Genomic DNA, 287,422 nt, shown 5'->3' with positions numbered 1-287,422 from the left:
GCTATTGTAAATTGTGCTGCTATGAACATAGGGGTGGCTATATCCTTTCTGATTGGTGTTTCTAGTTTCTTGGGATATATTCCTAGATGTGGGATCACTGTGTCAAATGGGAGTTCCATTTTTAGTTTTTTTGAGGAAACTCCATACTGTTCTCCACAGTGGCTGCACCAGTCTGCATTCCCACCAGCAGTGCACGAGGGTTCCTTTTTCTCCACATCACATGATCTCATTTGTGGAGTATAATTAACAACATGAACTGATGAACAAACACAGATCCAAAGGCAGAGAAGCATCGATCAGACCATCAAACCTCCGAGGGAAGGTAGGGGAGGGTGGGGTTAAGGGTGAAAAAATCAACCAAAGGACTTGTATGCATGCATATAAGCCTAACCAATGGACACAGACAACAGGGGGTGAGGGCATGAGCAGGGGTGGAGGTGGGGGGGGGTAAAGGGAAATAAGGACACATATGTAATATCTTAATCAATAAAGAAAATAAAATATAAAATTTAATTTTTCATATTTTCCAAGTCATTAAAATATTGCTCTATTATAAAAAAATGCGTATGTGTGCATATTTATAAAAAACACAAGAAAGATGATTAGATTTCCATATTATCTTTTTTCAAGCATGCAATCTAATTTTACAAAATGGTATAAGAAATTCTTCAGGATTATGAAGCCATGAGTATCTCACATACATACTCTATTTTATCATCTTGAAAGTGAATAATTTATTATCTATATTGATGCATTTTTAAGGACTGACAACTCATCACAAGAAATAATTGTTTTTCTTTATTGTGTTTAGTACTACAGGATATTTTACTCTATATCACAAATTGAGGATGGATGCTTGGTATAGATATTATTCCATCATGAATTCTTACTTCATGGTTAAGGGATAGTAATAAGAATTGTTAGGAAAAAGATACATGTAAAAAATTAAAGAGTAACAAACATTGTGTACATACATGTATAATAAATAGTACTAATGATTATTAGACTTAATACAATAGGTGAAAGCTTAGAAAATAAAGAAGTTCTAAGTTGAAAGCTTAGAAAATAAAGAAGAAAGCAAAATGATCATGAGGTTTTAATGCAGGTATGGTTCCCTATGCAGTTAGGAAAGGCATTTCTCACTGTGTTTGAATTTAGAAGACCAAAAAAGTGATGTCAGTTTATTTAGTTTAACCCTAAACCATGTTTGGGCCTCTGAATTTCCAATCATCTGCTCCACCTTGCTACCTAAACATTTCTTTTATAAAGTTTAGACAAAAATAATACTAATAAAAGTATAAAAAGGCTTTCTTTAAGAGCTTGGTCTTATGTATTTTATTCAGATTCCCCATAGAATATGATTTGTAGAAGAAGAATACAAAGGATTGTTTCTAGTATGAATCTAAGGGCATGGTAATACAGAGGCCATCTAAGGGAGTGGGGTACCCCTTGGGAGCCAAGATCAATTACCCCAGCTAGCACAGTAGCTCTCTTCTTTCCTGTTGATTGAGAGGCCTATGGAGTACAAAATGGCTAGATGGCAGTCTTAATTCCAATTTCATAAATTCATTGTTGTATTTCCTAATAGAACAGTTCCTCACTTTATACAATGACTTCCAGGCCAGAACATAAGGTCAAGGAAGAGGAAATAGAAATTTTGCTGCTGGGTTACTAGGGGCAATAGTAGGTGGTGACCCTCGCATTCCCATCCCTTCATTCCTGCACTTGTGAATCCTGGTTCCTGGAGAGACAGCACCATTTATTGCATGCTGATTCCAAGCATATGTCACCTGGAGAGCCTTGCTCCAGCTCTGCAAGATATTGCCACTTAATTGGTACAATTACTGAGTCTTCAAAAAGCCATATACCATTCTGTTAAGATAGCTGCTTCAGGATGGTGGGGAACCTGTTTAAGATGAGTAATTTCATGAGCGTGGCCCCTTTGCCACATCTTTCCTGCTGTGAAGTTGGGTCCTTGATCAGAAGCAGTGTTGTATACAGCACCTTGATGGTGGATAAGGCTTTGGGTAAATGCAAGCATGGTAGTTTTGGCAGAAGCATTGCATTCAGGGAAAGCAAATCCATATCCAGAGCAGGCATCTTTTCCAGTAAGAACCATACATCTCCTCCATTGTGAAAGTAGTCCACCTGGTAACTGGGTGATCACCCTGAGAATGGTGCCATATTTGAGACTCAGTGTTGGTGTCCGCTATTGGTACATTGGGCATTCAGCAGTGACCACTTTGTTCCTACTGCTGTGGTTATGTTGTACATGAGTCCATTGGGCTATACCAGGGGTGGCTGAGAAAAGACTGTTATCCTCAGACCACGTTATCTTACCTCCTCTGTTTATTAAAATTTGTGTTGACGCCATCCTTTGGGAACATTCATATCAAATACCTTCACAATTTTTGCCCATTCAGAGAAGTCTGTCCACGTACCTCTGTCTCAAATTGTCTTATCACTAATTTCCCAATCATGTTCCTTCCAAGCTGCTGAACATCTTGCCAAACCATTGGCCACAGTCTGTGTGTCAGTATGTAATCACAGCTCTACCCGTTTCTCCTCCAAAGCAAAGTGAACACCCAGGTACAATGGTCAGAATTCTGTCACTAGGAGCATTTCCCTTCACCACTGTCATTTTGAAGATGTCCCAGAAAGGGACTGCAGTGCTGCAGCTGTCCACGTAGGGATGGCACCTGCATGTTGTACAGAATCATCTGTAAACCAGGCCCAACACTCTTCTTCCTGTGTCAACTGATTGTAGGAACTCTCCATGAGGCCATCGGTGCAGGCTGGAAAAGAAAGGGCAGTGTAGCAGGAGAGGGGACCATGGGCATTTGGGCCACTTCTTCATGTAACTTACTGGTGCCATCAGGGCCTGCTTGGGCATGATCTTTTATATTCCACTTCCATTCGCTGATGTGAATGTGCAACTTCATGACTCCATTGGTGAGAGAACACTCAAAGCTTAAAGGGCAGGGCAGGTCACAGGGTAACTTGGTGGCCGATGGCCATGTGTTTTATCTCTATGAAGGTCCAGTAGCAGGCTCAGAGCTGTCTCTAGCTCCAGAGGATGGCAAGACTGCTCCAATGTCCCAAGTACCTGCACTGTGATTCATAGAGGCCTGTCAAAGGCTGAAAACAGCACCCCTATCTGTCACCGACACTTCACATAAGAGAGTATAGAATCTATTTTATTAATATATTCCAGAGGTAGGCAAGATTTAATACACAAAAGTAGGTGAAGGATTTTGTTATGGAATATAGACACACGGAGAGCTGGCTGCTTTGATTGTATCACTTCAGTTTCAGCACAGAATAAATACAGATAGCAAAAATTCACTAGTGCAGATCTGGAAGCACCACAATCCTTTCCAGAAGAAGCATATTCTTACACAGACAAATCAACAAACTTATGACTAGCAAACCAAATTCTGGGGAATTTCTCACTGGATAGAGAAGAGATTTTTTTCTACCAAATAGAGCAAAATCAAATTCTCTATTATTGCCACTGTATTCATTTGCTATTGCTCTGTAACAGATTACCACAAACGTAGTGGCTAAACCCCATAAACACACGTATATTATTTCTGTGGGGGTTTTTGGGGGGTTAGGAATCTGGGCAAGACTTAGCTGTGTTCTCTGCTTCAGGATCTTACAAAGCTGCAGAGGTTTCAATTATACTGAATTCTTACCTGCACGCTTGACTACAGAATAGTCTACTTCCAAGCTCACGCAAATTGTTGGCAGAGTTCATTTTCTTGCAGTGCTCTGCATAGGTACTTTGTAACGTGACTGTTTACTTTTTCAAGGCTAGTAAGAATCTCTCTCTCAGGGGAGGCCCAGCATTCTCAAAAGCTTTATCCGATTGCATCAGGCACATGCAGGATAATCTCTCTTTTGATGAACTCAAAACCAGTTGATTTGGGATCTTAATTACATGTACAATTCCTTTATGCTTGCCATATTCTGAAGGCTAGCAACAAATTATAGGTCTAGCTCACACTGAAATTATATGTGGTATGAACATATGGGAACAGTAATCATGGAGGCCCCTGTAGGATCTGTACACCACAGCAAGCACAAATGAGGAATAATATATTGGCAGTGCACAAAATGAAATAAGAACCAACTTGGTCATGTACATGTTCATGAAAAGACTCCTCTGTAAGAGAAACAGTGCTATTGGCGGGTCTCACCAGTGGTTTTATTTTTTATTTTTATTTTTTTAAAATATATTTTTATTGACAGAGAGGAAGGAAGAGGGATAGATAGCTAGAAACATTGACGAGAGAGAAACATTGATCAGCTGCCTCCTGCACACCCCCCGCTGGGGACGTGCCCACAACCAAGGCACATGCCCTTGACCGGAATCGAACCCGGGACCCTTCAGCCCACAGGCCGACGCTCTATCCACTGAGCCAAACCGGTTTCGGCTCACCAGTGGTTTTATATCTCCAGAGCATTGAGGGCTGGGCTGACTTTTGGGAGTGTTGAAATTGTGTTATGTAACCCAAAATTTATATATATATATATATATATATATATATATATATATATATATATATATCCCCCATTCCAAGGCAAAGGTTTTAATATTCTTGATGGTGTTATTTCTTAGGAAATCTAATTCATTACTTTTGTTGTTGTTTAGTGTGTGCGTTTGTTGTGTCCTAGGTATGAATCTTTGTCTATCCCCAGGTTACAAAAATATTACATATATATATATATATATATATATATATATATATATATATTCCAGAAGCTTCATTATATTATCTACATATATAAAAGCCTAAACTACTGTCTGACTGTTCGACCATCCAACTGGTAGCTATGATGTGCAATGACCACCAAGAGGCAGACGCTCCTACCGATAGTTATGATGTGCACTGACCACCAGGGAGCAGGCGCTCAACACAAGAGCTGTTGAGCTTTGGTGACTTGGTACTTTTCTGTTGTGGTTCTTGGGTGACACGCCTGGAACCAGAGAGAAGGGAGCCCGATTTCGGGGTGTGTCACCCAGGAACCACCCTCTCTCAATCCAGGAACCTTCAGGGGATATCATAGAGCCATTTTCGGCCTTGCAGCCCAGGGCAAGGGACCCCACCAGGGCATGAATCCATGCACCAGGCCTCTAGTCGATATATATAAAGAGCCAGGGGCCATCACAACCGAAACAACTGAATGGATGACTGAATCGGCTAAGTGGGGCGACCAGTCCGGCAGGGGGTTTAGTGAGGAATGACCAAATGACTGAGCAGCAGGCTGCGTGGGGTGACCAGGCCTCCGGGGGGGGGGGGGGCAATGAGGGGGCGACTAGGCCAGCAGGGGTATAGTGAGGGATGACCAGGATGGTAGGGGGGAATTTATGGGCAACCAGGCCATCAGAGGGGGGCTGTAAGGGGAAACTAGGCTGGCGGGGGGGGTGGGGGGAGTTAGGAATGACCAGGCCAGCAGAGTGGGGTAGTTGTGTGTGACCAGGCTGGCAGGGGCGGGGGCCATAAGGGGCAACCAGGTTGGCGGGGAGCAGTTACAAGCAACCCGATCAGCGGAGGGGGGCAGTTGGGGGCAACCAGGCCGGCAAAAAGGGGCAGTTGGGCGCAACCAGGCTGGTGGGGGGTCAGTTAGGGGCAATCAGGGCAATAGGCAGAGGTAGTTAGGGGTGATCAAGCTAGCAGGGGGGCCAGTTAGGGGCAATCAGTCAGGCAGGCAGGTGAGCAATTAGGAGTCAGTGGTCCCAGATTGTGTGAGGGATGTCTGACTGCCGGTTTAGGGGGATCCTGGGGATTGGGCTTAAACCGGCAGTTGGACATCCCCCGAGGGGTCCCAGATTGGAGAGGGTGCCAGCTGGGCTGAGGGCATACTCCCCCATGCATGAATTTCATGCACCAGGCCTCTAGTCTATATATATAAAAGGCTAATATGCTAAACACTCGACCAGTTGCTATGACATGCACTGACCACCAGGGGACAGATGCTCCAACCCATAGGTTAGCTTGCTGCTGTGGTCTGGCAGATCCGGACTGGGAAAGACAGGGCCAGACATTCCCTGGAGTCCTCCCTTGGTCCCTCCCCGGTCGGCCAGGTGGAGGGACCCACCCATGCACAAATTCGTGCACTGGGCCCCAGTCTTTTATATTTAGGTCTATGATCTTCTCAAATTAATTTTATTGTATAGTGTAAAATAAGAATTGAAGTTTATTTTTCCATGCTGTTACTCACTTTCCCAGCAACATTCATTGAAGAATTTTATTATTTCCTATTGAATTGTTTTAGTTCCTTTGTTAAAATATAAACTAGAGGCCCAGTGCAAAAAATTTGTGCACGGGGGGTGTGTCCCTCAGCCCAGCCTGCACCCTCCAATCTGGGACCCCTTGAGGGATGTCCTACTGCCCGTTTAGGCCCAATCCCAGTAGGATCGGGCCTAAATGGGCAGTTGGACATCCCTCTCACAATCCAGTTCTGCTGGCTCCCAACTGCTCACCTGCCTGCCTTCCTGATTGTCCCTAACTGCTTCTGCCTGCCAGCCTGATCACCCCCTAACCACTCTCCTGCCAGCCTGATTGATGCCTAACTGCTCCCCTGCCAGCCTGTTTGCCCCTAACTAACCTCCCCTGCAGGCCTGGTCGTCCCCAACTTCCCTCCTCTGCCAGCCTGGTCACCCCTAACTGCCCTCCCCTGCAGGCTTGATTGGCCCCAACTACCCTCCCTTGCAGGCCTGGTCCCTCCCAACTGCCTTCCCCTGCTGGTCATCTTGTGGCAGCCATCTTGTGTCCACATGGGGGCAGTCATCTTTGACCACATGGGGTCAGCCATCTTGTGTTGGAGTGATGGTCAATTTGCATATTATTCTTTTATTAGATAGGATTCTGAAACAATAATATCCAAGGTAAGAAGCTGATTTTAGCATTAATTATTCACAAAATAAAGACTAAGCAGTCATAAAAGAATTAAATAGAGAAAGTCAAACTGAATTTCATACATAGAGAAGTCTAGACTCTCCAATGGAAACCACATGTTATTTTGAGTTTCCAAGGAATATTTATAACATTTGTGAGCATTTATATTAAATATTTAATGTGTAAATTTTACATAGACTCAAATGAGAAATTTTATCAAAGCCATAACATGAGAGATGTTTCACATCTTTTGGTAATGGCCTAAAAAGCTTGAATGAAATAAAAGATGGATTTAAACCTAGATGACCTCACTGAGACACATTTTTTCATTTTGAAAACTGTGGGACAATAATTTCTTTCTTCCATGAGCTGTGTGTGTGCGTGTGTGTGTGTGTGTGTGTGTGTGTGTGTGTGTGTGTGTGTACGTGTGCTTGTATGCTTATGAGTTTATAAACAATAAGAGTATACTTAAATGTTAGTTATCAGCAGTCAGCCCTTAGTGAGTCTTGATCTTCCTGAGGTACCAAGAAAGCTTGATGCTTTAGTAGGAAAAACTTGAATTCTTTCTACATTTATCTGACATTAAAAACAAAAGGGGTATAAATGGTGATGGAATGAGCCTTGACTAGGAGTGGTGAACACACATTATCAAGCACACAATATCATATACAGATGGTATATTATAGAATTGTACACTTGAAACCTATATAATTGTATTAACCAATGTCATCTCAATAAATTCAATAAAAATTATTTAAAAAATCCGTGGTGATAATAATCCTATCTATGGCCAAGCTTCGTTGAACAGTTGAGCATTCGCCATGTATTCAATGTATTGGGTTTTTAAATTTTTCCAATGACAAAGTTGCTGAACATGAATTATAGAAAGACAATTGCAAAGCAATGAAAGAGAATATGTCTATATTTGCATGCTAGCAAATGAGAATTCAGCTTTCACAACATCAGTTATGAGATATTCCAGTCTACAACAAGGACATAAAGTATTTGAATAGGAGTTCATATAAGCTGTTTGGAACATAACAACGTTTTTCATAAAGAAAGCATTGAGCTCTTCCATTAGCATACCCTGGTGCTTTCTTGCTTGGCACTGGTCATAGAATTGAAAAGAAACAAGTATTTTATGCAGATTTAAGATTAGCTACAAATAGAACTGAAGGTCAAAATATTAAATGAATCACAACCCGTGATATTTGACTTGGCCTTTACCCCCTCCTCGACACGATGAGTTTATTACCGAGCATTCTTTCCATACTAGTTATAGCAGAATTTGTTCTAGGAAATGTTGCCAATGGCTTCATAGCGCTGGTGAACTGCATTGACTGGGTCAAGAAACACAAGCTCTCCTGCGCTGATGGAATTCTCACTGCTTTGGCGGTCTCCAGAATTGGTTTGCTCTGGGTAATAATATTCCATTGGTATGCAACTCTGTTTAATCCAGCTTTGTATAGTTTAAGAGTAAGAACTATTGTTTCTATTGCCTGGGTAGTAAGCAACCATTTTAGCCTCTGGCTTGCCACCAGCCTCAGCATATTTTATTTGCTCAAGATAGCCAATTTCCCCAGCCTATTTTTTCTTCACCTAAAATGGAGAGCTAAAAGAGTGGTTCTCGTGATACTGTGGGGGACTTTGGTCTTCCTGGTTTTTCGTCTTGCGGTGTTAAGCACAGATGAAGAAATGCAGGTGCATGAATATAAAGGAAACATCACTTGGAAGACCAACTTGAGGGGTATTGTATACCTTTCAAATTTGACTGTATTTACGCTCGTAAACTTCATACCCTTTTCTATGTCCCTGACAGCTTTTCTGCTGTTAATCTTTTCCCTGTGGAAACATCTCAAGAGGATGCAGCTCAGTGGTAAAGAAACTCAAGATCTCAGCACCAAGGTCCATATAAGGGCCATGCAAACTGTCATCTCCTTTCTCTTGCTATTTGCCATTTACTTTGTGACTCTAATCATCTCGGTGTGGAGTTTCTATAATCCTCGGGATATACCAGTTTTCCTGTGTTTCCAGGTTTGGGCACTTGCCTATGTTTCAGGCCACTCACTAATTCTGATTTGGGGAAACAAGAAGCTAAGTCAGGACTTTGTCTCAGCTTTATGGCAGGTGAGGTGCTGGCTGGAAGAATGGAAGCTTTCAACACTAAGAGGGAAATCATTTGTATTCTAGCAAAAATAAAGTGATGGAGCCTGTAACATATTATATTTCCTCCTGGTTTTACCATAGTGTATATAATGAAACAATTTTCAAAGATTTGCCTGTTTATCAGATAAAAAAATATATATGTGGATGTATGAAAACTATGAGAAAAAAATGGAAAGAACGTACCTTGAATCAATTTTTTTTCGGAAAAGCAATGTAGTTATACACAATACTGTGATAAATTCCTTAGAATTATAAGGTCATGTGTATTTCACATACATAATCCATGTTATCATGTTGCAATTGAAAAATTTATGATCTATATTTTTGGATTTTTAAGAGCTGCCAACTTAACTCTGAAAATCATTGTGATTTTTAATTGTAATTTGCACCCCACTGTGTTTAGATTTCAGTGTTAGAACTTCTAATCTTTTTCATGGTAAGGATATTCAATTCTAAATCATACAGTGATTATGCTTATTTGGGACAGACTTTATTCCACCATAAATATTTCATTTCTGGTTAACAGACAGCAACCAGAACTTTTGCTAAGAATTTAAGAGTGACAAACATATTTAGAGTAAATTATAAATTTACTTATAATTCAAGAGTGACATATTGTATATGTATACAATAAAGGGTACTAAAGAATATTTTATTTGATACAAATAGGTGAAAAGTTTAGAAAAATCAAATGCTGCATTAAAGTTGAAAGAAACTTGATTGATACATTATTGAAAAGTTGTCAAATTTTATGTTGTTAGGAAATTCATCCTTTTATAGTTTTTGAACGGAAACTATTGTTGAAGTTGAGGTGTGATGTCAAATATTTCATTTTTTTCTATACCATTTCTGGGCTTTATATTTATAAATATTTCTTACATCTTCATTCTTAAATTTATTTTTAAACTTCAGATTTGAAGACTTAAATCTTCCCCATTAAACAAAAAGCTCATTGTATTAATAGTAAAGAAATTGTAATATGTAATTCAATGATTCTTTCTGCATACAGTAAAATGGAATTTATTAAGTCTATATAATAATTATAGGGGCTATCTTAAAGAACTATTTTATCATAATTGAAAAATGATGAAATCAAAGGAAATATGTTTGAAAATTCCTTGATAGAAAGCTCTATAGTAAGAAAGTAAGGTACAATCTTGTTCAGCACCTTGAATTCTACATGACTGCATTAAATCTTGGGTTATGAAATATTAACATATTTTAAAAGTTTAAAACAAATCATGTCCCCATTTGATTTTTTGTGCACATAATTTATCTTCCCCAGTACAATATAAGCCTCAGAAAAGTGATGATCATGTCTATGTTGTTTACTAGTCACTCCCAGGGCCTACCAGGCAATTGATACAATAGTTGGTCAAAAATGGATGAATGAAATAACTATATTAAGGCTGAGAAACAATTAAAATGAAACTTCACAAAACCTATAGATTGCATGAATTTCTTGATTCATGTAACAGGTACATCTGAGAAGCATTTCTCAGAGCAAAATTTTGACTATTGCATCATGGTATAGGGGAAATATCACTAGCATATAGCCTTGACTCAGCCATATCATATGAGTGGATAGAGACAAGGTGGAACATCAAAATTAGATAGCATCTATCACAATAGTTTGAAAAAGGCATATAAAGGATTTTTCTAAATTTGTATATATATATTTCTGATATTTTTCAAGCTGAGTATTGCACATATAAAAATGGTATCTGACTTATTAAAATTGAGTTAGTAATTGCTTTACTACCTCAGCTGTCCTACTAAAATGTGCATATTGAAAGGAAATTAATTAGAAGAAATATTTTAATGTCACTATTTACCCTTTCTCTGTAGTAGAAGTGTCAACCAAATTCTCAGTCGATAATGACAGATGGAAACACATGTGGGTGATTGGCGCCAGCAAGAGCTTTATATGTATCGCTCATATGCGAGTCAACTTAGTCTTTTATAAATATAAAACAAACTTGCTTAATTAGACCTGCTTTCTGATTTAGTTAAACTTTTTCCAGCTCAGTGAAGCATCCCAACTTCTCTTTCAGGTAATTGTTAGCAACACAGCAGTAAATATCAACACGAAGCAGATTATTATTGTAGAGCACACAGGGAGAACAAAGGGTAAAATATTCAATTGCAACAATGTTTGATTATATTCTGCACAGTGAGAAAACCTGAAGTCATTTTCAAGGTCCACCACTTCTTACTTCTTTTTAGTTGGGTCAAGTTTCTAAACTTTCTAAATCTCCATTTTCTGGCTAATGAAAAGAAAATAGGATTCCACCAAGTCTTCTATCTACCTAATGCAGAACTTTCGTGAGGATCAAATGAGATGAGGCACACAAAAAATGCTTCACAGACATTTGGTTACAGTGTAAAATGTTTCCACCTGGCTATAAAGCAAGTTGTGTTCTTGAGCTGAAGATACTCAAGGAGGCTAGTTGCTAGGGAGAGGAAGCTGGGTGTTGCTATATGACATCATTACCAGGATGGATACTTAGGATATTAGCTATATATATATATATATGTATATATATATATATATATATATATATATATATATATATATATGTATATATATATTATAAAGTCACTTAAAGTGAGCTAATAACAGTTGTATAATTCAATGAACACCTTAGCCTGGGGCCTCTAAAGCCAGAATCAAAGTTGGGGATTAAAGTGATAACATTTATTTGAGAAGGTGTCTGAAGCATCAGTAGGAAGCACATGTAAAAATGAAGCAAGAGAAGATATAGACTGATGTGCTGTGATACATTACTCAAATGGCTGCCACTTTACATATGTTGAAAGACAAAATGATGGTCAGTGATTGGCACACAAGACTTTTTTGGGAAGGTTACAAGGCGGAACCATATGCAGCATTAGTCCATGGAGGAGAAAGAGAAGAGAGGATGCACACCTTTGGCTCTCATGTCTCCTATTTCCCATTGGCCAGGTTTTATCCAAAGCAGAACTAACATCTCTGTTCATCTAGCCCCTTGGTGGCCATTTAGAAAGTCAGATCTCATGCTCCACAATGTGGTGTTGTATTCAAGTCCAAAATGGACAGATGATCTGGCTCAGGCAGGGTATTGACCAAATGATTAGGAGATGGTCTAGGGCAGTGGTCGTCAAACTCATTAGTCAACAGAGCCAAATATCAATAGTACAAGGATTGAAATTTCTTTTGAGAGCCAAATTTTTTAAACTTAAACTATATACGTAGGTACATTGTCATTAACTTAATTAGAGTACTCCTAAGCTGCCCTTTGCTAAAAACTCAAGGGGCCAAAGAGCTGCACGTGGCTCGCGAGCCGCAGTTTGCCGACCACTGGTAGGGCAGCGGTCGGCAAACCGCGGCTCCTCTCGCCTGACCAACTGACACCCCCACTTCTTCTAATGCCACTTCTTCAAAATAGACTCGCCCAGGTCGAAAACCGACTTCTGCGCACGGACCACGAAGTTTCAATGGCACTGTACGTGCGCGCTTGCATGTGGTATTTTATTGAAGAGCCACACTCAAGGGGCCAAAGAGCAGCATGTGGCTCATGAGCTGTGGTTTGCCGACCACTGGTCTAGGGAAGCCGAGAAAGCACACACATTTGTGTCTAAACAGCTCACTCTTGTGCCACTCAGATGTACGCATGCCCTCCAGTCATCCAGAATGTTCACTGGTTTCCTCAATGCACTACTTGTGCAGTTGTGGGCCTTGGGTATAGAGGAGCTCCACGCTTGGTTTAATGCTGTGCTCTTCCCGTTTTGTTTTTCAAACAGAAGGTAGTCCTCAGCCTATGAGGAGATGGCTTTGCACTGATTCACCAGGGGTTTACTCTCCCAGTCTCCCTTGGGACTTGTAAGCAACATGCAGAGTGTCTGTACCCCTACAATTGTGTCAATTTTAACCTTTTCAGATTTTAAAATAAGAAATCTGTAAAATATCAGATATATGTGTAGGTATGTAACACAAAGTTACTAAAAATAGAACTTTATAATTTTATACACAAAATATTCCTAATTTAGAGTATATGTCTAAGATTTCAGATTGAAAATGAAGAATAAATTATGGACTATTGAAAATTGTATACACTAAATTTATTACCTCAAAAATAGGACCCAATATACAAATGACTTTGTAGAGATTCCTTCAAATCATGAAGCTGCTTTCTTTCCATTAAGCTTTTTAAATCATTAGTTTCACATTCAAGAATTTATTAATTATATTTATTAGTAGGAATATCTAATTTTCATTTAGAAATTAATTGTATTTGCAGTACTTTTCAAACATGTGCTTCAATTTATTTTCATTTTAATGCTTAAGACTACCAAATCTTGAGTAATGATTGTCTTTTAATTGCAAAAAGCTCTTTGGGAGATTTGTGTTTTGGTATATTTTATGTTATCACATATCCCTGTTTTACTGGTGAGTAGCTAAAACATTTACAGTAAATTGAGTTCAAGAGGTGGAGTAAAGGAGAGAAAATTATGGCCACATGTCCTGTGTTCAATACTGCTAAACCTTTAATATAACAGAATCTATGTTTAGAAATGAAGAAGTCTTTACTCATGGCTAACATTCACAAATATCTTCAATGTGTGGGCTTTGTGTTTGAAATTGATTTTCTTGTTTTCCTAATGTAGCTCATTAATTTATTCATTGAATAAATATATGTTTAACATCTCTTCTATGTGACTTTTGGAGAAATTTTAATAAAGAATATAAGCTATGAAATAAAATTAAAAGTGGACATATGTAATAGGTAGCCACTAAAAAGAGGAAATTATACTTTTATGTGCCATGTAAGCTGTGTACTTCATAACTTACTGATTCTCACATGTGCATGATACTATTTCTCATGTGAAGAATTGAAGTTCTAAGATGCTAAGTGACTTATTGTGTAGTGCAAGCACAGAGCAGAGTAAAAGTCCCCAGAGCATGGGGCTCTCCCAAGACTCAGGAAATATCACCAGGAAGAGGCTTCTCATGGCAACAAGAACTAAAAGGTGTGTGGAGATAAACCTCAGAAACATTACATCATATTTTACTGAAACATTTATTAAGTTGTACTTAAGAACATAAAGGAGGGTCTGAACAAATGTGGGTATATACCATGTTCTTGAGTAGATAGAATCAATTTCATAAGGTAGCCATTGTGTCCAAGCCCTTGTGCCCAATGCATTTACAATCAAAATCACAATGACGTTTCAGGAATATTTATAAAATTGCCAAATATTTTAACAAAATATTTAATGTGTTAATATTAAATAGACTAAATAGAGTTGCCTTTATAAAAAAACTAAGTATGAGATATATGCTTGACAAATATTAATAATGGTCTAAAAAAAAGCCTGATGAAAGAGAAGCAGATTTAAATCTAAAAGACCTCATAATATATATGTTTCATTTTGAAAATTACAGGACAATGGTTTGTATCTTACTGTTCATCAGACTTTTTCAGGAGAACAAGTGAAATGTATAGGTGGTGTGTATATATTTATAAGCTTGTAAACATTGAAGCTATTTATGAATATTAGTTATCTGCATCCAATTTTAGTATTAGCCTTCTTAATGGTCCTAGGGAAACTGGAATGTTTTTGAAAGGAAACACTTAGTAAACCAATAGATATGTTCCTTTAAGTCTTCCTGTGTGGATCCAATGTTTTTGTTAAAATAAATTGTCAGCAATAATGAGCCATTATGGTCATCACTAGATGATGAAGATCCAATGATCAATTTAGACATTGACTGAATATCCTAGGTATTTGATTTTAAAATTTTACTAGTTTACATCTTAACTTGATTAATTCAAATGATGTAAAGGCGAGAAAGGCAAAACATTGCCAAATGGTGAAAGGGAATTTGTCTCTATTTGCGTGTTAACAAATGAGAATTCAGCTCTCGTTTCAACATCAGCTATGAAATCTTCCAGCCTATAGCAAGTTCCTCACTGTGGGAACAAGAATTCATTTAAATCATTGGAACAATGTCTTTAGTGAAGCAAGCTTTAAACCCAGACCTTAGCATACCTTGTTGTTTTTCTGCTTGACATTGATCTCAGAGTTCAAAAGAAAATTAGAACTTCACTGCACATTTAGCAACCAGGTGCAGGTGGAACTTTGGGGTTATAAAGGAATCATGAGTAGTAATATTACATTTGGCACTATCTTTTCCAGGCTTGACTTTCCCCCCCAAGACATGATAAGTTTACTACAAAAATTATTTTCCATGCTAATGATGACAGAATTTGTTCTAGGAAATTTTGCCAATGGCTTCATAGCGCTGGTGAACTGCATTGACTGGGTCAAGAAACACAAGGTCTCCTGCACCGATCGAATTCTCACTGCTCTGGCGGTCTCCAGAATTGGTTTGCTCTGGACAATAGTATTCAATTGGTATGGAACTGTGTTTAATCTACCTTTCTATAGTTCAGATGTAAGACTTATGGTTTATATTGCATGGATAGTAAACCATCATTTTTGTCTCTGGCTTGCTGCTAGCCTCAGCATACTTTATTTGCTCAAGATAGCTAAATTCTCCTGTCTTTTATTTCTTCACCTAAAATGGAGAGCTGAAAGAGTGGTTATCATGATACTGTGGGGGGATTTGTTCATCTTGGTTTGTCATCTTACAGTGCTAAGCATAGATGCAAAAATGCAGATGAATGATTATGGAAGAAACATCACTTGGAAGACCAACTTGATGAAGATTATTCACCTTTCAAATATGACTGTATTCACGCTTACAAACATCATACCCTTTACTATGTCCCTGACAGCTTTTCTGCTGTTAATCTTTTCCCTGTGGAAACATCTGAAGAAAATGCAGCTCAGTGGCAAAGGAAATCAAGATCCCAGCACCAAGGTCCACATAAGAGCCATGCAAACTGTGATCTCCTTTCTCTTGCTGTTTGTCATTGATTTCCTCGCTCAAATCATCTCAATTTGGAGGTCTATAATTCAGCAGAATAATTTAGTTCTCATGCTTTGTGAGGTTCTTAGAATCCTGCATCCTTTAGCCCACTCATTGATCCTGATTTGGGGGAACAAAAAGTTAAGACAGGCCTTTCTGTCATTTCTGTGGCAGCTGAGGTGCTGGCTGAAGGAAAAGAAATAAGAGGGACATCTTGTTTCTTCTGGCAGAAAACAAAGCGATAGAGTCTATAATGTTTTGTACTTCCTACTACATTTCTTAATGTGTATAGATTTGGGTAAGGTATACCTGAAGCATCGTAACCTCCATCTTGTATAAAACTGCTGTTTGAATTCTTTGCCTATTGTTAGATAGTCTCTAGTCCTGTAAACTCTGTCATTATAAACTGTCACTTTAAGACAGTCTGTTATTCTGTAAAATGACTTTGTTTTTAGTTCAAATAATAGAAAAAGGTAAACTTAACTGTCTGACCTTACAAGCTAGCCATCCAATGTAATAGATAATTCCCATATTCTTATGCCAAGTACAAACTCATTATGTACTCAAGTTTACAACTCTCTGTAACAATAACTCACACTGAGCTCTTTGTAATATCTGCAAACAAAGAGGCTTGAAAAGTATAAATATGAGACACTTCCTCTATTTCGGGGCTCAGAGATTTGGAAAAAGACACCTTCCTCTGGGCTGCATGCAATAAATGACTCCTAATTAATTGGCTCATTAAGGCGTCTTGTATCTCATTCGATGATTGACAATACAACATACCTAGAAAAACTTTTACCTAAGCTTATCACAAAAATGCATATGTGGGCATATTTATAAAAAATACCAGAAAGATTGCCATATTATCTTTTTTCAAGCATGCAATCTAGTTTTACAAAATGGTGTAAGAAATTCCTTAGGATTATGAAGCCATGAGTATCTCACATATTCTATTTTATCATCTTGCAAGTGAATAATTTATTATGTATATTGATGTATTTTTAAGGACTGACAACTCATCTCAGGAAATCATTGTTTTTCTTCATTGTATTTAGTACCACACATATGTACCACAGTGAGTATAGATTTTTTTGTTTGAACCTACAATCTTTTAGATGCCAAGGATATTCAATTCTACTTCGCACATTGAGGATGGATGCTTAGTATAGATATTATTCCATCATGAATTCTTACTTCATGGTTAAGGGATAGTAATAAGAATTGTTAGGAAAAAGATGCATGTAATGAAATTAAAGAGTAACAAACATTGTGTACATACATGCATAATAAACAGTACTAATGATTATTAGATTTAATAGAATAGGTAAAAGCTTAGAAAATAAACAAGTTCTACAATAGGGATAAAGAAGAAAGCAAAATGATCATGAAGTTTTAATGCAGCTATGGTTCTCTATGCAGTTAGGAAAGTCATTTCTCACTGTGTTTGAATTTAGAAGACCTTTTTTAAAGTAAAAACCTGATGTCAGTTTATTTAGTATAACCCTAAACCATGTTTGGGCCTCTGAATTTCCAATCATCTGCTCCACCTTGCTACCTAAACATTTCTTTTATAAAGTTTAGACAAAAATAACACTAATAAAAGTAAAAAAGGCTTTCTTTAAGAGCTTGGTCTTATGTATTTTATTCAGATTCCCCGTAGAAGATGATTTGTAGAAGAAGAATACAAAGGATTATTTCTAGTATGAATCTAAGGGTGTGGTAATACAGAGACTGCCTAAGGGAGTGGGGTACCCCTTGGGAGCCAAGATCAATTACCCCAGCCAGCACAGTAGCTTTTCTTCTTTCCTGTTGATTGAGAGGCCCATGGAGTACAAAATGGCTAGATGGCAGTCTTATTTCCAGTTTGATAAAATCATTGTTGTATCTCCTGGAAGAACAGTTCCTCACTTTATACAATGACTTCCAGGCCAGAACATAAGGTCAAGGAAGAGGAAACAGAAATTTTGCTGCTGTGTTACTAGGGGCAATAGTGAGTGGTGACCCTCGCATTCCCATCTCTTGATTCCTGCACTTGTGAATCCTGGTTCCTGGAGAGACAGCACCATTTATTGCATGCTGATTCCAAGCATATGTAACCTGGAGAACCTTGCACCAACTCCGCAAGATATTGCCACTTAATTGGTACTATTACTGAGTCTTCAAAAAGCCATTATACCATTCTGTTAAGATAGCTGCTTCAGGATGGTGGGGAACCTGTTTAAGATGAGTAATTTCATGAGCGTGGCCCCTTTGCCACATCTTTCCTGCTGTGAAGTTGGGTCTTTGATCAGAAGCAGTGTTGTATACAGCACCTTGATGGTGGATAAGGCTTTGGGTAAACGCAAGCATGGTAGTTTTGGCAGAAGTATTGCATTCAGGGAAAGCAAATCCATATCCAGAGCAGGCATCTCTTCCAGTAAGAACCATACATCTCTTCCATTGTGAAAGTAGTCCACCTGGTAACTGGGTGATCACCCTGAGAATGGAGCCATATTTGAGACTCAGTGTTGGTGTCTGCTATTGGCACATTGGGCATTCAGCAGTGACCACTTTGTTCCTACTGCTGTGGTTATGTTGTACATGAGCCCATTGGGTGATACCAGGGGTGGCTGAGAAAAGACTGTTATCCTCAGACCACGTTATCTTACCTCCTCTGTTTATTAAAATTTGAGATATTTTCAGCATGTCTGAAGCCTGAGTCAGAACAGGCCATTCATATAGAAAAGCTGCTGCAAACAGCTTGGATGGGGCTGCAAATTGGGTGGGATGAGTTCTCAGGGAATCACCAGGGTGGAGCAAACAGTATGATCCAGGCTGATTAAAACACAGATATAGCTGCCAGTCAGCTCTGTGACTGGGGAGGTCTCTGCATGGGAACAGTGACCCATATAAGCACCACTGTTTGGGAGAAAGCTGCCCCCGAGTTCTTGCTTTGATGCAAGCCAATCCAGTTCCTCCTAGTATGTCTCTGGACCCCCCTCACCCTCCAAGCCATTGCCCGAGCACTGGAGTCTGAGTAAGTACATGCATGACCCCTTTAAGAGCAATTGCTTGGGTCTCCAGCAGCCTCTGTGTCATTTAGCCACAATCTCTGCTGATTTTTACAGCCCAAAGTTATAGAGACTACTCTTCCCAGCTCTGGAACCCTGGGTTGGGTGTCTGGTGTGGGGCTTGGACCCCTTGCTTCACACGAGAGGCCTCTGCAGTGGAGATACCCTCCAGATTCAAAGCACGCCACACATTGGTGTCAGACCAGCTGCGTTCTCACCTCCGCTCCTCCTACCAGTCTCAATGTACTTTCCTCTTTACTTCTTTAGTTGTAGGACTTCTATTCAGTCAGATTTCAGGAAGTTCTGAATGATGTTTTTTTCTGTATTTTTGTTATAATTTTGATGTGGTTATGAGAGGCGGTATCGGCATTGACCTATGCCACCATTTTGGTTCTCTAAAACCTATAAAATTTTATTAACCAATGTCATCCCAATACATTCAATAAAAAATTTAACATATCAGTAATAATGATGACTGAAAGTGTTAAAGAGAATAAAATGGGGCAGAGAAAAACTTATTGTTCTTAGCAGATATCTTGCAGAAAGCTTGCAGCCTTGAACACTGCATTGCTCAGATAACCAGAAGACACCTGGTGGTGGGAGGAATGAAGGACCGGACCCTTACATCAGCTGAACTGCTTGCAGCCAGCAATCTATACTAATAAAAGGGTAATATGCTAATTAGACCAGGACACCTTCCGGGAGACCTTACGGACATCCTTCCAGACAAAGCCATCCTTCCAGGTGGTTAGGGGAAATCAGACCAGGAGGGGAGGGCAGTTGCGGGTGAGCAGGCCAGCAGTGGGGGCAGTTGGGGGCAGTCAGACATTCCCTGAGTGGTCCCAGATTGAAGATGGTGCAGGCCAGGCTGAGGGACACCCCTGTGCATGAATTTTGTGCACTGGGCCACTAGTCTATCTATCTATCTATCTATCTATCTATCTATCTATCTATCTATCTATCTATATATATATATAAAGCCAGTGGCCATAATGCCGGAATGCCAGAATGACCTAATGACCGGTTGCTATGATGCCCACTGCGGCCAGCAAACCTAGCCTGATTGGGGTTGGGGTTGGCTGGCCAACACCCCCTGTGGCCCCTCGCCCAGACCACCCCGCCCCCAGCAGGGACCCCCCACCCTGATTGGGGGTGTGGCCAGCTTGCAAAGCACTGGCAGCCACAAGCCCAGGTGGGCCCCACCCCCAGTGGGGTCCTCCACCCTGATTGGGGCCTCCATCAGGGTAGGACCCCACCTGTGCACTGGGCCTCTATTCTATCTAATAAAAGAGTAATATGCAAATTGACCATCACTCCAACACACAAGATGGCCGCCCCCATGTGGTCAAAGATGGCTGCCCCCATTTGGACATAGGATGGCCGCCACAAGATGGCCAGCAGGGGAGGGCAGTTGTGGGTGATCAGGCTAGCAGAGGCGAGCAGTTGGGAGGGACCAGGCCTGCAGGGGAGGGCAGTTAGGGGTGACTGGGCCGGCAGAGGAGGGCAGTTGGGGCAAACCCAGGCCTGCAGGGTAGAGCAGTTGGGAGGCACCAGGCCTGCAGGGTAGGGCAGTTGGGGGGAACCAGGCCTACAGGGAAGGGCCATTGGGGGGGACCAGGCCTGCAAGGGAGGGCAATTGGGGGGGGGGCCAGGCCTGTAGTGGAGGGCAGTTAAGGGTAATCAGACCAACAAGGGAGCAGTTAGGCGTCGATCAGGCTGGCAGGGGAGTGGTTAGGGGGTGATTAGGCTGGCAGGCAGAAGTGGTTAGGGGCAATCAGACAAGCAGGCAGGTGAGTGGTTGGGAGCCAGCAGTCCTGGAATGTGCGAGGGATGTCTGACTGCCCGTTTAGGCCCGATCTCACCAGGAATGGGCCCTAACAGGCAGTCGAACATCCCTCAAGGGGTCCCAGATTGGAGAGGGTGCAGGCTGGGCTGAGGGACATACTCTCCAGGTGTGAATTTCATGCACCGGGGCTGCTACCACTCCAACTCAACCTGCCAAAAGTTCCTGAAACCACAGAATCAGATTACTGATTCAGGCTAGCAGTTTAAAGTGTAAAGCCTCAATTCATAATGAGGAATTCACACCTTTCTCCTTCCCCTTGGACTCCGTGTCTCAGAGGAGGCAATCACGGTATGGACACGCAACGAAAGCTCAGAAAAGTCACTCTTTTGAGGTCCTGTGGCATATACAAGCAGAGACAAACTGATCACCAAAAGCCAAGCGCCAGACTCTGTCCCTTCCTCATCCTACGGCCTCAGCTCCAGACAGGCATCCCCCATGGTAGGATACAAGGAGAGCCCCGACTCAAATCTTTGCAGAAACAGGAATGCTCAGGAGGCCAAGATAATAGAAACCTAAGGACCCAAATACTGGGGCCCATGCCACCATGGCCCGCTCAGCACAAGGCCAAGGGGAGCTCAGACCAAGTTCTGGTCCAATTCCTAACCCAGTTGTGATCTGCCATCCTGGGGCCACAGCGCGTGTGCTGGAGTATGTAATTGCAGGAGGTTGGGGGGCTCTGGAGGTGGAGGGCTCACCCCAACTCCTGGGTCCCAGGGGCTCTTTGCCTGCATGCCCTTCCCCCAGGCGCTCAGCCCCAGCTGTGCCAGCAAAGCCCCTTTGCTGGGGCAGGATCACAGGGGGAAGGCTGGGGGAGGGGTGGCCAGCCCGTGGTCTCCACTGAGGCTGTTTGGACACATGTAATTAGCTCTAATTATCTAGGGCTTTCAGTTCACCGACTCCCCAGTCCTGGGAGCTGCACCCCGGGTGAACATGCCCACAGAGCTGCTGCTCCACCAAATGAGCCCTTTGAGCCCTCTCACCGGGCCGGGAAGCTCTATACCAATCCACAGCACCCTGCGTCATGTGTCTGTCTTGCCCTGTGCATCTCTCTCCCTGTTCCTTGCTCTCTGATCCTGTTTACTCATTCCCCATGTCTCGCTGGGCCTTTTGTCTCTGTCTCTCATTGGATCACTGCCTGTGGTGAACACCGCTGCCATCCCTGTAAAGGAACACACACCTGCAGAATCCACCTTTTCAATAAAAAGTGACAAGTGGGAAACAGAGTGAATTAAAAAGCATTAACTTAAAAACAATCCATGTGTCTGCAAATGCATTCCAAATAGCAGCACTTTGGCTGGGGTGGCAGGGGTGGAGTGTGTTGGCCCTATGTTCTGGAGTCTCAGACACAAAGTGTAGGGGGCTCAGCACCTCACTATGGATCCCTCCCACTAGCCACCTGGGATGGCAGGGTCTGGGGAATGACTTAGTCTATACTCACCCTCCCAAACTCCCACCTGATTCTGTAGACCCTTTCCCCTGTTCTGGCATCTGCTGATCCCTCTTACTCTTCCAGTACCTCCAAACCTTCCTATGCTGACCCCAACTCTCCTTCTGCACCAGCACTCCCCCACAGATTTTACCCCCTACCCCCCAGTCTTCTACCCCATACTTCTTCCTGCCCTGCTCTGCCCTACCTCCATTCTGCCCTCCTGCCCAGACCACCCAGAAGCCCTGGCTCTGGGAGAAATGGTTAGAACAAAGCTTTCCTTGCCTGGAAGAGACTCTCCAGGGAGCTGCATGCAGAAAGGCACTCCCAGTCCTGTACCTGCAACTACTCTGTCCTGCCAGATGCCAATCAGAAATTGTGTCTCTGGAGACAGAGGATAGCAGAAGTAGGCTGCTGTCCTTTGAAGCCCCTCATCAGGAGGAAACTCTCCCCTCCCTACCTGAAAAAAAGTTCACCCTGCTGCCTCCCTTGTCACTTTCATCAACCCTCCTTTGCCTCTTTCCTTGGAAGTGGAAGGATTGGAGCACATCCAATATAATAAAGAGGTAATATGCAAATTGACCCTCACACCCTCACATCACTAGATGGTTGCCCCCACATCGTCACAAGATGGCCACCAAAAGATGGCTGCTCCCATGTCATCACAAGATGGCCACCCCCCATTGTCACAAGATGGCCACCCCCACATCATCACAAGATGGCCACCCAAACAATCATCACAAGATGGCCGCCCCCATATTGTCAGAAGATGGCCAGCAGGGGAGGGCAGTTGTGGGGACCAGGCCTGCAGAGGGCAGTTGGGGGGGGCATGTCTGCAGGGGAGGCCAGTTGGGGGCGATTGGACCGGCAGGGGAGCAGTGAGGGGTCAATCAGGCCAGCAGGGGAGCAGTTAGGGGACGATCAGGCTGGCAGGCAGAAGCAGTTAGGGGCAATCAGGCAGGCAGGCAGGCAAATTGTTAGGATCCAGCAGTCCTGGATTGTGAGAGGGATGTCTGACTGCTGGTTTATGCCTGATCCCTTCAAAATCATGCCTACACCAGCAGTTGGATATCCTCCAAGGGGTCCCAGATTGGAGAGGGTGCAGGCTGAGCTGAGGGACAACCCCCTCCCCCGCCACTGCACAAATTTCGTGCACTGGGCCCCTAGTCTATATATATATATATATATATATATATATATATATATATATATATATATGTATATGTATATATATGAGTAATATGCAAATCAATGGAATGGCAGAACAACAAGAAAGGCTGCTCGACAAGTCGCTATGAGGTGCACTGACCACCTATCGGTCCCTCCCCCTGATGGCGAACGGGGAACCCCAGTTGGGTGGTGGTGGCTGCCAGCAGCTGGAGAAGATGGCCCTGATCACAGGCCAGGCCTAGGGACCGTACCCTCTCACGAATTTTGTGCGCCTGGCCTCTAGAAGCTAATAAAAGTCTTCCACCTCCCTGCACTCTCTACTGACTCCTTTTTGTTGGACTCAGCCTGTCTGCACCCAGGCTCCTGAAATAAAAGCTTTTTGATATATTACAGCCTCATGTCATAGGTGTGTGATCCTGGCACACTCTGAACCTTTCAATGATCAAATCTATGACCAAGCTTTATTGAACAATATAGCTTTCATTGTATATTCAATGTACTGGGCTTTTATGTTTTCCTAATGACAAAGTTGATGAATACAAATTATGGAGAGGTTAAACAAAGAAAATTGCAAATCAATGAAAGAGAACATGTCTATATTTGCATGCTAGCAAATGAGAATTCAGCTTTTACAACAACATCAGTTATGATATATTCCAGCCTACAGCAAGGACATTATTTGAATAGGAGTTAATTTGAGCTGTTTGGGTAATAACAATGTTTTCATAAAGAAAACATTGAACTCTTGCATTAGCATTCCTTGGTGCTTTCTGCTTGACATTGGTCATAGAATTTAAAAGAAAGAAGAATTTTATACACATTCAAGATCAGCTGCAAATAGAACTTAAGGTCAGAATAGTAAAGGATTCACGACCAATAATATTTGACTTGGCTTTTTTTTTTTTAGACATGATAAATTTATTACTGAGCATTCTTTCCATCCTCTTAATAGTGCAATGTGTTCTAGGAAGTTCTGCCAATGGCTTTATAGCACTGGTGAACTGCATTGACTGGGTCAAGAAACACAAGATCTCCTGCGCTGATGGAATTCTCACTGCTCTGGCGGTCTCCAGAATTAGTTTGCTCTGGATAATAGTATTCCATTGGTATGGAACTGTGTTGCATCCATCCATCTATAGTTCAGAAGTAAAAACTATTGTTCATATTACCTGGGTAGTAAGCAACCATTTTAGTCTGTGGCTTACAACCAGTCTCAGCGTACTTTATTTGCTCAAGATAGCCAATTTCTCCAGCCTTTTATTTCTTCACCTAAAATGGAGAGCTAAAAGAGTGGTTCTCATGATACTCTGGGGGTCTTTGGTCTTCTTGGTTTTTCATCTTGCAGTGGTAAGCACAGATGAAATAATGAAGATGAATGTATATAAGGGAAACATCACTTGGGAGAGCAAATTGAGGGACATAGCACACCTTTCAAATGTGATCATATTCACGCTTGCAAACTTCATACCCTTTACTATGTCTCTGACAGCTGTTCTGCTCTTAATCTTTTCCATGTGGAAACATCTGAAGAAGATGCATCTCAGTGGCAAAGGATCCCAAGATCCCAGCACCGAGGTCCACCTAAGAGCCATGCAAACTGTGATCTCCTTTCTCTTGCTGTTTGTCATTTACTTCTTCGCTCAAATCATCTCAATTTGGAATTTTAATATTATGCAGAACAATTCAGTTCTCTGGATTTGCCAAGTTCTTGGAATCCTGTATCCGTCAAGCCACTCATTTATCCTGATTTGGGGGAATAAGAAGCTGAGACAGGCCTTTCTGTCATTTCTGAGGCAGGTGAGGTGCTGGCTGAAGGAAAGGAAATAAATGGGGCACCTTGTGTGTTCTGTAAGAAGATTGCAATGTTTTGTGCTTCCTACTACATTTCTTAATGTGTATGGAATTAGGTAAGGTATACCTAGAAAAACTTGTACTGAAGTTTTTCACAAAAATAAATATGTGTGCATGTTTATAACAAATACAAGAAAGATTATATGATTGCCATGTTATATTTCTCAGTAAGCAATCTAATTTTATAAAATATTGTAAGAAATTGCTCCAAATGATAAATTTATGAACACTTCACATACAAATTCTATGTTATCATCTTGCAAGCAAAGAATTTATGGTCTATATTTATGCATTTTTAAGGACTGATAACTCATCTCAGGGAATTATTGACATTTTCCACTGTAATTAGTACCACATATATGTACCACAGTGAGTTTAAATTTTTTTTTTGTTTGAACCTCCAATCTTTGGGATGGTAAGGGTATTCAATTCTAAATCACACACTGAGGATAGATGCTTGAAATAGATATTATTCCATCATGAATTCTTACTTCCTGGCTAATAGAAAATAATCAGAACTCTTGGAAAAGATGCACATAATAAAATTAAAGAGTGACAAACATATTTGGAATGTACAATAAATAGTACTAAAGATTATTAGATTTAATACAATAGGTGAAAGCTTAGAAAATAAACAAGTTCTGCAATAGTAATAAAGAAGAAAGCAAAATAATCATGATGTTTTTACTGATGCTATTGTTTTTGAGTTGAGAAGACATTTTCTAATTCAAAAACTTATATCAATTTATTTAGTTTACATATTCACCATGTTTGGGCCTCTGAATTTGGAATCATCTGCTCCATCTTTCTGTTTAAGAATTTCTTTTAAACTTCAGAGAAAATATTTAAATTTTACCTGTCTTAAACATGTGCTCAAAATAAGTATAGTATATAATTATGGTACATAAGTCAATGATCTTTCTGGACACATGAAAATTGATATCTATGACGTCTATGTAATAATTATAAAAAAGTCTTCAGATCTGTTTGTATTATAATCTTATGGAAAATGGTGAAATAGACAGTGTGTTGAAATATATTTGGTTTCGAGTTCTATAATAAGAAAGAAATGTATAACCTTGTTAAACAACTGGTGTGTGGGGGGCTTGTCCTGGGAGGTGGGAGTGACTGGGGGGCGGTCAATCAGAGAAAAAGGAGACATATGTAATACTTTAAACAATAAGAAAGAAAGAAAAAGAAAAATTTTTTTAAAATAAAGAAAAGTATAACCTGTTTAACAAGTAAAATGGTAGTATTGATATTTTAACAATAATATCTATACCTTAATGTATATATTTCATACATCTGATTTATTCATTTGTTTCTTTATCACCTGTCTGCTCAGTAGAATATCCTATCTAATAAAAGAGTAATATGCAAATTGACCATCACTCCAACACACAAGATGGCTGCCCCCATGTGGTCAAAGATGGTTGCCCCCATGTGGACACAAGATGGTTGCCACAAGATGACCAGCAGGGGTGGGCAGTTGGGAGGGACCAGGCCTGCAAGGGAGGGCAGTTGTGGGTGATCAGGCCAGCAGGGGAGGGCAGTTGGGAGGGACCAGGCCTGCAAGGGAGGGCAGTTGGGGGCGATCAAGCCTGCAGGGAAGGGAAGTTAGGGGTGACCAGGCCAGCAGAGGAGGGAAATTGGAGGCGACTGGGCCTGCAGGGAAGGACAGTTGGGGGGTGACCAGGCCTGCAGGGGAGGGCAGTTAGGGGCAAACAGGCTGGCAGGGGAGTAGTTAGGCATCAATCAGGCTGGTAGGGGAGTGGTTAGGGGGTGATCAGGCTGGCAGTCAGAAGCGGTTAGGGGCAATCAGGAAGGCAGGCAGGCCAGCGGTTGGGATCCAGCAGTCCTGGATTGTGAGAGAGATGTCCAACTGCCCTCGGGGGGTCCCAGATTGGAGAGGGTGCAGGCTGGCCTGAGGGACACCCCCACCTTGCACGAATTTCGTGCACTGGGCCTCTAGTAAGAACTATAATTTGGGATGATGTCTTTCCTGTGTCCTGCTAAGTCATCAGGACATAAAACACAGCCCATGGGATAATTGGAGAAAATGATATTCTAAATATTACATAATAACATGAATAAGCCACATTAGATCTGGAAAACCAATGAAATCAAAACCCATCACAAAATCAGTAGATGGCATAGAAACTAGTTCTGTTTTTTCACCATTCCAGTGCCTCTTAACAAATCTGTATGTGCTTAGTTCCAATTACTGCCTTAGACTGGGTGAATGAAGCGAGGTCACCAATAGGCTCCAAAACATAAAATGACTCATACGTAATCTAAATTCCCTATTGCTTTTTAAACAGTCCTGATGTGTTCAAGGAGTCTCCCCTATGCAGTTATCCAGGGAAGAAGGCTGATCACAACTCTGCCATCACAGACATGTGGCTTCCATGATTGCCTTCAATCATGGCCATTGCAGACAGCAGGGCGAAAAAAGATGTATGGGGAGCATGTGTGGAAGATACTTTGGGTGTGGGGCTATAAATGGTACACTTAATTTTCATTCACAAAACATTGATTCACATCATTCACATTGCCATACCATCTGTAAGGGAGTCTGAAAAACATCATCACTCTATTGCCTAGAAAGGAGATTAAGAGATTTTGTTTAGGACATAGATATTGGAGGGCACTTAGAAACCTTAGAAGCTTTTCAGTTGAAAAGCCCATTCGATATTGTAAAATAAAAAAAGTTCCTCTGCTTAGAAGGGTGTCGTATTTGTTCATGTTACTGATAACTTGACATGACCTTACACCAGACTTGAATTTATTTCTGTATTTCTTCATAAATTCTAAATAATTCAAGTTCCCACTAAATATTCCTGACTTCACCAAACTATAATTGATTTTGCATTGTAGCATTTGTAGCTGCCTTGTGTATATTCCTGGTATACTTTGCTTATAACTTCTGATTTAGCTTCTATACTATTTCCCCATGATTATTTTTAGTTATTTGTTCTAGGACTTGGGTGTGGTCTTTGAACTAAAATAATTGCAATGTTATTTATGTAAATTAAATTACATCAACAAAAATACTAGATATGTATAAGTATCTTATTGATAAGTAGCAAATAATAACTGAATTATATAAAAGCTTTTCCTCTAGCAACTACTATTCAAAATTTAAAATATTTGCATTTAGATGTATGTTCCAAGGAGATAGAAATACAAATTGGTGGAAAATAATCTCTCTCAGATTTGCATGTTTACATATTTTACTTTCTCCATTTAGTCAGTGGCACAAAGGAAAATTTGCAGCTGGTGTTGAGATAAGTGGACAACATTTATGTTTATACTAGAGGCCCAGTGCATAAAAATTCATGCACTGGAGTGGGGTCTCTCAGCCTGGCCTGCCCGCTCTCATAGTCTGGGAGCCCTCAGGGGCTGTAGGAGACCTGGCAATCAAGGGAAGGCGATGCCCCATCACACCTCTTCTCCTGCCACTGCCAGCAGCACAAGCCTAGGCCAGCCCTGGTTACCTGAATCTCGGGCGGCCCTGGGCAGCTGGGCAGCTGCCATCTTAGGCTTGCCTATGCCTCGGGCTGGCCCTGGGCAGCTGGGGGGCTGAGAGGACTTGGGGACTCTGGAGGCAGATGCGTGGCAAGTCTTAAGGGTCTGGGTGCTGCCATCTTGTGGCTGTGGTTGCCGCTATCTTTGAGGGTGGGGCAGTCAATTAGCATTGTCCCTCCTTATTGGCTGTGGGCACCACCATATTTTCAATGGAGTGAGGGTCAATTAGCATATTCCTCTTTATTAGATAGGATAGTAGCTAACTGTAAGGAATATCACAGGTATTCCTGAAATGTGTGTGTCTTCACAGAACTGTTCAGTTTAGCACTGGAATTACAATACAAATAGAATGTACTATTCTTTTGTGAAGGTCTCTGGAACTATATCTCAAGGAAGAATTTTGGTTGTACTTTCTGGAATTATGATGAAAATATTTATGGAAAGCATCATAAATGGATGTCCATCTGCAACTGTTTCACTATAAAGCTTTCATTGAGGCACAACATTAGAAACATTCTTATACCAATGTCATTTGAAATGAAGGCCACCTTTCTGGTTGTGTCAACAGGAATGATCATCTTAGGAGTGCTAGGAAATGGGTTCATCGGACTGGTGAACTGCATCGAATGGTTCAGGACTGGGAAAGTTTCCTCAGCTGATTTCATCCTCACCAGCTTGGCTCTGGCCAGAATCATTCAACTGTTGGTAATACTCTTGGATTCATTTATAATGGGGCTAGCTCCACATGTGTACGCTATTGGTAAACTAACAAAGGTGGTTACTATTCTTTGGGCATTAAATAACCACCTAAGTATCTGGTTTGCCACCTGCCTCAGCGTTTTCTACTTCCTTAAGATCGCCAATTTCTCCCACTCCTTTTTCATGTGGCTGAAGTGGAGAGTCAACAGGGTGCTTCTTCTGCTTTTCCTGGGGTCTTTCTTCCTACTGTCTCTTAACCTCTTAATGCAGGATTCTATTAGTGAATTGTGGTTGAATTCCTACAGGGTACATGAAATAAATATGACTTTGCAGTTTGAAGAAAATGAAATGTCCTATCTCAAAAGTTTTCTTCTTCTTCTTACTTTGACCTATATTATCCCCTTTCTCCTGACCCTGATCTCTTTGCTCCTTTTATTTCTGTCCTTGTTGAGACACTCCAAGAATTTTCAGCTCAACCTGACGGGCTCAGGGGACTCAAGCACAGAGGCCCATAGAAGGGCCATGAAAATGGTGACAATGTTCCTCCTCCTCTTCATCATTTACATTATTTCTCTTCTAACAGCAAGTTGGATCTTCACTAATTTACAGACATATCAAGTCATGATGCTTGTCATAGTGATTTCAACTGCCTTTCCCTCAGGCCACTCTTTTATTATAATTTTGGGAAACAGCAAGCTAAGACAGATTGCCTTGAGGTCACTGTGGCACTTACATTCTCTGAGAAAAGCAAAACCTTTGCCTTTATAGACAGAATTTGAAATAACCTTGTGCATTCTATGCGAAAATATCTTAATAGAAAACCTTCAGCTTTTCTTTATTTCAGGGTTTGTTAAACAGCACTAAAATTTCCCTATAACATCCTTTAAGTAATTATATTTTCTTAAAGTGATATGATATAATATTTGACTAAAGGACATGTCTTCAGTTTTTGGTAACAGTGGAGTACTTGAGACCAGAAAAAGTATGGTTATAAAATCTATAATGAAATATTGATAAATGTATAAACAATATACAATGCAATATGAGTAAATGTATATAGGATTACAGTCACCGAAAGGGAAAAAGTAACACAAATTTTTCAAACTGAAGATAAGTTTGAAATTAGAATTGAAAAAGAATTGTAAAGGTTAAGTGTAATAATAAGTTATATAAACATAAAAGTGTTAATATTAGTGTGATGCTTCTACTGTTGGAAAGGATCTGAAATAATAGGAATTTTCATACCATATTTATTGGATTATGCATTGATAAAACAACTTTGTTCAAGAGTATGGCATTATGCATTTAAGGTGAAGATGCATATCCTAAGACCCATTAATTGTACTCCTCCTTGTTATACATGAGAATTTTTCATACATGTGTGATAGAATATACATGCAAAAATGTGCACGTTACTGCTGTTATTAATAGCTGAAATTGAGTAGTCATGTAATTGCTCAAATTGAGAAATCATATAAATGCCCATTGGTTATAAAATGGACAAATAAATCATGGCATACGGACACAATAGAAAACAACACAAAAATGAAAATGAACAAATTAGAACTATAAATTTCTTAGTTCCTTGATGCAGAAAAAAGACAGAGACACAGAAAGGCAAATTTGTAAAAGCAAAATACATATTTAGTGTATTATTTGGGTATGTTTGTACATATGTAGTGCAACTTCTGTAATAAAATGATTCAGATTAATGACAATAGCTGGGCATGTAATAAGCACAGAAGTTTGCTTGCTAATGATGCTATTAAATATGAAATAAAGTTTATATACTGTACTCTTATATAGAGGTTATATGCATTCCATATGACAATTCTATACCAGCAAAGTTCTTTTTGTTTGATTCACAGTGCCTTAATTTTATAATGCGGTAAAAAATAGCAAATATATTATCAGAAATATGTTGTTTGTAACTTACTCTTGATAAAGTTTTAGGTGATATTGTTCCTTCAAATTAGACCTGATGTTGAGAATTATGTATCATAAGCCATGGAATAGATCTGTAATGTTCTTTCATTACAATGAATTCTTTCTCTTAGAAAAGTGGATAAAGTCACAACTTTCAGAGATCTCCCATTTAACTGCCTTCATCGTCATCATCATCATCACCATCATCATCCTGTTACCTTATTTAATATTTTATATTTCAAATGTTTACACACATAATTTGGGCAATGTGTAAATTATTTCTTAATGCTCATTGTATCTAAATTATGTTAGTTATTAGCAGAGTTAACATCAAGTGAAAAGCTTTATAAATGGAATGTTCTTTCATTTTATTTTTTTATTTTTTATTTTTTTATTTTTTAAATTTCTTTATTGATTAAGGTATCACATATTTGTCCTCATCCCCCCATTCACAGCCCACACTCCTCCCCTCACATGCCCCCACCCCCCTGTTGTCCTTAACCGCTGGTTAGGCTCATATGCTTGCACACAAGTCCTTTGGTTGATCTCTCTCCTTTACCCCCACTCTCCCCTACCCTCCCTCTGAGGCCCAACAGTCTGATCCATGCCTCCTTGTTTCTGGGTCTGTTTTGTTTATCAGTCTATGTTGTTCATTATTTCCCCTAGATGAGCGAGATCATGTGCTATTAGAAATACACTTATAAGTACCGAAAATGAGATAAGCAATAATGGTTATGGTGACAGGCAAATGAATCAGTCTGTAGTGAGTTTCTTTCTGGGCCAACAGTTCTTTTGAGACCCAATTACAATGTCACACAGTTCCTTATGTGTACATGTCAGCCAAGACATTTCAGTTCTGGATGGTGGACAAATGGTGGTAATGCTGGTCTGACTCTCTCTGGTTTGGTTCTGGGCAACCTGTAGTGAAGCACAGCTGTTAACTGCTAGTATGGCAAGGCGACGTCAGCGTCTTCCATCTCTGGACTGCTTCTCTTCTGTCTTGATGGCTGGAGTAGTCCTGTCGATTCCTCTCTGTTGCTGGAATCCACATGGTCTTGGAGTTGTTTTCTGAAAATATACAAACATATTCTCGACCAAAAGTTAATAAAGGAATATTTTCTATAAATTTGACTTGGGATCCTATTTCATTTTTTGCCCAAATGATTTTCCTCTGGCTTGTTTTGACACCTTGTGTGTTTTTCATGGGGAATGTTCTTTCATTTTAAATGTATTGCTTGAGCAAATTATTCATGGATGATCTTAAAATCATGGAATTAAGCTACTGAGACCTATTTCTAACATTAGAAATAAAGTAAATGCAAAATGACTCCTAAAAATAATTCAAGGAATAGGATTATGTCTTTTTGATTGATGTATTTATATTTTGGTTATTTGAATATACATATACATATATATATATATATATATATATATATATATATATATATATATATATATATATATATATATATATTATGTCGATGAAGTCTTTATTCTACTGAAGACTCATGTTACCAACCATAAACCACATAGGAGACAGTCTCTTCACACAGAATAATGATAATTTATCTCTTTTAGAAGTAAACAACAAAAAGAAAAAAAAACGATGCAAGTTTACAATCTGATGGCAACACACAAAAGTGGCTGATAGTTTTGGTCTTTGTTGGAGGTATACAATCTGTATAGTTTAACAAAGTCTGGCTTTGGATCTTCATTTCAAAAGCGTACTTCTTTCCTGCCATACTGATGCCATCCCAGAGAGTAGAATCCACACCACCGACTTAAAAAGGATATGGCTCAATGAAGAAAGTAGTTACTGATTCACATAAAAAATTAGGGAACAAAATAATTATCAAAGTATTTGAAATCACAAGAACTTTAAAAATTCAGGACTTTGAAATTTCCCTCCTGAGATATTGATGCTTTTAGTACATAGTTGCTAGTAATACAGATGCATTCTATCATTCCAAGCTGTACTTACAAATATGTTGCTTGGTATTGAAAAATAGATATTATGTCTTAGCACAAAATGGCAGCAATTACTTCTAGTAAATATTTTTGGTGAGATGCACTCTTTGGTGAGATGCAAAATAGCATTGAGAAGCCACCTTATTTTGTTTCTTTCCTACCTCCTGATATTCTCAGAATATTCAAGCAATTTTCAGAGGAGAAACCACAAGACCAGAAAGAATGAATGAAGACCATCTATGTTTAGCCCATGGACCATCAGATCTTCTCTAGGCCAATCAGCTTGCATTTCTGTATCACCTGTTGCACGTGGAATTTCCCTTAGAGTTTCTATCGCTCTAACAAGTGATGGCCAGAAATGATTTCTCTCTCACAAGCTAGGTCAAGATCCATTTTTCTTCTCAGAAAGTTTTCTACTAGCCCAATAGTTGCTTTTTGTGGCTTGGCATTGGACAGGTGTTACTGAAGGTGCCTGCCCCTGCCTTGACTTTTCCAAACAAGTCTGAGCCTCTGGGTGTTTCCATAGACTCCTCCTTGCTTAAAAGACACTACAGATGCATGTGTTTTCTCAAGGATGCTTACCCTGATGATTGTATCTAGAGTTTAATTGTAGTTCACGCTGTCGTTATAATAAAAGCCTAAGGAGGCAGGCAATTGAGGATGCTTAGTTCCTAAAGCCAAATAGCCCCTTAGCCTTCTCTTTCACAGAAACGTGTGACAGAGTAATCTATTCATCCATCAATCAGGGTCTGCTGGTCAGTCCCGGCAGCTTTTCCTGAAACTTGGAAAAACATGTTTTTCAATAGCTTAAAGTATCTTGTGCCTTCATTAACACCAATAAATTCTAATAATAAAGACATATGAAGTTCAGGTGAAATCTGAAATACTGATTCTAAGGCTTTCTTACATCTTCTTTTGCTTCAAGAGACTGGTTGTAGAAAAGTAGGTTAAGGTACTTCTATACCTCTTTCTTTATAAACTCATGCATTTGCTTTTTCCCTCTTTCTCTAGATTGATAACTAATTTGTACACTATATCTTGTACCTATCAGCCCAACCTTATGTTATAAAGAGGTTGTGTCTGATGAACTACTGTGTTGCATTTTGGACATCTGTTGCTATAATAAAAATGTCCTACAATGCAGCTTTTACAACATGTATGAAGATATTCTATAATTTTAGTTGCATGTGTTTGTAGTTGAATGGGGTCAGCTCAGAGGGATTATTCTGCTTTTAAGTGTCTCTCAGCCCAGCCTTCACTGTCTCCAATCTGGGACCCCTTGATGAATGCCTGACTGCCCGTTTAGGCCTGATCCCACTAAACGGGCAGTCGGACATCCTTCTGACAATCCAGGACTGCTGGCTCCCAACCACTCGCCTGCCTGCCTGCCTGATTGCCCCTAACTGCTTCTGCCTGTCAGCCTGATCACCTCTTCACCTGTCCTCTGCCAGCCTGATTGATGCCTATATGCTGCCCTGCTGGATCCATTGCTCCTAATTGCCCTCTCTTGCCAGCCTGGTCCCCCCTAACTCTCCTCCTCTGAAGGCCTGGTCCCCCAACTGCCCTCCCCTGCTGGCATGGTTTCCCCCAACTGCCCTCCCCTGGAGGCCTGGTTCCCCCTAACTGCCTTCCTCTGCAGGCCTTGTCCCTTCCAACTTCCCTCCTTGCAGGCCTGGTGCCCCCCCAACTGCTCTCCCCTACAGGCCTGGTTCCCCCCAACTGCCTGCTTCTGCAGGCCTGGTCACCCCCAACTGCCCTTCCCTGCAGGCCTGGTCCCCTCTCCCCCCTAGACTGCCTTACCCTGCAGGCCTTGTACCTTCCAACTGCCCTCCCCTGCAGGCCTGGTCTCCTCCAACTGTCCTCCCTTGCTGGCCTGGTTGCCCCAACTGCCTTCCCCTGCAGGCCTGTTTCACCCCAACTGCCCTCCTATGCAGGCCTGGTTTCCCCCTTTCAAGTGCCCTCCCTGCTGGCCTGATCGCCCACAACTGCCCTCCCCTGCTGGCCAAATTGTGGTGGCCATCTTGTGTCCACATGGGGATGGCCATATTTGACCACATAGGGGAGGCCATCCTGCGTGTTGGAGTGACTATTTGCACATTACCTCTTTATTATATAGGACTAGTGGCCCGGTGCATGAAATTCGTGCACAGGGGTGTGTGTCCCTCAGCCCAGCCTGCACCCTCTTCAATCTGGGACCCCTCGAAGGATGTCCGACTGCCCGTTTAGGCCCAGGCCTAAACGGGCAGTCGGACATCCCTTTCACAATCCAGGACTGCTGGCTCCCAACTGCTCGCCTGCCTGCCTTCCTGATTGCTCCTAACCGCTTCTGCCTGCCTGTCTGATCACCCCCTAACCACTCCCCTGCCAGCTTGATTGATGCCTAACTGCTCCCCTGCCAGCCTGAATGCCCCTAACTGCCCTCCCTTGACAACCTGGTCCCCCCTAACTGCCCTCCCCTGCTGACCCATTCAACCCTAACTGCCCTCCCCTGCCAACCTCATTGCCCCTAACTGCTCTCCCCTGCTGGTCTGGTCCCCCCCCCCAACTTCCCTCCCCTTCAGGCCTGGGTCCCCCCAAACTGCCCTCCCCTGCAGGCCTGGTCACCCCCAACTGCCCTGTCCTGCAGGCCTGGTCACCCCCAACTGCCCTTCCCTGCAGGCCTGGTCCCCCCAACTGCTCTCCCCTGAAGGCCTGGGTCCCTCCCAGCTGCCCTTTCCTGCAGGCTTGATCGCCCCCAGCTGCCCTTTCCTGCAGGCTTGATCGCCCCCAACTGCCCTCCCTTGCAGGCTTGGTCGTCCCCTGACAACTGCTCTCCCCTGCAGGCCTGGGACCCCCCAATTGCCCTTCCCTGCAGGCTTGATCGCCCCCAACTGCCATCCCTTGCAGGTCTGGTTCTTCCTAACTGTCCTCCCCTGCAGGCCTGATCTCCCACAACTTCCTTCCCTTGCAGGCCTGGTCCCTCCCAACTGCCCTCCCCTGCAGGCCATCTTGTGGTGGCCATCTTTGACCACATGGGGGCAGCCATCTTGTGTGTTGGAGTGATGGTCAATTTCCATATAACCCTTTTATTAGATAGGATACCTTTCACTGTATATTCAATGTACTGGGCTTTTATGTTTTCCTAATGACAAAGTTGATGAATACAAATTATGGAGAGTTTAAACAAAGGAAATTGCAAATCAATGAAAGAGAATATGTCTATATTTGCATGCTAGCAAATGAGAATTCAGCTTTTACAACAACATCAGTTATGATATATTCCAGCCTACAGCAAGGACATTATTTGAATAGGAGTTAATTTGAGCTGTTAGGGTAATAACAATGTTTTCATAAAGAAAACATTGCACTCTTGCATTAGCATTCCCTGATGCTTTCCTGCTTGGCATTGGTCATAGAATTTAAAAGAAAGAAGAATTTTATACACATTCAAGATCAGCTGCAAATAGAACTTAAGGTCAGAATAGTAAAGGATTCACGACCAATAGTATTAGACTTGGCTTTTTTTTTTTAGACATGATAAATTTATTACCGAGCATTCTTTCCATCCTCATAATAGTGCAATGTGTTCTAGGAAGTTCTGCCAATGGCTTTATAGGACTGGTGAACTGCATTGACTGGGTCAAGAAACACAAGATTTCCTGTGCTGATGGAATTCTCACTGCTCTGGCTGTCTCCAGAATTAGTTTGCTCTGGACAATAGTATTCCATTGGTATGGAACTGTGTTGCATCCATCCATCCATCCATCTATATAGTTCAGAAGTAAAAACTATTGTTCATATTACCTGGGTAGTAAGCAACCATTTTAGTCTGTGGCTTGCTACTAGCCTTAGCATACTTTATTTGCTCAAGATAGCCAATTCCTCCTGACTTTCATTTCTTCACCTAAAATGGAGAGCTGAAAGAGTGGTTCTCATGATACTCAGGGGGACTTTGCTCTTCTTCATTGTTCATCTTGCAGTGGTAAGCACAGATGCAAAAATGCGGATGAATGAATATAAAGGAAACATCACTTGGGAGAGCAAATTGAGGGACATCACACAACTTTCAAATGTGATCATATTTACGCTTGCAAACTTCATACTCTTTACTATATCTCTGACAGCTGTTCTGCTGTTAATCTTTTCCATGTGGAAACATCTGAAGAAGATGCAGCTCAGTGGCAAAGGATCCCAAGATCCCAGCACCGAGGTCCACATAAGAGCCATGCAAAGTGTCATCTCCTTTCTCTTGCTGTTTGTCATTTTCTTCGTGGCACAAATCATCTCAGTTTGGAATTTGAGTACTCAGCAGAACAATTTACTTCAGATGCTTTGCAAGGTTCTTGGAACCCTTTCTCCGTCAAGCCACTCATTTATCCTGATTTGGGGGAGTAAGAAGCTGAGACAGGCCTTTCTGTCATTTCTGAGGCAGGTGAGGTGCTGGCTGAAGGAAAGGAAATAAATGGGGCACCTTGTGTCTTCTGAAAGAAAATAAACTGGTGAAGTTTGCAATATTTTGTACTTCCTACTACATTTCTTAATGTGTATGGAATTAGGTAAGGTATACCTAGAAAAGTTTATCACAAAAACATATATGTGTGCATGTTTATAAAAATACAAGAAAGATTATAAGATTGCCATATTATATTTTTCAGGTAAGCAATCTAATTTTATAAAATATTGTAAGAAAATGCTCAGAATTATAAATTTATGAACACTTCACATACATATTCTATGTTATCATCTTGCAAGCAAAGAACTTATGGTCTATATATATGCGTTTTTAAGGACTGACAAGTCATCTCAGGGGATTATTGACATTTTTCATTGTAATTAGTACCACGCATATGTACCACAGTGAGTTTAATTTTTTTGTTTGAACCTCCAATCTTTGGGATGGCAAGGGTATTCAATTGTAAATCACACTCTGAGGATACATGCTTGAAATAGATATTATTCCATCATGAATTCTTACTTCCTGGCTAATAGAAAACAATCTGAACTCTTGGGAAAAGATGCACGTAATGAAATTAAAGAGTGACAAACATATTTGGAATGTATTTCATATTCATGTACAATAAATAGTATGAAAGATTATTAGATTTAATACAATAGGTGAAAGCTTAGAAAATAAACAAGTTCTGCAATAGTAATAAAGAAGAAAGCAAAATAATCATGATGTTTTTACTGATGCTATTGTTTTTGAGTTGAGAAGACATTTTCTAATTCAAAAACTTGTATCAATTTAGTTAGTTTAAATATTCACCATGTTTGGGCCTCTGAATTTGGAATCATCTGCTCCATCTTTCTGTTTAAGAATTCCTTTTAAACTTCAGAGAAAATATTTAAATTTTACCTATCTTAAATATATGCTCAAAATAAGTGTAGTATATAATTATGGTACATAAGTCAATGATCTTTCTGCACACATGAAAATTGATATCTATGATGTCTATGTAATAATTATAAAGAAGTCTTCAGATCTGTTTGTATATAATCTTATGGAAAATGGTGAAATAGACAGTGTGTTGAAATATATTTGGTTTCGAGTTCTATCATAAGAAAGAAATGTAGAACCTTGTTAAACAACTGGGGTGGGGGGGCTTGTCCTGGGAGGTGGGAGTGACTGGGGGGGTAGTCATTTGGGGAAAAAGGAGACATATGTAATACTTTAAACAATAAAAATAGAAAGAAAAAGAAAAATTTTTTTTAAAAGAAAGAAAACCATAATCTTGTTCAACAACTAAAATGATGGTATTGTGATATTTTAACAATAATATGTATACCTTAGTGTATATATTTCACTCATCTGACTTATTCATTTGTTTCTTTATCACCTGTCTGCTCAGTAGAATATAAGAACTATAATTTGGAATGATGTCTTTCCTGTTTCCTGCTAAGTCTCCAGGACATAAAACCCAGCCCATGGGATAATTGGTAAAAATGATATTGGAAATATTAAATAATAACATGAATAAGCCACATTAGATCTGGAAAACCAATGAAATCAAAACCCATCACAAAATCCGTAGGTGGCATAGATTTCCTGGTTCTGTTTCTTCACCATTCCAGTGCCTCTTAACAAATCTGTATGTGCTTGCTTCCAATTACTGCCTTAGACTGGGTGAATGAAGCGAGGTCACCAATAGGCTCCAAAACATAAAGCGACTCATACATAATCTAAATTCCTTATTGCTTTTTAAACAGTCCTGATGTGTTCAAGGAGTCTCCCCTATGCAGTTATCCAGGGAAGGAGGCTGATCACAACTCTGCCATCACAGACATGTGGCTTCCATGATTGCCTTCAATCATGGCCATTGCAGACAGCAGGGCGAAGAAAGATGTCTGGGGAGCATGTGTGGGAGATAATTTGGGTGTGGGCCTATAAATGGTTCACTTAATTTTCACTCACAAAACATTGATCCACATCATTCACATTGCCATACCATCTGTAAGGGAGTCTGAAAAACATAGTCACTCTATTGCCCAGAAAGGAGACATTCTGTTTAGGACATGGATATTGGAGGGCACTTAGAAACCTTAGAAGCTTTTCAGTTGAAAAGCCAATTAGATATTGTAAAACAAAAAAAGTTTGTCTGCTTAGAAGGGTGTTATATTTGTTCATGTCACTGATAATTTGACATGCCTTTACATCAGTCTTGAATTTATTTCTGTATTTCTTCATAAATTCTAAATAATTCAAGTTCCCACTAAAAATTCCTGACTTCAGAAACCTAGAATTGATTTTGCATTGTAGCATTTGTAGCTGCCTTATGTATATTCCTGGTATACATTGCTTATAACTTCTGATTTAGCTTCTATACTATTTATCCATGATTATTTTTAGTTATTTGTTCTAGGACTTGAGTGTGGTCTTTCAACTAGAAATAATTGCAATAAGTTATTTATGTAAATTAAATTACACAAACAAAAATAGTACATATGTACAAGGATCTTATTGATAAGTAGCAAATCTTAACTGACTTACATAAAAGCTTTCCCCCAACAATTACTCTTCAAAATTTAAAATATTTGCATTTAGTTGTATGTTCAAAGGAGATAGAAATACAAATTGGTGGAAAATCATCTCTCTCAGATTTGCATGTTTACATATTTTACTTTCTCCATTTAGTCAGTGGCACAAATGAAAATTTGCAGCTGGTGTTGAGATAAGTGGACAACATTTATGTTTATACTAGAGGCCCAGTGCATGAAAATTCCTGCACTGGAGGGGGGGGTCCCTCAGCCCCACCTCCTCTCTCACAGCACTGGAATTACAATACAAATGAAATGAACTATTCTTTTGTGAAGGTCTCTGTGAGAGGCGACCTGGTGATCAAGGGGAAGGCGACGTCCCATCACACCACTGCTGATGCCACTTCCAGCAGCACAAGCCTCAGCCGGCCCTGATAACCTGAACCTTGGGCGTCCCTGGGCAGCTGGACAGCCGCCATCTGAGGCTTGCCTGTACCTCGGGCCGGCCTGGGTGGCAGGGTGCTGAGGGTACTGGGGGACTCTGGAGACAAATGCACGTCATGGTTTAGGGGTCTGGGCGCTGCCAACTTGTGGCTGTGGATGCTGCTATCTTTGAGGGCAGGACAGTCAATTAGCATATTCCCTCCTTATTGGCTGTGGATGCCACCATCTTTGTGATGGTGTGAGGGTCAATTAGCATATTCCTCTTTATTAGATAGGATAGTAGCTGACTGTAAGGAATACCACAGGTATTACTGAAATGTGTGTGTCTTCACAGAACTGTTCAGTTTAGCACTGGAATTACAATACAAGTAAAATGAACTATTCTTTTGTGAAGGTCTCTGGAACTATATCTCAAGGAAGAATTTTGGTTATTCTTTCTGGAAATATGATGAAAATGTTTATGGAAAGCATCATAAATGGATGTCCATCTGCAACTGTTTCACTATAAAGCTTTCATTGAGGCACAACATTAGAAACATTCTTATACCGATGTCATTTGAAATGAAGGCCACCTTTCTGGTTGTGTCAACAGGAATGATCATCTTAGGAGTGCTAGGAAATGGGTTCATCGGACTGGTGAACTGCATCGAATGGTCCAGGACTGGGAAAGTTTCCTCAGCTGATTTCATCCTCACCAGCTTGGCTCTGGCCAGAATCATTCAACTGTTGGTAATACTCTTGGATTCATTTATAATGGGGCTAGCTTCACATCTGTACGCTACTGGTAAGCTAGCAAAGGTGGTTACTATTCTTTGGGCACTAACTAACCACCTAACTATCTGGTTAGCCACCTGCCTCAGCGTTTTCTACTTCCTTAAGATCGCCAATTTCTCCCACTCCTTTTTCATGTGGCTGAAGTGGAGAGTCAACAGGGTGCTTCTTCTGCTTTTCCTGTGGTCTTTCTTCCTACTGTCTCTTAACCTCTTAATGCACGATGCTACTAGTGAATTTTGGTTGAATACCTACAGGGTACATGAAATAAATATGACTTTGCAGTTTGAAGCAAATGAAATGCTCTATCTTAAAAGTCTTCTTCTTCTTAGTTTTACCTATATTATCCCCTTTTTCCTATCCCTGATCTCTTTGCTTCTTTTATTTCTCTCCTTGGTGAGACATATCAAGAATTTTCAGCTCAACCTGACGGGCTCAGGGGACTCAAGCACAGAGGCCCATAGAAGGGCCATGAAAATGGTGACCATGTTCCTCCTCCTCTTCATCATTTACATTATTTCTATTGTAACAGCATGTTGGATCTTCACTAATTTACAGACATATGAATTCGTGATGCTTGTCATAATGATTTCAACTGCCTTTCCCTCAGGCCACTCTTTTCTTATAATTTTGGGAAACAGCAAGCTAAGACAGATTGCCTTGAGATCACTGTGGCACTTACATTCTCTGAGAAAAGCAAAACCTTTGCCTTTATAGACAGAATTTGAAATAACCTTGTGCATTCTATGGGAAAATATCTTAATAGAAAACCTTCAGCTTTTCTTTATATCAGGGTTTGTTAAACAGCAGTAAAATTTCCCTACAACATGGCTTTAAGTAATTATATTTTCTTAAAGTGATATGATATAATATTTGACTAAAAGACATGTCTTCAGTTTTTGGTAACAGTGGAGTACTTGAGACCAGAAAAAGTATGGTTATAAAAGTCTATAATGAAATATTGATAAATGTATAAACAATATACAATGCAATATGAGTAAATGTATATAGAATTACAGTCACCAAAAGGGAAAATGTAACACAAATTTTTCTAACTAAAGATAAGTTTGAAAGTAGAATAAAAAAAGAATTGTAAAGGTTAAGTATAATAATGTTATATAAATATAAAAGTGTTAATGTTAGTGTGATGCTTCTGATGTTGGATAGGATATGAAATAATAGGAATTTTCATACTATATTTCTTGGATTATGCATTGATAAAACAACTTTGTTCAACAGTATGGCATTACGCATTCAATGTGAAGATGCATATCCTAAGCCCCTTAATTGTACTTCTCCTTTTTATACTAGAGAATTTTTCATTCATGTGTAACAGGATAAATATGCAAAAATATGCATGTTACTACTGTTCTTAATAGCTGAAATTGAGGAGTCACGTAAATGCTCAAATTGAGGAATCATATAAATGCCCATTAGTTATAAAATGGACAAATAAATCATGGCAATAAAATACAACACTAATAGGATACAGCACAAAAATGAAAATGAACAAATTCGACCTATAAATATCTTATTTCCTTGATGGAGTAAAAAAGACAGAGACATAGAAAGGTAAATTTGTAAAAGCAAAATACTTATTTAGTGTAGTGTTTGGGTATGTTTGCACATATATTATGCTACTTTGATTGCTATAATAAAATAAATCACATTAATGACAGCAGCTCGGCATGGAATAAGCAGACAAGAGAATTTTGCTAGCTAATGATGCTATTAAAATACGAAAGAAAGTTTATATACTGTATTTTTATATAGAGGGTATATGCATTTCCTATGAGAATTCTATACGAGCAAAGTTCTTTTTGATTGATTCACAGTGCCTTAATTTTATAATGCAGTAAAAAATAGCAAATGTATTAACAGAAATATAGTGTGTTTTTTAAACTCACTCTTGATGAAGTTTTAAGTGAAGTTGTTCTTTCAAGTTAGCCCTGATGCTGAGAATTATGTATCATAAGGCCATGGAATATATCGGTAATGTTCTTTCATTACAGTAAATTCTCTTTCTTAGAAAACTAGATGAAGTCACAACTATTGGTTAGAAAGCTCCTATTTAGCTGCCTTCATCATCATATCATCATATCATCATCATCATCATCATCATCATCATCATCATCATCACCATCATCATCCTGTTATCTTATTCAATGATTGATATTTCAAATGTTTATGCCCATAATTTGGGCAATGGGTAAATTATTTCTTAATGATCATTGTATCTAAATTATGTTAGTAATTAGCAAAGTTAAAATCAAGTGACTACCTTTAGAAATGGAACATTCTTTCATTTTAAATGTATTACTTGAGCAAATTATTTATGGATGATCTTAAAATCATGGAATTAAGCTACAGAGACCCATTTCTAACATTACAAGTAGAGTAAATGTAAAATGACTACTAAAAAAATAGCTAATGAAATAGGATTGCGTCCCTTTAATAAATGCATTATATTTTGGTTATTTGAAAAATATATATATATATACTTTTTATGTTAAACAAGTCTTTATTAGACTGAAGGCTTATGGTATGGAACATATACCATATAAGTCACAGTCTCTTCACACAGAATAATGATAATTTATCCCTTTTAGAAGTGAATAACATTTTTTTAGTAGTGTTGCTGGTAAAAATATAAAATGATCTAAGTTCAAAATATGATGGCAACTCACAAAAGAAGTCTTTCTCAGAGGGTTACAGTCTGTATAGTTTAACAAAGACTGGCTTTGGCTCTTCATTTCAAAAGCATACCTCTTTCCTGCCATATTGATACCATCCCAGAGAGTAGAATCCATATCACCAACTTAAAAAGGATATTGCTCAGTTAAGAAAGTAGTAACAGATTTACATCAAAGATAAAGAAGGGAAATCATCATCAAAGTATTTGAAATCACAAGAACTTTAAAAATTCAGGACTTTGAAATTTCCCTCCTGAGATATTGATGCTTTTAGTACATAGTCGCTAGTAAGACAGATGCATTCTATCATTCCAAGCTGTACTTATAAATATGTTGCTTGGTATTGAAAAATAGATATTATGTCTTAGCACAAAATGGCAGCAGTTACTTCTGGTAAATATTTTTGGTGAGTTGCACTCTTTGGTGAGAAGCAAAATATCATTGAGAAGCCACCTTATTTTGTTTCTTTCCTACCTCCTGATACTCTCAGAATCTTTAAGTAATTTTCAGAGGAGAAACCACAAGACCACAAAGAATGAATGAAGACCATCTATGTTTAGCCCATGGACCATCAGATCTGCTCTAGGCCAATCAGCTTGCATTGCTGTATCACCTGTTGCACGTGGAATTTCCCTTAGAGTTTCTATCGCTCTAACAAGTGATGGCCAGAAATGATTTCTCTCTCACAAGCTAGGTCAAGATCCATTTTTCTCCTCGGAAAGTTTTCTACATGCCCACTAGTTGCTTTTTGTGGCTTGGCATTGGACAGGAGTTGCTGAAGGTGCCTACCCCTGCCTTGACTTTTCCAAACAAGTCTGAGGCCCTGGTTGTTTACTTAGACACGTCCTTGCTTAAAGGACACTACAGAGGCATGTCTTTCCTCAAGGATGCTTACCCTGCTGGTTGTTTCTAATAGTTAATTGTAGTTCAAGCAGTTTTTACAATAAAAGCCTAAGGAGGCAGGCAATCGAGGCTGCATGGTCCCTAAAGCCAAATAGCTCCTTAGCCTTCTCTTTCACAAAAACGTGTGTCAGAGGAATCTATTCATCCATCACTCAGGGTCTGTTAGTCAGACCTGGCAAGTGGTTCCCAGTGTGAGGAACCATGAAGGCAACAAAACGCCATGGAACCCACGAAAACTAAGAGTAAGAAAATGGAAGTGTGCAGTGAGTCATTGGAGCCCACTTGGGATTTCCAAGTTGGAGGGAATTGTTTGTCAGCTAAGGAACTAACTATCTCTGTTATGTTTCTTAAGAATGTGAGTATGCTTTTCACTGAAAAAATAAGCCAACTTCTGAAGGTAAGGGGAAAAAAAGGTTTTTCCTGTATTTGTATAAAAACAAGGGTTTGATATATATTATTAAAACAGTTATGTTAATCAGGAACTTGATTATTTTAAATGGATAAATTATTTAATACTGTTTAATAATAATACTATATAATAATATAAAGTGTTTGACTACCTCCCCAGGGTTTAAAATTTGAGATTTGCTTTCCCTCCTTATAATGGAAATTTTGTACTTAAGGTATATGGGAAGCTCTGTCAAATAAGGAAATGATAATTATATTCTATTTATATATGCATATTAAATAGTTTCTAATATGATTTCATTTATAACTAATTGTTATAAGTTATAATATTGTGAAATATTATGTTTTGCAGAAAGGACAGGATTCCATGCTATTTACATTATAATCAAATCAATAACCATATTATTTTAAATTTCTTCTCATTTGGAGACAGTCACTGTTTGTTATAATACATTTTTAAAAAGTTTCATCTTTTGAGAGATCCATAGAAAGGACTCTGATTTATTTTAAGCTACATATTTATAAGAATAAACTTTCAGATCATCCCCTCAAATTGGGTAAAAATTATTAGAACTCTATAGAGTATCAATTTATAGAAATACTGGCTGAAAAATCAGGAGAAGTAGAAGTCGATTATAGGACTAGATGAACTAAAAATATTTATAGTTTTGGTAATTATTGTTCTCATACTAATATGTTTGTTTGCATGAATCAAATAAAAATCTAATTCCTTCATTAGAGGACATAAGTCACTTTCCAATTATAGTTTTATTAACCAAAACTTTGCTGAAATATCATGAGTGAAAGAGAGACATGCCAGGCCTCTGGGTGTCACCAGAAAACTCTAAGGAATAAAGATTGTCTTTGAAGCTGATAAGCCCCTTAGATAAATAGCCTGGTACCTTGCTTGGTCATGTGGCTCCTGGCAGTCTTTCCAGGTAAGGAACGAAGGTTGCTTTCCTGAGAGATGGCATGAAAGAAATCCCAAGACACCTGTAGGGACCTCGACTTGAGGAATGTACCCCAGTTCTATAGTTTTTGCAGGCAAAGCCTGATGGCAACTGTGTGGTTTGGATTCTTTGCCCTAGGAGTAAACTTTCTCATGAGATTCCAGCAAATCATATTTTAAAAAATAAAAATAGCCTATGTAATCCACTGTTATTCTTGATGTGTTTATGCAAACAATCAGGCCAAATTATGACTAGAATTACTACAGTAAGTGAATTAGTCTTTAATAAAAATATGGGTGATTTCAGAGAGAAAAATTGTTTCAACAGGAAGTTATTAGAAACTGTTCTAACTTTTGCCCAATAATACTGAATTTTATAACACAGTTTGTCTCCATGAGATTACAAGCCCTACATACACTTAGGGAATACTACTTCTAGGCACCATTGCCACCCCTTTCTGTGGCCAGGTCTCAACGTCCCTCTGACAGAGAGCAAGGATCTCTTGGCTCTGAGAGAAACCTTCGACCTGCCTCAGCATGAAGCAGTTACGGAAGAAATCCAGCATCCCCTTTTCCTGAAAGAATTCAGAGCCAAGGTCCTTGAGGGGATATAGTAGGCAGTTAGACAGACATGAGTAGAGCAAGGATGATAGGCGAACATACTTTTCACCACTTCAACAACTCTGAAGCTGGGAATAGAGGAGCCTGTGTAGAACTAAGCTTTAATCTTAACTAATTAGAAGGAATTTATAGTTTCATGTAATAGAAGGTATAGAGATGAAGGGAAAAGGAAGTGAAGTAGACAAACTGAAAGGAGATGGGTAAGTTACAGAAGGTATGTATAAGTTGCAGAGGATTTGTACAAGTAAAGAAGAACTAGAGTTGAGGAAGTAAAAATTGTAAGGAAGGATATAAAGAAATGGATATAACAGGAAGAAAGGAAAATAGAGTAGGTATATTTAAGAATAACTGTAAAAGTTATAAAAATGTTTACAAAAGTCATAAAGATTATAAAGAAAAATCTTAAAAGGAATTATAAGTATATTGAATAATAAACCTAATAGATAGAGCACCTGAATTTATCTGAAAAGTAATATATTATTTTAAATCTTAGAACATAGATTTATGTGAATAGGTGGTTAAGTTTTTCTTAAAGTTTTCTTTTCAAGGCCTGTATGAAATAGTGAGGTAACTCAGCTGTGAATCCAGCAAGCAGAACCAATAAGCATGGTCATACTGACCCACCAGGAGTCAAAGCATCATCTCATCAACATCATCTCATCGCCTGACAATAGTTGATGTCTACAGACCCCAGGCTTGCACATAGCTCCATTCCTCACCCTAGACCCTTCTACTTTATAATCCTGTCCCCTACATCTTGCTAGAAGGCAAGATTTAAGACTTGTAAGTACCCTATCTTCTTAATTAGAATAACCATTGCTGTCATTATAATTCTCTTTTTTTTTGTTATAGTCTACAAAATCTGAAATTGAACAGTAAACTCGATTTGCAGACCCTACCATTCCAAAGCAGAAAGTTCACCACCTTCTTCTGTCTTTTGCAGCTAGGAAAACAAAAAGGGGAAGGATGTGGGGAGGCACGGGATGGGAGTTGGCTGAAGGTGCCTGCCCCTGCCTTGACTTTCTAAAAAAGTCTGAGCCCCCAAGTGTTTACTTAGACACGCCCTTGCATAAAGGATACTACAGATGCATGAGTTTTCTCAAGAATGCTTACCCTGCTGATTGTATTTAGAGGCTAATTTTAGTTCAATGTTTTGTTACAATGAATGTCTAAGGAGGCAGGCAATCTAAGATGCTTAGTTCCTAAAGCCAAATAGCCCCTTAGCCTTTTCTTTTACAAAAATGTGTGTCAGAGTAATCTATTCATCCATTAATCAGGGTCTGCTGGTCAGTCCCGGCAGCTTTTCCTGAAACCTGGAGAATCCTTTTTTCCAATCGCTAAATGTATCCTGTGCCTTCATTAGCACCAATGAATTCTAACAATAAAGACATGAAGTTCAGGTGGAATCTGAAACACTGATTCTAAGGCTTTCTTAGATCTTCTTTTGCTTCAAGGGACTGATTGTAGAAAAGCAGGTTGAGGTACTTCTATACCTCTTTCTTTATAAACTCATGCATTTGCTTTTTTCCTCTTTCTTCTAGATTGATTACTAATTTGTCCACTATGTCTTGTAACTGTCAGCCCAACCTTAGGTTATAAAGAGGTTGTGTCTCATGAACTACTGTTTTGCATTTTGGACATCTGTTGCTATAGTCAAAATGTCTTACAATGCAGCTTTTACAACATGTATGAAGATATTCTGTAATTGTATTTGCATCCGTTAAGTAGTAACCTTTGCAAATGGAACACAAGATGAATGGGATCAGCTCAGAGGGATTAATCTGCTCTTAAGTGCTCGTTCTTATCCTTTGATTCTGGCCCATATCCCTCCCGCATCAGCGAGAAGTGGCTCATCTCTCCCTCCTTCTCTTTTTTCTCCAGCTCCTCATCCTCTTCCAAGGCCTCCTCCTCCTCCTGGAAGGGGACCCTCAAGTGGCCCAAGTTGTGCTTGACTCCACCTCAGGGGGCCAAGAGCATGAGTAGCCAGGAGCTCCTGCCTCTGGCAAAGGTGGTGGGCCCTCCTCATCCCCTGTGGGTACCAGGGTGAGGGCAGAAGAGAAAATGAGTTGTGTGTGTGTGTGTGTGTGTGTGTTATGTGGGGCAGGCGGGGAGGGGGGCGCGGAGGTGGGCAGGGAGAAGCATGGCTGTGGCTCCCGCCTCCTTGGCAGCGGTTGTGTTCTTGAATATATTTTGAGATAAAATTCTGCTCCTTAACTTTCCCTATAATGAAAGCCTGTGATAATGGCACAGCAATAGACAGGCTGCAATCAAGGAAAATCTCACCATGAGACATCCATGACCAGTTTCTTACAAATTACTGGAGGGTGACTAGTTCATAAATATATCTATTTTGTGACCACAGTTTGGGAAGATACGAGTGTGGATACATTTCCTTATTATCAATAATAAAAATGAAAATGCTTTCTTGAAGTGTTTGTTGTTATGTGTTTTTTTTAGTTTCCCCATAGAAGCTGATTTATAGAAGACAAACCAAAGATTGTTTCCAGTATGAATCTTAGGACACCTAAGGGCATGGTGTTCAATTTCCCCTTTGGAGCCAAGATCAATTACCCCAGCCAGTACAGTATCTCCCTTCTTTCCTGTTGATTCAGAGGCCTAAGGAGTACAAAAAGGCTAGATGGCAGTCTTATTTCCAGTTTGATAAAATCATTGTTGTATCTCCTGGTAGAACAGTTCTTCACTTTATACAATGACTTCCAGGCCAGCAGAACATAGGTCATAGGAAGAGGAAACACATTTTGCTACTGTGTTACTAGGGGCAATAGTGAGTGGTGACACATTTTTACCCCTTCATTCCTGCACTTGTGAATCCTGGTTCCTGGAGAGACAGCACCATTTATTGCATGCAGATTCCAAGGGCACATACCAAGGTTTCAGGCTGGTACCTCGGTTGCAGGCTCATTCCCTGGCCTTGCTTGTGAAGCATCCATCTTGTATGAAAACTGCTGTTTGAAATTTTAACCCTGCTAATTGGCTTCTGTAAATTCTTGCTTGCTAAAACTACTCCCACTTCAGAGAGGTCATAAAACCTTCCCCAGACAAGGTTATCAGTGTTGGCACCAGGCTAGGCCTCTGGTTGAGGTCTCAAGGCCCAGCACATACGGGCTCTTTAAGAACTTGCAAAACGGGCCGGAAACACTCCATATGTGGGAGGCAAATAAGGTAAAAACATATAAATAGGGAAAATTCCTACATGTTGGGGCCTAGAATTTGAGAGACATTTTCCTCTGGACCTGCGCGTAATAAATGTAACTCCATCTCTCTAAGTATTGCTTTGTTCTTCTTTGGTTTTCTGTAACACTTGGGTCCGGGAGCATGCAGGAGGCAACCAATTGATGTGTCCCTATGAAATCGATGATTCTCGCTCTCTGTCTCCTTTCCATCCTTCCACACATTCTAAAAATCAATGAAAGATATCTTCAGAAAAGATTAACATCAACAACAACAATGACAAAAACAAGAAAATAAAAAACTAATGTTAATTTATTTAGATTATCCTAAACCATGTTGGCATCTCTGAACTGCTAATCATCTTCTCTACCTTGCTACCTAAACATTCCCTTTAAATTTCAGAGAAAAGGAGTCAAAATTTTCGTATCTTAAATATATGCTCACAATAAGTGTAGTATATAATTGTTGTACATAAGTCAATGACCTTTATGCACACATGAAAATTGATATCTATTAGAGCATCGGCCTGCAGACTCAAGGGTCCCAGGTTCCATTCCAGTCAAGGGCATGTACCTTGGTTGTGGGCAAATACCCAGTAGGGAGTGTGTAGGAGGCAGCTGATCAATGTTTCTCTCTCATCAATGTTTCTAACTATCCCTTTCCCTTCCTCTCTGTTAAAAAAATCAATAAAATATATTTAAAAATTGATATCTATGATGTCTACGTAATAATTATTAACAATGTCTTCAAGATCTGTTTTTATTATAATCTTGTGCAAAATGATGAAACCTAAAGTGAGCTGACATAACTTTGGTAGCAAGTCCTATTATAATAATGAAATATATAACCTTATTTAACAACTAAAAGTTTAGTATTATGAAATCTTCACAATATTATGTACACCTTAATGTATAACTTTCATAGATCTGATTTATTCATTTGTTTTGTATTGCCTGTCTGCCCCAGTAGAATATAAAAATTATAATGTGGGATGTCTTTCCTGTTTCTTGCTAAGTCCCCAGGACATAAAACCCAGCCCATGGGATAGTTGGAGAAAATTATATTTTAAATATTAAATAAATACATGAATAAACCACATTAGATCTGAAAAACCAATGAAATCAAAACCCATCACAAAATCCGTAGGTGGCATAGATTTCCTGGTTCTGTTTCTTCACCATTCCAGTGCCTCTTAACAAATCTGCATGTTTTTGGTTCCAATTACTGCCTTACTGGGTGAATGAATAGCGGTCACCAATAGGCTCCAAAACGTAAAGCGACTCATATGTGATCTAAATTTCCTATTACTTTTTAAAGAGTCCTGATATGTCTGAGGAGCCTCCTCTATGCTGTTATCCAGTGAAGAAGGCTGATTACAAGTATGCCACCTTAAACATGTGGCTTCCAAGATTGCCTTGGAATTATGGCCATTCCAGACAGCAGGGAGAAGGTAGATATATGGGGGAGCATGTGTGTGGGATATTTTGTGTGGGGGGGGGGGGGGTCCTGTAAATGGTGCTCTGGTGACTTAATTTTCACTCACAAAACATTGATCAACATTATTCACTTTGCCACACCATCTGTAAGGGAGTCTGAAAAACATAGTCACTCTATTGCTCAGAAAGATGAAGACATTTCATTTAAGACACAGATATTAGAGGGCACTTAGAAACCTTTCAATTGGAAAGCCAATAAGATATTGTAAGACAAAAAAGTTCCTCTGTTTAGAAGGGAGTCATGTTTGTTCATGTCACTGATAATTTCACATGCCTTTACAGCAGTCTTATATTTGTTTCTGTATTTCTTCATAAATTCTAAATGATTCAAATTCCCACTAAATATTCTTGTCTTCACAAAACTATAATTGATTTTGCATTGTAGTGTTGTAGCTGCCTTGTGTATATTCCTGGTATACTTTACTGATAAGTTCTGATTTAGCTTCTATAATATTTTTCCATGATTATTTTTAGTTATTTGTTCTAGGACTTGGGTGTGGTCCTTGAATTAGAAATAAGTGTAATAAATTATTTTTATAAATTAAATTGCATCAACAAAAATACTTGATATGTACAAGAATTTTATTGATAACTAACAAATAATAACAGAATTATATAAAGATTTCCTCATTAGCAATTACTATTCAAAATTTAAAATATTTGCATTTACATGTATGTTCCTAAGGAGATAAAAATACACATTGGTGTAAAATAATCTCTCTCAGATTTGCATGTTTACTTTACATCACCATTTAATCAGAGGCGCAAATGAAAATTTGCAGCTGGTGTCAAGATCAGTGGACATCATTTGCGTTTATATAGTAGCTGACTGTAAGGAATACTACAGGTATTCATAAAATGTGTGTGTCTTAACAGAACTGTTCAGTTTAGCACTGGAATTACAATACAAATAGAATGTACTATTCTTTTGTGAAGGTCTCTGGAACTATATCTCAAGGCAGAATTTTGGATGTACTTTCTGGAATTATGATGAAAATATTTATGGAAAGCATCATAAATGGATGTCCATCTGCAACTGTTTCACTATAAAGCTTTCATTGAGGCACAACATTAGAAACATTCTTATACCAATGTCATTTGAAATGAAGGCCACCTTTCTGGTTGTGTCAACAGGAATGATCATCTTAGGAGTGCTAGGAAATGGGTTCATCGGACTGGTGAACTGCATCGAATGGTCCAGGACTGGGAAAGTTTCCTCAGCTGATTTCATCCTCACCAGCTTGGCTCTGGCCAGAATCAGTCAACTGTTGGTAATACTATTGGATTCATTTACAATGGGGCTAGCTCCACATCTGTACGCTACTGGTAAACTAGCAAAGGTCGTTACTATTCTTTGGGCACTAACTAATCACTTAAGTACCTGGTTTGCCACCTGCCTCAGCGTTTTCTACTTCCTTAAGATCGCCAATTTCTCCCATTCCCTTTTCACGTGGCTGAAGTGGAGAGTCAACAGGGTGCTTCTTCTGCTTTTCCTGGGGTCTTTCTTCCTACTGTCTCTTAACCTCTTAATGCACGATGCTATTAGTGAATTGTGGTTGAATTCCTACAGGGTACATGAAATAAATATGACTTTGCAGTTTGAAGAAAATGAAATGCTCTATCTTAAAAGTCTTCTTCTTCTTACTTTGACCTATATTATCCCCTTTTTCCTGTCCCGGATCTCTTTGCTTCTTTTATTTCTCTCCTTGGTGAGACACACCAAGAATTTTCAGCTCAACCTGACGGGCTCAGGGGACTCAAGCACAGAGGCCCATAGAAGGGCCATGAAAATGGTGACCATGTTCCTCCTCTTCTTCATCGTTTACATTACTTCTCTTCTAACAGCAAGTTGGATCTTCACTAAAGTACAGACATATCAAGTCATGATGGTTGTCATAGTGATTTCAACTGCCTTTCCCTCAGGCCACTCTTTTATTATAATTTTGGGAAACAGCAAGCTAAGACAGATTGCCTTGAGGTCACTGTGGCACTTAAATTCTCTGAGAAAAAGCAAAACCTTTGCCTTTATAGACAGAATTTGAAATAACCTTGTGCATCCTATTGGAAAATACCTTAATAGAAAACTTTCAGCATTTCTTTATATCAGGGTTTGTTAAAGAGCACTAAAATTTCCCTACAACATGCCTTTAGTAATTATATTTTCTTAAAGTGATGAGACATAATATTTGACTAAAGGGCATATCTCCACTGTATTAACAGTTTCTGGTAACAGTAGAGTATTTGAGACCTGAAGAAGTATGGTTATAAAAGTCTATAATGAAATATTGATAAATGTATAAGCAATATACAATGTAATATGAATAACTGTATATAGAATTACAGTCACTAAAAGGAAAAAAGTAACACAAATTTTTCTAACTAAAGATAAGTTTGAAAGTAGAATCCAAAAAGAATTGTAAATGTTATTTATAATAATATGTTATATAAACATAAAAGTGTTAATATTAGTGTGATGCTTCTAATGTTGGAAAGGATATGAAATAATAGGAATTTTCATACCATATTTATTTGATTATGCATTGATAAAACAACTTTGTTCAAGAGTATGGCATTATGCATTCAATGTGAACATGCGTATCCTAGGACCCATTAATTGTACTCCTCCTTGTTATACTAGAGAATTTTTCATACATGTGTGACAGAATATACATGCAAAAATGTGCACGTTACTACTGTTCTTAATAGCTGAAATTGAGGAGTCATGTAATTGCTCAAATTGAGAAATCATATAAATGCCCATCCTCTCTAATAAAATGGTAATATGCAAATTAACCATCACTCCGCTACACAAGCCACGCCCACCAGCCAAGCCACGCCCACCAGCCAATCAGGGCGAGTATGCAAATTGACCCCAATCCAAGATGGCTACAGCCACAGAGAGCAAGGTTTCCCAGGTAACAGAGGAAGCTAAGCTTTCCATAGCGGTTGCAGGCTTAAGCCTCCACTCAAGCTACAAAGTTTCAATTATAGAAGGTAAACAAATTCAAACAAATGGCGGCAGAATGGAGCTTGAGAGAGCAGGCCAGGGTTGCCGGCAGCAACAGGGGAAGCAAAGCTTTCCGCACACCCTGGCCGGGCTCACCCGCTTAAGGCTACAAAGTTTCAATTGTAGGTGAATTAACTGCCACAGAAATGGCTGCCGCCCCGGAGAAAGCAGCAGGCTTGGCTCCGCTCCAGGCTACAAAGTTTCAATTGTAGAAGGAAAATAAATTCCAGATACCAGGGCCTCCTCTTGGGTTGCCAGGGGGTGTGGCTGGCCTGCAAACCACCACAGGCCCCTCGCTCAGGCCGCCCCACGCCCCAAGGGAACCCCACCCTGATCCGGGACACCCTTCAGGGCAAACCAGCTGGCCCCCACCCGTGCACCAGGCCTCTATTCTATCTAATAAAAGAGTAATATACAGATTGATCATCACTGCAACACACAATATAGCTGCCCCCATGTGGTCAAAGATCCTGCCCCCATGTGGACACAAGATGGCCACCACTAGATGGCCAGCAGGAGAGGGCAGTTGGGAGGCACCCGGCCTGCAAGGGAGGGCAGTTGGGAGGGACCAGGCCTGCAAGGGAGGGCAGTTGAGAGGGACCAAGCTTGCAAGGGAGGGCAGTTGGAGGTGATCAACCCTGCAGGAGAGGGCAGTTAGGGGTGACCAGGATGGCAGAGGAGGGAAGTTGGGGGCAAACAGGCTGGCAGGGGAGCAGTTAAGCATCAATCAGGCTGGCAGCGGAGTGGTTAGGGGGTGATCAGGCTGGAAGGCAGAAGTGGTTAGGGGCAATCAGGAAGGCAGGCAGGCAAGCAGTTGGGAGCCAGCAGTCCTGGATTGTGAGAGGGATGTCCGAATGCCCGTTTAGGCCCGATCCCACCAGGATCGGGCCTAAACGGGCATTCGGACATCCCTCCAGGAGTCCCAGATTGGAGAGGGTACAGGCTGGGCTGAGGGACAACCCCCCGCCGTGCACGAATTTCGTGCACCGGGCTTCTAGTTAGTTATAAAATAGACAAATAAATCATGGCATACGGACACAATAGAAAATGAAGAAATTAGACCTATAAATTTCTTAGTTCCTTGATGGAGAAAAAAGACAGAGACATAGAAAGGTAAATTTGTAAAAGCAAAATACATATTTAGTGTAGTGCAACTTCTGTAATAAAATGATTCAGATTAATGATAATAGCTGGGCAAGTAATAAGCAGAGAAGAGAAGTTTGCTTGCTAATGATGCTATTAAAATATAAAATAAAGTTTATATACTGTATTTTTATATAGAGGTTATATGTATTCCATATGACAATTCTATACCAGCAAAGTTCTTTTTGTTTGATTTACAGTGCCTTAATTTTATAATGCAGTAAAAAATAGCAAATATATTATCAGAAATATTTTGTTTGTAACTTACTCTTGATAAAGTTTTAGTTGATATTGTTCTTTCAAATTAGACCTGATGTTGAGAATTATGTATCATAAGCCATGGAATAGATCTGTAATGTTCTTTCATTACACTGAATTCTGTCTCTTAGAAAACTGGATAAAGTCACAATGTTCAGAGATCTCCCATTTAACTGCCTTCTTCATCATCATCATCACCATCATCATCCTGTTACCTCATTTAATGATTTATATTTCAAATGTTTACACACATAATTTGGGCAATGTGTGAATTATTTCTTAATGATCATTGTATCTAAATTATATGAGTAATTAGCAAAGTTAACATCAAGTGAAAAGCTTTATAAATGGAATGTTCTTTTATTTTCAATGTATTGCTTGAGCAAATTATTCATGGATGACCTTAAAATCATGGAATTAAGCTACTGAGACCCATTTGTAACATTCGAAATAAAGTAAATGCAAAATGACTCCTAAAAAACAACTCATGGAATAGGATTGTGTCTCTTTGACTGATGTATTTATATTTTGGTTATTTGAATATACATATATATATTTTTATATCGATGAAGTCTTTATTGTACTGAAGGCTTATGTTACCGAACATAAACCACATAGGAGACAGTCTCTTCACACAGAATAATGGTAATTTATCTCTTTTAGAAGTAAACAACAAAAAAACAAAAATAATAAAAAAAATGATGCAAGTTTAAAAAATGTTGGCAACACACAAACGTGGCTGATAGTTTTGGTCTTTCTCAGAGGGATACAATTTGTATAGTTTAACAAAGTCTGGCTTTGAATCTTCATTTCAAAAGCGTACTTCTTTCCTGCCTTACTGATGCCATCCATAAAGTAGAACCAACACAACCAACTTAAAAAGGATATGGCTCAATGAAGAAAGTAGTTACTGATTTACATCAAAAATTAGGAAACAAAATCTTTATCAAAGTATTTGAAATCACAAGAACTTTAAAAATTCAGGACTTCGAAATTTCCCTCCTGAGATATTGATGCTTTTAGTACATAGTCGCTAGTAAGACAGATGCATTCTATCATTCCAAGCTGTACTTATAAATATGTTGCTTGGTATTGAAAAATAGACATTATGTCTTAGCACAAAATGGCAGCAGTTACTTCTGGTAAATATTTTTGGTGAGATGCACTCTTTGGTGAGAAGCAAAATAGCATTGAGAAGCCACCTTATTTTGTTTCTTTCCTACCTCCTGATACTCTCAGAATCTTTAAGTAATTTTCAGAGGAGAAACCACAAGACCAGAATGAATGAGTGAAGACCATCTATTTTTAACCCATGGACCATCAGATCTGCTCTAGGCCAATCAGCTTGCATTGCTGTATCACCTGTTGCACGTGGAATTTCCCTTAGAGTTTCTATCGCTCTAACAAGTGATGGCCAGAAATGATTTCTCTCTCACAAGCTAGGTCAAGATCCATTTTTCTTCTCAGAAAGTTTTCTACTAGCCCAAATAGTTGATTTCTGTGGCTTGGCATTGGACAGGAGTTGCTGAAGGTGCCTACCCCTGCCTTGACTTTTTCAAACAAGTCTGAGACGCCAGGTTTTTACTTAGACACGTCCTGGCTTAAAGGACACTACAGATGCATGTGTTTTCTCAAGGACGCTTACCCTGCTGATTGTATCTAGAGTTTAATTGTATTACACGCTGTCGTTATAATAAAAGCCTAAGGAGGCAGGCAATCGAAGATGCTTAGTTCCTAAAGCCAAATAGCCCCTTAGCCTTCTCTTTCACAAAAAATGTGTGTTAGAGTAATCTATTCATCCATCAACCAGGGTCTGCTGGTCAGTCCCGGCAGCTTTTCCTGGAACTTGGAGAAACATTTTTTTCATTAGCTTAAAATATCCTGTGCCTTCATTAGCACCAATGAATTCTAGTAATAAAGACATATGAAGTTCAGGTGGAATCTGAAACACTGATTCTAAGGCTTTCTTAGACCTTCTTTTGCTTCAAGGGACTGGTTGTAGAAAAGTAGGTTGAGGTACTTCTATACCTCTTTCATTATAAATTCATGCATTTGCTTTTTTCCTCTTTCTTCTAGATTGATTACTAATTTGTCCACTATGTCTTGTAACTGTCAGCCCAACCTTATGTTATAAAGAGGTTGTGTCTCATGAACTACTGTGTTGCATTTTGGACATCTGTTGCTATAATAAAAATGTCTTACAATGCAGCTTTTACAACATGAATGAAGATATTCTGTAATTGTAGTTGCATGAGTTTCTGTTAAATAATCTCTAGAAATGGAACACAAGATGAATGGGGTCAGCTCAGAGGGATTATTCTGCTTTTAAGTGTCCCTCAGCCCCGCCTGCACTGTCTCCAATCTGGGACCCCTTGGTGGATGCCCGACTGCCCATTTAGGCCCGATCCCACTAAATGAGCAGTCGGACATCTCTCTCACAATCCAGGACTGCTGGCTCCCCACCTCTCGCCTGCCTGCCTGCCTGATTGCCCCTAACTGCTTCTGCCTGTCAGCCTGATCACCCCCTAACCACTCCCTTGACAGCTTGATCAATACCTAACTGCTGCCCTGATTGCCCCTAACTGCCCTCCCCTACAGGCCTGGTCCCCCCCCAAGTGCCCTCCCCTACAGGCCTGGTCCCCCCCAAGTGCCCTCTCGTGCAGGCCTGGTCCCCCCCAACTACCCTCCCCTGCAGGCCTTGTCCCTCCCAAGTGTTCTCCACTGCAGGCCTGGTCTCCCCCAACTGCCCTCCCCTGCCAGCCTGGTTGCCCCTAAATCTCCTCCCTTGCAGGCCTGGTCCTCCCCAACTGCCCTCCCTGGTCACTTAAACTGCTCTCCTCTGCAGGCCCGTTCACCCATAACTGCCCTCCCCTGCTGGCTGGGTCACTCCTAACTGTGCTCCCCTGAAGGCCTGGTCACCCCCAACTGCCCTCCTCTGTAGGCCTGGTTCCTTCCAACTGCCCTCCCTTGTTGGCCTGGTCACCCCAACTGCTCTCCCCTACAGCCCTGGTCGCCCGCAACTGTCCTCCTTTGTTGGCCTGGTTGCCCCAAATGCTCTCCCCTGCAGGCCTGTTCCACCCCAACTGCCCTCCCTTGCAGGCCTGGTTCCCCCCTTCCAAATGCCCTCCCCTGCTGGCCTGATCACCCACAACTGCCCTCCCCTGCTGGCCACCTTGTGACGGCCATCTTGTGTCCACATGGGGTGGCCATCTTTGACCACATGAGGGCAGCCATCTTATGTGTTGGAGTGACGGTCAATTTGCATATCACATCTTTATTATATAAAACTAGAGGCCCGGTGCATGAAATTCGTGCACGGTTATGGGGGTGTCCATCAGCCCAGCCTGCACCCTCTCCAATCTGGGACATCCCTCTCACAATCCAGGACTGCTGGCTCCCAACTGCTCTCCTGCCTGCCTTCCTGATTGCCCCTAACCGCTTCTGCCTGCCAGCCTGATTACCCCCTAACCACTCCCCTGTCAGCCTGATTCATTCCTAACTGCTACCCTGCCAGCCTGTTTGCCCCTAACTGCCCTCCCCTGCAGGCCGGGTCACCCCTATCTGCCCTCCCCTGCAGGCCTGGTCCCCCCCGCAACTGCTTTCCCCTGCAGGCCCGGTCACCCCCAACTTCCTTCCTCTGCCGGCCTGGTCACCCCTAACTGCCCTCCCCTGCAGGCTTGATCACCCCCAACTGCCCTCCCTTGCAGGCTTCGTCCCTCCCAACTGCCCTCCCCTGCTGGCCTGATCACCCACAACTGCCCTCCCTTGAAGGCCTAGACCCTCCCAACTGCCCTCCCCTGCTGGCCGTCTTGTTGTGGCCATCTTGTGTCCACATGGGGGCAATCATCTTTGACAACATGGGGGCAACCATCTTGTGTGTTGGAGTGAGGGTCAATTTGCATATTATTCTTTTATTAGATAGGATAGAGGCCTGGTGCATGGGTGTGGGCCAGATGGTTTGCCCTGAAGGGTGTCCCGGATCAGGGTGGCGGTTCCCTTGGGGTGTTGGGTGGTCTGGGCGAGGAGCCTGTGGTGGTTTGCAGGATGGCCATGCCCCCCCGGAGACCCAAGCGGAGGCCCTGGTATCTGGGATTTATTTATCTTCGATAATTGAAACTTTGTAGCCTGGAGTGGAGCCAAGCCTCCTGCTTGCTCTGTGGCTGCAGCCATTTTTGTTGGGATTTATTTATCTTCTATAATTGAAACTTCATATCCTGGAGTGGAGGCCTGGTCCAGCCAGGGCAGGCGGAAAGTTTGGCTTCCTCCATCTCTGGGGGCAACTCAAGCCTCCTGCTCTCTCCAGCTCTGTGGCTGCCCCCATTTTTGTTGGGATTTATTTACCTTCTATCATTGAAACTTTGTAGCCTGGAGTGGAGGCCTGGACCAGCAAGGCAGGCAGAAAGCTTGACTTCCTCCATTGCTGGGAAAACCCAAGCCTCCCTCCTGCTCTCTGTGGCCACAGCCATCTTGGTTGGGTTTATTTTCATATTTGCTCCAATTGGCTGGTGGGCGTGGCTTGTGGGCATGGCTTGTGGGTAAATTTGCATATTACTCTTTTATTAGATAGGATAATTTTCACTGTATATTCAATGTACTGGGCTTTTATGTTTTCCTAATGACAAAGTTGATGAATACAAATTATGAGGAGGTTAAACAAAAAAAATTACAAATCAATGAAAGAGAATATGTCTATATTTGCATGCTAGCAAATGAGAATTCAGCTTTTACAACAACATCAGTTATGATATATTCCAGCTTACAGCAAGGACATTATTTGAATAGGAGTTAATTTGAGCTGTTAGGGTAATAACAATGTTTTCATAAAGAAAGCATTGAACTCTTGCATTAGCATTCCCTGGTGTTTTCCTGCTTGGCATTGGTCATAGAATTTAAAAGAAAGAAGAATTTTATACACATTCAAAATCAGCTGCAAATGGAACTTAAGGTCAGAATAGTAAAGGATTCACGACCAATAATATTTGACTTGACTTTTTTTTTTTCTTTTTAGACATGATAAATTTATTACCGAGCATTTTTTCCATCCTCATAATAGTACAATGTGTTCTAGGAAGTTCAGCCAATGGCTTCATAGCGCTGGTGAACTGCATTGACTGGGTCAAGAAACACAAGGTCTCCTGCACCGATCGAATTCTCACTGCTCTGGCGGTCTCCAGAATTGGTTTGCTCTGGACAATAGTATTCAATTGGTATGGAACTGTCTTGCATCCAGCGATCTATAGTTCAGAAGTAAAACCTATTGTTCATATTATCTGGGTGGTAAGCAACCAATTTAGTCTCTGGCTTGCTGCTAGCCTCAGCATACTTTATTTGCTCAAGATAGCCAATTTCTCCAGCCTTTTATTTCTTCACCTAAAATGGAGAGCTAAAAGAGTGGTTCTCATGATACTCTGGGGGTCTTTGGTCTTCTTGGTTTTTCATCTTGCAGTGATAAGCACAGATGCAAAAATGCAGATGAATGAATATAAAGGAAACATCACTTCGGAGAGCAAATTGAGGAACATCGCACACCTTTCAAAAGTGATCTTATTCATACTTGCAAACCTCATACCCTTTACTATGTCCCTGACAGCTGTTCTGCTGTTAATCTTTTCCCTGTGGAAACATCTGAAGACGATGCAGCTCAGTAGCAAAGGATCCCAAGATCCCAGCACCGAGGTCCACCTAAGAGCCATGCAAACTGTCATCTCCTTTCTCTTGCTGTTTGTCATTTTCTTCGTGGCACAAATCATCGCAGTTTGGAATTCAACTACTCAGCAGAACAATTCACTTCGGATGCTTTGCAAGGTTCTTGGAAGCCTGTATCCGTCAAGCCACTCATTTATCCTGATTTGGGGGAATAAGAAGCTGAGACAGGCCTTTCTGTCATTTCTGAGGCAGGTGAGGTGCTGGCTGAAGGAAAGGAAATAAATGGGGCACCTTGTGTCTTCTGTAAGAAAATAAACTGTTGAAGTTTGCAATGTTTTGTACTTCCTACTACATTTCTTAATGTGTATGGAATTAGGTAAGGTATACCTAGAAAAACTTGTACTGAAGTTTATCACAAAAATATATATGTGTGCAAGTTTATAAAAATACAAGAAAGATTATAAGATTGGCATATTATATTTTTAGGTAAGCAAACTATTTTTATAAAATATTGTAAGAAATTGCTCAGAATTATTACTTTATGAACACTTCACATACATATTCTATGTTTTCATCTTGCAAGCAAAGAATTTATGGTCTATATGTATGCATTTTTAAGGACTGTCAAGTCATCTCAGGGGATTATTGACATTTTCCATTGTAATTAGTACCACACGTATGTACCACAGTGAGTTAAAATTTTTTTATTTGAACCTCCAATCTTTGGGATGGTAAGGGTATTCAATTCCAAATCACACACTGAGGATAGATGCTTGAAATAGATATTATTCCATCATGAATTCTTACTTCCTGGCTAATAGAAAATAATCAGAACTCTTGGGAAAAGATGCATGTAATGGAATTAAAGAGTGACAAAAATATTTAGAATGTATTTCATATTCATGTACAATAAATAGTACGAAAGATTATTAGATTTAATACAATAGGTGAAAGCTTAGAAAATAAACAAGTTCTGCAATAGTAATAAAGAAGAAAGCAAAATAATCATGATGTTTTCACTGATGCTATTGTTTTTGAATTGAGAAGACATTTTCTAATTCAAAAACTTATATCAATTTTTAAGTTTACATATTCACCATGTTTGGGCCTCTGAATTTGGAATCATCTGCTCCATATTTCTATTTAAGAATTCCTTTTAAACTTCAGAGAAAATATTTAAATTTTACCTATCTTAAATATATGCTCAAAATAAGTGTAGTATATAATTATAGTACATAAGTCATTGATCTTTCTGCACACATGAAAATTGATATCTATGATGTCTATGTAATAAGTATAAAAAAGTCTTCAGATCTGTTTGTATTATAATCTTATGGAAAATGGTGAAATAGACATTGTGTTGAAATATATTTGGTTTCGAGTTCTATCATAAGGAAGAAATGTAGAACCTTGTTAAACAACTGGGGTGGGGGGGGGCTTTTCCTGGGAGGTGGGAGTGACTGGGGGGTGGTCAATCGAGGAAAAAGGAGACATATGTAATACTTTAAACAATAAAACAAGAAAGAAAAAGAAAAAAATTTTAAAAGAAAGAAAAGTATAACCTTGTTCAACAACTAAAATGGTAGTATTATGATATTTTAACAATAATATCTATACCTTAATATATATATTTCATTCATCTGATTTATTCATTTGTTTCTTTATCACCTGTCTGCTCAGTAGAATATAAGAACTATAATTTGGGATGATGTCTTTCCTGTTTCCTGCTAAGTCTCCAGGACATAAAACCCAGCCTATGGGATAATTATATTCTAAATATTAAATAATTACATGAATAAACCACATTAGATCTGGAAAACCAAGGAAATCAAAACCTATCACAAAATCAGTCGGTGGCATAGCTTTCCTGGTTCTGTTTCTTCACCATTCCAGTGCCTCTTAACAAATCTGTATGTGCTTGCTTCCAATTACTGCCTTAGACTGGGTGAATGAAGCGAGGTCACCAATAGGCTCCAAAACATAAAGCGACTCATACATAATCTAAATTCCCTATTGCTTTTAAACAGTCCTGATGTGTTCAAGGAGTCTCCTCTATGCAGTTATCCAGGGAAGAAGGCTGATCACAACTCTGCCATCACAGACATGTGAATTGCCTTCAATCATGGCCATTGCAGACAGGAGGGCGAAGAAAGATGTATGGGGAGCTTGTGTGGGAGATAATTTGGGTGTGGGCCTATAAATGGTGCACTTAATTTTCATTCACAAAACATTGATCCACATCATTCACATTGCCATACCATCTGTAAGGGAGTCTGAAAAACATAGTCACTCTATTGACCAGAAAGGAGACATACTGTTTAGGACATGGATATTGGAGGGCACTTAGAAATCTTAGAAGCTTTTCAGTTGAAAAGCCAATTAGATATTGTAAAACAAAAAAAGTTCCTCTGCTTAGAAGGGTGTCATATTTGTTCATGTCACTGATAATTTGACATGCCCTTACATCAGTCTTGAATTTATTTCTGTATTTCTTCATAAATTCTAAATAATTCAAGTTCCCACTAAAAATTCCTGACTTCAGAAACCTAGAATTGATTTTGCATTGTAGCATTTGTAGCTGCCTTGTATATATTCCTGGTATACATTGCTTATAACTTCTGATTTAGCTTCTATACTATTTCTCCATGATTATTTTCAGTTATTTGTTCTAGGACTTGGGTGTGGTCTTTGAACTAGAAATAATTGAAATAAGTTATTTATGTAAATTAAATTACATCAACAAAAATACTACAGATGTACAAGGATCTTATTGATAAGTAGCAAATCATAACTGAATTACATAAATGTTTTTCCCCCAACAATTACTATTCAAAATTTAAAATATTTGCATTTAGATGTATGTTCCAAGGTGATAGAAATACAAATTGGTGGAAAATCATCTCTCTCAGATTTGCATGTTTACATATTTTACTTTCTCCATTTAGTCAGTGGCACAAAGGAAAATTTGCAGCTGGTGTTGAGATAAGTGGACAACATTTATGTTTATACTAGAGGCCCAGTGCATGAAAATTCATGCACTGGAGGGGGGGGTCCCTCAGCCCTGCCTCCTCTCTCACAGTCCGGGAGCCCTTAGGGGCTGTAGGTGACCTGGTGATCAGGGGAAGGTGACACCCCATCACACCTGTACTGCTACTACTGGTAGCACAAGCCTCGGCTGACCCTAGTTACCTGAACCTCGGCGGGCTCTGGGTGGCTGGGCAGCTGCCATCTGAGGCTTGCCTGCACCTCGGGCCGACCCTGGGTGGCTGGGAGGCTCAGTGTAACTGTAGGACTCTGGAGGCAGATGCACGGCAAGGCGCTGCCATCTTGTGGCTGTGGGCACCACTATCTTTAAGGGTGAGGCAGCCAATTAGCATATTCCCTCCTTATTGGCTGTGGGCACCACCATCTTTGTGATGGTGTGAGGGTCAATTAGCATATTCCTCTTTATTAGATAGGATAGTAGCTAACTGTAAGGAATACTACAGGTATTCCTGAAATGTGTGTGTCTTCACAGAACTGTTCAGTTTAGCACTGGAATTACAATACAAATAAAATGAACTATTCTTTTGTGAAGGTCTCTGGAACTATATCTCAAGGCAGAATTTTGGTTGTTCTTTCTGAAATTATGATGAACATGTTTATGGAAAGCATCATAAATGGATGTCCATCTGCAACTGTTTCACTAAAAAGCTTTCATTGAGGCACAAGATTAGAAACATTCTTATACCAATGTCCATTTGAAATGAAGGCCACCTTTCTGGTTGTGCCAACAGGAATGCTCATCTTAGGAGTGCTAGGAAATGGGTTCATCGGACTTTGGATATTTATTTCAAAAGCATACTTCTTTCCTGCCATACTGATACCATCCCAGAGAGTAGAATCCACACTACCAACTTAACAAGGATAGTGCACAATGAAGAAAGTAGTAACAGATTTACATCAAAGATTAGGAAGCAAAATCATTATCAAAGAATTTGAAATCATAAGAACTTTAAAAATTCAGGACTTTGAAATTTCCCTCCTGAGGTATCTATGCTTTTTGTACATAGTCACTAGTAAAACAGATGCATTCTATTATTCCAAGTTGTACTTATAAATGATGCTTGGTGCTGAAAATACATATTATGTCTTAGAACAAAATGGCAGCAATTACGTTTGCTAAATATTTTTGGTGAGATGCACTGTTTGGTGAGATGCAAAATAACGTTGAGAAGCCACCTTATTTTGTTTCTCTCCCCCCTCCTGATACTCAGAATCTTCAAGTAATTTTCAGAGGAGAAACCACAGACCAGAATGAATGAATAAAGACCATCTATGTTTGGTCCATGGACCATCCGATCTGCTCTAGTCCAATTAGCCTGCATTGCTGCATCAGCTGTTACACATGGAACTTCCCTTAGAGTTTGTTCCAGTAAGTGATCACCACAAATGATTTCTACCTGACAAGCTAGGTTAAGATCCATTTTTCTTCTCAGAAATTTTTCTATATGTTTTTCCTGAAACTTGGACAAACTTTTTTTCCAATTGTTTAAAATATCCGGTGCCATCATTAGCACCAATAAATTCTAGCATTAAAGACATATCACGTTCAGGTGGAATATGAAACACTGATTCTAAGGCTTTCTTAAATCTTCTTTTGCTTGAAGGGACTGGTTGTAGAAAAGCAGGTTGAAGTACTTCTATACCTCTTTCTTTATAAACTCATGCATTTGCTTTTCCCCTCTTTCTTCTAGATGGATTATTAATTGGTCCACTATGTCTTATAAATGTCAGCCCAACCTTATGTTATAAAGAGGTTGTGTCTCATGAACTACTATGTTCCATTTTGGACATCTGTTGCTATAGTAAAAATGTCTTACAATGCAGCTTTTACAACATGTACTAAGACATTCTGTAATTGTAGTTGCATCTGTTAAGTAACCTTTGCAAATGGAACACAAGATGTGTGGGGTCAGCTCAGAGAGATTAATCAAGTGCTCTTGCTCATCCTTTGATTCTGCCCCACACCCCTCCAACCTCAGCAAGAAGTGGCTCATCTCTTCCTCTTCCTCCTCCTCGTTTTCTCCAGCTCCTCATCCTCTTCCAACTGATCCTGGAAGGGAACCCTCAAGAGGCCCAGGTTGTGCTCTGACTCCACCTCAGGGGGGCGAGGAGCATGAGCAACCAGGAGCTCCTGCCTCTGGCAAAGGTGGTGGACCCTCCTCATCCCCTGTGGGTACCAGGGTGAGGGCAAAAGAGAAGATGAGCTGTGTGTGTGTGTGTGTGTGTGTGTGTGTGTGTGTGTGTGTGGAGGGGGGGGGGTTGGAAGGGAGAGGGGAGAGGGGAACATGGCTGTGGCTCCTTCCTCCTTGGCAGCGGTTGTGTTCTTGAATATATTTTGAGATCAAATTCTGCTCCTTAAATTTTCCTATAATGAAAGCCTGTGGTAATGGCACAGCAATAGACAGGCTGCCATCAAAGAAAATCTCACCCTGAGACATTCATGATGAGTTTCTTTCTAATTACTGGAAGGTGACTAGTCCATCAATATATCTATTTTTGTGACCAAATTTTGGGAAAAGAAGGGTGTAGATACATTTCCTTAACAATAATAAAAAATGAAAATGCTTTCTTGAAGTGTTTGTTGTTATGTGTTTATTTAGTTTCCCCATAGAAACTGATTCATAGGAGAGGAACCAAAGATTGTTTCCAATATGAATCCTAGGACACCTAGGGCATGGTGTTCAATTTCCCCTTGGGAGCCAAGATCAAGTACCCCAGCCAGCACAGTCTCTCCCTTCTTTCCTGTTGATTCGGAGGCCTAAGGAGTACAAAATGGCTAAGTGGCAGTCTTCAATTCCCATCTGATAAAATCATCCCTATTTCTGCTGGTGGAAGTGTTCCTTCCTTTCTACAATGACTTCAGGCCCTCAGAACATACGGTCGTAGGAAGAGGAATCGCATTTTACTATTGGGTTACTAGGGGCAATAGTGAGTGGTGACTGGTTTTCACCCCTTGATTCCTGCACTTGTGAATCCTGGTTCCTGGAGAGACAGCACTCTTTATTGCATGCAGATTCCAAGGGCACGAACCAAGGTTTCAGGCTGGTACCTCGGTTGCAGGCTCATTCCCTGGCCTTGCTTAGGTCTGGGTGAATGCAGGAGGCAACCAATTGATGTGTCCCTCTCAAATCGATGTTTCTCGCTCTCTATCTCCTTTCTATCTTTCCACACTTTCTAAAAATCAATGAAAAAATATCCTCAGCAAAGTTTAACAATAACAACGACAAAAACAAGAAAATAAAAAACTAATGTCCATTTATTTAGTTTACCCTAAACCATGTCTGGGTCTCTGAACTGTGAATCATCTTCTCCATCTTGCTACCTAAATATTCCCTTTAAATTTCAGAGAAAAGGAATCAAAATTTTCTCATTTTAAATATATGCTCACAATAAGTGTAGTATATAATTGTTGTACATAAGTCAATTAACTTTATGCACACATGATAATTGATATCTATGATGTCTATGTAATAAATATTAAAAATGTCTTCAAGATCTGTTTTTATTATAATTTTGTGCAAAATGATGAAACCGAAAGTGTGTGGACATAACTTTGGTAGCAAGTTCTATAATAATAATGAAATGTATAACCTTAACAACTAAAAGTTTAGTATTATTAAATCTTCACACTATTATCTTTACCTTAATGTATACCTTTCATAGATCTGATTTATTCATTTGCTTTGTATTGCCTGACTGCCCCAGTAGAACATAAAAATTATTATGTGGGATGATGTCTTTCCTGTTTCCTACTAAGTCCAGAGGACATAAAAGCCAGCCCATGGGATAGTTGGAGAAAATGATATTCTAAATATGAAATAAATACATGAATAAACCACATTAGATCTGAAAAACCAATGAAATCAAAACCCATCACAAAATCCGTAGGTGGCATAGATTTCCTGGTTCTGTTTCTTCACCATTCCAGTGCCTCTTAACAAATCTGCATGTGCTTGGTTCCAATTACTGCCTTAGACTGGGTGAATGAACAGCGGTCACCAATAAGCTCCAAAACATAAAGCGACTCATACATAATCTAAATTCCCTATTGCTTTTTAAACAGTCCTGATGTGTTCAAGGAGTCTCCTCTATGCTGTTATCCAGTGAAGAAGGGTGATTGCAAGTATGCCACCTTAAACATGTGGCCTCCAAGATTGCCTTGGAATCATGGCCATTCCAGACAGCAGGGAGAATGTAGATATATGGGGGAGCACGTGTGGGGGATATTTTGGGGGTGGGCTTGTAAATGGTGCTCTGGTGACTTAATTTTCACTCACAAAACATTGATCAACATTATTCACTTCGCCACACCATCTGTAAGGGAGTCTGAAAAACATAGTCACTCTATTGCCCAGAAAGATGAAGACATTTCATTTAGGACATGGATGTTGGAGGGCACTTAGAAACCTTTCAATTGGAAAGCCAATAAGATATTGTAAGACAAAAAAAGTTTCTCTGTTTAGAAGGGAGTCATGCTTGTTCATGTCACTGATAATTTGACATGCCTTTACATCAGTCTTGAATTTGTTTCTGTATTTCTTCATAAATTCTAAATGATTCAAGTTCCCACTGAATATTCCTGTCTTCACAAAACTTTAATTGATTTTGCATTGTAGGTTTGTAGCTGCCTTGTGTATATTCCTGGTATACTTTGCTGATAAGTTCTGATTTAGCTTCTATAATATTTCTCCATGATTATTTTTAGTTGTTTGTTCTAGGACTTGGGTGTGGTCTTTGAACTAGAAATAATTGTAATAAATTATTTCTATAAATTAAATTGCATCAACAAAAATAGTTGATATGTACAAGAATCTTATTGATAACTAACAAATAATAACAGAATTATATAAAGGTTTCCCTCCTAGTAATTACTATTCAAAATTTAAAATATTTACATTTAGATGTATGTTCCAAGGAGATAAAAATACACATTGGTGTAAAATAATCTCTCTCAGATTTGCATGTTTACATATTTTACTTTCTCCATTTAGTCAGTGGCACAAAGGAAAATTTGCAGCTGGTGTCAAGACAAGTGGACAACATTTGTGTTTATATGGTAGCTGACTGTAAGGAATACTACAGGTATTCCTGAAATGTGTGTGTCTTCACCGAACTGTTCAGTTTAGCACTGGAATTGCAATACAAATAGAATGTACTATTCTTTCGTGAAGGTCTCTGGAACTATATCTCAAGGCAGAATTTTGGATGTACTTTCTGGAATTATGATGAAAATATTTATGGAAAGCATCATAAATGGATGTCCATCTGCAACTGTTTCACTATAAAGCTTTCATTACAAACATTCTTATACAGATGTCGTTTGGAATAAAGGTCTCCATTCTAGTTGTGTCAACAGGAATACTCATCTTAGGAGTGCTAGGAAATGGGTTCATCGGACTGGTGAACTGCATCGAATGGTTCAGGACTGGGAAAGTTTCCTCAGCTGATTTCATCCTCACCAGCTTGGCTCTGGCCAGAATCAGTCAACTGTTGGTAATACTCTTGGATTCATTTATAATGGGGCTAGCTCCACATCTGTATGCTACTGGTAAACTAGCAAAGGTGATTACTATTCTTTGGGCACTAACTAATCAGCTAACTATCTGGTTTGCCACCTGCCTCAGCGTTTTCTACTTCCTTAAGATCGCCAATTTCTCCCACTCCTTTTTCATGTGGCTGAAGTGGAGAGTCAACAGGGTGCTTCTTCTGCTTTTCCTGTGGTCTTTCTTCCTACTGTCTCTTAACCTCTTAATGCACGATGCTATTAGTGAATTGTGGTTGAATTCCTACAGGGTACATGAAATAAATATGACTTTGCAGTTTGAAGAAAATGAAATGTCCTATCTCAAAAGTTTTCTTCTTCTTCTTACTTTGACCTATATTATCCCCTTTTTCCTGTCCCTGATCTCTTTGCTCCTTTTATTTCTGTCCTTGGTGAGACACACCAAGAATTTTCAGCTCAACCTGACAGGCTCAGGGGACTCAAGCACAGTGGCCCACAGAAGGGCCATGAAAATGGTGACAGCCTTCCTTCTCCTCTTCATCATTTACATTATTTCTATTCTCACAGAATGTTGGATCTTCACTAATTTCCAGACATATCAGGTCAAGATGTTTGTCATGATGATTTTTACTACCTTTCCCTCAGGCCACTCTTTCATTATAATTTTTGGAAACAGCAAACTAAGACAGATCGCCTTGAGACTACTCTGGCCCTTAAATTATTTGAGAAAAGCACAACTTAATCTTTATAAACAGAATTTGAAATAACCTTGTACATTCTATGGGAAAGTACCTTAATAGAAAACCTTCAGCATTTCTTTATATCAGGGTTTGTTAAAAAGCACTAAAATTTCCCTACAACATTCCTTTAACTAATCATATTTTCTTTAATGATATGACATAATATTTGACTATAAACTGTTAATGTCTCCAGTGTATTAACAGTTTCTGGTAACAGTAGAGTATTTGAGACCTGAAGAAGTATGGTTATAAAAGTCTATAATGAAATATTGATAAGTGTATAAACAATATACAAAGCAATATGAATTAGTGTATATAGAATTACAGTTACCTAAAGGGAAAAAGAAACACAAAATTTTCAAACTAAAGATAAGTTTGAAATTAGGATATAAAAAGAATTGTAAATGTTAAGTATAATAATAATTTATATAAATACTAATGTAAATATAAATATTAGTGTGATGCTTCTAATGTTGGAAAGGATCTGAAACAATGGGAATTTTCATGCTGTAGTTCTTGGATTATGATTGGTAAAACAACTTTGTATAAGAGTATGGCATTATGAATTTAAGGTGAAAATGCATATCCTAAGACCCGTTTATTGTATTGGTTTTTATACTAGAGAATTTTTTCATACAAGTGTAACAGAATGTATATGCAAAAATGTGCATGTTACTACTGTTCTTAATAGCTGAAATTGGGGAGTCATATAAATGCCCATTAGTTATAGAATGTACAAATAAATCATGGCATAGAGACACAATAGAATACTTTGGGAAGATGTAAGAACAAGCTGAATAAAACCTAAAAGCCCTTGCTGACTATAGTGTAATGTGTATTACTGAATGGGGGTGAGGCATAAATGAGGAGAATTCATGCTCTGCAGATGAGCCTCTCAATATTGCCAATATCTGGCTTTAACTCAGAGACTGTTTTGTTGGATAAAGATAGAGTTCTATCATTTCTCACAAGTCCTGTCTGTAGTTTCCAAAGTTGGCCAAATGTTTAAAGGTCAGTGTAAAATATCAAGAGTAATCATATTTTTAAAATATCTTGATGTATAGTATGATTTTTAACACCAAGATAAGCTCAATAAATACGAATGAAGGAATGAAAGTCTGAATTATTAGAGAGAAAAACAAGAGGTTTTGAATCCATATGATTTTGGGTTCTCTGAGCCTCATTTTCTTATTGACAAAAAGAAGACAGTCATTCCTGGACAACAACCCCATGAGGTATTCTGCAAGCAATGTGTGTTTGGGAACGTGCAAATGATGAATTTATAAATAAATATAAATTATCAGCATCTAGCACTCAGCAGTTGTGATTTTGCTGGGTTCACTCAGGGAACTTAAATGCTTTGGATAGCAAAAGCCTTACATAAACTATGGAAATGTCCCATCAGTCTTCCTTCATCACACCTCAGTAGTGACGATCTTAGTGCTCCCCAAATTCCACCTACTAATGCGAGTGTTTGCTGTATGTTAGAGTTCCAGGCATTGAATTTTTTAATGGTAATGATAACAACTGAAATTGGTTAACAAATTGGGTAGAGGTTAAATAAGGCAAGCTTTGAAAAATAATGAAAGAGAATATGTCTTTATTTGCATGTTAGCAAATAAGAGCTCAGGTGTTGTTTTTTTCCTACCATCAAGTATGAAAAATTTCATTTTATGTTGAGAACATAGAGTACCTGGATTAGAGTGCAGCTAACTCTCTGGGAGAAACATTTTTATAAGGGGAGTTATGTGCCCACCCATTAGCCTACCTGAGTGCTTTCTGACTTAATAGTGAGCCTGCCATTTTTAAAAAGAAATGAATTGCACATCCAAAAAACAAGTACACATACTATTTCAATGTGGTAAATCAAGAAATTATCCATGTTCCAATTAGACATCAAAGCTTTCTCTTTGAAGACATGGTGAGTGCCTTGCATTTGCTTCTTCACCATTTTAGTAAACACGGAATTTGTCATTGGTATTTTCGGGAATAGATTCACAATACTGGTGCACTGCATTGACTGGTTCAAGAAACAGAAGATCTTCTCAGTTGATGGAATCCTCACTGCTTTGGCGCTCTCCAGAATTTGTCTGATGTGGGCAATAATGATGAGTTGGTTTGCAAAGGATATTTATCCATCTTCACACATGAATATAATGGAAGTTGTACTTATTATTCTCAGGGTTGTGGCCATTCATTTTAGTAACTGGTTTGCTACCGGCCTCAGTCTCTTTTGTTTTCTCAAGATAGCCAATTTCTTAAATCCTGTCTTTCTTTGCCTGAAGCGTAGGTTGAAATGGTCGTTCCGGTAATGTTGCTGGGAGCATTAGTGTTCTTATCTTTAAATCTTACTATAATAAGTATGTATATTAATATCCAGATACATCCATGTGAAAGAAGTAGGACTTTTGAGTTCTAAAAGGAGCAACACTAAAAACATTTCAAAACTGATTGTACTCACTCTTGGAGCTCTCATACTTGTTTCCATATCTCTGAATTTTTTTTAATCCTGTTCATCTTCTCCCTATGGAAACATCTCAAGAATATGAAGCACAGTGCAATGGGATTCAGAGATCCTCACCTCAAGGCCCATATAAGAGCCATGAAAAGTGTGATGTCTTTCCTGTTACTATTTGTTGTTTATTTCCTGTCTCTTTTTATAACAATTTTCCATTCTGAGGTGATGCAGAACAAACTGGTCCTTTTGCTTGGCCAGGCTATTATAAATCTTTATCCTTCTGGCCCCTCATTTATCCTGATTCTGGGAAATGGTAAGCTCAGAAAGGCTTCCCTTTCGATGCTGGGGCAGCTGACGTGTTGTTGAAAGTTGGGAAACCCTGAGATTCATCAACCACTCTGGAGAGCAGAACATATAATCTAGAAGGAAAGAAGTTAATAAGTTTTTGTGTGGTATTTCACCCTTCTTTGGGGTTCTTCTGTAATATGTAATATCAAATATTTTTAAATGTTTATTTGAAACTAGTGGCCCGGTGCATGAAATTCATGCACAGGTGGGGGGAGGTGTTCCTCAGCCCGGTCTGCAACCTCTCCAATCTGGGACTCCTCGAAGGATGTCCTACTGCTGGTTTACAGGGATCGGGCCTAAACCAGCAGTCGGACATCCCTCTCGCAATCTGGGACTACTGGCTCCTAACTGCCCACCTGCCTGCCTGCCTGCCTGATTGCCCCTAACCCCGCCTGCTGGCCTGCTTGCCCCCAACTGCCCCCCTCCACTGGCCTGCTTGCCCCCAAATACCCCCCCCCACAAGCCTGATCACCCCCAACTGCCCCCCGTGCCACTGTGCTCACCCCCAACTGCTCCCCCTGCTGGCCTGCTCGCCCCTACCTTCCCTCCCCACTGGCCTGCTTGCCGCCAACTGCCTCCCTGCTGGCCTGCTCACTACAAACTCCCCTTCTCCCCCCGCTATCCTGATAACCTCCAACTGACCCCCACTGACAGCCTGCTTGTCGCCAACTGGCCCCCCTGCTGGTCTGCTTACCCCCAACGGCCCTGCCCTGCACCAGCCTGATCACCCACAACTGCGGTCCCATCCTGGCCTGATCACCCACAAATGCCCTCCCCTCTTGGCCTCTAACCATCTCTACCTCAGCCCCCACCACCATGGCTTTGTCCAGAAGAACATCTGGAAGGTCTCCTGAAAGGTCTCCCAGTCTAATTAGCATATTACCATTTTATTAGTATAAATAGAGGCCTGGTGCACAGGTGGGGGCCAGCTGGTTTGCCCTGAAGGGTGTCCCAGATTAAGGTGGGGTTCCCTTGGGGCATGGGGCAGCCTGGGTGAGGGGCCTGTGGTGGTTTGCAGGCTGGCCACGCCCCCATGGGGTGAGGGTCCCCGCTGGGGGGCATGGCCAGCCTGGGTGAGGGGCTGAGGGCCGTTTTCAAGCTGGCCACAGCCCCTTCAGAGTGGGGGGTCCTGCTAGGGTGCCTGGCCAGCCTGGGTGAGGGGCTGAGGGCTGTTTTCAGGATGGCCAAGCCCCCAAGTGGGGATCCTCACCCCATGGGGGTGTGGTCAGCCTGGATGAGGGTATGAGGGTTGTTTTTAGGATGGCCACACCCCATTCAGGGTTGGGGTCTCCGCTGGGGTGCCTGGCCAGCCTGGGTGAGGGGCTGATGGTTATTTGCAGGCTGGCCATGCCCCCCGGCAACCCAAGTTCCCAGCCACTCCTTTTTTTCTTTTCTTTTTTTTCAGCGCCTCCTTGAGCGGAGGCCAGGACCAGCTGGAAGCAGGTATCTGGGATTTATGTATCTTCTATAATTGAAACTTTGTAGCCTTGAGTGGAGGCCAGGGCTGGCCAGGGCAGGCGAGAAGCTTGACTTCCTCCATTGCTGGGGGCAACCCAAGCCTCCTGCTCACTCCAGCTCCGTGGCTGCCACCATCTTTGTTGGGTTAATTTGCATACTTGCTCTGATTGGCTGGTGGGCGTAGTGGAGGTATGGTAAATTTGCATGTTTCTCTTTTATTAAATAGGACTAGAGGCCCGGTGCACAAAATTTGTTTATGGGGGGCAGGGTTTCCCTCAGCCCAGCCTGCCTGCACCCTCTCCAATCTGGGACCCCTCAAGGGATGTTTGACTGCCCTTTTAGACCTACTGGAATCGGGCCTAAATGGGCAGTCAGACATCCCTCTCACAATCCAGGACTGCTGGCTCCCAACCGCTCACCTGCCTGCCTGGCTGATTGCCCTACTGTTTCTGCCTGGCAGCCTGCTCACTCCCTAACCTCTCCCCTGCCATCCTGATCGATGCCTAACTGCTCCCCTGCCAGCCTGATTGCCCCTAACTGCTCTCCCCTGCTGGCCTGATCTCCCCAAACGATCCTCCCCTGTAGGCCTGGTAACCACCAACTGCCCTCACCTGCTGGCTGGGCATGTCTAACTGCCCTCCCTTGCCAGCCTGGTCACCCCTAACTGCCGTCCCCTGAAGACATGGTTCCCCCCAACTGCCCTCCCCTGTAGGCCTGGTCACCCCCAACTGCCCTCCCCTGCAGGTCTGGTCCCCCCAAACTGTCCTCCCCTACAGGCATGGTTCCCCCCAACTGCCTTCCCCTGTAGGCTTGGTCACCCCCAACTGCCCTCCCCTGCAGGCCTGGTCCCCCCCATCTTCCCTCCCCTGTAGGCCTGGTCCCCTCCAACTGCCTTCCCCTGCTAGCCTGGTCCCCCCAACTGCCCTCCCCTGCTGGCCTGGTCTCCCACAATTGTCCTCCCCTGCTGGCCTTATCTCTCCCAAGTGCCCTCCCGTGCTGGCCTGATTGCCCACAACTGCCCTCCTCTGCTGGCCATCTTGTGGTGGCCATCTTGAGTCGAAGTGGGGGCAGCCATCTTGTGTGTTGGAGTGATGGTCAATTTGCATATTAGGCTTTTATTAGATAGGATATGCTCTTTTCTATGCTTATTTAATGTTAGTTACATGTATATAGATATGTGTATATTTAGCATATTTATAAAAATAAAAAATAATGCAGTCAAAGCCTACTTGGGGGTGGGGGTGGAGGGAGGCAAAGGGGGAGAAAATGGGAGACATTTGTAATAGAGTAAACAATAAAAAATTAAGTGGATTATCTAGTTATAAGAACTTTTGCCAGCAACAAATTATATAAATAGTATTTCAGTTCTCACTTCTTTGGAAAATTTTAATAAAAATGTAATAAAGTATACTTGACAGACATATATTGACTAAAATGTGATTATGCATATCAGTTTTCCAATTGTAAGAATAAATTTATAAATATTTGTTAGTAGTTTCTCAGAATCAAGAAACAACCTGTATATCCTTCACTTATTCCACTTTATTACCTTTACATTTAATGATTCATGATATATAGATATATACATTATTAGGAAACTGCAAATTTCTATTCTATTCAACATTTTGTATAAATTGTCATATTAAAGGACTATTATTTGAACAAGTCTTTAATGAAACCAGTTATATCCAGCAACTTTTGGGAAAAATCAATGCTCTGTTAAATTACGATATTTTTTACTTAGATTTTAAGTACTTTGACATATATTTAATATATTTTAATGTAATTTTGTACATCATAAGTCATTTTGTATTTTATATCTGCATAAACTGATTTCAATTTTTTGAGTGTAAAAAAAAGTCTTCTCTTTTTAAATACTTTTCTTGTTTTCTTTTGTAATTTAAAAATTTTAAAAGACTTTGGTCAATTTTATTGTATTGTTAAGAAGTTATTGTTAGTCCTGAATTTATGAGTACTTTCTTTTCTTCCATTTAATATTACTTTTATTTTTAAATTAATTCTTATTTCTTTTCTCAGGGTTATTTTATTTCTCCTTTTTCTAATTGAGTTTATTTCTTAACTTATTTTCAATACTCATTCGTGTATATATCTAAAATATCTCCTAATTATTATGCCAACCAAAGCACATTAGTTTTTACATGTCTATTCAGACTATTTTATTTTCAGAATCATGGGTAAATTTAAGTTTTCTGTTTGACCTAAATATAATGTACATTTCAAGAATAGAAGTGGTTTGGTTTGTATTTTATTTCCATTTTTAAATTATTTTTTAAGGTTATAAAAGTAGATTCTATAATTTTATTTTATTTACTTTGTTTTCTTTAAATTTGTTTAGAAAATAATACATTTTTTGCTTTACAACATTTTTTATTTATTAACTAGAGGCCTGATGCACAAAATTTGTGCAAGGGGCTTGGCCCTCACAGCCCTGGCTGCCTTGGCTAGCCCTCAGAGCCCTGGCTTCATCTGGAAGGTCGTCCGGAAGGACATCCAGAAAGTCTTTCAGCTGTTTGCGCTAATTAGCATATTAGCTCTTTATTATTAAGACTAGAGACCCGATGCATAAAATTCGTGCAAGAGTAGGCCTTCCTTCACCCAGCTGCTGGCACCAGCTTCCCTCTGACACCTGGATCCCGGGGTTCCCTCTGGCCTTACTTCGTTGAGAAGGACGTCTGGAATGACATCCAGAATGACGTCCGGTCTAATTAGCATACTACCCTTTTATTATTATAGATAATGCTAAGAAAATAAAGAGTGGCATCTACACAGAAATATGCTACAAGGTTATAGATATATACACTCTGTAAACCAATTCCTCATTTTCCCCACAAGGAGAAAATCAGCCTTGAATATGCAAAACTGTAGGAATTTGAATTTCTTATAAAATGCAACTGACACATGGTGAGGCTTATCTTAATACTGATCTTATAAGCAAATACTGCCATAAGACTCTAATGTCCTCCTTTGCTTATTTAGTAATATTTTTACTAAATGAAGGTCAAATAAAATGAAGGTCAGGAACTTTGAATAGAAAACAATTATAGGAAAATGGAATCATCACAAGTTAGATGCTATAAGCATGTAAAACTCAATGTATGATCAGTATTGTATTCACCATTCATATAGCTATACTGTGTAGAGCTCAATTTTGTATAAACCATTTAACTACAGTTGATTAGCAATAGGTATAGTAGTAGTTATATAATAAAAAATGTTTCATTAAAAGGGGAAAAGGGGGACATCTGCTATAATGCCAACATTAAAACTTTTTAATAAAAAAGTTAAGTTTTCATTTCAATATTTTACTATTGATGCATAGTAAATTGATAGGCCCATCAAGGGAATGGATTAAGAATTCAATATGAATTTATTTTTGAACAAAGGAAAAATAACATTGATGAAAATTATGCATAAAATCAGAAGATCAAGTTGATAAGTAGAATCCAACATTGTATATATATTTTTCATCTATTCAGTTCAAAATGATTTAGTTTCAGAAAAACATGATTTATTAAATAAAAATCATTAAAGTTTTATTGGTTTTGAAATTGTGTGCATTTTTAACTTGTATTTTCTTTCTATTTTATAAAAGAGTACTAAGCATGTAGCATTTAAATGCCATTTTATGTTTCTACTAGAGGCCCAGTGCATGAATTCGTGCCCGGGTGGGGTCTGGCCGACCTGGCCCCAGTTGGGGTGGATCGGGGCCAGGCCTATCAGGAGGAGGAGACTGCGGAAGTTTGGCCAGCCAGCCCGCCCTGATGGGGACCCAATGAGGGCTGGGCCAGTAGGGAGGAGGAGCTGGGGGCTGATTGGGGTGGGGTGGGCCCCATTGGGTGTGGGGCCAGCCAGGAGGAAGGGCCACAGGGGGGGTTGGCTGGCCGCCCTGCTCTCCATCGGGGTGGGAGAGTCCCACCAGGGGTGGGGCCAGTTGGGGGGAGGGGCTGTGGGAGGTTGGCTGGCCAGCCCCACTCCCTGATTGGGCAGGTTCGCTGGCAGCAGTGGGCATCATAGTGACTGGTTGTTCTGGCGTTCTGGTCACTGGCTTTTTACATATATAGAGTAGAGGCCCAGTGCACGACATTCGTGCACTGGGGGGGAGGGTGTCCCTCAGCCTGGCCTGTGCCCTCTCGCAGTCCGGGGAACCCTCGGGGGATGTCTGCCTGCTGGCTTAGGCTGCTCCCCGTGGACATTCCCCGAGGGTTCCTTAGCATTTCTGTGGAGGCGGGCACCCGCTACCACTGCTGTGCTTGCCAGCCATAAGCACAACTTCTGGCATCTGGCTGAGTGGCACTCCCCCTGTGGGAGTGCACCGACCACCAGGGGGCAGCTCCTGCATTGAGCGTCTGCCCCCTGGTGGTCAGTGCATGTCATAGCGACTGGTTGTTCTGCCATTTGGTTGATTTGCATATTAGCCTTTTATTATATAGGATTTTTTTGAGAGAGAGAAACATCAATTTGTTTTTCCACTTATTTATTCATCCATTGGTTGCTTCTTATAAGTGCCCTGACTGAGGATCAAACCCTCAACCTTCGTGAATTAGAACAATGTTCTAAACAACTGAGCCATCTGGCCAGGGCTAAAAATTGGAGATATATTATATTTTGCTTGTTTTGTGTTTTTTTAAGAAAAAGTTTGTATTTTAACAAGTTTAAATAACTTGAAAAGATAGGAAAGAAAGGTATAATTCTGGAAATTATAGATGGTATAGTGCCGTGGTTGGCAAACTGCGGCTCGCGAGCCACATGTGGCTCTTTGGCCCCTTGAGTGTGGCTCTTCCACAAAAATACCACGGCCTAGGCAAGTCTATTTTGAAGAAGTGGTGTTAGAAGAAGTTTAAGTTTAAAAAATTTGGCTCTCAAAAGAAATTTCAATTGTACTTTGGATATGTGGCTCTGTTGACTAATGAGTTTGCCGACCACTGGTCTAGGGGATTAAAAATGGCCACAATTTCTTTGGTACTTCTCCCATTGACAGGGGGCCTACTTCCTCTCTCTGGATCTGAGCAGGTGCTTAAATGCTTAGATCAGTACAGTATGGCATAAGCAGTACAGTATGGCATAAACAACTAGTGGCCTGGTACACAAAATTCATGCACTGGGGCGTGGGGGTCCCTCAGTCCGGCCTGCACCCTCTTTCAGTCTAGGAGCCCTCAGGGAATGGGCCTAAGCTGGCAGTCGGACATTCCTCTCACAGTCTGGGACCCCTCACTCTTTACCGCCTACTGGCTTGCTGCTCCTTACCACTCGGCTCGCTGCTCCTTAGCACTGCCGCAGAGGCCAGCTTCTGGCTGAGTGGCACTCCCCCTGTGCGAGCACACTAACCACAAGGGAAAAGCTCCTGTGTTGAGTATCTACCCCTGGTGGTCAGTGCTCATCATAGTGACTGGTCATTTTGCCATTAGGTCAATTTGCCTATTAGGCTTTTATTGTATAGGATACTATTCACTTCCTGTCTTTTGAAACATTCACTTTTAGAACCCCAGCCATAGTATTGTGAGAAGCCAAGCCATGTGAAGAGGCCATTGCAGGTAGCTCAATGGACAGCCACCCCAAACTCCTCCCTGACAACCTGCACCAACTGCCAGCCATTAGATTGAACTATCTAAGATGGCTCAGATGAGTCTTCAAATGACTCTGCTCCCAGCCCTCATCTGATGACAACTAAATGAAAGACCACATTAAGAGTTGCCTGGCCAAGCCCAGGTGATCTGCAGAACTATAAGAAAATGTAAGCTCCTGTTTTAATCCACTAATTTTGAGGGTGGATTGTGAGGTACAAATAGACAGAGTAGAAATGGGAAAAGGACAGTCTCTTCAATAAATGGTGTTGAGAAAACGGAACAGCCACATGCAGAAAACGGAAACTGGACAACTATCTTATACCATAACCAAAAATCAACTCAAATAATTAAAGAAAATACCATTCTGCTTCTAATTTCATAAGAATTTATATTAGGCTTATTCATAATATATAAATGTTGAGTTTGATCAAGGCTATCATTGGTGAGAAAAAGCAAAAGATTCCTAAAGCCTTTATCCATAATTAAAGCAAAAAAAAAATCAATTTTTATTTAAAAACCTACAAATGAGATTTTATCTGTCATTGTATCTACATCTTGGTTATTGAGCATGTTTGTTTGTTTATTTATTTAAAATATATTTTTATTGATTTCAGAGAGGAAAGGAGAGGAAGAGAGAGATAAAAATCAACGAGAGAGAATCATTGATTGGCTGCCTCCTGCACCTCACCCCCCCCCCCCCCCCGCCACACACACACACACACACACACACACACACACACACACACACACACTGGGGATCAAACCCACAACCTGGGCATATGTCCTGACTGGGAATTGAACCATGACCTCCTGGTTCTTGGTTGACGTTCAACCACTGAGCCACACTGGCCAGGCTGAGCATGTTTATTTTATATCTTTTTTCATATTATGCAGCTTCAGACATGACTCTGTATAGCTTTAAATAATAAGTCTATCTCATAGGGAAATTTACTATCTGGAAAAAATTTCCAAAGTATTATACAATTCACTCTTTAGAAAACAGTTTTGACAATCCCATGTAACTTTCTCTACAGAACTTCTCTAGCCTACTATACATGTCCATTCCCTGAGGTCTTCTATTTATCTATCATCACATTTTGAGTTCCCCTCTTTAGTGTTTAAGTCCACAAATGTCGACACTGACAGAAGCATTACAGGTAGAGAAGGCAAGTCCATACCACAACACATGTCTATCTCAGGGAGGACAAAATGTCTTCTCCTTCCAGGATGCAATTATTCTGGAATTTTATTGGCTCTTAGGAATATTTTCACATTCATTTTGTATAAAAACATTTTCCCTTTCTTTGTTAGATTTTTTTTTTCATTTTTAAAATTAGATCTTACTGGAAGGAAAGTAGTGTAAATAGTAACACAAATAATTGGCATTTTAATTTTACCTACTGTCATATACTTCTAAAACTTTCTATGGCAATCATGTTTTTTTCAAACCCAGCAAGGATTTATTATGTTTACTGTTTTTCAGGTTTTGCATTTAGTGAGATGATTTTGACAGTGAAATGTTAGAATTTTCTTCCCTTCCAAAAAATTACAGCCCAGAAACAGTCACAATAAAGCACAAAAATGCCATAATTGGAGAGATACAAGGTAAGTAAGGGAAAGGACACCAAGTCCAAGTTCAGCTAATGAGGGTCATTTTCCCCAAATGAATTGTATCTAAAACAGTATCTATAAGAGTCAGAGAAGGAATGAGTGCCAGAAATAAAACATGAAAATATTGATGTATAAATATTTCTCTCTTCTCCGCGTCCAGCGCATCTAGAGAGTGGTCCAGTTCCTGAGTAGGGTCCATGGAGGATTGAGAAAATGAGAGAGACAGACACAAATACAGTAGGGAGAGCTGGGACTGGGTGGGACCACTGTCCTCTGATGGAGAGACAGGGACCCAGAGCCAATACAGCACGTTTATTTTATACAGCAAAAAACAGGACGTTTTACTAAAGGTCAAGACAAAGGAGATTATGTACATTCTTGGTTGGGCCCGAGTCATATTCATTCCGGGTGCTTGGCTAGAGTTAGATAACAAAACCTACCTCTTGGCGTCTGGACTGAAGGTCAGGCTGACAACACTCCTGCCTCTGGCAAGGTGTGTTTCCAGGACATGGCTCTGCCGACGCCACTGGATTCAGCTGACAATAATTAAAGAAATGCTCATGTACCTTCCCAGGCACTCTCTACATTGATGCATTTGAAATTTATCCTGAAAACAATAATCAGGTTATTATCGGGGAAAACCCTCTACAAAAGGTCAAGATTATAAATAGAGGAAACAATGAGGAGACGAATCTTACCATCACTGGCAAAAACGATGAGGGTCTGAACTAAGATGGTTGCCACAGGCTTGGAAAACAGGGGGTAGATTTGAGAGATATTAAAATCATAAAATCAACTGGATGTAGTAACCAAATACATGTGAAAGGTGAACAAAGGTGAAATCAGGTTGACACAGGTTTCTGGCTTCTGTGAATAGATGACCTACAAAGGACTAGCTCTGTCATTGCAGAATTGATACTGGATTCGTTTGAGAAATTAAGGACCAGATTTTGTAAATTCTTTATTCTATGGAGTGAATCATTCAATACCAGACAGGTTAAAAAAAAAGAAAGCTCTAGCTGTTTGGCTTAGTGGATAGAGCATTGGCTGGAGGATTAAGGGGTCCTGGGTTCAATTCAATTTAAGAGCACATATCTCGGTTACAGGTTAGATTGGTGTGTGTGGGAGGCAACCAATTGATGTGTCTCTCTCACATCGATGTTTCTGTCTCTGTCTTTCCCATTCCCTTCAACTCTCTCTAAAACATCAACGGGAAAACATCCTTGGGTGAGGATTAACAAAAAGGAGAGAGAGAGAGAGAGAGAGACAGAGAGACAGAGAGAGAGACAGAGAGAAAGAGAGAGAGAGAGAGAGAGAGAGAGAGAGAGAGAGAGAGAGTTAAAAAAAAAGTGTCATCAATCTTATCAATCTTCTATCTCTCTTATTTTATCTCTGGTCCTGAGGGCATGAAACGGTGAAGGTGCATTCTTCCTCTGAATGTAATTTGTTGGCAACAAAAATGATGATTAAAAAAAAAACAACCCTCTTCTTTTATTGTGTCTGGGTTGTGGTGGACCCCCATTTGTTTGTTCTGAGAGGTTGACGTGTAAAGTTCAATTAGTCTGAAAGCATCATCTAACCAGCAGAAGTGTCTATGTGGTCCTGCCTTTACACATCCAGGAACAGTGGCTCACACCATCTCCTCCCTCAGGTTAGCTGGGTCATAATTTGAACTTTTATGTTTACTATTAGTTTATTTGCTCTAAAGACCCCATCAGAAAAGTGGGGCTGGGGATGACATCTAATTACTCTTGGTTCCACTGCATTGAAGCTATTAGTAAATCAAAATGTTCTTGTTAATTTCAGATGATCAGAACAGATACCTCTAAGGTATTTTGTATTTAAAACAAAATTATATGCAACAGAATAGTCCTAAATATAGTTACAAATTTTAAAGCACTTTTCCATAAAATAATCTGAACAATATTCTGGGGCGGGGGGAATTCCTATGCTTTAGCTAATGCTTTTCTTTCTTCCTACTCTCCCTACTTTCTCAAGAATTTTTAAAAAAGTAATTTTATACTTTTTATACTTCAAAAAAAGTTTTTGAGGAAACAAGATAAATTCAGTTTTTGTGACTTATAGTTTGGGGTGCCTATGTTTCATAAGAGATTTAGCATTAAAAATAATGTTTAAAATGCTAATGACAGATGAACTGAAAGGCCCACATCTTTAAAGCAAAAAAAAAAAAAAGTTTCCATGGGAATTATGGTACTGAATTTAGATGCATATATTGCACACCAAGTTTCTGAAAATTTCCAATTCTATACCTTACTCTCAATGTAGTGACGTACACTACAAAAGCTTCATAATTAATCAGCAGTACAGGGATTGCTTGTTTCACTTACAACTTGAAGTATTTTAATGTGGAGAAAACAGGTGTTTGAGGTTCCTATTTCACAATTCAGATTTGTAAATCAAATGAAGCAGTTCCTTGGGAGAGGAGAAAGAATTTTCATTCAAAAGAGTGAAAATTAATCCATGCCTTTATTTACATGTTAGCAAATGAGAATTAGATCTTTCAGTCATCTCTCCCCATATAGAATAGTACAGTTTGTAGCTGACAATCTGGACCAAGACTGGAAATTCTTAGCAGACCAGGTTGAAACGTCCAGTGAGTGTTACAGAAAGTGATTCCACAGTCTAACTGCAGATTTCTGGGTTTCACAGCTGTAAAGAAAAGCCACAGTAAAACACAAGGAGAAGAATACTACTGCGTAATTAACTATATTATCTATGTCCTTATCTAGCAAATCATCTAGAAATTGGTCAGTCAACAAACTATAGATCAGAATTTCCTCCTTGAAGCCATGTTGACTATGCTGGAGAAAGTTTTCGTGACTGTAACAAGTGGGGAATTTTAGGAAATGGATTCATTGGACTCACAAATTGCATTGCCTGGGCTAGAAATCAGAAGTTATGCTTGGTTGACTTCATTCTTACCAGTTTGGCCTTCATCAGAATCAGTCTTTTGTGTCTAACAATTGCCAATTTGTTTTCAGTGCTGTCCTATCAGGAAATCCCTGATACTATGGAAGGAAACCTTATTTATCCTAGTTTCTGGATACTGGCCTCTCACCTGAGTACTTGGTTAGCTACTTGTCTCACTGTCTTTTATTTCCTGAAGATCGCCAATTTCTCCTCTCCTTTTTTTGTTTGGCTAAAATGGAGAATTAACAAGGTAGTTTTCACGCTTCTGCTGGTATCTTTGCCCTTCCTGCTCCTGAGCCTTCCTTTGCCATATAATTTTGGTATCTGCTGGTATCATTTCCCCCCAAAACATGAGGGAAATATGACTGGGTTATTCAATGTGAGTAGAAGTAAAAATCTAGATCAGATTGTTATGTTCATGATTGGGTCCCTCCCTCCTTTCTCTGTTTCCTTGATTTCCTTTTTCCTGTTGCTGCTTTCTTTGTGGAGACACACAAAACAGGTTGAGCTCAACATTAGGAAGTCCAGAGATGCCAGTACGGAGGCCCACTCCAGAGCGATGAAAACTGTGTTTTTCTTTCTTGTGCTCTTTGCACTGCAGCACTTCGCCTATTTCATGACATTTGGAGGGTATTTTTTGCCACAGAACCAGCTCATTGTGATGCTTAGTTATATGATAGGAATTTTATATCCTTCAGGGCATTCATATGTTGTGATTTTTGGAAACAGCCAAATGAGGAAAGCCTTCTTGCGAATTCCTTGGCACCTGAAGCGAGGCCTGAGAAGAAAGGTACTCTCGGTTACATAGGTAGGCCTGCGAGAGAAGTCAGCAAGATGTCTTCGTGGAATCGGCTTTGCTTCATTGGAGTCTTCCATTTGTGTGTGTAATGTATCACTGAGCATCAGTCTTCTAAACCTGGATAGAACTCTAATCTAGTAACTAGGAAAAAAAATATGAAGAGGAAGTATTACCTTTCTGAGCTGTTAGAACTTTTATGTATATATATAAATGTATATATGTGTGAATATAAATATATACATCTACAGAAGTGAGATGTCAAAAGTAAACAAAAGTCAACAAAATTGAATGGGTGGGTGTAGTAAGATCTAACAGAGAAAAAAAGTTAAATAGAAAAAAATATTCAAAAACCACCTGTAAATCACTATTATTAACATTGAGCCATTCACAAAAGTCAGTAGTTCAATATGGATGGACATGTAAACTATCACTCAGGATTCCCAGTTCATATTAATGTGTTAGTACCTAAAACCATTTAGTTCCTCTAGGTAACCACCTTGTCTCTGTCATAATATAAATTTAGCCATTAAATTCATGTTTTGGTCATCTTTTACACTAAATTGTATTTTTTGAATATTTTTGTTACTGGTATAACTGCAGAAATGAGAGTCTACAATTCATTGAAGCTGTTAAAATCCTTTTGTAATGACCAGTTACTATAGCTGGAAATTTGATTGTAGTAATATGCTATATAATAAAATCCTAATATGCAAATTGTTCGACCAGGAGTTTGATTGGGACTTTGACTTCTTGCTGACCACCAGGGGGCAGCATGGAACATGGCAGGCATCACCTATTAATTTATAACAGTATGGACTTACAGATTCATATTTTATTCAATGGGTTATTATCTACTACTATCATTATTTATTTTAATGCCTACATTGTCCTAGGAAGGAAGAATGAAAGAAAGAAAGAAAGAGAGAGAGAGAGAGAGAGAGAGAGAGAGAGAGAGAGAGAGAGAGAGAAAGAAAGAAAGAAAGAAAGAAAGAAAGAAAGAAAGAAAGAAAAAAAGAAAGAAAGAAAGAGAAAGACACTCCACCCCCCAAACAAGACACTCCACAAACTATGGTTCAATAGGTTTTTTGTTTTCTTTTTTTAAAATATGTCTTTTTCTTTTTTAAATTTATTTCAGAGAGAGGGAGAGGGAGAGATGTTTCAGCTTCAGATTACCTTCCTGTGTGTCTTATAAGGATACTAGAGGCCTGATGCACAAAATCTGTGCAAGATTAGGCCCTCACACCTCAGCTGCCTGGGCCCTCGCACCCCGCCCTCTGCCCAGAAAGTCATTCTGCCGTCCAGTATAATAGCATTTTAGCTCTTTGTTATATAGGATAGTCGTTAGCTATGGGGCCCACTTCAATCCAGAAAGATCACATCAGAAAACACCCCTTTTCCACATAAGGATATATTCACCGATTCTAAAGATTAGTGCTTGCACTTATCTCCTATGTCATCCTAGTAAGGACTAGAGTTTTACAAGGGAAGAGCATATAGGGCCAATGCTGTCCTCCTTGAGGTTTAGTCCCTTGTTTCAATCATTCTGATCTACTCAGGTGAGGCCTGAGGAAGTCCTCAGTTTGGAATGTCAGCAAAACCAAAACAGGACATAGGGGAAAGAAATAGGACTTGAAGAGACCAACACCATTTTCTTATTTTCCTACTCCTTTGTTTTAGACATAAGATCTTAATTGAATGGGAATATTGTAGCTTAAGGGTGAGGAGGTTTGTAGTTTAGGCCAGGTGTGGCCTTTCGCTGGAGAGGAAAGCCTAGAGGGCCTTGAGCTACTCATGAAACACTTGTCAATGCTGAGCATGGTGTTTATATTCCTAAAAGACCCTGAAGTTAAAACTATAACCAATTAGGAATTTAGGATCCTGGCAGTATTTAATCTCAGGAAGCAGAATTTACAAGGAAACACCACATTTTTTTATTGTAATTTGTTAATTTGAATTTCTACATGAATCCACCTGAAATTCCCTGCTTGAAGAGGAAGAAAGCATAAAGCAATATCACAGAACCATCTCCTTTCTTGCCTGTTAACAATATAAGCTCAGCTTTCAGTCACAAACCTGCTTCATGAGACGCTGACAAAGCTTATATTTCTCAGTAATTAGTAGAGAAAAAGTTTATTAAGTTGAGACAGTTACATGTTTTATATTTAACTAGAGGCCCAGTGCATGAATTCGTGCATGGGTGGGATCCGGCCAGCCCGGCCCTGATCAGGGCCAATCAGAGCCGGGCCAGCTGGGGGGAGGGACCACAGGCAATTGGCCGGCGGACCCCACCCCCGATCAGGGGTCAGCTTCCATGGGAGGGGTCATGGGAGGTTGGCTGGCCAACCCCACCCCCAATGGTATGTGTGGGGGCAATTGGGGGCAGAGCTGGCCAGGGGGAGGGGCTGCAGGTGGTTGGCCAGCTGGCCCTGCCCTGATTGGAGTGGGGGGCCAATCTGGGTGGGGCAGGTGGGGGGAGGGGCTACAGGAGGTTGGCTGACTGCCTTCACCCCCTATTGTGGTAGGAGGGGTAATCAGGGGCATGACCAGCCAGGGGGAGGGGCTTCGGGCCAATCAGGGGCAGGGCAGGGCAGGGCAGGCTGGGGGAGGAGCCACAGGCAGTTGGTTGGCTGGCCGCACTCCCAGATCGGGCCGGTTTGCTGGCCACATAGGGCTTCATGGAGAATGGTTGTTCTGGTCATTACAGTGTTCCAGTCGCTGGCTTTTTATATATATATAGATGACATTTATCTTCTCACTATGATCCTAACTATAGTGTGGTTTTTATACCAGGGCTTTAAAAAAAAAAAAAAAAGTCAGCTCTCAAGTATCTTACTAAAGGTTACACTGCATGTATTTGGAGAGACCGGACTCAATGTTATTTATGATATACTCTCCTTCACTCCTTAATGACTAAGGAGCATCATGGGTAAACGGACACACCCCTAAGGATGCATTCTGTAGTGAATGACTCCTATACAAAGTCTTGAATAATCTATACAGTTGTGTATAAGCTTTCCTTATTCTTTTCAGTGGCAGAGGAAATGAAATTGTAACATTTTGTCAGAGATATCACCTCCATACTGGTTTTTCTTTTTCTTTTTTTTATGAAGCATTAGTGATTTTGTTTCTGATCATAGAAATTGGTGAATACAAATTCTCTACTAATACAAACAAGATATTGGGGAAAATATAGCACAAGGCAACTTGGGCAACTTGTACACCCTATTGTTAAATGAAGGTTTTAAAGAGGGGTGGGGGGCGCTGGAGAAGGCAGCTAAGCTCAGTGCATGTGTACCCAAGGCCAGAGGCACTACAAAAAAGTGGGTGAAGGTGTAAGAGATTTAAGAGCTTAGAGAACATAGTCTCATGGGGCCAGTACATTTCATAAGATTGAAATATGGAACAATTTCCAGAAAAAAACAAAAGCATGGATAGAATTTATATATGAGAAACCCATGGTTTGTAACATTAAAAAATGAGACAGTGCAAGCACTGTAGTCTAGGAACCCCAACACAATGGGGAGGAACAGTCCGAAGAAAGAAAGGAGGAGATTAAGGTCCAGGGATTGGCAAAACCCACAAAATCCTTATATTCAAACTGATTCTATAATCCTATAACCCAGTAGCCAAATTTAGGTTAATATCTAGCATAATCTTGTTAAAAACTATTAATGTTACGTTTTGCACAATATACTCCCAAGATCCAGGGACATTTCTCTGACACACTTACCTCCCAGTAATGCTTCCCTGATGTAATAAACGGTGAGCCCAGGACATTACAGTCCTTACCATCGTCTTTCCAAGAAGTTAATGGCTCCTATACATCGGTCTTCCAACCTAACACTCTTGCTTGTCTCCGATTCGCAGAAATCAACATCTGGATTATTCTTGGGAAGGTTCACGGTAATACAACTCTCATGTCAGGAAATCTGGAGAGAGTGTCTGGCTTCCTCAGAGTGAAGTTCTTAATCTTTCTTATGATGCCATTCACATTCTGCAGCATCGCTACTGTTGAGCCCTGCAACGGATGCTCCAGGTCTGAGATGAGATCTCACAGCGATTGCCTGTGATGGAACAGCATGCTCTCAGTCTGAGCAGCTCATGCAGATGATCTCCCTCCGCTTTCTCCAGCTTTTGCAGCTCCGTCTGTTCCTCACTATCGTGGATTTCTCTCAGTTGTTTACGACAATCCTGGACATACGTTTTCTTCCAGGAAGTTGTGTCTTCTTCGAAGTCCGCTATCAGTTTCTCAGTTTCCTTCTGCTCTGCCCTCAACGTATCCAGAGCTTCCTGGAGCTCATGCTCGCCCAGCTGGACAATCTCCTCCATTAGAAACATGTGGTGACCACGATGCTCTTGAGACGGCTCACAAAGCCAGCACATGACCTTCCCATGCTCCTTGCAGAAGAGCTGGAGTTTCTCTCCGTGATGCTCACAGAGATAACTCTTCTGCGCCTCCTGTGGGCTCAACTGGACTTCCCTAAGTGCCTCTACTATGTTGGCCACAGGTCGACTGAGACGCAGGTTCTCAGGCTTGGTAACTGATCCAGCACACAGGGCAGCTACTTCTTCTGGGCTGACCATGGACTCTCTGTTGTTTGCAGTGATGCAGGCTTGGCAGAAGCTGTGCCCACATTCCAGGATCCTGGTGTTGTTGTTTTTTAGGAGATTCAAGCAGCTGGGGCAGGTCACCTCCTTCTTTATGTTCACCAGGATTCCCGAAGCCATCGCGCTGCTCCCCTGCTCCTTCCTACCTGTTCTGATATGAGGCTCCTCTTGCTCACTGATCTCTGCTTATTCTGAAATGTTAGTGCGAGGAGCAGACGTGGTGAATCCTTGCCTGATGTCCTCAAAGAGAATCTTCTATAATTATACTTTTATTTCTATAAGTTTTGTTCCCAAATTTCCCATTTCTTTCTAACAGTCACTTATTGCTATTCTCTGAAATTACATCATTTATTTTTTTTTTAAAGTAGTTCATGCACAGCTGTTATATCTACAGATAGTCTTATCTGTTAGTTTTAATATTTGCAGCCCATGTGAAGTCCATGTTTGCTGCTTGTTTATGTTTGTTTTGCCTTGCTAACTATCATTCATAGTTTATTTCTATGTTTGATGATATTTCATTCTGAGGTCATTAATTCATGGGAGTCATGCCAATATAAATTGGAAAAGTTCTTTTTCTAAAACTCAGTTTATTCATTTTAAAAATGAAGTTAATAATAGTACCTATTTTAAAGGTTTGTTGTGATGTTGAAATGAGATAATAACCATAAAGTGCTTAGCATAGTAGTGGGAACATAATAAAGGCTCAATAAATGTTAGATTTATTTGTTAAATTTTAAATTTTGGACAATATTTGATTTAAATGATTGTTTCTGCTTCCCCCATTAGAATGTAAATTACATGAATCACACAAGCTTTGAATTTCTGTCTACCATTATATTACCTCAGTGTCTAAAAGAGAGCTTGGTATATTGAGACACTCAGTGAAATACTTGTTGAATGAATGAATGAATGGATGCCATCAACGTGAAATATAGTAAATGAAGGGATTATTTCTAAGAGTCTTTCATGTCAACATAACCTACATTCATGAATGGAATAACTAATAAAAATACAGCAACAATTTTGTGAGATAAATTTTGTGAAATTTTCTATACCCGGTTGAGCTTGAATTTTAATTACAAATTAAAAGATAAAATATATTGCCCTAGCCAGTGTGGCTTAGTGGATAGTCGGCCTGGGGACCAAATGGTCCTGGGTTTGATTCCGGTCAAGGGCATGTACCTCAGTTGCAGGCTCTGGTCAGGGACCAGGTCAGGGCGCTTGCAGGAGGCAACCGATCGATGTGTTTATCTCACATCAATATTTCTCTCTGGCTCTCCCTCACTCTTCCACTTTCTCTAAAAATCAATGGAAAAATATCTTTGGGTGGGGATTTAAAAAAAAAAAAAGATAAAATATCTATATATATAAAAAGCCATCGACCAGAACGCCGTAACAACCAGAATGACCGGTCGCTATGACACCCACTTCAGCCAGCCAACTGGCATGATTGGGGAGTGGGGCCAGCCAGCCCCACCCCTGACCCCCTCCCCCCATTTCAATAGGGGGCGTGGCCAGCTGGCCAACCTCCTGCAGCCCCTCCCTCCCACCTGGCCCCACCCCAGATTGGCACCCCTACTCCAATCAGGGGCAGGGTGGGCTGGCCAACCCCCGGCCAACCCCACCTGCTATGTGCCCCCACCACCTCAATCAGCCCGTGTCTCTTCCCCCAAGCCAGCTCCACCCCTGATTAGCCCCCAACTCTGATCAGGGGCAGAGCTGGCCGGCCAACCACCCATGGCCCCTCCCCCAGGCTGCTGGCCTCTGATTCACCCCCCCACCCCATTCAGGGGCAGGGCCGGCCGGCTCACCACCGAAAGCCCCTCTCCACAGCTGGCTCCACCCCTGATCAGCCTCTACCACCCCAATCAGGGGTGGGGCTGGCCAGCCAACTTCCTATGGTCCCACCCCCAGCTGCTGACCCCAGATCAGTCTCCCCTACCCCATTCCGGGGGGGCCCACCAGCCAATCACCCTCGGCCCCTCCCCTCAGACAGCCTGGCTCTGATCAGGCCCTGATGGGGCGGGCTGGCCAGCCAACCTCCCACCATCTCCTCCTCCTGACAAGCCCACCCTGATTCGCACTGATGGGAGCCAAGCCAGCCAGACCCCACCATGAATGAATTCGTGCACTGGGCCTCTAGTATTGAATAATATGGCAAAATGGTTTCTTGTACCTTACTTAACACAAAGTGTCAATAGTTCAGTATCTAGCTCTAGCCAGTTTTGCTCAGTGGATAGAGTGTCGGCCTGCAGACTGAAAAGTCCCAGGTTCAATTCCAGTCAAGGGCACATGCCCGAGTTTCGGGCTCAATCCTCAGTAGGGGGTGTGCAGATGATCAATGATTCTCTCTCATCATTAATGTTTCTATCTCTCTCTCCCTCTCCCTTCCTCTCTGAAATCAATAAAAATATATTTAAAAACATAGTTCAGTGCCTAAGTAAATATTTTTTATTTTAAATTCTTTATTGTTGAAAGTATTACATATGTCTCCTCTTTCCCCCTTGACCTCGCTCCGCCCGCTCCCACCCCTCAACACTGGCCAGTGTCTAGGTAATTGAGTCACAATCTATTGTCCTCTTTATATTATAACTTGACGTGTTCCCTGCCTGAATTAACACAAGATAAATAATGATGTTAATGGTGATATTAGAAAAATATGAAGAAACCCAATTTTTGTTTCTGTTGTGTTTTGTTTCTTAGAGATATGTGTTTGGTACTCCTGTGCCACAATTCAGGTTAACAAATGCAAAATAGTCTCAGACAAGTAAAATCCATTAAACAAACTTCCATTTGCATGTTAACAAATTGTAGGTGCGCATTCAGGCAAGGACACATTCTCTAGACGAGCTGAGTTTTACACATAAAAGTGGAAGAGTCTTTATGAAGATACTTCAGATTCCATCAAAAGCATTAACTGGGACACTTTTAAATATTTATGTAATGGAAGAAAAGAAAATTATTCTTCCAACAACCAGCCAATATATACCTCATCCTGCATCAGGTAATCTAAAATATATGTAACAGAAACAATATTAGGACTTGACAGCTATGCTTAATATAGCAGAAGGTCTCCTTATTTCTGTAGTAGTTGGTGAATCAATACTGGGGGTTTTAGGAAATGGATTTATTGGACTTGTAAACTGCATTGACTGTGTCAAGAACAAGAACTTTTCTGTAATTGGCTTGATTCTCATTGGCTTAGCTACTTCGAGAATTTTTCTGATATGGATAATAATTATAGATGGATTTATAAAGATATTCTCTCCACATATGTACTCCTCTGGAAGCCTAATTGAATATATTACTTATGCATGGATAATTATAAATCACTTAAGTATCTGGTTTGTCTCCAGTCTCAGCATCTTCTATTTCCTGAAGATAGCTAATTTTTCCCACCACATTTTTCTCTGGTTGAAGCATAGAATCAATAGAGTACTTCCTCTTCTGATGGGATTGATGTTTATTTCATGGTTATTTACTTTCCCACAAATTGTTAAGATTATTAATGATTATAAAAGAGGTAATAGAAACACAACCTGGCCTCTCACCGTAAGTAAAAATAAATACGCTGCTTACCAAATTTTGCTCAATCTGGGAGTCATTTTCCTCTTTACACTGTGCCTGATTTCATGCCTCTTGTTAATCATTTCTCTTTGGAGACACAACAGGCAAATGCAATCGAGTGCCCTAGGTGTCAGAGACCCCAGCACAGAAGCACATGTGAAAGCAATGAAAGTGTTGATATCTTTTCTCATCCTCTTGATCTTGCATTTTATAGGCATTACCATAGAGATATCATGCTTTTCTGTGTCAGAAAGCAAACTGCTGTTTATTTTTGGTATGGCCACCACAATGACCTATCCCTGCGGTCACTCATTTCTCCTAATTCTAGGAAACAGCAAGCTAAAGCAGGCTTTTCTGAAGGTACTATGGCCTTTAAATAGCTAAACTAATATTTCAGCTGGGGAAAGGAGAAACCTCTCAGAACTCCATAGTCAGGCCTGGGGAGAAATGGATGCTCAATGAGAATAATCCAGTGAAGAAACGCCTGAAGATATTTCACTTGCATCACATTCTTGCCCTGGCTTTAATTGTGTTACAAAACATCACTAAAATCTGCCATAATGATTTCGATGACATCTCAGGAAATTTCATTCTTCAAGGAGATTGTAACCTCACATGCAAATTCCATGGTTCAGTCTGCTTCCTCACCCTGCAACTTCTTCCCACACATCTCCCAGAGAAAAAAAAAACAGCATGCAGACTATTCACTGCAAAGTTGATGGTGGTGGAATAAGCATCTGAAACCAGACTCTTCACTGTGCTTTACCTGACTTCCCTGAAGCACCGGCACCCTGTCACCAAGAGACCCAAGCAAAATGGAATAACAATAAAGAAAGTGATGATCAACCTTGACATTGAAAACATGGACGTGAGAGACAGAGACATGGGTGTTTCTTTGAGTTTGCAACTTTAATTCTTTGAAAGGTTAATTTTATTTTGACTGTTTAAATCTTAATCCTAATGTGTTTTTGTTTGTTTGTTTTTTACTGGTGTGTGTTTGATGTAGTAGCAGTAGTCATATCATCAGGTGTGATTCTGTTAAAAATAGGTCAGGAAGCTGAGTAGAGATGATGTCATTGAGGTTGAGATAGTTTAGTTTAAGATCTGACCATTGCATAAGAATATGGTGGGCAGAGCAGGAGAGATTTGGGGCAGGGAAGCAGCATTTGTGTAGGTCTTGAGGCTAGAAGGAGTATATAGCATTCCAGGAATGGAGAAGTCCGGTGTGACTACCATAGAGAGGGTGAAGTATTTTAAATTATTTTAAGGGAAATTCCAAATTTCATAAATTCCTCCCAGATTGATAAAGTGCTCTGCAGAAATAGTTAAACTAATAATTTAGTAGTGAAAAAATATCCATCCTCTTCCAATCTCAAAATCATTCAAGGTTATTATATTTAACTAGAGGCCCTGATGGGGGGTGTGGCCTGCAAGGATCAGCCTGCTGTGGGAGCACTGCTCATCCCCGTCAGCCGAGCGGCTCAGGGTCCACCCTCTGAGTGGCTGCTCAGCTAAGGGGCGCTCCCACTGTGGGAGCACACTGACCACAGTGGGGCAGCTCCTGCATTGAGCATCTGCCCCCTGGTGGTCAGTGCGCATCATAGCGACTGATCAACCAGTTGTTCTGGTCATTCTGCCATTCAGTTGCTGGGTTTTTATTATATAGGATGTCATACTTTGATCACAAAAAATATTTTTAATTTTCATATTTGATTACTAGTGAGATCAAGCATTTTACAGAATTATTAGCAAATGGCATAAATTTTTAGAAATTATTTGTTTTACTTTTATTTTTTCATGTCTATCATTCTCATCAATTATGTGACACTTTACATATTAACATCATGCTACATATGTGTTCTGATCTTTAGCTTTATTTACTGTTTTGTAAATAAGTTCATGGTGTTTGGGAAAATAAAGTGATAATTTATATGTACTCAAACCTATATGTTTCCCTTTATGGTTTCTTATACTGCTATTTTTGCAAATTTTGGCTTAGTACATGTTCCTTTTATCAATAAAACTCATTTTTTTCCTGATAAAATATGTTTTATTGCACCTAAAGTTTAAAAAAAACACACACATAAAGGCCTTAAGGAAAAGTTATGTATATTTGTAACACTCAACGAATTGTTAACATGTTTCTACATTGATACTATTGTGTTAGTTTGTTTAATAAGTAATATTTAACATCAGGTTTTTTTTTAATTCTAGAAGCTGAATGTTGGTATGTGTGTTTGTTTAGGTGCATATGTGTATGTCCTGTTATTTCAAATTATATAGCGAAGAAAATTCAAAGCATGTATTGTCGTTACTCACTACAGATGTCATGGTCTCACTTGTCAATCAGAATTTGTAGCTTTCTAGATCTTTCCTTTTCCTCCCAAGCTCAGACTGGTTTCTTCTTCCTGTCTCTGTAACAAAAAGAGACAGGCATTTTCACTGACTTTTCTACATACTGAGACTATCCTCAGGGACAAAGCAAAACCCCTCCAAAGAACTCTAACATCTTAACCAGAATTCTCTGGGTCTCATTTACTGACATTATTACAATTTAGTGTCTATTTTTCTTTACTTCCTTGTAAAGTTACCTCCTTTTTTTTCTTTTGGCATCTATTAATGAAGATTTCTCATTGCTGTCTATATATAAAATAAAACTGCAGTTACTTGTGCTTTCTATCTTAAATCTCTCTTTTCTGATACCAGAATACCACATAGATTGCACATGTACTTTGATTTCTCAGGCAAAATAAGCAGATTTACAATTTATATTAGTAGCATAAATCAGTATTTTCCTTCTGTGCTAGAAACCAGCAAAAACCAAAGAGAAAAAAAATATTGGTGAAATCAGGAAACCTGTAGTATATGTAGATTTCAAAATACCCGTAAAACTGCCAAAAGCAGTTCCATTTGGACAAAAGTTGTGTAGGAAGAAGTGCAAGAAAGAAGCAGAAGAGGGGAAGGACAAGGAGGAGGAGGGGGAGGAGGAGGGAGGAAGATAGAGGAGAAGGTTACAAATCTCAGAAATCAATTTTCAAAATATACTTCCTGAGTCTGAGGGATGCATGCTGAAATGGAAAAACTAAATGCCTTATTTACAACACTGGCTGCAGGAACTGGTAGAAGTAAAACAACTGATAAAAACTCTCCTAACCTGGTTTGGTTAAGAGTAATAGAGAAGGTGAAATATACAAAACATCATTTAAATCAACTCTAATGGTAGGAGCCAGTCTGTCTCTGAGGAAACAGAAAAAAAAGTCAGCTTTTGGATCATGAAAAAAAATGATAGGAAAACATGCAAATAGCTACTCCAAGAAAATGCAACTCATTCAATTATTAGTAACATTGTCACACCATCTAAATCAAGATAAATATGGAAAATGGAAGGGAAAACTTGGTATAAAGCTATAACATTAACAAGTGTCAAATACAAGAGAAATAATGACATGGAGCAGATGGAAATTGTGACCAAAATTCACTATAAAGTTTTTTAAATTAGTGAAGCAATAATTTCTATGAAGAAATAATACAGCCATAATTTAAGAACTTAGCCTAAATTGATAAAACTCTGGAAAGAGTAAAAAAAAAAATCTAGATAACATGAGTGAAAATATTTTTTAAGACCAAATAATACATAGTTAGTGTTAACATTTTAAATTCCCTGTAAATATATAGCCCTCCATGTTCAACCAAACTTTGGATTTTCAGCAGTAATTAATATTATCATTCAACAAAATGAAGATTCCTCTACAAATTTCTATTTTTTGACCATTTTCTAATGGACAGAAATGTTTGAGGTTTAGGTTTGCCAGATGAAATACAAGACACTCAATTAATTTGAATTTCAGTACCTTCTGTAAGTAGTTATCTCATGCATTTGAGACATACACTAAAAAAAAAAAATTTATTTGACATTCAAATTTAGTTGGGTGTTCTGCATTTTTATTTGCTAAATCTGGCATGCCTGTTGAGCTTACTAGCATGCATCACAGAATAATAAATCCAAAATTTGCAAAATGTAATATGAGAAAGACAGTGTGGGGCCATGAACAGGAATCAGCTGAATTTGCATCTTGGCAAACTGTAGCTCAGTCTACATTAACTATATGTGAAAAAGTAAAACTTGCTGGGAAGGTAAATGGACATACAGCGACCAGGCTAGGAATCGCCAACCACATTGTTTGTCAAGACTAATTAGGATTTAGTGACGATAGCTACGGTCTTCATTTGCCATTCCAGTCTCCACCATAAGACAGACTACAATAAAAGAGGTAAAGAAAATAACAGCAAAATCTAAGAAGTAGGTGTAGATATCATACTACATCAGTTCAAATAGAAACAAATTGGATATTTCTCTGTTTTAACATGTCAGACGAAGTAATCAGCACCTTAATGATCATAACAGTTGGGGAGTTTTCAGTGGGGATCTTAGGAAATGCATTTATTGTATTGATAAACTTTGTGGACTGGATGAAGAGTAAGAAGATTGCTTCCATTGACTTAATCCTCACAAGTCTGGCCATATCCAGAATTTGTCTAATGTGTATAATAATGTTAGATTGCTTTATGTTGGTGTTGGATCCAGACGTCTATGCCACTGGTAAACAAATGAGAATCATTGACTTCTTCTGGACACTGACCAACCATTTAAGTATCTGGTTTGCCACCTGCCTCAGCATTTTCTATTTCCTCAAGATAGCTAATTTCTTCCATCCTCTTTTCCTCTGGATGAAATGGAGAATTGAAAGGGCGATTCCTGGGATCCTGCTGGTGTGCTTGGCCTTCTCTGTGTTCATTAGCCTTCCTGCCGCTGAGAACTTGAATGATGACTTCAGGCTTTGTGTCAAGGCGAAGTGGAAAACAAACTTAACTTTGAGATGCAGGGTAAATAAAGCTCAATATGCTTCCAGCAAGGTATATCTCAACCTGTTCACGCTGTTCCCCTTTTCTGTGTCCCTTATCTCTTTCCTCCTCTTGATCCTCTCCCTATGGAGACACAACAGGCGGATGCAGCTCAATGCCACAGGGTGCAGAGACCCCAGCACAGATGCCCACATGGGAGCCATGAAAGCTCTCATCTCCTTCCTCCTACTTTTCATTGCCTACTATTTGTCCTTTCTCATAGCCACCTCCAGTTACTTCATGCCAGAGACTGAATTAGCTGTGCTGATTGGTGAACTGATAGCTCTAATCTATCCTTCAAGCCATTCATTTATATTAATTCTGGGGAACAAGAAATTAAGACAAGCATCTCTAAGGGGGCTATGTAAAGTAGCACATACACTAAAGAGAAGAAATTTCTAATAACATAAACAGATCTGAAGACACACTATCATTTTCTAGGACAAAGGAAGACAAAACGTTTATTAATTATCTTCAGTTCTTACATTAATGTTGATTTCATATGGTTGATTACCTTAAAATGAATGTAGTATATTTATAACTTAGAAAATCTATGTATAGCTTATTTTGCCTCTTTACCTCTGCCTCTATGCCTCATTGTCTCTTTTCTCTCTCTCCTTCCCAGCAGTTTTTTGAAACATGTTTTAAAACAAACTGTGAGAGGAGAGAGTATTTTCATTGTTCATCATTTATCCAGATGCAAATTGTATGGCTAATTCAGAACAGCTGTAGCATCTTGCTCTTTTGCACCCTCTGAAAAGCAGCTGGCTCATCCTCCTGGTCCTGACTAGATTCTTCTTCTCAGGTCATCCAAATAAGCTCTACCTTTGCAAAAGACTCAATAAGGTTACAGTTCTTAATAAAATGCTATGCAATTCTATGAATGTAGCAGAAATTAATCCTTATTATAATCACAAATAAAACATAAATTATGATTAAAATAAATATTGTCACAGTGAGTACAAAAATTATTTTAGGATCATAGATCAATGAAAAAAGAAAGATGCTAAGTGTGAGAGAAGGACAGTTTATATAAAAAGTTTTTATAAAACAAAAATGGCTAAACAAGAAGCCTAAGTAGAACTATTTATTGCTTATTAAAGGATATTTCTTACACAAAAGACATGTGTAAGTTTGCTTTTAGCAAACTAGGACTGCATCACGCACTGATTGTTAAGATACCCTGATAAGATGAGATCTTCAATCAAAAACTTATGTTTTTAGATGTTAAAATGTTAATACTATCAAAGAAGATGTTGATTCAATACAGATCATCTCTATAAACTAGGAGGATAATATTCAGATTATACATAAGTCATCTATAAGATATCTATTTGGGAAATTCCATCAAAAGCACATCATTTATGTTGTGGCAAAAATATCTTGAAGTGATTGACCAGCCTAGAGTAGTCATGGGCTTTGTGTGCAGAAGATAAAATGTTTATAAATATTCTGATCAATAAATTTGATAAAAATAATTTTTATCTTTCATATGTTGTTTCATGTGTTAATTTTTTCTTCTCTGAATCTGACAGTGCAAAAGGTAACACATTGATTAAGCTGATAATTTTTTTAAATGCCTTATAAGTTAAAAGAAACAATAGAAAATTAGGTGATAGGTTGAAACTTAAATTGTAGTTTAAAAATAAACTTAAGCCCTAGCCAGTTTGGCTCAGTGGATAGATAGCGCGTCGGCCTGCTGACTAAGGGGTCCCTGGTTTGATTCTGGTCAAGGGCACATGCCTAGGTTGTGCGCTTAATCCCCAGTAAGGAGAGTGCAGAAGGCAGCCGATTAATGATTCTCTCTTATCATTGATGTTTCTATCTCTCTCTCCCTCTCTGAAATCAATACAAATATATTTTTTAAAAAATAAATAAATTAAAAATTAAAAAACTGGGGGTGGGGTGGGGTGAGGGCATATGCTGGGGGGTAGGGGAGGCTGGGGGAAGGTCAATGGGAAAAAAAAGGAGACATATGTAGTACTATTTGTAATACTTTAAACAATAAAATAAAATAAATACTATACAAGAAATATGAATTTAGAAGACATTGAGGTTCCAGGGGAGCCTCTTTCTTGAAGAGACACTCTGACCTCTGGCCTGGTCCACCTTTTTTTTTTTTTTTTTTTTTTTCATTGCTCACTTTGTTTTTTTTTGTTTTGTTTTTTTTTTATTTTTAAATTTCTTTATTGATTAAGGTGTCACATATTTGTCCTCATCCCCCCATTCCCATCCCACACCCCTCCCCTTGGATGCCCCAACCCTCTGTTGAACTTAAGCATTGGTTAGGCTCATATGCATGCACACAAGACCTTTGGTTGATCTCTCCCCCCTCCCCCCACCCTCCCCTATCCTCCCTCTGAGGCCCGATAGTCCGATCGATGCCTCCTTGTTTCTGGTTCTGTTCTTGTTCATCAGTCTATGTTGTTCATCATTTCCCCTAGATGAGCGAAATCATGTGTCACTATAGATATACTTATAAGAATTGAATGTGCGACGAGCAATAATAGTTATGCTGACAGGCAAATGAATCAGTCTGTAGTGAGTTTCTTTCTGGACCAACAGTTCTTTTGAGACCCAATATCAATGTCCACCGGTTCCCTATGAGTACATGTCGGCACTGACCCCTCAGCTCTGGATGGTGGACAAATGGTGGTAATGCAGGTCCGAGTCCCTCTGGTTTGGTCTCGGCTGGACCCAGGGGCACTGCTTCACCCGGATCCAGGGGCCCACGGCCTCACCTGGACCCGGGGCCAGGCTCACCCGGATCCAGGGGCCCGCGGCCTCGCCCGGACCCGGGGCTCAGGCTCACCCGGCTCCAGGGGCCCGCGGCCTCGCCCGGACCCGGGGCCCAGGGCTCACCCGGCTCCAGGGGCCCGCGGCCTCGCCCGGACCCGGGGCCCAGGGCTCACCCGGCTCCAGGGGCCCGCGGCCTCGCCCGGACCCGGGGCCCAGGGCTCACCCGGCTCCAGGGGCCCGCGGCCTCGCCCGGACCCGGGGCCCAGGGCTCACCCGGCTCCAGGGGCCCGCGGCCTCGCCCGGACCCGGGGCCCAGGGCTCACCCGGCTCCAGGGGCCCGCGGCCTCGCCCGGACCCGGGGCCCAGGGCTCACCCGGCTCCAGGGGCCCGCGGCCTCGCCCGGACCCGGGGCCCAGGGCTCACCCGGCTCCAGGGGCCCGCGGCCTCGCCCGGACCCGGGGCCCAGGGCTCACCCGGATCCAGGGGCGCACGGCCTCGCCCAGACCCAGGATTCAGCCTCACCCGGACCCAGGGGCGCACGGCCTCGCCCAGACCCAGGATTCAGCCTCACCCAGACCCAGGGGCGCATGGCCTCGCCCGGACCCAGGGGCACGTGGCCTCACCCGGACCCGGGGCCCAGCCTCACCCTGACCCAGTTCCCAGCCTCACCCAGACCCAGGGGCACGCGGCTTCACCCGGATCCAGGACCCAGCGGGGTTTCGTCTTCTTGATCCCATTTCCTGTTGGTCAATTCCATCTCAGTAATTCCTTCGGCCATTTTCTCAGAGCTCCAGGGCAGCCGCCGCAGAACTCGTTGGGCGGCGGGCTCGGCGAAGCTCCGGTGTGCCCGGTGCGCGGCAGCGGGCTGGTCCGGGGTGGCTGCGTCGGCCCTTGGGTCTGCAGCGGTGGCCAGTCACCGAGCGTGCGCACCTGGCCGCTTCCGGGGCGTTGAGATTCTTGAAGGACTCGGAGGTCAGCAAGCGCGGAGTCTCCCACCCCATGACTCCTAGGGGCTCGTCTGTCCGTGCTCGGCAGCGAGTGGGGCCTTCCCCTCAGCCGGAGATCGCTGGGGGAACTGCGCCGAGCACGTTCCAGGCCGCCACTGTGTCGTCTGAGCCGTAGTTCTTAAAGTGTGATCTTTGGGTCGCCGGCATCAGCATCATCCCGAGTACCCCTCTCTTTTATTCTAGTTGTAGAGCGTCTGCTCAGTCAGCCCTCCGGTGGTTCTGGATGGTGTCTGCTCCGCTCTCCTGTCGTAGACTCAAAATTGTTGTGGTGGGCAGCAATCAGGCTTCCGCCCTATGCCTCCGTCTTGGTCTTCCTTTGTATAGTTAAGTCTTGATTGTTGTTGGTGTCGCTGGGAGGAATTGTCCTCCAGGCCAATTGGCCGTGCAGATCCTCTGTGTCTATAAAGGAAGAGTTGCTGTGTAGGAGACAGATTTATGGGCCGGGTCTTGGTGCAGCAAGGCTTTGGCGCTCATTGATTCTGCCTCTGGAATGTGTCCTTTATGCGAGTGGTTGAAATCTGGTGTCATCTCACACCGACCACTAGATGCCCTCGTTTCTGGGTCTCCAATGGTGTGTAGGTCAGCTACTACCTGAGACCACTCAGCAGGACTTACGGCAGAAACTGCAGTTTCCTCCTCCTGTCTGAGCGTCCCTAGAGCAGTCCGACTAGAACCGCAGTTTATCTGGTCAAGCTGCCATAGGGCAGGCCACCCACATGCAAAAGCCGTTGCTTGGAGCCCAGGTGTGCCTGCAAGACGTGCGGGGCGGGTCTCAGGGCGGGGCGGGGCCTCAGGGCGCCACCAGGCCATGGCGAGGCGAACCGCTCTGGCTGTAAGTCTGCTTTTTCTGTTTTCCACGTTTCCAAGCCCCCTCATTCCGCACTCCAGCGCAGCAAACACTGATTGCTGGGCGCACCTCCACAAGGAAGTCACTCCCACTCTCCGACAGGAAGGCCGAGAGTCCAGCCTCTTCCCGCAGGCGTCTGGGGAGCTAATCTCCCCTAGGGTTGGAACAAAAGCCACAAGTCCCTTCCCCCGACCCACGCGCCTCCGCACCTCAGCTTCTCCAGAGTTCGCTCTTTCCTCTACTCTCTTAGCTGTAAATCCACCATTCAGCCAGCTCTCCTGTGGTTCTGGGTGGCAGACGCTCTGTGCGCGGCGAAGTTCCTTTGTTTAACTTTGAAATTGCTGTGTGCGAAGTTCCTTTGTTTGATTCTGCTGCCTTCTTGGTCCTCCTCTCTCAAAATGGCTAGAGGACTTGAGTGTAAGACAGGAAGTCTTAAGAATCCTCTAAGTCGGTGTTGGCGGTCTCCGGGGCCCCGAGGATCTCAGTGGGGAGCTGGGCCAGGTCGGTGACGCGGGTGAGCCCGTCTCGCAGAAAGATGGTCTCTTCCTTCACCGAGAGCCGCTGCGCCGAGTCCGCGGTCGCCGCCACAGCAGCTGCCGCGGCGCCCACGAGCTCATGGCCCCGGCTGCGGTGCTGGCTGAGAGGAGCCGCCGCCCGGTCTGGGGAGACGCGAGCAGGAGTCGCCGCGCTCACCAGTCCATCTTTTAGTTGTTTTTCCATAACTGCCATGCGAGGCAGCAGATCAGCCGTTCACCTCCGCCGCCATCTTGGCTCTCTCCCCTGGTCCACCTTTTATTTATTTGAATACACATTTTCCCTTTAGCAATGCATACAGGCATATCAAAGGTAAAGTTTGATAAAGAGTAAAAGGATTATCAGGTTAGGGAACTGCCTTGAGCCACCACTATCTCAACAATTGGGTGCTTAGTGTCAACCCTGCAAACACCCAAGGTCCATCGGCCTTCTGTGTTCCTTGGTGCACTCTCATGATAGTATTGGCAGTGGGTGGCTGACCACATCTCCCCCTTTTTGTTTTCTTAATAAATCTTGAAAAGTGTATGCCATCTGTAGGGCTTGAGTCCTTTTTAAGACTCTTCATTCTGTACCTGCAGACTAGAAATAAACATAAAAACAAGAATGAGACAGACAATAGTGCCTATGCTAAGAGGCAAATGTAGGGAGATCCAATGAAAAGGATTGAGTTCTTTCATGGCCCTTTTAAATTGCTGCCAGGCAGCTAAGGAACTAGTTTGTAGTAGGCTACTTTCTGGGCTATCAGTTCTTTATGGGTCCCCTTCTCAATCACTGTCCCCTGTGACATGACAGAAATGATATTCGAGTTCTGGATGGTGGACAAATTGTGGGCAATGACAAAAAATAAAAAATAAATAAATTAATTAAAAATTAAAAATCTGGTAAGTAAATTTTCTCACTGTATTAATTTGCAAGGGTTGCTCCAACAATGTACTACAAACTGAGTGCCTTAAACAACAGAAATTTGTTTTAGCACAGCTCTAAAGACTAGATGTTTAAGATCAAGGTGTTGGTTCAGTTTATGGGCTCTGAGAAAGAATTTGTTCCAGGTCTCCTAGCTTCTGGTGTTTTGATGGCAATCTTTAGTGCTCCTTAGCTTCTAAAAAGCACACAAGTCTGTCTTCATCTTCATATGGTGTTCTCCCTGTATACATGTCTACACCCAAATTTCCCCTTTTTATAAGGATACCAGTGATACTGGATTAGGGGCCCACCTACTCTCACATAAGCTCATCTTAACTAATTATATCTGCAACAACCCTATTTCCAAATAAGGTCATATTCTAAGACAGTGGGGTTAGTATTTCAACATACAAATTTCTGGGAGACATAATTCAACTCATAAACACTCACTCTCCTTTACACCTTCCCTAGTTCTGGTAGATTTTACTTCATGCCATTTCTACAAATGCATATATGCAAAAAAAAAAAATTAAATTGAGTCAACATGTATGAACCAAACACAGTGCTGAGGTACATCTGCATGTCTCTAAACCAATGGGAAGCTTGTCTGGTTGACAGCTGGATGATGAGTCTATTTCCAATAGGGCATGCTGAGGGCAAACAGGTCCTAGAGGCCCTCCTGAATCCCAGACATACACAGAAATGTAATAATATGCACGCATGAACTGAAAGACCGTCAGGGATCAAGGAAATTTACAAGATTTTTTCCTCTGTTTGAGCTGAGAAAAAGATGTGTGTATTGATCATGTAAACTTGGAAAACTCTCTTATTGGTCTCAAGAATAATTTTTTTTTTTTTGCTTTGGAATATTGTTAAGTCCTTACACAATTATTGAAATCTGAGCTACCTATCAGTTACACAATACAGAACATTTGGAGTCCAGTCAGAGCTATCTACCTCCCCAGCCTGTCCTTATTTTCCCTTGACTGAGAACCATGGCCCTAAATGAAAAACAAGACCCAAGATGTAATGCTTATGACTTTATTGATGATTTAAAGTTGGAGAAAGAAAAGGCCATGTTTACACCACTGAAAAGTCCATGTTCACCAGTCGATCTCTATCAATTCTGAAACAGAGAAAAATATTTTAGACACAATAATCGCTTAACCTGTGACGAGCCGGCACGGCCATGGCATTCTCAGACCCAGGGCGCCTTATGTGCCATGCCAGCTCAGCCAGGTTCAGTGACCCTGAGAGGGGGCAGTGAAGGATTGAGAAAAGACAGACAAGAGAATGAAAGCTGGGTCTGGGTGGGATGCTGCTTCTCTGATGGAGAGACAGCGCCACAGACTACAAGCTGTGTCTTTATCTTATAGCCAGATGCCAGGAGACCAAGTAAGGGCATGGTCAAGGTGTTTACAACATTCTCGTGGGTTTCGATCCTACTCAATTACGTGCACCTGATGAAGCTTTGTTTACTTGCAGACTATATCACTTAGGCACGTGGGGCCATGTGTTCAGACCATAGGTTCAAGCTTACAACTATAGCTGCTGGAGGGTTCAAGCCTTGGACTAATGAGAGGGCTCTGCCCTCCAAGCTGGGACTTGCACGTGGCCATGAGAGGACTGTGCCCTCTCATTAGTCCAAGGCTTGAACCTGTCCAAACACTGTAACCGCTCTCCACATTAGCCTGAGCACGCTCTATGACTGGTATTTCTATAATGAAGTAGGCTCATTACAAGACAACACATGAAGTTAAAAGAGAGTAGAAGAAGGAGTGGGGAGGTAGAGGTGGGAGGAAGAAGCCAGGAGAGGGAGACAGGAGGGAGGAGAGGAGAAGAGAGGTGGAGGGGAGGAGAGGTAGGACTAGGGGAATTTTAGGTTAATATAAGAAAAGGGAGTCAAACAAAAGCTCAGGGTAGAAGTAACACTTGCTCTTAAAATAATGGAGGATATTTTTGTATGTGTAAGGTTGAGGCAAGGAGATTTGTGGCAAGGCCAAATTTGGACAAACATTTTGAGTGATTAAAATCAAGAATCAAAACAAGAGAAGTAAATAGAAACAAAAAAAATTAAAAATTTAAGGAGAAATTCACTAGATTGGGGAGTAAAAATGCAATTAATACCTAGGGAATGACTGGAAGCCATCTTTAGTTGGTTTTCTTTGTCATTGGCCACCACGCTGACTACCCTGGCCACCTCTTCCACGGTGACCACCCTGGCCACCAGGGCCACCCTGGTCACCTCTGCCACCTCGGCTACCCTGGCCATCTTGGCCTCTCTGGCCACCTTGACCACCTCGGCCTCCTCTTCCACCTTGGCTACGTGAGCTTTCCTGCTCTCCCTGGACATTCTGGCTTCGAGGCCAATGATGGTGACCATGGTCTCTTTTTTCATGCTGACCTCCATGTTCTTCTTGTGATCCCTCTGGGGGTTCTTCAACAATTTTATCGTCTTCTTAAGTGAGATAATATATTCAGAAAGAAACAAGGAAAGAGAAAGGTTAGCCATAAACTTAAATGAGGCAAGTAAGGAATCTACTGTAGCCTAAATTTAGTTAGAAGTAATATAATACTGTTTTAAATGGTACTAGGGTCCAGAGCCTACAAGGGGCAGAGAAATCCTGGCCTCTTCAGAGTGCATGTACTTAGCTTAGCACCTCATGTTCACTCCGTCACTAGTTATTCTCCCCTCTTTTGATGTTTCGGCCACTATTCTATATGGCCACCTAGTCTAAGCTTGCTGTGATATACATGAATTCATCTATAAACCACCCGTTAACGCATGATGTCTGAGAAACCACCAGATGGAGTCACTGTGTCTATCTATAGATATGCATGATATCTTGGCACCAATCTATTGAACAGGGGAAATTATCAGCTACCCTGCCCTTCCCAATAGCACAGCAATCATATAACACCCACTCTCCCGTCTTTTCTATCAACTGTTAGGTCTTTAGATCAACAGAAAGTATACACAAAGCCCACCCTATATTTTATCCTTTTGAAAATGTCTGGTATCTATAATTGAATCCCAGCCCTCACCATCTGTTATATTAACTTTCAATCATTTCTTCATGCTCTCGTGGTCATCACTCTTTTTTCTAATCAACAGTACATTTATTTATTTATTTTATTTTTGTTGTTGTTGTCAGATGTGATGCCCTTTGCCAGAAGCGGTAGGGGAGTGCCGCTTGGGCTTCCGGGGTCCAGAAGTGGATGGGATGGGGGTATTTATTTTTTATATTCAATGTTATTTTGTATTAGTTTCAGGTGTATAGTATAGTGGTTAGACAGTCACATACTTTACAAAGTGTTCCCCCAATATTTCCAGTACCCACATAACATCATACACAGTTATTACAATATTCTTGACTATATTCCATATGCTGTACTTTATATCCCATAACTATTCTGTAACTACCAATCTGTTATGGTTATCACTCTTACAATCATTCTCTTGTGAGTCAATGTATACTTTATTGCATGCCCATTACATCAGACATGAAGACTCTAAGCTTAAAAGACACAGTTTGGTCTTTCAAGTTGCTATTCTTCATTGTTGTCAGATCAACAAATAAATTTCTCGTTCACTCCCCTATTCAAAAATCTCTCTGTGGCCCATAGGATAAATTACAAATTCAGTTTGCCATTCATAGGATCTTTTGTAATCTGGAACTAAGCCACATCTCTAGCTTTATCTTCCTACTAGAGGCCCAGTGCACGAAATTCATGCATGGGGGTGTGTGTCCCTCAGCCCAGCTTGCACCCTCTCCAATCTGGGATCCCTATCACAATCCAGGACTGCTGATTCCCAACTGCTCGCCTGCCTGCCTGCCTGCCTGCCTGCCTGCCTGCCTGCCTGATTGCCCCTAACCACTTCTGCCTGCCAGCCTGATCACCCCCTAACCACTCCCCTGCCAGCCTGATCGACGCCTAACCACTCCTCTGCCGGCCTGATTGCCCCTAACTGCCCTCCCCTGCTGGCTCAGTCACCCATAACTTTCCTCCCTTGCCAGCCTGGTTGCCCCTAACTGCCCTCCCCTGCTGGCCTGGTTCCCCCAACTGCCCTCCCCTGCAGGCCTGATTGCCCACAACTGCCCTCCCCTGCTGGCCATTTTGTGGCGGCCATCTTGTGTCCACATGGGGGCAGCCATCTTTGACCAAATGGGGGCGGCCATCTTGTGTGTTAAAGTGATGGTCAATTTGCATATTACCTCTTTTTTTATATAGGATATTTGCTTCAACCTTACTGGGTTATTCTGTGTTCCTAGACCATTGAAATGCTATGTTATATACAAAAATTTGGCTATGCATTTATCTTTGCCTTCCCCATGCCCCACTCTCCAAGGTTCAGATTACATGGCATCTCCTGTGGGAGGCCTTCCCTTTACTCCCCTTCTCTGAGCTGCCATAATGCCTAACCTTGCCACTTTTCTGAAGGTGATCATCATTATGTCTAAAAGTGAAATCTTCCATTACATCCTGAGTTCCTTAAGGACAGGAACAATGTTTCATTTACCTTTGCATCCTTGGTACCAAGAATAGGACCCTGCCAGGTTATTAAGTATTAAATTTTATAAGTATTAAATTTTATTGAATTAATGTTGGCATAGACAATGTAGATAATCAAAGCTTTTTTTTTCTTTCAGGATTCCTTATAGCCATGTCCTTACAAAGGCAGGTAATAGGCAAGAAAAAATCAGAAGTAAAGCAGTGACCATATTCTCTAGACCTGAGAGAACTTATAGATCTAAAGCAAACCGCTGATTTTTTTTTTATCTTTTATGCTCATTCTGCAATATACTAAGAAGATTAAATTATATAGTGAAATGGTTGAGGAAGAAAATCTTTGAAAATTAAGCATAAATTAAAATTAAAATCATATAAATTTTGGATTACACCAGTGACCCAGAGGTTCCTAGAATCTATTTAGAAAAATTCTAACTAAGTTGATTGAATTCAAAATAACTTACCCCCCCCCTTACACACACACACACACACACACAAATAAAATAAATAAATAAAATAAAATAAAATAACCCACCTGATGGTTGGGTTTCTTCCTCTTGGCTTTGAGGGCCTTCTGCAAAGAAAGAACAAAGGAAAGAATAAAGTATAAAATGCTATCATAGCCTTAATGTAAGGATCATTGAAAAGTCAGGAACTGAAGAAAATCATTAAGTATGTAAAGGTTTTCTTTAAGCAAGCAAATTTTTGATTGACTCATTTATGGTACTGAATCTTACAACTCTTTGGTGACATAGCTTAAAATTCATTAGCTCTCTCATGCACTCTGGTCTTTTCTTATAGCCTCCCTCCTATACACACTCCTACCCATGTCACTAAAATTGTCTTCAAATTTTTCATTTGAAGTGTTTTCAGTTAATAATGGCTTTAAGTTTTATCTACTCTGAGGCATCTTGTTTAAATAGATCTCAAGGCTTAGATTACAGAAGAATGAAGCATTAGTACTGTAAATGAGTAAGTTGCAATAATAAACTTACTGATTAAATAAGTACTTTAGTCAAATTGCATGATATCTTTATGATTACATGGTATTTTTATAACTTAAATTAGTTAAATGTCAATAGAGACAACACCCTTAAAATGTAAGGGATTTGTATTATTCAATCATTTGTCTTTGTCTGTAGGATTTATAGAAAACATTTGCGTAGGGTGGCATGTTCTGTTGATCTTCAGACACTAGGTCTCTTACACAGAAGATTCCAATGTGAAAAAGAAGGAGATGGGCCATATCTAACAATAAAACTGAGGACCACTAAAACTTAGGCATTTGTTACTATTTTTTGCCTTTCCCTAGACTCAATTTTGAGATTTTCAAGAAATAAATACTAAGCAAAGAAAAAGGTATGATAGGTTCTGAAGAAAAAAAGAAAGGACCACATCCTTGAACAAGGATTTACCTGGTGAGTTTTCAGTATCAGTACCTAGAATTTAAAAGGGGTGGGGGTGGGGAGAATAAGAAAACAAATTAAAAATATGATTTTATAAGATCCCAGATATACATTTATATAAAGACAAGTAGGGTTAAATTTAAGAAGTTAGAAAATTCTTAAGAGAACTACTACTACTAATATGTTTGAATACAATGGACCAACATTTCATAAAGTAGAATCCTATATCTATCTGATCATTGGTTCTGAAGCAGGGATGAAAAGGAAGTTAAATATTTTACTAATTCTGTATTATACATAATAAAATGGAGAGCAACAATGGTTGTAGATAAAATACATATTATGAGACATCTTGCAACAGAGAAAATTTAAGAATTGAAACCATCTGTAGCCACGTAGCTTATTGTCTTTTTTACCATGACTTTATTCCAGAAAATTCTTGCCTCCAAAAGATAAATTTTTCAAATAATTATTGGTAACTTCAGGAACTTGCCCAAAACCCATTTAAACAAACATTAATATGTTCAATTTTTTAATGGCATCAATTGCTTATGTGCCAAGGCTCAGAACGCTTCACTCCCAAACTCTTGCTAATTATGTAAGCTCTTCAAAGTATTTAAATTCAAAGGTTATGGTTCGAATATGAAATATGGGTAATATCTACTCTGAATTGTTATAATGAATAATCAATGACATGATATGTGTGCAAGACCATGCATAAACTTCCCATGCATAAAATTCCCAATACATACTTAAAGAAGAAATATTTCCAAGTAATTTTACTGTTATTCTCCATCTAATATCCAAATTATCACAAAGTGTAGAGTTTAAGCCTCAGATGATTTTATTATAAAACTAGAGGCCCAGTGCATGAATTCGTGCATGGCATGGCCTGCAAGGATTGAACAGAAACCAGCAGTCCAACACTGCCTCCCACTCCTGCCTGCTGCTCCCACTCATCCCAGCCCTGCTGAGCCTGCCGCAGGCTCGCGCCCAGTCAGTCCGAATCAGGAGAGGCTTGTGCCGCCACAGTGGTGCTTGCCAGCCGTCGGCCCTGCATCTGGCACCCATCCTGAGGTGGGTTGGGGAGGGCCAGGACGCAATCAGCCCTCTGGGTGAGGTGGTGGGACACCCTTGCAGGCCTGGGATCCGGATCCATCCTGCTGACATTCACTCAGGTGGGTCAGCTGAGCGGCACTCCTGCTGTGGGAGTGCACTGACCACCAGGGAGCAGCTCCTGCATTGAGCGTCTGCCCCCTGGTGGTCAGTGTGTGTCATAGCGACCAGTTGACCGGTTGTTTGGTAGTTCAGTTGCTTAAGCTTTTATATATATAGATACCCTTTTATAGATGCTTATTAAGGCTTATACATCTTTCAGAAAAATCCAAAATTACCATTTTACAACTACCTTTCCCATGAGCAGCAACTTTATCTCAGTTATGACAACAGGTTTAAAATTCAAATAATTTATTATAATTGTTTTTTCTTTATTGATTAAGGTATTACATATGTGTCCTTATGTATTTGTTTAATATTCCCATTTTCTTGACTTAGGATGCTTCTATATAATGAAATAACATTTCATAAGAAAACAAAATCTTATTCCAACTTTCAATTATTTGTCTTACAAGAAGTCTGATACCTAATGTTTGCAGTCATTTAAACAATTATCTGGATTTTGGTAACATTAAGATATGCCATGAGTCTTCTCTTAAAAAAGTCACAGACTAACAAAGACTTAGCCTTCCTCTTTTATTATATATAAATTCCTCCATCATTACTTGAAATTATCCACTCCTAGTAAGTCTTAGATTTATTATAAATGCATGCCTGCCAAGCAGTTACATGATCAGACCTATAATTATTTTAAAAGAATAAGTAATGTAATGAAAAGAAAAATTCATAGTGCCTACTTTATGTCAAAATGATGAAATAAGTGAAAATTTAATCACAATTCTCATTTCTAAATGTTTAAGGGTTGATATAAGAAAATAATGTATCTAAATGAATTATAGAATTTTTATTCAATTTAGCTGACCTGTTCCACACAGAGCCAATAATTGAATGTCCATATATCTAAAAACAACAGATGTCACACCATGAAGATACTGCTTGGGACTTGGGCCCAGATATTCAGGGAGATATTTGCAATCAGTAGAAAATAGAAACTAATTTTATCTCCTCCTTTATTGACCTACTCTCTGAAAATAAAGTACTTAATTTCTGAGAAGGGTCAATTCAACTCCACTCTATTCCATTAATTTTAACCCCATCATCCCTTGTATGATCTCCATTTCCCCCTCTTACCATTACTGATATCCTGAGCTGAGCTCAGGGCCAGCAACGCCATCGAAAGCAAGAGCAGAAACATCTTGGCAGAACCCATGGAATCTCTTGATGTTTCAGGAAGCTTAGCCATGCTCCTTTATAAGAGCAAGGAGAACAATATTACCTTTGAAGCCCATGGGGTGGACTTCTCTCACCCATATCTGATTGGCTATTTGGGCCTCAGCCAGCCTGTTGGTTTTAAGGGCTGGTTAAGCTCTTCAATGAAAAACTGTATGTTGATCAAGTTCTTTAAAATAATTGTTTATTCTCCCCAACTATTAGTTATAGTTATAAGTATTAACAATTGTCTTCTATTCTGTAACATTTAGTTCATAACTGTGGTTCTCTGTTTTAGTACCATATCCAACATGGTTCAAGCTGAACAAATGTCAATTATTTCAGGCCCCTTTCCTGTAGAATGAGCCCCATCATGAAATGAAAGGCTAAAATAACAGAAATATAATCTCAAGATGAAAGAACAACAATGAAAGCATTTGCCAGAAAGAGACTAAAACCACCTTCAGACTCAAAGACTATCATTATTCAGAATACCCTTGAGTTCATGATTTCAATGGACTGGGGAATCTTAAAACTAAAAAAGATCAGAATAATGAGTGGGTGAGAAAACAATATTGTGCAATGAATCATTGAGTAGATTAAGAGCGTTGATCTTGGACAGAGAAGAGAGTATGACTAAACTTGTTAGTTATACTGTTATATGGAACAAAGAACAATTCTTATGCGTACAGTTCTGGAATGTACAAAAAAAGACCTATTAATTTTTAAAGAATGGTATTTTGAACATAATACAATAATTGCTTATAGTAATTATTTAAATATTTTTAGATAACTTTAAATTTAACTTCACATTACTTTAGATAAATTTTAATTATATTAGACTAACATATAAATATGTTTCTTGGAATTATTAAAATGAAATAATAGATTGAGTTCTTTCAGGGGAAAAGTAGTTTCTTATCACCAGATGTGCTCAGGCACTAAGGGATCTATAACTGAATGTTTAAATCACACACACACACACACACACACACACACACACACACACACACCCCACCCTAAAGATTCATCGGGGTAGAATCATTTGTGTTCAACTATCTCTTTAAAATGTCATCAATGGAAGAAAGGCTTGTCCTTCCTTTGGATAAAAATTCAAAAAATAATATGACCTTGCTGATCACTCTTAGATAGTAAAATATAGCGATTTTTTTTGTCACAAAACAGTCTTAATTCAATATATTAAAATGCCCAACCCCATGTAATGGTCATAGTTTTGAGATTTATTCAAAGTTCTAGCTGTTTTCCCTCCATCCAGCTAAGGCATTCTATAGGCAAGTTGCCTGTCTCCTCGCCAGAGGGTGCACCCCGCTTATCTATTTCTCTGCTCAACGGCAGCTCTTTTTTTTTTTTTGACACCTCCTAGGACAGAGTTATGGGAGGTGGGGGTGATAAAAGAAAGGGAATTGAGAAAGTTCTCATTTTATTGGTATTGTCATAAGCTGGCCCTATATTCTCTAGGCCTGATATATATTTAAAGATGACTGGCATGGGAGTACATTCATGCCTTCTTTAAAGACTTCCAGTTATTGGTACTATATTACCTCTAAATGCCTTGATGAGAACAAATGTACTTCTTATTCAGTTAGTTACAATCCAGCAGTTCAGCTTCTTTGTCCTGAAATTCCATCACTTCTCCAGTTGGTGCTATTAGACCCAACCTAAGATGATCCCTCCCAGGCTCTCATGCTTAATTCGCATCTGGTTTATGGAAAATGCCCATTATTTTCCCTGAAACATCTCTGCAGCACAGGGCAATCCCACCTCAGCCAACCCTCCTTCACTTCATCCATGAGCAGTTACCAGTCTACTGCCATAACCACCTTTAGATATCTCAGAGGAGTCAGACACTAGCTCAATGTGCCCATCACACTTAGGGTCATAGTTATTCCACATGAAATCTTTGTGCAGATGAGAAGCTGTCCCCTTTGAGCAGATACAGCCCTGCTGTTTCCCAGTTTAGCAAGCCTACTGCAAGGTGGATTTCTATCTCTACTTGCTCCCTTGTGCAAAGTACAACTTGCTTCCCATATGTGGTGTCCCTGAATATCAACATCACTACTCAATTTCAGGAAGCCCACAAAGCTCTTAAGTAATCTCCCTTAATGCACTTCTCCCTTGACTTGAGATGAAGAACATCATCCAAGGCATTCTCTGTTGATGGTGGTGAAGAGGGGAGGGGTAAAGACATTCACAGAATAGTTCTGTCCAAAAAGAAAAAAAAAATCCTTCTTGCAAGTCAGCCTCTAAATCTCTTCTCTCCATGTGTAGATCAAGGCAAACAATAGGCTTAAAAGATGGGTAATTAGTTTTCCCCTTTTTGAAAGTCTTTCAGGGTATTTTATCTCATAATAACTAATTTGGTATCTACCTTTTACTGTATACTTGTTGTCTTAGTTAGAACTTCTCATTAACATCTTGTAGTGTATCTTCTGTCTCTACTCAAGGCGAACAGATTATTCTCTGTTGCAGTTTTAGCTGAGGACCATCCACCAGGCCTCCTTAGCTATCATATGAGGTAAAGAGTTCCACCCGAGGCTCTACTGATGCTTCCATAGGTTGTCGTCTGTCTGAGTCCATTCAGGCTTCTTTAACAACATATCATAAACTGGGTGGCTTAACAACAATGGAAATTTATGTCTCACAGCTATGGAGGCTGCGAAGTCCAAAATAAAGGCACCAATAGTCTTGGTGTCTCCAGAGGGATTGTAGTTCCGTATCAACCAACATGGGATTACCTTCTAGTGAGAAACAGAAGCTGCACAACAATAGATACACTGTTTGCTTAAATAAGTTTACAAAACAACACCATATATGTAGAAATATCCATATACCTGAATGCACAAAAGAAGGCCTGTTTAGATGATAAATCAAATAGTTCACAGTGGTTACTTCTGGGTAAACCAGGAGGGATTTTTATTAGGTCAGTCATTTTAAAAAATATATTTTTACCTCGAGAATGAACTTATGTATTCTTTGTTGCCTTTCTTTCTTTCTTTCTTTCTTTCTTTCTTTCTTTCTTTCTTTCTTTCTTTCTTTCTTTCTTTCTTTCTTTCTTCCTTCCTTCCTTCCTTCCTTCCTTCCTTCCTTCCTTCCTTCCTTCCTTCCTTCCTTCCTTCCTTCCTTCTTTCTCTCTCTCTCTCTCTCTTTCTTTCTTTCTTTCTTTCTTTCTTTCTTTCTTTCTTTCTTTCTTTCTTTCTTTCTTTCTTCTTCTGTTTTCTTATCTGGTAAGTACCTATGAATGTCCTATTAACCACAGAGAGTTATTTTGGAATTTAAAGTTGTTTTCCTTAAAAAAAAAACACATAAAAGAAACATACTAGTAGATATTTATTTGCAATTCCTCTTTCTAGAGTTCATTCTTCTCCACTGTTAGGTAAAATATAAAACAAACTAGAATGTTTGCCAGGATAGTTTATACCAGAGATCTCTTGATTCTTTGAATGCATACAAGTTACTCTCCACATGATTCATACATTTTCATGCCATATTTCGGAGCATGTCTGTGCAAAAGGTGGGTGTTCGTTAACTATTTCTTAATTCATGACTTTCAAATTACACAACTGGGAAAAATTCATCATACTGAAGTTAACATCATAATAGATGACCTTCATGGATCTCATAAGTCTATTACATGCTTTAACTTATGTAAATTAATAAATGTCAGTGCCTTGGATTTCTTCCATATATTTCCCAAAGCAAACATTAAAATATTAGATCAATATAAGATGAAAGATGAAAGTAATACCAATTACATTACAAGACAAAACAGAAAAAAAGCAACAACTCTGTACAGTATGTAACTTTCAGAATTATTTACAGGAATTTCCGCGATCAAATTGAAATTGGTATGCTGTCTGAAAATGTCCCCAAATTCCTTAAATTTCATAGTCTACAGAAACTTTAGGGATTCCCTAATGGCTCCCCAAGGTCCCCTTCTGGACAGCAGAAATCATATGCTTTGCAATCTAGTTACTCCTGGTACCCTTAGAACTAAATAAATAATTAAAACAATAAATTGAACACAGGCTCAAATACAGATGATGCTGAGCTTTCAATAACACATAGATTTTAAGAACAATATTTGAGAAGGTAATATTTTGGCAGAGAGAAGTCATTAAAAAAGCTCAATGGTATCTTCTTCTGGATCCATTTCTTCACTCAATATCTGGGGGTGGGTGGGGAGTAGGGGGGTGACAAAGAAAGAAATAGTTCAACCAAGAGTTGAAAACTGACCTCTAACTCTCAGATGGGGTGGGATTTATGTTAAATATATTCATTTTAAAAAATATATTTTTAAATATATTTTTGTTGCCTTTCTTTCTTTCTTTCTTTCTTTCTTTCTTTCTTTCTTTCTTTCTTTCTTTCTTCCTTCCTTCCTTCCTTCCTTCCTTCCTTCCTTCCTTCCTTCCTTCCTTCCTTCCTTCCTTCTTCTGTTTTCTTATCTGGTAAGTACCTATGAATGTCCTATTAACCACAGAGAGTTATTTTGGAATTTAAAGTTGTTTTCCTTAAAAAAAAAACAACCTCTCAGATGGGGTGGGATTTATTAGAAAAGGAAGGAGAGCCATAGGAAACATAAAAGAAAGAAAAAGTCCAGGTTGCTTAGTGAAGGATAAAGAACATTATTAAAATTATCATCTGTGTGAGAAAAGTGGTTGCTTCTGTCTATCACTATATTCCCAGTGCCTAGCATATTGTGGGCATTCAATAAATGTTAGTTGAATGAATAAATGAGCGAGTGAATGAATGAACAAAAAAGTCAGTTGAAATATACATAGAATTTCTCTCCTGAGATGGCATGCCCTTTTAAAGATCATGGAGAAAGTGATCTGAATCTCACTGATTCTAACCATAAATTCCATCCTATAGTTACAATTGGAAATAAAATATGAATCTGGGTTAGAAGTATGTAAGACAAAAGACTCGGAAAGTATGAGAAAGTTAAGGATGAGGGGGTCATGTTGCCTGAAACTTACTTATGCCTTAGATTGTGGAGATGAGTTGAAAATTTCATTATAACCAAAGAGAGTGTGTACACCTCAGGTCACACCAAGAGGAACCACAGATTTTCAAAGCACTTTTGCAGTCATCATCTTTTTTGTACCAGGATTCCCAGGATAATATATGCAAAGACTAGATTGTTGTTTAGAGTGCTATTTCGCAGTACGGCATCTAAACTTGATTTGACTTTAATCTTGACTGTTACTCCATTAGGTTGTCTCAAAAGATTGCATATATCCAGGACACATACCCAGCTGTTCTTCATTTGTAAAAGGAAACTGTGAGGTTTTACCTTCTCTGTTTTTCTATAAGGAACTTAATGAAAGCTGTGTCCATAGTCTCCTTAATTATGTTCATCTGTTAGCTCATTTCTCTCTTAAAATTACTATAAAGCACTATGCAAGTAAATATTTCCAGTAATTAATGAATGCCAGGAAGCATTGTAAACTTTCATAATGATTCTTTGGCGTTTTGATACTATAAAAATAAAATTTAACATGAAAATAGTTATCCCTTTTTGGTCATTATACCATAGAACAGGAAACACTTGACACAATAGAAAAGAGTAAATGTAGAAAATTTAAAAACTACATACAATTTACTTGGTGGCATGGATTAACTTTCTAAAGGAAAAGGGAAGAATTATAAAACAACCAAGTTTTAAGTTCAACTTAAAACTCACTTCTCATTATCTCTATAAAGTTTATTTTCCTTTGATAAGGGGTATAACAAAATTGGAGAATTTAAAATTTGGGAGTAGCTCACAATCCTATTTATCAAAGAGTTATACCTCTTACAAGATTTTCTTTCATTAATCTCTTTAATTCTGGTAATTCACCTTATTAAATGTATAGCATAGAAGTTATGAATGATATATTCTTTCATGTTATTGACTTGTCATTAACCATAAAGAATATTAGTTTCTGCATGTATGATATGGCAGAATGGATTTTTCTTCACCACCATCCAATGCTACACTTATGAGTTTAAGGAAATAGAATATGGTTTTAGAAACTTTTAATTTTGTAATAATTTTAGATTTCAGAATAGTTTCAAAGACAGTAGAGAGTGTGCCTACATACCTTCACCCAGCTTCCCTTTATGATTACATCTTCCATAACCATAGTACAACTACAGACCCACAGCACGAAATTCATGCACTCCAGGGGAGGTGTCCCTCAGTCTGGCCTGCGCCCTCTCGCAGTCCAGGAGTCCTTGGGGGATGTCCAACTGCTGGCTTAGGCCCGCTCCCTAAGCTGTCAGTTGGACATCCTTAGCGCTGCTGTGGAGGTGGAGAGGCTCCTGCCACCACCACAGCGCTCACCAGCCATGAGCCTGGCTTCTGGCTGAGCAGCACTCCTCTGTATGAGTGCACTGACCACCAGGGGGCAGCTCCTCTGTGGAGCCTCTGCCCCCTGGTTGTCAGTGCGTGTCAGAGCGACCGGTCATTTCGCCATTCGGTTGATATGCATATTAGCCTTTTATTATATAGGATGATCAAGACTAAGAAATTAACATTGGCCTAATACTCTTAACTGAACTACAGACTTCATTCAGATTTGCATAGTTTTTGCACTAATGTTTTTTTTTTTCTGCTCCAGGATCCAATGTGAGATGGCACATTGCATTTAGCTGACACCTCTTAGTCTCCTCTAATCTGTGAGAGTTCCTCAGTCTGTCCTTATCTTTCATGATGTGAATGATTTAGATGAGTACCGGGTCAAATATTTTAATGAATCCCCTCAATTTGTGTGTATCTGATATTTTCTTATGATTAGGCTGGAGTTGTGAGTTTTTGGAAAGATTACCACAGAGGTGTAATATTCTTCTGCTAACACCACGGCTAGCTAGCACTGTGTCTTTGTACTGATGCTCTTAACTTGATCGCTTGGTTAAGGTGGCATCTGCCAGGTTTCTCCTCTGCAAAGCTGCTACCTTTTGTTTTCCAGCCTTGAATGGGGTCTTTTTAATGTGGCTCAATCCTGGGACAAAGACAGATACTTACCTATCCCTAGCATATTAACAAGGGTTAATCTTAGTAGTGAAACTATGGCATACTTACTCTGAGATTCTCCATCTGAAGACAACAGGCAGTGAATGCTGTGGGTGCCCTTCCCTGCTCCCCTCCACTGCCCAGTGCCCTACTGTCCACTTGTGAATATTGGCTGCTAATTCTCACAGTTGCCCTCTTCTCCAGACAATTGCCCTCAGCAGCGACTCTCTGACATGAGGGTGCAAAAGGCTGATCTCCTGGCCTCATAGAACTCATTCTGTGGAGCAGTTGGTGCTTGAGAGCTTTCTCTGGGGGTCAGACTACGCTAGTCTCCATGGAAAATCCCATTCTTGCTTATAATGGGATTTAAGCTATATCTCTTGCCCTATCCTGCTTCCTTCACCCACCTGACCTCTGGGAGAATGCTTCAATAAATATTTTGAAAACATTTCCATTTCAGACTTGGCATCTAAAAAATCTGACCTAAGACAATACCTCATTTTGAGTTCTTTTTCTCTTCATAGCCCCTCCCCACCTCCACAGGTAGGATCCCAGGCCCTCTTCTCTCCTCACCCAACAGCAGAAACGAAAAAGGCAGGATCCCGGCCAGCGTGACCAGTGGTTCCGCCTCGATCCATGTTACCAATCAGATCCCTGATTCCCTGTCAAGGCCGGGGTTGTGAGCTCGCTCCCCAGCAGGAGACAGCACATCCGTGTTTCTCTCTCTCCCTCTCCCTTCCTCTCTCTTTAAAATCAATAAAAATATATTTAAAAATAAAAGGGCAGGAATGCCCACTCACAGAGGTCAGACACAGGAGGAAACAAGTGGGGGCCAGTGAAGGAGTTAAAAACACTGAGGGCTATGGATGGGCCTGAGAGAAAGGGTGGGGGGAGCTTTCTGCACTCTCACCTGTGCTCTGAGCCTCAGGGACAAAAACTTTGAACCATGGATGGAACTCTGGGACAAAATATTCACTCCCTGGTCCCATCTATAATAATAAAAGAGTAATATGCTAATTAGACCAGACAGTTGAATGACCTTCTGGACGTCATTCCAGACTTTCTTCCAGACGACCTTCTGGACAAAGCTGCAGCAGCAGGGGCAAGGCAGAGGCAGATGCCACGGTGGGTGGGGGCCAAGGCAGAGGCTGTTAGGGACGATCAGGCAGGCAGGTGAGTGGTTAGGGGTGATCAGGCAGTTGGGCGAGTGGGTAGGGGTGGTGAGGCAGCAGGCAGAGTGGTTAGGGGTGGTGAGGCAGCAGGCAGAGTGGTTAGGGGTGGTGAGGCAGCAGGCAGAGTGGTTAGGGGCAATCAGGCAGGCAGGCAGGTGTGCGGTTAGGAGCCAGCAGTCCCGGATTGTGAGAGGGATGTCCAACTGCCAGTTTAGGCCTGATCAGGCAGTCAGACATCCCCCAAGGAGTTCTGGATTGCAAGCAAGTACAGGCCGGGCTGAGGGACCCTATCCCTCAGCCCGGCCTGTACTTGCACCGGGCCTCTAGTTATGTTATAAAATCAGTTTTGGCTGGATAGTATCCCTTGAACTTGAAGTAAAAGTTGGATAAAATATATTATCTGGGCTTTGTATATAAGACTTCCTAGCTGACAGACCTTTGGCTGCAAAATTCTGGAGAATGCAAACATTGGCTGAGGAATAACTAGTAAAATAATTAAATACAAACAACCTAACACTAAGAACAAATTTAGAAGACAGTGGTATCACCAAAACAGAACAAAACAGAGTTTCTGTAAGAAGAGAATGAATAGTAATGTCAAATACAGACTCGTTTTGAGGCTTATAGAAAGCTAGTTTTAATAGATGGCACCAGATCGTTTATTGGTTGAAGCAAAGTGGATTCCACAAATGAACATTTGTTCAAGAAGTTAGTGAGCTAATATATAGCTACTTTGAGAATTAGGCAGGATTAGGTGGGAATTTTTTGTTTGTTTTTTCATTTTTTATTTATTTATTTTTGATAAGGGAAGCTTTGACTAGGGGTAAAGGACAGTTGTCAAGAGAAGGGTAAAACTAGTTATGAGTCAGGGAAGATCAAATAACTAAGCATAATGTTTAAAACCTGGGTTCTTTTGATGATTTTATTGTAGGGAGGAGCCTACAGTAATTTGAGCTAGCTTTTATTATAGTGTGATTATGCTTTTCCATGTAGTTTTATGTCATGCATGATACTAGGATGCCACACTGTGGTCATTGTTAGTACAGCTTCTGTACTACCTCCTTTATTATTATATTTCCAGATGTCAATGGCAACCATTTTCATGGTCTCTTTATTTTTTGCTTAACATGACTTCTTATTTTAAATATTGTGGGGTTTTTTGGTAACACATAGCATTCAAAGAAAATATAAATCCAAATAAACAATGCAACATACAAAACGGAAACAAGATTTAAAAGTGGGTTACAAAGCCTAAATATATACTTTTAAAATTTAGTTGAAAATGGGCTAAAGTAGGCTAACTTTTAAATTATGTTTGAACACTGTATGATCTTTCAAAATAATGGAATTCATTGGATAGTTTCAAGTAATATACTACATTAGTTATTATGAATATCACTCCAAGCACTACCTTTTTCATAGTCATTCTGATTGCACACATCCTATCCTATGTAATAAAAAGCCAGAGACTATAACGGTGTCACAACCATAATGACCGTTAGACCAGAATCACCATGGCCCCTTGCCGGGCTGCCCCCACCCCCCAGCAAGCAGTAAGGGGAGATCAGGCAGGCAGGCAGAGTGGTTAGGGGTGATCAGGTAGGCAGATCAGTGGTTAGGGGCGATCAGGTAGGCAGATGGCCCCTCGCTGGACTGGCTCTGCCCCCAAGCAAGCGGTTAGGGGCAATCAGGTAGGCAGGCAGAATGGTTAGGGGCGATCAGGCAGGCAGACAAGTGGTTAGGGGTGATCAGGTAGGCAGGCCAGTGGTTAGGGGTGATCAGGTAGGCAGACAGCCCCCTAGCAAGCAGTTAGGGGTGATCAGGCAGGCAGGCAGAGAGGTTAGGGGCAATCAGGCAGGCAGGCAGAGAGGTTAGGGGAGATCAGGCAGGCAGGGGAGCAGTTAGAGGCATCATGCAGGCAGGCAGAGGGGTTAGGGATGATCAGACAGGCAGGCTGGTGAGCAGTTAGGAGCCAGCGGTCCCAAATTGCAAGAGGGATTGGGCCTAAACCGGCAGTTGGACATCCCCTGAGGGGTCCTGGATTGGAGAGGGTGTAGGCCAGGCTGAGGGACTCCCCCCCCCCCCCAAATGCATGAATTTCATGCACCAGGCCTCTAGTACTATAATAACTTCAAATCTAGCTATGGAGGAGTCACCAATCAAATATACTTCATTCTTACTAATTTCACCTCATCATTTTTAATCTCTTTTTGTATGATGCAACAACTTGGTAACTGTCTTAGTACTCCATCCAGGTTCATGGGAATGAGCATCACTTATTTGTATCATATAGTCCAGCAATAAAATGGTGAGTTTAGTATTTATTTATATGCTACCTTGTTAAATTTAGTCTTGCCTTACTCTACTATGAAGATTGTCTGTTCCTCAAGGACAATCACATATTTATTTTGTATCCTCTATATAAATGCATCTTTAATTTAAAATTAAATAGATTGAAGAAGGCTGTATTTCTAAAATTACATTAAAAACTATTTGATCAAATTATTTAAGAGATTATAAAAAGCTAGTTTTTTTCTTTTTTACCAAAATGACAAGTATATCCAAGATTTGGAAGCAGCCCAAGTGTCCATCAGTAGATGAGTGGATTAAAAAAGCTGTGGTATATTTACCCAATGGAATAACTACTCAGCCATAAAACAAAAAAACAAAACAAAACAAAAAAAAAACACAAGGAAATCTTACCCTTTGTGACAGCATGGATGGACCTGGAGAACATTATGCTAAATGAAATAGACCCTTATTTATAACACCATTCGTGGGCCATACAAAATTATCAACATAGAAATTAGCCTGCTATATTTGGTCAAACATTTAATTAACTCATTTCCTAATGCCTTGGCAGGGCCAGATCAAATTATTTCATGGGCCTTATAAGACCCGTGGGCCTGATGTTCCCTACACTTGCTTTATTTAAAAAAATTTTTTTAAACATATTTTTATTGATTTCAGACAGGAAGGAAGAGGGAACGAGTGATAGAAACATCAATGATAAGAGAGAATCATTGATTGACTGCCTTCTGCACACCCCCTATTGGGGATTAAGCCACAACCCAGGCATGTGCCCTTGACCAGAATCAAACCTGGGACCCTTCAGTCCGCAGGCCAATGCTCCATTCACAGAGCCAAATTGGCCAGGGCCCTACCCCTGCTTTATAATCACACCCTTCCTCGCCTTTGTAAAACATGTAACTAAGATCTGTTCCCTTTAAGTATAGTTTCTTTTTTTCAAGAATGTCACATAAATAAAATCATACAATATGTAATCTTTTGAGGCTTATCTATTATCATTTAGCATAATGTTTTTGAGATGCATCCAAATTATTGTACATATCTATATTTCTTTCCTTTCTTATTCCTGGGTAGTGTTCTATAGTATAGATGAACTACATTGTGTTTATTCACTCACCCATTGAATGACTTTGGATTGTTTCCAGTTTGGGACAATTATGAATAGACAAGCTTTAAACATTTGCCTACAGTTTTTGTCTGAGCATAGTTTTCATTTCAGGGTATATACCCAACAGTGGGATCACTGGGCCATATGGTAATATATCTTTAAGTCTATAAGAAACTTCCAAACAATTTCCAGCATGGTGTACTACTTTGCATTCTCATTAGTAATGTATGGGATGTCTAGTTTATCTGTATCATCACCAGTACTTGGTATGTCAGTATTTAAATTTTTTTTTTTTTTGCTGTTATAATAGATATGTAGTGATATCTCTCTGTGGTTTTGTATTTTCCTGTGGCTAATGATGTTGAACATTTTGGTAAAGTGTTTTTTTATTCTTTTGCAAACATTGGGTTGTTTGTTTTCTTATTGTTGAGTTTTGAGAGCTCTTATGTATTCATGTAAATTTTTTGGATATGTGATTTGCAAATATTTTAATCAACCTCATAGCTTGTCTTTTCAATCTTTTAGTAATGCCTCTTACAAAGCAAAGGTTTTGAAATGTGATTAAAGTCAATTATTCTCCCCCCCCCCTTTATGGGTCATGTTTTTGGTGTCATGTTGAAGAACCCTTTGCCTATCCCAACTCAAAGATTTTTCTTCTATTTTTTTCTAAAAGTGTTACAGTTTTATCTTTTAATTTAGATCTGTAATCATTCTGAGTTAATTTTCATATATGGTAAAAGGTGTGGATCAAAGTCTCTTTTTACACATGGATATTCTGTTAGAGTACGATTGAATTGCTTTTGTACATTTGTTGGAAATTAATTTGCCATATTTGTATGGGTCTGTTTCTCAATTCTATCCTATTCTATTGATTGATGTGTTTATTCCTCTACCAATACCCACCATCATAATTACTGTAGCTTTATAGGAAATCTTAAAATTGGGTACTGTAATTTCTCAACTTTCTTCTTCTTTTAAAAATTGTTTTAACTATTCTAGTTCCATTGCCTTCCCCTGTGAATTTCTGAATGTGCTTACCTATCTATAAAAAGTCCTGTTGGCATTTTGATTTGACTTGTGCTAATTTTTTAGATCACATTGAAGAGCACTGACATCTTTGAGTTCTTCTGATACGAACACATCTCTCCATTTATATGGGCTTCCTTCAATTTCTTCTATCATCCTTTTTTTTTAGTTTTCAGCATATAGATTCCATATGTGTTTTGTTAGATAATTCATTTTTAGTTATACTAAATAGTGCCCCCAAAGACCATACTAATTTATTCATCTACTAGTGGTTGTGAGTTTCCATTTTCTCACATTTTACCCACGTGAATATTGTAAAATAATTTTAAAACTAATTTGCTTTTATATATTTAAGGTAATTTATTTTATAGGGTAGACAGGGTCATCTTCCTGCAAGTCTCTTTAGACTTATCTGTTGAACTTAGAATGCATGTGCTAAAGGCAAGGCATTGCAGATACAATGTGTGTACTACATTGCACAGGTAACTCTTATCTCTTCCCAACTGAAAAGGAAAGCTGTTGTGAGCTTAGTTTAACATCTTTTCAACTTTCTAAGGAATAAAGCTAACCAGTTTTCAATTTTGGCTATAAGATTCCCTGAGATAGTTCAGAACAAATGAACTATGGACTGGTAGCTAGAAACTTAAGTGAATTTGCCATTGACCTGAGTGTGAATTTGTGGAAACCACCTTGCTTTCCCATCCTCAGTTCTTGAAACAAAGGATTGTTGTACATCTGTGGTTCTGATTTGTAAGTGAACAATTATATTTTTCAAGTGGGAAATAAAGAAATAGAGGAATAGAGAAAAGGAAAACTAAAAATAATAAGAGAAAAGGAAAGAACTGAAAAGAGAAAAAGAATCCAAGTTCTGATTGCTGCCTCACTAGGGGTTGATCAGTTGTCCAAGTAATTAGGTGTTGACTATTTGTCCAAATCATTAGAAATTGACCAGTTGTCCAAGTCACTGATGGTGACCAGTTGTCCAAGTCAATGGGGTTGTCTAGTTGACCAAGTAATTGAAGTTGATTAGTTGTCCAATTCATCAGAGGTTGACTAAGTCATTGCTACTCAGGAAATTGAGTCTCTCTCTGTTGTATACTAGTAGTATGAAATTCAGTTAATCCTTGAAGATGTTTTTCTCAACTTGAAATTGTAATCATTATCTAAGATTGTGGAGAAAATTTATGAATGTTCTGGAAAATGCAATTGATATCAATTTCTATAGGCTTGTGATAAATTTTTTATATAAAATACTAGAGGCCTGGTGCATGGATTCAGGCACTGGTGGGGTCCCTCAACCTGGCCTGCGGGGACTGGGATGAAACAGCTCTCCAACATCCCCTGAGGGGTCCTGGATTGCGAGAGAGTGGTTCTCAGGTGATGCACCCAGAATCAGGCTCCCTCCTCTCTGGTTCTGGGTGCATCACCCGAGAACCACAGCTGCCAAGTCACTGCAGCTCGGCAGCTCCTGCATTGAGCATCTTCCCCCTGGTGGTCATTCCATGTCATAGCTACCAGTCAGATGGTCAGTCGGTTGGATGGTCACATAGGCTTTTATATATATAAATAGATAGATATTTTTATTGATTTCAGAGAGGAAGGGAGAGGGAGAGGGAGAGAGAGGAAGAAGAGAGAGAATCATTGATCAGCTGCCTCCTGCATGCTCCACACTGGGGATTGAGCCCACAACCCAGGCATGTGCCCTAACTGGGAATCAAACTCTGATCTCCTGGCTCATAGGTCGACGTTCAACCGCTGAGCCATGCCAACTGGTCTGTGATAACTTTTTATTCAATTAAGTATTTGTGTGATTTATGTATTGTTCAGAGATTGCTGATTATAAATATTCTTTCATTAATGGTATTGTTAAATATGTTTTACTAACCATAGAGCCAATAAGGAGAAGCTAGAAATAAGGAAAGTGATTAATAATTGGGTATTAATCTTAATAAGTGGGTATTAGTAACAGAATGAGCAACTGACACAAACTTCACCTTACAACTGTTTGAAAATGAATTTAAAAATAAGGAATAAAATGTGAACCATAGTGGAAAAAAATATATCATTAGAAAACTGAAAATGTTTATATATGTCTAAAAGATAGAAATCTGACAGGATTAAAGTGAGGAAGGAAATTTGGCTGAAAGATAGACACCAGAGAAAATGTATATTATTTCTTAAGACTCTTCTGAGTCATAATTAATGAAAATAAAGAAGTATAGGAAGCCAAGAACAACCATTAGGGTGACTGCTTAGAGATGGAATGCAAAGTGGTCGGGCAGGCTGGCCTTGCTTCCACACCTCCTAGGCAAACACAAACATTCTCTCTCTCTCTCTCTCTCTCTCTCTCTCTCTCTCTCTCTCTCACACACACACACACACACACACACACACAGTAAAGCAGTAAACACTTCAACATCTTCTTTCAGACTGGAGGTTAGCATGACTAACTGGGTCACAGAGGCACTACAATGTTCCAGGTAGCTGGCAACACCTAAAAGGAATGGGAAAATTCTCACAGGAATGACTGTAAGATTTTATACTAGGAGATGCCAACTGTCTCCATTCCAACATTGGAGTCAGGAAATAGTAAATTTAGAAAGTGTTCACAATCAGGAAAAGAGAAATTCTCAAATGTAAATACAAGCCTGCAATCAAGGCTAATAAAACACACAGGGAAATAACAATTGTATTAAAGAAAGGCACCAAATAAAACAGCAATAAGAAAAAAGTAAATGAACAATAAAAGGCATACATTATTGATATTAAAAAGAAAGCAAGGGAAAAATCAATAGCTATAGTTGAGAAGCTAGTGTGTCACTTTTGAAATTGTTTTATCACTCCATCACTTAGTTTCTCTTCTGTACAATATTATTAATTATAGTTCTGCCCTCAAAATATTATAGTGACAATTAGATTTAAAGAGCTTAGAACTTTCAATGGAAGTCAAGTGACAGACTATTCAAGTTAATAAGTTCACAAGGTAAAAAATTACTAAAGAATTTAAAATAATGCCTGGCACATAGTAAGTACTACGCAAGTCTTAGCCATTTATACAGCAATGATTGATACAAAATGAAAGTTAAAACATGTTTACAAACCCTCAATGTAAGAGTTTTAAAAGAAAAATGTAAATATTACTGAAGGACATAATGAAAATATAAACAAATGGAATGATGAACCATGTTTTAAAAAAAGAATAAATATTAAGTAAAAATAATAAAGTTTTCCTGAATTTGATAAAATCCTAAAGCCAAAATCATAACAAAATTGTTCTGTGAAATTTATAAATTGATTCTAAATTGTATCTAATAGATTAAATAAGTGATCATTGAGCCCATCAAAGACAACCATCCCAATTCAAATACGGTAACAGAATTCTAGATGTAACTTGAAAACAGTATTTTTCAACACATGGCTGAACTAGCAAAAATCAAAGGACATGTTAAGAGATTCAACAAAATAAAGTAAGACCAAAATCCAGGGAAGGAAGTAAGGGAATCTGCTCAACCAGGATAATCTTAAGCTTCCACTTAATCTTAAGCCCAGGCACAAAAACGAGCACTCACTCGCGTCCACTAGTGAATCGTCATTAGTGAAACTGGAGACTATTAATGGAACCCAATGCCCCCCCCCCCCCCCCATATACACACGCCTGGATACAAGAAGGCTATACCCTCATTGTCAGGGTGAATTACAAACACATTTTAAAGGAAAAACCTCTCCTCAGAAAAGGGAAGAACAAATTTCAACCCTGGAAATAAGGGGAGTGAAAGAAAATGGTCTGAGAATTCATAACTATAAAACCAACTTTTAAATATGTTTGCAACATTTAGTCCCAAAAATCTCATCCTGAGAATTTGTTTTAAAGCAATACCATCAGTTGTCTCTAAGAAATAAAAAAAGAAAACTTTAGTAAAATAAAGCATCTTGAACACAGATCCATCCCTAAGAATACCCATAGATAAGTTGCTCAGATCTGGAAGTTATGGGGGAAATCACACACACACATGCACGCACGCACGCACACACACACACACATCACACACGGATGCGAGCATGCATGTGTGTGTAGCTTTTGCACAGACACACACGCAGCATGCACACATTTGCACAAATTAGAAAACAGGTTGCCACAAGTAAAAACCAGTAGAAATAAAAAGCAACAATCTGTTAAAACTTAAATAGGCCATCTTTTTGTTTTGTTGGTTGTTGTTTTCTGCTTGTTTGGAAAGATGGAAATGGGATAGAAAACAGAAGCTAAAGTAGGGACACCCACAATGGATCAGGCCAAGTGCTCTTAAGATAACATTTTTGCTTACAAAGAGACCATAGTCTAGCTAAAGAAATAATGATATGCACATCAAAATAACTTACATAAGTCAATGATATGAGTCCCAAAAGAGGTAGCATGAGCCACTGTGGCCTGAGAGGCTCAGAAGAAGTAGATGGAACTTGAATTTACATAGAAGAAATGGGATTTTGCATAATATCCGAGAAGTGGAGGGGTAGTTCAGGAAGCAGGAGGAATACCCAAAGGTGGAAAATTCCAAAGAAATCTTCAGCAAATAGAGACAGGATATTGAACTATCACCCAATGCTTCCACACACACAAAAAAAGAATGACAAGAAAATGCTTCTAAAGAAAGAAAATTGGAAGCACCCAGGAAATAGACTAGAAGAGAGTGGGATCACATGTAAATACAGTGCAATAAGGCAACTTAATTGATCAATTAACTACTGCCTATAAAAGAAGTAAATGAGAATATAGCCATCAGCTAATTGTAAATACAAGCATCTATTATCTAATTGTGTAAATGAGAAGTATGCTTAATTGAAAGTCAGGATAATTCAAATTATTTGGGATTCAGTTTTTATATTTGCAAACTGGGGAGGAGAGGGATCTATGGACGAAGGCAGGTTAATGATCTTATTCATGCTCTCAGCACTACATTCAAACTTTACAAGCCAACACCGAGAAGAGGTGTTGACAACTAAAGTAACCATAAGCCCTCTTTTACTCTCAGACTGAATCTCAATACCCAAGAAATCCACAAGGTGGCAACAACCGGGAAGTAAAAGTAAATTCTGAGTCGGATTCTCAGAAACAGACTTGTTCCATGACTAATGTTTACAGATTTCCCTTCCTGTGTTTTTATGATGTCACTGACTCTGGAGGAGCTGGGAGAACAAAGGCTGTACACACAGCGGGACTGCGATGAGGACTCCCACAGGAGAACCAACTATGATCTAGAACCCTGCAATCCTCACAGTCATGCAAAGGAGACTTTTCCATCCTCATCCTCATTTTACAGAGGAAACTAGAAAGACAGCCTGGCCTTTGTGGCTCAGTGATTGAGTGTCGACCCAGGAACCAAGAGGTTCCCACTCAGGGTACATGCCGGGGTTGCAGTCTCCATTCCCAGTAGGGGGTGTGCAGGAGGCAGCCGATCAATGATGTTTCTCTCTCATCAATGTTTCTATCTCTATATCCCTCTTTCTTCCTTTCTCAATTAAAACAAAAGCATATTTAAAAAAAAATAAACTAGGAAGAAAGAAATCAAGTAAATTATCCAAGGGTGCCCTAACCGGTTTGGCTCAGTGGATAGAGTATTAGCCTACGGACTGAAGGGTCCCAGGTTCGATTCCAGTCAAGGGCATGTACTTTGGTTGCAGGCACATCCACAGGAGGGGGTGTGCAGGAGGCAACTGATCGGTGTTTCTCTCTCATCGATGTTTCAAACTCTCTATCCCTCTCCCTTCCTCTCTGTAAAAAATCAATAAAACATGTTTTAAAAAATTATCCAAGGTGACAGTCAGTAAGCGATAGAGCCAGCATTCAAAGCTTAGCGTCTCTGGTCAAGGTCCAAGGTTGTCTCACCACCTTTGCCGAGCTCTGAAGTCTGAAGAAGACCCATTTGATTAACACAAAGTGACCTTCCTTCCTAACCACCCTCCTCATAGATATAGAAATGAGATGTTTGCTCTTTTCTTTATAACTGAAGAGCTGCTTGAAAGATTGATTCATTTGTAGCATGGGACAATATACATAACTTTCCCAGACACTAGTAAAGAGTGGTTAAAATTTCAATTATAAGGTTTATTTCAGGGTCACTCATTTATTTTTGCTTCCTTCTGTTTTTTGTTGAATTTACTGGGGTGACATTGGTTAATGAAATTATACATCTGAAACATATAAATACATATGTTTCAGATGCACAATGCTACAACACATTATCTGTACACTGTATTATATGTTTAAGGCCCCAAGTTCAGCGTCAATGATTTTTTTTTTCTGCCACTTAAATGAAGCAGGAACATTTCTTCATTGGTTGACATCAAAATCAAATAATAGAATTTCATTTCAAACTTGGTTAAAGGAAAAAAAAGGATGGTTTCTCAATGAGATGAAGGAGCCAAAGATAAGATGTTCTTTTAAGTGGTACAGAAAATTAGAATCAAGAGCCAGAAAACTATTAGGAATTATGGCAATTGCTCATACTTATTCTCCCTTTGTCTCCATGTTCTCTGGTCTAGGATTTTCTTGGCCTGTCTAGGCTATTGCCTCTTCTAATCACTGGCTTTCTTTTCTTTTCTAGACCCCACACATCTTCACCTCCGGTGACTAGCATCTTTGCATCCAGATTTCTAACCTCTGAGAGGAAAAACCCAATGTGGTTTGGCTACGGCTATAAAATAATTAAGCACAAATAAGGGCAATGGTTTTCCAAGAAGGATGGATGTTCTGAGCCAGGCAGACACCCCAGAAAATGTATGTTATGACTGGATAAATATTTTTCTAAGAAATTAGAAAGGCCATGGATGAAATTTCAAACCATTGTGCATGTCCACATTTTCCCCTGTATTGATGGTGATAACTATCAAACCAGAATTTGGGACAAATATTTTGATAATTTTTCAGAATAAAATTAGGCCAGCCCTAGCCAGTTTGGCTCAGTGGATAGAGTGTTGGCCTGTGGACCAAAGGGCCCCAGGTTCAATTCTGGTCAAGGGCAAGTACCTGGGTTGCAGGCTCCTCCCCAGCCCCAGCGTGGTCAGGGCTTGTGCAGGAGGCAACCAATCAATGTGTTTCTTTCACATTGAGGTTTCTGTATTTCCCTCTCTCTTCTTAAAAAATCAATGGAAAAATAGCTTCAGTTGAGGATTTTAAAAAGAAGAAGAAGAAAGTTAGGTCAAAATTTAAAATTTTTTAATTTAAAAGACCTATACCTCAGCATATCTATCCTATATAATAAAACCCTAATATGCAAATTGACAGAACAGTGGAACGACCAGTTGCTATGATGCACACTGACCACCAGAGGGTAGATGCTTAATGCAAGAGCTGCCCCTGACCAGCGGTGGTGGTTGGGGGCTGGAGCCAGCCAGCGAGTGCGAGGCCGCCAGCCAAGGTGGGTGCCAGCGGGGGCCCCCCAATTGCCCCATCCACCGGTCGCCCCACAGATGGCCCTGATCACCGGCCAGACCTAGGGACCCTACCCTATATATTGGGAACAGTCTCTTAGATTTAAAAATTAAAACTTGGCAAGGCTACTCTAACATGAAAAAACAGGATGATGTAGTGATGATATGCATGGACTCTGGCTTACACATTTTGTGGTCAGCCCTGATTCTGACACTTATAACTGTGCAACAAAGCCAATTACTTAACTTCTCTCTGCTTCAGTTTTTCTACCCATAAGATGGGGAAAATGGTACTACTGCCAGAGAAGGATCATGTTATGTACTGCTTTTTATAATCAGGGCAAAAAAATGTAACTGTCCATAAAACAGCAAGATGTCTTTCACCTATATAAAAAGCATGGTCACTGGTGCATGCAGCGTCCTGGATTGCAAGAGGGATGTCCAACTGTCGGTTTAGGCCTGACATTCCCCGAGCAAGGGGTCCTGGATAACGAGAGGGCACAGGCCGGGCTGAAGGACACCTCCTCCTCCTGTGCAAAAATTTCATGCACCAGGCCTCTAGTTTTAATATAAATTATACACATAAAAATCTGTTAATGACAAGTCAAGTAGAAATATACTTAAAATCACAAAAGATTGATGGTGAACACACAATACAGTATACTAATGATGTATTATAGAACTGTATACCTGAAACCTATATAATTTTATTAACCAACTAGAGGCTCAGTGCACAAAATTTGTGCACTTGGGGGAGTTGTACCTCAGCCTGAATTGTGAGAGGGCACAGGCCAGGCCGAGGGACCCCACCAGTGCACAATTGGGGGCAGGGAGGGAGGTGGGAGGTTGGTCAGCTGGGGAGGGACCATGGGAGGGCTCTAGGGCATGTCTGACCCATCTGGCTCAGTCCCGATTGGCTGGACCCCAGCAGCAAGCTAACCTACCGGTTGACTGTCTGCCCCCTGGTGGTCAGTGCATGCCATAGCGAGCAGTTGAATGGCCTTAGTATATCATTAGCATATTACGCTTTAATTGGTTGAATGGATGACCGGATGACTGGATACTTAGCATATTAGGCTTTCATTATATAGGATGTCACACCAATAAATTTGATAAAAAATAAATAAATGAAATAAAAAAAGATTAATTTAAATTTGACATACAGAAAGACTGTCGACTAAAGTTGGGGTCACTGAAACAGGTTGTCACTTGCAGTGGACACTTCTCTCCTGGAAATTAGGCCTTAAGAAATAAAACAGATCTAGCAAAGGATGTTTAATATCCTGATTAGAACCAGGTCAGTGAATTTTTTAGCGACATTCTTAAGTTGTTTACAATTAACATTTATTCTATTTAGCGAAAGAGAAATATGAGAGTTACCAATATATTACAAATGTAAGCTACTATCAAAAGCTGAGTTACATGCAGCTTAAACCCTACATCAGTGATTTTCAAACTGCTGTGCACTTCAGAATTGCCCGTTGATGGCTGCCCCACTCCCTCCCGACCCCTCAGGTTTCTGATTCTGTAGGTCTGGCTGAGGTCTGGTAATTTGTAATTTGTATTTCTTCTTTTTTTTTTTAAATATATTTTATTGATTTTTTACAGAGAGGAAGAGAGAGGGACAGAGAGCCAGAAACATCGATGAGAGAGAAACATCGATCAGCTGCCTCCTGCACAACCCCTACTGGGGATGCGCCCGCAACCAAGGTACATGCCCCTGACCGGAACCGAACCCGGGACCCTTGAGTCCGCAGGCCGACGCTCTATCCACTGAGCCAAACCGGTTTCGGCTGTAATTTGTATTTCTAACAAGTTCTCAGATGGCATTGGTGCTGCTGGTCTGGGGATGGCACTTTGAAACCTCTGGCTCTAAATCCTTCCCTCCCTCCCTCCCTCCCTCCTTCCTTCCTTTTTTTGTTTGTTTCCATGTTCAATGTTGTACTGTACCAAGTGTCCACACTGCTTAAATATCGTGATTTAGGGGGCATAGGTGATTATGAAAGGCAAAGAAAGGATTCTCCTTGGTGATGCCGGAAAGGCTGGAGCACTTGTGTGGAATCGGGAATTTAATGTAAGTCTGTGTTTTAGCATCTCAATTAGTGATAACCTTACTGCTCTCTTGACAGTTTGTGGTATAAAGTTTTTTCACCTGTCTGTGCAAAAGGCCTGCACAATGCAGAGTGTGGCCTAAAATGTGTGCAAACATTCAGATCCTTGGAGATCTGAATGCTTGCACACGGCCCTTCCCCTAGGCTGGCCCCACCCTCAATCAGCCCCCACACCCTGATCGGGGGCAGGGCTGGCTGGCCAACCTCCCACTTCCCCTCCCCCCACCGGCCCCGCCTAATCGGCCCCCATCAAGGTGGGCCGGCCAGACCCCACCCGTGCACGAATTCGTGCACCAGGCCTCTAGTTTTATATAAGTATACATTGTGAAAAATTTCTCCCATTTAGTTAATATACTACTTATTTGTTTACTTATTGATTGGTGAGAAAATTTATGCTCTACTGTCTTAGTGAATTTCATATATACAATATCATGCTATCTATAGTTACTATGTTATTAGATGCTCAGGTCTTATTCAGCTTACAGCTGAAAGTTTGTGCCTTTCTGCCAGCCTCTCCCTATCTCCCCAGCCCCTGGCAACTACGTTTCTACTCTTTGTTTTCTTCCATTCTGTAGGTTGCCTTTTTATTCTTTTGACGGTACCTGTTGCTGCATTTTCTTAGTCTCCAAATCCCCATAATGCTCTAAGTCAGTGGTCGGCAAACTCATTAGTCAACAGAGCTAAATATCAACAGTACATCGATTGAAATTTCTTTTGAGAGCCAAATTTTTAAAACTTAAACTTCTTCTAATGCCACTTCTTCAAAATAGACTCACCCAGGCCGTGGTATTTTGTGGAAGAGCCACACTCAAGGGGCCAAAGAGCTGCATGTGGTTTGCAAGCCTCAGTTTGCCGACCACTGCTCTAAGTCATTTTTTGGTTGTTGTTTTCATGCTCAATTTTCTATATTAAATACTACTTGTTTTCTCTTAACCCACCTCCCTAAATTGTAATTTTTTTTTTTTTTAGAGTTAACATGTATTTACTCATTCTTTTGATGCCTGCTTTTAGTCAGACACTCTGCTGGTGCTTCAGAGATTGGTGAAGATCTAGAAGCAGATTCTTAGAGGCTCACCGTCTAGTGATCTTGGGAGATGCTTGTAGAAACCAGGGAGGGCTTCATAGGGAAAGTCAAGTTTGAGCACAGTCTAGAAGGAAGCATGAAAACTCTCAAATGTGTAGAAGGAAAAAGGGTATTCCGATCTGTAAAAATGCATGGAGACATGACAGCATGTGAATAAAAAGAGGGTTTCTAGAGGAGGCAATACATTTACTGATAATGTCAGATCTGACCCAGGAAGGCCCCCACATATCCCTTATCCAACCATGTTAGTCATCACCAATCCATCAAGGTTCTCCTCCATGCTGAGCTCCAACAAGCTAATACCCCTGAGTCCTTCTCACCAAGGCAAGCCAGGCAGCCATTACCAACCAACTGAAGTTTGCACAAATAGGGAATCTATTTGGCAAAAGTACCCTAACTGAAATGTATGAATTTCTATTTGGTAGCATTTTAGTCTAGTCGGGCAGATATAATAGGAGGAGCTTTTAGTATAAATAAATTAATTCTGACTGGTGACAGACAGCTTTCTATCTACATGTCAGATGAAAGTAAAGAGATACTAGTGTTGTTGAAGGTGGACCAGGTGCTGGGAGAGAGGGAAAGTGATTAAAGGAGCAAAAGGACATTCTGAGTCAAACTCTGGGAATTTTAAGCATGTAAACCAACCCTCCTGAGCTATTTGAGTGTCTACCCTTTGGTAGCTGTTTTAAAGTTTTGTTTCATTATCCCCTTGATTCTGCTTGGGTACATTGTGCTTTGCTCCTGGAATTATGTCCCCCAAATAATAATAATAACAATAACTTACATCTTTACTGTCACAATGTTCATATATAATACTGTATTATGTAAAGCTCTTTACTATCTCCTGCAGGCAACAGGTCTTCACAATTCCTCCTCATTCCCCCTTTACAATCCGAGACTAAAGTGCTGTATGGGGCAGAGATACCCTGTCATTATTAACTCTGTTTTATGAGGTACTCCTAAGTCATTGAAGTCTTTTACACTTGCCTTTACAAGCTACTCCTCAGAGCTATATTCAGAAGTTATGGCCCTTTACAGATACTAAGAAGAGGCCTCAACTGAGTTGGTTATTTTCTGAAGAGCTGACAAACAGTAGTGGAGTCTTTCTCATAACTAGGATCTCGTTGGCCATTTGGTCACGAGTACTGTAACTTCCCAACAGGAATTAGTAAAATATGTTATTTTCTCAGTTATCTTGGAATTTTATTAGATCTCTGATATATATTAATGCTGCACAAATTACAAATCTCACATATATTAAGATGGATAAGTGACACAATATGTCAAATATATAATGACCCTTATTTATTATATATAACTAGAGGCCTGGTGCATGAAATTCGTGCACTGGGGCGGGGTGGGGGGTGTCCCTCAGCCCAGCCTGCACCCTCTCCAATCTGGGACCCCTCAGGGGATGTCCAACTGCTAGTTTAGGCCCCATCCCACAGGCCTAAACCGGGACTGCTGGCTCCTAACCACTCGCCTGCCTGGCTGCCTGATTGCTCCTAACCATTCTGCATGCCAGCCTGATAGCCCCTTAACCGCTCCCCTGCCAGCATGATTGACACCTAACTGCTCTTCTGCCAGCCTAAACACCCCCAACTGCCTTCCCCTGCAGGCCTGGTCACCCCAACTGCCCTTCCCTGCAGGTCTGGTTCCACCCAACTGCCCTCCTCTGCAGGCCTGGTCCCTCCTCCTACTGCCCTCCCCTGCCAGCCATCTTGTGATGGCATGGGGGCGGCCATCTTGTGATGACGTGGTGGTGGCCATCTTGTGGCGGCCATCTTGTGATGGCATGGGGGTGGCCATCTTGTGATGATGTAGGACGGCCATCTTGTGACAACGTGGGGGTGGCCATCTTGTGATGCGAGAGCATGAGGGTCAATTTGCATATTACCTCTTTATTATATTGGATTATTACATAGGGTGTGTTGAACATTTTAGTTTGGGCGCTTAAATGTAGTAAGGTATTTACATATGCTTTTCACTTCATCACCCTCATTTTGCTCCCATCCCCACCCAACCAAGTAACAGTAAAATCATAATTAATTTCAAAGATGCCATACTGTCTGCTTGGAGACCTGTTGCTGTTGGTGCACTAATTCCTCTTCAGGGCCTGCCTCTGTGGTTTTATCATAGCAATGGATAGAATAATACATTGTAAAAGTCAACTTGATTTGTAATGACAAAATATGTATTTGACTATGTGATAAAAAATGTACATAAAAAGCCAGAAAGAACAAAAAGCATTTTAACTTTTTATTAGCAAATAATTTCAAACATACAGAAAAGTTGTAACTATAAGAGTTGTAAAAAAATAACCCACATCCCTTTTACCCAGATTCACTTATTAACATTTTACCCCATTTGCTTTGCTATTCTCTCTTTTTGCCTGTCCCATTTGAGGGAAAGTTACATAAATCATGGTCTTTTACTCCTAAACTTTTCAGTGCGTATTTCGTAAGGATCATGATTATCTCTTATGTAACTCCAGTACAGTTATCAACTTCAATGCATTTAACATTGATATCATACTTTTTATCTAACCGACTGTCTGAATTTCACATTTGTGAATTAAGGCAAAAAAAGTCTTTTGTAGCATTTTTTCTCCTCCGGCACATGCACCTAACCTAGTACTGCATTTAGTTGTCTGGTCTTTTTAGCCTCCTTTAATCTGGAATATTTCCACAGCTTTCCGTTGCCTTTTATAACATTGGCATGTTTAAAAAATAGTCTTCCCTCCTTTTAATAGAACATTCCTTATTTGGGGTTAGACTGATATTGTCTCATTATAAAATTCAATATGCATTTGCGGCTAGAATACTACCTCAGTGATGCTGTGTCCTTCACAGGAAGCTCATCCCGACACACAAGCTCTCCATCTGCCTCTCACTGGTGGTCTTCATTCGGATCACTTAGTCAAGGGGTTCTTCATTCTCCACTGTATCATCACTACTTTTCCATGACCCCCTTCTCAGGTTTGACTAATTTGCTACAAGCTACTTAAGCTTAAAGAATTTAGGAAATCAGTTTTCTTACTAGATTACCAGCTTATTACAAAGGATATTAAGGGATATGAAGGAACAGACACAGAGCAAAGTCTGGAAGAGTCCGGAACACACGAGCATCTGTCCTCTTGAAGTGTGGGGTGCACCACCTTCCCGGCATTTTCGCCCTGCAAACCAGAAACTCTCCAAACCCCATTCTTTCGGGGTCTCATGGAGTTGTCATTACCTAGACATGATTGATTACATCTTTGGCCAATTGGTGGTTGAACTCAATTTCCTCTCTCTCCTCCCCAGAGGTTAGGAGTGGGACTGAATGTTCCAACCCTCTAATCACATGGTCGGCTTCGCTGGCAACCAGCCCCCATCCTTCGGTTACCTAGGAGCTTTCCAACAGCCACTTCGTTAACATAAACTCCGATGTGGTTAAAGGGGCTTGTTATGAATAGCCAAAGACAGCTCCATTGCTTTCATCACTCAGGAAGTTGGAAGAGTTTAAGGAGTTCTGTGCCAGGAATGGGAAGGGAAATCAAATATATATTTATGATTATAAATCACAATATCACAGTAATATCTCCCCAAGAGCTAGATATGTTAGCTGAGCACAGGGGACATTTCCTGCCTGTCCCTTTCAGGACCTGAGCCCTCTTGGAAAAATGTCTTCCTCCCAGAATAGCCCCAAATCTTCCCATGGTCAGAGCTGGTTCAGAGTTTGTATTAAGCCCAGATAACTTGAAGTCTTCATATAATAGAGCAGCTGTGTGGGGTGTTAAAAGACAAACTGGGGCACATTAAAAATGTGTTGGAGTTTATTTGAGCAAAAGTTGATTTGAATCCAGCAGAGCCAAACCAGAAGTGGTGAGGAGACAGGAGCTAAAGGAAGACTTTTATAGGGAAGGCGTGGAAGCAAAGCAAAGAAATTGACCTACTCCCTTGCAGGGTTTGGGCCAATTGACAGGAAAGGACCCATGTTTCTGAACTTGTTGAAGGAAACAGCTGCTTCTTCTTTCCCCCTTCTCACCAGCTCCCCTACTTGGGAGAAGGCTGAAAAGGAATTGAGTCCAGTCAGGTTGAGTTCCTCACAGGGAAAGATGCTTATCCTGGCTCCCGCTCACACCTGTGCTAAGTGGGTCAGCGGCACTCTTCTCCAGATCTGAGGGCAGGTTCTTTGTAACAAAGTCTCTAACTTTACTATGAATACACCAGTCCCTCCTAATCGGTGGGGATACGTGCCAAGACCCCCCAGTGAATGCTTTAACCACAGATGGTACCCAACCCTATATATACTATGTTTTTCCTATACACACATACCTATGATAAAGTTTAATTCATTAGTTAGGCACAGTAAGAGATTAACAACAATTCTACCTAATAAAATAGCAATATGCAAATTGACCGCACCTTTGCTACGCCCAAGCCACGCCCACCATCCAAAGCCACGCCCCCAGCCAATCAGGGCGAGTATGCAAATTACCCAACAAAGATGGCGGTTAATTTGCATGCGCTGAGGGAGGGAGGAGTGAAGACTGAAGACAACTTAGAAGGAAGACGAAGGAAAAGCGGGAAGCAAGATGGCTGCCAGAGGGAAAGCCTGGGCAGGGCGGGGCAGGGCGGAGTGGGGCAGAGCGGGGCGGGTGGCAGCGGCTCGCGGGTGCAGGCGGCAGCAGCGGCAGCGCATGCGGCCGCAGCAGCCGCTTGCAGGATTTTTCCTGCAAATGGGCTACTAGTAACTGATAATACAATAGAACAAGTATAACAATATATTGTAATAAAAGTTATGTGAATGTGGTCTCTCTCTTTCTCTGATAAACAGGATATGTTGGACAAAGGGATGATTCACAAGCCCGGGCAGGACAGAGCAGGATGGTGGCAAAATTTCATCATGCTATTCAGAACATCATGCCATTTAAAACTTATAAATTGTGGCCCTGGCCTGGTAGCTCAGTTGGTTAGAGCATTGTCCTGATACACCAAGGTTGTGGGTTCGATTCCCCGTCAGGCACATACAAGAAACAACCAATGAATGCAGAAATAAGTGAAACAACACCACCAAAAAAATCAATGTTTCTCTCTCTCTCTCTCTCAAGTGGATACATTCCTAACTGGTTTGGCTCAGTGGATAGAGCATCAGTCTTCGGACTGAAGGGTCCCAGGTTCGATTCCGGTCAAGGGCATGTACCTTGGTTGTGGGCACATCCCCAGCAGGGGGTGTGCAGAAGGCAGCTGATGGATGTTTCTCTCTCATCGATGTTTCTAAATCTCTATTCATCTTCCTTCCTCTCTGTAAAAAAATCAATAAAATATATATATTTTAAAGGTATGAATTGTTTGTTTCTAGAATCTTCCATTTAATAATTTCAGGCCGCTGTTGACTGCAGGGTAACTGAGTATGGAAAGCAAAACTGCAGATAAAGGAGGACTACTGTACAGTCAGCTTTTCCTAACTCTGGCAACACTTAGGAGTTTTACCTACTATAATCTCTCATCGCAGGCCCTGGAACCACACTCAAGTACCTTCCACCATGCCACTGACATGCTTTACGTGGGAGCACTGGTGGCCTCTTCAGGTTGACTTCCTCAGACATTCCATAGATCGTGTTCTTTTTCAGCTCCCTGCCATCTCAAATTAGCCTCATCCAAGATAGAAATGCCTTTCCTCTTGGGATGGAAACTATATCTCCTAAAAACACTCTCAGTTTCTGGTAATCATTTCCATCACAAGTTACTTGACCTTTCCCAGCTCCGTCATCTGTTTCAACACGGTAAACCATGCCTCCAAAGTCAGGTCTAGGTGTGGAGGATCATTTCCACCTTGTACCCAGGATTCTGACAGCACTGCTCCTCCACCTTCAAGAAGTGGTTTAATTTTTAATCATTCTGAAATGAGGGTCTCATATCCATGACCCACTAAAAAGTATTAGGTAAGCATTGGAGGCCCCTGGGATCTCTGCTACACTGTACTTATCATCCAGTCCAGCATTTTTCAGTAAACATGTGATGAAGTTTTTGCTGTGCAATTTATGGTGCAAATAGATGAAACCCTTTCTTTCTAGTGGCCTGAGATTTGTGAAGCTCTTTGAAACCTTCAAAGGGAATATTAACGTGAAATGAAGGAGGAGGCTTTGCTGTAAGTTATTCTCATGAACAGGTAAATTCTTTAGTAGTCATCCTTACAAATTTATTAATTTTACAGAATGTGTATAAAGTGTGTTATTTTATAGATATTTTCAATCCTACAAATTATACCTTTACTTTAAAATACATTTACAGTATTATAGCATTCTGTGAATGTTAATATTGAGAGATAATATATTTTATGTAAAATAACAATGTGATAATAGATTTATACACTTTTTTAAAAAAGTATTTTCAGCAGGGTTGCATTTATCCTAATTTCTTTCGTCTTATATGTAGAATTGTGTAGTAATTTTCAAACTCTGTCTCATTATACTCCAGTAGACACAAGTCACTAGGGACTTCTTTGCATGCACACCCAACTCTACACAGAATCAAAACTAGGTTCATCAACCACTCGATTTGCCTGAGACTGAGACCTTCCCTAGAATGTGGGACTTTCAGTCAAAAATCTCAAAATGATTAGTCTTCAGTGCTAGGAGTTATAATCTGAGTAGATTACATAACTCTGAGTAGAGTCCTTAATAGAAACTGCACAAGGATTTTTGGTAATTATAGAAGAAAGTGGCACATGTAAGGGTTTTGAGTCTACAAACTCAGGTGTGAAAAATATGAATCCATAAATTAATTAGTCAGGCTCCTGCCAGAGAAAAGATGGCACCACAAAAGATAATTGAGGAGGATTTAACAAAGAAGTTACTTACAAGGTGTAGACAGGATTAAAGGAAGTCAAGAAGAAATAGTGCAGCTTGCCTACCCCCACCTCAGGCTAATGACCATGGGAAAGCTTCTAAAGATTTTAGATTTTTGAGGGCAAGGAGAGGGAATGGTTAACAGAACACAACCCAGAGAGAGCAACTGCAAGGCAGGGCCACCAGACAGGATCTGCTGCCTTCAGTAAAAGGACCCAGTCAACCCATAGGGAGGGATCCTTGGAAATAAACATCCCCGTTCATTCTTTTCTCTTCCTCTGATCTCCTGCCAGTGCCTCCCAATGGCTGGACACAACTGGAATCCAGAGGGCAAAAGAAGTCTGTAGAAGCCATCCAAAAAGGTTAGCTCCCTGGGGCACAGAGCAGAGAGAAAAACGTGGAGAATGGACCTAAGAGACAAGAAAAAAAAAAAAATTCAGCCTACATTATTTTCTTAAACTTAATCTTATTTGGAGACTCTATCCCACCAATGTTGTAAGAAATTTAGTCATTAATTGGCTCTGCCTCCCCCCCCCCCCACCCATGTTCATCTCATGTAAGACCCTTATTCCAGAGAGCAGTCTTTAGTCTATACTGTACTCACACTTACTGCTGAGATGGGCATTGTCCAAGCTTGTAAGAACATCCAAGTCTGGTGGTCCTGTGCCTTCGCTCCACAGCATTCATGGGAGCCTTTACCAGAGATAAGAACGTTGCGGGCTGTGATGCTACCCAAATATGCCCACCATGCAGACATCCTCCACACCACAAAGACCAGCAGGAGGCAGGAGAGAGAGAGCAGGCCACAGTCCCACTTACCGACAGTAAGCTATTGTCCCTTTTCCAGGCTTGAGAATCTTCTTGCCTTGGCTTCTGCTTTTGCGTATCTCCTTACAAAGACACTAGCTCTTCTTCCCTTTCACTTGACATGCCCTAGCATATTATCTTCAGTGGTTTGTTCACAATATAAAGAGAGGTCTTTCCTTGAGTCAGCTTCAGCCTTCAGTCCTATAGACTACCACCTGCCAAAATCGTGGCTTTCTCTTTGGAATACGAACAAATGAAAATTACAGAAACAAACTCAGAATGCTCTTTTTCTTCTATTGCAATGTAAATAAATGCAATTTAATTTATATACAACAAATTGGAAATGTAAATGGTGCTGGGGTACTATAGCAAAGGGGAAATTGAGATCAATCCCAACATGTAAGAGGAAAAAATCTATAATAATAAAAGGGTAATATGCTAATTAGACCAGATGTCTTCCGGATGTCATTCTGGATATCCTTCCTGACAAAGCCAGGGCCAGAGGGAAGCCAGTGCTGGCAGCAGGGAGAAGTAAGGCCTACTCTTGCACAAATTTTCGTGCATCGGGCCTCTAGTATGTATATAAAAAAAATCAGTGTATAAAAAGACAGGAAAACAGCAATAGAGTAATCATGTATTATATTCCACATATTATCCTTTTTTCTTCTCACTTTGCTTCCATGTGTATGAGCTTCTGAGTTTGACAGAAATGGAGGGACACAGGAGGAGGAAGTTACAATTTTCAAACACACTTGCCTCTCTGAATGAATGCTAGATTGCTTTTCAGAGCTGGTATCCTCCTATAATCCATATGGAAAAGAGCCATAGGAAGCATCAGTGTAGAGTTGAATAGATGGTCCTGCTTTGGACCTTGAAAGACCATAATCTGGTTACCTCCCCTGTAAAATGAGGATACCGATCTTGCAGAACTGGCGTGAGGATTAGAAATGATAAATATGAGGCCCCTGATTAGTACCTAGGCCATGATGGATACCAGATAAATGATGCCTCCTTTTAGTATTCAAGGAATTGTGCCACCCCCACTACTACAGAAGACAACACATGAAAGAAAGATCTGAGAATCTGATGAATTCAAAAATGAACTGGACTAGAGTTAAGAACAAGTGAAATAATAAGAATGGCAAATGGAAAGGGTCAACTGAATAGAATAAAAAGTCTCTACCTTGGAGACATTTTTGTCGCTTCCTCCTGGTTCTCATTTGAGAGGGGATTAGGAAAGATCCTCTGATTACAAAACATACTCTCAATATGAGTTTGGTTCCCATCTGGAGGAAAAGGCATAAGTAACCCCAACCCAGCATTTTCTTGACTTCTATTTCAAACAGCACTGTGTCCTATTTTGAAAGGTATGTACAGCTTGCTTAAGAGTTTCAGCCATAATAGGAGTCAGGAAAATGCCAACTAATCTTGAGGGACCTGAATATATTGAGATTAGAAACTAGGGCTAAGGTGTGCCCAGTTATACCTGTTGAGTGGCCACAGTGAATCTTAGTTCCTAGGCTGAGAAGAAGAGTCAAGTGACAGTGATGTGGAGATCACTCTCCAGAGAAGACTCCTGCTCCTGTCAAATCTGGGTAATAAAGTACCAATTAAGCATATCCCTGTGGGCCTTTACAGTAAATCAAGACTACATCCAACCATCATCCTCTTACCCACAAAGATTGTCTTTAGAACTTTCTCAAATAGAGATTCATTGAATTCATTTTATCACATGAAATTTCTCACCATCTCTCAATTAGAGATCCTTTTAGGTACAACTTAACTTGTTTTCTTTTGGTTTACTCTTGTTAGAGATAACAAAATAGCTGGTTAGGATGATTTTTACATCAGTGAAATACAAGTAAAATGGTATTCTATTTTCTTGATCCCCAAAATACCTTTTAGGTCCCTTTAATTAAAAAAAAAAAAGTTTTTATTGACCTAAGAAAGAGAGAAGGGAGAGGGAGAGAAACATTGATCTGCTGCCTCCTCCATGCCCCCTACTGTGGATCAAGCTCACAAATGAGACTTGTGCCTTGACCAGGAATCGAACCGGTGATTTCTCGGTGCATGGGATGACACTCAACCAACTGAGCCACTCTGGCAGGGCCCTTTTAGGTCCCTTTAAATGTCAGGGTCCATACTTTAGCTTTAGGACAATATTTCATTTCATTATATTTATATATCATAAACCTTGAATCTGAGTAGAAACTCAGGAAATTAAGATACAGAAGAATAGGAGTGGCCACCATCCAATAGTGAAATATGTCTTTGCTGTAATGTGTGTGTTGTGCTGTTGAGTCGGCTCCAACTCCTGGCAGCCCTGTGAATGAGGGATGTCCACAATGTCATGTCCTTGACCACCCTGCTCAGCTCCTGAGACTCATGCCCGTGGCTTTTTTTATGGAATCAATCCATCTCATTTTTGTTCTTCCTATTTTCCTTTACTGTAACATACTTCTTTATATTGCCCATCATTCTGACGATGTGCCCTTAGCCTAATGGAGTAAATAATAATCATAACATAATAATAATACATAAAATATACACTTATACAAAAAACATCACCCAACCACCATCAAAACAAAGTACTGTAACTGCCTCAGAAAACAAACTAAACCATTCCACTTGATTCTTGCAATCTTGTTTTTAAAAATTAGCCTACCTGAATTTAAGTTTTTCCTTTTGATATTTCACAAGTCTTAAGTTTTTCATTTTCCATGCAAATGTTTACTGTGGGGATCCCTAGTGTGGTATAGCTTTACATTCTATAACTTTTACTTGCTTCTTTAAAAATTCTAAAATTGCTCCATCTTTAACAATGAAACCATTCTTTTATTACTGCTTTTCACCTTCCATGGCATAAAAAGCCAAAGGGAAGGAAGAACTGGCTTGAAAGTCAAGATGTTGAAAATCACTTTATGTTTCCTAAACAGAAATATAAATGAAGAAAAGAGTATTTTTACTAAAACAATTTTGAAAATATATTTCATGCCTCAAAGCAAAACAGCATTAGGTGGATGTGTTTCTGGAAAGTCAAAAACTTATCTGCAATTGTAACTTGCAGCCTATCACCTTAGTAAGGACACAGGTATCCTATCATACTACTTACTTTTGCTCAAACTCTGCTCCCAACATCTTTACTTATTAAAAGACCAGCATCAATAGTGATAAATGCATGGGATTCAGGTAAAGGCAGAATAAAAGAAAGAGGACTAGAAAGAGTTTGCTTGGAGAGCAGTAAGATTTCTGAAGATCTGAACACTTGGAAGAGGGAGATATTACTCATTTTTATTTAGTTCAAATATTAAAATAAATACACATTCAGATCTACACTAGCAAATGTTGCTACTTGATGGTGCTTTTTCTTTATATACATATATTTTTTCTTCAATATTGTGTCCCTATCATGTGGAAGTCAAAACTCTGAGGGCACTTGATTAATCTTCCTCTTGCAATTTTATTAGGAGCAAGTTCTTCCTTAGGCTCCCAAATTTTCTCATTCTCAATTTCTACTTCAAAGTCCCCATGTTAGGAGACTATCAACATCAAATGAAACAGGTATCTCCAAAAAATGAGTACTAAACAGATCACTACAGTGAGCAATTAGGGATTCTAATAGTGATCAAATGGAAGTCTGACTAAGAGGAAGAGTTCCAATTAAAGAGGAGAAAGAATATTGAAGAGAAAATCTAAAGAAGAGATCTACTGGATGCTTTTCCTTTTTTCTCTGTTTGGCGGAGGATCAATTTTTCAGAATTGTCGTATCTACCAAAAACACATAAGACATTAAATCTTCTAGACAAGAATTTAGATTAGATGTCCCATGAGATTTTTTAAACAAGTGAGGATATAAAGGGAAGTAATAAAGAGGATGGAAATTTACAAAAAAGTGAATTAAAACAGGGAGAAAAAGAGAAGTAATCTGTGCCGAAAGACACAGAAGAAAGCTTTTCCAAGGAGAAGAGAGTATATTTTACTGTTTCAGAGAGTTAGTTCCAAAATGCTACAAAATAAAATTTTACACAGCTGTTGGGCTTCCTCTCCAAGGGTCCTAATTGGAAAGATATGGACATTTTCTCATGGCCAGAGAGTCTTGCTCAGTTGACTCTATTTCTGAGATGAGTTCTGAGTGTTTACAGATTTCTCCGCATGTTTCTTACATTTCACCAAATTCCCGTTATATACTTAATGAAAGAAGAGAGTTTAAACACCACCAGATCCAATGCCAGAGCATGGGGATTTTTTCAGACAGAATTGTGTAGTAGGAAGAACACTGGATTGAGTATCAGGGTTTGGTTCTAGCTTTGCCACTAAATCGACGAATTAATTGGAGAAAGATGTTTAACTTTTCTGATTCTCACTGAGTAAAATGAGAGGGATTGAAATGGATACTTTCTAAGATTTCTTTCTAGTTCTTATTTATCTACTAGACAATCTTTTCAAGTTCTTCGACCAAAAGCGCACCAATTTGCTAGTCTTTAGAGAAACATTAAGAATGGATCTAAACAGTTTAGATAAAAACAATAGAAGCAAAACCAACACAACAAACTCTCTTAGAAGCTTAAACTTTCATATAAAATTCACATATGCTGAAATAATTAGTTTTTTTAAAACCTGCTTTTTATAACTTCTTAGTAATTGCTCTCCCCTCTCAACAATCTCAGATCTAGAGGTGCAACATTTTCCAAATCCTAAATTCAGCTTCCCATAGAAGTCACAGCCAATCCCCCACCCTAATCTTAGTTCTTTTAATGAAAATGAAGAAAACCCATAATATATCTGTACTTTCCTTTGGCAATACATAGTAAAGTTAAAGAAGGAAAGAGTATGTCTGCAAAGACAGTGGTAGTATAGAACAGATATTGTAAATTAACTTTATTTTCATACCCTAAAATGTATCAGTGACACATGTCACAGCTATTCAGAATTATGGAATTAGGGTTCATGTAAACCCTTTGCATATTATGTATCACTAGAGGCCCGGTGCACAACATTCAGCTAATGGGGGGAGGGTCCCTCAACCTGGCCTGTGCCCTCTTGCAGTCCCTGACCCCTCGGGGGATATCTGCCTGCCGGCTTAGGCCCACTCCCTGTGAGCCAGGCTTCTGGGTGAGTGGTGCTCCCCTGTGGGAGCGCACTGACCACCAGGGGGCAGCTTCTTCCTTGAGCGTCTGCCCCTGGTGGTCATAGCAACCAGTTATTCCATCATTTGGTCTATTTGCATATATATATATATATATATATATATATATATATATATATATATATACAAAACCCTAATATGCAAATAGACCGAACGGTGGAACAACTGAACAACCAGTCGCTATGATGTGTGCTGACTATCAGGGAGAACACGGTGGGTGTCGGCAGCAGGCGGCAGAGTGTGGAACATGGCAGGTGTTGGCTGCGGTGGGATGGTGGAGCAGGTGACAGGGGCGCCAGACCAAGGTGGGGCGCTGGTCGCTGTCATTGGGGCGAGCCTCTGGTGGTTACTGAAAATTCTTTGCTCCCGCACACAGTGGTCCCACCAGGTGCTTGCACCTGCTGCCTGAGCCACCGCTCATAACCACTGCCAGTGCCTGGCGCCAGCCCTAATCGCTCCACGCAGTCAGTGCGTTGGAGCAGTGGTGGCAGGAGCAGGGCTGCTGGTAGACAGGGGACTGGGGGCCACAGCGGAAGGGGCTGGGTGGGGGCACGGAGGATGGGCCAAGACCCGCCCCTGTGCCCACCGCAGCCTTGCGGCCCACAGTTCCTTTCAAGGTGCACGAATCCGTGCACTGGGCCCCTAGTATAGGATAAGGCAGCTCGAGCAAGCGCAACAGGTAGCACTATCTTGATGGGTTACTACATACAGATGTGTGGTCCAAATTAAAGGGCCAGAACTTTTTCACAATGGGCTTCTGGAGAATTATTCAAGCTAAACTTCTAGTTGCCTAGCAGAACTCAATATTAATTTCATCTATTTCTTGGCTGCCAGAAATTTTAAAATTAGATCTGTGGGTCACGTTTGGAGTTAAAATTATATTTATTTGCTTATTGCTGATCTAGACCATAGCCTCCTTGAATATAGGGTCATTCTGGTCTTGATTTGGATGCTATTCTTAGCACATAATGTGAGTGATCAATAAGTGTGTTGAATGCATTATTAGTGAATGTCAAACAGAGCCTTATAATCAGGGTACCTTCTTCCCGGAATAACACCAGAGATCATGACAAAAACCTTTGCTTTCTTGTTCTTCTACTTTTGTATTCCCAACTGACCAATTTCCTTTCTGTGTTGTTTTAGCATCAATCAGGTTTAGATGAATACTTCAGTGTTTTCCAGTTTCAGATCTGCTAATATATCAATGCTTCCATCCTTGAAGCTCTAATTCCTTGAATGGATTAAACTCTCTTCAATCTCCTTGGTCAACTAATTGCATTTTTCACCTTAGGGTGACATGCTGGGTAGTCTTTTGTCAACTCAGCATCATCCTTAGTATCAGCAAAGGCAGGAACTACATTTCCCAGAATCTCTTTCCCAGTATGGGAAATGAGGGGCACTTGCTCAAAATTTAGAAGGCCGCACAGGAGGAGACCATTGTTTTCCAGAGTCAATTACAGGAAGACGTGTGGGCAGATAAAGGTCCAAAGCTGCTTCCAGATAAATGGCCTTTACGTTGCTTAGAGAGCTGATGAGGGTGGACTCCCAGCGAAGCTAATGAAGTTTGGGCTTCAGGGCTCCTTTCTGGCATGAACCCTTTCTAGGATTCTAGGAGTGGCTTTAGCACGTTTGTATTCATAATTTTACTTATTTTTTTTTCTGAAAGAGAGCTCTCTAAATTGCACACGCTTTAAGGCTCACAAAACTTGGCTCTAGTCCTGAATGGTTCAGAGCCTCCCAGAGAGCTTGTGTCTCCAGGGGCTTGAAGAGTGCTCCTGAAAACCAGTGGCTTAGGGTCTTGGGTTAGGAATCTTCAGCGGAGCCTCTGACTTTCTCTTCCCCTGTCTGTCCAACATTTGTAGAAGCTCTAAATCCAAAAGTCACTAGGAACTGAGTGGTTTTTGTTTTCATGACCAAACCAGTCAGTGCTTAAATATGACTGCTGTCAACAATTAGATTATGATTCTTATTTTGTTTCACTTAATCTCCAATATAATAAATAACATTTCTTTACACTAGAAATAATAGGAAAACAATTCTTACACATCACTTGGAAAAAGCCTTAGAGCAGTGGTTCTCAACCTTTCTAATGCCGTGACCCTTTAATATAGTTCCTCATGTTGTGGTAACCCCCAACCATAAAATTATTTTTGTTGCTACTTCATAACTGTAATTTTGCTACTGTTATGAATCGTAATGTAAATATCTGTGTTTTCCGATGGTTTTAGGCGATGCTGCTAGCGGTTCTCAACCTGTGGGTCGCTAAACCACAGGTTGAGAACCGCTGCTGTAGAGCCTAAGACCATCGGAAAACACAGATATTTACATTACGATTCATAACAGTAGCAAAATTACAGTTATGAAGTAGCAACAAAAATAATTTTATGGTTGGTAGAAAGGTTGAGAACCACTGCCTTAGAGTAAGCTCCATCTTGATCAACACTGGATACTCAATGTAGCGCTTTGTCTAGCAGTGTGAGCTTAGTAAATGTGTGCCAATGAGTGTGTGAATGAGTGAGTGAAGGAATGTTTGACTTGATGAGCATTTGTATCCAAGTTGATCTCTTGTTATGATTATTAAAACAATATAGATCATGTTTGTTCTAACTAATTCTCTAGATTTATTTAGCCCAGTATCAAGAACACCCAGCTGCTAAACTGCTTTTTTTGGATGAAAATAAGTAGATTCGGGAGCCGGTCCAGCACAAATTCTAGGAAATTCCAGGATGCATCTGTAATTATGTTAGGGTCTTCCAGAGGTTGGAGGCCACACCTGTTAGTTATGAATTATTTTCCAAGGGTGAATACACACACACACACACATAGATATATAGCTATACATACACACATATATACATACATACATAAATATATATACATATATATATATGTATATCCTATATAAAAAAAACCCTAATATGCAAATTGACCAAATGGTGGAATGACCGGTCACTATGACACATGCTGACCACCAGGGGCAGCTCAACGCAGGAGCTGCCCCCTGGTGATCAGTGTACTCCCACAGGGGAGTGCTGCTCAGCCGGAAGCCGGGCTCACTGCTGGCGAGCACAGCAGTGGTGGAGGTGGGAGCCTCTCCCGCCTCCACTGCAGGAGGGTGGTAAGGAACAAGGGGTCCCAGGCTGTGAGAGGGATGTTTGACTGCTGGCTTAGGCCCGATCCACCCCCGTTGGAGGACATCCCCCAAGGGATCCCAGACTGCGAGAGGGCGCAGGCTGGGCCAAGGCCCCTCCCCCCCAGTGCACAAATGTCGTGCACTGGGCCTCTAATATATATATTGATAATAATAATATATATTGCAGTTTTTCCTGTAATCCAATTCTGCATAGTAAATAGCAATGATAATTATTTTGTTGGATAGGAAAGTCAATGGCCAGTCCTCATGAGAATAAATCATGCTTATAATTCAAGTTTATGACTATAATCTTAAAAAATATTAAGTGATTTAATCATGTTTAGAATTAGACCAGCATTTTAAAATTATTTTTAGACTAGCATTTTTTAAGCACCCACATATATATATATATATATATATATATATATATATATAGATATATAGATATATAACATTCTGTATGCTCTATATTGAAATCAAACTAAATCAAAATAAAACATGTAGGCGTTTGTAATTTTAAAACTATTGATGAAGTACACGAAAAAGTAAAAAATCCCATGTTTTGCTATTCTTTTCTAAGAATTAATTTAATGAGTATTTTCCATGGCTGGAGTAAGAAAGCAATAATGCAGGATGATTTCATAATTATTGGTAATTAATGTATTGATAAGTAATTAAGTTTGGAACAATTTGGTCTTTTGTTTGTTTTCATTTAGTAAGCATTTACTGTGTTCCAGCTCTATGCTAGGTTCTGGGCTCACCAGTGTTAACATAATGAGTTACACTTAGACAGCCACAGATAATTCCAGGGGGGAAAATGGGTAAATGGTTTGGGGAGCTTTTGTGAGACCAGACACTGGAGTTACCTGTGATAATCTTATCTACTTTCCATTGCACCTTTCAGAAACTCTCATGAAGGAGGAAACCGACTCTTGAATACCTAGCCCCAGTTAACTCGGTTAATAAAGAGCAGCACTCGAAATTTATACCTACGCTTGCCTGGGCCCTAGAGCAAAGACCAAATCGTTCTGTATTCCAGACAGTGCTGGGGTACAAGTCATACTCCCTCTGGCACGTACATGGTTTAGCAAAACCCAGTCCGTTCTGTAAAGGCCGTGTTGGCTCTTTCAACTGGGGCAACGTTTATTGGGTGATTTTTTCTCCGTACCTGTCATCCCTGAGGCTGAGGGCTCAGTGGCTGAAGCTTTCACCAGATGGCCCAGGCAATTGGAGCAGAAGGGAGGATGCGGATTTATTCAGGTTTTTTTTTAAAAAAAAACCGCATTATTTAAAACACATTAACAGCTCATTCTTTGTCTGTTAAATGGGTGTAAATTAATTCTCCATGGGCTGGACTTCAATTTCCTCACCTGTGGGTTAGAGGTGAAATGATCCGTAAATTGTCTTTCAGGAGTAAGTTGTCAGATAGTCTTAAAGATTTTTATCATGCCAGTTCTTAACTGCTGTAGCAAATAGTTTCCGGTGCTTGATCAACGTAGAGTAAAAACAAGTGTTTGGGGGAGACAGGCGCAGCGCAATCTGGATGCCCCGCTTTCCTCTCCCAGAGGTCAGTTCCAGGTGGCCTCGAGGTCCCGGGGAAGCGATCTCTCCGCCCCTCTCCAACAAAGGGGACAGCAGGGCGCACTCCTCAGAAATCTCCAGCGTGCCCTGCAAACCCCAGACCTCCCCTCGCTTTGCTTTCCTTTCCTTTCCTGGCCTCCCCGCCCCGGCCCCTGCGCCCCAGTCCCGAGCGGATGGGTGGGTAGCAAAGGGCACCAGGCGCCTTTAAATGCTAATGAGAGTCGGTGCCCAACTCCGAAGCCAACTTTCCCCACCCTCTTCCCTCGCCCGCCCTTCCCTCCCCGGCCCGTGCGCCGCCTAGAAAAACTTGTGCGGGGCCATTTTTGGGGCAGTAAGATCGAGCGAGGAGCCCAAGAGCGAGCGCGCAGCCCGAGAGCTCGAGCCGCCTCCGCCGCGAGACCCCACCCCGGCCGCCGCCGCCGCCTGCGCCGCGAGATCCGCACCGGCCTCCCCGAGAGCGAGCCCGGCCGCCGCGACCACCAGCCGCGCTAACCGCCGACCAACCGCCACCGAGGTGCCCGAGTGAGAGCCCAGGAGGCGGCATGAGCGAGGCGGGCGAGGCCACCACCACCACCACCACCACCACCACCGCCCTCCCGCAGGCTCCGGCGGAGGCGGCCGCCGCGGTCCCCCAAGACCCCGCGCCCAAGAGCCCGGTGGGCGGCGGCGCGCCCCAGGCCGCGGCCACGGCGCCCGCGGTGCTCGTCGCGGGAAACCCGGGTGGCGACGCGACCCCCGCACCCACGGGCCCCGCGGCCCCCGCCTCTTCAGCCCCCACCGGCCACGAAGACGCGGAGAAGAAAGTTCTCGGTGAGTCAGTCCCGGGAGTGGAAGGGCTGCCCTGGGCGGGGCGGGCGGCAGCAGCCGGCCGCCGAGCACGTGTGGGCACCTCCCTCTGCATTTCCCCCCACTCCCCCGGGGAGGGGGACGCCGTGCGGGGTTCCCAGGGCGTCGCACGGGGGGTGGGTTCCCGGGACGTGGGGTCCCAGCGCGCAGGTGGCTGCAGCCGCCGGCCCTGCGGGCGCTCCCAGGTGAGCGCGTGGCGCGCGGCGCTCCCCGCCGGCCGGTGCGCGTCCCCCGGGGTCCGGGGCCGGCCAGTTGCGTCCTCACTGGGGTCCCTGTCGCGCGTCCCTGAAGCGGGGCGGGCTTCCGCCCCGGGAGAAAGGGGGCGGCGGTGCGGGAGAGGACCCAGGGCGGGGATGGAGGTGGATGGAGGCAGGCAGGGGACACGTGGGACGGCGACTTTGGAGGGGATGCTTGGGGGTCTGGGTGGGGAAAGGATCTCCTTTCGGGAAGAGCGAGGCGGCTGGTTGGAGACGGAAGCGGGGGAAAAGGGGGAAAGGCTTCCTGCTGGGAGGCTCAGGTGTCTGTCCCTGACGCCCTTCCCACTTTGGCTCGGGAAGGGCGCCATGCTTCTGTGGGCCACATGCTGGGAAAGGGGGGGGTGTTGCAATCCCCTTGGGTCTTGGTTTCGTGTCTTGCGTCCCCCCACCCTGCGCCCACTGCTGCAGAAACCCTGTGGACCCATCGCTACCCCGCTTTCTTCTTCCTGGACTGGGGGCGGGGGGGCGGGGAGCGCGTTTGGTGTAGCAGCTGGGAAAACGTGGTAGGAAGGGTGGGTCTGACGTCTGTTGAGCACATCGTTATCTTAGGACTTTTGTAACTTGGGGAAGGAAGTAGGCAGATGAGACGTTCGGGTTCAGGGGGGGCAGGGCCGCAGAGGGTTCCTGCGGGCGTCGCTGGCGCGCGCCACCCACTCCAGCCTTCTCCCCAGCGCGCCCCGTGTGGGGCCTTAGACAGGCTTACACAACAGGTGGGCGGCGAAGAGCTTCCTCCAGGGTGTGTGCCTGTCTCCTCCACTCGCTTCCAAACAGGAAAGTTCAGGAGATGATGTAGGATCCCTCAGAGACAGTTTCAGTATTTTTGGGGTGGGGTGTGTTGGATCTCTCCGAGCCTTCCCCGTTTTTCTAGGAAGAAAAACTTAAGGGAGTGATGTGAAGGAAGGAATATGATTCCATGCTCCGCTCCTGGAGAGGCCCCGTTTTCCCGTTTAAATTCCCAGGGCTTTCTCAGTCACTGCCAACAACAAGCTAAATGCAACCTGTGCAGGTTAAGACATAGAATAGCCCTCATTCTGCTGAACTGAGAGTCGTTGAATTGTGATATTTCCCACAAGTGTTTCTTGGAAGACTTCACGCCAAATGTCTGAGAGAGTCAACCTTGGGGTTATCCAAAGGAATGTACAGATACCTCCTTCTTTTTTCCCTTTCTTCTTTTTTCCTTTTCTGTTGTACAAAGGGAATTTTGAGGTTTTTCACTTAATCCATCTACCCCTTTGGATCTGAACTAACCTTTTGGATTGTTAAAGATGAAGGAAAACAGATAAAGTTAATTTTGCCAACCGCCACTTGCTGTTAGCCTCCACCACATCCTGGTGACCGGTCTGGAAGTCTTTCATCTTTCCACTCTTACTCCGGCTCTCAGAATGACATCTTAACAGCTTGTCTCTGTCCACTGTGTTCTGCCATCCCCTTTCCTTTGCCAGGCACACACATGGATGCCTACAGTGTGCCAGGCACAGGGCTGACTGAAATGCAATTTGGGTTTTGGAGTCTCCCATTCTAGTTTTTACAGAGTCTAACTACTTTTCCAACCATAGGCCAGGAAAAGTAGTTTACCTGAGGGAAACTCCCTTCTGGTGAAAAGCCATCTGGTCTTCCTCTGTCTGCTCTTCACCCTGTGTATATGTGCGTGAGCTTATGGTTTTAAACCAAGAAGTGTATATGAATGTGTTTGGCCATATGAAGTCATTAGAAATATTTGTGGAATTAGGAAACATTTTTAAAACTACATTGGGGAGTAAAATAACCTTCAGCCTTGATTGACTTTAGACTTGAAAATCATTTTTTTAATCTTTTTCCCTATTATATTAGTGTTGGCTTTCTAGTCAAGGTTTTTCCTTTGACAATGGTAGATAGACATTTACTTATATGAAAATGAGTCAGAAACGGTTTTATTTATCTTTTCCTAGGTCACTAGGGCAAATGAAAGGAGGCACAATGAGAAATCGTTTGAAATAATGTATGGCTGAAAAGCATATGGTTGATCAAAAACAGGCCACTTCTGTGCACATTTGGATCTAAAACATAATTTTTTCTTCTTCTTGGCCCTACTGCTCTAGTTCGAATGGCCTAAAACTGCAGCTTTAATGGTTTAATCTCTTCACTGGGAGATCTTCCTTTCTTGGTGTCAGCCAGAGATTGCTCAGTCAGCAGTGGGCTGAATGACTCTGGAGGCATAAAGAATATAGTTTTTTTTTCTTCTTTTTACAAAGAAAGCTAAAATATTTCCTCAAGAATATCAATCTAGCAACACTCAGAATTAACCCTCCCCACAGCAAAGCAAGTCGCAATTACTGTTTTAGTTTTGAGTTAAAAGAACTGAATCCTTATTGTTTATCCTTGCAAGTTAATCTCATAGAGAGGCAGCATGAATTAATGTTAATTGTTACTTTCATTCTCTGCTGTGTTTTTTTTTTTCTTAAGGTACTTCATTGTCACATTCCCTGTTTCACTGAGTCCTGATAATTGCTTTATACATTTTTCTGAATTTAGGCAGAGGCATTTCCTAGAGATGCTGAATTTGACATTCACAGTTGATTTAAAGGAGCCATCTCAAATCGTACTTGATGGCTGAAATAATTATGACTCTGCAAAGTACAACTTACATGACCATACTATTGGGTTTTCTCTTAAATTCTGTTGAAATCTGGGGTACAGAAATGGTCCTACCCATGATGCAAAGTAAAGCCCATAATCAAGTTTAAGAGGGAATTTTATAGAAAATTCTGGGTTTTGATTCCCACCAACTGCAGAGAGTAGGGTAAGCAGTGAAACAGAAGCCCAAATTCATCCCTGTGGTTTGAAAAGGCCTGTTCCATCATGTCTCGGGTGGTGAGGACAGAACCAGGTTGAGACAGCACCAGTTCTATTATTACTCTGGACTCTGATAGGCCCCAACTGGCAGCTCGGCAGGCTACTTTATGTTATATCTTTGTAGATTAACTGGGAGCTACTATTTCACTTCATCAAGTGTGAATGCAGTGTGTTAAGGTCATTTGTACTTACCTTGTTCATCTACCTGCATTCTCTTTCATTGTGACTCTTGTTTTGCACTAATAACATTTTTCAGTGTTAAAACTTAAAAGGGCTTCCCCCACCCCACCCCCTTTAAACAGTGTTTCTCAATTTTAATTATTGCAGAACTAAATAGACTTATGACCACCCTTATGACTTTACTGAAAAGTTTAACAGGGAAGATTCTGAAAAGTATTTCCCCATAATATCTTCACTTGCTCCATTTTCTTTTTCTATTATATTTTGGAGTTAAGCTTTTCATGGTTTCTTCAGGTATGTTTAGGCTTTGTATAATGCTATCAAGACCTTAAGTGATATGAGCTTTATCTCTTGGTGTAGGTCAGCTACTAATTTATCCGCTTAATCTATTTTAGCCACCAAAGTCCTTGGCACTGTCAAATGGTTCAACGTCAGAAATGGATATGGGTTTATAAATCGGTATGTATGTCTCTGCATGTTTTAAATACATACTTATGTTGTGGTACCAATTGTTAAAAATTTTTTTACCATACTTGATTAGTGACCTGTATAAGTTTTAAGATTTGTAAGCACTATCAGTATTCTCATTTCTAAGCTACTGGTCATTACCAGAACACTGATAAGTAACTTATTTTATAAAATCTAGTCATTAAAAGAAAAAAAGGGGTGGGGGCGATAAATCAGAAGTGGGAAGAGCCTAGGGTAATGGAGTCCATATCCATAATCTCAGAGATGGAGAAACAGAGGCTTAGACTGGTCAGGCCACTTTCCTAAGGTCACACAACTAGTGCGTAATTGAGCTGGAACTATCACCCAGGTCTAGGCCAAGTGCTGTGTAGAAACTAGTGTTTTCTTTAAGCCATGGTAACTCCTAACCATATAGGAATGAGAAGTAAGTGCAGGCTGTTGGGAGTATTACATTTTCACATGATACTGTCATTTGCTTTGCTCCCCCTCCTACCTCGCTCCCCCTTTCTGAAACACCCCCCCCCCCACTTCTGTTTTGGTGAGAGTGGGGGGATGAGTTAGGGTGGGGTGATTGGGGGGGTGGGTGACTGTTTTTGGTTTCAGTGTAAGGAGAGCCTAGATCACAGCTGTGCCTTGTCCTTTTAACTGTCTCGCTTTGCTTTTGCCGGGAGGGAAATCTGGGGCTCTGATTACATCCCACGTGACTTAGAAAGAGATGAGGGGAAAGGGACAGTTCAGTGTGTGGCATCTGTACACTTGCATCTAAGCACTGTGGTGATGTGGAGGAGCAAGGTGGGTGCCTTGGGGGTTTAGAAGTTTTCAGTGAGGGTTGAGTCCAGGCATCTGAATTGAGTTTAGAGGACAAACAAAAATTTGTGTTGTGCTTTGAAATCTAAACTCTTAAAACATTTGTTCTTTTTAAGTTTTCCTTCACATACCTAGTACCTTTTAATTGTGTTCTTTTTATCTTCCAACAGAAATGACACCAAAGAAGATGTATTTGTGCATCAGGTAAGAGGGGTAATAAATGTTACATTTTATATATGTGAAAAGTGGGGTGTTGATAATGTGCTGTTTCCCATTCCCAAATGTAGTCATGTACATCATTATTCTACCCCAAATTATTTTTTTTTATATTCTTTATTTTGAGAGTATGTGTATTAAAACTGGGGGCAGTAAAACAAGGAAGGGCCTAGGGCAGTGATGGGCAACCTTTTGAGCTTGGTGTGTCAGACGTCGCCAAAAAACTGAGCATAACTCGGGCAGTGTGTCACTTTGAGGAAAAAACTAACTCCAAGACTCTAGTCGCAAATGTTTCATCCTCAGGAGCAGCAAACGTTTCATCCTCGGCATGCGGCCGCGTGTCATCAGAAATGGCTACGCGTGTCAGTGCTGACACGCGTGTCGTAGGTTCGCCATCACTGGCCTAGGATGAGAGGAGAAGCCACCGGAGAGCCTGGGCGGGGCCGCTTTGGCTCTGCAGAAATGCCATGGGAAAGAAGGGAGCCAGGGCGGGGCTGCTGTCAGCTCACTGGAGAGGCGGGAAAAGGTGCCTTGGAGACAGGTTCGGGTTAGCCCAGGACGAGCTGCTGCCACCCATTGCTCCCCTGGTTGCAAGTGTCCCGGGGTCCCTTACAGTTTAGGAGATGCATGCCTGTGGTGTGGGTGTGCTCCTGGGAGGAAAATGCACACTGCCCTAAACTCTTTCTGTGATTCTTATTTTGGCAAGAGAGCTCAATTCCACATATTAAGATGGGCAGACAAGCTCTTCGGTTCCATCATAGTAACTGTTTTCAAACAGTTTTTATTTTCGAATGGCATGCAGTGATATGTAGTTAGGCCACTTTTTAATTTTGGGGCCCTCTGAGTCCTCAGCAGAAACGTTGTTTCTGTGTTGGGTGTTCTGCTCTCCTGACTGTGTGGTTCCCCTTCGCGTTTGGCCAGAACCCACTTGGCTTTTGCCTGGGTGGGTGTTGGTTAAAGCTCCTCTATCAGAGCAGCTCTAGCTTGAAGTAAACAGCACAGCAAAGCAGATGGTTAGGGTGTGCGTGTGAGACGTGAGGAAACCCCCCATTCCCAGGACTCGTCCTCACCCCTGTTAAAGGTAGGCCTGGTTAGCACATGGCCAGGTCAGAGGGCCCCACGCTGCCTTAGAAGCGAAGCAAATGTAGAAAATGGGTAACATATGGGAAACATGGGCGTCTCTGCTGCAGGATCTCAGTCTAGGATGTTCTTCATTCTATTGCCGTGTATCCTGGACTTACTTTACAAAAGAGGTGAAAAGGAAACATACCTACCCTTACTGTTTTTTTGTATATTCCGTTTTCAATGAATTGTCCCACCTATGTGTGTAGTTCTTAGTGTATAGCAGGGAAGCAGAGAGGCAGGTACTGTCACCAGCATATTTACCTACAGGGCTCTGTCAAGCATCTGGTTTTCAGTGTTTTTGTTCCCTTCTGTTTAGGTGTGTGGCGGGGGGCGGGGGGCGGGTGGTGACTGGAGATAGTGATAGTTAAGAAGAAGCTCTCTGGTTGTGGTTTTTATTGTTTACATGTCCACTTGACTGGATGTATTTCAGCTGTACCGAGATGACTTGGGTAGATTTTTTTGTTGTTCACGTACATTGACTTTTAAAGTCATAGCAGACTGACAGGAAGGGTTGCTTATAATACCAAGAGGTTAATAGACCGGTTGGGGAAAGGCCTCTGCGTTGGGTGACGGCTGGAGTAAAAGGACCGCACAAGTTTCTGTGCTAGCGGCCAGCTTTGTTGGCCTGTGAGTGAGCGTGTGACCTGATTCCAGCCCCTGTGAGGCTGTGTGGTGAGTCACCTCCCTGTGTTGAGGCCTGCCCAGTCTAACAGGAAAAGGGGAAGGAGCCGGCAGGGAGGGGCTGGCTTTGGAATGGCTGAGTGTTCAGGCGGCAGGCTGCGTGCGCATATATCCTGTCCTGAACTGCCTTTTTCCTCTGTGGGTGAAGTCTCTGCTCTATTGGCTCATTCTTTTATTTTTTTTTCCCCCCTCCCTCCTACTCAAGAGTAAGGGAAGGGCTGGATTACACATGCCTAATCGCTTTATAAAATAAGGTTGACCTAGTTCCATAGAAACTCAGAGCCCCTTTAACTATTTAGAGATACCAGCTAAAGAAATGGAAATTCATCGCAGGACTTATTCCACTTCCCTCTACTGGTTGAAAAAGAAAGGTCTGCTCACGAGCAGATGTTTAGGTGCAGATGTTTAATGCAGGGTAACATCTTTATTAACCTTTTAATGTATTGTCAGGGACACAGCATGGTGTGGTGGGGAAAATATTGAATACATATATAGATGCAGTACAGGTATATGAGTTTCCCCACTTACCCCCCATCCACCCTCTCCCCTGCTGCATCTTGAATATGACCTTGGATACATCACTTTTAGCCTCATGTTTCCTCATCCATAAAATGGGGGCAGGTTGGGGGAAAGGCCAGATTATCAGCCATGTTCTGATTCCTGAGGTAACTTTGCATATTTTATCAGAAATATTTACACCTTGGCATTTTCTAATTCATTTTTCCTGTTCACCATTCCTCCTCCCTTTCACACACATTCTTTAATATTTTTTAAAAATATATATTTTTTTATTGATTTCAGAGAGGAAGGGAGAAGGGAGAGATAGAAACATCAATGATGAGAGAGAATGATTGATTGGCTGCTTCCTGCACACCCCATATACTGGGGATCAAGCCTGCAACCTGGGCATGTGCCCTGACTGGGAATCGAAACGTGACCTCCTGGTTCATAGGTCGATGTTCAACCACTGAACCACACCAGCTGGGCTCTTTAATACTTTTTGAAGTTAGCAGCTTGTCTTGTCTACAGAAACCTTTATACCTAAAATGTGTGCTTGTGTGTGTAAGATTTTATAAAGGCATCCCCACTCCCACTGATAGAGCTTCGATGATTACTAGTTTGAGGGAACTAATATATCCAATATCACGACTAAGTGTTGAGGCTGTAACAGAATACAACTACACATTCTGTTTTTTTATAGTGGTTTGTTTGTTTTATTGTTATTTTAGAGATTCAGGTTAGTAGGAGAATAATTTTAAAAAGTAATAATAAGTCACCTGTGTTTTCAATATACCCAGTAAACTTGAAGCAATGAAATGTTACCAGTATTGACATATACTTTACTTAGAATTTCTCTTCTTATAGACTGCCATCAAGAAGAATAACCCACGGAAATACCTGCGCAGTGTAGGAGATGGAGAAACTGTAGAGTTTGATGTGGTTGAAGGAGAGAAGGTGAGCGGGTTGGGTTGGGTCTCAGAGTGCTGGCACTTAAGTTTTCTTGCAGAGTAAATGCTCTCTCAGCCCCTTACGAACTCACATTACTTTGGATGTTTTTGTGTTAACAGGAAGAAGTGACTTTTAAGTAGAAATATTTTTGATTATTGGATGTCATTATAAGCATTCTTTGATCTATATTATAAAAGGATGTTTTAATTTCTTATTGAATAAATGATGAATCCTATTTAATTATGGAAGGAAAAGCGAATTTTAAATGGGGTGAAAATTTACTCACACAAATAATATTTTCAGGCTGTGATTTTTAATAATACAAGTAATACACAGTGAAGAATGTTTTAATCTCAAAGAAGATTTCAGTTGAATCTTTGGATTAGGTTTTGGAAAGCTAGAGGCTTTTTGATGGACTGTATTAACAACTTTATTCAGATGAAGCTAATTGATCATCTTGAAATGTACCTGGATATTTTTAATGCTGTTATATTATTTAATTCCAATATTAGTTATGTCCTTTCTGTTTTGCTTTTAGACAGCAGTCTATTATAGATATCAATAAAACACCATAGCATTAAAAAATCATCTTAAAGCTGTATATGTTACAACCACCATGGCATTTAATCGTGGCGGCTGAATTGTAAACTAATAATGGAGTGAATCACTAGTTAACTCCCCGCATGTGCTTTTCCCACACACACACATACATACATACCATTCCATAGTCTGTATTTTTAGTCGCTCCCAACCTGTTCTGTTCTAAAAGAAAAACACTTTATTTCATTTAATATAGCAATTTAAATGATGTCTTTACTGATTTGATCCCCATGGTATCTTGCAAATCTCTTGGAGTTTTGAATCATCCACCAACAAATGCTGGCCTGTAATGATCTCTAAAATTTTGCTTTGTCAGGTTTATTTTGCCTCTGTATGTTTTGTCAGGTAATTTTACCTCTATGTTTTCAGAACTTGAGGTTTTACAAATTGATATAGAGTGTGAAATACACTGTTTTGAGGCTCTAATTTTTTATATGCTTGAAGCATTATTTTATTCATTTTTCTGTAAGAGAATAAGAATGCTAAGTCTGTTCTGAGGAGAATAGGAACGTTTAAAGAGAGGAACTACATGTATGGAAACTATTACTAAATCAAGGACCCTTTCCCATTGCCCCCAAGTTTTGCTCTTGGTCGTCATTGCTGGACAGAGCCACGTGAGCCCATGAATGGGAATTCTCTTGGTACCTCAGGGTAACATAGGTTTCAACATTTTCTAGCAAGATACCATTATCTCAGTTGTTTTCCACTGAGGAATATTCCTTCCTGGTCTAGCATTCTTTCTTTTACAGTTGTGTTACATTGACCAGTTTGTGTTCGTCAAAGAGGTACACACTGCTCTTGAACCTAGTATGACCAAACCTGAAGGCAGAGTGTAGGCTGCGTGAGCAAACAAGCTGTATACATTTCAATACTAAAACCTGGGTATACTTTTGATGTCTAACAACAGGAATTTATAGTACAGTCTGTTAGTCTTTAACATTTTGGTTGTCTAAGGCTGTTTTTGGGGGGTTAGCTTCTTTTAAATTTTTTTTAAAATATGATTTTATTGATTTTGAGAGACAGGAAGGGAGAGATTGAAACATCCATTGGCTGCCTCCTGCACGCCCCCTACTGGGGATCGAGCCATGTGCCCTGACGGGAATCGAACCAGCAAATCGATGCTCAACCACTGAGTCACACTGGCCTAGCTTCTTTTAAATTTTGAGGGTGTCTTTATTCTGTCTCAGGGTGCCGAAGCAGCCAATGTGACTGGCCCAGATGGAGTTCCTGTAGAAGGGAGCCGTTATGCTGCTGATCGGCGCCGTTACAGACGCGGTTACTATGGCAGACGCCGTGGACCTCCCCGTAATGTATGTTGGCCTCTCTTCCTAATTGGTGATTGCAAAGATGTTCACATCTGAAATTGAGTGTACATACTTAGAGCAGATGCATACGGTGTCTTCTCCTGGCAACACAAACACAAAATGATTAATGATTGTTGTTTGTTGGTTTTGATGGAAAATTTCCATACCCAGAATTTATGCATAGCCACTGGTCTCATTAAACTTGCCGTTGAAAAGTTGTACCAGTTTGTATGTACTTGACTGCAAATAACAGACATTTAACCATCTTATAACAAGAAAGCTTAACTAAGGTAGGCTGTGCCAAGGTTGTCAAAAAGGCACTCTCTTCATTGGGCTCTTTCCCGGGACCAGAATCTTTCCTTCGGGCATTCACTGGTGAAGGGGAATGGGATTGGCTCAAACCTGTGGTTCATCCCTTGGCACTGGCACTGGCACTGCTGGTCTCTAAGAAAATCAGCGTTTGGTTGGCAAGGAAGAATGGGGATAGATTGGGAAGAGGCAATAAACAGTGTTGGCTGCAGAAATATTAAATTTGCCTCAAGTAAGTGGCTATTTTATTTAGCACTAGAGGCCCAGTGCATGATTGAATCATGCACATGTAGGGTCCCCTACACGCTTTCGCTTTCGATCGCGGGGGAGCTGGAGGCTTCTGAAAGGCCTGGTGCACCAGCGGACAGGCCCCCAGCTCCCCCGCTTTTGATGGTCCTCGGCGGGAGGTGAGCTCGCTGCCCCAGAGGCCCCTTCTGTCCTGCAGCACAGCCATGGCGCAGACGCTGGCCCAGTCGGCTACCCTGGCCACCCCGAGTCCCGCCTCCTGTGCCTCCCGCTGGCCCAATTTACATATTACCATTTTATTAGGTAGGATAGCATTTGCTTTATTTTTTAAAGTGTAGAAGTAGTAAGTAATTGTCTGGATTTATCGTTCTTCAGATTGGTATCAATCCAGGTGAAAGGCTTCACAACCAAGTCTCTGGCTAGAGCTTTCTTAGGAGGCGCAATATAAATACTTGTAAAGCACCCAAAAAGAATCCCATTTATCTGTGGTCGTGAGGATTCTATAAATTTGAGTCACTTTTTGATGTTTCTAGAATTAGTACCTGGGACTGACACCATAGAATAAAACTCCAGATGTTTTGTGGGCGCAGGGTTGTGGCTATGCCAGTTACCCAAGAAGAACTTGAAAAATCTCACCAGAATGAAATATATGCAGGTTGAGAATGGTTTATCCCCATGCTTTGATAGACTTACATCTTTCTGCTTAGCAGAATGCTTTCCCTCTTCAGTCCGTCATCTTCTCACCCTGCCCAAATTGATTTTTATCAGATTGCTTATGGCATCTTATTTTTCTGTTTCTGTTTTTTTCTTACCCACATTTTGCTTATTCTGTTTTTTGTTTTGTTTTTTCAATAAGCTGTGCAGGGGGTGGAGGTAGGAATGAGCATTTACTATGTCAGGTTAACGCAAGTTCATCAGATTCACGGAGCTTGTAGTTGTAATTACTTTGACTCCTGGGTTAATTCAGAATACAGTGGTAGAACCTTTAGTGGAAATTTTCCCTTTAGAGACTTTTCTCCTCAGCTGGAAATTTGAAGTCATTCATGTACAAAATATTTAGAAATGTCAAAATTCTGAAAGTATACATAAATGTTTTTTTTTGTTATAATGTTTTTAAGTCCTTAGAGCTCAAGAGCATGTTTGTTAATGGTGCTGCCATTATTCTCATTTTGTAAAAGTGAGAGATTGTCTGTGTACAGCTCAAAAAGATAACAAAAAGCCTAAAAGAAAAAACAATGTATGAAGTCTCCCACTTAATATTTTGGTGAACATTTTTTTCTGTTAATACGTCATTACGTAATTGGGATCACATCTGATTCAGGTTATGCAAAGTTTATAATGGCTTGATTTGTCCGAAAAGCTCGTTGAAGCGTTTCCTGTTGGGGAATTTAGTTGCCCATGTTGGCTTGAACTGGAGAGTTCTAAAACTTAAATATCCTCACCCTCCAGGAGAAATGGGTCATTATGCTAATTTTTAATTTAGCTATTTTTAATAACTATAGTTACTTCCTATAAGACTACTTTGGCATCGGCATATCCCACTTTAAAGTAAGATTTTAAATTTTTTTTGAGGGATGTTTGGCTATTAGCTTTTATTTTTAAGTATATACTACTAGTATATGATACGGTAGTTGGAATACAGGAAAAGTTACATAATGGGTCAATAATTCCCTTTGCTAGTAAGACCTATATATTTTTAAAAAAAGTAATATATTTTTATTGATTTCAGAGAAGAAGGGAGAGAGAGAAACATTGATCAGCTGCTTCCTGCATGCCTCCCCACTGGGGATCGAGCCTACAACCCAGGCATGTGCTCTGACCGGTAATTGAACCGTGATCTCCTGGTTCTTAGGTTTACACTTAAACCACTAAGCCATGCTGGCTGGGCATTAAGATTTATGTTTAGAAACTACCTGTATCTATTACTTATTACTATCTGTTAATGTACAATTAAAACTTTATTCGTGAACATATAAAGAAAAGCTAATTTTTTCCATGAAATTGAGTGAGAAGCGTGGTGTTGCTTGATGTTTTTGCAAATCTCTGATGTTTGATTTAATAGAAGACAGCTGAGTTCTCATATCTCCTGCACTCAGTCTGCTGAGACCACATGTCAATGTAGCTCTGGGAGACCCCACCATATACTCATGAGATGATGAGATGGGAACAGGCAATTAGCATCCTCACAGCATTATGAAAATAGTTGGACCTTGATAACCCCCCGAAGGGTTATGGAGACCCTGTCCACACTTTGAAAATAGCTGTAGGAAGTATACTATGTGGAACAAACTGTTGATAACACTACAAAGTATATTTTTTCTTGACTGCCCTGACTTTGCCCCCGTGGATGGCAAATGTTGGGAGACACACCTGTGGCCAAGGTAAATATTATTAACATTGTAGATGTTCTTTGGGTGGTTGGTCAATTGATACTCATCAATCCTAATTAGATGACTTAAAATTATTATAGAGTGATTGCTTTTGCTTTTCTGCTTCTTGGTATTTTATCTGCATAGATCTATTTTAATCTGAATGTAGTTTATCCCAGATTATCACATAATGATCTGGGTTAAATGCACTTTGTATAAAAAAAGGATTATTCCTTTTGGGGAGATATTTTTCTTTTGGTGATATTCACCCTAAGTGGTATTCTTTGGTTCTTTCCTTGCTGAAACTTCTTCTGAATCTCTGTTTCTTTGCTTCGCTAGTACGCTGGGGAGGAGGAGGAGGAAGGGAGCGGCAGCAGTGAAGGATTTGACCCCCCTGCCACTGACGGGCAGTTCTCTGGGGCCAGGAGTCAGCTGCGCCGCCCCCAGTATCGCCCTCAGTACCGGCGGCGGTTCCCGCCTTACCACGTGGGACAGACCTTTGACCGTCGCTCACGGGTCTATCCCCATCCCAACAGAATGCAGGTAAAATTGCACCTGGGACTTCTCTTCAGCAATCCTCACCCTTCCATCCTTCCTCTGCCTCTTCCTCCTCCTCCTCCTCCTCCTCCAACACCAGCCGCTGGAAACAAAACCTTGCTTGTGGCTTCCTGGTGCTGCAAACGCTGAGGCAAGGCCTTGGGTCTTTCAATCTAGTAACATTTCTAAAAGCACAACCGCGTGAGCCATGCCTACAACTGGGGGCACCAGTGGGTAGGTTACAGTTTCTAGTTTATGGAAGAATAAAAGTAGAGAGACCGATGATATGCTTAAGAGCTTAAACTCTGAAGTCAGACAGACCTGGATTTATTTAAATCTTGCCCCTGCTACTTATTATCTGTGAAATTTTGAGAAAACCAAACTGTAGAGAGATGAACTTACTCATACATTAAATGGTAATAATAATGTGCCTCCACCGTGGGGCTCACTATGATGAAATCAAAGGTAAAGACTTCAGTGCGATGCCTCAGGATAGCTAACACCTGTAAAGTCCTTAATTTAGGTGAGATGGTGTTGATTAAGAAACCCTACCAGAGGGTGAAGATGGTTGGTTATTGATTTACTCCTCTTTTTTCAATCACAAGATATTGATACAACTATTGTGAACTTGACCTGTAATTAATGAGCCTTATAGCAACTTCCCAGTCCCTGGAAACTTGGGAAACTTAGGACAGGGCATCCTTTTTGTTACCACTGGCTACAAATACTTCCTCTTAGTGTCCTTGGGTTGTTTTCCCACTAAGTGTTTTGACTGAACACTATGTTCAGTCTGTTCTTTGCTACCCTTCTCATGTCCCATCATGCATGACTGTGTTCTTTCTACATTGCTTCTTGTTTTTTCTCTTCCACTCTTTAACAGCTGTCCCTGACAAACGTGCTAAAAATAACAAGTAGACTTGCGTATATGGAGAGCTTGGGTACATGAGGCACAGGCATAGTAGGCTCCGTTAGGGCAGCACTTGGGGCTGCTAGGAGGACAGGAAGAGTCAGTGAGATTGTAATGCACATTTATTTTCAGTGTTGATAGTACCTTCCTGAAGTAACCATTTTTAGTATTTAGCATATGCACATGATGATTCTTTTCTGTATTTGAAATAAAGTATATTTCACCTTAGATTTGAAGGTTGAGAGTGAAGTGACTCTGGAGTGCCATGTAGAATATCATTTGCAGATGCTGGTTGAAAACTAATTTTTGAAATATATGCATAGTTCTTTAAACGTGGCCTGGATTTTTTTACTTTACATTTCATATCTGAAGTAAAAACTTTCTTAAGACTTTTTTCAACAGTTTTCCTTTACGCTCTTTCTAATACATACCATGTTTGGATGTTCACTGAGTGAGCTAACCAATAACATCAAGTGAAAATTCCTGAAACTTCCTTCCATAAAACTAGGCTACTTCAAGGTTGTCAGTGTAATGACTTACAAGTACTGAGAGATCTCTAGATGGTAAAAATTACGGAGGTCATATAGAAAAGTCTTTCTAATATTTTCTACAATATACAAAAACTGTGACATGTATTGGACACAACAGGGAAAACTAACAGTATGCAGGCCACTAGTGTTTCCCTTATGTACCAAGAACATAATATAGCATGGTCAGTGACCAAGTGATTCCGTGTTCTTAAAGATAATCAGTGTGTTTGGAAATTAAGTGGAATTGGTTACTGAACTAATATCAAGTATTTGCAGTCTTTGAGAAAATAAATATATGGTAGAGGAAAGGAAGTAACATTGTTTGGCATCTGCCAAATGGTTGGCATTTGTGAAATCAATTCTTACTCAGTTTTCCCTGCAGCTTTAAGATGGTGATGGGTTCCATACGGTTGTTGTGTTGTGGTTGTTACAAATGAAGGGATTTGAGTATTTTAAAAAGTTAGCAAGTTTTGCCTAAGGTACATGGACTAGAAGTGGTAGAGCTTCAATCCATCTATGCATGCTTTTCCCACTTTCTCATTCTAGTCAGCTTTCATCCTCTATACGTATTGTTGTTTCTGTCTTTTTTATTATTTTTTTCCCTAATCAAAGTTCCTGAGGAAGAACCAGGTTTGTGTGTTCAGAGAACGGAGGGGAAACTCATGTGGTTGGGCTGGGATGAGTAGAGAGAAGAGGGCTAGGAGCTCAGGGCAGACCAAGCATGCCTGATAGACCATGATAGGGACTGTTAACATACTGTAAATGTGACAAAAAGCCAGTAAAGGAATCTAAACAGGGAAGAAACAGATTTAAGCGATCATTGGACTGTTTTTGGAGCCTGGACCACGGGAGGCCGCAGGTAGTAAGATCAGCTGCTGTGGAGAGAGGATCATGGCATGGATGAGAGTGCTTTCAGTGGAGGTGTGATAGGTGGTCAGACTCAAAAAATGTTTTCACTATGAAAGTGACAGCATTTGATGCTGGAGTGCATGTGTGATTTTAGGAGTGGAGGATACCTCTAAGTTTTTTATTTAAACGAATATAGGAAGGCTGAAGAAAGGTAACCTTTGGGAGAGAGATGGGAATCATTTGGAGGTCTTTTCTTCACATTAAATTTTACCTCCGAGTGGAGATGTCAGGTAGTCAAAAAAATTAAAACAAAGCAGAGTCAAGAGGTAGAAAGTGGCTTGAGTTAAGAAGGTTTCATTTTAAATAAGTTGGTTGACAAAGTCTTTGGAGCTATATTTGAGAAGAGACCTAAGGGAGCAAGGCAGCGAGTTATTGGGGTACTGGGAAGGGCATGCATGGCAAAGGGATTGGCAGGTACAAAGGCTGAAGGGAACCTGAAAAAGAGAAATGAGACTGTAGGTATAACTTTGGAGTCATAAAAACATATTAAAAGGCTTCATATAGGGTGAGAATTGGTAGAGAATTGATCCTGGGACCGAGTTCCGAGGCATGCCAATGGACGACTAGGAAGATGAGGAGCCTAGCAAATGACATGAGAAGGAACAGGTAGGAAAAAAAAGCATTTTAAGAGGAAATGCTGTCCCCAAAATAGAGGAAGTTAGGTTGAGAATTGATTACTGGGTTTGGTAACTTGGGAGGTTAGTGATATGGTGAGAACAAAAATCTAGTCAGAATGAATTCAAGAGAGAGCCAAGATTGGGGCGGGGCAAGAGGGGGAAGAAGAGGTATTTTCTTCCCCTTTGAGGAGGTTTCTGTGGTGGTGATGGGTTTCCTTTAGCATAGATTTCTGTAAAGGAGCTCAAAGAAATGGGGCGCAGTATCTGGAGGAGGTTCTGAGGTTAGGGCAAGGTTTGGGGTTGATTTTATTTTTACATTGAGTGAGGTCTGTCCTGGTTTCCCTTAGCCCTTCCCTCACCAACTACTTACTCATGATACATTAGATGGGCAGATCAAATGCCACACACACACACACACATTCATACATTCATACACTCATTTATATATGTATAGTTTATAGTATGTGTGCATATATATTTGTATGTGGTGGTCCTTATTTCTGTTCACTGAAATGGCCTGAAATCAGTGACACCTTGATAGCATTGAGCTTCCTAAACACCATTCTCTAATAAAAGGAAGCTCCTTTCGAGAAATGGCTGATTTCAGATCTGAACCAGAGAAAGTACAATATGAACCTGGAACATCTTGTCATGCCAGAAAGCAAGGAAGTACTCAGAGAATGTTGGAGACATGTCAAAAGGACATGAGGCAGCTTGAATGGGTTCCCATTGGCCAGTAATGATAGTAACAGATTATAACCCATTGAATAAAATAGAAAACCATGAGTCTGTATAGATATACATGAATGTATTGAATTTGATGAGGAATGAAATATGTATAGACTTTGAAATTACTTCACAAAATCCTTCTTAATTACAAAGGAGAAAAGAGTAAACCTAGCTCTGGCCAGTGTGGCTCAGTTGATTGAGCATAGTCATGTGCACCAAAAGGTTGCTGGTTCGATTCCAGGTCAGGGCACATACCTAGGTTGCGGGCTCGATCCCTGGTCTGGGTGCGTGTGGGAGGCAGCCAATCAGTGTTTTCCTCTCACATCGATGTCTCTCTCCTTTCCCTTCTCTCTAAAAAAAAAAAAAAGCCACCCAAATGTATAAAAACATATTTAGAAAAATAAAAAGAGGAAACCTACAGCAGAGGAGCCTTAGAAGATAGATACCACCTCAGCTACTGCTCAACACCAACACTGTCAGTAGGGTGCAAATTGGAGCCAGACTCCACCGGGCAGGAGGCAGTGAGAAGAACGCAGTGTCGCTTTTGTGGCTTCCCTGCCGTCCACACAAACTAGAGCCTGGGAAACACCCAGCAACCCACACTGAGGTATATTTTACAGACTATCTGGCCTGTAATCTTTTTTTTTTTTTTAAAGAACAATTTTACTTTATTATTTTATATGTATTTTTTGATTTCAGAAAGGAAGGGAGAGAGAGCTAGAAACATCAAGGATGAGAGAGAGAATCATTGACCGGCTGCCTCCTGCACGCCCTCCACTGGGGATCACGCCTGCAACCCGGGCATGTGCCCTTGACCGGAATCGAACACAGGACCCTTCAGTCCATAGGAAACCAAGTAGAAATTGAAGAACTGTGTCAGAAAGAGAGACAACTAAATTCAAGGCATGGTGCTAAGTGGGTCTTTTTTTGCTATAAAGGGCATTATTGGTGAGACTTGAATGGGGTCTGAGGATTAGATTCTACGTTTGTGATTATTTCAAAATAAAGTAATTGAAAACTATGGGTGTTATTTCAGCATGTTCATGGGCTTGGGTGGAAATGATGGAGCAGAGAGGGGAGAAAATACACAGTGAAGGGGGGATAGAGAGAGAGGGGGGTTGGCCATGGATATGAGCTTGGACCACTTAGCCAGTGTAATGAGAGAAGACAATTACAAATATAGGTAGCTTAGTAGATTCTGTAGTGAAACAATGTAGAAAATATTTTCTGATTGCTTCTTAGTGAAATATGGAGAAGAAAGGGATGTTAGTTTTTTGGGGGGGGGGAAGATGATTGAGATTGTGACTCTATTGTAATGAATTTTAGAGATTGTTGGAATTTCAGAGGTTGGTAGGTGGGTTTTTTTATTTTACGTTGTTGGTTTTTTTTTAGTTTTTAGTTATTCTTCCTCTAGAAGTTCTACAATAAAGTTATTTTTTCCCCACAGCTTACAATAAATTTATCATCAAGAAAGTATACTTTATTTTTTAAATGTTATGCTTAAATAGTGCAAATAAATACAAGGAAGAAATTGTGAAAGGAAGAAAGCAGGTGAAAGCATGATTATAAGGTGTGAGAGAAATTTTGAATGTAGAAACCATTAGTGATATTGAAGGGATACCCAGTTTGTAGAATTAGCAGGTCTGAGTTTGAAAAGATTCTTATTGCTCAAAAGTAGTAGGTTTTTTTTTTGAAGAGATGAATGGAGCACTTTAAATTAATATTGTGAAATGAAATTAGTTGCTCTGGAATAAGGCAGAATACTGTTATAAGTGGGAGCGAGTTTTTCTTTCTTTTCTACCCTTCATAAAGATCTAGTCAGGAAATAGTTTACTGTTACAGTTGAGAGTTCCCAGCTTTGTAAGGAAGCATTTTTATTTCTTTTCAAAAGTTCTGAATACAACCATGTGCTCTGTGTTTGCTGTATCCTGTAGCACGGCACTCATTTCCAGCCCTATTCCCTTGTAGGCCGGTGAGATTGGAGAGATCAAGGATGGCGTCCCAGAGGGAGCTCAACTTCAGGGACCGGTTCATCGAAATCCAACTTACCGTCCAAGGTACCGTAGGTACGTCGCATTTCACTAAGGCGTGATCAGCTGAAGGACCCGGGAGTGACGGTAGAATGTGTGAGGATGTTGTGGGTCTGTTCTGAGGGTTTATTATGTAATAGAAGATGTGGCTCCTTTCGTTATGTGTTTAGGGGAGACTGCAGTCTATGTTTTCAGATGGCCTGTGACACTTCCCCCTTCCCTAAATAATAAAACTTTTAGTTATCCCTGTACCAAGGCATTATTTGTATTTGATAGCATTCTTATGTTTTAATTATAAATTGATACTTACTTTTAAATTATATTTAATGAAATAAGCAGAAATTAATTGATGAGTAATTCACTGGTAGTGCTACAAATGGAGGAAGATGGAGTGCCGGAGAGTATTTGGGATACTACATATTCTGTTAACTGAGCCAGTCTAGTGTAAGGGTTAAATCAGGCTATAGATCAAATTGTCTGTTTCAATTCCCACCCTGCAGTTGGTAGCTATAACTCCTTTGACAAGTTTGTGAACTCTCTTAAGACTTAGTACTAGGTCTGTAAAATGGACATTAACGGCTATTCTACCAGTTGTCATTAGGGTTAAATGTATAACGAAGCATCTAACTAAGATAATTAGTATGTTGCCTGGTATAGTAAGTGCTCAATAAATACCACTACCCATGATGTTAATATTAGTGAAGGAGGAGCGGGTTATTTTATTTGTGTTCTGTCCCTGTAAAGACTGCAAATTGAACTAGATTTCCTAAGATCCTTTTCAGCTTTTTGTATTGTAAGCCTTCCTGTTTGTTTATTTGCCCTGTCCTTGAGGTAAGTGAAGAAGCATTTTCATTCCTGAATCACATGTAGACCACCTTGAAGTTCGGCAATAGGGGTTGATTGAAAGGAGAGTACCAGTAAGTGTAGTATTTGGGGAAAGGATTTGTACCATTCTGCATCCTTTCTTCTCACAATTCATTCTAGTTTTAGGCATAATCACTCTATAAGGATTGATTGCTAAGGACTTTCAAATAAGAGATACTTCATAGAAATGTCTTCATGAAAACTGAGGAGACAGGACAGTATTTGAGTCCAGCTCTGTCGATTCCCAGCTGCGTGATCCTGGCAGAGTTACAGTTGACCTTTTTGACCTATAAAAGCAGCCATCCCATGTGATTCAAACAAGTACTTACTCTCTCTAAACCTGTTGGCTTTCTCACTGTGAATCTAACTCACAGAATTGGTGTTGAAATTAAATCACTTAACGTGTAAACACTCCAGCACAGGCTCTGGCACGTGGTGGGTGTTTTCTTCCCATGTTTAATCGCCATAGTCTCCACGAAGCTCTGTTCCTGGAGGGCGGACACCAGACCACTTTCCTTCTTTGATTTTCCTCTCCTTAGTGCCTATCAGAGTGCCTGGTAGGAATATAGTATGTGTTCAGGGTATGTTTATTCACTACAAATAGGTATTCAGGTGAAAGGGGAAAATGGTGGGGTTTTTTCCCCACCAAAACTTTGTTCCATTTGTTTTATTAGCCTGTGCATAATTCTAGTAATAAGTACCTGGTCACTTTGACTTTTTAATTTCTAAAAATGAATGAAACCTATGTTCTTGAGAGTCCCTGTCTCGTTGCACTTCTTCTCCCTTTGTTTTGTGATCTCTGTTCTAGAGGACCTCCTCGCCCACGCCCTGCCCCAGCTGTGGGAGAAGCTGAAGATAAAGAGAATCAACAAGCGGCCAACGGTCCAAACCAGCCATCCGTTCGCCGCGGATACCGGCGCCCGTACAACTATCGGCGCCGTCCCCGTCCTCCTAATGCTCCTTCACAAGATGGCAAAGAGGTAAGTCCAGCCAGCCCCTCGGAGCGGGTGGTGCCAGGTTATTCTTAATCATGTCAAACTTCAGTTTCTATTCTAAGAGTGGTTTTATCGTCTGATAGCCTATACTTAAATATATGTATATATAAAAATATGTATCTTTACATATAATAGTTTATGTAAAATGTTATTTATAAATAATTATTTACACATAAAATTTTATATGTAAGTAGTATCTATTCACATATATTTTCTATATATCTATATCAACATTTTGCTTAAGGTCCATACATACATAGAGTATACTCTGCACATAACACAAACCAAATATTTGAGTTTAACTAAATTGACATTCTTTGAATGAATTACCCATCCTGGTGGGGATTCAGAGCCAAAATGTTTAGGGCTGTCCAAGTAAAGGACAGCGTTTACAGAGAGGAACCCGCCTCTAGGTGTGTGGAAAGTAATCGTGTGTCATAGATTTTTTGTTACGGAGAGTGGCCGTGTTTAATTTGCTATTTGGAAGTCATTCTTTGTGATACTGATTTTTGACTCATACTTGAGAGTAGATAAAATTTTGTACGGCGATTTGCCTCCATAGGCAAAAGGACTCCCAACTTTTGAGACTTTTTAGTCTTGAACTTCCCACTGTCACCTGAATTGCTTCATTTCTGGTGTGTGAATTTGTTCTGTGTTTCAGACCAAGGCAGGTGACGTGCCATCCGAGAACCCTGCTCCGGCCACCGAGCAGAGCAGTGCTGAGTAACATCAGGCTCCCCAGGCACCTTCACCATCACTAGGTAAGAGCTTGGTAGCCCAGGCTTATGTTGTTTTATTTTGTTTGTTTGTTTGTTTGTTTTAAATGTCATTGATTTCTCAACCAGAGCACAAATCAGTCTAAACTAGTTCTGTGATTTACCTGGACCATCCCCTCATCTCCATTGGGATTTTGAAGAAAGAGTGGTTAAATATCTCTGAGATTTTTTATTTTTATTTTTATTTTTGCTAAGCTTTGGGGACATAAGCATTCAGACAGGTAATGAGAGCCAAATTCTTTTTTCTAGACAGACAGTTTTTAACTATTATAGTATTAACCCTTTGCACTCGCTTGCTTTTTTCTCGATTCCTTTATTCTAATGCTAACCGTGTCGAGTCACACTCGACATCCGAGTGCAAAAGGTTAATATGGTATACCAATAAGAAAGTTTTTGGAAGTTTTACTTTTATGACACCTAGTGGCCAATTTGATCATTTTCAAGTGCCTGACCAGGCCTTATTTTAATATCTGGAGACAGATTTGTAGAATAAATTAGAGGGTTTTTTTTTTCCCCTTTGACAAGCAACATAATTCATTTGGAGGCAGTGGGGACAATGTGTAGGAGCCAAGAGGCCTGTCCATCCAGGGCAGGATCTGCTGCTCATTTGCTAGGTGATCTTGAGCAGTTCGTTCACCCTCTGCCTCAGCAATGTCTGCTGCTGGGAAAATGGGAACACCAACAGACTTTATCCACCAAGGTCCTTGCAAAGATTTAATGAGATAACACCTGGGAAGTGGTTAAACAGAGCAGTAAAGAATAACCTCTTTGTAAAGGTTAGCTTGTTAAGCTTCATTGTGGTTTCATTATTATGTACTGACTGTTCTCATTTATAAAAATATTTTATGGAAAAGAGTTTTCATTAAATCAATGCACAGTTTACAAATCTAGAGAAGATAAGCATGTACATTTTGCTTAGAGCTTTTGAAATACTTTTTTTATTTTTATTTTCAAGAAAACAGGCTATTTTTGTCTTTTTATTCTTTAACTCTTGGTCATTTTGTCACTTTTTATAAGTTTGATTTTAATTCTTTCCAGGTGACCTAAAGAATTAATGACCATTCAAAAAACGAAACAAAAAGCAGACACGACCTTACCAACACCAAAGAAACATCCAAGCAATAAAGTGGAAGACTAATAACCAAGATGTGGACATTGGAATGTTTACGATTATTCTTTACGAAACAAGTACAAAACGAGAATGTCAGCCAATGTTTCCAGCAATTTTTCTGGAATGCCTGCACAGAAGACAAGAGAGCAACCTCCCCAGTTTCGGCAACCACTAGGTTTATATTTTTTTCCTGGTTTTTACTGTTTTGGTAATATGAATTGAAAGAAGAAATATTAATACCACATGGGGAGAACCCCAACCAAAGAAATCTGAAATATATAGTAAATGCTTTTTTGTTCCCTTTTCTAGTTCATTTTGGATGCTGGTGCTAAACTTCCAAGTGTCGTGATTTAAAAAGAAATTTTATGCTCTTCTTATTTATTTCTAGATGAGGGGAGGATAACATTTTTGCTTTCTTATGCGACTCTCTGAAAATGTGCAGCATGAAGTTCCTCAAAAAATAAAATTTTTACCCTTGAAAGGAAAAGGTGTATAACTGGAGTATGTTTTCCTGTCTCAGCGTGTGTTTTGTCTTTTCCCCCCACTTAATTCACTTGACTTAATAGTAAGCTCAAAACCAAACGTAAAGGTGCACTCGTGCTATCTAATAAACGTAGGCATATGCGTTTGAGATGGTGGTAGATGCGTTTGGAATGTGCGTCTGGGAATGAACAAGTTGGTGTCTGCGTTCAGCAGTTAGGCATCCTTTTGTTTCTCTGGTCCTCTGTATCTTTTGAGTAATCTTCACTGAGGTGAGTGGATGGCATGCAGGTTAAACTGCTTCCTTTAGATCAGTGATTCTCAACCTTCCTAACGCCGCGACCCTTTAATACAGTTCCTCAGGTGGTGGTGACCCCCAACCATAAAATTATTTTCGTTGCTACTTCATAACTGTAATTTTGCTACTGTTATGAATCGTAATGTAAATATCTGTGTTTTCCGGTGGTCTTAGGCGATCCCACTAGCGGTTCTCAACCTGCTGCCTGCACCAGCCCCGCTCACAGCTAGTGCCGGAGCTGCTGCTGGCACCCGCTGCTGGCACCTGGTGCTGGTCCTGATTGCTTGGCACGGCGCTGTAAGCGGGTACAAGTGGTGGCTGCCCTGATAGCCCCTGAGGGCTTCTCCACCTCCTCCTGCTCCTGAGGGGTGATCACTGCCACTCGCACCTGCTGAAGGCGCAGACCCCTCATCCCCGCCCCACACCCGCTGCTGGTGCCAGCCCCAATTGCTCTGCTCTGTCAGCGTGGGAGCGAGCTGCAGTGGGAGGGGCCAGGCAGGGGCGCGGAGGACGGACCGAGACCCGCCCCTGTGCCCAGTGTAGCCTCATGGCCCACAGTTCCTTCAAGGTGTACGAATTTGTGCACTGGGCCCTAGTTATGGTACAAGTGTCTTGTTTAATAGGAAAAATCAGGAAAGGAAATAGGTGCTGATATAAATCTCTGAAATAAGTTGATCTTGTCAGTGTCAAGGGTAAGACTTCATCAACTTTGTCTTTTCCTGGGGTTTTATCTGGTAAACTAGCTCAATTCTGCAATAATTTCAAGATTTTAAAAGTCTTTACATGGTAAGATTTACTTATTGGAGAGATCACTGTGTCAGCAATATGAAAGATTAGAGATCACTGTGGCAGCAATATGAAAGATATGACAGGAATGGAGGCCAGTTAGAAGCCTATTCTCCACAGAGGCCATACAGATGGCCAATAGACATGTGAAAAGATGCTCACCGTTATAATCATCAGAGAAATGCACATTAAAACCACAATGAGATCACCTCACACCTGTCAGGATGGCTGTCACCAACAAATCAACAAGTGTTGCAAAGATGAGGAGAAAAGAGAAGGAACCCTTATGCACTGTTGGTGGGAATGCAGATTCTTGCAGCCACTGTGGAAAGCAGCATGGAGTTATCTCGAAAAATTAAAAATGCAACTGCCTTATGACTCAGTAATTCCACTTCTGGGAATATATCCTAAGAAACCCGAAACACTATTTTGGAAGAATACATGCACCCCTATGTTCATGGCAGTGTTATTTATAACAGCCAAGATTTGGAAGCAGCCCAAGTGCCCCTCAGTAGGTGAGTTGATAAAAACCCTGTGGAACATTTATACAACGGAATACTATTTGGCTGTAAAAAAGAAGGAAATCTTAACCTTTTGCAACAGCATGGGTGGACCTGAAGAGTATTATGCTAAGTGAAATAAGCCAGTTGGAGAGAGGCAGAGGCCATATGATTTCAATTATATGTGGAATCTAATGAACAAAATTAACAAAATAGAAACAGACAGATACAGAGAACAGACAGCTATCAGAGGGAAGATGGGAGAAGCACAGGGTGAAAAAGGTGAGGGGATTAATGATGATAGTTACAATAAACCCATTGGTGATTACCAGAGGGAAAGGGGAATAGAGGAAGATAAGAGAAGTAAAGGGGCCCTAACCGGTTTGGCTCAGTAGATAGAGTGTAGGCCTGCGGACTGAAGGGTCCCAGGTTTGATTCCGGTCAAGGGCATGTATATTGGTTGCAGGCTCATCCCCAGTAGGGAGTGTGCAGGAGGCAGCTGGTCGATGTTTCTCTCTCACTGATGTTTCTAACTATTCCTCTCCCTTCCTCTCTGTAAAAAATCAATAAAATATATTAAAAAAAAAAAAGAGTAAAGGGGGTGGGGATAAATGGTGGTAGAAAGAAACTTGACTTCAGGTGGTGAACATATAATACAATATACAGATGATGTATTATAGAATGTATCCCTGACAATTATATAATTTTATTAACCAACTAGAGGCCCAGCACATGAAATTCATGTGCAGGTATGGTCCCTAGGCCTGGCCTGCAATCAGGGCCATCTTCCCCAGCTGCCCTCAGTCAGCCCCGCCCCCGCTGCCACCCACCCCCGGTTCCCCGTTCGCCATCAGGTGATCGGTGCCTGACTGCCAGTGGAAGGGACCAAGAGGTCAGCTGTTCCCAACCATTTGCCAGCCCTGCCCTTGTCCCTGGTGGCCATCAGGCAATCAGAGCCTGCCGGCCGGGGAAAGGGACCAAAAGGTGGTGAGTGTGCCTCATAGTGACTGGTCTAGCGGTCATTCTGGTCGCTATGCCATTAGGGTCAATTTGCATATTACCCTTTTATTATATAGGATAGAGGCCTGGTGCATGGGTGGGGGCCAGCTGGCCTGCCCTGAAGGGGGCCCTGGATTGGGGTGGGAGGTCCCCGCTGGGGGCGGGGCCAGCCTGGGCAAGGGGCCATGGGCAGTTTGCAGGCCAACCACGTCCCCAATTGGGGTGGGGGGGTCCCCACTGGGGGGCGGGGCTGGCCTGGGCAAGGGGCCTAGGGTGGTTTGCAGGCTGGCCACGCCCCCGGCTTTGTCAGGAAGGACATCCCAGAATGACATCCAGAAGATGTCCAGTCTATCTGGTCTAATTAGCATATTACCCTTTTATTAGTATAGATGTCACCCTAATAAATTCAATAAAAAATAAAATAACTACACACACACACAAAAAGCCTATTACCATAATTCAGCCAAGAAAAGAGGGATGATAGAAATTTAAAAAAGACAGAAGGACTTCCCTAGGCTTATTCGATGTTGCATCAGCCTGAGGACTGAAGGGTCCCAGGTTCGATTCCAGTCAAGGGCACCTGCCTCGGCTGCAGGCTTGATCCCCTGCCCTAGTCTGGACTCATGCTGGAGGCAACTCGTCGATCTGTCTCTCTCACAGGGATGTGTCTCTCTGTGTCTCTCCCCTTCCCTTCCACTCTAAAAATCAATGAAAAAATATCCTTGGGTGAAGATTAACAAAAAAATTTAAAAATAAAAGGTAGAAGGACTATACTTAATGCCATTTGATGGGATGGAATGGACTGAAAAAAGTAAGTATTGATGCAACATTTCGGAGCTTTCTAATTTGCAGTTAAGTGGATGTTGTACTCAGCTTGAAGCTTATAGCCCCTTAGGGAGATAAGTAACTTTTCTGAAAATCATACTCAGAGAATATTTATTAATTAGTATCAATCTTTAGGGAATTATTTAATGCATAGATTAAAAATCTCTTTTCTTTTTTTTACCATTATCAACGAAGTAGGTAGACTTTTAAAAAATTAACTTGCAATTGACCATACCTCAATAATTTAGCCAGAAAGGTCAGAGATTTGATTCAGGATTATTATGGCTTATTTATTTATTTATTTATTTAATCCTCACCTGAGGATATTTTTCCATTGATTTTCAGAGAGAGTGGAAAGGATGGGGCCAGTGAGAGAAAGAGAGAGAGAGAGAGACATCAATGTGAGAGAGAAACATCTATCGGTTGCTCTCCTTATGCACTCAACCAAGGATTGAACCTGAAACTGGGTATGTGCTCTGACTGGGAATAGAATTCGGGACCAATTGGTGCATGGAACGATGCTCAACCAAATGAGCCACAACAGCCAGGGCTCATCTCTATTTTATGAATAAATAAATGGGTTAGAGATGTTAAGTCACATTTTTACTTAGTATGAGGAAAAACTTTTGACCATGCAATGAGCTTTCTGGTAGCAGGTCCTCAGCACTGATAAAGTTGAAACAGAGCTGGACTACCTGCCTTAGATGTTCTGCTGTGGAAATGCAAGAATTTGGACCAGATGAGTTTTTGCTGTGTGTTCAAGGATTAGAGAATCCTGGGATGTGAAACTTGGCAAGGATTTGGGGCTAATTTACTCCAACCTCTTCATTTTACAAGTGAGAAAACTTGAGGCCCAGAAAGGTCAACCCGTCCATGTTGATGTAAGCTATGAAACTAGCTGTAGGCCAATAATCTCTAAATTACACTGAATGATTCTGAGAATCTTGGGGAAGCAGTGGGGGGAAGGGAAGAAGAAATGAGTGGAGCATATGGTTGGCATAATGTCCCGAAACGTGACATTTTTAATAATAATTTTGTATTGTTTAGGTCACCAAGTTTGTAGTAATTTGTTTCATCAGCAACAGAAAACCAATGCACCATGTAAAAAAGGAACAAGTATACACGGAAAGTTGTGTACCCATAATCAACAATCCCTAGGACACACCAAGCTGGGGTAAACATGAGGGCGTACCGAGAGGGATAGTCCATGTTCTCTTGTCTCTCTGCCTTTAGTTGGTTGCAGAACCTCTGGTTTATCTTAGAAACCTTTTCCTCAACTGTCCCTGGGGGTCAAGGTCGTGGAATACCTCATACATTTTCACCCACTCAAATCCCACCTACATGGAGTCCACCCTTTTCCTGCTCTGACTTAGATCCCCTCTGTTGCTGTCTACTGTTCTCTCAGTGCCTTAGAAGTCCATGTAGGTGCCGGGCATTGCTGCTGACGCCACTTACAGCTTCCATCAGGGTCGCTCTGTTTCCCTGGGCAAGAAGACTTGCAGGTAGGCCCCAGCATCTGTGGAGCCCCTGCTGCCCCCCTAAGGTGAAGCCGAGCCGTGTTTTCAGGTAAAGTTGGAAGAATCTGTCTGCCGCCCTTGTGTGTCATATGCCTTTGGAACAGTTCCAAAGCAATGCTACCCAAGGTCTAATGTAATTTGTTTCGTTGGTTCATTGTGTGTGTGTGTGTGTGTGTGTGTGTGTGTGTGTGTGTGTGTGAAATAACTCTACCAATTATACCTACAGTTTCATTTCCCTAGAACTCAATTATAAATCATGAGGTCTTGGCCAAAAGAATTTAAGAGACAGACATAATGCTGAACACCAAGCTATTCTTGTTAGTAAGCAAAGCCTTCATGCTCTATTTTTCTTTATAATGAACCATTTCCCAGGGATTTCTGCATGCCCCGTATAAAATAGGTTTCGGGACTATCCACCTCACCAGACTTCAAGCTGGGATCCCTCACAATTGCAGAATTGTACAAGAGAGAACGCATTAAATAACACGTGACTAGATGGCTGTTAAGAGAGTAGAGGAAAACAGGATCTAGTAAAGGTTCATGTGGAGGAAACTGTAGAATGAAGAGGTTCCCCAGTGTAAGTCTCAGTGTGACTTCCGACTGTTCAGTACTTAACATGAGTAGAGCAGAGAACAAGTACTCTTAAATGCTTATTGAATTAGTACTGAGGCAGAAATAACCACCGGACAGGGATGGTGGAACTGAAACATTGCTGAAAATGAGTCCGGGGGCCTGAAATTTGAGACAGAGGTAATAATTGAAATTATAAGGGAATGAACACTTGGAGAGAAAAGAGAAACAACAGATTTCTAACCACCTTATTCATTAGTATAATGTGTGGGAACTCCTGTTTATATCTTCTGTTTAACTAGCTCTGCATTTAGTATGTACTTAGTTGTTTCTGTGTCTTGCTATTTCCAGAGTTTTCTCTATCTCAGAAATGTAAAAATTCATCATTTGTTTGAAGTGCTCAATAAAATTTAGGGAGTAAAGTTTTGCCTTTCCCTCTTCGTTAAATATGCATATTTTTAAAAGTCCTTATGTCCTAGAGGTTATAACTTCTATCGTTATGATGGCTCCTTGACAATTTCAAGATTTTTGAATATTTTGTGTATCAGAATGGCTATCTAGCAATATGCTAGGGCACTGTGGGAATTACAAAAATGAGTAAGCCACAATCTCTGCCCTCAGCATTAGGGTGCTCAGGGAAGCAGAGTGGGAGATCACATAATTTAGAGCTCCTACCAGTTCATCTGGCTTTTATTAATCAGTTATGACATAAACGATGAGAAGAACAATTGACTGATGAGACCTCATCATTCAAAAAAATTGAGGTAAAATGTATATAACAGAAAATTAACCAATAACCATTTTAAATGTACAATTCAATGACATTTAGAACAGTTCATCCCGTTTTAAAAGAGCTCTAAAGGGAATACATGTTTTGATAGAGAAGACTAGAGAACTGAAGAACCTGAGTCTCTACACACTCCCCATTACGGTGTACCCTAACTCTTTCTCTTCTAGTGGATGCCCCTTTCTGCTTGGTAGGCTATCAGTGCTGAATCAAGTTATCAATGACCTGTACTTCTTAAATTGAACTTGTTTTAGGGGTTAATACCTAACTTGGAATTCCTTCTTTTCTTTTCTTTTTCCCTCTTGTTCCTTTTTAGTGTTTCCTGTGATTGTAAATTCTATGAGGGCAGGTAACCTAACTACCTTGCTCACCTCTGCATCCCTGGTCCGGAGAGTATTTCAAAAGCCTATGTTAATGATTCGTTACCTAATTCTGAGATTTTTTAAAAAAACATATATTTTATTGATTTTTTACAGAGAGGAAAGGAGAGGGATAGGGAGTTAGAAACATCGATGAGAGAGAAACATCGATTCAGCTGCCTCTTGCATACTCCCTACTGGGGATGTGCCCGCAACCAAGGTACATGCCCTTGACCGGAATCAAACCTGGGACCTTTCAGTCCGCAGGCCGACGCTCTATCCACTGAGCCAAGCCGGTTAGGGCAAATTCTGGGATTTTTTATTTCCACTTATCCCTCATCCATTCCCTCATGCCATAGCAGTGGCCAAACTATTTGGTACACCCAGCAAAATCTCAGTTGCGATTGTCCCCGGATGGGACTAGTCAAGCTGAATGACAGATCCTGACCATTTTCAGCACCAACGAAGGCCGCTGCGTTGGGGTCCGACCCGAGGTGGCACTGTTGCGCTTTATCAGGATTTAGCAGTTTCACGTGGACTGACGTTTGCTTCCTACCTGACCACCTACCTATCAATCACTCGGGAAGGCAATGAGTATGGAGGTCAGCAACAAGGCCGGCTTTCACAGCTTCAGCAGAGGTTTCCCGCGGGCTGGTGTGTGGTGAGCCCCAGAAACCCCAGTGCCCACAGACTTCCCTTGTGGGGAAGCCCGCCCACACTCCATCCTCCGCTGGCAGCCACGCCCCTCCGGGAAGGAGGGGCTGAAAAGCATTTCCTTAAGGCTGGCACACCTTGCCCTACCCAAACCGGTCATTTTTTTTTTTTTTTCTTTTCCTTCTCTTTCTTTCTTTCTGGCTGGGCCAGTTCATCTGAAACCAGAGTGACCGGAGGAGGGACACGGTAGAGAACAGGGGTTTGAGGGGTACAAGGGTGGGGGGTGAGGGAAGCTGTGATGCAGGTAGGGGTGGACTTCGGCCTTAGGAAAGAAAAAGAGGGAGGAGGCCAGAGTGGGATGGTTGTGAGCGGCTGCATTGCATGTGAACAAACAGTAATCACCAGGTGAATGAATCTGTATTTCTTTGGAACAAGCATCTTGTGGGTTTTGCTTTCAATGTTTTTATGACAAGAGACTAACCTTGCCTTAGCGATTTTGGCAAAGAGCAGCAGCAGCCAGAAAGCCCAGTGATGAGGGGCCTCCGTGTCTTCCTGGGAGTCGGAGAGGGGAGGTAGAAAGAAGCAGGGCACAGGAATTATTTGTCACTGGACTATATCGCCACTCTCAGCTTCAGCCTTCTCATCTGTAAAGTGGGGTCATTGTGATGATTACTGTAAGTGAGAGAATACCTGTACAGTGTGATAGGCTGTTCCCTGTTGACTGAATTTCTGTTTTCTCTTCCTCGGTCTTCTCTTTCTTTCTCTTTCCTTTTTCATTGTCAGTCCTTCAACCTCAGCCCCATTTTGTCTCCTTTCTTCCCTTTCAATTTCTGTGTTTGTGGCCTCTTTCTGCTGCGAATCCTTTCCCCATCAGAGTTTCTCCTATATTTCAGCCCAAGCTTCCTTCCCACTACTTAGTGAGAGCCATCAGTGGTTGTGGAAATAAAGGCTACTGTAACCTGGAGCACACCGACCCTGAACTGCAACTGGAAACAGGGCTTTGTGCCTGCAGCCAGGGGAAGGAAAGCCCCGATAGGCCCTGATCTCAGGCCAGGCCTAGGAACCCTGCCGGAGGGGTCCCAGATTGTGAGAGGGTGCAGGCCGGGCTGAGGAACCCTCCTTCCTCCCCCTTCCCCCCCCCGCTCAGTGCACGAATTCTCATGCACTGGGCCTCTAGTTAACAATAAGGTCACCTTTGGATGTACTGGAAGCTAGGACTTCCAGCATATGAATTTTGAGTCAGCACATTTCAATCTATAACAATGCCTAGTTCTCTAATTATGCACATGCTGAAAGTTAGTTGAGCATCACATCTATTTCAGTTTTCTTCTGCAGAAACTTGGTTTTCCCACCTTTTGCAACTCTTCCCAACCAGCTCCAGACTCCTACAGGGAGTTACATGATTTTGTAGCTCTGGTTTGCTCTAACCCGAGCGAGCTATTTTCCTGTTCTTGCATTAACAAATTACCACAAACTTGATGGCTTCCAACAACACAGATTTTGTCTTAAGTCTGGAGGTCAGAAGTCTGATTGGGGTAGGCAGGTCTGTGTTCCTTCTGGAGGCTTGAGGGAAGAATCTGTTTACTCACCTTTTCCAGCTTCTAGAAGCTGCCTGCATTCCTTGGTTCATGACCCCCTTCCTCCATCTTCAAGCCACATCAAGTCTTTCTCACATCCCTATGCTGACACCTACACTTCTTCCTTCTCCCACATTTCAGGATCCTTGTGGTAACATTGGACTCAATGGATAATCCAGGATAACCTTCCTATTTTAAGGTCAGTTCTTTAATCCATCTGCAATCTTAATTTCCCGGTGCTAGTTTAACACTATTGAAAACTAACGGATTCACAGTTCTGAAGATTTGGACATAGACATCTTTGGAGGCCATTATCCGCCTGCCACACTGAGCTGTCAATGACTAGGTTTTCTTTGTTGGGTTTATTGTTCTGTTTTCACTCTGAGGAGTTAATATTTTGCTTGCTATGTGTAGTAAAAATCTTTATATTCCTTTCATAGAGAAAAATAGCATCCTGCCTAATGATAGAACTAAAAATGTTTCCCCATTGAGCAGAAACCTGGGTGCCATGATCTTCCCATGTAACACTTCAAAATTACTCCTCAACCCCACTTGTACTTTTAGCAATACCTAATGAATTTATATACATTATTTTCTGATAAAATTTATTTTAGATCCAATGATATTTTTATAGGCGAATTTAGTGATTTATTTATTGAACAGCATATGAATACTTTTAAAAACTATGTTTTTATTGATTTCAGAGAAGTAGGCAGAGGGAGAGAAAGATAGAAACATCAATGATGAAAGAAAATCATTGATTGGCTGTCTCCTGCACGCCCCCTACTGGGGATTGAGCCCTGACCGGGAATGCAACCATGACCTCCTGCTTCATAGTTTGATGCTCAACCACTGAGGCACACAGGCCAGGCAAGCATATGAATCTTGATATGTGCCAGACACTAGTCATCCTAGGTGCTAGGGGATACAGCAATGAAGAAAGAATACAGTGATGAAGAAAATAGCCTAAGTCCCTAAATTCTTTTTTTTTTTAAAGTCCCTAAATTCTTGTTGTCATGAAGGTTTCATGCTTTTTCTTCTAACTCTGTCACTTCATTTTGTTTTCCCTACCAACCTAGGTTGAGTAGTCTTAGTTTCCCAAAATGCCATGACTTTAGTTGTGACTACTTCTATGTGCCTACTTCTTGGCTCTGTTCATAAAGGACCTAAAGAAGCTGACTGGGCCCTTAAGGAAATTACTGTCTACTTGGGAAGAAACAGATAATAATAGGCAAACTAATTAAGTGCAGATTAAATAGGTTGGGTATTCAATGATTATACTAGCATATCATTTCTTGGACAAAATTTCTAACTGGGGAAAATGAAAGTTGAAGGGACTGAATGTACACAAAGAAAAAGCAGCTAATTGCACAGACATCAGTGTAGAGTGGAAAGAGCCCTGTCTTAAGTCCAGGGGCCTGCAGTCTGTTTTAAGCTCTGACACGCCTTTTGTGAGTAAAGAACAAGGCACTTACCTCAGTGTTCTGAGTTTTGTTTTTTTAATATGTTTTTATTGATTTTAGAAAGAGAGGAAATGGAGGAAAGAGAGAGAGAGAGAGAGAGAGAGAGAGAGAGAGAGAGAGAGAGAGAGAGAAACATACATCAATGAGAGGGTAGCATTGATTATGACCTCTATTGGGAATTATCCCACTATCTGGACATGTTCCCTGACCAGGAATTTTTAACCCGTGACCTCTTGGTGCATGGAACGATGTTCAATCCACTAGTCACACCAGCTGGGCCTTAGTTATTTTATTCTTATTATTTTCGTCTCTCAGAAAATGAAGGGTTGAGATAGATTGGGAAATCTCAGGGGATTCTTTCAGGCTTAAGAAAGACACAAAAAAAGTCTTTTAATTTTTAACTTCTCATAATACCTCTGAATTTCCTAACCAGAATAATCATGAGGAGATAGGTTAGAGTTTAATCACTCTGGATATGGGAAGGAAAATGGGGTGGAGTGAAGGAGTTCTTATCCATCCATTGACTTGAGCTTTTCCTGAATTTACTCTTACCCTCTTAGTTCACTATCCTTCTCCACTACTTTCTCCTTCCTACAACTCCAGCTGAATTGGGCAGTGCAGATTCCAGCTTTATTATGCTGTGAATACCACTCCCTAAGGGTTAGTCTTCAGGCAACAGAATGATTTCCTGATGTTTCCGCTTTCTATAGCCCTCAGCTGCATCCCAGCTTCTAACCATTGTCTGCCTTTCAACTCAACCTGTTTTCTCACCCTATCTAATAAAAGAGTAATATGCAAATTGACCGTCACTCCAAGACACAAGATGGCCACCCCCATGTGGTCAAAGATGGCTGCCCTATGTGGACACAAGATGGCCTGCAGGGGAGGGCAGTTGTGGGCAGTTAGGGGTGACCAGGCCAGCAGAGGAGGGCAGTTGGGGCAGACTAGGCCAGCAAGGGAGGGCAATTGGGGAGGACCCAGGCCTGCAGGGGAAAGCAGTTGGGGGCGATCAGGCAAGAAGGGAGGGCAGTTAGGGGTGACCGGGCCAGAAGAGGAGGGAAGTGGGGGAGACCAGGCCAGCAGGGAAGGGCAGTTGGGGGGGACCAGGCCTGCAGGAGAGAACAGTTGGGGGGGACCAGGCCCGCAGGGGAGAACAGTTGGGGGCGGGGGGACCAGGACAGCAAGGGAGGGCAGTTGGGGGGGGGGGGATCAGGCCTGCAGGGGAGGACAGTTGGGGCAGGGACCCAGGCCTGCAGGGGAGGGCAGTTGGGGGCTAACAGGCTGGCCAAGGAGCAGTTAGGCATTGATCAGGCTGGCAGGGGAGTGGTTAGGGGGTGATCAGGCTGGCAGGCAGAAGCGGTTAGGGGAAATCAGGCAGAATCAGGTGAGCAGTTGGGAGACAGCAGTCTTGGATCGGGCCTAAACAGGCAGTTGGACTTCCCTCTAGGGGTCCTAGATTGGAGAGGGTGCAGGCTGGGCTGAGGGGAAACCCCCCCGCCCCCCCATGCACGAATTTTTTGTACCGGACCTCTAGTGTATAATAATAAGCCTTCTAGCCACTGCAGTAGCAAGGTATATGGACAGCCAATTCCTAACAATGCCATGGTCAAAGCAACTTGAAGATAATGATTGCGTTTTTTTAAATCCTCACCCAAGGATACTTTTCCATTGATTTTTAGAATCAATTGGTTGCCTCCTGCAGGAGCCCTGATCAGGACCTGGGCCAGAGAGGAGCCTGCAACTGAGGTACGTGCCCTTGACTGGAATTGAACCCGGGACCCTTCGGGTCAGCAGGCTGACACTCTATCCACTGAGCCAAACCAGCTAGGGTGTGATTGCATTTTTCAGTCCTACATTTTCATACTTTTGTGGACTAAATTACTGGCAAGAATTATAAATGAAAAGGAAACCCATTTTAATGTTTCATTCTACAGCAGTTAACATCTTATAGCCTCAGCCACAGTAAACAGGCCCATCTTTATATATTTAACAGTGGCTCTTAAAGTTGTCTGGTAACAAAATACATAGGAATATGGTGCTATTTCTAGAACATTGATCTAAATGAAAATTATCGTATGTATATAACTTTAGGCTGTGTGAGAATTCCACTAAGAACAAATTGTAGCAGATGCTAAAGGTTAAGGGGGAAAAAATGTGTTTCAAAAGGTACCTTGTGGCCATAGGAAAATCTCAATAACACACATATCATACTCAGAATTTAAGCCAGGTAGCTTTCTGAAGAAAGCTTCAAAATTATCAGTTTCTGTCTTATAATCAGTTGTTGAATGATTTAACCAGACATACTATATTATTAGGTAAATGCAGGATATTATGTTGAGCGACTCCAGGAGATATAATATATGTTACATTGATATGCTAGCAACCGAATGATGACAAATATTTACCCAAGATGATAATTTGGAGTTCAGAGAAGATGATCCTACGCACCGTTTTTTCTGATAATAATCAGCTATGAGAACCAAATGTATGTTGAAACCATGCCTACTAGTGTGTGTCATTAGAATCAACTTCTTCAGAGTCCCTCTTAAGGCGGATGGGACTGCCGGGGCCCAGACAGGAAAGCTCCTGCTGATTCTTGTCTCAGTGCTCACTGATGCCCCTTCCACCGGGCTCCAAATTAGTGCTGCCTCTGGCCAGTGAGAGGGAGGGACTTGCTTATCTGAAGAGCGGAAGTCACAGGCTTGGCTTTTTTCAAGGAAGGAGGAGGGGGATGAAGGGAATGGTGACAATCTGTCTTGACTGCCTGGTTTTCCCTCAGATTTGTAAGCAGATGCAGCAAATCTAGCCAGTCTGATCTGAACCTGCCCTGCCTCCCACGTCTGTGATCTTCCCGCCGGTCTCACTGACTGACCCCTTTAGCGTTCCTTGGGGATGATATCTGACTATGAGTCAAAATGAGTTCTGATGGAGGAAGAAGGATGAAGCAGAGCAGTCACTAGAATAGTCTTAAAGCCCTGCAATGCCAGCAGGGAAAATACAACTGGAATGTATAGTCTCTGGTCTTCAACCTTGGACGTATGTGGGGAAGATTTCCAGAGGCTAGTCCAGACGCATGTACAGCCCAAAGGCGTGGCAGGCAGAAGAAACTATGAAAGTATACGCACGTGAGACATTTCAAGAGCTAGCGTCTTCCTCCTTATCCTCACCCCCGCAAAACTTAACTGAATGAAAAGAAATCAAATATCCAGTCAAATATCCCAACTGATGGAAAGTGGTAGTGAAAGAGCTTAAGATGGCCCTGACCGGTTTGGCTCAGTGGATAGAGCATCAGCCTGTGGACTGAAAAGTCCCAGGTTCGATTCTGGTCAGGGGCACGTACCTTGGTTGCGAGCACATCCCCAGTAGGAGGTGTGCAGGAGGCAGCTGATCAATGTTTCTCTCTCATCGATGTTTCTAACTCTCTATCCCTCTCCCTTCCTATCTGTAAAAAAATCAATAAAATATATTAAAAAAAGAAAGAAAGAGCTTAAATGGACATTCAAGACACACAATACAAGTCTCAGCTTAGGTGCTAATTAGCTGTTGGAAGACACCTAAATTCTGTGGCTCAGTTTCCTCATCAGTAAGTTATGGAGGTTAGGTGTTTTGGTTGCTTTCAAAGGACTCTCTGGTTGTGCACATTCAGAATTCTATGGCATCTGTGGAACATGCATTGCATTCCATAGTGTGCTTGCCAGGCAGAATAAGAAATGGAGCCAGGGTTGCTGTTTTTATTGTTTCTTTAGCAGGGAGATATGACTATAGTGGCACAGAAGGTACAGCTACTTCATTTAGAGTGTGGGAAAAGTATGGATTTTTTTTTTTTTTTGAAGGCCACTGACTTTATCGATTTAAAAAACTTTATATGGACAGTGACTCTTTTGCCAAAAGAGAAGCCAAATGTCATTAAACAGACCATAGGTGAGAGTAGGGGTGGGGGAAGGGGCCAGAAATCCACCCAGAAAAGCTGATTATTGGCCTGAAACTGGCAGGGGAAAGAGAAGGGAGATGCATGCAAGAGTGAGAATTCCAAAAAAGTTGAATGGTGAGGGGAGAGAACTCCCCCAAAGACCCGGAGGACATTGGTGGTGAGCAGACAGCAATCATTTCCTTTGTAGAGGACAAGGGAGTAGCCCCCACTCAGCTGCAAACTCTGAAGACTCAAGGCTGTTGTTAGGGATTGGCGGCTCCCCAGAGAGCATCACAAGAAGGCGTCATACCACTCTCGAAGGCACCCAAAGCTGTCCCGGGACTGCTTGGCATTGGCGCCACATGTGTCCTTCAGCCATCCCCAGAAGAGTTCTTCATCTTTCTTTAGCACCAGAAACTGGCTGAGGACCACATAAGCCTGTCAAAGCCCCTTTCCTCCAGCTTCTTGCCCAGGACTTCACCGATCCCGGCCAGGCTCCCCACTGGCTTTCCCCCCATGGGCTCTGCCACGAAGTCTCTGTGCTTTTGGGAGGTTGTCATCTTGATCAGGATTAATCAGCAGTTCCAGCTCCTGTAATGGCTCCTCCAAAGAATGGCTTTTTGACACTAAGTTGAACTTGCTGTCTTTGCATGCCTTCTTGGAGCCCAAGCAGTTTCCATAATGCCAAGTGTCCTCAATTTCACTCCCTGTCTTTCATGTCCTCACTCATGTTCTACTCTTAAGATGAATGGATTCATAATCAGGAGGTCCCACATCTGATTAGATCTCTGATTTATTTTCCTGACCCAGGGCCAGTCACCTTTTCACTTAGATCTTAGTTTCACATGCAATATGAGGTTGTTAAAGCAGCCATTAATTATTTCTGAAGTGGCTTTCTATTATAAATTTGAAGATAGCTTTGAAGGCTAATTCAATTTTGCGGGATTAAGAAAAAAAGAAATGTAGATAAACCAAATGTGATTTTATAATGATCTATAAATCATCTCCTCTTTACCATCACCACTTTTATCTTTCTAAGTCTACTCTTCTTGGGCTGATATTAAAATTGATTATTTTTAATTCACTGAGTTAACATTGATTGAGAAACAGAGACACGCTGACTTAGAAATGAAAGTATGAGCTTAGGTTATCTACAAACTGATTAGCAATAACGATTTGATAATATCAGCAAGGCCACAGGTTGTGAGTTCATAGATATGCAGATCATGTGTGAGATAAATCACTCACAAAAAGAAGTTCAATGAACCCTGGATAGATCTCTGTGCTAGCTGGAAAGCCCCATATCTTCATACCCGAGTTATGGGGTTCAAAATGATATTGGAGGCTGTACCTTTATGGCTTTTATTTAAACCTCAATCAAACATATTATGGGTACCCATGGAGCAGTGATCTCTGTAGGTTAGATATGTAGAAGCATTTAAGTTGATAGGGATTTAGAGATGTGATACTTTGGATATTCTCTCTAGTTCCACCATTTCATGGCAACCTGAGAAATTTAGACCAACTCAAGGCTATCAAAGAAAATAAACTAGGTCTGACGGTCAGAGCTACAAAATGTAGGGCTCTGTGTACTTAACCAGGTATGAGAGGTTCAGTGGTGGCCTTATATTATGCCCTGGTGCTAGATAAAGATGGCATGTCTGGCCAGTCTTTAGGAGGCATGTCCTTTAGCCATTCCCGGAAGAGTCCAACCTGATCTAGAACTGATTTTCTTAGGGACAGGACAGTCTGTGGTATCACCAAATTGCACACAAATTCTTGTTTAATCTTTAGAGGTCCTGGAACTGTAAATGTTATCATCAACAACAAATGAGACTTGTACACTTGAAACTGCAAACTATCATGGAAAGAAATTAAAGAAAATCTAAATAACTGGAAAGACAACTTGTGTTCTTATGTAGGAAGACAATATTGGTAAGATGGTAGTACTCCCAGAATATATATATAACTGCCAAAATTCCAGATGGATTTTTTTTCTGGAAAAGGTTAAGCTGATTATAACATTCACATAAGGAACAGAAGGGACTTAGAATATCCAAAACAGTCTTCAAAAAGAGAACAAAGTTGGAAAACTCATACTGAATGATTTTAAAACTTACTACAAAGCTCAGTAATTAAGGCTGTGCTATTGGCATAAGGATACACATATGAACCAACAGAATAGAATTGAGAGTCCTGAAATAAACCCATATGCCTATGGCTGTTTGATTTTTGACAGGGTGCCAACATAATTCATTAGGGAAAGAAGTGTCTTTTAACAACTGTGCTAAAACAACTGGATATCCACATGCAAAAGAATGATGGTGAATCCCTGCCTCACACCATATGCAGAAATTAACTCAAAATTGATCAAAGACCTACATCTATAAATTTCTTAAAAAAAACATATATATAAATCTTCATGATTTAAGTTAAGCAAGTTTCTTAGCTATGACACCATAAGCACAAGCAATCCCCCCAAAATAGATAAATTGGACTTTATCAAAATTAGAAATTATTGTGCTTCAAAGGACACTATCAAAAGTAAAAAAAAAAAAAAAAAAACAAGACAAAACAAACAAACAAAAAAAACCACACACAAAAAACCACAAACAGACAAAATGGGAGAAAATATTGCAAATCATATATCACATAATGGTTTAGTATTCAGAATATATAAAAACACTTACAGCTCAACAATAATAGACAAATAGCCCAATTTAAAAATGGGTAAAGGATTTGAATAGACATTTCTCCAAAGTGTGTGTATATGTATATATATATATATATATATATATATATATATATATATATATATATATAGCCAATGAGTACATGAAAGGATGCTCAGTATTATTAATCATCAGGGAAATGCAAATCAAAACCACAATGAGATACCCATTTCACATCAGTTAGGGAGGCTATTATAAAAAAGAAGACTTGAATAGGACAAAAAGGCAAGATGAAGAGAGAGAGTGAGAGAGAGAGACTTCAGAAAGGAAGGGAGAGGGGGAGAGAGAGATAGAAACATCAATGATGAGAGAGACTTGTTGATGGGTTGCCTACTGCCCTCTCCACACTGGGGATCAAGCCTGTAACCTGGGTATATGCTCTGACTGGGAATTGAACTGTGACCTCCTGGTTCATAGGTTGACATTCAACCACTGAGCGATGCTGGTCAGGCATGACATCCATCTTTATTTCCCTCTAACATTGGAGCCCCTGTTTCTCTGACCTTCTGACTTTAGGGTTTAAATAGTGACCCCCTGGTTCTCAGACCTTCAACCTCGGACTGAATTATGCCACCTGTTTTCTAGGTTTGGCAGATAGTGAGACGGCTTGGCCTCCAGAACCTCATGAGCCAATCCCTATAATAAATCTCCTCATGACACATATCCTATTGGTTGGGTCTCTCTAGAGAACCCTTACTAACACAATAGACGACTCTTGAAACCAGGTGAATATGAAAGAAGCTAGATACAAAAGGCCACAAATTGTGTGATTCAATTTATAGGAAATGCCCAAAATAGGCAAATCCATAAGGACAGAAAATAAATTAGTGATTGCCAGGGGTTGGGCATTGTGGGGGGGGGGGTGATTGCTGTTGGTACTAGTTCATTTTTGGGGGCTGATGAAAATATTCTAAAATTAGATAGGAGTGATGGTTACAAAACTTTGTGAATATACTACAAATCACCAAATTGTACATTTTAAAAGGGTGAATTTTATGGTATGTGAATCATATCTAAATAAATAAAAACCTAAAGCAATGTTAAAGATAATTCTAATTGGAAAAAAAAAAGTTTATGAGAATATACCTGGGAAGCAGATTCTATAGCCACAGGACCTGGTTGAAGATCCAAATCCCTGCTTACTAGCTCTGGGATCTGGAGCAAGTTACTTCTCTGTGACCCAGTTTCTTTATATGTAAAGTGCTTAGAACAGTGCCTAACACATGGCAAGTGTTATATAAATGTTTGTCACTTTAACTATATGCCATAAAATGTACTAAGCCATAGTGAAAAGCAAAATCCAGTATCAAGGAAGCAGGGCTGGGCATAAATGTCAGTTAAGGAGGAGCAGAGCAAAGGTAGAGCTTAACACTCCATTTGATTTATTGTCTGAACTCTGTCCCATCTGAATCATGGAAAGAGACTGGGTTAGTGGAAAAGAAGAGAGAAATAATTCGGGTTGAGGATACAATACCTTCTTACCAAGGCACTGGAAAAAAAGGTCTAAGAATATGTTAGAGGAGACATACAGAGGAGGAAACCAGAGCAAGGGGTGGTGAACAGCATTTAATATGTTTTTGTTGTTCAGTTTAAATAAATATTAGGCAATGACTTTTGAGGGATTTCTTCTGGAATTTAGACACTAAACTCATTATCTTTGTTCTATCCTGTCTTTATTGGGATCTTTTTGCTTCTTCATTTCAAAAAGTAAGATCACACAAACCTTTAAAGTTCATGTCACTGTCACAGTTTTGTTCCCCAGGACAAATCAAGAACCCAGAAGAACCCAGGAAGGTGGCAGGGTTTTTTCTTTTGTTTTGCAATACTCGTACCCCTTTGCTGTAAGCTGCTTTCTGCGTCTTTGTAGGGGTACATCTACAATTCGTGTAGCTCTTGCTCTTGCTGTTGATAGCAAATAGAGATTCTATTAGAAGGACTGGATTACATATCCACTTTGAGGAATGGATATAAGGTATTAAATTCCTTACTTAAAAATAGGGAAAAACTGTTGCCCACCTTCCTCTTGTTTTACACTTCTGAATACTCTTGTATGTAAATACGTTTTTTATGTTTGTGATTTCATCATAGTTGTGCTTTCTCAGATATTCTGCACTGGATATCGATAAATACCTTGTATTTTTACTCTTTCTATGTTTCATATTCCTTTACGTACAATCCTCTGACAGAGATGTTAATGAGCTAATGGTCACATACAGGAAGTTGCTGACCCGGGGCCATAACAGATTTCATGATTCCTTTGCATGTATTGGGACAGAATTATTCCCTTTCACTGTACATTTCTTCTAGAACCTTCTTTTTTCTTTAAATTTTATAAGAGTTTATTTAAACCAAACTGATGACATATGCCAGGAAGCAAGATCGCAAATGCCCCTGAGAATAACAATTGCAGTTTCTTTTATGTACCAGGTGTACCGGTTAATAATGTGGATTTTGTAATCAAAGAAAACACGATAATTTCCAGAGAAACATCAAAAGTGCTTTATTCAAAGTAATGCCCATCACTAGCTACACATTTCTCCCAACTTTCAGGTAATTTGTGGATACCGTCCCAATAGAACTTTTCTTGTTTTGAGGCAAACCATTCAGAGACCCAATTTTCCACTTCTTCGTACATTTTGAAGTGCTGCTCAGAAGTGCGTGTGCCATGGATTGGAACAAGTGGTAATCTAAAGGAGCAAGGTCTGGTGAATACAGCGGGTGGGTTAATACTTCCTAGGCAAGATCTTTTAATGTGTCTTTAACTGGTTTTGAAGTGTGTGATGGTGCATCATCATGAAGCAAAATTACTTTGCCGTGTCTTCTGGCCCATTCTGGTCATTTCACAATCAAAGCGTGGTTCAAATTGATAATTTGTTGTCAGTAGCAATCAGTATTAACGGTTTCACCTGGTTTTAAAAGCTCATAATACACCATACCTTCCTGATCCCACCAAATGCAGAGCATTGTCTTCTTTCCGAAGCGATTTGGCCTTGCAGTTGATGTTGATGGTTGACCTGGATCAACCCATGATTTTGTGCATTTGGGATTCTCAAAATAAATCCATTTTTCATCGCCAGTCACAATTCAATGCAAAAAGACTTTCGTGCCATTGAAGCAACATTTTTACTGATGACTTTTCGTTTTTCCATTGTCTTTCATTCAGTTGATGTGGCACCCATTTTCCTTCCTTTAAAATCTTTCCCATTGCTTGTAAATGATTGGAAATTGTTTGCTGAGCAATGTTTAATCTTTCTGCAAGTTGTTTTTGAGTTTGACATGCATCTTCATCCAATAATACTTGTAATTGTTGGTCTTCAAACTTTTTTGGTTGACCTGGACGTTCTTTGTCTTTCACATTGAAATCATCACCTTTAAAGCGTTTAAACCAGCTTTCACAAGTATCTTGAGATGGACCATGTTCACCATAAGCTTCCCAAAGTATACAATAACTTTCAGAAGCACTTTTCTTCAAAATAAAGTAATGAATTAAAACTTCCCGCAAATGCTCCTTTTTTTGGGCACAAAATTGGACATTTTTAAGCGTAAAAATATCTATGATGTTAACACCTTCAGAAAATTTGACATATGAAGTTTTGAAGCTTACTGTCAATACAACAAAATAGCATACATATCAAATTGCATATATAACAACTTATGTGTAACTCCATCTATTGAAAAAAAAAATCGGCATTATTAACCGGTACACCTGGTATTTGAAATTACATGGAGGTGGAGGAAAATAAATTGGGGATTAGTTTATAGGATAGTTAACAAGACTATGTTCTCTCTTGAGTGTGATTATTTCAATAGTGTATTAACTCAGATGCATAGAAACAATGGACAAGGCTTTCTTAAGGCAAAGATAAACTTTTTTACTGAAGAAGTTATGTGCGTGGGGCGTGCATGACTACCCACCATTACCTGCCTAGTTAGGGGTTTATGATCAGATCACCCTGTGAGGCTACTTTCCATAGAACTCCCACCCCCAACCACCACTTGTTTTCATTCAGTTCCATTTTTTGTCATAAATCAATCTAAAGGATGCATCTAAATCCAAAAACTCTTAAGTAATTTATAAAAAAAGAAAAGGATAGTTGAAAATTTAAGATTTGAAAGAAGCAGATACTTTACAGAGGAAGATGAGAAAATTATAGTAGAAGCCCAGGTAAGATTTACTATAAGGATGCATTAATCTTAGATCTCAGGAAATAATTATCTTATTCCTGTGTGATATGTAGTCATATGCATATCCTAATTATGGTATTATGTCATGACATTTCTGCTGCATTGGATGAAGTTCTTATGCAAAAAAAAAAAAAAAAGAGAGAGAGAGAGAGAGAGAGGTCATTTGAAGATGTCATAATTAGAAGAAGGATAATAATAATTATTACAGGAATATTTTTCTTCCTATACTTACAGAAATAATTACTATGCAGTAGCTATTGTTTTAAGTATCATTTACTTTTTACACTGACTCTTCATGAGATAATATTGTAAACCCAGTTTAACAGATAAGAAAACTAAGGTTTAGGAGAGCTTAATTTGCTCAAGAGTACACAGCTAACTAGTAGTAGACATGGGTATACTGGATTTCAGAAATAGACTGGGCTATGCTTCTGAAACTTGTAATAAAAATGAAAGTGAACTGGATCCTAGAAATATGCCCTTTTGTCCTTTATTGTGGAAGATGTAAAAAGACCTTAAGGAAAGAAGTGTCTGAAAACAGCATCTTACGCATATAAATTCGGAGCAGAGAAGTAAGGGACTAAGACAGATGGCTGAGGTTGGCAGCTGTTGGGCTACACGAATAAAAGAGAAGGATGTAAATTGACCATACCTTCGTGATACCCACCAGCCAATCATGAGCGAGTATGCAAATTAACCCAACAAAGTTGGTGGGTTAATTTGCATACACAGGCACTAAACGGCTGGGGGCGGGGCACAGGCATTCTGCACCGCCCCAGCCGCTTCGGGCCTCTGGGCAGTGTGGGAAGGCGGAAAGGCAGCTCCAGGCCGTAGCAGAGGCTGAAAGGTGGCTCCAGGCCAGAGCAAAGGCGATGCCGGCAGCCAGGGGAAGGAAGGCCCATTCTTGCACGAATCTTTGTGCATCGGGCCTCTAGTATGAAGATAAGAAGCCAGCTATAGTAGCATTGCAAATTTCTGCTTAAGAAAATACACACACACCTCACACACCCACATCCACATCCATGCACATCCACACTGGTTCTGCACTTTTAGCTCATTGAATTTGTTTTCCAACTATTCTCTCAATATTTAGCTAGTCCTTTGGCAGTTTCATTGCATTACACCTATATTAAGAGGAAAGGGATTTTACCCACATTTATGCCAATGCTTTTCAGGAAAGCCACATCCCCTGGAGACCATTGTGGTGGGCAGTCATAGTTAAAGTTAGAGAACCTCCAGTACAACGTAATGTTCAGAAACACTAAGTTGGAACCCTTGGTCTGAAAAGTAATTATGGTACACTAATGAATTCTTGCTAGAGCAGGAATATGTAACTGTTACCATTGAAGGACATGTTTACTTTCTTATTAATTCTCAATAGATTCCTTTCAGGTAAGTGAGCATGATTATCTTAGTTGTAAAAATTAGGAAACTAAGGCTTTACAAGGTTAAGATACATCCATCCTGCATCTCTGACAACAGTCCCTGTGTTTTCTCTACCACAGTTTCATGGAAATGATACATTAACTTTGTTCCTGGAAGTTCCAACTTGGCTCTCTCCCAGGTAGGAAGGATAATGCCTTTATCAAGCAACAGGAAGAACTTAACTCCAGGTCCTCACCTTGACTTTAGGACAACAGAGCCTTCTAAGAGCCATAAATCTAGGTCTTTGGGAAGATTTCCTCCCCTACCTTCTGTGTTTTCTGTCACCCTCAGCCAATTTTCTTCTTTGATGTCTCTGCTTCCAAACACTAAGTTGGAGCCCTTGGTCTGAAAAGTGATTATGGTACACAAATGAATTCTTGTTAGAACAGAAACATGTTCCTGTTCTACCTTCCAGTCTTTCTACCTTCCCATTTCCTTATTATGAAATAATTAAGACTTAATTCAACCATTCCTGACTGGTACAGCTATATGACTACCTCTCAGTATGGGATACAGGTGAAGAAGGGAGGGACTGGTGCATATTGATTGTAATGGGCCTGGAACTGTGTTAGGTACTTTACATGAATTATCCTATGTAACTTTTGTAGATTAAAAAAAAAGGGGGGGGGGCGCGTTCTACGGAAAGTGTGATTTGATCATAAATTCCTGACTGGGCAGGTCATTATGAGTAGTTATGCCCCAGGTAAAACTTTTTAGTACAAGGTTTATCTTTGCCTTAATCAAGCCCTGTCCATTGTTTTAGTGCATCTAGGTTAACACACTTTTGAAATAACCACCCTCAGGAGAGCACATAATCTTAACTATCTTGTAATCCAACCCCTGCTTTGCTTTCTCCCTCTTCCTTAATTTCAAATGCATAAAAGAAACGGCAAAACTGTTCTTTCCTGGAGCATTTTAGATCTCACTTCCTGGCATGTGTCAGTTTGACCCATATAAACTCATAACAATTCTCTACAGGTTTGGACTTTTTAAAAAATATATATTTTATTGATTTTTTTACAGAGAGGAAGGGAGAGGGATAGAGAGTTAGAAACATGGATGAGAGAGAAACATCGATCAGCTGCCTCCTGCACACTCCCTACTGGGTATGTGCCAGCAATCAAGGCATATGCCCTTGACCAGAATCGAACCCGGGACCCTTGAGTCTGCAGGCCGACGCTCTATCCACTGAGCCAAACTGGTTAGGGCAGGTTTGGACTTTTTTATGTCAACACTTTTCACAGTCTTGGATGGTAGATTTGTTGTTGTTGTTGTTAATCCTCACATGAGGATCTTGTTATTGCTTTTCAGAGAGAGTGGAAAGGAGAGAGGGGGAGAGAAACAGAAATGTCAGAGACACATTGACTGGTTGCCTCCCACAGGCGCCCCAACCAAGGGCAGGGAGCAAACCCATAACAAAGGTGTGTGCCCTTAACCAGGAGTCAAACCTGCGACCCTTTGGGCAACACTCTAACCACTAGGCTACACTTTCCAGAGCTTGGATGGTAGATACTCTTGTCTCCACGTTGCAGAGACTCAGACAGTTAGAATACCTCATACACGGTCATGATGGCTGGCAGCACTCAGCTTTCAAATAGAAGCCCAACTCCAAAGCTCCTTCTCTTACCCCTTAGGAAATTATAGGCAGAGTAGCAATAGGAACAAAAACTTGTGAGATTCTGGGGCTGCCATGACATGGATAGGACGATGAAGAATTTGAGAGAGGCAAGGTGGAATAACTGGTTGAGGGGCCTGGTTGGTTGGCCTGCCCTGTTCCGGTGTGATTCACTTCCTGCTGCTCTCCATGCTTCTTCACTGCCCTCAGGAGTGCCCGGGTCCTTAAACTAGGAAGGGAGGGAATGGCAAGGTCAGGTGATATGCCTCCAGACATTCAATGAATTACTTACCAAACCAGAACTAGAACTCTGAACCTCCGACTCGGTTATCGAAGCACCAGGTCAGCGCCCAGAGGCGCCCAGCTCTGAAGCAAGCACACCCACTCCGGAGGGGGCATCTGCTGTTCGCTCCTGGCTGTGCAGAATGAGCTGGTTAAGTGTTCCTAGAAGGGGCTTTTTTATCTTGCCAAGTATTTGTTTTTGTTTACCTGGGATTACACTTCACGTTTGGAATCTTTACAGGGACACACCCTGTTTGACACTGGACCGAGTTACACAGCAGCTGAGTGGATTTCCTGATTGTGAAATCCCCTGGCCATTTGTGCCTCTGCTTGCCTGGGTCTGGGATGCATTTATCAGAGAATGAGAAACGGTGTGCGTGCACTGTGGGACACGTGCCTGTGAGTGTGTGCCTGTGAGTGTGTGTGTGTTCCTGAAATCATTTGCAGGCTGTCTTCCGTCCTCCTCAGCTGGGGCCTCCTCTCTACCAGAGGGCAGTGTGCTAGAACAGGCTGGAGTAGAGGCCAGAAAACAAAATTGGTCTCTTTACTTAAGAGGGGAAACACCAAAAGAGTGTTAACGTACCAGAAATCCTCCTTTTAGAAGGAAAAGCCGAGCAGGATGCGTTGCGAAGAGGGAGGCTGATCCCTGAAAATACAATGTGACTGACAACAGTAGGAACAAGGTGTCTGAAAGAAGCCAGGAGAGCAGCACACGTAGGTGTCTTCTGGAGAGTTGCTCAGGTAGGAGAAAGGAGACACAGATGGGTCAGAGGCAAATCTGTGTTTAGAGGGGGGGGGGGGGGGGTTGTGCTCTTTGTGTGTTCTTGACTTTCCCCTCTTCTTTTTTAAGAAAATATTTTTATTGATTTCAGAGAGGAAGGGAGAGGGAGAGAGAGAGAGAAACATCAATGATGAGAGAGAATCATTGATCAGCTACCTCCTGAATGCCCCACACTTGAGGATCGAGGCTGCAACCCGGGCATGTGTTCTGACTGGGAATCAAACCATGACCTCCTGGTTCATAGGTCGACACTCAACCATTGAGCCACACCGGCCGGGCTTCCCTCTTCTTTGTTTAAATTTATTTTTATTGTTGAGAGTATTACAGATGTCCCCCATTTCCTCCCCTTTGCTCCCCTCTACCTGGCTCCCACCTCATCCCAGGCCTTCACCTTACTATTTATTGTATGTGCCCATGGACTATGCATACACGTCTATAAGTTCTTTGGTTAATCTCCTCTCGCCACCTCTCCCACCTCCCCTCTGAGATCTGTCAGTTCCATGCTTCTATGTCTCTGATTCTATTTTGTTCGTCAGTTTATTTTGTTAATTAGATTCCACATATGAGTGCGATCATGTGATAGTTGTCTTTCTCTGTCTGGATTATTTCACTTAGCATAATACTCTCCAGGTCGATCCATGAGGTCTCAAAGAGATCCTTTATTTTTGCATCTGCATAGTATTCCACAGCATAAATGTACCACAGCTTTTTTATCCACTCATCTACTGAAGAGTGCTTGCGCTGTTTCCAGATCTTAGATATTGTAAATAATGCTACTATGAATATATAGGTGCATATATTCTTTCTGATTGGTATTTGGGATTCTTAGGATATATTCACAGAAGTGGAATCACTGGCTTAAAAGGCAGTTCCATTTTTAATTTTTGAGGAAACTCTATACTGTTATTTTTTTTTCTCCACTGTGGCTGCCCCAATCTGCATTCCCAACAGCAGTGTATTAGGGTTTCCTTTTCTTCATATTCTCGCCAGTCCTTGTTATTTGTTGATTTATTAGTCATTCTGGCAGGTGTTGAGCATTTTTTCATATGTCTATTGTCTATCTATATGTCCTCTTTGGAGAAGCGTCCATTTTTTAATTGGATTGTTTGTCTTCTTCTTGTTGAGCTGTATGAGTTCTTTATATATTTTTGAAATCAACCCCTTATCAGATGTATCATTGACAAATATGTTTTCTCACACCTGGCTTCCCTTTGCATTTTTAGGATGTTTTTTTTTTTTTTTTTTTTTTTTGCTGTGGAGAAGCTTTTTGACTTTTTCTTCTTCTTGACATCCCTTATTCTGGGCTGGGGAAATTGCTATTGATTAGTAATCCTATAAATAGAAAATAATCAGAGGGAGAATGTCTAATTTAAGATATATTATTTCTGAGTCAGAGAAAGACAAATCCCATCTGATTTCCTTATATATGGAATCTAAAAAACAAAATAAAAGGACATACACTGAGTGGCCAGATTATTATGTGTTCAGAGATCATAATAATCTGGCCACTCAGTGTATATCCTATATAATAAACGACTAATATGCCAATTGTCCACTCGACCAGGAGTTCGACCAGCAGGCAGGCCGGCCAACTGCCCATGTTCCCTCCCCCTGGCCAGGCTGGCCGGACCCCACCCATGCACGAATTCGTGCACCGGGTGAATATATATATATATATATATATATATATATATATATATATACATACTGTGTGGTCAGATTATTATGCGTTCAGAGATCATAATAATCTGGCCACTCAGTGTAATACCTGGCATATATATTGTAGTTGTTCAGTATATGTTTGTTGGATCTGAAAAAAAGGAAGGATAGCTTATCTTCAGAATGTTGGAGATAATTCTAGAATCCTATAGATCTGAGCAGTTCTCTATTTTGCCCCCAATTTAATATGTTCATTCCATTAGAGTTTTTTGCTTGTTTGCTGTTTCTTTTGCTAGATAGCTCACGGGTAAGGTTGAAAAGGGGAGGAAAAAGGAAGGCTGAGTGACTGAGTGACTCTCAGTCTGGGGGCTGCTATCTCCATATATTTTACCTCCCCTCACGTTAGGTCTTTGTGTCCTCTGCCCCATAGCCCATAGCTGTTAATAACTACCTTAACCCAGGGTAGCATCCATCCACAAAGGTTGGTCACTTATCTAGGTAAAAAGATAAGGCTGGCTGAGATACCTGTGTGGATATGGAGGCAATAAGGCTGAGGGTGAGGCCAGCATAACAGATTTAATCACACCTTATGGGGATGGGACCCGATGTTATACAGAGGTCAGTCAAGGGATTTCTCACAACACATAGGCAGATAGTGTACGGGAGAATGGATCATTTTTTAAAAAGTTTTATCTGTAGGTATATTTTGGTAAGAAGAATTTCTTTTGGACACTCATGGGTAAATTGTTGATTATGTCTGGGAGACTGCATGTGCTAACTGAAGAGAAATGTCACTATGAGAGTTGTGTTAGAGTTGCAGATAAAACGCTCTGTGTGTATAAAACAGATCTAGAGATGCATCGTAGCATTTTGCTTGCATTGTGAGCAGGTGTAAGAGTTTAGAGAGTTAATATTACTATTTAGCTCAATTCTAGTTATAATTATTAACTTCTATGGTCTCTAGACTATACGTTTGCAAAGACTTGGGGTGAATTTCACTTCCCATTTTACTCTCATTCTCTTCTTATTTGTATCTTAGTAAATTTTGAGTTAGCCAGGGTTAAAAAAACAACAAACACAAGTAAATGGCAGAGAAATGTCCCATATTTCAGTTTAACTCCAAACCCAATACTCCATAAACTACTTTACTACACATAGGTCTTTGTCACTCAGGTGGACAAGATCAGTAGTGTCAAGAAGAATTTACGTCAGAAACCAAAAGAACCATGGAAACCATAATGTTGAAACCAAACTTCATCAACGAAAATACCATAAATTGGAAAGAACAGATGAGTCGAGTCTGCCTGCAAGTCATAGTGGGGCAGATGATGCCTGCATGTCTGCCTTCAAAATGTATTCTGAAGATAAGGGTGGAATCAGAAATTTTCCCCAGTACTCACTAGATTATGGGATCTCGGATCATTTTCTTTGCTCACTTCCCTGGTTCTGATCCCAATCTTATTTCTAACATCTGCTTTTTGAAGGGAAAAGCCTCATTTCTAGGACTAGCAATGTTTTGCTGTGAGCCTGAAGGGTAGGAAGGGGCCAGAACACCCGGAGGACGAAGCACTGGCCTAAGAATCAGGGTCTCCATGCTGGATCACGCAGTGGTCCAGGCTCAACCTTCCCAAGGGAGCAAACTTGTGAGAGGAAGAATGAATGGAAGCGCACTCGGAAGAGGTGACCTTCTTTAAATCCAGAGAATCAGACTTGTGTAGATAACTTGCTTTATGCCTGGTGATATCTCCTAAGGTGCATGAGGCAAAAAGGGAGGTGATTACCCAGAGTGATTGTTCTAATCTTCACCCTCCCCTACCTTCCCAGGGACCCCGGCCCTGAAATGCACTTTGAATGGGTTGGGAAACAAGCTCTCCCATGGTGGTTGGAGTCCTGACACTGTTCAAAGAGATATTTTGACACTAAGACTGAGCGTCATCATCTTTTCTTCTTATTTTTAGCTGTCTGCAGGCATTCCTGAAACAAAGGTGATATACAGGACAGATGAGGAAGACTAAATTGTATCTTGGTTCCTCCTGAAAAGTTGGCTCTGTAAAGGTGCAGAGTGATTGCAAGACAGACAGGCCCCATGTCATAAAAGTGCAGTGCCCACTAACACTACAAGTCACCTCAGATTTTAAGTATGATCACATAGATGAACACACTTCATTTCCTTTGAAGTGTTATACAAATTTAAGACATTTATTTGTTTTAGGTATATTTTTATTGATTTCAGAGAGGAAGGGAGAAGGAGAGAGAGATAGAAACATCAACGATGAGAGAGAATCATTGTCTGGCCACCTCCTGCACACCCCACCCTGAGGATCGAGCTTTTGATATAGACCAGAAAGGAAAAAAAAAAGTCCATACTACTAGGGAAGACTAGCATGAGACCTCTGGTGGGGTCCTTAGAATGAACAAACCCAACTGTAAACTACAAGGACCTGGCAGGTGGGGGTGGGTGGGCTAACTTCAGATCCTAGATCTGTGCCCCCAGTCTCCCAAGCTCTATCTCTGGCAAAGTATGTACTATAGCTTGGTTTGACTATTACCTATTGGATGCTGCTATGTTGCTGACATCGTGTTTCTCCTTGGCTGTGATATTGATGGCTTGTTGAGGAATCTCTTTTCAGTATAATTTTTGGTTAAAGCATTTTGTCAATAACCACAGCCTTTGCATTGCTCCTTTGGTGGATGTCCTATGAGGGAGATGCTGATGTTCTGCTCTTTGTCATTGTGAAACCTGAACCTAATCTCTGGATTGGAATATCCAGTTGTCAAGTATAAATACTGGGATTGTAGCAAAGTATGTGGGGACTGGGCTGCTTTTCTGTATCATACAAGCATCATTCTGGAAATTAAAGAAATTTAACCACAAAAATATATATATATTTTAAAAAAGACTAAACTCTTTAAACTATCTATGCACAAATAAAAGTGAGGTTGAGAATGTTTTTCAGTAAATGCATATTGTATCCAAAGGTGGGTGCTGTAATGAATGTGCTCCAGGTGCAGGGGTATAAACATGAGTATGAGACGTTGGGTGTAGGTATGTTGGGCCATGTGCCTATAGTTGAGAGTGGCCCACCATGAGCAGTTCTATGTGGGGATATGTGTGCACACTGGGCTTTAAATAACTTCCTCCAGTATGTATCAGTGGGTGTGGAGTTTGGTTTCTGGGCAGAGCACATGAGTTTGAGCTGGCTGCTGACTGACCTATCTTCCACTTGTGCTCTGGTAAGACAGATTATGCTCACAGAACCTATTCCTCAGAGAGCCAAACTCATTAAACTGGCTGCTCCCTGAATGAAAATAATTACATTTGATAATGCACTGAAAAGGAAGTAAGAGGCAAGGGAAATAAGAATGAGAATGGCAGTGAGAAATTTTCATGTAGCTTTTGAATTCTCCTGGTTGAACATGTTTATTTTTAAGATCTTCTTCTTCATTTCACCATCACAAGGCTCTCTATTTTTTTTGCCCTATTTTTTATATTTTTCCTTCCATGTGGTCTTATGGAATTGTGGAAACTTTCTCAACTACCTTTCACCTTGCCTTTTTGGCTTACAAACTCAATGAGATGGACTTTGCTGTCTTATTACTCATTGACTTCACAGATCCCTTGTTATGTACGAACCCACGGATAAGAATTTACTTTTCTTCTCTGCCAATTTTCTTCTTTGGGCCACTCCTCTGTTTACTTGGGCTTCTGTCAACCAACTACACACCTGTCAGTCTTAAAAGTTATAAGGAAATTATTAAACTCTCATCCCCCCATATAAGCTCACGGGGCTGCAGGAATAGTGAAAAGGTGGTTTGGCTGGAGCTGAGAAACTCCTTTACCTAAAAGACTCTGCCTCAGTAGATAGCACTGTGGTTATTAATAGCAATAATAAAACACAACATGTAATAAGGCTAATGTAACATATGTATAATATCATATATCATATAAGCTACAATTCTAGTTTTTAAAATTCTGCCTTGTTATCAAATGACTACAAAAGTAGACCACACACTTAGGATTACCTAAACAGTGGAAAATAACCATATTTTTTCTTTCAGATCAATCAGAATTAAATAAGTAGGCTTTGCTGACCACAGAGCCAGGGGAGATTCTTGTTAACAAAAATAAAGTTTGTAGATATATGGAAGGGTGGTGACTGCCAGTTCTTTCAGAAAGAAAGGTCCAGGATACTGGAGGAGTCATTTCAAATATACTGAATACTTATTATACAGAATTAGAAGTGATTCTCGTGAAGAATTTCTATTGTAACTATAATGTATTTGAAGGAGAACTGGAAACTGGACAAATGGAGAGAGATGGGCTGAGAGAAATATTTTTATGGTATATCATTTTATATTTTTTACTTTTGAACAATATTTTCTTTTTGTTTAAAAGGGAGAGAGAGAAAGAGAAGATACTGACCCTCCCTTGAATCTATATACTGGTAAGAATGAGTGTCTGTGTTTGTCTGTATACTAGAGGCCTGGTGCACGAAATTCGTGCATGGGGGGAGGGGTGTTCCTCAGCCCAACCTGCACCCTCTTCAATCTGGGACCCTTGAGGGATGTCCAACTGCCCATTTAGCCTGGTCGCCCCTAATTGATCTCCCCTGCCGTCCTCGTCCCCGCAACAACCCTCCCCTGCAGACCTGGTCACCCCTAACTGCCCTCCCCTGCTGTCCTTGTTCCCCCAACAACCCTCCCCTGCAGACTTGGTCACCCCTAACTGTTCTTCCATGCAGGCCTGATCGCTCACAACTGCCCTCCCCTGCTGGTCATCTTGTGTCCACATGGGGGCATCCATCTTGTGTGTTGGAGTGATGGTCAATTTGCGTATTATCTCTTTATTATATAAGATTATATAGTATGGTAAGCAGGGGAAGCTCTTTGGAGCTCGGAGAGCTGCAGAATTAAATAGCTTTTATTGATAAATGCTGATTGTTAATTGGTTGTGAAGGGAAAGCAAATGCACAACTCTTCTCTCTTGAAATCTGCTATTTATTCATTGTCTTCATTAGCATAGTATAAAAATGAAGTGAAATACAGGGTGGGGCAAAGGTAGGTTTACAGTTTTGAGTACACAAAACACAGTTTATTCTTGTATTGTTATTTATTACTAACTAGAGGCCTGGTGCACGAAATTCGTGCACAGAGGGGGGTTGTCCCTCAGCCCAGCCTGTACCCTCTCCAATATGGGACCCCTCAAGGGATGTCCGACTGCCCACCGGGATCGGGCCTAAATGGGCAGTCGGACATCCCTCTCACAATCTAGGACTGCTGGCTCCCAACTGCTTGCCTGCCTGCCTTCCTGATTGCCCCTAATCGCTTCTTCCTGCCAGCCTGATCACCCCCTAACCACTCTGCTGCCAGCCTGTTTGCCCCCAACTTCCCTCCTCTGCTGGCCTGATCACCCCTAACTGCCCTCTCCTGCAGGGTTGATCACCTCCAACTGCCCTACCTTGCAGGCCAGGTGCCTCCCAACTGCCCTCTCCTGCGGGCCATCTTGTGGTGGCCATCTTGTGTCCACATGGGGGCAGGATCTTTGACCACATGGGGGCAGCGATATTGTGTGTTGCAGTGATGATCAATCTGTATATTACTCTTTTATTAGATAGGATAGAGGCCTGGTACAGGGGTGGGGGCCAGCTGGTTTGCCCTGAAGGGTGTCCCGGATCAGGTGGGGGTTCCCTTGGGGCATGGGGCGGCCTGAGTGAGGGGCCTGTGGTGGTTTGCAGGCCGGCCACGCCCCCTGGCAACCCAAGCGGAGGCCCTGGTATCTGGGATTTATTTTCCTTCTACAATTGAAACTTTGTAGCCTGGAGCGGAGCCAAGCCTGGGGCTCCCTCCGCAGCCGGCAGTCATTTCTGTTGGGGTTATAATTGAAACTTTGTTGCCTTAAGCGGGTGGGCCCGGCCAGGGTGTGCGGAAAGCTTTGCTTCCCCTGTTGCCAGCGGCAACCCTGGCCTGCTCTCTCAAGCTCCATTCTGCCGCCATTTGTTTGAATTTGTTTACCTTCTATAATTGAAACTTTGTAGCTTGAGTGGAGGCTTAGGCCTGGCAAGGGCAGGCGGAAAGCTTGGCTTCCTCTGTTACCTAGGAAACCTTGCTCTCTGTGGCTGTATCCATCTTGGTTTGGGTTAATTTGCATGCTCGCTCTAATTGGATGGTGGGCATGGCTTGTGGGCGTGGCTTGTGGGTGTGTCGGAGGTATGGTCAATTTGCATATTTGTCTATTATTAGGTAGGATTGTATCATTTTCCATATGAACAACTGTAAACCTACTTTTGCCATACCCTGTATTTTATTTTAAAATTAAATGAAAAAGAACATTAGACCTGCTTGAGGACTATAGAGGAGGTAGCTCTTCCCCTCATAACTCATGTACTTGAGCACTGGAGCAGGATCTTGGGTAGGAAGGGAGCCTTCAAAAATATTTTGAGAAACAATGGCATGAAAAGGTAAGAGATCAGGGTTGTACTTGGTATATAAGAGAGGAAAATGCTAGGAAAAGAATAAAATTCTTGCCCTGGATGAATAGCTCAGTTGGTTAGAGTGTTGTCCCCATATGCCAAGGTTGAGGTCCCTGCACATACAAGAGTCAACCAATGAATGCACAAATAAGTGGAACTTCAAATCAATGTCTCCTCTCTCTCTCTCCTCTCTCTCTCTCTCTCTCTCTCTCTTTCCAATGTGTCTAAAAATAAATAAATAAAATAAAAAGAATAAAATTATCAGCCTGAATATCAAGTACATTGACAGAATGAATGTATGGCTCAGAGAGTTCCAGGTAGCCATGTATTTAATATCTAGTGATCTGTAGATGTGTCTTAAAATTCTCTGAATTTTAAGACACATCTTAAAATTTACTTTAAGATGTGTCTTTACTTTTTTCAGAAACAATCCTTGTAAATTATTCTCAGCCGTGTTCTGTGCATTCTCTGTGGATCAAGCATAGAGTGGACAGCTGTGTGGCAATGGGAGAGGAGAAGGGCATGACACAAATGCTAAAGGAATGCAGTCTCAGTGACAAGTTGTGTAGTAAGTACACGTGTTTGTGTTCTCTTAGAATAATGAAGACTAAAGTCTGGATAGAATCTAGGAGGGGAATAATTTGATTTGTAGTAGAAATGAAGACAGTATTGATAAAGAAATGGGCCATTGTTTTAAAAAAGGTGCCAATCAGAGATGAAGATGCTGCATTCTTCATCTCAGTAGGAAAAATAAGAGAAGAGGCACAGAGCACACTTGCTGGGCTAAGAAAGAGGGACATTGGCGGTTCTGATGAGAGAGTTGCTCCCAATAGGGTTTCCATTGAATGAAAGTGGAGTGGAAGAAAGAAGAGATGACCATTTAGGTATGATGAGCTTCGGACTGGTGGGTAGGAGAACTTGTGTAGACATCAGGCTAGGCTTCTTCTTTAATCTCTTTTCTTTCTGTTTAATTTCCTACCCAGTTGTCTGGCACCAGCAGTATGAAATCATCATCATCCCAGCCTTTCTGGTTGGTGCCTCCCTCATCATTCTTGGGGTCATCCTGTGGCTTTTTATCAGAGAAAAAAGAGCTCAACAGCAGTCTCCTGGAATCCAAGGTAAAGCTCAAACTGGGGCTGGACAGAAGCTCAGGAAAGACAGAGATTGCAGAAAAACAAAACCCAAGTCTCAATGGGTCCAAGTCTACTAGTAGAGGTCTAGGTTCCTGCAATGCAAAAGGAGGCATTGGTCCCCTTCTGTTGAGTTGAGAGACAAGAGGAAGTAAAGGACTCATGAGTAGAAACTCCACATATGCTTGTTTGCTGAAAGCAGAACAGGCAAGAGAGGCCTCATGTAACCTGTTTCTGTCCTCTTTGTCTTATTGCACTATCAAATGACCACATGAATGTCTAAGGATCTGGGAGGAAAACCTAGTAGGTTTTGTTTTCAGCTTTGAAGGATATCATCTTATTCTATAATACATTCCAGCCCTACCCTGTGCCCCTCGAATATATAATGAAAAGGGGTATCTTTCATAATAGTCTTTGTTAGGTAGGAGATGATAGCATACCGTTCTGGAGTACCACTGAGCATATAATGAAAGATAATCAGCTAGTACATGAAATTAAGAGTAAAAATAAGGGGGAAAAATCTGACAGTAATATGAAACTTCACAGTGGCTGATTCCTAATCCCTCTCCAAATTTTATCCCAAGTGTCTTATAATTCATTCTTGTAGAAAACCTTTCCAAAGAAATTGTTTGAACTCACTCTCGAGAAGGCCGGTTACCCTTCGATTCCCAGTCAGAGCACATGCCCAGTTTGCGGGCTCAATCCCCAAAGGGGGCCTACAGGACTGCAAAATGATTCTCTCTCATCACTGATGTTTCTATCTCTCTCTGTGAAATCAATAGAAAACACACAAAAAACCCTACCATATATTGCCCTGGTTGTTGTTGCTCAGTGGATAGAGCGTCGGCCTGCATATTGATTCCTAGTCAAGGGCATATACCTGGGTTGTAGGTTCAATCCCCAGCCCCAGTTGGAGTGCATGTGGGAGGCAACCAATCGATGTGTGTCTCTCTTACATCGATGTTTCTCTCTCTCTCCCTCTTCCTCCAAACCTCCTTTCTCTCTAAAAAATCAATGGGAAAAATATCCTTGAGTGAGGATATTTTTACCAAAAATAAAACAAAAAAACCTAAACTCACTCTCACAACCACTTGTTGCATTCTCTTTTGAATATACTAAAATATGGCTTTCAACCATACCACTCCACCAAAACAACTCTTTCCAAGATCACCAATGACAGCTGTGTTGAGTCCTCATCTTATTTGACCTGTCGAAAACATTTTGTATTTTTTTCTTCTTGAAACACATTTTTCTTTAAATCTCCAGTCACTTTCTAAATGATCTCATTTTAAGTCTATAGATTCAAATGCTTTCTCTGTTTTAATTATAGTCCCCCTTGAATTTCAGACTCTTATATCAAATCACCTATTTTGCAGTTGGTATCTAATACACATCTCATATGTAATATGTCCAAAGCAAAGGTACTGAAATTCCCTCACAAAATATCCTCTGCCAATAGTCTTCCCCTATCTTAGTAAAAGGCAAACCCAGATTTCTACGCATTCAGTCTAAAATATTAAAGGTGTCCATCCAATCCATTAGTAAATCCTTTAACTCTCTCTTCAAAATAACTTATACCACTCTCACCTCACATAGACATTGTAATACACGCCTAACTGGGTTCCTTGCTTGTAATCCTATACCTTCATGGTATATTCTCCTCAGAGTAGCAGAATGATTCTTTTAACGTGTAAGTCAGTCCTGTCAATTCTCTGCTTGGAAAATCCCCAATAGCTTCCCATCTTAGAATGAAAAAAGACAAAATTCTTCCAATAGTCTTACATGATCTGGGCCCTCTCTGGCCTCATCTTCTATAATTCTCCAGTTATTCTACTTGATTCTACTGCACTGACTTCATTATTCTTCCTCCAGTATGCCAAGCATGCTCCTTCTTCAATACCTTTGTACTTCTTGTTCCCTTTGTCTATAATACCCTTCCTGATACCAGGATATAGTTTACTCTCTTATTGCTTCCAGGTTATTTCTCAGATGTCATCACAAAGGCTTTTCCTGACCTTTAAACATGAAAGAGAATCATTGATGCTTCTCTTTCCTCCATAACACTCAAAACCTGGTATGTTATTATCTGCTCCTCTCTCCTACCACTAGAAAATAATCTTCATAAGAATCTGGACTTTACCCAAAAGTTACAACAGTGCTTGGCATGTAGGAGGTGATATTTGTTGAATAAATTAATGAATTAATGAATGAATGAAGATTTAATACAAAGAATGAATCTCTCTCTTCCAATAGAGATAAGTTGGCTAAGGAAGGGAGAAAGTATCAGAATACCTTTTGAATAAAACTAAGATGTATGGAATAACATGACCCTGGGCACAATTTGAAGGAGGAAGAATAACCATAGCTTAGAGTTGAGTATCCATATCTCTCCTCTACCTTTGGGAGCAATTTGATTGACTTAAATGATATTCCCCACTGGCAGTTACCACCACCTTTAGGTATCTGTGGTTTTAAATATGTTTTTTATTGACTTCAGAGAGAGGAAGGGAGAGGGAGAGAGAGAGAAAAACATCAATTGATAATCATCAATTTGCCACCTCCTGCATGCCTCACACTGGGGATGGAGCTCGCAACTGGGACATGTGCCCTGACTGGGAATTGAATGGTGATCTCCCGGTTCATGGATCAATACTTAACCACTGAGACACACCAGCTGGGCTAGGTATCTGTGGTTTTAGTAACTATTCAGGAACTTCCTCAAGTGTCTCTATATTATATTTATATTGAACTGTGATCCTGAGAAACAGAAAAGAAATTCCATTATCACTTTCAAGAGGCCATCTTGAGTTGTCTTAGAAGTAATGGAATTATCATAAAAGTTCTAAAGGTTGGTATTGATGCTGGTTCACAGAGAAGCATCAGAAAATATCCCCACAATGGGTGGCGAAAAAATTATTAAAGGAACTTTCCTGCCAGTTTTTCCCAAGCTCTGCTTTCCTGGAGTCTGGAGGGTAGGAAGAAGCTGGTTGGTATCATCTCTTTGTTCTAGGCATTGCTCCTGTGCCTCCATTTAGGGGCCAAAACGGGGAAGCAGGAGGACATGAAGGAAGTGTATTTGTGCCACTTAAGGAGACATCGGTGGAAAGCCTTCTACAAACATCCACACATGCCCTGGCTGAGCTGCAGATTCCTCGGGAGCAACTCTCTGAAGTTCTGGAGTGGATCTACAATGGTAGTTGTGGGGCCATCTATCGAACCAAGATGTACCCTGGGGACCCAGCTAAGTCCAAGGACGTTGTCCTCAAGGTTTTAAAAGGTAAAACTTGGTTACACTTCCCTTTCCCTTTTTAACTTTCCCCTGTGAGCACCCCTAATAGTAAATGCTAATGGGCTTTGCAGACATTAAGATGTTAATCAATGGATAGTTGTGATCACAATTGTGTGCCGAATAAGAAGGGCTGTGTTGAGGAGAATTTCAGCTTTTAAGCTTTCGTACCTCAAACTCAAGAAGGGATTAGAAAGTAAAAACTCAAGACAAATGTTTTTGTGGGGTCTTTCTTTCCCATAGCTCAACCTTGCCTATCAAGACTGTTACTTGGATGAGGATGTAGAGGTTGATTCTTCATTTTTCTCCACTATATATCTTACCCTGACAACACTGTTTTTTTCTTTCATTTTGCTGATGCTCATAATATGGACAAGTAATGGTGGATGCATAGAACAAGGATAGAATAAACAAGATTATTAATCCAAAGGCCTAGGCTGTGATAACATTTTAATGTGAACACACTTGCCCATTTAGTTGTAAGACCTATAATTCTGTTACCTTTGACAAAAAGATCAGTGAGGATCATCTTCTAATTGGTTCCCTTTCTGTTTACTTTTTGTCTAAAGTCACTCCCCTTTAGAGCCTTGAGAATTATCATCTGAGGTTGCTTCCTGCCTCAAACTTCCCATTTTCTCTGAACTGTTCTGACCACTGCCCATGGCTCTTCTGTTCTCCACAGAACCAGCTAGGCTCCAAGAGATACAGGATTTCTTAGGGCGAATCCAGTTCTATCAGTACCTGGGGAAGCACCAAAACCTGGTACAGCTGGAAGGCTGCTGCACAGAAGGAGAGCCGCTCTATATGGTGTTGGAGGATGTTGCCCAGGGGGACCTGCTCAGCTTTCTCTGGACCTGTCGCCGGGTGAGCGGTAGGGTAGACGTGTTAGAAAGGAAAGGCTTTACCTGGCTGATTAGCTGTTCACATAGTAATGAGCCTGACAAGTGACAAAGTAAAGAGACATTATAACAGCATAACAGAGTGATTGAGTATCACCATCCAATGGAACTTTTTATGATAGCAGTGTTTTATAGTTGCCCTGTCCACTATGGTAGCCCCTAATCACATGTGGCTATGGAACACTTGAAATGTGACTGATGTGACTGAGAAACTGAATTTTTAGTTTTATTTCATTTAAAAATGATACACATGTAAATAGCCACAGGCATCCAATGGCTACCATATTGGGCAGTGCAGATTTAGAGTATGGACTTTAGGTTCCACTTCCTACTAGCTGTGTGAATTTGGGCAAGCCACCTCTCTCAGCCTGAGTTTTCTGAATCTGTAAAATGGGAGTAATAATAAAAGAAATCATGTATGTAAAAACACAGCAGTGATTGATATATAGCAAACACTCAAAATGGTAGCTGTTAATAGTGATAATTGCATAACAACATAACTATCTAGTACTGATTGTAATTTTGTTGTTGTTACTGTTAGTGTGCTTTCCATTCTGTAACATCATCCTAGGTATGCCAGGGCTGAGTTGAGGAGAAATTCAGCTTTTAAGCTTTTGTGCCTCAAACACATATTTAAAAAAATTCATTTCCAGACTAAAGTGCAAATCATTTTCTTTAGTTTCCCTACTTGTTTATGTATTCCTCTTTCTCAAGCACTATACATTTCCTTTGTTCTTTACTTGCCAATGAGCAAGTTCAATATTAAACAAGCCTCCTCAATATGCTTATTTTACTACTAAATGTGTATGGAAAAGGGTTCCTGTTGGCATCTTCCATCCAGTGATACAAATAGGACAATGTGCACATCTCTAGGTATTTAAAACCTTTTGAAGAGCTTATCCAAATGTAACTTGTTTTATGCTCTAACCTCACTAGCTCTTTTCTGTTTTTAAAAATTGCTATACTTCTCCATTTTAGATCACCTCCCCTTGCTTTTCTCATTACACCAAACTTCTCCCTTCTTTGCATAGTCAGTGCCCACGCATCCTTCAGATTTCATAAAAAATTTTCCTTGTTCCCCAACTGAATCAGCTCTCTTTCCCCCACCATCATATACTTTCTTTTACATTTCCTTCATGGGTGCTTATAGATATGTAATTATACATTTATATATGATTATTTTATTCAGGTTCATATGTGTTTGCCATGCTATAAACTCCAGAAGGCAACAGACACATTTATTTTGTTCACTCTTATATTCTGTGTTCCTAAGATGAAATCTGGCACATAGTAGGCATTCAATAAAAATGTGTTGAGTAAATATGCTTAATTAATCACACACACACACACACACACACACACACACACACACACACACACACACACTGATGCTTTATCCAGTGGATAAAGCATATACTTGTCTTTCGTCCTTGCTATTCTGTTCTTCCTTCATTCTTCTATTTATCTACATTCTTTATTATTTTTTCCAGTCTAATAAATCATTGTATTTCTCTTCATATTTGAGAATCTGTAATATCATTCTATCCTTGAACCTTACAGTTCTATGTTTGTTTTCTTAGCTTTGCTATCTGCATTTAAGAATATCTCTGCCCATATATTTTTTCAGATCTGTTCATGTCATTTTGATATAATGCTTCTTTTCTGTCTCTGTAGGATGTGATGACCATGGATGGCCTTCTCTATGATCTCACTGAAAAGCAAGTGTATCACATTGGGAAGCAGGTTCTCTTGGCTTTGGTAAGCTGAGCAAAATGATAACAGATAGTAGGGATTTTCTTGTTAACTTGGTATTTGATGTCATATTTTTTTATATTTATATTCCTAAAGGGTATATATTATAAAGAAAATCAGATGAAGTTAGGGGGCAGAAACTTAAGCACTAAAAATGAAAGAATTTAGAGTATATACTACAGGACTGGTAATTCTGGGCAGAACGTAGTCAACTTAGGGTTTTTAAACAGAACAGTAAGGGTTTAAAAAGGTTTCTCAGAACTGAAAAACCAGGGCTAAGAACTTTATGTCCACTTGCTTAATACTTTTACTTCCCCATATATACTAATATTAATAGATGTGAAAGGGGCAAATAGGGAAGCCAATTGGGAGAATATATGAGAAGATTAAACTGAATGGGTAAAAGGCTACAGAACCAGAAAGAAGTATACCATTTTATACACGAAAAACAAGAAATACTAGTTCAGAACATGTTTTGTTGGAGACTTGCTTTGATACTGAATGTGAAAGGAAATACATATACTTTAAAAAGAAGGAACAAGTGCAAGAGAAGGAATAAGAAGGGGCAATAGTGAGATCATTCCTTTATTTTAAACCAACTCAAAGAGGTGAGACAATAAATATTTTAAAAATTAATACATAGTAATAAAGAATTTAAAAAAGAGGCAAGAGAAAGAACTCAGGACTTAAGAGAAAAAAAATTATCTTTACCATAATTACTCAGGACATTTAGATGACTATGTCTATGACATTATTTGGATAATTTTTTAAAAAATAGCATTTGTTATAGAAAATCAGGCTCTGTGAAGCTTCACAGTTTTTTTTAATGTATCTTGCCATCCGGATGTGTGAAATATACCAGGTATCTAAATGGAATAAGGGGATGCTTAGAAAAAAAAGTAGTGAGATGAAAATAAAGCAGTAGTTAAAATTGAAGTTCCTATGGGGCAGGGGAGAGAGGCCATCGCATTAATGAATATTATCTCTGGTTTTGGAGGGCCTAGTTGGTATAGTTCCTTGACAAAATTAGGGTATCAGGTTACAGCCTACCTTGTATTCTAAGCCATAATTGCAGAGGTGCCCCAGTGGGGTGCATTGATTCTATGGATGCATTCATCAGTGCTCTAGGTTACCAGTTATAAGATAATAAAAATTACTTTTCATGACCTCAAAGTTACTACATTCTTTAATTCTTCTCATTACAGTATAATTTATTTGTTTTAAAACTCCACCAGAAAGGGGGTAGGAGTTAGGTGGAGGTGGAAAAGGATACGGGGGTAGGGGTAAATGATTATGGGAAAGAAATAAAATTCCACCAAAGACAGAACAATTGCTAGTCACTATTTCCTTCATCATCAATGACTGGAAATTACCACCTTAATCTTTTATTTTTTCATACCATTTCATTTGGTAATGATATACCTCCATCTCCAGCTCTTTGGTCATGTATTTTTTCTAATGGGCTTTATATGCTTTATATAATTTATATACTTCTCCATATGCCTTGAATAACGTTCTCAAATGTCTTGTTGGCTATGCTTAGAATTAATTTAATACTTGGTTTCTTTTCCATGCATTTTATTTTATTATTTTTTATTGTTGTTAATCCTCGCCCAATGATATTTTAAAATTGATTTTTAATGATAGTGGAAGGGAGAGGGAGAGAAAGAGGGAAACACTGATGTGAGAGAGACACATCAATTGGTCGCCTCCCACACGCACCCCAACCAGGGCTGGGGAACCTGCCACCAAGGTACGTGCCCTTGACGGGAATCGAACCAGGGACCCTTCAGTCTGTGGGCTGATGCTCTATCCACTGAGCCAAACAGCTAGGGATTAATACTTCTTAAAAATATAGATTACCAGGTCCCTCTGCCTGGGTTTCAGTTAAGTAAATATGGGGTGAAAACCTTATGTTTTCAAAAAGCTCTCAGGCAATTCTGATTTTTCAGTCTGGCTTGAGAATTATTAGTATAATTTATAGTCCCTCCTATGAATTAGAAAACCTGGTTCTGGTCACTACCTCTTAATAACTGCTGTGGCCTGTGTAATCAATTACATTTATCTAAAACATACTTCCTGCCAAAACCAGTTTGGCTCAGTGGATAGAGCGTCAGCCTGAGGACTGAAAGGTCCCAGGTTCGATTCCGGTCAAGGGCATGTACCTTGGTTGCGGGCACATCCCCAGTAGGGGGTGTGCAGGAGGCAGCTGATCGATGTTTCTAACTCTCTATCTCTCTCCCTTCCTCTCTGTAAAAAATCAATAAAATATATTAAAAAAAAATAAAACATACTTCCTTAACTCACTTCATCTAGTTATTTTAGGGACAAAATATAGTGATGGAAAACTCCATATGAAAGCATTATTATGACACTCAGTTTTTCTATGTACATATTACCTTATTTTGGGGACTGCTGTTAGAAACTTGAAACCTACTTGCTTTTCCAGTTGCCAGCTGGATCCTCTCTGAGAGAAAGGTGAAATCAGGCAGGGCCAGGGCTTGACACACAGTGGGCGAGTAGACATTCCAAACCCAGTATTAATGTTATTTGGATTATTTGCTCAGTTTGGTAATCCTAAACACTTTTTTTTCCCAAAATAGATTTATTTACTAAGAATTATTTAGTTTCTGAATAAAAATCACCAATTGTTCCTCATTGGGTTTTTAACACACATCCGTTCTTTTGGGATTCTTCTATTCACCCCAACACTTTAAAACATACAGCTCTTGTTAGCACCAGGAGGGACAGTTAAGGCAGCGAGGTACTTCCTTGGTCTCAGCATCTGGAGGGCTCATGGTCTCCCCTTGAAAGAATGTACATAGTAGGCACTTTCTTAGGTTGGAAAGGCTGTCCCTGAAGAAAACAATTATGCAGAAGAATGCAAATCCAGTTATATTTGGTCAATTATTTGTACCTGATAGCTTTAAAATAAAGTCCCTTTGGTCATAGTCATCAAAGGCTTGCTGGTTGTTTTCAACTGTAAAAAAACTGTCTGGAAAAAGACAATAGGAAAGAGCAGGGTCTATAATGACAGTGCTGTGAGGCTGGGCTGTGCAACCACCTGAGAGCACACAATAGTTTGCTTTTAAAAAAAATCCCACAGTTGGGGTCCTGTATCATTTCAAATAAAATTCCTCCTTGTCCTTAAACTAACCAAAACATCATTGCACCAGATCCTCATTTTTAAAGTGAGGTGTATGTCCTCAGAGTCATGCACCATGTTGCTGGGGAAAAACACACAAAAAACCCTAGGACTTGATTTATTAGCAACATTGATTGCTTTTTACCACACTGAAAGTCTGTGCTATTGTGCAATTCAAAGATGATTCAGAAGTAGGACAGTTGTTGCTCCATTAGGATAGACCCCAAAAATGACTTTTCAGAAACCAGGGCTGTCTTCCGCAGACCCCAACCAGACTCTGGGCTGCTCTGGGGGATGCAGGCCAAGGGCAGCCTCCCAACTAGATTCACAGTGATTCTGGTTTATCTGTTTCTGTGAGCAGCCACATGTGGGGCGGTGGGTGGGCCAGATGTGCCCTCCACTGGGCACACATACACCTTTGTCATTGAGATCAGGGTTCATCTTGGTGACATCTCCTAGGTGATTTCAGTGGCGGCCCTGTAGTTGACTAGGAAAAGGCAGACCTTCTCCAGGCACTCCTCCTCCCTCATGTTCTGGCCCTTGGCGAGCACTTTCAGGAGGTCTGACTTATAGGGTGTTGCATACAGTGCTGCCTGGAAGATCTTCTGCAAGATCCAGCTGTGATGCTTCTTGAGGGCCATTTTGTAGGCTTTGGTGGCATTGATGTGGATGAGGTTGGGGTGGTTCTCGGCCCACTCCCTATTACAGATCTGGAGGAAGACATGGATGAAGCAGAGGCCTCTTCAACCACATCAGCACCATCCTAGCCCCTCTTTGGACCACTCTGCTCCATACATTTCCTTCTTTGCCTCCAGGATATTCTGTATGGTCCAGAACTTGGCCAGGCGGTGTCAATCACAGCTTTAATTTTCATAATGTTGGCACTTAGGTCTGCCTTGATGGGTGTAAACACTGAGGACTCAAGGCAATCAAAGAAGGGTGGCAGGTGGGACACCACCTAGAGCCATGGTTGGCAAACTGTGGCTCGCGAGCCACATGCGGCTCTTTGGCCCCTTGAGTGTGGCTCTTCCACAAAATACCACGGCCTGGGCGAGTCTATTTTGAAGAAGTGGCGTTAGAAGAAGTTTAAGTTTAAAAAATTTGGCTCTCAAAAGAAATTTCAATCGTTGTACTGTTGATATTTGGCTCTGTTGGCGAATGAGTTTGCCGACCACTGACCTCGAGGAAGGGCCCTATCACAATCTGCTTGTCCTTGGGCAGTGGCTTCCGCAGGTGCTCAGCCAGCAGCACCATTTCAGGGTCAAGGCCAGTGTTGATGCCCCAGCCGGAGCATGTCCAGGCCACCCCTCCTGCTATCGCTGTCAATGCTGGGGATGTCACTGCTGCTGCCAGCCAGAGACTCCGGAGATGCCCTCGAGTGGAGCCAATCCTAAACAATTTTATACCTAAAAACCAAGAAATATTACTTTAGAACATGTTTGGTTGGACTTGCAAAATGTCCGATTCATTATCATGACTTGGAAGTGATATGCCAATATTAGAGAGACTTGCTTGGAATAGAAAATGTCCTTATTTTTTTTATGATCCCTAGCACTGCTCCTCCTTGGGTGTGATCCAAGCCGTGACCTCAGACAGCTGACCTACCTTTGATCTTAAATTGATAGGAATTTCTTCAGGATAAACATCTGTTCCATGGGGATGTGGCAGCCAGAAATATTCTGATCCAATGTGACCTTACCGCTAAGCTCTGTGGACTGGGCCTGGCTTATGAAGTCCACACCCAAGGGGCTATCATCTCTACTAGCACCGTGCCCCTCAAGTGGCTTGCCCCAGAACGGCTACTGCTGAGACCAGCTGGCATCAGAGGAGACATGTACGGTTTGTTCTTGCCCTTGGGATTTCTTCCCTTCTTGACCTGAGTGTCCTCTAGTCCCTGACCATGTGAGCATCTATTGTCAATTATGTCTACTTAGAAGTCAGACAGACTCTCAAGCAGAAATGCGTATTATGTGACAGAGCTTGTATATGGCATCTGACTGCAATCTTTTTCAATGCCTTTTGAATTATTCCTTCAGTATTAGATTAGCAACCTGAATTAGAAAAGCAAAAAGAAAAATGAAAAGATTGTTTACACTGGTATCTAGTGGCATCCTTTTAATTTGAAGGACGTGGGTCCACTTAATCAAAAGTTCAGTTAAACCAGGAATTATTAAAATAAAAAGAAATATACATACATGCCTCAAATAATTTATTTTAACTAAAACATATAAATGGATATATATTGATTGATCTTTTGGAGGAGGGTCAAGACCTTTTTCATGAGGCTGAACCTGCTAAATGATGTTACATGTTGTTTCTTGTATGAATAGTATCCGTCATAAATTATTTTTGAGTTTCAGTTTAAATTCTGAGTGAGAAACTTGAAAAACAGTTGTGAAACAATTTGACCGCAGACATTTATTATTTTTCCTAATTTTTTTACATTTGTGTCACCCACACAATTTGATACCACTTTCTTTTTAGCAGCTTATTTTTATAGAATATTTTCAAAGCATTCAACCTACTTTTCAGGGAGCTAATATTTTTTGCATTCATATTTAATTAGCTTGCATAATACTTGATTACATAATTACAGCTACATGTATGATTGGTATAAACAGGACTGTAAAGAATCACAATTGAATTTTGATAGCCATATAACTCAGCTACTTGGAGAAGTACATAGATGTAATATGGACTATCTTACCAACCATGAATGTCATGAGCAGCAGAGAAAATTTAGAATGTCGGTTAATATAGTAAGTCAATTAAGAGACTTCCATTGCTGCTTCACTGACATCGGCTTCTCAACAGAAGTCTTGGAGCAATAAGCTGAACTGGGAAATATTACTCATTGAATGATGATGTTATAGAATAGTGAAATATACATCTCTCAAATTAGGTTGCACTAGAGGCTCAGTGCATGAAATTCACGCACAAGTAGGGTCCCTAGCAGCTGCCAGCTGGGGCCTCCCTTCCCTGGCTGCTGGCTGCCAGCCGGGGCCTTCTTTCGTTCTGCACCGCCCCCTGGTGGTCAGTGCACATCACAGCAAGTGATCGAACTCGCAGTCTCCCAGTCAAACTCCTGAGGGCACAATTTGTATATTAGGCTTTTATATATATAGATAGGGGAATATGTATTGCGACTATGTATAAAGCTCGTTCTGTTATTATTTTTCCTAGGTTTGGTCAATTAGATATACTGAGGAAATAGATAAATTATAACCCTCACTTGGTCTTGTGCTAAAAATAAAGGCTGGAATTTCAGCAGGAAGGAATGGAAAGGATGAAAAATATGCTGAGGGGAATTTCTTTATGTTTGAGTGAATGTGTTTGCATAAACACACCCATAATTTAGCCAATAATAGTAAACATCTGTTAATATGAAATAAAGAAAAAAGTAGACATGAATCCAGTCCTCAAAGGGATTACACTCTAAGGGGATTGAATAGAAATGCTTTCAAATGGCACTCTTATTTGTCTTATTTTATCAGACACTCTCTATTCCTTTTCTTTGCCTTCTTTATAGGGCTCTCCCTGAAGGCCTCCAATATTTAAGTGAGTTCTCTTTAGGAAAAGAAAAAACAGAAATTAATTAAATGACTTTTTTTCTTTTATAGCTGGTCCTTTGGTATCCTGCTTTATGAGATGGTGACTCTAGGTATGTACCTGTATGCAAGTATATTTGAGTGATGGGTGACATATTCTATGAGAAGGGGTTTCTGTTGAATCTCTAAGGTTTGAACTGGGCTGACATGAAATCCTTCTACTCCTTTTAATTTTCTTTTGCTTTCTTTCTCTTTTCCTCAACACTGTACCAATTCCAAGGATATTTTTAAAATCCAAAGGATAAAGGATAATTCCAAGAGTGATCTTGCATAAACACAAAAATTTTGTCTTCAGATTTATAGTTTGTATTCTAGAGGACCCAACGTTCTCTTGCTACTCTCATGCTTTCCCTACCAACAGGGGCACCACCATATCCTGAAGTCCCTCCTATCAGCATTCTACAGCATCTGCAAAGAGGGAAGATCATGAAGAGACCCAGTAGCTGCACACAAACCATGTAAGTGGCTTTTAAGGCCTACTCTTCTCTCATTCCAAATCTTTTTTTGCTCCCTATCAATCATGCCTTTTTAAGAGATCATCCCCAGCTGTCCTTTATGTGCTAATGTACATCCCTATATTAAACTTATACAGTAAAACACATCTGCTCGTATGTCATATATATCATATGTACATATGTATATGTGTGTGTATACATGCGCACACGATGTTGAGGCAACCACTGAGAACTCTGTTAGGAATCCAAATTTGTTTTAGTTCCTTTAGAAGCTTCCAAAATAGGTACGAAGCAGACCAAATACAATGCAAGTACAGTAGTGTTTTACTTGTCTAAATGTCAGTATCAGTCAGACTGCCAGCCTTAGTTCTAATATAGCTGTCATAAAATCCATTGCACAAGAATTATTAATTGGCTCTTATTTAGTATTTAACTTTTAAAAATTACTGACTATCTGTTTTTCCAGCTCTGAGCACATTAGAAGTCAAGCAGTAGAAGGAGGTAGGAGGGAATTTTAAAGACAGGAGAAGGAAGAGCCAATATTGCCAGCAGAATGAGCTAGCTGGTGAACCATGTAGGCGCAAAAAAATGGAAAAAGTAAAAATTACACTCAGTATTTTATGACTAATAAAGTACAAAAAGGGATAGTTATAGAACATACAAAAAGGTTAAATTATTTATAAGAAGGCAGGAGAGAGTATAATATACTAATATACATTTCCATGAAAATTTTTGCTATTTTGTAAAATTTTCAGCACTAAATGGTAAATTCCAAGTAAACATTTACTGTATCAAGCAGATTATACATGTCAACTATCATAACTATAAATATACACAGTATTGTGATACTGGCTGGGTATACTAGAATAAAATTGCTGACAAATATTTCTTGCAGGCTTTCTATGTATAAAGGGCTGTCTTTGATCTGGAGGGAGACACTTAACTGATAAGATTGCTAATCTTGAAGAATTTAACATTGGATGAGGAGATATCTGAAACCAAAAGCTCAGATTCATCTCAGAGTCAAAAAGACATAAGTTCAGTGCTAATCCTGCTACTTTACTATATATTATTTACTTACCTTGAAATAGGTATAATGATAATCCTACCTCAAAGTTATTGTGAGGCTAAAATGAAATAATGCATGCTAAGTTCCACTCCAATGTTTTATATAGTAAGTAAGCTCTTGGTAAATGTTAGCAGTATTATTACAGTGGCATCTTTTACGAAGTCTCATGGTTCAACATTAACACGTGTGGGAAATACAGAGGGCACTTAGGTTCATAAGGTAAAGCTTCAGAGAGGAATTGAGATTTAAAATGATGACCACAGAGAGCATATTCAAGGAGTTGGGCACAGCATGAGCAAAGACAGAGTTGGGTGTTGATAACCACATCTATGGCATAGCGAGACACTGACTTGGCTGGAGGAGAGGGCTTCAGTTAGGCAAGGCCTATGTGGTAGAGAAGCTAGGGGGTAGGATGTCTACTTCATATGGTAGGCAGTGGGAAACCACTGTAGGTTCTTCAGCAGGGATGGGACATGATGAAAGTGTTTGAAAACAGACAGCATTATACATTCTCTAAACTGGATTGAAGAAAAGGTAGATGAAAGGTGGTAAATACTTTATCTAGATTAAGGCAATTTCCTGAAGAAGGTAAATTATAAAGGGGGAAAATGATCTGGATTCATGGAAGAACAAACCCTATTACACTTTCCAAAATTAGGATGAATAATATTATTCCATAACTTCTTATATATTTTTTATAATTTTTTTTAATTTTTCAATTACAGTTGACATACAATATATTAGTTTCAGGTGTACAACATAGTGATTGGACATCTATATAACTTATGAAGTGATCACCTTGATAAGTCTAGTACCCATTTGGAGCCATACATAGTTATTACAATATTATTGACTACCAGTAGCCCTGCGCACGAATCCATGTGCCAGTAGGTTGCTGCCACCCTCCTGTAGCTCCCCCCGCCCTCCCCCATAGCTTGCTGCCCTGCCCCCTCCTGTAGCTCTCTGCCTCCTGCTTGCTTGCTGCCCTGCCCCTTCCTGTAGCTCTCTGCATCTGCTTGTAGTTCGCTGCCCCATCCTCCTGCAGATCTGTGATCTGGTCCTTACACTATCGGTCGTTACTCAATTGGTCATTATGCCTCAGGACGTAACGGATAATTAGCATATTCCTCTCTTATTGTATAGGACTCCCTATGCTGTACCATGACTTCTTATTTTCCTGGTTGTGATATACCTTTTATTGGTAGATAAGTTGTACCAATGGTTTAGAATGCTGCAAGTTAGTAACATTTAAAGATGAGAACACATCTTCTGAAAGAGCTTTTGGCAACAGGATGGGGTTGGGGTGGGGACTGTTCTGTCATAATGATTGTACCCTGAGAAATCTTCAGTCATTCCTATTATTAGAAGGGCCCCATTGAGAAGATGATATTAAGAGATTTAGATTAAAAGCATAAGAGAATGTTAATCTCTGGGAAGAATATAAGAGTCAGGACAATGAGAAGTAGACTAACGAATTTCAGGATTGTTTTTTTAAAATATATTTTATTGATTTTTTTTTTTTTTTTACAGAGAGGAAGAGAGAGGGATAGAGAGTTAGAAACATCGATGAGAGAGAAACATCGACCAGCTGCCTCTTGCACACCCCTGACTGGGGATGTGCCCGCAACCAAGGTACATGCCCTTGACCGGAATCAAACCTGGGACCCTTGAGTCCACAGGCCGACGCTCTATCCACTGAGCCAAACCGGTTTCGGCAGGATTGTTGTTTTTTGTTAATATTTGTTAGGTGAGGAGACATGTTCTTCAGACATTTGCCTTGCCAAGGAAGTCAGTTTCTCTTATTTCTCTTTCAGGTATAGTCTTATGAAGTCCTGTTGGCGCTGGAAAGAGGACAAACGCCCTTCACTTAGAGAATTATGCTCACGCCTAGAAACTGCCGCTCGAACTGCAGATGACAAAGCTGTGTTGCAGGTACCAGAGTTGGTGGTGCCTGAACTGTATGCAGCTGTGGCAGGCATCAGCGTAAAGAGCCTCTCCTACAGCTACAGCGTCCTTTGAAGATCCTGGGCAAGAAACATTTATGGCTGATCATAAACTCTGGGAATTCCTCTAAGAACAGAGGATGCACTTTCCAGTGGGACATAAAGGAAGAAGTGGGACATGGAGCTGGATCTCCCCCTATATTATTTTCCTAGATATGTGAAATGATGCTGGGTGAGACTCTACACACCAGAGTAGAGAAATACAGTTTCATTTATGTTGTCCCATTCCTAAAGAATCAGGGTAGAAGTGGTAGATAATGTCACTGCAAAGAAGGTTTTATAAATCTGAAAAAAAATTTTCTGCGGGGGTCGGGGAGGAGGGATCATGGCACAAATAAGCTGGTACATCCTACCACTGGCTAGTTTCCTCCTGAAACATGCTTTTTATCGAGACTATTATAAGGTCCAGAGAAATTAGAATCAAACGAGGAAATAGAAAGCCCCAAAAGGAATTGATGAGAAAGAAAACTAAAGGTTCTATTTGCTCAGGGATATAGATGTGAACCAAGGTCATCCTTCAAAGAGAAGGTGGAGGGAAGATAGAAAGTTCCACAGTAATGATCCCTTCATGCAGGGCTAGAGGAGAGCCATGAAGGAAAATTTCTGAGTTTCCCCTGGGTACAGGTAAGAGAAAGATGGTCCCCTTTTATATAATGCTGAGGCAAGTGAACCCTGTTTATACTATTTTTACCTAGAAGATGGAGAGGTCATTTGATGATTAAGAACATTCAATACATATTGTTCATCAGGCTAGCTTCCTGGTCCCTATAAGATTAAGGAGACTGAGCCTAGAGTCAGTTAGGAACATGAATAATATACTGTGTGTGTTTAAAAAATATGAAAGGTGGAAACCAAGCAAGAATGCTTAGTAGGCCAGGTCTTTATCAAGGCCTAGCAAAGTATATCCAAGCCAGAAGGATAGTAGTTTCTGATTTTCAATTATCCATTGATACTGTGAAACTTATTCCATTAAATTAATATTTATTGAGTGAAAGTAGGCTCTTCAGATATACAACGGCCAGAATCTCTATAGTAGGAAGGATAAAAGTGAATGGAAGATAGAAAAATTAAATAGATAAATCTACATTGTCTGAAAAAGGATGGAATGGGTATAATACTTATCTCACAGGGTTGTTGTAAGGACTGAAGGAGAATATGTATTTGTATGATATCTGGCATATCATACATGCTCAATAAATGTTAGTTTCCTTTCTTTCCTCTTCCTATTCTAGAATCTTTTATATCTTTTTCTTTTAAAATCTACTGTAGCCAAGAAGAAAACATTGGTCACCAGTCACACTGATGTAGGATATGCCTAAAGACAATGGTACAGTCAATTACCGTATGACTAAAATGTTGAAGTCATCATTTTTGTATGAATTTCTGGATGATGACAGTAATCTCCGACTACTGCAAAATAATGAAAACATCACGATGATAACAATTCAGTTGAACATGTGATCTGTGATTTTAAAGAATTCTCACTCTGGGTACTCTGGAAAGGCCATCTAAGGCTGATGTAGGAAAGATGACTGGCTGTTGAATATTTTGTAGAAGTTAGAATCCTGATGGAGTCATGATGAATCATCTAACTAGATAATGATTCTTGCATATGTAAGAATACCACAATGACTAGTCAGAATTTAAATTAAGTGGCAGTAGAGAGAAGGAAGGTTGAGTGGCTTGGTACTACATAATAAAGTCTTATGGAAACTCATCATTGCTTCTAGGTTCTTCATTTAAGTCAAATTTACACAAGGTTTCTTTAATCATTCTAATATATATAAATATTTTAAATTGAGTGTTAAGGACAACACTGCTAAACATTGTGCTAGGTGATGAATAAATGAAATAGAGCTTTTGATTACAGTCTGAAAAGTAAGATACAAATATATACATATTTGTGTGAGAATTCTTAAATTACACTTTGTGGTAAGTGCTACAAAGAAACATAGGCCCAGCCTGTGTGGCTCAGTTGGTTGAGCATTGGCCCATGCACCAGGAGGTCACCAGTTCCGTTCTGGTCAGGTCACAGGCCTGGATTACCAGCTCAGGTGTGCAGGAGGAAGCCGATTCCCATTGATGTTTCTCTCTCTTCCCCTCTCTGAAATCAATAAAAACATTTTTTTATAAAAGAAACAAATTGGATAGAGGGGAATATAAAATGGGGAGCTCCCTGAAGATACGCCGTTTAAATTGAGACCTTATCTTCCGTCATCTTATTTGATCCTCTCAATGGTTCTATGAGCTTGGCAACGTCGACTGCAGTATAATAATTTGATTTATGAGCAAACAGGCTTCGAGATAGTGACTTAACCGAGGTTAGGTAGAGGGAAGTGTTGGGAATGAATCTCAGGTCTTCTGTCACTCATTTTACTAAATCCCACCTTTTACTAAGTCAAAGGTCATCCATAGACAGGATTACTCTGTGTGTTGGTAAAAGAAGGATGATCAATATTATTTGAAATATAGACTGTAAAAGCTCATCCTGTCTTTCCCCATCCTTCAAAACCCATCCCACACGGGAGCATTCCGCACTTCCCCAAGGCAATTCTATCTGGTGGGAAACGAGGGATAACGCATTTGATCTAAGTCACTGCCACGACTCCGCAGGCCACTGAAGACGAACCCTCACTGAAGGAAGGAAGTTTACTATTAAAAGGAACTGTTTTCATCCTATGTGCTTCCAGGATTTCAGACCTTTTGTTTGATGGATTCTTTGTCTCTATTATTTATAGGCTTCAAGTTGCCCGATCACTCGCACTGTCCAAAGGGAGAGCCCCGTTTTAGGTAGAAATCCAGCAGGAGAAAGAGTCGTATCCAGGTCTTACTTTCCGATTTCGGGCTTCAGCTTTACTCCTCCCACCAGTTAACGGGGATCCAGGCCCCGCCCAACTCACAGCCTGCCCCGGGACCCGAAAAGGAAATGCGACTTGCGAACCTTTGTTCCAGGCCCAGAACAAACGCGGCCCTATGTCCACCCTTCTGCGCTTTGGCCGGTATCATGTGATTCACGTAATTCTGAAAATAACATGCTTCTGCCCACACGACAGCGAAGCTGAGCTACCCGCTCCGGTGCGGCCGGGTCTCTCCCGCGACAGGCAGGCAGCCCGGACCGGGGAGGCCGGCGTGGCGCGCCCGCAGTGACGCGCTGTCCAGGGCGCTGACGTCACTGCCAGGCGCCCGGTGGCACGTTGGCCGAGCCTTCGGCGGGCTCTCTGGGGGAGGAAACATGGCTTTGGCCAGCGATTTCTATCTGCGCTACTATGTAGGGCACAAGGGCAAGTTTGGACACGAGTTTCTGGAGTTCGAGTTTCGGCCGGACGGTGAGCGGAGGAGCGGCCGCCCCCGCGGCCACCAGGCGCGGCGCTGGGCCCGGGAAGCGGTGCGGGGAGCCCGCGGGAGGCGGGGCGGGGCGGGGCGGGGCGGGGGTGCGAGCGAGCTGGCGACGGGGGACCCCCGTATAAGTAGGAGCTGGAGACTGCAAGAGGCATCCATTGGTTTTGTGACTAAAAGAGAATCAGTCGGTGTAAATTCACCCGGAAAGGCTCATCCTGGCTGATGCGAACTAACATTGAACCTGCGGTAATTAGCATCCTGGAGTCAGCTCACCGGAAAGGGCCTTAAAGGGCATCCGGTGTGTCCACCTAACGCTTGAACATTTTTAAGAACATCCCTGACAGGCGGTGGCCCGATGGGTGCTTCAGATCCTCCGGTGGCTGATCTTTGGACTACCCATTCATTCATTCATTCATTCATTCTTTCATTGTATTCATTCTGGCGCCATATGTGCGTGTCTAGGAAAAAACGAATGAGACCCCCCGATTTTTAACAATTTGCCCCGCGTCCCGCGGCGTTTTAAAAAAGTCCCGATTTTTGGAAAGAATGCACGACAAGCTAGGGAATGGCGGGAGAACGGGAAGGGAATAATACGGTTTTCGGCGGCCATGTGGCTATCTAGCCAGGATATGAGTTTGATATTATTTTCGTTAATTTTATCATGTTAAACTTTAATAATAACAAATAATTGTTGAGAACTGATTATCGAGAACTGCTTATCAAAGTTCGCATTGTTGATCAGTTGTTAGAATTCGACCACCATTGTTTGGACTTAATGAACAATGGCATTTTTTGGGGATTGGCAACGACGAAAACATTTTGTAACTGTCTCTCAGACGATACGCATCGTACTGTGTGCTAGTAAGCTAGTTAAACAAGCGATGTCATTACAAATCAGCTATTCAGATAACTTAGGTAAGTAATTTATTTCATAAATACATAAATTTTCTTGAATTTAGCAGACAGTACTCGTATTATTTATATTTTATAGTGGCGGCAGAAAGTCTAGCACCGGCCTTGAAAGTGACACTTACGACTTACGTTACGGCAAATTCATGACCTTTTAAACAACGACAGCAATCTACTAAAAAAAATTCACTCAAATGAGAAATATGCCAAAGAATAAAATAATACTATACATAATTTTTTATTTATTATATTTGTAAATTGTACTTATGTTGAAATTTCAAAAAATATATTACAATACTATTTTTGCGTTCTATGAAAATTTATGTTGCTCCATATAGACCAAATTTTTAATCAAGAATCCACCCCCCCCAACCCCCCTCCCCCCATCAATGGGTGTCCCGCTTTACCAATGTTAAAATCTGGTCACCTTAACATAGGATGCATTAAGAGTACAAAAAAGGGGAGTGGTTAGTTCTACCAGGAGGAGTAAGGAAAGCTTCCTAGAGAAGGTGACAGTTGAAATGACTCTTGAAATAGATATTTTTCTTAGTTTCTGCGGGTGGGGTGGGGGGAGGGGGGAAGGGAGGGGAGGGAGGCAGGGTAGCATGAGCAAAGGGCGAGGTAAAACTGCCTGCTGCCCGTAAGGTATGCAGCACTTTTTACCTTTTGCCATCTCTGATTCTTTTTAGAGAGTGTTATTGTATATTGAACGAGAGTGTTATTGTATATGGAACCCTTCTTGCAACAAGGACAGTCCAGCTGCATAGACGTTTCTTTTTTGAATGCCTATTATGTGTTGGGTGACATGTAAATACAAAAATCAAGGGTACAGTAATGAATAAGACTCTTTAATTTCCCACGAGGAATTATGTCATGGTGGGTGACACAGACATGACTGACCATAAATCAGTATGGATATGAAGTACTGTGCTCATGTTTTGGACAAAGTTCTGTGAGCATATGAAAGGCAAATTAGGAAAGGGGAAATCAGGCATTTTAGGCAGAACTCATGGTTAAGGACAAACCTGCAATTACATAGAAACGGTAATCACCTCATTCTCCCTTTGTTTCTTCTACATTTAGCCAAGGAGCCAATTTATATGAATTCTCTGTCCTTTTTTGTTATGTGATACTGTTTTCAGTGCCTTTGTCTATGAGTAGTTTTCAGCTTGTCCATATCACTTTTAGCCAGTCACATAAATTGAGTAGTCTAATATTATTAGGGAAATTTCATGCTAGAATAGTGGTTCTCATTTATCTACCACCACAACATTCTCACACTTTCATCAAAAATAAGTGAGTCACAAACCAGTGATTCCTAAGGGGCTTACCTCATTAGGTTTACCTATCATTTTATTTTAATTTTACCTATCACTGTATTTAATTTTTATTTATTTATTAAATATATTTTTATTGATTTCAGAGAGGAAGAGAGATAGAAACATCAATGATGAGAGAATCATCAATTGGCTGCCTCCTGCACTGCCCCCTACTGGGGATCAGCCGAACTTGGGCATGTGCCCTGACTGGGTTATCCAACCATGACCTAGAGACTCTCCATTCCAATAATTACAGGCTGTTGTTGTTCCTTGTGATTAAGCCCCTGTCCACGCAGCACCTGCCGGGCTTTGCCTTTCATTTTAAAGGATCAGGACCACATTACATGTTTACCTGGGCAACTGACTAGCCATGAGGAGAAGCATGCATCAGGGAGTACAAGTCATGATGGATTAAAATTAAATACAGATCAGTTAACAAACTGGCCAACTTTTATCTAGGAGCAGCACATAGTTTGTGTGCTTCCTAATCACAATTCTAAAATATTAACGTTGTCATTATACGTACATTAATTTGAAGGAAAATGATTAAAAGAACATTTTGGAGTAATGGGAAAGCATGAGTATTGGAAAAAGGTAGAGCTAGATCTGAATCTTGTGTGGCCCTAAGCAAGTTACTCAACTGGGAGTATGTGGGAGAATAAAACCTACCTTTTAAGGTTGTTTTACCGATCAGGTTAAATGCTCTGGGCTAATCAGCACCAATACAGACATAAAAATAAACTTTAAAAGAAATGTTTGTTTCTTTGTCTATGTCTAGATCAAGACATAGCGTAAGAAAATGGGCCCTAAAAATGGCCTTCCCATTATATTGAAAGCATCAAATATTTAAAAATTATATTGAATATTAAAAAAATTATATTGAGTATTTAAAAATTATATCAAAGGCATGGAATATTTAAAAAAGTGACTAGCTTCAACTGCAGCCAACTTACCAGCAATTTTTGAATGTCTACATTCTAGCATTGGTCATATGCTAGGATGGAAGAAATATTAATATAAGTAGTAGTATAAAATGGTGTTTATTTTCAAAATTGCTTACAGTGTCATCTTTATTTTTTTTTTAGCAGTTTTTGCTGTTATAGATTGAATTTTTTTCCACTCCCCACAGGAAAGCTTAGATATGCCAACAATAGCAATTACAAAAATGATGTCATGATCAGAAAAGAGGTACGTTCTTTTGGAATGTCTAAGTTGATACAGTTAGCCATTTTCCTTGTGTCTGTTGAATTTGCAGAAGTATATATAAGGCTGTATTGTAAAGAAGAAGCCAATTTATATGTTGAAAGGGAATTCTGCTTAAATTAGATATAATTGTAGCATCTGTAACAATAAAAGAAGCAATCTGAATATATTAAACTGTATTCCTACATTTGAGCATATCATTTCATTGATTTTATAATTTGTCTTTTTACTCACTATTTAAAATGATAATCATGATTTAAGCACACTAAGAATTTTAAATGCAAGGCTTTAAAGTTAGGGATAAGAAAAAGTTCAAATCACTATGATGTGTACTTTGTCTCTGTTCAATTCAGATTTTTTGTTGTTATCATTAATCACTTGGAGAGATTTGAGTCCCATGTTACCAAGGCAGAATACAGGTTTTAAAAAGGGGCTAAGTGATGTGACGAGTGAAAAGAAAGGGCAAGAGAGTGAAGAAAAATAAGCATGAATGATTCCATCTGATGTTATACTTTGGAATCAGAATTAAATTTTTCTTTGATATTCTCTTTTAATATTTAGGGTTTGTAACTCCATTTTATCATTTCCTTCTGAGTCGTGGGAAGAAATAGAGAGGCATCATGAAATTTTGTTACAACTTATTTTCAGGCTTATGTACACAAGAGTGTAATGGAAGAACTGAAGAGAATTATTGATGACAGCGAAATTACAAAAGAAGATGATGCTTTGTGGCCTCCCCCTGACAGGGTTGGCCGACAGGTTTGTATTTAGTGATTCTTTAAATGCATAAATATTAAAACTGATACTATCATTGTTATGTTTCTCCTTATTTATTTATAATAGACACTCATTGATTCCTTAGTTTTTTATTTATTAGATACCTGGTAAATTTTCTTTTTCTTTTCCTCATTTCCTGTGCTACCTCCTAGCAGTAAAGGGGTTGATATATAGCTCTAAATTTAGACATCTTTCTGAACAGTCTTCTGTAGCCACCCCGGTAAGGTTAGGATGTTTTCACACTGTTGTGAGTACTTTCTATTACATGTTAATTACTTTTTAGGAATAAGTATAGGTATCTGTTAAATTTGAGACTTAAGATTTTCACTGACTTAGTAAAATTTACTTTATAACTTTGAAAACTCTTATTTGCATCTCTTGCCCCAGAGAGGGATTTGATTGGTTTGTTTAAGTTGACCGCTGCCTTTGCCTCTCATACTCTCTTCAGAGTAACTGATGTATCTCAGAGGCCTTCTGAAGAGTTCTGAAGGCTGATTTCACTCAGTAGAAAGACAGTTTGATTCCTGAATTGGGCTTTTCAACTCTTGGATAAAAGAAATATGAACCTTGGAGGAAGAAACATTTAATTACACTTGTTTGTAACACCTTCGACTAGAAGAAAATGTGGAGAAATCTTAACAGATATTGACCCTCTGTAGCAGTAATTTAACTCTTCTATTTAAAGAAACATTATTTAGGAAGCAAGCATAATAGTTAATAGTATTTATGCACTGAAAACACTTTTAAAAAGTAAATTTAGATCTGTTTGTTTATGCATATGTGCATATGTACAAAAAACAGACAATAAGTAGTAAACTGTTTATCTCCTTTAAACTCAGGGAGAATCTAGTTTATCTACCCACTTGAGGATGTGGTCTTGTGTTTTGGTTATTGGGGAGGATTAATCATGCTTCAGAAATTGTCTGTTGGTCTTTAAGTCAAAGATTTTATGATTGTTTGAGAATCTTAGTTAATTCTCCATTTTGTGTGTGCTATAAATGGCATAATCAGGTCTTCTGATCAGTCTTCAGTGGCATCTGTTTTTAACTTGAAAAATGACCACAGCCGAAGCCGGTTTAGCTCAGTGGATAGAGCGTCAGTCTGTGGACTGAAAGGTCCCAGGTTCGATTCCGGTCAAGGGCATGTACCTTGGTTGCGGGCACATCCCAGTAGGGGGTGTGCAGGAGGCAGCTGGTAGATGTTTCTCTCTCATCGATGTTTCTAGCTCTCTATCCCTCTCCCTTCCTCTCTGTAAAAAATCAATAAAATATATTTAAAAAAAGAAAAAAAAGAAAAATGACCACAGATACAGCCTCTTAATTGTTGGTTTTAGGTTTATAGATAAAATATAGAGAAAAATTTATATAATAATTATGGCACACTGGGAACATCTACATTATGTTATGTTTAATTTAATAGTTTTTAATTTTAATGTTTTGTGAAGTCAAAGAATATCAATCTTTCAGTCTTACAGTCCAGGATTCAAATATCAGTTCATAAACAAGTTTTTTCCTATGTTTTCTGAGTCTTGGATTTCATGGTTGTAAAAGTAGTCTAATAAAGCCTACTTGATAAGTGTATTTTAGGGATTACAGATAATATTTGTACTAAAGTAGTACTATTATTAATATTATGCATTTTATTTTTAGAGCCTGGTAAAAAGGTAAATGTGTTTTTATTATATTATAAATAAGCGTACAACCGTATATTATTTTTACAACATTGTGCTTCAAAATGATGCCTTTAGTGTTTACTTGATATAATAAGAAATAATTATGTGTCACTCTTAAGTATGTCATTCATTTTTTAGTATATTTATTAGATCTCTGGAGAGTAATTTTGGTTAAGTCATAATACTGGGGGACTCTTGTGCAGATGTTGAAGTTTTTATTATTTTATTTTATAGACACAGTTTATGTCTAACAGATTATGCCCCACCCTCCCCCTTCTCTATTATTGTTAGAAAACCTGCAGTTAAAATTGGGACCCCCATGGTATCAAGAATATAGATATCTCTAGGATGGATTTTTATATTATATTTCTTTATTTTCTTTAGGAGCTTGAAATTGTAATTGGAGATGAGCACATTTCTTTTACTACATCAAAAATAGGTTCTCTTATTGATGTAAATCAGTCAAAGTAAGTATGATAAAGCATTTTCACTAATTGATAAAATTTATTAGAGAGGTTCATTTTAGAACTATAGTGAGTTTGCTAAGATTATTTCATTGGCACTCTGTTTATTATACAGATGTAATTCTGATTTTTATGTCATTAAAGACTTGCTGTCAAAGAAGATAACAGTGTATTTATTGATTTACAAAAAGAAAATCTTAATGTGATAACTATGCATAATAATGCCCTACTTTTAAAAAAAATCGGGACACTCACAAAATTTAAAAGAAATTCTTATTGGATATCAGCCTCCTTAGCTCCACATCACATCATTCTCCTCCTTGGATTTAATCTTCAGATGAATAAAATAAAAAAAATCCAGTATAGTTTAATGGCATTAGCTATGTATGTCTTCCCAAGTTGTGTTTCCCTGTCTGTCTTTGCCTGAAAAATCCCTCTGCCTCCACTTCTTTCTTTCCACTCTTTACCTTTATTTTATTTTTTTCACTCTTTACCTTTAAAATATCCTCCTGGTGTCCTTTTTTTCCTATCACTCTAAATTGTAATAATTTATTTGTTTGCTTTACTGGTTTGTATGTAAACTCCATGAGAACCTTGTGTATCTCCAAAATTAGCACAGTGCCTGGCACATAATAGAGGCTTTATGAATATTTATTAGAGGAGAGAGGAATGAATGCCTAATAACTATCTGGTATAAAAGGCTATGTTCATAAAGACTGACCAGATACTTTTAAACTATCAAATTTATTTTCCCATAGTTGGTGAGGATGTGGCATTCATACCCTACTGGGATTATAGATTGGTTCATGTTTTTTTAGAAAGCAGTTTAATAATTTGCTACAAAAGCCATCAATATTTTGTTAAATTTTCACCCATTTTCATTGTAGTAATTTCATTTCTGAGTGTCTATTCTGCGAAAATATCCTCAAACTAGAGGCCCGGTCCACAAAATTCGTTCAATCAGCCCGGTGCACAAAATTCGTTCAATCAGCCCGGTGCACAAAATTCGTTCAATCGGGGCGGGGGTGGCGGTCCCTCAGCCTTGCCTGCACACTCTCATAGTCTGGGACCCCTCAGGGGATGTCTGACTGCCGGCTTAGGCCTGATCCCCATGGGCCCGGGGCTCTTGCAGTCTGGGACCCCTCACCCCTTACTGCCTGCCTGCAGCTGAGTGCACTGACCACCAGGGGGAAGCTCCTGTGTTGAGCATCTGCGCCCTGGTGGTCAGTGCGTGCCATAGCGACCAGTTGTTCTGCTGTTCAGTCGATTTGCATATTAGGGTTTTATATAGGATAATGAAAAAGCTTTATTATTTATAAAGATGGTGCCCTGGCTGGTTTGGCTCAGTGGATAGAGCATTGGCCTGTGGACTGAAGGGTCCCGGGTTCAATTCCAGTCAAGGGCACATGCCTGGGTTGTGGGCTCAATCCCCATTAGGGGGTGTGCAGGAGGCAGCCAATCAATGATTCTCTCTCATCATTGATGTTTCTTTCTCTCCCTCTCCCTTCCTCTCTGAAATCAATAAAAATATATATAAAATAAAATAAGGTCATTAAACCCTTATTTATAATTGGAAAAATGTCCAAATGTCTAATGAGATAATTGTTAAATTGATTAAAAATTATTTGTGAGTTTTTTTTAATGTAATGGGAAAAGTAATGTTAAAAAGGGCACAGGGAATAATTTGCCCTAGCTGGTTTGGGTCAGTGGGTAGAGCTTCGGCCTGTGGACTGAGGGTACAGGGTTTGATTCTGATCGAGGACATGTACCTTGGTTGCAGGCTTAATCCCTGGCCGTGGTTAGGCACATGCAGGAGTGTCTCTCTCACATCCATGTTTCTCTATCTCTCGCCATCCTTCCACTCTAAAAATCAATGGAAAAACATCCTCAGGTGAGGATTAACAATAAAAAAGGGCACAAGGATTATTTTAATTATTAAAGAAAATAGAGAAGCACCAAAATGTTTATAGTTACTCTGTGAAAAGTGACATTATATAGTATTATGAATATTATTTTTTTCCATCTTTATAATTTTATCTGCTTTATACATTTTTGTGATGCATTGCTATTATAAGAAAATAAACACTTTAAATATGAAATGAATACTGATGAGGAAAACTTTTATTTTTTCTCTTACAGAAAAGATAGAGATGCATTCCTTTAATTTGTTTTAGATTTTTGTTTTGTTTTAGGAATTAATTTATAGAATTATGTTGTTGCATTTTAGGAACAAAAAAGTAACTTTTATCTTTTTCAATTTTAGGGATCCTGAAGGCCTTCGAGTATTTTACTATTTGGTACAGGACCTGAAATGTTTAGTTTTTAGTCTTATTGGATTACATTTTAAGATTAAACCCATCTGAATTATGTTTTTGAAGCTATTTTTATATTTAATTAAGGGATGAATAAGGGAGGGTTTATTTGTCATTTATAATATTGGGATTTTTATGAATGTGAAGCAAACATATTTTTTTGTATGCAAACTGAAAATAAGAAAATACATAAACAGTATTTTTACTTGTGTCCAAGAGAGTTGGACAGTCCCCACACACATTGAATTCTGTAAATAAAAGCCACCTTTTGTTGAAATTTTGCTTCAATAAAACTTAACAAACCTGTATGGAGAGTGATTTTTTTCAGGAGACTATGTCTATTGCCATTTAAAGATAATAAAAAATTGTTGTAGGAGTTACATATATTGGCAGAAAGTAGGAATATGTATCCAGAATAAAGGGATCAGACACATTACAGGCAAAAAATTAAAAAAAAAAAAAGAATAAAGGCAATTGTAGATCTTCCCTTATTTCTTTCATACTTGATGGGATTTAAGGTTTTGGTAATTATAGAGATTGTTCACAGAAGGCTCTGGGTTTTTTTTTTTTTTTTTTTTTTTTACCTTTATCACAGATTCTTAGGGATTATTCACATGTAAATGTTTTTAGTATAAGCAGTGATTTCCTCAAGGTAAAGTCAGTATCCTAAGTTAGGCACATCTTTTATTATGCCCTTATTCCTTATTTCACAAATATATATTTTGTGTCTCTGTTGGAACTAAATGAGTTCTTAGCTTAAAAAATTATTAAAAATTTAGGCTTAAATGTGTACCTATATATTTATATTTTAACTCCCAATGAGCACAGGTCCCACTCATATTTCCCAGTTCCCTTCAGCCTTTGCCTGATAGACTTGACCTTTCATTTCTTCTCCTGTCAGTAACCATGCCCTAGTATTCTGTTATTCTTTAAAAATGTGTAGTCCTGTTAGTAAGAACCACCTGCCCCAGGGACCAGTCGGGCCTGACCTTAAGGTGAAGAATTAGTCTCAGCAGTCTTGCTGGGACTCCTGAGCAGCTAGACGAGAGCAACTCTGTCCAGTAAACTTTGAGATTATACAAATGTTCTGTGATGTGCAGTCTACTAATGGCCATTAGCTACTACGTGTGGCTACTGAGTATTTGAGATTTGTCTAGTGTAACTGAGTTTATAGTCCTATTTAATTAGAAGACATTTTTTCCAACATTGTGTTATGAAAAATTTCAGACATAGAATTATAAAATGAACATCCATATGCCAATCTAGATTCTATAATTGAATTTTTAAAACTAGCAAGTCTTACAATAAATCATATCCTGTTGCTGATTTTTCACTTAAGGATAGAATAACTGGTATAATTGGTGCCAATAGATGACTTTTCTTTAGTGCTATTTAATGTTGGCTAAATTTAGTCACATGTGGCATGTGGCTACCCTTTGGACAGTGTAGCTCTAGAGCATGGCTTGGTAGCCTGTTTGCCATGGAGTGCTCTCTGGTCCTTTACATTGCATGAAAATGCATGGCCATCTTCACAGTTGCCATGGAAAGTCACCTGATCTCCACTGTGCAAGACCACTTGATCACCTTCAGTTCCCTTTCATGAAAATAAACATTTCTGCTCAAGATGTAGACCTCGAGACTTCAAAAGAGAGTCCCCCTTGCATCTTGGCCACCGGCACGCCATCCACACTAAGGAAGACCTGGAAACTTCGGGGCCACGTGAGCCATGGCCACAGCTGCATCGTCCAGCACAGGAAGCACCCCAGGGGCCGAGGTAATGCTGGTGGCTTGCATCATCACAGGATCAATTTCAACAAATGTCACCCAGGTTACTTTGGGAAACTTGGTATGAGACATTACCTCTTAAAGAGGAACTAGAGTTTCTGCCCACCTGTCCACCTAGATAAACTATGGACCTTGGTCAGTGAGCAAACTCGGTAAATGCCCCAAACAAGACTGGAGCTGCTCCTATCATTGATGTGGTGCGATCAGGCTACTTCAGAGTTCTGGGGAAGGGACAGCTCCCAGAGCAGCCTGTCGTTGTGAAGGCTAAATTCTTCAGCAGAAGAGCCGAGGAGAAGATTAAGGTGTTGGTGGGGCCAGTGTCCTGGTAGCTTGAAGCTACATAGAGAGAAGTTCATTAAAATTCCACAAGTGAAAAAACAAAAAACAGATGTAGAACTCAATGGATATGCAGTATAAAATCATTTTATAATTCTCTTAACACTTAGCTGTCAGGAAAAAGGGAGAAACAATCACTCTTTGAACCACGTGTAGGCCCACAATTTTTTTTTCCTTTTTAAAAAATTTTTTAAAATTTCTTTATTGATTAAGGTGTCACATATTTGTCCTCATCCTCCCATTCCCATCCCCCACCCCTCCCCACGGATGCCCCCACCCTCCTGTTGTCCCCAACCATTGGTTAGGCTTGTTTGCATGCACACAAGTCCTTTGGTTGATCTCTCTCCCCTTTACCCCACCCAACCCCTACCCTCCCTCTGAGGCCCGACAGTCCCATCGATGCCTCCTTGTTTCTGGGTCTGTTCTTGTTCATCAGTCTATGTTGTTCATCATTTCCCCTAGATGAGTGAGATCATGTGTTACTAGAAATATACTTATAAGAACCGAATGTGAGACGAGCAATAGTTATGCTGACAGGCAAATGAATCAGTCTGTAGTAAGTTTCTTTCTGGACCAACAGTTCTTTTGAGACCCGATTTCAATGTCCACCAGTTCCTTATGTGTACATATCGGCACTGACTTTTCAGCTCTGGATGGTGGACAAATGGTGGTAATGCAGGTCTGACTCCCTCTGGTTTGGTCTCGCCCGGACCCAGGGGCACGGCTTCACCCGGACTCAGGGGCGCGCGGCCTCACCCGGACCTGGGACCCAGCATCAACCGGGCCCCGGGGCGCGTGGCCTCACCCGGACACAGGTGTGTGTGGCCTCACCCGGTCCCGGGATCCAGCCTCACCCGGACCCAGGGGCGCGTGGCCTCTCCCGGACCCAGGTGCGCACGGCCTCCCCCGGGCCCGGGATCCAGCTTCACCCGGACCCTGGGGCGCGTAGGCCCACAATTTTTGGTTGCTCCTAAATATAATCTTTATTCTGTGGTTCCAGTTGAATAAGATTACCCACTCAAGACTAAGCAAGGTTGGGGAGAAATAGTTCTTAATTAAAAAAATCTTTAACATATTAATACTTTGTCCCCATTCTCTAACTTCTCTGTACTGCCTATTTATTTATACTCTATCCCCACTGCCTACTAAGTTCTTATATTTACAGGGAATTCATACAACTTAACAAAAGGAAGATAAACAACCCAATCAAAAAGTGGGCAACTGACCTAAATAGATGCTTTTCGAAAGAAGATATAAGGAAGGCCAAGAGACATGAAAACATGCTCAAAGTCACTAATCATCTGAGAGATAACAAATCAAAACGACAATGCGGTACCATCTGACACCTGTCAAAATGGCTATCATCAACAAATCAACAAACGACAAGTGCTGGAGAGGATGAGGAGAAAAAGGAACCCTCGTGCACTGTGGTGGGAATGCAGACTGGTGCAGCCACTGTGGAGAACAGTATGGAGTTGACTCAAAAAACTAAAAATGGAACTCCCATTTGACCCAGTGATCCCACTTCTAGGAATATATCGCGAGAATCTAGAAACACCAATCAGAAAGGATATATGCACCCCTATGTTCATAGCGGCACAATTCACCATAGCTAAGATTTGGAAACAGCCTAAGTGCCCATCAGCAGATCAGTGGATTAGAAAACTATGGTACATCTACACAATGGGATACTACACTGCAATAAAAAAGGAGTTCTTACCATTTTCAGCAGCATGGATGGAACTGGAGAGCATTATGCTAAGTGAAATAAGTCAGTCAGAGAAAGATAAATATCACATGATCTCACGCATTTATGGAATGTAATGAACAACATAAACTGATGAACAAAAACAGATCCAGAGACAGAGAAGCATCTATCAGACCGTCAAACCTCAGAGGGAAGGCAGGGAAGGGTGGGGGTAAGGGGGAGAGATCAACCAAAAGACTTTTATGCATGCATATAAGCCTAACCAATGGACACAGACAACAGGGGGGTGAGGGCATGAGTGGGGGGTTCAGGGGGCAATGGGGGGATAAGGACACATACTATGTAATACCTTAATCAATAAAAAAAATTATTCCATCAAAACACACACACACACACACACACACACACACACACACACACACACAAAAACAAAATTGGTCATTATGATAAATGTTTTATATTGTCTCTGATTTTCTTATACCTGTTTGAACTGGCTCTTCCTTGATTGTAAGCTGCTGCTAGATGATGATCATTAAAAATTGAATTTTGTGTAACGTTAGTTTTATGAGAAATGGATTTTATAGTACTTGGGTCAGCAGATAATTGTCCCCACTCCAATGTTCCATAATAAAGAGCACCTTTGCAATAAGCAAACTTCTATTCCAAGTGTTGGTTCAGCGCCCCCTCCCTCCTTTTGCCCCTTCATGGGGTTAGTGTCACTACTCAGCATCTAGCACAGTCTTTTCCACATAGTAGGTGCTTTGTAAAAGTTTATTGAACTGGTTGTCTTACTGCCTTCAGATTATTTGTCTTTGTAACTTAGTCTGAGATGGGAGATTTTAATTTCTATTGATATGGAAACCTTTCAATTACCATGAATTTTGCATATGTGCATAGTTATACTGCATATTCGAACACACTGGTCAAGGTTGTGTCTTGAATGTGGCCTAACTGTGATCCTGATTTCCCATGTATAGTGTCAGTAGAACAGTTTAACCTTGATCAACCAAAGCAACAAATACAGCACAGCAAAGAGGACTGGTGAGAAATGAGATGATCTGGCAGGGTCTATGCTTCTATTTTATTTGCTTATATATTTTTATTTTGAGTTTCTGGGTTTTGTGCCTCTGCTTCTTAAAACTAAGAGTGCAGGCAGACATTTCAAGTTCATTCAAGTGGACATTTTAAATATGAATATAAATGATAGCTGAGATCATCCTATATAATAAAAGGCTAACATGCAAATTGACCAACGGAGGAATGACTGGTCGCTATGACGTGCACTGATCACCAGGAGGCAGACGGTCAATGCAGGAGCTGCCCCTTGGTGGTCAGTGCGCTCCCACAGAGGGAGCGCCTCTCAGCCAAAAGCCCTGAGCCGGGCTCACAGCTGGTGAGCACAGTGGCGGTGGCAGAAGTTTCTCCTACCTCCGCGGCAGCACTAAGTATGTCCGACTGCCATCAGTCACACATCCTCTAAGGGCTCCCGGACTGCAAGAGGGCGCAGGCTGGGCTGAGGCCCCCCCCCACCTCAAGTGCACGAATTTTGTGCACTGGGCCTCTAGTTTTATATAACCTATTAGACTACTTTATTTTGATTTGAAATGTGTGAGACTTATGCTATAAATTCAACCTCTGATCCATATGATTTTTTTTCAAAGACTTTTACTTGGAGCAGTTTTAGCTTCACAGCAAAATTGAAAGGAAGGTACAGAGATTTCCTGTATCCCCCTTCTCCCCCACACGTACATAGTCTTCCCCATTATCAACATCTCCCACCAGAGTGGTACATTTGTTACAGCTGGTGAACCTTCACTGACACATAATGATCACCCCAAACCCATAGATTACACTAAGGTTCATTCTTGGTGTGTATTCTATGGGTTTGGACAAATGTATAATGACATGTATCTCCCATTATAGTATCATACAGTGTTTTCACTGCTCTTAAGGCTCCTGTGTGACACCTATTCATTACTCCCTACCATCAGCCCCTGGCAACCACTGATCTTTTTACTGTCTTCATAGTTTTACCTTTTCCATGATGTTATTTAGTTGGAATCATATGGCATATTCAGATGGATTTTTCACTTAGTAATTTTTATATATAAAAGCCTAAGCGACTGAATGACCGAATGACTGGTCGACCGGTCACTAACATGCACACTGACCACCAGGGGACAGACTCACAAGATCGGGCCTGTGGGGATTGGGCCAAAACTGGCTATCCGACATCCCCTGAGGGGTCCCAGATTGCGAGAGGGTGCAGTCCAGGCCGAGGAACCCCCACTGGTGCATAAATTCATGTACCGGGCCTCTAGTATACATATAAGTTTCCTCATGCCCTTATGGCTTGATAGCTCATTTATTGTTAGTGCTAAATAATGTTCTGTTGTCTGGATTTATCACACTTTACCCCTCCACCTATGAAAGGACATTTTAGTTCTGTGGTTGCTTCCAGATTTTGGCAATTGTGAGTAAAGCTGCTATAAACATGCAGGTTTTTGAGTAAATTTTAAGTTTACTGACTATTTTAATAATCGGTTTTCTAGCATTGTGTGGTAATGAGCTGGAATAGAACCCCCCCCCAAAAAAAAAATTAATAAAAATAAACAGGAAAGGTAAATGAGTGCTTTGAGGGTGAGGTTAGCATCTGAACTATGTGATACTTTGGCAAGAATATTGAAGAATCAAATTCTTAATTATGGCACTGCTTCACAGAACTATTTTTCTTTTCACCTGTGAATAGACTCTATCCCTTAGTTGCACAAAACCCAAATAGACATTTGAAAATCCTTTTGGCCATTGTTATTATTATTTTTTTGTTAATCCTCACCCAAGGATATATATATATATATATATATATATATATATATATATATATATATATATATATATATGTATTTTTTTTTTCATTTTTAGATGAAGGGAGAGTGGAAGGGAGAGGGAGAGAAGAGAGAGAGAAACATTGATATGAGAGAGATACATCAATTGGTTGGGCTCCTCCTCCGCCCCCCTCCCCTAATGCCCTGACCAGGGGTTGAGCCTGCAACTGAGGTACATGCTCTTGATGGGAATTGAAACTGGGTGAACCCTTCAGTCCTCAAGCCGATGTTCCAGCCACTGAGCCAAACTGGGTAGGGCTGGCCATTATTTTTTCATACTTACTTCTTGAGGTTGCCCTCTCATTTAGCTACTTAGAAATTGGAGGAAAGATGGTTGTTTGACTGCTAAAGGCAAGGTAGGACAATTCAGAGGATTGTAACTCTCCAATAGTAAAATAGCATTTATTTATTTATTATATTTTTAATTTTTATTTATTGAATTAATTGGAGGTGACATTGATTAATAAAATAATATAGGTTTCAGGTACACAATTCTATAATACATCTTATGTATATTGTGTGCTCACCACCCCAAATCAAGTCTCCATCATTTATCCCCTCTTTGCCTTCTACCTCCCCCAACCCTTTCCTCTAGTAATCACCATATTTGTTGTCTGTATCTATGAAGGTTTTTTAAATTTATTTGTTTGTTTAATCTCTTCAAAGACAAGAAGGACAAAGGAAGTAGCTAATTATGGGAACAGGAAACCTCAAACAAGAGGTCTTTTGTGGTTTTAGAGCCAGGAAATTTAGTATTGCTCAGTGGCATAAAGGTCAGGTATTAGTATTGCTCAGTGGCATAATAATTAGAGCCAGGAAATTTAAATCGCTCAGTGACATAAAGTTCTCACCATGCAGGTGAGAACCTGGCCAGGTGAGGCTACTGCTCCTAATAGAATGATGTAGTCCATCTTTTCTGAGGGAGCTGGTGGTTATTCTAGACATCGTTTACTTCAGCCTAGGACAGGAAGAACAGCATGATGCTGTGAAATGATAAGCCACTGAGGTTTGAAGGTGTGATCAGAAAGCTTGAAGATACCACTATGAGCTATGTGCGCTTGATGAAGTTAACAACGTCAGGAACAAATGTGTAAAACATGTGGTTTCCCAAGTGAAGAAGAATCTTTACAGCAAAGCAGCAATTAAATAAATAAATGAATGCTTTATATACTCATATTATGTTTGCATAAGTGTGTTTTGCACAAAAGTGAATTTGGAAGGCAGTATAAGAACATTTAAAATATTCTTGCCCAACCATCATGGCTCAGTGGTTGAGCACTGACCTGTGAACCAGGGGGGTCATGGTTCGATTCTGGTCAGGGCACATGCCTGGGAATGTGGGCTCAATCCCCAGTAGGGGACATGCAGGAGGCAGCTGACCAGTGCGTCTCTCTCATCATTGACAGTTCTCTTTCTCTCTCTCCTTCCTCTCTGAAATCAATGAAAACATATATAAAATAAAATATTATTAAAATTCTTCACCTTTCTGTTTTATTTACAAGTGATTGTGATGAAGTTTTGTGCTAACAGTGGTTGTGATACAGTTTGGTGCTTCCAATTTCGTGTGTTTAATGAAAGGGCCATACTAGGAGTTTCAGTTGGGTCTGAAGTTACTACTATTCTCTTCTGATGCTGGTTGTCTCCTCATTTAGGAAGAAATCTGTTGTGGTTTTTTTTTTGTTTTTTGTGTTTTTTTTTTTTTTCAGAATCAGAGCTTAGGAAAACAAACAAATGAACAAACAAACAAACAAATCAACCCAAAACAACTAGAGCTTAGAGGTAGCTGCTACACAGTTTGGGTCTTTGATCATTAATCTCATTCTATATCTCTCTAAAACTATGAACAATCTAGATTTTGTAGTCAGTTTCTCTTCACTTGAACCACCTTGTTTATCAAGTGCATGTGTAGGCAGCATATCTCTCTATGTGCGGCAGTGACGATAATGAACAAGACGATGCGGTACTCACCTTACGGAGTTTATATAGAGGGGACAGACAACTCTGTACATGTGAAAATGTGTTCCACACCAGTGGTTCTGTGGAGCACACCGTGCCTTTCCCCACCCCCTCCCCCCCGGGACGTTTTCCTGGCCTCTCTCTCCTGAGCTCCAAGGGCCCTTCTTTCACCTCCGTCACTTTTATCCTTAGTTCATGTCTTTCATGGCTCACCTCTTCTACCTCTGTGACTTCCTAAATAAACATTCTCTTATCGTTTTGGAGGGAAAAACATGTTCCCCCCACCTGTGTGTCCTCCATCATGAGACCTACCCACTCTCTCAGCAGCTCTAAGGATGCAAATGAAATCGAAGAAAGGCTCACACTTGGCCAGTACGGCTCAGTTGGTTGGGAAGGGTTACAGTAGGGGGCCTGCAGGAGGCATTCTTACATAGATGTTTCTCTCTCTCTCTTCCTCTCCATTCCCCTCTCTCTAAAAATCAATAAAAAACAAACAAAAGAAAAACAAAAGAAAGGCTCAACAACATCAGTGTTTCCAAGGGCAGTAAGATATAAATAACCAGATCTGAGGTCACAGAATGTGTTTTTTTTGTTTTTTTTTTGAGAGATAAGCAGTATGTTGCCACATGTTTCCCAGATCCTAAATCGTATTAATGTGTCCTCCCCAAACCCCTCTCCCCAACACACACACTGTATTTCAAGCACCTGCACCCTAAACCTGCCACATTAGGGTAGAGAACCTAGCTCAGTGTCAGAATTTCTGGATTGTAGTCCTGCCTTGGGAGAGATAGAAAAGAAGAGCATTTACTTATATTGAGGTCTAAGAAATCCTATCTGTAATGCTTATCTCACTGAATTTTTCCAAGTCTTTGAAGTGAGTGCTACTCTTATTAAACATACTAGAGGCCCGGTGCATGAATTTGTGCATGGGTGGGGTCCCTCGGGGAGGCCTGCGGAGATTGGCCCAGCTCATGCCCCCAGCCTTGCAGCCCCATAGCCCCACCTGGCACCCCTCCTTGGCCTGGCACTGCCCTCTCACCTGCTCCACTATCCTGCCTGCAGTGAGATTGATTGGGGCTGGGCCCCCTGTGAGGCTCCCTCAGTGCCTGGCAGCCCCGCCCCCCCCCACCCCTGGTCACCATCTGCAGGGTGATCTGCAGGGTAATTGGGCCCCCGTTAGCACCCACCTTGGCCTGGCTCCTCCTGCTCACTGCTCCACCATCCTGCTGCAGTTCCAGTCTCTTTGGGGCCCACTGGGGCCGGCAGCACCTCCACTGACACCCACTGCCAGCGCTGCATTGCTGACACCCACCATGTTCTGTGCTGCCCCCTGGAGGCCAGCACATGTCATAGTGAGCGGTCAAACTTCTGATTGAACTCCCAGTCAAACTCCCAATCGAATGATTGCCTGAGGGGACAGTTTGCATATTAGGCTTTTATTATATAGGATGATAGTGCCCCGGTGCATGGATTTGTGCACATTGAAAGGAAATTAATTGGAAGGTGGCTGGCGGGGTGAGATTGGGTGAGATGGCCACCCTGGAGCTAACCTCCCACAGTCCCTCCCTGGCATCTGTGGAGTGAGCAGGGTCCCTCCAGCAGGTGGGGTCCCTTGGCCTGGCCTGTGGGGATTGGGCCAAAACCGGCTCTCCTACATGCCCCAAGGGGTCCCGGAGTGCAAGAAGGCACTCTACAAAGTTGCTGTCGTACAGGCTATGGAACGCAAATGTAAGTGTGCAGTAAACCAGATTCGGGGCTGACAGTGCCCCAGGAACAACATAACCTATGGCTGAAGGTGTAATTGCACAGCCACGCGAGGAATCAGGCTCCCTCCTCCTTAGTTTCAGGGTGTGTCACCCGAGAACCTCCTCTGCCAAGTCACTGCAGCTTGGCAGCTCCTGCATTGAGCATCTGCCCCCTGGTGGTCAGTGTGTATCATAACGACCGGTCAGATGGTAGGAGAGACACCTTTTATATATATAGATGAGAAAACTAAGATTTGGAGTGACTTGTTGAAAATGTTATTGCTAGGCAGGATTTGAATCTTGGATTTCAAATAATAATATTTCACACTTAATGAGAGCCTGCTATATATTTGCCAGTTCTACTTAGGCTCTTTATATGATCTATCTCATTTTATCCTCACAGCATCCTTGGAAGGCACATATTACTGCTTCACTGATGAATTTGAAGGCTTAGAGAAGTAAGTGACTTGTTGCAAGTCACACATAGAAGCTAGGACTGGCATTTTAAGCCAGATATTCCTGTTTCCAGAATTCATGCTTTGTGGCAAAAGGTTTGTTAAAAATCCAGGCCCTGATGAATTCATAGTCTGTATTTTAGTCAGTCAGGCCTGATGGAAACAAGGGTCAAGAACTAGCAATAACCTGTCTTTTGGCAAGTCAGTTAGCCTCTTAGGATTAGTTTCTTAATTTGTAAAATGGGTGCAATAAGAAATAGCTGTCAGCCCTAGCTGGTTTGGCTCAGTGGATAGAGCATCGGCCTGTGGACTGAAGGGTCCCAGGTTCGATTCCAGGCAAGGGCACATGCCTGGGTTGTGGGCTCGATCCCCAGTGTGGGGTGTGCAGGAGGCAGCCGGTCAATGATTTTCTCTCGTTATTGATGTTTCTGTCTTTCTCTCCCTCTCCCTTCCTTTCTGAAATCAATAAAAATATATTAAAAAAAAGAAGTAGCTGTCAGCATTGGGAGGTTTCAATATGCTTCTACACACAGTATGTTTGATGTACTTATATACACAGTAGGTTCTCCAATAAATGATAGCGTCTCTCTCTGCCACCTTTCTACAACCATTCTGCTTCTTCCACTCTAACTTCCTGTCTCTCCTCAGCAGAACTTCCTTCCTTTTCTCCTCCCTCCCTCCCTCCTTCCCTCCCTCCCTTCCTCTCTCCTTCCCTCCCTCCTTCTTTCCTCCCTCCCTCCCTCCCTCCCTCCCTCCCTCCCTCCCTCCCTCCCTCCCTCCCTCCCTTCCTCCTCTTATTTATTTATGGCATTAGGATAGAGGGCCAGGGATCTTCTTTCTCTTTTTTGAGCTTGACAAAGCCAATCCAAGGTTAGGGTAAAGAAAGAAGAAAATGCCCAGCATCAGGTATTCCTGTAATATCCAGGCTCTACCCATAACATCTTGCTTACATTATTGAATGAAATTCATGTCTGGGAGGTATTTCAGCTACTTGCTGCACGTGATGACAAGTGGCAGGCCTTGGTAGTGATTCAGAGATTAAGGATTACATTGGATGGAGGACAGAAGTTGAGGGCCAAACCCTGGGCAGCATAACCTAAACGGGGTCCGTACATTCAGTAGACGGGGTTTGGAATTAGTTTGGAGGGGAGGGGAGGGGCATGAGCAAACAAGAGCGGGGAGGTCGTCTCAAGCATGATGTTTGCTGGTGGCTAGAGGTTGGTAAGGAAAGAAAAGAGGAAGCAAGGCATTGGGTCAGAGCCTGTTGCAATCGGGGTGGGTTTATTTCTGCATAATTAATTTCCCCTTTTTGTTCCCCACCTCACTCCTCTTCCCCACACTCCATAGTAACTACAAACAGCTTATTTGAGAGGCAACTTAAATTGGTTTCATAGAACTGTATGTCAGAAGATTGACAAGGCCTGTATGAAATGATAGCGGATGTCTGGCTCATAGAAACAGTTAGAGAAGTGTATTTCTTTTAGCTGGTAGGTTGTCGATATTTATGAAGTAAGGTTCGTGGACAAAACTTAAGTATAGAAATAACTTACCAGCATCTCTTCTTAAATAATCAAATACGAACATTTTCACACACAGCTAGTAGTGTATAAATAAAACAACTTTTCTGGAGAGCATTTGGTAATATGTGTCAAAATGTTTTAATGTACATGCACTTTGACCCCCTAATTTCACGTTTAAATTTTTTCCTAAGGAAATATTCAAAGGTACAAGCCAAATATTTTTTATACTAGCAAAAAATTGGGAACAACCTAAATGTCCCACAGTGGAAAATCGCCTAAATAACTTATGATATAGTCCATGTGGGTAATAATTATATGGCTTTAAAAATGATACATCTTTTCCAAATAGTAATAAGAGAAAGTTTCTGACAGATGGGCCATACAGGATATCCCCAAAAAATGTATATACATTTTAATAGTTGATAGCTCAATTTTGAAAATGAAGTGTATTTTAATAAGCACTACCTTTATAATTATTCAAAGTATGTGTATACATTTTTGGGGATACCCTATATTTTAGGCATATTTTTAAAATGAGAAAACATGTATTAGATAATAATTGATCCAAAACATTGTGTAAAGTGATACCAACACTGATAGTAAATGGATAAAATATACATTTTGAACCCAGCTAGCATGGCTCAGTGGTTGAATGTTGACCTATGAACCAGGAGGTCAAGATTCGGTTCCCCGTTAGGGCACATGCCCAGTTTGTAGGCTCGATCCCCAGGTTGGGGGAGGGGGGTGGTACATGCAAGAGGCAGCTGACCAATGATTCTCTCTCATCATTGATGTTTCTCTCCCTCTCTCTTTCTCTCTGAAATAAAAAAAAAATGATATAGAAAAACCCATACATTTTGATAATGTATGGATAAAACGGTAGAAGCACACCAAATATTTTATAATGAAGTTATGGAGAAAGTTTCTGACTGATGGGCTATTTAAGTCATGATACTTCTTACATATATGTATATTGACATATATACATTTACATTTTAATCATTTATTTTTACTAGTAGTTTCTTTTAAGTAGGCTGTTTTTTGTGAAAAATATTAGCATTTGTTTTTTTGAATGCTGTGTACCTTTATCTTTTTAGTCCTCGGATGTTGCTTTTTAAATGCAATCTTGCAGATACCAAGTAGTTGGTTAGTTGAGATGAAGGAACATGTAGCTTGTGACCGTCTTTCCTTCGCATCAACACCAGCTTTCATCATACAATTTCCTTTCATCATTTTGGTCAAGAGGAGGGGCAGACAATTTTGGGTTGGAGTATTATTCAGAGATGATTCACTGCTGCCTTCCATCTTACAGCCCCTTATGCACTCGAGGATCCAGGGTTGGAAACGCTAACATCTTCCACCTCATTTTTGGGCCAGCTTTTTCCACCTGCATCCCTACATCCACAGACACAGGTAACATTTACTGCTAATGCCTCAGTGCTTGACCCGAGTACCCTATTAGTCCTCCTTATAAAGAAAACAATCTAATAAACTAGGATTTTAGGAATATGTTATTTTATCAATTACAGATGACTAGACATGAGTATGGCATTGATTAGGAAAGCAATCTCGATTGCGTTACAACTACATCATCTCTGAAGGGAATGTGAAAACTAGTTCAGCATTCACATTTAATGTGGACTGAATGATTTGCATGGTATCGATTCCATCTTGAAGGATTCTGTAATAGAAAATACCCCCTTTCCTTAGGAAATTGGAGAAAATGTGAATAGTGAAGTCTAGAAAATTTTGTAAATTAAAATAAAAATGTAAAAGAACAGAGCTACATAGGCAATTTGTTTTTCATACTATCTGTTTCTTGTATATCACTTTTCACATGGATTAATGCAAGGAGCAAGGTACATTTAAAATATTTATTATTTAACAGTTCCTTTTTAATATTGATATTCATTAATAAATTAAATTCTTTACAGATATTACCTAATGACTGCCTTTAAAATTTTTTATTTTAACATAGACCTCTCAGGCAGTATAATACACAGGAAGATTATTTCTAGAATTTTAATGTACATGCAGTCATTTGGGATTAAAAATGCAGGTGTTTGGCTCCAACCTGAGATTTTTATTCAGCATATCTTGCATGGGGCGCTGGAATCTGAAATGTTAACCAATCTGCAAGGTTAACTCTCAAATAATTCTTGAGATACACTTTGATCGAGTTATGTTATAATTGAATAGAACGAGTGAACTTTTAAGCAATTTATATGCAGAGTTGAACAGTGAATAATGGTTTTTAAAGTCAAGATATTTATATTTTCAGAATTTAAAAAATGTAGAATTTTGGTGTTTTAAATTGATAATTTTAAAGGTGTTTCAGTCATTTGGGATGGTACCAATTTTGGCTAACAATTGTATGTATATGTTGAACATTTTGAGCTAGACTGGGTAGGTGAATAGGACCCAGCCTATTCAATCTATTGATAAATATTAATTTTTTTCATATTTTCTAATAATTATGGGTGTAATATTATATAAATTTCTTATATAAATCAGTCTCAGCTTATGTGCTTTAGCCATTCCAATTAGTTAACGAATACACATTCATATCACAGGCAGACATACACACATACCTCTCATTTCTGGCATGTCTTATAGACTAACATTTTACATTTTCTTTACACAGAAATCCTCCTGATGCAAGGTTTTAATGCAAAACATTTTTCTCTTTGTACTCTAGAGATGAGCGATCAGGAAGTAATTTATTTAACCCCTGCATTTCTTCAGGGTCCTTCAGAGCCACAAAATACATTAAGGCCTGGTGGTACTCAAAGGCCTGGGAAAATTAATGGCAAAGGTATGTTTTAAGCATTTGGATTCACCCGTTCTTATGGCTTGTCAAATGCTTGAAGCTTGAAAAAATGTTTTTATCTGTACTTCAGGTTCTCAGATGGTAATAAAAAACCATAAGTTTTGTAGTAGTAGAACAGAGCTAATAGAATATTTTCATTCAAATTTGGTCAAGGAATTTTTGAGGCCTTTAATCCCTGGCTCGATGCCTCTGTTTGTTGGAGTGTTGTCCCGTACACCAAAAGGTTTTGGGCTCGATTTCCAGTGGACCGTGTATGGGAGACAACTAATAAACATTTCTCTCTCCTCTCTCTCAAATCAAAAAATAAAAAAATATCCTCGGTGAGGATAAAAAAAATAAAAGTAGAATCTCAAGAAAACATTGAATTTCTTAGACAAATAAAAGTCTAAGAAACATTTAAGAGATGAAAAATATGATTTTATTCAGACAAAAGATATTTTAAGTGCTTTAAATATTTACCAAACCTTGATGGCAATGAAGCTGCAAATATGTTAAAATCAAAAGGCGCATTCTAATTTTTCTATTCTCTCTTTCTCTCAAATATTGTCACAATTAAACTTTAAATTGAGAATAACTTTTACTATTTTAATATAGTGATGGTAAGAGATACAGCTTTCAGATATTAAGGACACAAGTGTAGGAGGCTAAATATAGCATTGTCTAGTGAAAAATAAAGTAGATGAGAAAGAAAGGAAAGTTGATTTCTAGAAATATCTTTAAGAATGGATCCCAATCACCTTTGCAGCTTCAGAATATCCACTATTGGCTACCAATTTCTCAAGAATATTGACTGTGCCCGGCCGATGTGACTCAGTGGTTAAGCACTGGCCCCTGAACCAGGAGGTCATGGTTCAATTCCCGGTCTGGGCACATGCCTGGGGTGTGGCTCTACCCCTAGTAGGGGTTTGCCAATTGATGTTTCTTTCCTAACCATGTTTCTATTTCTCCCTCCCCCTCCTTCTCTCTAAAATAATAAATCTATACTAATAAAAGCCTAATATGCTAATTAGACCAGACAAACTTCTGGAATCCTTCCTTCTGGACAAAGCCTCGGCAGGCAGGGGCTGAGGCAGAGGCGGCTGTGGCAACGGCGAGGGCCAAGGTCTTTGCACGAATTTCGTGCATAGGGGCCTCTAGTATATATATATTAAAAAAAAAAAGAATACTGACTGCTTTCTTTTCTTCTTCACGATTAGTTATGATCACCTCAAGTAGTACACACACTAGTGTGGATTCTCATAAATGTGTGCTGTGTCTACTGTCACCTGTACTTTCTAAAAAAATATATTTTATTGATTTTTTACAGAGAGGAAGGGAGAAGGAGAAGGAGAGGGATAGAGAGTTAGAAACATCGGTCAGAGAGAAACATCAATCAGCTGCCTCCTGCACACTCCCTACTGGGGATGTGCCCACAACCAAGGTATGTGCCCTTGACTGGAATTGAACCTGGGACCCTTCAGTCCACAGGCCAACGCTCTATCCATTGAGCCAAACCAGCTAGGGCTGCCACCTGTACTTTTGAAATCCTGTAGAACTGTTTTTGTGTGTAGGATTTCTGCCATGGGTGTATGCCAGTCAGAAACTTGAAACTTTAAAATTGTAACTACTAGATTACAGATTTAGATCAATTTGTATGATATAATTTTGTAAAATTTTTAGAAAACATTTGTCCCTTTGTTGCAAATGGTGTCCCAGTAAAGGTTAGTAGTGGGCCAAGCTCTACTTTTGGTGATTTTTTTTAATTTAAAAATTTTTTATTTAATGTTCTTAAATGTATGATATATCCTGGACTATGCAAGTGGATTATGACTTATCTTAAATTACATGTAGATTAAATTATATTTTACCACACATGAAATTATATATATATATATATATATCCTGCTGATTATATTTTCTTCTTTCTTTAAAGAGTTTTCAGTACCCTGGCGTCTCATTGCAGTGGCTCTTGGGATCCTCTGTTTACTTCTAATCATGACAATCATAGTGTTGGGAACAATGTGTAAGTAACTAAATACATTCTTTGAGTCTGAGTAATAACACTAGTCACCAATTTTGCAGTTATTAACAATCAATTGTTCCCTGGATATCATAAGGGAATGTTTCAGATGACTTTTTCTTGGTGATTTTTTCCTAGACACATCACAGTATTATTTTCATTTCCCTTACCTATTTCAATGACGCTGCAGTCTCATTCTTTATCATACAGGTAATATTCCTTTTGATACAGGACTTAGTAATATTCTGCGTTCCGAGTTTCGATCATTGTGACTCTCAGATAAACATTCTTTAAGAAACAACTGTTTGAAATAAATTATGACTTTCTTTTATTGTTCTATGATCTCACTTACATGTGGACTGTGATGAACAAACTAAACTGATGAACCAAATAGAAACAGAGGCATGGATACATGGAATAGACTAACAGCTGTCAGGGGGGGGGGGGGAGGATTAGGGTGGTGGATGAAAGAAGGTGAAGAGGTTAGCCAAAGAACATATATGCATAACCCATAGACACAGACAACAGTGTGGCGATAGCCAGAGGGAAGGGGGGTGGTGGCTGGGTGGAGGTGGGCAAAGAGGTGGGGGGAGGGAGGTAAGGGGACATTTATAATAGTGTCAACAATTAAAATAAAGCTAAAAAGAATACAATGAAGAAATGATTTAGTAAAAATTTAGATTGATTCTGTACATAGATGTTGGAATCTTGAGTCCATCAACTTTTATTTTTTATTTGAATTTCTTGATATCTTTATAGAGAAAATCAGTAATCTATTACACTCAGATAAAGTGACATATTGGGATCTTCCTCCTTTTTTCCTATGTTTATCCTATTTAATAATAATGGTGCTATTTCTTCATGTGTCTTAGTGCAGATTTTCATACTCAGAAGATGTGTTGCTAAAAGTTTGCTAACTGATTTTTACTTTGGTACCTATTTTTAAATAATGTGCTAACTATCAAAATGAAACTAAACTGAATGGTAAGGTGTTGCTATCATAATTTTATTCAGATCTATTATTTTATTTATTCTAGACTTAAATTGCTAACAGTGAGAAGTTTGATATTTTCACTTGTATCATCAACTTACTGAGGTGTTACTTTCTAAATGTCAAATTGCTAATTAGAGTAATGAAATGGGTTGATTGTCGAAGTGAGATTTTTTCTCTATACTTTCAGCATTTAAGCATTCTGAGTATAGTTTTGCATTTTATCTATTCTATTAATTTTAGTTTTTCAGTATAATCAAGAAAAACATCAACAAGATGAAATTCTACAAAACCTCAAACAAAAGTACCACATTTTGCAAAATGACAACTACTTAACAAAGCAACTTTTGGCAAATAAGACTCTAGTGTCTGACATTCTCAAAGATAAAACAGTTCAGTGGGAAACGAAACCGGTCTCACCATTAATAGAAGAGAAGACATGTCATAGAAAAAAGAAAATCTCTTCAAAATCTTTGCAAAATACAGGTATGAAGGAACTCTTCAGTGAGAGACTGCATGATTTTTCATTATTTCTTCTTCAGAAGCGTCAAAGTTAATAACAGGCTTGTGATATATGCTAGTAGTTATCTAGGTCTACTGGGGAAATTTAATTTATGCCTCTTAGAAATAATATGGGTATTTGAGATTGCTTATTTTGAATATGGGTTTGAGACCCCAGGAGCCATGTTTAGATTAGCAGTCTTCTCTATTCCCCAAAAGTTAATGGCAGTTCACCTACTGTTTCCAGAAGGTGAAATAATATGTTAGCTCCCCTGAAAATTCAGATTATTCTGAACTTGTAGGCAAATTAGTCACTTCTACTTTATTGCTGAAGTAGATGCTATCAATAAAAATAGACATAGGCTGCAATGGGCATAAAGCCTTCTATTTGGATGCTGTTGTAAAGATAATTGTGTGTGTGTGTGTGTGTGTGTGTGTGTGTGCGCATGTGTGTGTTTGCCTGTCTTGTTTTTCCATTCTGCCTTGACTTCAGATTTTTGGTCGACTGTGATCAATATGTATTCCTTACAATACATCTGCAAGATTTGTCATAGTGTTGATATTTGTGCAACTCTGTGTGGTAATACCTATAAAAAATTACAGGAGATGAAAATATTAATTTCATACAATAAATTCTCTTATCATGCATAACAATGGAGTGAATTGACCTGGTTATCAGCAATTAATACATATTTGTTTAGGATTTAGAGTTTACAAAGGGTTTTTGCATATTTAATCTCATTTAGGCATGGTAATCAGTGGAAATTATTGTCTCCATTATTAAAGCATCAATAATATTTTTAAAACTTGGTATATTGTAAAATACATAAGAGATAAAGAAAAATTTTCCAAATAATGTTTATTTAGAAGACATTCCATTATTCTTTAAGCAGCTTATTGAGGTATTACTAATATTTTAAAAACTGTATATATTTAATGTATACAATTTGATGACTTCGGATATATACATACACTTGTAAAATGATCCACAATTAGGGTAATATCTCCCAATTTTTCCTCATGTCCCTTTTTTATTTTTATTTAGTTATTTTTTTATTAAGGTATTATATGTGTACATATCTTACCATTGCCCCCCCAACTTCCATACATGCCCTCACCCCCCAGAGTTTTGTGTCCATTGGTTATGCTTATATGCATGCATACAAGTCCTTCAGTTGATCTCTTATCTCCCCCACCTCTCCCTAACCTTCCCGCTGTAATTTGACAGTCTGTTTGATGCTTTACTGCTTCTGTATCTATCTTTTTGTTCATCAGTTTGTAGTGTTCTTTATTATCCATAAATGAGTGAGATCATGTGGAATTTTTCTTTCATTGACTGGCTTATTTCACTTAGCATAATGTTCTCCAATTCCATCCAGGTTGCTGCAAATGGTAAGAATTCCTTCTTTTTTATGGCAGCATAGTATTCCATTGTGTAGATGTACCATAGTTTTCTGATCCAGTCATCTGCTGATGGGCACCTAGGCTGTTTCCAGATCTTAGCTATTGTAAATTGTGCTGCTATGAACATAGGCCTTTTTTATTTTTGTGGTAAGAACACTTGACATACAATCTCTCTTTTTACCAAGTTTTTATTTTATTTTTTAAATCCTCACTTGAGGATATTTTTCCATTGATTTTTAGGGTGAGTGACAGAGAGAGGGAAAGACAGAGAAAAACATCTATGTGAGAAAAACACATCAATTGGTTGCCTCCTGCATGAGCCCTGACCAGGGCCCAGTCTGGGGAGGAGCCTGTAAGTAAGGTATGTGCTCTTGACCAGCCCAAACCTGGGACCCTTTAGTCCTCAGGCTGACACTCTATCCAGTGAGCCAAACTGGCTGGGGCTTCTTACCAAGTTTTTAAGTACACAATGCAATATTGTTAACTATAGGCACTATGTTGTATAGCAGATGTCTAGGATTTATTCATCTTGCATAACTGAAGCTTTATACCCATTGAGCAACTACCCATTTCTCCCTCCTACTTGCCCCTGGTAAGCACCATGCTACTTTCTGTTTCTCTGAGTTTGACTGTTGAAAATACCTCATGTAACGGCATTCATGCAGTGTTTGTCCTGTGTCTGGCTTATTTCATTTAGCATAATATCCTCAAGGTTAATCCATGTTGCTGCATATGGCAGGATTTCCTTCTATTAAAGGAAAGGCTGAATTGTACTTCAAGTATGTATAGCCCACATTTTTAAATCCATTCATCTGTTGATGGACATTTGGGATGTCTCCATATCTTTGGCTATTGTGAATAATGCTACATTGAACATGGGTGTGCCAATGTCTCTTGGCATTCCAGAAGTTTGATGAACCTCAGGCTATCATTATTGCTAGCTATTAAGATTTTATCTAGTTATAGAAGGCTGATAGATATATTGCTATGCTTAACAGAATGCCAGATAACAAGAAGTTTAATGTTTTACCTTATATGTTATAGGCAAACTCAATGAAGAACTCTGGTCCTGTTGTGGAGTAAACTGTTATATGTTTACCACTGAAAATAAAAACTGGAACGAATGTAAACAGACTTGCCAAAATAAAGGATTATCTCTTTTGAAGATAGACGATGGAGATGAACTGGTATCATGGATGATTATATTCACTTTTATTCTCTTGGACTTTGTCTCCCACTCTCACACCCAAGATATTGAGGACAGGGCTAGGGGTCCAGAAAAAGGAATCTTCAGCTATTCTTTGTGTTGTGTCTGTTGAGTGAGCAAAAATAGTACAGTTAAGAGTCTCTCAGGAGACTCTGCCTACTAACGGGAACACGATCTTGTTATTTACTCAGCACTCAATACATATTATCCATCATGATCATTTATATGTCCAAAGTGGAAACCTCTTTAAGGGTGCATTTTGGGTCTTTGCAATCATCTTTCTTTCAAGAAAAACACTCACAGAGAAATATGCCTCACTTTGGATGAAGTACTTAATCGTACAGGCTGGAACCAGCAGTTATTTCTCCCAATAAAGTGACAACTGAAATCCTGGAATAAGCCCTGACTGGTTTGGCTCAGTGGATAGAGTGTCGGCCTGTGGACTGAAAGGTCCCAGGTTCGATTCCGGTCAAGGGCATATACCTTGGTTGCGGGCACATCCCCAGTAGGAGGTGTGCAGGAGGCAGCTGATTGATGTTTCTAGCTCTCTATCCCTCTCCCTTCCTCTCTGTAAAAAAGCAATAAAAAATATATTAAAAAAAATCCTGGAATAACATGGTGGAGCAGTTACTACCAGGAATCCAGGAGGCAGACTGCCTGTGGTCAATTCCAGCTCTGGCACTTACTAGTTCGGTAACCTTGGTAAATGACTTAACCTCTCTTAGTTTCAGTTCCCCCACCTGTTAAAATGGAGATAATGATGAGAAACATAAAACTGATAACAGTTTTACAGTTTTAGCCTCATGGTGATTTTCCTTGCATCTGCAGGCAACATTTACTTCATCAATAGTCTTAAAAAAGTTGTTTTGTTTTTAATTGATTTCAGAGAGGAAGGGAGAAGGAGTGAGAATTAGAAACATCAATGATGACAGAAAAATCATTGATTAGCTGCCTCTTGCATATCCTACACTGGGGATTGAGCACGCAACCCTGGCATGTGTCATGACCAGGAATCAAACTGTGACCTCCTGGTTCACACAATTTATAGACAAATCCAACAGATGTTTTAAATCATAATGCAGAAGATTTTATGTTGACATAAAATATTTTTTGTATTTGATGCATTTAAACAGTTAAATTTAAACCTATATTTACAAAACACATTTAGTCATTTAATTAGACATTATGTAATATGTCACTTTGATTTTACATTTTTGGACTAGTAAATATTTCTAAATTCTTCCCCATTTTCCTCTACCCCTTCCAACTACTAAACTGTAGCAAAGTTTTCTTTTATGAGGCTGAAGGCTGTAATGTACACCTCCCCACATATGCTTATTTTACTACTAGGAGCCTGGTGTGCAAAATTCATTCACGGGCCCGGGGAGGATGGCCTGCATCTGCTCGCAATACAAGACCTCTGGCTCCTAACCGCTCACCTGCCTGCCTTCCTGATCACCCCTAACACTCTGCCTGCCTGTCTGATAGCCCCTAACCACTCTGCCTGCATGCCTGATCACCCCTAACCACCTCTGTCTGCCTAATTGCCCCTAACTGCCTCTGCCTTGCCCCCCCCCCCCCCCCCCCACTGTGGCTTGGTTTGGAAAGACATCCAGAATGACGTCTGGAAGGTCGTTCAGCTGTCCGGTCTAATTAGCATATGACACTTTTATTTTATTTTATTTATTTTTAATTTCTTTATTGATTAAGGTATTACATATGTGTCCTCATTCCCCCATTGCCCCTCAAACCCCCCATTCATGCCCTTACTCCCCTGTTGTCTGTGTCCATTGGTTAGGCTTATATGCATGCATGTAAGTCCTTTGGTTGATCTCTTCCCCTTACCCCCACTGTCCCTTACCTTCTTTGAGGTTTGACGTTCTGATCGATGTTTCTCTGTCTCTGGATCTGTTTTTGTTCATCAGTTTATGTTGTTCATTATATTCCATAAATGAGTGAGATCATGTGATATTTATCTTTCTCTGCCTGGCTTATTTCACTTAGCATAATGCTCTCCATCTTCATCCATTTTGTTGCAAATGGTAAGAACTCCTTCTTTTTTACCGCAGGACAGTATTCCATTGTGTAGATGTACCACAGTTTTCTAATCCACTCATCTGCTGATGGGTACTTAGACTGTTTCCAAATCTTAGCTATGGTGAATTGTGCTGCTATGAACATAGGGGTGCATATATCCTTTCTGATTGGTGTTTCTAGTTTCTTGGGATATATTCCTAGAAGTGGGATCACTGGGTCAAATGGGAGTTCCATTTTTAGTTTTTTGAGGAAACTCCATACTATTCTCCATAGTGGCTGCACCAGTCTGCCTTCCCACCAGCAGTGCTTGAGGGTTCCTTTTTCTCCGCATCCTCGCCAGCACTTGTCATTTGTTGATTTGTTGATGATAGCCATTCTGACAGGTGTGAGATGGTACCGCATTGTTGTTTTGATTTGCATCTCTTGGATAATTAGTGACTTTGAGCATGTTTTCATGTCTCTTGGCCTTCCTTCTGTCTTCTTTCGAAAAGTATTTATTTAGGTCAGTTGTCCATTTTTTGATTGGGTTGTTTATCTTCCTTTTGTTAAGTTGTATGAGTACACTTTTATTATTATAGATATTTATTTTGAAGATTCCTTCTTTCACTAAAAAATATGCTATAATTATTTTTTTAATATCCTTAAATATCTTTATGGAGCATGCTTTTGAATCAGTTCATAATGTATCAAATTATTTTATGTCTCCTATTGTAAAATATTTAGATTTTAATTTCTTCCCATGTTTTAAATAATCTATGACACTTGCAGCCATTTCTTTAAAAAATATATTTCAGAGAGGAAGGGAGAGGATGAGAGAGATTGAAACATCAATAATGAGAGAGAATCATTGATCGGCTGTCTCCTGCACGTCCCCCATTGGGGATTGAGCCTGCAACCCGGGCATGTGCCCTTGACCAGAATCGAACCTAGGACCCTTCAGTCTCAGGCCGATGCTCTATCCATTGAGCCAAACTAGCCAGGGCTCTTGCAGCCATTTTTGATACAAATAATGTACTAGGAGAAAATTATGTTGGAAAATGAAAATACAAGGAATGAGGGTAGAAAGAGCTTTCTAGAAAGGAGGTATACAGAATGTTGTGGGAAGCAGCAGAGAACTGGCCACCAACTCAGCCGGCTGCTTTTCCTGTCGTCTCCATTCATCTAACTGATGGAAATTTAGTCACATATGTTGTGATTCCTTTACAGTCCTTCCTTCAATCTCAGACTTATAAAAGTAACTACTGGATTGGATGGTCATTTAATGAAGAGAAAAGTAAACGGGAGTGGATTGACAAGGGCACATCTGGAATGTAAGTCTCTGAAATGCATCCAAACTATAACATCAGTGTTGGGGTAGGAAGTACTGTTTCTAAAAAGTATCTTCTCTCATTTCACACAGAAAAAGTGTGCGCAGGCCACAAGAACCTTCTGCCCATTACTCATGTTTAACATCTCTTATGTGTTCTGCCCATGCCTCACAAGCTGTTTAGTGTCATTTATCTTATCTGTTTCTTTCCCTTTTTTCCTGCGGCAGATTTGAATATTTTAAAATAACCCAGCAAAAGCAAATTATATGAGGGATGGTTTATGATTTTGGATTCTTAAGTGGGCTTGTTCTTTTGGTGTTCTGCTTATATCTAAGGTTTAGGATAATTCTAGGCTATTTATACTGAAGATATATCCCTTTGGCATCTCATCCCTATGTAGCTTGTCCTCTGTTTAGGACGGTGGTTGGAATTCCTTATTCGGCATACTCACCCTTCTGGGTTCCCATCCTTGACTTAATAACTCTTAGCCCGAGTGTCAATTTGCTTCATGCCTGCCAGTTCATACAATCATTCAAGAAGGTTTCAATTATTTTTGTAATCAGCCTCTTTTATTTTATTTTTTAATAAAAAGATTTCTGGCACCTAATCCACCACTTTTCTTAAGAAGTCCTGCTTTTACACATTTTTCAATGGATTGTCATGTTTTAGCTAATGATTAGCTATGGGACTGGGAAGGAAAAGTAAACAAAGCGAATAAAAATATTGATTAAACCTCATTTCTGACTATATTATAAGTCTACTTTTTTTCTCTATAGAATTTTTACACATGACACTTGGTTATCTGTCTCATAGAAATTCTTCCCTTTTTAATCTCTCACTTTTACTGAAAAATTTAATGTAACAAAACATGTTTGCTACATTATAATCCCATAGCAGTATTGCAAGGTAATTTTGCCTTCTGACCAATACTTTCCAGAGTGGAACAAAAGGGGAGACTGTGGGTGTAATCAAGAGGCTGAGTGAGATTCTATTTGATGGATTAAGAGCCAAAGACAATGTTCCAGTGATGATTAACATTTGTGTAATCCTGGTCTATAGGCAACTGACTTAAAAATTATGATTTATGCTATTGTAAGCTTCAGAAGTAAAAGTTGACTACAAATGTTTTCTGTTTTACAGTAATATTTCAATGATAAGTTACAGGAGAGGAGAATGTGCATTTTTAACCTCAACGAGAATAACAAGTATTGATTGTTCTGAAACCTACAATTGTATCTGTGAGAAGAATATTGTCTCCCTTCTAAATGAATATACTCAGAGGATAAGGTAAAATGGAATTTTGCCATTTTTAGTGTGTTTCCTGTAATGATCTGTGATTACTTAACAAAGTAATGTTTTTGACTGCAGGACTTAGTCCACTGCAGAAACAGAGATGAGCTGTAAGAGAAGAAAATGCTCTTTTGGACAATGATTTGAGAGATCAGACTTCATTGTTCTTTGTGGAGAAGCGGGGAAGATTTTGCTTTTGGAGAGTAGTCACCCTTCTCTTTAATGGACCTGTGGAATTCTCTGTTTCTCTTTCCTGGAACTACACACAGAAACAATTAGAAAACTCTTAAGTACCTGGTTCTTTTCCTTATTTGTTGTATAAGTCATTGCAATAACCTCTGATTTTGAGAGATAACACAATTAAGAACTAAAAAAATAGTTATCTTTCCCCCCATCTAGATGCTTACCTCTCATCTTTAAAAATATATTTTGCTATAATTTCAAACTTACTGAGTAGTTAAAACAATAGTATAAGAAACTCTCATCTAACCTGTACTCATAGTTACCATTTGTTTACATTTTACTACCTGCACTTTATTACGTGTTCTCTCTCTCTCTCTCTCTCTCTCTCTCTCTCTCTCTCTCCCTTCCTCCCTCTCTCTCTACTGTCTCTCTCTCTCTCCTTCCTTCTCTCCCCTTACTGATCCACTTGATAATATATTAGTAACATTATGTCTCTTTGTCTAAATATTTTACAAAAACAGGAACTTAGTCTTGTATAACCATAGCACAATTATCAAAATCAGGAAATTTAGCATTGATATAGTACTATGCTTTTGTCTACAGTCCATATTTAAATTTTGTCAACTGTTTCAACAATGTTATTTATAGGTGTGTTTCCCTCATATTCAGAATCATGCAATGTATTTAGTCCTGATGTCTCCTTAGTCTCCTTTAATCTGGGACAGTTCTAAATGCTTCCATGGACTTTCTTGACCTTTACATTAAAAAAATAATTATCAACCTTATTGAGTTAAACTTTGCATGCAATAAAATGCATCCATTTAACTCACAAGGTCAGTGGGTTTTTGAGAAATGTATACACCTGTTAAATACCATCAAATCAAGATATATAACATTTCACCATCTCCAAAAGTTCATTTTTGCCCCTTTCCACCCACCTGGACCCAGGCAAGCAGTGATATGCTTTCTGTCACTATAAATTAGTTTGCCTATTCTAGAATTTCATACTTCATGTACTCATTTTTTGTCTGAATTTTCTCAGCATCTTTTTGAATTTAGTTTTTCTCATATCAGTAGATTATTCTTTTTGTTACCGTGTAGTATTCCATTATACAGATATACCACAATTTGTCCACTCACCTATGAGCATTTGATGTGTTTCTAATTTTTTACAATAATTAATAAACCTGCCATGAACATTTATGTGCAAGTAACTGTGTGGACATGCATTTTTATTTCTTTTTATTAAATACCCAGGAGTTGGTTGCTGAGTCCTATGGCAAGCGCATGTTTAATTTTATAAGAATCATCTAGATTGTTTTCCAATGTGGTTGCATCATTTTACCTTTGCAGTAGCAACATATGAGAGTTCAATTGTCTCCATGTATTCGCCAAAGCTTGTTATTGTCAGGCTTTTAAATTTCAGCCATAACAACGGGTGCGTAGTGATATCTCATTGTGGTTTTTCACTTGTATTTCCCTGAAAAAATAATGACATTAAGCATTTTTTCATTTGTTTATTGCTATTTACATATCTTTGAATGTTAAGTATCTATTCAATATTTTGTCACATTTCTTTTTAAAATTGGTTTTCTGTCTTCTTATTGTAGAATTATAGGAGTTCTTTATAAAATTTGGATACAAATTCTTTGTTAAATATATGTATTACAAATAGTTTCTCTCAGTCTTTGTGTTGCATTTTCATTTTCGTAATAGTGTCTTTCAAGAGGTGAAGTTTAAAAATTTTTTTAAAATATATTTTATTGATTTTTTTACAGAGAGGAAGGGAGAGGGATAGAGAGTTAGAAACATCAATGAGAGAGAGACATAGATCAGCTGACTCCTGCACACCTCCTACTGGGGCAGCACACCTACTGGGGATGTGCCCGCAACCAAGGTACAAGCCCTTGACCGGAATCGAACCTGGGACCTTTCAGTCCACAGGCCGACGCTCCATCAAACTAGTTTTGGCTGAAGTTTTAAATTTTTTTATGAAGCTTAACATATCATTTTTCTTTTATTGTCCTAAAAAATCTTTGCCTATATCAAAATCACAGTGATTTTTGTCTTATGTTAGCTTTCAGAAGTTTTATAGCTTTAACTTATACACTTAGATTGTACACATTTCAAATTAATTTTTGTGTGTGAGAAAAGGGTAGGGTTCACTGTTATTCTATAACTAGAGGCCCGGTGCATGAAATTTTTGCACGGGGGTGGGGTGGGTGTGGTGGTGTTCCTCAGCCCAGCCTGCACCCTCTCCAATCTGGGACCCCTCGAGGGATGTCTGACTGCCTGTTTAGGCCCGATCCCAGTGGCATATCCCTCTCACAATCCAGGACTGCTGGCTCCCAACTGCTTGCCTGCCTGCCTTGCTTCCTGATTGCCCCTAACTGCTTCTGCCTGCCAGCCTGATCACCTTCTAACCACTCCCCTGCCAGCCTGATTGATGCCTAACTGCTCCCCTGCCAGCCTGTTTGCCCTAACTGCCCTCTCCTGCAGGCCTGGACACCCCTAACTACCCTGCCCTGCTGGCCATCTTGTGGTGGCCATCTTGTGTCCACATGGGGGCAGGATCTTTGACCACATGGGGGTAGCCATCTTGTGTCTTGGAGTGATGATAAATCTTCATATTAGTCTTTTATTAGATAGGATAGAGGCCTGGTGCATGGGTGGGGGCCAGCTGGTTTGCCCTGAAGGGTGTCCTGGATCAGGGTGAGGGTTCCCTTGGGGCATGGGGCTGCCTGAGCGAGGGGCCTGTGGTGGTTTGCAGGCCAGCCACGTCCCCCAGCGACCCAAGTGGAGGCCCTGGTATCTGGGATTTATTTATCTTCTACAATTGAAACTTTGTAGCCTGGAGAGGAGCCACGCCTCCTGCTCACTCCATGGCAGCAGCCATTTCTGTTGGGATTTATTTATCTTCTATAATTGAAACTTTGTAGCCTTAAGTAGAGGCCTAGGCTGGCCAGGATGTGCGGAAAGTTTGGCTTCCTCCATTGCTGGGGAAACCCAAGCCTCCCTCCTGCTCGCTCCATGGCTGCATCCATCTTGGTTGGGGTTAATTTTCATACTTGCTCCTGATTGGTTTGTGGGCATGGCAAAGTGATGGTTAATTTGCATACTACGTTTTTATTAGATAGGACTAGAAGCTCGGTGCATGAATTTCGTGCACGGCGGGGGGTTGTCCCTCAGCCCAGCCTGTACCCTCTCCAATCTGGGACTCCTGGAGGGATGTCCGACTGCCCGTTTAGGCCCGATCCTGGTGGGATCGGGCCTAAACGGGCAGTCAGACATCCCTCTCTCAATCCAGGACTGCTGGTTCCCAACTGCTTGCCTGCCTGCCTTCCTGATTGCCCCTAACCGCTTCTGCCTGCCAGCCTGATCACCCCCTAACCACTCCGCTGCCAGCCGGGTTGATGCTTAACTGATCCCCTGCCAGCCTGTTTGCCCCCAACTTCCCACCTCTGCCAGCCTGGTCACCCCTAACTGCCCTCTCCTGCAGGGTTGATCACCTCCAACTGCCCTCCCTTGCAAGCCTGGTCCCTCTCAACTGCCCTCCCTTGCAGGCCGGGTGCCTCCCAACTGCCCTCTCCTGCTGGCCATCTTGTGGTGGCCATCTTGTGTCCACATGGGGGCAGGATCTTTGACCACATGGGGGCAGCTATATTGTGTGTTGCAGTGATGATCAATCTGTATATTACTCTTTTATTAGATAGGATAGAGGCGTGGTACAGGGGTGGTGGCCAGCTGGTTTGCCCTGAATGGTGTCCCTGATCAGGGTGGGGTTCCCTTGGGGCGTGGGGCGGCCTGAGTGAGGGGCTTGTGGTAGTTTGCAGGCGGGCCATGGCCCCTGGCAACCCAAGCGGAGGCCCTGGTATCTGGAATTTATTTTCCTTCTACAATTGAAACTTTGTAGCTTGGAGCGGAGCCAAGCCTGCTGCTCTCTCTGGGGTGGCAGCCATTTCTGTGGCAGTTAATTCATCTTCTACAATTGAAACTTTGTTGCCTTAAGCGGGTGAGCCCGGCCAGGGTGTGCGGAAAGCTTTGCTTCCCCTGTTGCCGGGGGCAACCCTGGCCTGCTCTCTCAAGCTCCATTCTGCCGCCATTTGTTTGAATTTGTTTACCTTCTATAATTGAAACTTTGTAGCTTGAGTGGAGGCTTAGGCCTGCAATGGCTATGGAAAGCTTGGCTTGCTCTGTTACCTGGGAAACCTTGCTCTCTGTGGCTGTAGCCATCTTGGATGGGGTTAATTTGCATGCTCACCCTGATTGGTTGGTGGGTGTGGCTTGGCTGGTGGGCATGGCTTATGTAGCGGAGTGATGGTTAATTTGCATATTACCATTTTATTAGAGAAGATGATATCCAGTTGATTTTGTACTACTGTTGAAAGACTTTCCTTTCCTCTATTGAATCACTTTGGTGCCTTTGTAGAAAATTAATTGACTAACTGTGTGGGTCTACTTCTGGATTCTCTATTCTGTCTCAGTGATCTATATGTTTATTCTTATAGTAATACCATACTGTCTGAATACTGTAGCTTTACAGTATGCTTTGGAATAAGATGTGCTAATCTTCTACATTTGTTCTTTTTCAAAAGTGTATTGGCAACAACAAAAAAATAAACAACCCAATTAAAAAATGGGGCAGAGGTCCTGAACAGACATTTCTCCCAATAGACATTCAAACAGTGAACAGATCTTATAGAGTAAAAGCCTAATATGCTGTTTCTGGTCATCTGGTTGGCTGTTCAACCAATCAAAGCATAATATGCAAATGATATACTAAGGCCCCTCAACTGCTCGCTATTATGTGTACTGACCACCAGGAGCCAGACACTCTGACTGGTAGGTTAGCTTGCTGCTGGGGTCCGGTTGATTGGGACTGAGCCTGAGTGAGACAGACCAGACATGCCCTGGAGCCCTCCTGCAGTCCCTCCCTGGCTGGACATCCTCCTGTGTCCCTCTCTGGCCCTGATCGTGCACCAGTGGGGTCCCTTAGCCTGGCCTGCACCCATTCACAATCCAGGACCCCTCGGGGGATGTCAGAGAGCCGGTTTTGGTCCAATCCTGAAGGCCAGGCTGAGGAACCCCACTGGTGCACAAATTCGTGCAACAAAGGCCTCTAGTATATGATAAGATGCTTACCTTCAGTAACTATTAAGAAAATTCAAATCAAAACTACAATGAGATTCTGTTAATAAGATAAGTAATAACAGTGTTGGAAAGGTTGTGGAGAAAAAGAAGCCCTCACTCACTGCTGGTGGGAATGTAAACTGGTATAGCCATTGGGGAAAGCAGTATGGATGCCCCCCACAAAAAAAATTAGAGTTACCATATGAACCAGCAACCCCTGTTATGGGTGTCTACCTGAAAAATTTGAAAACATTTATTTGTAATGATATATGCACTCCTATTTTCATTGCATCATTATTCACAGTGACCAAGACAATGAAACAACAGAAGTATCATGCCCCTCTATAGATGACTGGATAAAGAGTATGTGGTCCTGTATACAATGAAATACTACTCAGCCATAAGAAAAGATGAAATATTACCATTTGCGACAACATAGATGGATCTTGAGAATATCATGCTAAATCAAATGTCAGAAAGTCAAGAACCATATACTTTCACTCATACGTGGTATATAAACTGAAAGCAATAAATGAACAAACAAGAGACAAAAAAAACTCATAGACACGGCAACAGTTCAGTGGTTACCAGAGGGAAAGGAGGGTGGGGAGGGTAGTGAAGGGTAGAGAGGGTTGACTGTATGATTGTGGAAGGAGGTTTGACTTTGGGTAGTGGAGACACAATGCAATATACAGATGATATGTTATAGAATTGTACACCTGAAACCTGTATAATTTTATTAACCAATGTTACTCCAATAAATTCAATTAAGAAAATGGTGAAGTTTCCTTTGGGTACTTGAAGGAATAATACCTACTACCTTTAGTCACATAACAATGATTAAAAAAAATAAAACACGTGATGATTTGTAAAAAAAAAAAAGTATAATTTGCTTGATTGGGATTGCATTGAATCTGTAGATTAATCTGGGAGAATTGATATCCTAACAATATTGAGTATTAAAATTCATGAACATGATTTATCTTTCCATTTAGTTAGTTCTTTAATGTCTCTCAACAATGTGGTGCATTTTAGGATATAGATCTTATACATATTTTTTTTAAATTTATATATTTGATGCTGTTGTAAATGACATTTAATATTTTTTTCAAATTATTTGTTGTTGGTTTATAGAGATAAAGCTGTTTTTCTGTAAATTGATGTTATCTTGTTAACTTATTATTTCCAGTAGTTAAAAAAATTCTTTGTAGATTTCAAAACTGGGAGGGTCCAAACCTAAAGCTAATGGGTGTGACTATATATCACTTGGAGGCCTGATATTTGAAGTGGAAACAATGACTACTTGGGTTTTGTGTTGTGTTGGAAGAAAAAAATTCTCCTACCCTTCTAGATTCTAAGACTAAATTGAAATGAGACAGATTAACAGGCCAAAAACCACATTTAATTATCTATGAAAGGGGGATCCATTAGAATATGAAGTCAGGCAATCAAAGCTGATAGTTATTCTGAGCTAAGTTGAAGGGCGTGGGGGTCTGGGACTTCAAAGTGGAGGAACACAATTTATAGCTAAAAAAACACATGCTGTTTTTTTATGAAGCTGTGGCCAGCCTGAAAATGTGCCATCTTGTACTTCCTGGAAAAACAAATGTTTGGTAAACGGATGCTTGTCATGTACAGACAACGGGACACAGAGAGGACTTGGATCTCCAGGTCCTGTCAAGCTGTCCCCACCCCCTCCTCCTCCCCCTGTGCCCCCCTCCCCAAGCCCACCACATCCAGCCTGTGCTCTTTGCAGTAATTCTAATAATAGCTCTCTTCCTGGAACAGGCCCTCCATCTATTATTTTAGTCAGTGAAGGGGAGGAGAATGAAATACTTCCTGAGTTTTCTGTTTCTCACAAATAATCAGCCTGAGAAAGAGACATATTTTGTGGCATTAAGTTTTGCTCCCCTGCGGCATCTGTCCTTGGGGGAAGGGAGGAGGGGGGAGAGGGAGAGAGCCTCTTTCTTGGTATAGCAGATGGTGCCTCATAGTAGGTGAAGCATGGAGTTGTTACATAGACTTAAATATGAACGCGAGGATGGCTATGGGCGTTGAGGGAACATATGCCTCTCAGCCTGTTTGTGCTCAGAACTCTTCCTTCCTCCCCTCCGCACCCCTCCCCGCCTGCCCGCCCAGCTTTGCCTTGAAGGGGAGCCAACCCCTTCAGGCTGCATTTCCCAGTGTCTTAACCAAACAAAGCCGCAGGTGAACCTGAAGTGCTCTCCATGCTTGACAGGGCAGCAAAAATGAGGAAAAAGGGAAGTTCAGTGCGGGAGGATGGGAAGCCAATTCCAGGTGATGCATACCTGGGCTGGCCGCTGCTCCATGAAAAAAACAAAGCTGGTCACTGGACTCTAGGGAAGGTGGCTGCACAGAAACGCTGTAATTGTGAAGGGTGCCTGGAAGGGAGGAGTGGAGAGGAAGTGTGTGTGCCGATTTCATCTCGTTTCCCATTGGTTATAGTTCATCCGAAATGAAAACATTCCTGCACGTCTGGCATGCACAGCTGCTGGTGAATCCAGCTCTCACACCCTCCGTGTGGTGCTTCTCAGGGTCTGGGCATGGCGTTCAGAGCCACACAGTTCATTTGTAGACTTCAGACAGTGGGAACACTCAGCTTCGCCTCTAAGTGATCATTGCAGGGACAACAGTGTAAAAGCGAGTGACCTACGAAGCTCAGTGGAGAATCTGAGAAGGTACATAAGATGTATTCTGTAAAAGCAGGCTCCCAAGTTCAAGTGGGTTTTGTCAATAGGAAATTGGCCGATGGGAGAAAGGGTAATTTCAATCCTGCTCTACTTTAATTTTCCTACCTAGCAACAGCTACATTTCTTCTATATTCCTACGTCTCTTTGGACAAAGCTTCTATGGTTCTAGCTTCTGTGAGTGATCCTGACTCCAAGTGTAGGAAGTAGTAGAGGCTTTCTGGTATTGTTAAACTGTTTTCTTATTGATTCCTGGGTGGTTTCTTAGCATCATCTTTGTACCTTCATCATCAATTCTCTGACTTAAATTCCTTTCGCTTTAATACTCAGAGAGATTTCTGTTTTCCTTGCTGGAAAACAAGGAAATATATGTGACTAATATACATATATTTTCTCATTTTATGATTCCAACAAACCTATAAGCTAATACCATTAGCATAATTTTATAGAGGATGAAAGCAGAGCTTAGTAAGATTATTCAATGAAATAGTTGGAGTTGGGTTTGAATCCTGACTTCCTGACTCCACTCTGACAGTGATGTAGCTCTGATCTTTAGTTTTAGCTGAGATATCTTTACAGTATCTTAATAGGCTATGAGTAATTACTACTAATAATAATCGAGAATAATGGGTATTTTTCTGGATATGAAAGCAAGTATACACTGAGTGCCCAGATTATTATGATCTCTGAACGCATAATAATCTGGCCACTCAGGTATGTATGTATATATATATATTAGAGGCCCAGTGTATGAAATCGTGCATGGGTGGGATCTGGCCAGCCTGGCCAGGGGGAGGGGACATGGGTGATTGGCCAGCCTGCCTGCTGGTCGAACTCTTGGGTGAGGGGACAATTTGCATATTAGCCTTTTATTATATAGGCTATACACTGAGTGGCCAGATTATTATGTGTTCAGAGATCATAATAATCTGGCCACTCAGTGTTTATGTTCTCATAGGCATTTAAAAATGGTAGGTAGGCGCAATGCTTTCATGCAAGTATTATGTTAATTATTTATAATAATCTGTTAGAGTAGCAGTAAGACCAAGAGGAGATACAAATTGAACCTGATTCTTAAAAAAAGTTGAACCTGATACTGAGTTTATTATCAGCAGGTGGGAGCTGACTCATGATGTAAAGAGATGGTTATCAGAAACCAATAGCGTGGAACCGGTTGTTTTCAGTTTTTCCTTCTTAAATTTTATCTGCCACGTGCTTGTCAGAATCTCAAAGTAGAATTAAGATATTTTACACAAAAATCCCTGACATGATTCAGTGTCCTGAAGTGATTATCGGGTTTGAAACCTCTATGCTCAATGCAGGTGTTTTACCCATTACAAGCTCCAGTCACGCGTTTTATTTGGCCTCCTATACTTTTTCTCTTCCCATTTTTCTCTTGGTAATTAGGGTAAATGGCACATCCTTGTACAGTTGCTCATATTCCAGCCCAGTTAGAATGAACTGTCCACTTTCCTGCTCAATTAAACTCCTTTGTCCCCTATTATGCCACTTTGGATTATATTAAACAAACTAGAGGCCTGATGCACGAAATTCGTGCAAAGCGGCTTGGCCCTCACAGCCACAGTGGCTTGTCTCAGCTCTCGCAGCCCCAGCTTCGTCCAAAAGGTAGTTTGGCTGCCCTGTCTAATTAGCATATTATGCTTTTATTATTATAGATGTCTGTTCATCCGAATTGCACTGAAAATGGTTTTTACACCCTCTTTCCTAATTTGGATACATTTTATGGCCTCACATAGTAGCAGTTTGCTTTTGTTGTGAATGAAAGCAATACAAAGCAAATACATTGGTGGCTTTTACCAGGGAGATCTTAGAAGAGAAGTGAGCATTAAAAAAGAAGACATTTCTTTGGGTGAATATGAAAAAAACCTGTCTTCCAGGGGTGAGAAGCATAAGCAGAGGAGTGGTAGCTCTGATTTCATTTGAAAAACTCTCAGGGTGTTCATTATGATGAAACCAACAGAGAAGTGAGGCAATGTATACTTTAAGTGTCAAATACGCAAAAGGTACTTCAAAGCTAAATAACAAGGACATTTGTAGAGTTCATTTTTATTCCAGAAATATCAATTAAGCAATTACTGTGTATAAAAAACTGGGGTAAGCACTAGATATTCAAGTGATAAAACAAAAGAAAACAAAAAAACCCAGCTACATTTACCTTGCTGCCCAGCAAATGACTCAAGCTTGTGTGGATTATTGGCAGTGGCTCTCGAGATTTCCTGAGCACAGGGTTAATCTGAAGAGTTTGTTAAAAGGCAGATTTGACCCCCTTCATTCTGATTCTTGGTTGGGAGGGCAGATTGGACAAACAAGCACAAAAATGCAGCTTCAGAGTGGCAAAACTTTGATTCCCTTCACATAACACATTGCTAATGAGGAACAACACCGTGACTACATTACGTCATGTCATTGCATTGTGTGGTGGTACAGAAACTATTAATACTTGACCTCCTGTTTTCGAAGTTCTTCTGGGCTAATTATCAAAGGAACAGAGACAGATTAACAAGAGAAAAATCAAATTTCAATGGGTTCCTCATCTCACCGGAGAAGAAATTCACACTGAATTAGTAGGAATGGACATAGGAAAAACAGGGTGGAGAAATCAGGATCATTCTGGATTTATTGTCAGTGTAGCCACAAATTGTGTTCTTCTAATCTGGTGGTACAGTATACAGGGAATGTGGTGCACTACAGAACAAGATGGTTGAAGATTACCAACAACACAGGACAAACAGGAAACCCTTGTAATTTGTGGCTTCAAAATAAGAGGGTCTTAAATCTCTCGGGCAGCCAAATTGCAGCTTCTCAGCTGACATTTCCCCTTACAGCTCTGCTTTTGTGTATTCTGACCTGTTCTTTTAATAATTTTCCAGTCACAGTAGGAGAGCTTCTTCAAGATGATAATCTTTTGTCTTAACACCTTATAGTTTTGCTCCCTGCAATTTAAACAATTTCTCCCTTCGTCATTGGCACAGAAGCATCCCCCAACCTTACAGAAGACCACAAATGGTGAGGAATTCCAACATAAACTGCACCAAAGAAGGGTTTTAAAAGAAGTTCTCATAAAAAAGGAAGAATATTTACTCAAATATGACTTTTATTGACAACTAATTCCGCTATTGTAGGGATGTAGAAATTGTAGTGATTTTTTTCTTGAAACAATAATGGTTCTCCTTTCCCCATATCTTATCTCAATATATTTCTTTAGTTTCCAATAATGACGGAGGGGGATATTTACACAGAAGTGAAGTCTCATGACAAAAGGAAGAAAATACAATCCAGAACTTCTGACAGGTGATATGATTTTATTAAGCATCTATTTTCATAAAATCCTAAAATCACAGGTTTGAACAGGATCTTTACAGGTTTAACAAGCCAATCTATATATATAAAAAGCTAAGCGACTGCCTGACCATCTGACTGTCCAACCAATAACTATGATGCATAATGACCACCAGGGGGAAGACCCTCTGACTGGCAGCTATGATGCACACTGACCACCAGGGGGCAGATGCTCAACACAGGAGCTGCCAAGCTGCGGTGACTTGGCAGCGGTGGTTCTTTGGTGATGCACCCCGGAACCAGAGAAGAGGGAGCCCTATTCTGGGGTGCTTCACCCAAGAACTGCCCTCTCTCAATCCAGAACCCCTCAGGGGATGTTAGAGAGCTGGTTTTGGCTCAATCCCCGCAGTGCAGGCCAAGGGACCCCACCTGCTGGAGGGACTGCTCATTCTGCAGACGCCTTTCAAGCTGTGGCACCTCAGGTGCAGATGGCCAGGGAGGGACCATGGCAGGTTGGCTCCAGGGAGTGTCTCTCCCAGTTCTGCCCTGCCAGCCACCTTCTAATTAATTTCCCTTTAATGTGCATGAATCCGTGCACCAGGGCACTCGTTAATTTATAAACTTTTCTCTGTAACTTCCCTGCCAAGTGGTTATCTATTGTGTTTGAACACCTTCAAGGAAATAGAACTCATTATTTTTTTTGAAGATGGTCAATCACAGACTTTCATTGCTTCTATAATATTTTTCTTTATTCCGAATCAAAATATTTATTCTTGCATCTGATATTCATAAACACTACTTATTAGTCTTTTTACTGGTAAAAAGAAAAAAAGGAGCAATTCTCATAATGTGCCTCATGACTTCTGAGGCTGAGTCCAACATCCAGAGAAACAGGTCATCATCTCTTCCTGGGCCTGTGAATTAATTATATTAGAGAAAATACAGGAAAGATCATCTTGCTTTATTTGACACAGAGTCAATGTATACTAGTATTTGCTACTTATAAGCCTTTTATTATCTAGGAAGGCCTATTCTAATGCCAGGGAATTGTATGTATGCCTTATGCAGTAATGTGTGGTTCCTTATCCCCATTCTCCCAATAGTTCTCCTCTGACCATCCTTCACAGTAATCCAAGTGGGTACTGTATGCTGGGCTTATTGCCTCCATCAGCAGATGGCCTTCCCAGTGGAAGCACTGACAGAAAATATCGTGGCTTTTATGGCGTTGGAGATCTTCTAGAAACGCTTTGCATATAAAAATCTGAATTGTCATTATTTTTGCTCTTGTAGTTATAGCAGTCATAAGCTAATATCAAAGAAAATAAAAACACATGCTGTCATTTGCTGTGAGTGGCATTGGGAAGGGGGGCCTAGGACAAACATGAATCATATCTTTCTACTTGAATGCTTTATTAAATGCTAACATTCTGTACATTAGCCATTTATTCTTAGATATTGTAGAAAGTCATTATTTGCTGATAGATATTTATATATATAAAATTAATAACAATCAAGGGTAAACATGCCTGAGGCAGAGACTGCAACACATGCATGGTAGGTTTCCATGAAAAGATTTTCTTAAACTCTTTTTTTTTTCAGTGTCTTTATTGAGCAGTGTTCGCATCACACTGCAGTCATCTCCAATAATTTCATGCTTCCGTATTTTTTTGACCTACATAACTAATATCAGTTTTATTGGAACACTGCTGCAATAATGTATTTTTTAAAATTCATTTCAGAGAGGAAGAGAGAGGGAGAGAGAGATAGAAAAATGAATGATGACAGAGAATCATTGATCAGCTGCCTCCTGCACGCCCCTCTCTGGGACTTGAGCCCACAACCCAGGCATATGGCCTGACCAGGAATCAAACCTTGACCTGGTCCATAGGTTGATAATCACTGAGCCATGTCGGCCAGCCTGTTGCAATAATACTTTTAATTTATACATGGATTTCTTGATTTGGTTTAGCATACCAATCTGCTCTTCTTTAAAAACACAATGGTTGTTGCAGGTTAGCCATGTTCCATGTGCTACGCTAGGTGGCAATGATGCTTAAAAGATACTGTGTTTTGGTTGTTGTTGTGTATTGCAATGTTTTTTTTCCCACTAACCTAAATGAAAAAACATTCTCAAGAATGGAAATTATGATCAAATACCTATCTTAGTGCATTTGAGATCTCAAAGGAGGCCAGTCCGAGAGGAAATTACAGATACTGGGGAGAGTGATGGAAAATGAACATGGAGACATGGTCAGAGGCCAGATAATGAGATAGTTTTGGTTGTTTAAGTTCAAAAGGAAGCCATTAAAAGCTTTTTATGGACGAGAAAAAGAATCAGGGATCTTAGGAATTTAGGTGATTTCATGTTTTTAAAAAATATATATATTTTCTTGATTTAAATTTTTTTTTTTTTTTTTTTTTTTACAGAGAGGAAGGGAGAGGGATAGAGAGTTAGAAACATCTATCAGCTGCCTCCTGCACACCTCTTACTGGGGATGTACATGCTCTTGACCGGAATGGAACCCGGGACCCTTGAGTCCGCAGGCCGACGCTCTATCCACTGAGCAAAACCGGTCAGGGCTGATTTCATATTTTGAAGAGGCAAAAATTAAGTTGTTATCAGCCAATAAGGAAACATTTAAGACAAAGTACATGGAAGTCAGCTTGAAGGGGCTTTTTTGGGGGCAAGTGTGATACTCTGAGCATTATTAATAATAATAAATTAATTAAAACTAAAGAACATTTTACATGGCATGTTCATAATTATACTTAGAAAAGTTTGCAGACATAGGTAGTTGTGATCTGAAAGCAGAAATATAAGAGATTATATTTTTAAATGTTTTATAATAAGTTTATCATTTCATTAAGTGTGTTGATATATCTAAATGAATTTTTCCTGTTTGAAAATATCAGTGTGTTTATAAAGCATAGAGAAGTATTTGTTAGCTGTATAAGTAAAGAAAGGAAAATATTGGAAACTGTAAGCCAAATAGTTCAGAAAAAGCAGAACCAAAAGCAGGATGATCATATACAATTAGAAAGTAGAAAGGGAAAAAGAGTACAATATTATGTGTTTTAAAATGATGATTTAGCGATCTATCTTAAAAAGGGAACTAAATACAAAACTTTGATTCCTCTTTACTAGGACATAGAATTTCTAAGTGCCCCTAAACTTAAATAATGCAACAATGCATGTGTAATTCATAATAGTACTAACACATTATATCAATATATATTGATAGGATAATGCATAATGAAACGTTGGCTAAGTGAGATTTAAAACGTATCACTTGTAATGAAGATTTTTAGGTTATAAAAATCTAAAACCTATGTGAAAGATGAGAATTTAAAATCTTCTATGTTTATTTAAAAATATATTTTTATTGATTTCAGAGAGGAAGGGAGAGGGAGAGAGAGATATAAACATCAATCATGAGAGAGACTTATTGATTGGCTGCCTCCTGCACACCCCATATGGGGATCCAGCCCAAAACCGGGCATATGCCCTGACAGGGAATTGAAGTGTGACCTCCTGGTTCATAGGTCAATGCTCCACCACTGAGCCACACCACCTGGGCTAAACTGTCATATTTTTACAACAAATAAAGTTTAACTCTAAAATAAAAAATAAGTGCTAACTTGGTGGCCTGCAACTTAAGTTAAATCACTGTCAGAAAAACAAACAGATCCCAAACTCTGACTAAAAACCAGTTGTTTGGAAAACCATTTCATGAAATATTTTGCTTTCTGGTCTAGGGACATTACTGCAAGCCCAAAAAACTATCAGAGGATGTAGTAATGCAATTATTGAAAAGTATAAGTCTAATCATAGCTGTAGAGAAACAGAAAACATAATAGGAATAACAGAGACAGTGAAGTATAAAATCTGCGATTATATTTTATTACTATAGGCCCGATGCACAAAATTCATGCAAGGGGCTTGGCCCTTGCAGCCCTGGCTTCATCCGGAAGGTCGACCGGATGGTCGTTCTGCTGTTCCGTCTAATTAGCATATTAGCCCTTCATTATATAGGATACGTTTAAATATAATAATAACAATAGATTTTGTAATTATTTTGTTTGTGTATGTTTGCTACTTAAGACGATTCAAGTGTTCAAAAGAGTTAGCTAGACTGCCTCTTTAATTGCAAGTTAAGTTTTGTATGGGACTTAATTTGAGTAATTACATTGAAATTAATGTTCAGATGCTTAAATAGGTGTAAAATTCTCTTTACTAGTGGATTAGCTATTTCTGTGTAATAAATTACCCTACAATTTATCTTACACTTTTCCTGGATGAGCAGCTAGGCGTGGCTCAGCTGGGTGGCTGACTCAGGGTGTGGACCCCCGGCTGGGGTCTCATCTCAAGGAGTGATTAGGATCTGCTTGCAAACTCACTCACATGGCTGTTGGCTGGCTTCAGGTCCTCACTGGCTGCTGATTGGAGAAATCAATGACCTCCCCAACGAGGTCATTGATATTTATATCATAACAGTTTGTGGGGGTGGGGTGGGGGTGGAGAGAGATATGGAAACCATAGTCTTGGGAAGAGGATTACACAAAGGCATGAATCCCAGGAAGAGGGGATAATGATTGGGGCCATTTTAGAGGCTGCCTACACAATTAGATATCATGCATTTTATAAAATAGGGATGATTCAATTTACAAATATAAGTAAATATTATTTTCCTTTTGCAAGAGGCTTTGGTCAAGTTAGCAATGGTCAGTTTGCTTTTATGTATCCCTGAGGTAATCTATTATACTCATCTATCTTGAGCACTTGATAGAATATTCAAAGGTGAGAGGAGATAAGTAGTGTTAAAAAAAAAAAAAAAAAGAAACGAAAAAAGAACAGTCACCAGGTGAGAGATGCTCCAGAAATTCAGGTGAATGAATGAGAATCATTTGAAAGTTTGTAAGATTTATTTTTTATGGATACTGAGAATTTTTAGAAATCCAAATAGCAAGAGTGCTTTTTAAAAACGTATAGACCTGTGATATTTGCTGCCACTTTATAAATGTAACTTTGCTTACTAGTTTCCAAAGGATCTTTTTCACTTCCGATTTTATAATTTTGTATTGTGGCCACCAGATGGCATTACCACACAAACCAAGCTCTAAAATAAAGGCTCTTAAAAATATGTCTTGCTGGTAAAAATAAAGTAATAAATATATTCTTGTACACTACTGTTTTATGAGGAAATGTCAGTTAGTATATAATTACTATAAATAAAATTTAACAAAACATATTTTTGTTTTTAAAAAGGAAATACTTTTTGAGCTAATGATTCCACTTCCAGAAATTTATCTTCAGAAAATAATATGTGCACAAAATGCTATGCACATTTAAATTTTCACTTCAGGATTCTTTGAATTGGCAAATACTAGAGAAAAATATTGTTCCCAGCTATAGTGGGAAGGATTAAAAATATATGAAACAACCATACAATTAAAAAATATAAAAACATTAAAATTATTTTTATGAAGTATCCAAAAATATAAGAAATGCTTCTGTCATAACATTAATTGAACACAGTTTCTCAATTCAGTACTACTGATATTTTGGTTTAGATAGTTCTTTGTTGGGGGTACTGTCCAGTGATTATAGGATGTTTAGCACCATTGCAGGCTTCTACCCACTAGATGCCAGTAGCACTCGCCCATTAGTTATGACACCAACAATGTCTCCAGATTTACCAATGTCTTTTGGGGGGCAAAATTATCTTTGGTTGATAGCCACTAAGTTGTATTATCCAGCAAGTTAAAAAATGATTTAGACATTAATTATTAATATAACTACTCTCTTTTGTGGGAGCGTTTCACTTTGCTTCAAAATTATAATTCTTCAGAAATATAAGGAAATATCTTTATACACTAGAATTTATAAATTCATGTCAGAGGGAATAATAAACATAAATGACTATTCACAGTGATGTCTGAAAGTTTAGTTTCTGGAATGTGGGGATGTAGCATATTATTTTTATGAAACTGAATAAATTCATTCAGTTAAGAGACCACCTAAGATTTACAGTAATTCTTTATGAGGAGAATATACTACGAGTCATTAAGTTCTAATAAATAATTCTATCTTAATAACAACATAGATTTAGATACTTAAGCATTTCCCCCATCTGATTATATTAATGAGGATAATGCTATTTAATTGAAATTTTATGCCTGGTATTTAAGGATATTTAATAATACCTGTATGTAAAATTTTGTCTGTGGTGGAAGTCCTCAAGACCACACTCAGGTTTATGATTCTCTAAAAGCACTCATAGAACTCAGTAGACAGTTGTACATGCAACTTAGATTTATGACAGTGAAAGGGTAAAAGCAAAATCACCAAAGGGAAAAGGTACATGAAGTGTCAGGAGGCCAGGCTCAAGTTACTAAGGACCCTCCCCCAGTAGAGTCAGGTCTCGTGAATTCCTGCAGCAACAAGTATGTCGACACATGTCAAATGTTGCCCACCAGGGAAACTCACTAGAGAATCAGTGTTGAGTTTTGAGCTGCGGCTGCTCACATAGCCAGCCTCTGGTTGGCATTGAACAAAGTTCCAGACTTCTAGAACAGAAACAGTTGTTCGGCACAAAGTATATTGTTTGCAGAAACAGTTTAAGCCCAGTGAGCCACTCTAATCAGTTATTCGTGATGGGAATGCTCCTGAAATCCATTTGCAGATGCCAGCCGAGGCCATCTTGTCAGCAGGCCTTATAGGACAACAGTCAGGTCCATTATGTTAATTCTTTGCTGCACATCCTATTAAATAGTTGTTTTTTTCTTCTCATTCAGCCCAATAGTTCGTAGTAATTCACACATTGGACATTATCCTTCAGAAAATTCAGGATATTTTTGAAACAATAATAAATGAAAAATATTGACATTAATCTTTCAGATAATAGGAGCTGACATTATCTCTAATGTCACTGTGTTTCTTAGCTTCTGCCTTTCCCTTTTCTCTGTATGGAATAATTCCAGTGGTCCTGGGAATCTTTAGCCTGCTGCTCTTGATATTATGTGGATTCTTTGGTTATCAATGTAAGTTTGATTTATTTAGGGAAAAGAAATAATAGCCTATTTGTTAGATTATTATATTTCTTTAAACTATTTTCAGATACCAGTTTTTGGTAAATGTATTAATGTCATGCTGAACAGAGAAAAGGGAAAATGACATTAAATTATCACAACATTTTCCTATATTAGTGAATTTAACTTTGTGAGCTCTGAACTGCACATTTTTTTCTAGGGAGTATATATTATTGCAATACTGCTTAAGATATTCATAGTAATGATTACTTATTATTATTGTTTTGAAAATTACAACTTACTAAGAAAATTTAGCTCAATGAATATGCAATTGTCTTTACTATGAAAATAGAAAACTTCTTTGACAATTTATTCAAATTGTCCATGCTGCCAGCAACCTATCTTAGATCAATAGAATGTTTTTATTATTAAAATCATTTGCCATCTGTTATTAAAAAATAGTAGTTTCTCTGGGATAACATTAATTTGAAACTCAAAATTCTATACTTTTGTTTAGAAAGTAAAATTCTACACATTAAATTAGTCATGATGCTAAAAAATTTGAGCTGATTTTTGTTGTTTTTGTCTCTTTTAATTGAGCTGAACAGTTTTTTATTGATAGAAACACATTCAAACATAAGAAATTAAGATTATATTTTAGATTTAGACCAGACTTTAGAAGTAATGGTGGATAAATTAAAATTCCCTTAGCTAAATATCATTTATAGTTTTCAAAGACATTCCCAGGAGAATTTATTAAGGAAGAAACTATAAAAATTCAACATCTTAGTCTAATATGCTACTGTTTCATAATTGAGTATGTGCTTTATACTTATTTGGAATTCTTGTTCTTAGACTTTCAAAGTATTCAGGCATCAGAGAGAAAGATGAAGGATCTTAACCAATGGATTGAGTCTTTCCAAAACAAATCAGAAAGCTTTCTTCAGATCCAAAAAGTTTTTGACCAAAATAAAGGTAATAACAGAACTAGAACAAACTCTCTTTACAGAATGCTGGATTGTTTTCCTTGTTGCAGCCCTAAAATGGTTTATTGCATTATGCAATAGGGGCTCTCTAATACAGCAGCATGCTAGTTTTAATGGCTTCTTGTCTCTTTAATTCTGCACGCCAGCTTCTGAAACTGTTTCACATTTACCAAAAATAGCTTCCTATATTAATTAAATGACTCATTAACTTATTTATTTATCACATTTATTCAATGAAACTACTATTTTTTAATAACAGATGGCAAATGATTTTAATAATAAAAACATTCTATTGATCTAAGATAGGTTGCTGGCAGCATGGACAATTTGAATAAATTGTCAAAGTTTTCTATTTTCATAGTAAAGACAATTGCAAATTCATTGAACTAAATTTTCTTAGTAAGTTGTAATTTTCAAAATAATAATAATAAGTAATCATTACTATGAATATCTTAAGCAGTATTGCAATAATATATACTCCCTAGGAAAAAAATGTGCAGTTTAGAGCTCACAACTAGATGCCCACAGCTAGGCTGGTGATAAAAAATAAATACAGGTTCGATTCCAGCTCAAGGGCACATACCTGGGTTGCAGGTTTGTTCCCTGGCGCTGGTCGAGGCTTGTGAAAAAGGCAAGCAATCTA

The 287,422-nt window shown here is 40.4% G+C and overlaps 11 protein-coding genes and 7 pseudogenes across 25 annotated transcripts; 13 read left to right on the top strand and 5 right to left on the bottom strand.

Moving 5' to 3' along the window:
* Positions 1–8,147: 8,147 nt before the first annotated feature.
* On the top strand, positions 8,148–9,095 carry LOC307102075 (putative taste receptor type 2 member 33; the record flags this gene model as incomplete). Its single annotated transcript, XM_079775524.1, has 1 exon — positions 8,148–9,095. One exon carries the CDS (start codon positions 8,148–8,150, stop codon positions 9,093–9,095), a length of 948 nt encoding a protein of 315 aa, XP_079631650.1.
* Positions 9,096–15,213: 6,118 nt separating this feature from the next.
* On the top strand, positions 15,214–16,191 carry LOC307102230 (taste receptor type 2 member 19-like; the record flags this gene model as incomplete). The annotated part of the gene is made up of 1 exon (XM_079775729.1): positions 15,214–16,191. The coding sequence occupies one exon, from the start codon at positions 15,214–15,216 to the stop codon at positions 16,189–16,191; it is 978 nt and encodes a 325-aa protein (XP_079631855.1).
* Positions 16,192–24,391: 8,200 nt separating this feature from the next.
* On the top strand, positions 24,392–25,309 carry LOC307102233 (taste receptor type 2 member 31-like; the record flags this gene model as incomplete). Its single annotated transcript, XM_079775731.1, has 1 exon — positions 24,392–25,309. The coding sequence occupies one exon, from the start codon at positions 24,392–24,394 to the stop codon at positions 25,307–25,309; it is 918 nt and encodes a 305-aa protein (XP_079631857.1).
* Positions 25,310–36,967: 11,658 nt separating this feature from the next.
* On the top strand, positions 36,968–37,895 carry LOC307102232 (taste receptor type 2 member 20-like; annotated as a pseudogene). The gene has a single exon. The product of its transcript is annotated as a taste receptor type 2 member 20-like (transcript).
* Positions 37,896–44,822: 6,927 nt separating this feature from the next.
* LOC307102073 (polycomb group RING finger protein 6-like) lies at positions 44,823–61,170 on the bottom strand (annotated as a pseudogene). The gene is made up of 3 exons: positions 61,054–61,170; positions 58,120–58,612; positions 44,823–45,053 (listed from the first exon to the last, which is right to left on the bottom strand). The product of its transcript is annotated as a polycomb group RING finger protein 6-like (transcript).
* A 133-nt stretch (positions 61,171–61,303) lies between these two features.
* Positions 61,304–62,221, top strand: LOC307102234 (putative taste receptor type 2 member 33; the record flags this gene model as incomplete). Its single annotated transcript, XM_079775732.1, has 1 exon — positions 61,304–62,221. One exon carries the CDS (start codon positions 61,304–61,306, stop codon positions 62,219–62,221), a length of 918 nt encoding a protein of 305 aa, XP_079631858.1.
* A 2,348-nt stretch (positions 62,222–64,569) lies between these two features.
* LOC307102072 (polycomb group RING finger protein 6-like) lies at positions 64,570–67,785 on the bottom strand (annotated as a pseudogene). Its single transcript has 4 exons — positions 67,698–67,785; positions 66,732–67,151; positions 66,325–66,507; positions 64,570–64,632 (listed from the first exon to the last, which is right to left on the bottom strand). The product of its transcript is annotated as a polycomb group RING finger protein 6-like (transcript).
* A 2,512-nt stretch (positions 67,786–70,297) lies between these two features.
* LOC307102071 (taste receptor type 2 member 7-like) lies at positions 70,298–86,426 on the top strand (the record flags this gene model as incomplete). The annotated part of the gene is made up of 2 exons (XM_079775523.1): positions 70,298–70,777; positions 85,815–86,426. The coding sequence occupies 2 exons, from the start codon at positions 70,298–70,300 to the stop codon at positions 86,424–86,426; spliced, it is 1,092 nt and encodes a 363-aa protein (XP_079631649.1).
* Positions 86,427–90,315: 3,889 nt separating this feature from the next.
* Positions 90,316–91,145, bottom strand: LOC307102070 (tripartite motif-containing protein 5-like; annotated as a pseudogene). Its single transcript has one exon. The product of its transcript is annotated as a tripartite motif-containing protein 5-like (transcript).
* A 2,931-nt stretch (positions 91,146–94,076) lies between these two features.
* LOC307102069 (taste receptor type 2 member 10-like) lies at positions 94,077–94,976 on the top strand (the record flags this gene model as incomplete). Its single annotated transcript, XM_079775522.1, has 1 exon — positions 94,077–94,976. The coding sequence occupies one exon, from the start codon at positions 94,077–94,079 to the stop codon at positions 94,974–94,976; it is 900 nt and encodes a 299-aa protein (XP_079631648.1).
* A 3,981-nt stretch (positions 94,977–98,957) lies between these two features.
* LOC307102231 (taste receptor type 2 member 7-like) lies at positions 98,958–99,896 on the top strand (the record flags this gene model as incomplete). The annotated part of the gene is made up of 1 exon (XM_079775730.1): positions 98,958–99,896. The coding sequence occupies one exon, from the start codon at positions 98,958–98,960 to the stop codon at positions 99,894–99,896; it is 939 nt and encodes a 312-aa protein (XP_079631856.1).
* Positions 99,897–154,844: 54,948 nt separating this feature from the next.
* On the top strand, positions 154,845–178,752 carry YBX3 (Y-box binding protein 3). Of its 2 annotated transcripts, XM_079774287.1 has the most exons (10): positions 154,845–155,387; positions 159,088–159,151; positions 160,138–160,171; positions 163,355–163,444; positions 165,226–165,348; positions 168,606–168,809; positions 174,464–174,561; positions 176,198–176,369; positions 177,046–177,145; positions 178,199–178,752. In XM_079774287.1, the coding sequence occupies exons 1-9, from the start codon at positions 155,120–155,122 to the stop codon at positions 177,109–177,111; spliced, it is 1,119 nt and encodes a 372-aa protein (XP_079630413.1). In that variant the 5' UTR covers positions 154,845–155,119; the 3' UTR covers positions 177,112–177,145; positions 178,199–178,752. The 2 variants fall into 2 exon arrangements, with proteins under 2 accessions (XP_079630413.1, XP_079630414.1); XM_079774288.1 differs by lacking the exon at positions 168,606–168,809 and having other exon boundaries at positions 154,848–155,387.
* A 7,242-nt stretch (positions 178,753–185,994) lies between these two features.
* On the top strand, positions 185,995–231,155 carry STYK1 (serine/threonine/tyrosine kinase 1). Of its 5 annotated transcripts, none has more exons than XM_079773525.1 (12): positions 185,995–186,046; positions 187,765–187,822; positions 201,419–201,477; positions 212,570–212,713; positions 213,129–213,263; positions 216,286–216,552; positions 217,244–217,425; positions 219,135–219,218; positions 223,983–224,191; positions 225,978–226,018; positions 226,327–226,423; positions 229,304–231,155. In XM_079773525.1, exons 4-12 carry the CDS (start codon positions 212,650–212,652, stop codon positions 229,506–229,508), a joined length of 1,284 nt encoding a protein of 427 aa, XP_079629651.1. In that variant the 5' UTR covers positions 185,995–186,046; positions 187,765–187,822; positions 201,419–201,477; positions 212,570–212,649; the 3' UTR covers positions 229,509–231,155. The 5 variants fall into 5 exon arrangements, with proteins under 5 accessions (XP_079629651.1, XP_079629647.1, XP_079629650.1 ...); XM_079773521.1 differs by lacking the exon at positions 185,995–186,046 and adding an exon at positions 186,177–186,292; XM_079773522.1 differs by lacking the exon at positions 185,995–186,046 and adding an exon at positions 186,189–186,201.
* On the bottom strand, positions 193,207–193,783 carry LOC307102281 (barrier-to-autointegration factor-like; annotated as a pseudogene). The gene has a single exon. The product of its transcript is annotated as a barrier-to-autointegration factor-like (transcript).
* Positions 222,813–223,611, bottom strand: LOC307101966 (glycolipid transfer protein-like; annotated as a pseudogene). The gene is made up of 2 exons: positions 223,537–223,611; positions 222,813–223,315 (listed from the first exon to the last, which is right to left on the bottom strand). The product of its transcript is annotated as a glycolipid transfer protein-like (transcript).
* A 1,462-nt stretch (positions 231,156–232,617) lies between the features above and the next one.
* On the top strand, positions 232,618–241,811 carry MAGOHB (mago homolog B, exon junction complex subunit). Of its 3 annotated transcripts, none has more exons than XM_079775585.1 (5): positions 232,618–232,818; positions 236,189–236,247; positions 236,911–237,021; positions 239,096–239,178; positions 241,439–241,811. In XM_079775585.1, the coding sequence occupies exons 1-5, from the start codon at positions 232,725–232,727 to the stop codon at positions 241,536–241,538; spliced, it is 447 nt and encodes a 148-aa protein (XP_079631711.1). In that variant the 5' UTR covers positions 232,618–232,724; the 3' UTR covers positions 241,539–241,811. The 3 variants fall into 3 exon arrangements, with proteins under 3 accessions (XP_079631711.1, XP_079631712.1, XP_079631710.1); XM_079775586.1 differs by having other exon boundaries at positions 232,687–232,818; positions 236,145–236,247; XM_079775584.1 differs by lacking the exon at positions 232,618–232,818 and adding an exon at positions 232,925–233,746.
* Positions 241,812–243,002: 1,191 nt separating this feature from the next.
* Positions 243,003–243,606, top strand: LOC307102068 (large ribosomal subunit protein uL15-like; annotated as a pseudogene). The gene has a single exon. The product of its transcript is annotated as a large ribosomal subunit protein uL15-like (transcript).
* A 12,971-nt stretch (positions 243,607–256,577) lies between these two features.
* LOC307102067 (killer cell lectin-like receptor 2) lies at positions 256,578–280,021 on the top strand (the record flags this gene model as incomplete). Its single annotated transcript, XM_079775521.1, has 7 exons — positions 256,578–256,692; positions 258,620–258,709; positions 259,941–260,183; positions 262,647–262,789; positions 266,053–266,156; positions 267,294–267,440; positions 279,868–280,021. 7 exons carry the CDS (start codon positions 256,578–256,580, stop codon positions 280,019–280,021), a joined length of 996 nt encoding a protein of 331 aa, XP_079631647.1.
* Between the last annotated feature and the right edge of the window lie 7,401 nt (positions 280,022–287,422).

The sequence above is a fragment of the Cnephaeus nilssonii genome (genome assembly GCF_951640355.1).
Source record: "Cnephaeus nilssonii genome assembly, chromosome: 6".
Classification (NCBI taxonomy): domain Eukaryota; kingdom Metazoa; phylum Chordata; class Mammalia; order Chiroptera; family Vespertilionidae; genus Cnephaeus; species Cnephaeus nilssonii.
Note: the sequence above shows the minus strand (reverse complement) of the source record. Positions and strands in the feature narration are given on the sequence as shown.

Coding starts and splice junctions, on each gene's coding strand:
- YBX3 (XM_079774287.1), top strand. CDS start 155,120: ATGAGCGAGGCGGGCGAGGCCACCACCACCACCACCACCACCACCACC. Junction 168,810..174,463: donor CCCATCCCAACAGAATGCAG/GTAAAATTGCAC, acceptor ATTCCCTTGTAG/GCCGGTGAGATTGGAGAGAT. Junction 174,562..176,197: donor TACCGTCCAAGGTACCGTAG/GTACGTCGCATT, acceptor TCTCTGTTCTAG/AGGACCTCCTCGCCCACGCC.
- STYK1 (XM_079773525.1), top strand. CDS start 212,650: ATGGGAGAGGAGAAGGGCATGACACAAATGCTAAAGGAATGCAGTCTC. Junction 224,192..225,977: donor GCTGGCATCAGAGGAGACAT/GTACGGTTTGTT, acceptor TTTCTTTTATAG/CTGGTCCTTTGGTATCCTGC. Junction 226,424..229,303: donor AGTAGCTGCACACAAACCAT/GTAAGTGGCTTT, acceptor TTTCTCTTTCAG/GTATAGTCTTATGAAGTCCT.
- MAGOHB (XM_079775584.1), top strand. CDS start 233,614: ATGGCATTTTTTGGGGATTGGCAACGACGAAAACATTTTGTAACTGTC. Junction 233,747..236,188: donor CAGCTATTCAGATAACTTAG/GTAAGTAATTTA, acceptor CACTCCCCACAG/GAAAGCTTAGATATGCCAAC. Junction 236,248..236,910: donor ATGTCATGATCAGAAAAGAG/GTACGTTCTTTT, acceptor ACTTATTTTCAG/GCTTATGTACACAAGAGTGT.